Source organism: Mixophyes fleayi, chromosome 3, assembly GCF_038048845.1.
Source record: "Mixophyes fleayi isolate aMixFle1 chromosome 3, aMixFle1.hap1, whole genome shotgun sequence".
NCBI lineage: Eukaryota > Metazoa > Chordata > Amphibia > Anura > Limnodynastidae > Mixophyes > Mixophyes fleayi.
Genome location: NC_134404.1, coordinates 348,696,409 through 348,950,745, shown reverse-complemented (window position 1 = coordinate 348,950,745; position 254,337 = coordinate 348,696,409). Strand labels below are relative to the sequence as shown.

Below are 254,337 nucleotides of genomic sequence, written 5' to 3'. Positions count from 1 at the left end.
AGGCAGTGGTGTGTGTGTGTGTGTGTGTTTGTGTATAGAGGCAGTGGTGTGTGTGTGTAAAGAGGCAACGGTGTGTGTGTGTGTGTGTATATAGAGGCAGTGGTGTGTGTGTGTGTATAGAGGCAACGGTGTGTGTGTGTGTATAGAGGCAGTGGTGTGTGTGTGTGTATAGAGGCAGTGGTGTGTGTGTGTGTGTATAGAGGCAACGGTGTGTGTGTGTGTGTGTGTGTGTATATAGAGGCAGTGGTGTGTATATAGAGGCAGTGGTGTGTGTGTGTATAGAGGCAGTGGTGTGTGTGTGTGTGTATAGAGGCAGTGGTGTGTGTGTGTGTGTATAGAGGCAGTGGTGTGTGTGTGTGTGTGTGTATAGAGGCAGTGGTGTGTGTGTGTGTGTATAGAGGCAGTGGTGTGTGTGTGTGTGTGTGTGTGTGTGTGTGTGTATATAGAGGCAGTGGTGTGTGTGTGTGTGTGTGTGTGTGTGTGTGTATATAGAGGCAGTGGTGTGTGTGTGTGTGTGTGTGTGTGTGTGTGTGTGTGTGTAGAGGCAACGGTGTGTGTGTGTGTATAGAGGCAGTGGTGTGTGTGTGTATAGAGGCAGTGGTGTGTGTGTGTGTGTGTGTGTGTGTGTGTGTGTTTACAAATGATAAGACACAGGGCTGATTCATTAAGGAACTTAGGCAAGAAATGTCTTACTTAAGTCTCCTGGACAAAATCATGTTACAATACAAAGGGTGAAAATCAGTTTTCTATTTTGCACATAAGTTAAATACTGACTGTTTTTTCATGTAACACACAAATACTTGATAGCTTATTTGTACACTGAAATTTCAAGTTGATATTTGTGTGTTACATGAAAAAACAGTCAGTATTTAACTTATGTGCAAAATAGAAAACTGATTTTCACCCCTTGTATTGTAACATGATTTTGTCCAGGAGACTTAAGTAAGACATTTCTTGCCTAAGTTCCTTAATGAATCAGGCCCCTGGTTACTGAAAGCTTCCTGCACTTCTTGTCAATGCTTTCAAGAAAATACCTGTGGTGACACATGAAGAAATGTAAACTAAACCAAAAGTGTGGCAAACCCAAACCTGCAAAAACAGCGCGTCTGTGTCCCTTTGCGTAGCCTTTTCCATCTGACATCAACAGTGGCTTTTGAACAACATGACACAAGATGAAATGTAATTTACAATTGTAAATGATAGATGCATCATCATCATCATTTATCATCATCATCATCATCATCATGCAGATGAGGTCTGATCAGATGTCGGCAACCATAAGTGTTATATGCCAGAAAAGCTACCCCCTTGGAGAAAATGGAAGACTTTATCATTCAATCAACATTTCTGCAAGTAATAAATGCTGTGAAGCTGATAGCTGCTATGACAATGATTCAAGACTCTCTTGCGGACATTGGAACTCTCCATGACTTGCTAAATATTTTAAACATTTTGGAATCCTGAACAATAATGGAGGGTTACATTGCTACAGTGAGAAAGGAACGCAGCTACGGGAAGAGCTATCAGGCAGAATGGAATGAACTGATCTCAGAAGGAGTTGAAATAGAACATGTCTCAGCTGTTACCTTTCACTGAAGATGTGAAAATGATGGATCTCACGAGAAGCAGCAGGTGAACCACAGCAAATTATTCACCAAGTTTTCACTTACAAAACTGAGCGTCACTTGCAAAGGTCATCCTGGCAGAGTGATTTTATTCAATCAAAGAAGAAAAGGGAAAGTTTTCTTAGATGCAGTTATCTACCTTGTCTTCCAGAGACACTTTGAATCTCCAAGAAGATGTTGCCTTATTGAGTTTGTGAAGAAGCTCTGCCGGCACTTCACAAGGATGAAATCCGAGGAAAACACGGTAGGAAATTTCCAATTCTGCTAACACCAGCAATATAAAGTGCAGAAAAAACACCAAATTTTGCAGAGCTGAACACTAATGTACAAAACAAAATATTAAATCAGCTGCTGGTCACTATATAATCAAATATATTGTTTATTCAATAATACATATAAAAATAATATAATAATATAATCAATACATAAATAAATGAACTCAACCAAAGAGAATCATATAATAAAAATATATATAATATAAAGAATTAATATATAAAAAAACAATTTCAAATAAATAAAATCGATGGATAGATACAGAACACACTGTAAGATGATAGGATAACTCCGGGTATGAAGCAATTCCAACATTTCCGAATATGAGCTAGGAATTTTTTTTCCAGTACCATTGATTTTATATTTATATGTGGGCCCACAATATATATTTTATGCTCAGTGTACACAGACAGGTAGGAGTTTTAGGTAAGGTTCGTTATATTATATCGATCCTCCTATCTTGGATATATTTCAAAGGTGCTGCTCAGTAAATAAATGGATAAATATCAGTGTAATAAAACCATATATGTTGCACACAAATAAAAATGTGCATAGATCCAGATTTATCAATACTATGTCACTCTCGTTAGACGCAGTAAATAGAATCACACTGTTCATATTATAACAGACTTTCAACAGCACTCACCTGTCTGGTTAATATATTAGCCAAAATTGGCAGAAGTAATAAATGATTGGTCGCAAAAAGTCTGGATCAGGTATATAATTCCTTCCTGGCCGGCTGTTACATCCGATATACGGGTGACTGTGAATGGTATGTGCCCTCCGGCACTAACGGGCCCCTTCCTGCAAGGTCATAATCCAGAGCTGCGTATCCTGAGTCCTTGATCTTGTATGGGCACTCGGGAATATTGTCTCCCAGGTAAAGGGGTTTACATCTAACAAGGGCAATATAAACGGCAATGGAATTTGCAGAGAAATGTGAAGAATGTGGAGTGGCCATTGAAAATGTCTACAAGACCAGCTGCGTTGTCACATATCAGAGGCTCCGATTGCAGTATTACCGCCTCCCAGAGATATCCTCCAACTCGCCAAGATCAGCAAACTTTTTATGGCTCTCATGAAGAGAAGGATGTTGTTTTGTGTTTTGCAGATTCATCTGTAATGGAAAATTCTGCTTCTTTCATAGAGGCAGTGGTGTCTGTGAGTGTGTATAGAGGCAGTGGTGTCTGTGTGTGTGAGTGTGTATAGAGGCTAGTGGTGTCTGTGAGTGTGTATAGAGGCAGTGGTGTGTGTGTGTGAGTGTGTATAGAGGCAGTGGTGTCTGTGTGAGTGTGTATAGAGGCAGTGGTGTGTGTGTGAGTGTGTATAGAGGCAGTGGTGTCTGTGTGTGAGTGTGTGTATAGAGGCAGTGGTGTGTGTGTGTGTGTGTGTGTGTGTGTGTGTGAGTGTGTATAGAGGCAGTGGTGTGTGTGAGTATAGAGGCAGTGATGTCTGTGTGTGTGAGTGTGTATACGAGGCAGTGGTGTGTGTGAGTGTGTATAGAGGCAGTGGTGTGTGTGTGTGAGTGTGTATAGAGGCAGTGGTGTGTGTGTGAGTGTGTATAGAGGCAGTGGTGTGTGAGTGTGTATAGAGGCAGTGGTGTCTGTGTGTGTGAGTGTGTATAGAGGCAGTGGTGTGTGTCTGTGAGTGTGTATAGAGGCAGTGGTGTGTGTGTGAGTGTGTATAGAGGCAGTGGTGTCTGTGTGTAGTGTTGTGTGTCTCCTTCTTTGTAGGGACAGTGTTTCTGTCTCCAGCTTCTGTTTCCCATGATGCTGTGTGTTTCAGGCATTACCTGGCCAATCGGCTACTCACCCTGGACCATGCTGGCTGGAGAACTCGGTGGTAGATCACATGGCATTTGTTTCCCGAACCGGTTTCCTCAAGAGATGCTGAAAATCTGGAGGAGGCAAATATTCTGCAAATAGAAGAACATCTGTTCCGGCTCCAGGAGCTGGATGAAGATCTCTTATCAGAGGAGGATGAGATGATAGCAGAGGTAAGGACACTTGTGCAGTGCATGTATCGTTGTGGAGCAGTGCAAAAAAAAAATGATTAAAATGGAATAATAAAGTGAAGAAGGGGAATTGTAAGAATCATTATTTGCTGTATGGAGCATGCACCGCCATCTCCTCTAAACACCAGCTGAGCTCTTAGGGTCCATCTTAAGTATAAACTAGCTTCACTACAATGTATCTCGGAATCTCCTTATATGAACTGAGGTCCTAAAAAGGTCCTCTGATGTCTGTCCTCCACCCCCACAGATCACCTTTATACACTGACAGAGACATCTCTAATATCTGTTAGTCTGACTACTGAATCTGCCTAAAGAACTTTGATTCTGACTTCCTCAGAAATATGTTATAATCTTGCTCGTAGATGACCACACGTGAAAACAGATTTCTTGGTGCTATGTAGATGTTGGGCTTTGAGGTAATGAGGAATCCAAAATATGCAGAAGACTTGTCTCTTCCATGTCAGACTGACTTTGTGCTGTCAGCTTCAAGTTGCATATAAATGCTACCATATTAATGGCCATCACTCTCTCCTCAGCCCTCACATCCAATTCTTGTTGCAGTCCTGCTATTTTTACCTCCACAGTATTGCCAAAATAAACCACATTTCCACTCAAGAACTAAGTAAAACTCAAGTCCACAAGCTCATTTTTTCGCTGCAGCTACTTATCTTCCTTTCTAACACTCCTTATCTGCTACCCCTCTCTGTAAAGCCTTTCACTGGCTCCTCATTACCTCAAGGATTAAGTTTAAACTGCTCACCATCATGTACAAGGCCCTCGCTGACGCTTCCCCTCCAGATATCTCAGACCTCATCTGCGTAGCCTCTGACATTCAACTCTATTCCCCCCTTATTACCTCCTCCCTCTCTCCAAAACTTCTCAGGTGCTGCTCCCCATCTATGGAACTCCTTGTTCTACCAGACTCTCCTCCAACCCTCAAATGATCCCTCAAAACTCACCTCTTCATGCTTGCCTACCCTACTTCCTAAACCCTCATGTCCACTCCTCTGCTCATCTGTTCACCACATTCCATCTTGCTCCATTTGCATCTAGTGTCTCTCATTACCCCCTCCCTCTAGAATGTAATATTCTCAAGGTCCTCATGTCCTCATATGACCTTGTTGTCATGTTTCTGCTGAATCCTCTTCTATCTCATTTTATTAATGCTAGCTCATGACCACCCATGGTGGAGCTTTATTGTATAAATGCCACTGCTAATATCTGTATCTGTCATTTGATTTATTGTATTCACGTCTGTTATATCTGTAAGACGACTGTCTAGCGCTATGGAATCTGTGGCACCTTACAACCTTACAAATAAATGATGATGTACTCGCTGTTTTACACTATCTGACTGCAATTTAAAAATTCCCCTTCTGGTCAACATCAGATCCAGGTCTAAAGCAGACATTTGTTCTGGATGGATGGTCAATGCAGTCGGACGATGTCTGACCGTACATATGGTCATTGTCCAACTGTCTGGTCATTGTCTAGCCATGTGATCCGTACAATTATTGTCAGGAGGCTTCAGTCTTATTCCACGGAGGGAAGAATTGACAAGCTGTTTCTCTGTCTCCAGGTCATGGAGGGAGACCAATGTCAAAAGAAAATCGTACAGAGGTCGAAATCTGTGGTTCTGTCCTCCCAGTGTTGGCCGTTCTCTCCAGTCTGCTATATGGACAACCCTCACAAAATATTTCCTTCATTCTCTCACTGACTCTCTGCAGAGTTCACAGACGTCTACACAAAGAGTAAGTGAATAAGACAATGGCATTTCTTGCTGACTTTACAGTCGATGTTTGTGTCTGGTGGAGATGTCTGTCTAAAATGAGAATGTTCTGACTAATGTCATAAATGTTTTGGAATTCCCTCAGTTCTGTGTTTTAAGCAAAGAAAGATATAAAGGTCTATTATGGTACATCATGGCAATCCACTACATGGTCCACTACCTACACTCTAACCTATTGGAGAAGTTAATATAGAGCAGAAGTTTGTATAGCTTCATGAGCCAGGGTAGGGTGATGGTGACTTCCTATCTCATAAAGGAGATGTACGGTACGCAAAGTCCAAATCTTACACAATGAGAAACAAACTTTAGACTCGTATAGAATCTAGGGGGGAAATCATTACAGTGCGGATTTGCAAAACTCCATGAGTGTTCTTGCATGATGGCACTTGTAGAACTACAAGAACTAGCATGCACATAATCAACAAGTGTGCATTACGAGTATTGCTCCACTATACACTATTGTCCCCTTACTAGATGTGCCCAATACTCAAAAATAGAGCTGCTCGGGCTCGGTTTCTGAAACTGAGCCCACCAGATCTTAGCAGATCCAGTACTTTCACGTACCCTCGGACTGAAAACGAGGCAAAACGTCATTGTTGCGTCGTTGGCTCTCGCGAGGTTTCGATGCTATAAGTACCGCCTCCACAGAGATCTGACACCATTTCAGAGACAGACACAGAAGGGGTAGCAGGGTTCTTGGCAGTCTCCAGTCTTCAGTCACATTGTTCTTGTCACTCTCCAGTTTCCTGTGACATTGCTGTATGCATCAATATGGATTCACATCAGTCCACAGGAGACCAGGAGCACCAGCAGCTGCTGGCACCAGTCATGATTATACTAATCCCTCTACGTATGCTAAAGCCTGTGTTCAAATGCATAGTGGTTTTAAGTCAGGGAAACAAAAATGTAACAAAAAGCTTTTACATTTTTAAAGAAAATAAAGGTGAAAGTTTACTGTAGAAAAACATAAAATTGCCAACATGCCATTCTACCCAAAATATTAACAAGAATACCAGCATCAGCTAGATCCCAGTACCTGCAATTTACATTGTCATCATTGTAACCCTCATTAGTGTGTAATTCATCCTCACACAATACTAATTCATCCCCGCTGGAATCCACCATTACAGAAGTCTCTGTACTTTTATGTAATTGCCGTTAATGGCCTTCCTTGTGGAATTTGTAGTTAATTTTTACGACAGACCTGTCACAATTTTTGGGCAATTCTTTTAGACCAGACCAAGGTGGTATTGTTAGGAACAGCAGGTAACTGCTGTTTTCTTTTTGGCTGCTGCAGTGTTGTTCTCAGCTTGGGTGTGATCACCTGAACTCCTCTCACCTGCAGCTCATTCTGACACCTGCCCTGATTGGCTACTACTGTTTTTAATACCTTTCAGCTTCACTCTGCCTTTGCCGGTTATAGCGTTCACACGCTTTCTTCTCCATGCTTCTGTGTCTGTGAATAGTCTGCCAGTTTTCCTGGTTGATGCTATTGTGACCTCTGCCTGAACTCTGACCTTGCGTGTTTGCTCATGGACCTGACCTCTGCATGGATTCGGTCTCTGCCTTTTCATCTGAGAGATCACCTCCCAGCCGCAGGATAGTGGTGCCAGCTATCCGCTCCATTAGACTCACCTGTGTCAGCAGTGTTTTACAGTACAGTTTTACTACTCTATCTTGCTCCGGCATTATCCCTGACACAGTGCTACTCTCTAGCTCCATCTCTCACAGGCCACAGCTGGTACTACACTGTCCTCTACTCCACACTGCCAATCTGTTATACTGGTGGAGGTTGGTACTGCATTCTGTTGCTACTCAGTGTTCCTGCTCAATCTGGTCCAGGAGTATCTCTGCTCAGCATCCCACTATCAAGTCGTTTGTGGTGCCTACCTACGGGAGTTGAGTTATCGCTACTTGAGAATAAGTCCTGGGGACAACCGAGTACCGGCAAACATATCTGGTTCTATGGGAAAGGGGGTTGCTATAGGTGAAGCTCTCGTCAACAACAGGTTCTGATAACTTAACTCGTAGGGTGCTTCGTGACTTTGGTGTCTTTTATCTGTATTTTACCTTAATTGTATTTGCACTTTAATTAATTTATCTCCATTTTATTTTATCTTTATGGCACTTTAAACTGTGTTTGCCACTGCCTTTTGTTCCTGCTCCACTTTATTGTTCTCTGCAGTCCTTCCTTTGTTCTTGTCTTACTCTGCTTTGTCAGTCCATATCTAACTCGACCACTCTGGCCCACTTCTGGCCCCCGTTGCTGCCTTTACCTCTGTGCTAATTGCCCTTACCCTCTTCTTGCCCCTTCTCTCATTCCCAGTCCCTCCTGTCTCTCACCATGCCGCCCCGCTCCTTTCCTATACTCATCCTCTCCCCTAGTCCCATTCTCTCACCCAACTCTAACAGCCCCACCCCTCACCCTCCCCCTCGCTCCATCAACCCTGATAATCTTATCCGCATCTCCCCTCTTCCCTCCCCCCCTTTCTCTTGTGCCCTCTGGAACTCCAGGTCCATCTGCAACAAACTTTCCTCCATCCATGACCTCGTCATCTCCAACTCTCTTAATCTTCTTGCCATCACTGAAACCTGGCTTACTTCTTCTGATACCATTTCACCCGCCGCTCACTCCTACGGGGGCCTCTCCTTCACCCACTCCACCAGACCAGACGAGCGTCCAGGAGGCGGAGTGGGCCTCCTCCTATCCCCTAACTGCACTTTTCGTGTCATTCCTACTTTACCTTCCCTCTCCTTCTCCTCCTTTGAAGTACACTCCATCCGTCTCTTCTCCCCCATCCACCTCCGTGTCTCTGTCATCTACCGGCCCCCTGGCCCCACCTCCCTTTTCCTTGACAACTTCGCTGCATGGCTCCCCCACTACCTTTCCACCGACCTTCCCTCCATCATACTTGGTGACTTTAATATTCCTATTGACAAATGTTCTGACCCCGCCACCATCAAATTTCTCGCCCTCTCCTCCTCCCTAGGCCTCACTCAGTGGACCTCTTCCCCCACCCACTGTCTTGGTCACTCCCTCGACCTTGTCTTCTCTCATCTCTGTGATCTCTCTGACTTCTCCAACTCTCCCTTCCCACTCTCTGACCACCATCTCCTCTCCTTCACTCTGTCCTCCTCACCTGCTCCTGCCTCGCCCAAGGCGACCCTCACCAGGCGCAACCTTGACGCTATTGACCCTACCTCTTTCTCCTCCTCTCTTGAAACTCTCCTATCACCCCTTACCTCCCTGGTCTGTCCTGACCAAGCATCCTCTCTCTACAATCTCTCCCTCACTACTGCCCTGGACGCTGTCGCCCCGGCCTCTACCGTCAGCAGACGCCACATCCTTCCCCAGCCCTGGCACTCAAAACTCACCCGCTTCCTTCAAAAGTGCTCTCGCACTGCTGAACGCCTCTGGAGGAAAATGTCGTTCCCTGGCCGACTTCCTTCACTTTAAATTCATCCTCTCTTCTTTCTGTTCCGCCCTCTCCCTTGCCAAACAATCCTTCTTTAAGTCCCTCATTTCTTCTCAGTCCTCCAATCCCCGCCGCCTCTTTGCCACCTTCAGCTCGCTACTCTCCCCCCCACCCCCTTCTGTCCCGTCTTCCCTCTCCGCTTCTGACTTTGCCACCTTTTTCTCTTCCAAAATTGAGGCCATCAGACTGAATATCTCCTCCCCTTCTCCCGCCTCCCTCTTTGCTTTACCTCCCATTAACACCCAACTCTGGTGCTCCTTCTGCCCTACAACAGGTGAAGAAGTTCACTCTCTCATTCAGTCCTCTCCACCCTCTACCTGCCCTCTTGATCCCATCCCCTCTCATCTCCTTCGCTCTCTTTCTCCCACTGCCTGCTCCTACCTCGCACACCTTTTCAACCTATCACTCTCCTCTGGGGTAGTACCCCTCTCATTTAAACACGCTCTCATCTCTCCTATCCCCCAAGAAAACCAATCTCGACCCCACATCTCTTGCCAATTATCGCCCTATCTCTCTTCTTCCCTATGCCTCTAAATTACTTGAGCGGATTGTCTGTAGCCGCCTAACCAGGCACCTCTCGGACAATTCCCTCCTTGACCCTCTCCAATCTGGCTACCGCCCCCTCCACTCTACCGAAACGGCCCTAGCCAAGGTTACTAATGATCTCCTATCGGCCAAATCCAAGGGTCACTTTTCCCTACTCATCCTCCTTGACCTCTCCGCAGCCTTCGACACCGTGGACCACCCCCTCCTGCTGCAAACTCTTCTCTCTCTCGGCCTCTCTGGTTCTGTCCACGCCTGGTTCACCTCTTACCTCGCTAACCGCTCCTTCTCTGTATCCACGTCTGGTTCTTCCTCCTCCCCCTACCCTCTCGCAGTAGGAGTCCCGCAGGGCTCCGTTCTTGGCCCTCTACTCTTTTCCCTCTATACTTCCTCCCTTGGTGCTCTCATCTCCTCCTTTGGCCTTCAGTATCACCTTTATGCTGACGACATTCAACTCTACATCTCTTCACCTGATCTTTCCCCCACCCTCCTCGCTCAGGTATCTGACTGCCTCTCCGCCATCTCCTCCTGGATGTCGGAGCGCTTTCTCAAAATCAACATTTCCAGAACTGAACTCATTGTCTTTCCTCCTCCCAACCACCCATCCCACCATGACCTCTCCATTGTCGTTAACAACACTACCATCTCCTCTGTCACCCAACTCCGCTGCTTGGGTGTCACCCTTGACTCCTCTCTCTCTTTTGCCCCCCACATTCATTCCCTTGCCCAAGCCTGTCGCTTCCAACTATGCAACATCGCCAGCATCCGTCCCTTTCTTTCTCAGGAGGCCACCAAAACTATCATACACGCACTCATCATCTCCCGCCTGGATTACTGCAACCTCCTCCTCACCGGCCTCCCCCACTCTCGTCTCTCCCCCCTCCGCTCTATACTCAACGTGGCCGCAAGACTTATCTACCTCTCACGCCGCTCCTCCTCTGCCTCCCCTCTCTGCCTTGCCCTTCACTGGCTCCCCTTCCCCTACAGAATTCTTTTCAAACTCCTCACCACCACTTACAAGGCTCTCTCCCACTCTACTGCCCCTTATATCTCCAACCTCCTCTCCATTCACACTCCCGCCCGCTCCCTGCGCTCGGCCAATGACCGTCGCCTCTCCTCAACTCTGATCACCTCTTCCCATTCCAGAATCCAGGACTTTTCCCGTGCAGCCCCCCTTCACTGGAATGACCTCCCTCGCTACATCCGCCTCTCTCCCACTCTGTGCTCCTTCAAACGTGCACTCAAAACTCACCTCTTTCTCAAAGCCTACCAACCATCCACTTAACCCCTATCTCCTCCGCTCATTCTCCCCTCTCTCCCATTGCCTCAACTGGCTCCTCTTGTACCTGGTCTGTCAACCCTCCCTTACGATGTAAGCTCGAATGAGCAGGGCCCTCTTCCCTCCTGTCTCCTTATCCGTTCTTCTGCTCCGTGTCTATTGCATCTGCCTGCCTGGAGTTTCTGAAGTATTGGTACTTTTTGTTTATTGTTCTGTACTGTTATACCCTGTATAGTCTACTGTTTGTACTATGTGCGGCGCTGCGGAAACCTTGTGGCGCCTAACAAATAAATGATAATAATAATAATAATGCTAGTGCTTAAGGTACTTAACAGCAATTAAACCATTGTTTTCTGTATTTGGGCCTGATTCATCAAGGTACTCAAACGCATACGCATCTGTGTTTCATACTTTGAGTGACGCAAACCGTTATATTTGCATTGGAGTTTGAGATTGAGTTGACTTTGAGTGCCGTATCTGCTCTGTTTGCGCTGCGTATGTGGTGTTTTACGTAGCTCAAGTCCTGTTTAGCAGATGCGTATGCGTTTGCGTACCTTGATGAATCAGGCCCCTTGTGACTAGTCTGGGTTATGCAGAAGCAAAAATGGTCCTTTCCCCCATTTAAATGACAGATTCACAACACAACAAATCTCAAAAGTTTGTACTATGCTAGTTACACGATTTAAGTGTGTTTGGGTCCTGTACCCTTCAGAAATACCGGCAGTAAAAATATCTCTTGACTGGGCAAGAATTTGTCACCGTGTCTGGTGAAAGGGTCACACCATAAAACCAGGAAACACAAATAGTGTTTGTACAAAAAATCAATAACAATTGAGCGCAATGATGACAAAGAAAACTTCACCTTGTTATCAAATCAGTACACACATGAAAGAATCAGGAGAGAAACAAAATATCAGGTCATTTGACTCACCACGATAAAGGTTTATGTAATGAAAGAGGAAAGTTTTATGTAATGAACAAGGAGAAAAGAACACGTTTTATGTTAGGAAAGAGGAGGAAACGTTTTTTGTAATGAAAGAGGAGGAAACGTTTTATATAATGAAAGAGGAGGAAACGTTTTATGTAATAAACAAGGAGGAAACGTTTTATGTAAAACAGAGAAGGAAACAAAAAATACTGGATTTTAAAAAAAAACCAAAAAACAGGAGGAAACGTTTTATGTAAAACAGAGAACACGTTTTATGTAATACAGAGGAGGAAACGTTTTATGTAATGAACGAGGAGGAAACGTTTTATGTAATGAACGAGGAGGAAACGTTTTACGTAATGAACAAGGGTGTGAGGGAAGGAGGTGACTGCAGACTATAAAACATATACTTTTTCTAGCCCTCTGGTTCCCCCATATTTGTCAGTCATATTTAAGCTTGTGTTTATTCTATTTTGAAAGTAGTTAAAATAACTGCCAGGTTGTACCTTTAGCCTGCAAACTAGTCCAATTTTTCAGTCTAGGCAAAAAAGGATTATTGTCCACCAGTCCTGTATGAATGTACATCACACCAGGGGGTCTTTTATCTTTGTTTAGCAGTGGGTCTATGTGTATTAGCATAGGAAACGGGTCCACAGGCAGAGCTCTATGTTTAATTACAGAGTGTGTTTAAATGTAAGTGTGTCTGGAGTGTGATCTTTCCTGTTTACACAAAATCTGCTGTATAGCCACATAACAATGCATGTTCCTAATTAATTCATCTGCTATCTCCTGGTCTGTATGTTTACCTGTGAAAAGGTAAATACACAAAAAGGACCAATCAGGTTGGTCCTGGAATTGCTGATGAGGTCATTTCTGGGCTTAAAAGACACCTAGAGAGGACAGCAAATTGGCATTCACTACAAAGTGATAGCTGAGGTCAGGCTGGCGTTGAGATATATTAATCTCTGCCCCTGACAGGAAAGGGACAATCAGTCCCTGGAGTACTGCTGTTGTCTGGTCTACCTCTCCAGGTCTTGGGGAGCTGTGTGTCCGCCAAAAGTGGAGTGACAGTGGCTTAGGGCCACTACATTTGCTGGTAGTCTTAAAGAAGAGAGAGGAGAAGCTTGGGTTGCTAGACAGCAGTCCCTGAAAGTAACAAGGATACTGGTGAGGTGTTTTCATTATACCCTGTATGTTGTCTATGCCAGACTGTAGTGTTATGTGTTTCAAGTTAATATTTAAATTTGTTAAATGCTGTTTGTTGTTACCATTTTGTTAAATAAACTTATTTTTGTTATTTCGGATATTTGCCTGGGTGATTTTGAACCTTGGATAGGTACCGGGTAGGTAGATACCCGGTATCTTCACAAAGGGGGAAAAGTTTTATGTAGTGAACGAGGCGGAAACGTTTTATGTAATGAAAGAGGAGGAAATGTTTTACGTCATGAAAGAGGTGGTACAAAGTGGTTTCAGCTTCAGTTTAATGTAAATTTAGGCATTTTGTACAGTGTGACTTTAGGAATATTTCCACCACCCAGAAACCTAGTTTCTAGTTTGCAGAACTGTCTCCAGAGAGGCGGGCACCTTGATTTGCGCTAGGTGTACAATATCACCATTAGCTGCAAACATTTCCTTTTCTATCTGTACCTGTTCCATTCTCTCTTCTACTGGAGAAATTATGTTTCTGATGCTGTTATAAATTTACCCATTCTTGCCAACTCTCCCGAGATTTTTCGTGAGTCTCCCGAAATTTCTGGGAGAGTAGGGCATCCTCCCGAATTAGAGTCACAATAACGCGATTTTCAAATAATTGCGTCATTTTGGCGTGATTCGTTAAGGTCCACACTCTCCGCCCATAACCCCCCTCCTTGAACTCCCAGAAGGGCTCAAGATAACGTTGGCAAGTATGAATTTACCTCCTTTGCAGTCCCTGTAACTTAAAAATAATGTGGTTTATACAATACTTTCAGATCACAGCCATTAATGCACCTGACTTGTTCACTCCGTGCGGCCTCTCTATATAGTATTGTATATGTATATGTATGTGTGTATATATATATATATATATATATATATATATATATATATATATATATATATATAGTATTGTGTGTGTCAGTCTGGGCGGCCTCTCTCTCTCTCTATATATATAGTATTGTGTGTGTGTGTGTGTGTGTGTATATATATATATAGTATTGTGTGTGTGTGTGTGTGTGTGTATATATATATATAGTATTGTGTGTGTCAGTCTGGGCGGCCTCTCTCTCTCTCTATATATATAGTATTGTGTGTGTGTGTGTGTGTGTGTGTGTGTGTGTGTGTATATATATATATAGTATTGTGTGTGTCAGTCTGGGCGGCCTCTCTCTCTCTCTCTCTCTCTCTCTATATATATATAGTATTGTGTGTGTCAGTCTGGGCGGCCTCTCTCTCTCTCTCTCTCTCTCTCTATATATATATAGTATTGTGTGTGTCAGTCTGGGCGGCCTCTCTCTCTCTCTCTCTCTCTCTCTCTATATATATATATATAGTATTGTGTGTGTCAGTCTGGGCGGCCTCTCTCTCTCTCTCTCTCTCTCTCTCTATATATATATATATAGTATTGTGTGTGTCTTGTAGGTCAGTCTGTGCTGGGCTCTAGGTCACAGAGGCTGCAGTGGACGTGGTTGGGGACAGCAGAGATACAATATGGAGATCTGACCCTCCGTGTCTCCACCCTGCAGATGTTCATCTTACTGTTATTTAACCAGCAGAAGGTGAGAATCGGATCAGATTGAAATGTTTTATTTTTTGAGGTGGAACAAAATGTAGCAACATGATCCCTATCACACTGGTTTGTGGACATTGTTCATACTACTTGGTTACATTCAGTGAGTGGTCCTCAATCTCATTGAGAGTTTGGGAGATTATACCTCATACTTGCCAACTCTCCCGGATTGTCCGGGAGACTCCCGCATTTTGCGAGAGTCTCCCGGACGAGTGTGGCAATCTCCCTGATAGGAAGGGGGAAAAATTCAGTTTAAACGCCGCGATTCACCCGGAATCGCGGCGTTTAGCCCCGCCCCCGCTGTAAAATGACGCGATTTGCGTCATTCCGTCACGGGGGCGGGGCCAAAATGACGCGATTTCGCAGCCCCGCCCCCTGCACGCCCACGTCCCAGCCGGCATCTCCCGGAAAAAGAAAAATAAATGTTGGCAAGTATGTTATACCTGCACCCTGGACTTGATTGACTGCAGAGTCAGTTTTTAATCCTTCTCCCGCATGTGTCATGCAAATATAAATTCTAATTAATAATCCTTCAAATCCTTACATACATTGCACTATGGAAATATTATCAACAATATATTGCAGCCATTACAAGGTTCTTTTTTCATATAAACTGTAGATCACGTTGTGTGTGAGGCAATAACTCTGTTTACTGTGTACAGGAAGTCTCTGAGAAGGATATTGTACATTGCACAGGGGTGTCTGACAGTTTACTGAGGAACTCTCTGCTCCCTCTCACCGCAGACAGTGGGATCCTGACCGTTCATGAGACAACTAGTACGTATCACCATTATCTTCACCTTTACCTTCTACTGACTTCTGTTTGCAAAGTAGCATCTAATATTATTTTGTGTAAGCACTTAAAACCATACATGCAAAGTAATTTATTCAGGATTCACCATAACTGGAAGGGGATCTATTTCATGTTGCAATGTTTTGTTTTCTATAAACATGAATTGAATTCCATAGTAGCACTTCACCTCCTTCTCTATGCCTGGACTCTCAGAATGCACTGAAGGGACACATGGGGGAGGGCGTAAGTCCAACTCCGACCTGCAGAAATGTGTGTTGTTTTACTCATACTTACCAACGTGACAAGGTTGGTTTCCAGAAGAGGTGGGCGTGACGTAATGACGCAAACGCGTCATTTGACAGTGGGGGGGCGGGGCCAAACGCTGCGATTCACCGGGAATCGCGGCGTTTGGGAGCTAATTCTGCCCACTTCACTAGGAAGTGGGCACTTCCTAGTGAAGTGGGCAGATCCGGGATATTGCCACACTCTCCCGGGAGTCCGGGAGACTCTCACAAAATGCGGGAGTCTCCTGGATATTCCGGGAGAGTTGGCAAGTATGGTTTTACTGCGCATATTCAGCTAATTAGATGTAACTTGCAGACACCTTCTGCTGGAGAGGTAGATGAGTGTAATGTAAGTGTGGCCTCCTGGAAATGTGGCCTGGTTAATGCTAATGCAATATGCTCCCACCAATCACAGACAAGCCACCTTTACAGGCTATTCGCATACAGGCCCTTTTTCAATCATTCTCGCTGTGGCTCTGCTAGAACCAAGTTGAAATATTATCAAATCTAGGATGATAAGAAAAGTTTCCATATGGAGTAAGGTGATTATTGTAATGTTTAATTACTGTGTTTGTTCGCATTTGTAAAGCTCTACCAAATAAGTAAATAATGATGATTAATAATGTGGCAAACAGGGGATTTGGGTGAGTATTTATTTCAAATAACCATTACAATTGGTGTATATTTTTTTTTATTATTACATGTTCCAGCCGTCCCTGGTTGCCAGGACATGCTGCCATTATTGGGTACTGCCGGCATTGCTTGATTAATGTCAACATTTTGACTGTCAACAACCACAATGTCTACATTCTAATCATGCAGGCAGCATGGATGTGTTGGCAATTCATTTACCCTGTCGAAATTTTTGCAGAAAATATTACTTCCATCTGTCTTTTTTGTGGACGAACTGCTTGGCTTGTTAAAGTGTGTATGTCCTTTTTAAGATCCAACATAAGGGTGGGTGGGAGGCCACAAGGACAATTCCATCTTGTATTACTTTTCTATTGTGAGTAACCTTTAGGTTACTATTGCTAAACAACTGATCCTGCAACAGTGGACCCCCCCATCTCCACCTCTTCTCAGTACGCTAATAACTGGCTTGCTAGACTTTCTTTATCTAGATACTACAATAAAAAAAAATATTTTATTTTGCTACACATTTATCTAGATATTATAGTCACCTTACCAGATATAGAAAATGGGGTTTATATCTCGACTGGTTAGGTGTTACTGTACAAACTAATGTTATGAAGTTGTTAAAATCCACCGAGTGGTATCTAGTCCGGCAAATTGAGAAGCGTAGTAACAAACCTTTCCTCTTACATGTTGGATTCTTTATCATTTCATTCTGTCCTCCTCTCCATCCCTCTGCAGTGCACAACCTTATGAACACGGAGGAGAGACACAAAATATCTTAGATGTTTTATTATTGTTTTGTTTTCCTTTTCTTTTGTTATGCATTTTATTTTTCTTTACACAAGAAATTGTATTACTCTGTCTAACACTACAATGTCTTTTCTGTGATCTTCATTTTATTATATTTTTCAGCAATGTAACTGGAATGACTTCTTTGGATGACTCGGTATAGCAGCTTCTGAATGTTTTTATGTTTAGTACTTCTATTGTTGTTTTCTTTTGAAATTTCTTCAATAAAACGAGTTTGAAAATAAAGAGAACAGGAAAAACATAAAATACAAAATGTCATTTGATATGTAAAATTGTTTACAGAATTATCCTGGGTACAGAGGCCAATACTTAAAGGGTAATTAAATGTGTAGTTGTATCAGTGCTAAATAATGAAACAGAGATTTCCCCTCTACATGGTTGGACCAGCCAACTAATACAATATGTGGGCGAAGGTTTTAAACATTTCCCACATTTTTGATTGAATGGCTGGAGACGCCAACTGCTTGGGATTCAGTGAGATTCCCAATTTCATTTATTTAGCCTTGACCTGCACTAGTGTTTTAGGCAGGTTACCCGTTTTTCCTTATCAGGCTTGGGTGCATACAAAGCAGTTAGTTAGGATACGTTGCGTAAAAAACAGGATATTTCTTGGACTTTCTTTTAATAAAGATATCTTGAATGAGGGGATGGGACATGCATTTAATTAATTTCAAATGTATTTATGCACTGGTTATAAAAGAGCTGACCATGACTGGTTGTAGAAGTGCCAGCGCTGGTTATAGAAGTTGTGACCATGACTGGTTGTAGAGGTGGTGACCATGATTTATTATAGAAGTTGTGACCAGCGTTGGTTATAGATGTGTTGACCATGACTGGTTATAGACGTGGTGACCAGCACTGGTTATAGATGTGTTGACCATGACTGGTTATAGACGTGGTGACCAGCACTGGTTATAGATGTGTTGACCATGACTGGTTATAGACGTGGTGACCAGCACTGGTTATAGAAGTGGTGACCATGACTGGTTATAGACGTGTTGACCATGACTGGTTATAAAAGTGGTGACCATGACTGGTTATAAAAGTGGTGACCATGACTGGTTATAGAAGTGGTGACCATGACTGGTTATAGACGTGTTGACCATGACTGGTTATAGACGTGTTGACCATGATTTATTATAGAAGTGGTGACCAGCGTTGGTTATAGATGTGTTGACCATGACTGGTTATAGACGTGGTGACCAGCACTGGTTATAGATGTGTTGACCATGACTGGTTATAGAAGTTGTGACTATGATTTATTATAGAAGTGGTGACCATGACTGGTTATAGAAGTGGTGACCATGACTGGTTATAGACGTGTTGACCATGACTGCTTATAGACGTGTTGACCATGACTGGTTATAGAAGTGATGACCAGCGTTGGTTATAGACGTGTTGACCATGACTGGTTATAAAAGTGGTGACCATGACTGGTTATAGAAGTGATGACCATGACTGGTTATAAAAGTGATGACCATGACTGGTTATAAAAGTGGTGACCATGACTGGTTATAGAAGTGGTGACCATGACTGGTTATAGACGTGTTGACCATGACTGGTTATAGAAGTGATGACCAGCGTTGGTTATAGACGTGTTGACCATGACTGGTTATAGAAGTGATGACCATGACTGGTTATAGAAGTGATGACCAGCGTTGGTTATAGACGTGTTGACCATGACTGGTTATAGACGTGTTGACCATGACTGGTTATAGAAGTGATGACCATGACTGGTTATAGACGTGTTGACCATGACTGGTTATAGACGTGTTGACCATGACTGGTTATAGATGTGTTGACCATGACTGGTTATAGAAGTGATGACCATGACTGGTTATAGAAGTGGTGACCAGCACTGGTTATAGAAGTGGTGACCATGACTGGTTATAGAAGTGATGATCAGCGTTGGATATAGACGTGTTGACCATGACTGGTTATAAAAGTGGTGACCATGACTGGTTATAGAAGTGGTGACCATGACTGGTTATAGAAGTGGTGACCAGCACTGGTTATAGAAGTGGTGACCATGACTGGTTATAGACGTGTCTTTTTCTTTTTTTTTCTTTTTAAACAGCAATGGCCCAGTCTCAATCAGGAAACCACCAGTGCCTAAATATCAGTTCTCCTAATTGATGCAGGACCATACTATAGACTACACTATTTTGTACAATAACTGATTAATTTATAAAATAAAGAATAATAGGTAAATGCCCCTTGAAGGCCTACAGAATACTAGATTAGATTGTAAAGTTTTCACTTAATTTGTCTTCCTATGTGTAATCCGCTTATTCTGCCCACTGTAAAGCAGCCTGTGTGACTATGGAACAAGTATCAATAGGAGGAAGGGTAACAAAGTGACCACATATTACAAGCTGGAAGAACTTGATCCTCTGTACTCATATTAGAAATATATTAAAGATTGTTGTGCTGCAGCCATTCTACAATGCTGTATGTATTAAAACATGTGGGATGTGTCATGAATCCCAGTGCATTCACGAAGAGCAACGGTAGTGTAAGGCAAAGTGTCTTTATTCTTTATTTATATTAACAAAAATAACTCAAATCCACGGATAACAGGTTCCAAAAGAGACTGTATAGTAAATTGGCAGGAACAAGTATAATAAGTTTTACCCCAGTCCAGAAGGCAAAAAGTCCAGGAAAGCAGACAGAGTCCAGGGATAAAGCAGTGATCAGACAAACAAATCCAAATAGCCGGGCAGAGATCAAGCAAATAGGAGAGGTCCAGAAGTCTGTCCAAAAGGTCAGGGCAACAGACAAAACAGCATGGTCCAAGGTACAGGCAAACGATTCGGGGTCTCAGGCAAGCAGGCAAGGTCCAAGGTACAGGCAGGGGTCATACACAGAAATACAATCCAGCAGGTATATACCAAACAGAACAGGAGCAGGTTAGCAGCAGCCAGGAACAACGGATGAACTGCCCAGAGCACAGCTAGAGGCAGGTACTTAAAGCAGTGAAACAGGTGCAGTTCTGATTAGCATCAGACAAGGGGATTAACTCCTTCAGGCATGTTGCAGAGTTCAGGAGCAGGACAGCAGCACCTCTGATGGATTATAGGTACTGCTGCCAGATACAAAACAAAGGCACTCATAACAGGATGTTAATTGTTAATTCCATATATTGTTACATATGTTTATTGTTAAATACTGTGTTAGGGGAATACACAACATAAGTCCATGCCTTATTGTCATGCTGCCTCTGTTACAGGACGCCTTTGTCTAAATGAAACTGCCCTATCTGACAGACAAATGGAGGCACTTCTCAATCTGTCTCCCAAACAGACCTACATGAGCGACTCAGAGAGAAGCATTTGCGCACTGAAAGAGAAGAGAGACTTCCTATCACATATAATCAGCCAGGTCATGAAGGAAGAGAGGGAGATCCATGTAGATTTGCTGGTGTTCAGGGTATGTTATTTTACGGATCTGTCCACATTTGTCTTCTTGTGTGAGTGCAAGTTATAATAGTACCTTTAATGTAAAAGATGTGAGCCCTGTGCAGTCTGGTTTATGGCGTAAATACAATTTATCAGTAGAGAGCTCTACTTACAGTTGTGGTCGACCTTATTGACACCTCTGAATTTTAAGTACATCATGTACAGTATCTCTGGAAACAGCTTTGGTCTATAGACATCCATGTTTGTCACAGAACAGCCAAGGATAAAACAATAACAATCTTTAAAAGCAATAGAGGGAAACACTATAAAATTTGAAAGATTGCCATGACACAATTATTGGCACACTTTTGAGTAATTTAAATCAATTCAAAAAAAGAGCTAGATTAGACTCTTGAGTGATAAACTAAAAATTTGAGTCACCTGTGATGAATTGTCAGAGCTCACATGAATTAAACAACAAATGATTGCTTTAATATCTAACAAGGCCACTTTTTATTCCGTTACCTCGTCACAATGGCGAAGAGCTGAGAGTATCAGAAGTGCTATTATCAGCACATACAAGACCTCTTGTCTTGTGTTTGGTGCACTATGTTGTTTAATTTGCTATTCATGGAAATCGATGAGAGAAGTCTTTGGAAGTTTTACGCTGTGTTTTTTCCACAGTTAGTACCAACCTTCAAAGAGCTGAAGGCTGACCTGGTACATTCTGGAGTCATGATTTTACCCTGTACCATATACCACACACTAAACCAAGAAGGGCTTCATGGGCTAAGACCAAGGAGGACCCCACTGCTGAAAAAAAAAGGAACAACTGATTTTTGCAAAACGTACCTAGACAAAACACAATCCTTCAGGGCAAATGTTCTGTGGACAGACAAAACCAAAATAAAGCTCTTTAGCAGTGCAGACCAGTGATTTGTTTATAGGTGACAAAATAAAGCCTTTAAGGAGAAGAACACCTTACCTATGGGTAAACATGGTGGTGCATCCATAATGCTCTAGGTCTGCTCTGCTGCCTCTGGTGCTGGAGGCCTTGGCCGTATTGAAGGAATCATTAAATCAGAGGATCACCAAGGCATTTTGGAATGGAATGTGCTACCCAGTGTAAACAAACAAGGTTTGGATCAAAGAACATGTGTCCCCCAGCACAATAAAGACCCAAAAAACACACCCAGAAGCAAAATATAATGGTTGAAAAGGAAAATATGTTTCAAACTGGGCAGCAGTGAATGGAAATCTTCGAGAGCTGAAATCTGCCATTGGGAAAAGGAATCCTGCAATCATTCAAGAGCTTCAACAAATTCCAATGGAAGAGTGAGAGAAACTATCAGGAGCCAGATGCAATAAGATTATAGATGGCTACAAGAAACAGCAGCCTTTGTTACCAAAGGGTGTGCAACCAAATATTAACGAAGGGTGCCTTTAATACTGTCCAAGTCATATTTTATATGTCGTCTTTGACACTACTACATGTAATTTGAAAAGGAAAGCATTTTGGGTTTATAATTTTGGGCATCATATTAAAATATTCTGATGATACAAAGTTGGTGCATTTCCTCTTATTTCTGAAGATATTGTACAGGTTATACAAAAAATCCAAGAGTGCCAACAATGCTGGCCAGAACTGTACAGAATCTATACAGAAACCACATGTCAGGCCTCATGCATTGAAATTAAGGATTTATCTTAGTTTTAGTTCATGTGGATACTGTTTGTTCACCTGCCCAAACCTTTGGCCCAGCTGCTGTAAGTCATCTTGTAGAATTTCAGCTACCTGTCATAAATTTGATTGTAAGCTGTAACTACCATAGGCCTAACCTGTCTACTTGTCTGTTCCCACTTTGACCACCTATGTATCATACACTTTGCTATTTCTATATCTTGTCTTTTATGTCTCCTTGAATGTTGTGTATTTTGCTTGTTGGACCTCTGCATTTTAGTAGTATGCATTGTGGAGAACGTGTGTACAGTCTATTTACACTCATTTTGTGTGCAGTGGAAATTAATTCATGTTGAGTTGTTTCCAATAGGCCGATTTCTAAAATAATTAAAATCTACCCGTCTGCAACTTCTATATATTATCTCTCTGGCTATAGGGGTGTCCTCTTCTCTCTCATTGTGGGGTCTACTCTCTGTTGCTGTGCTTTTCTCACTCTTTTACTAATTGTGTCTTCACCTCTTTCTGTCTCTCTCTTGCTATGAGATGTCCTTTTCTTTCTCTGTTTCTCTCGCTATGAAATTGTCTCTTCTCCCGCTCTCTCTATTGGGTGTCCAGTTCTCTCTCTATTGGGTGTCCAGTTCTCTCTCTCTCTCTCTCTCACTGTTGGGTGTCCAGTTGTCTCTCTCTCTATTGGGTGTCCAGTTCTCTCTCTCGCTATTGGGTGTCCAGTTCTCTCTCTCTCTCTCTATTAGGTGTCCAGTTCTCTCTCACATTATTGGGTGTCCAGTTCTCTCTCTCTCTCTATTGGGTGTCCAGTTCTCTCTCTGTATTGCAGGTCTCCTCATCACATCTCACTTTATCTTGCTTCTAGTGTCCTCTTTATCTCATACACTATTTTTTTTTTCAAGGTTATGGAATCTTGCCAGAAACAAGAGGACACATTGTTCTTGCTATCCCCCAGCCATAAATATGTTGCCACTGATGTGCTCTCATGTATAATGCGTCAGCTTAGGGACGGCAAAATCCAGAAGAAACAAAGTGACCCGTTAATACTGTGCTACAAAGTGGAGAATCCACCGCGTCCTGCATTTTATCCCATTACTCCACACACAAACAATGTGATGAATATCCCTCCACAAGTGTCAGAATTCTGCAGAGTACAGAAAGTAACCAGCAACATTGCACCAGTACAAGAGAATAGACCAACGTTCAGCACATTCAAGAATACTGAAAAACCCTGAAGTGGACGATTGAGTTTTCTAGAAATAATGAATGTTCTCTGTCTGGATATTGTGTTTGCAGCTTCATTTTTTCTCAGGAATATCACTTCTTATACTGAAAGTGTTAATTGTGAGATTAGAGATCATACTGGTGGTCATGGTGTCATTACAGAACCTTTCACACATTCCTCGTTCTTCAAAGTTTCTGTGATCGCTAAATAGACAATTCACAAATAATTGTCTAGCTACATAATTACATCACATATTTTTATGTCTATATGGACAGCGAACAACTTGACGTCACTGATTCCAATGGGCATTTAGAAAACAGCACATATTGGAGTCAGAGGATTAAGTGACTCGATGAACGAAGGTCCTGGTTGAGGGTAAACTGTTTAAACTCTGTTTATGAGAAGAGCCAGAAACATTAACGAAACATGAATAAAATAAATGAAGCGACCAATTAGCACATTGAATGATTATTGACTATTTGATGTGTTTGTTTCTCCATGTTCCACAATGATTCTTCTTCTATCTGTATCCTTTATTTGTAAAGCACCAACATATGACAACAGCTGTAGGTTGAGGGGATCATAATACAAATAAATAACATATAACATGAACCAGAAGGTAAAGATGACCCAGCCCCATAAGCTTGCAATCTAAGAGGTGCGGGACCAACTGATGCGTAAGGTACCGGAATAACAATTGTAGCTGCTGGTGGGGAAAGTGTGGTTCTACTGAGTGGACAGAGTGGAAGGTGGAGACCAGGAACACGAATCAGTCCCTGTAGGAAGCCCAAGACTGTCAGTTGCTGGAACCATCATTTATAACGACTGAACCATCCCGCCGCACTCACATTGCATCTGTCAGCCACGAGTAGCCTTGTACCTGGCCTCATGCTCACAGCACCAGGACTTGTGCCCCAGTTGCACAGACGACGTGGCTGCAGCAGCTGCCACTGAGGTCACCAAAGGAAGAACAGCGATGATAGTTGAACTCTTTGTATCCAGCAGCTGAAGCTGCGGTGATATTCCAGTAGATCTTCTCATTTCTATATACTTGTCAGTATATTGCTACAGATACAGTGATGCTGCAGATCATTGTCAGATAAAAGTGCAATGCTAGTGACATCACTGTACAGCAGATGCCTACACAGGACACAAGGGATGAAGCTCAAGCTCTGTTCATCGCTGGCTGTGCTGTCGCAGGGGTGGTGAATGTACAGAGCAGTCTTTAGAGAAGAGCTCAGCTTCACTGGACTCAAACCTAAGCCTGGATAATGTTTTTATGAAGGGTTCTACATGTCCGTTAGAGAGTCAGAAGGCGGCTCGCTGTGACTCTCCTCTCGGCTAATGTTAGGCAGCTGGGACACTGCCTGATTGGCTGCTAACCTGCATATTGAGGTTGGTTGCCAAGTAGGTACCCCATGATTGGCTTACAGTACTAATGGCAGGGAGTGCTTAACTTCCCTGTCAGTCATAGTGCACATTTAGCCTAAAGAAAAGAAAAAAATACCCCTCGCAAAGGCGCACTCAAAATAGCATGTAAAAGCACTAAGGCAATCTAGTAAAGTATTAAAGCTGCTGCAAAAAGGGAGGCTGAATCCTCCCCTGAAAAATAGAACCAAAAATATGCAGCTCTAAAGAATATCAACCAATCTGTCCTAAAGACACAATCAAAAGATGAGCTTCAACAGACAAATGATGAATACAAAATGAATAGAAAAAATGTTAAATAAATTTCACATACATAAAAACATTAAAATAAATTAAATTAAACACTCCTAAGAACCCAATAGATATGATCCTCTCGGATCATCACCTTATTAGTTACTCGCTCAGTCCCAGTTCTTTAAGCTCCCCGCTGTCAAACTCTTCCAATCCTCCTCATACTGGCAGGAATATTAACTCTTTTGATTTTCAACAGTTTTCTACCTCTCTCCAACACCTTTTCTCCCCAATTTCTACATTCTCCTCCCCTGATCTGGCAATTCCTCTATTTCACCAAACCCTGGCAACTGCCCTTGATCAAGTGGCTCTAGCGACCAATTTATACTCCGCGTAGACTTTGTTGTCAACCATGGCACACTAAAGTAACACAAAATCTACAGAAACTTTCTCGTAAAGCTGAACGTCACTGGCGTAAATCTTGTACCTCTAATGATTTCATCACATCATGGTATCTTTCCATCACTATTCAAGCACGCAGTGATTACTCCTATTGTAAAAAAAAATAATTCTGACCCAAACTCTCTCTCAAATTCCCGCCCCATCAAACTTCTCAAGAGAATTGCCTACACTCTTCTCACACACTTCCTTACAGCAAACAACCTACTGGATTCTCTTCAGTCAGGCTTTCGCTTTCAACACTGCACAGAGACTGCGCTGACCAAGGTTGTCAATGATTTGATCTATCCTTTGGATTTCAGTATCATCTCTATGTGGATGATACACAAATCTATCCTCTCCTGATATCTCACCATCTGTGTTGTCTCGCGTTACTGACTGTCTTTCTGACATTTCATCTTGTATGTCCTCTCGCCAACTCAAACTTAATCTTTCAAAAACAGAATTAATATTTCCACCCAGCAATAGAAGCTTCCTGCCTGACATTTCTATTTCTGTTGACAATATAATCATAAATCCCACCCCGCAAGATCGCTGTCTGGGTGTAATCCTTGACTCGCAACTTTCCTTTGTTCCCCACATCAACTCTATATTTACATCATGTTGCAAACATCTAAAAAACATTTCCAGAATACGTACATATCTTACACAAAACACCGCAAAAACTTTAATTCATGCACTTATCATCTCCCGCATCGACTATTATAATTCCCTCCTTACTGGTCTTCCCAAAATCAGACTCGAGCCCCTACAATCTATTTTGCACGCAGCGGCTGGATTGATTTTCCTTGCAAATCATTTTACATCTGCTGAGTAACTCTGTCAGTCTCTACATTGGCTGCCTGTTTTTCAACGAATCCAATATAAAATTCTTCTACTAACATACAAGACCGTCAACAAAATTGCACCGACACACATCTCCTCACTTGTCTCAAAATATCTCCCAACTCGACACCTCCGTTCTGCACAAGATCTGTGTCTCTCTTCCACTCTCATCACATCCTCCCATTCCCGGTTACAGGACAGCACCCACTTTATGGAATTACCTCTCTCGCACCACAAGACTTTCCCCTGGTCTTCAAACCTTCAAGCGTTCTCTGAAAACCCCCCTCTTCAGACAAGTTTATAGTATCTACCACCCTCTTACCCTCCCTAGGTTACCCTATTACCACCTTACACCTATTACACAGCTTACACAAGACAACAACCCTCTGACCAACATAGTTGTGTGACTGATCACACAGCCCACTAAATACTTTGTAACCTTTGCATTCTAGCTGGACAAATATTCAATATGATGTAGCACTTACCCTTGTGTATCAAACCATTGTCCCATAGATTGTAAGCTTGCGAGCAGGACCCTCTTACCTCTCTATATGTATTACCCAGTATTGTTTTATTAGTTTGTTCCCTTATTGTAAAGCGCTACGGAATCTGCTAGCGCTATATAAATAAATGTTGCTGCTGCTGATGATATAGTTAGTGGCTGTGATAGTAAACTTCACTCGGTAGAAAGGAAAGCACACATACACTTACTGAATCAGCAATTCAAATCTCCATATGCTGTCAGCTAGGGCCACTGGGAACAACCGGCCGGTAGTCAGCACCTGTCAAGCCGGCATATTCACTCTGACCACGGAATCTGCTGTACAGATTCATGCACAGTTAGACAACACAGCAACTAACCCTCATCCTTCTCTTCTCTTTTCATCTCCAGGTATGTTCATCCATACTACTACTACTCTGATCACTAATCTGTGAAATTCATCCCTGCAATCTGTGTTTAAAGTATGTTATAGGAAATTGTTATCTGTTTAAACTTAGGTTGGCCCAGTCTTTTATTGCTGCCTAATTTATGATAGGTATCTGGCATCCTCTATCCTATTAGACAAATGTTTTCTTTTCCTTTGATTAGCTGACCAATTAGCACATCTGTAGTGTATTGCTAAATTAGACTGACTATATCTTAGCTTCAGTCTATGGGGAGACGTATGTGGGGGTAGACGTGTGTGATTTCTTCACGAAGTGGAGGAAAATGCACCGTTAGACAACACAGTTGGACAAACATTGGACTGGATTTCACTTCCAGCAATAAGCTACATCTGCCACAGCCTATTTCTGCATTACTTGTCTATTTATATGGAACACTACAAAGAGGTAATTCTTTAAAATCCCCTAACATTTTGCTTTTACTCCTTTTATCACAATGTTTAACAAATTGCTTTTCTTAGTCTCATTTCATGGCATTATCTTTAGGACTGTGTCATCTTTCACCCCTCCACCAACACAAACTTGTTCATATTGCACCTGCATTACTCCACCTACCTCTAGTTAACACCCATGAACTGTTGTCCTATTTATTATCTCTAACAAGTACAACCTCCACCTGTCACCAGAAAATAAAAAGTCACACATTTTACAATCCCCTTACCTATCTTTCTCTCACTCTGCTTCTATTAGCTGGTGATATATCACCTAATCCAGGTCCCCCACACTCCTCACACACACATACATCAGAGCACTACCGCTCTATAGCAAACCTCAAACACATCACCTGTCTCCCCTCTCTTCCAAAGTCCTTTAAATGTGCCCTTTGGAATGCACGCTCTGTTTGTAACAAACTTACCTCCATTCATGATCTCTTCCTCTCAAAAAATCTCAACCTTCTGGCAATAACAGAAACATGGCTCATGCAATCAGACACTGCCTCACCTGCAGCACTTTAACATGGTGGCCTCCATCTCACCCACACCTCCAGACCTGAAGGCAGACAAGGAGGTGGGGTTGGACTACTTCTCTCCCCACAGTGCACGTTTACAGTTCTACCAAATGTCCCATCACTCACGTTCACATCTTTTGAAGTACATGCTATTCGCATTTTTAATCCATTCTCTCTACGTGTTGCGGTGATCTATCGTCCCTCTGGAGCACACCAACAATTTATTGAGGATTTCTCTGCATTGCTCCCTCACTTCTTATCTTCAGACATCCCCACCATCATCATGGGTGATTTCAACATCCCCATTGATAACCCACCTTCCAAGGCTGCTTCCAAACTACTCTCTCTAACCTCCTCACTTGACCTCTCCCAGTGGATTGAATCATCTACTCATCAGGATGGCCACTGCCTTGATCTTGTTTTCTCTAGACTATGCTCAGTTTCTAATTTTATTAACACACCCTTCCCCCTCTCGGATCATCACCTTATCAGCTACACTCTCACCTCCACTGCTCTAACCTCTCTAGTGTCTAACTCTACCAAGCCTCCTCATACTCGCAGAAATCTGAATTCTATTAATCCTCAACAATTTTCCACCTCTCTCCAACACCTTTTCTCCCCTATCTCTACATTCTCATCCCCTGAGATGGCAGTACCTCATTTTCACCAAACCTTAGCAACGGCCCTTGATCAAGTGGCTCCAGCGACACTACATACTAAACGTCGACTTCGATGTCAACCGTGGCACACCAAAGCAACACGAAGTCTTTAAAAACTGTCCCGTAAAGCAGAACGTCATTGGCGTAAATCTCGAAGCTCTAATGACTTCTTCACATATACTTCTGTCTACCGCTCCTATCGAAATGCTCTGGACACTGCAAAACAAACATACTTCCAATCTCTTATCTATGCTCAGGCTTCTAACCCCAAACGCTTTTTCAATACATTTAATCATCTTCTCAATCCTCCCACCCCGAACCCTCCATCTACTATCAGTGCTCAGGATCTTGCTTCCTACTTCAAGGACAAGATTGATAAGATCAGACTAGAAATGGTATCCTCTTCCTCGACAAGCAATGAGCTCAATTCCTTCCCACTACCCTCTGACACCCTCTCTTCATTTGACCCCACAAATGAAGAGGAGATTTCTACTCTCTTCTTATCTTCCTACTCTACCTCCTGTCCTCTTGCTCCTATTCCCTCGCAAATTGGTAGATCCCTGTCTCCTGTGCTTATTTCACCTCTAACTCAAATCTGTAATCTCTCACTCTCTACTGGCATTTTTCCATCACTATACAAGCATGCAGTGATTACTCCTATTCTAAAAAAACAAAACTCCGACCCAAACTCTCTCTCAAATTACCGTCCCATCTCTCAGCTCTTTTGCCCCTCCAAGCTTCTAGAGAGACTTGCCTACACTCGCCTCACACACTTTCTTTCCGCAAACAACCTGTTGGATCCTCTTCAGTCTGGCTTTCGTTCTCAACACTCCACAGAGACTGCGCTGACCAAGGTTGTCAGTGATCTGATCACTGCTAAAACTGAACGCCATTACTCTCTCCTAATTCTCCTGGATCTCTCGGCTGCATTTGACACCGTTGACCACTCTCTTCTCATACAAACGCTGCAATCCCTAGGTCTTTAAGACACTGTTCTATCCTGGTTCTCATCCTACCTCTCTAATCGCTCTTTCACTGTTAATTTCTCTGGAGCCACCTCTGCTCCGCTTCCCCTATCAGTTGGAGTACCACAAGGATCAGTGCTAGGTCCTCTGCTGTTCTCTATTTATACCGCTTCTCTTGGAAATCTAATAAGTTCCTTTAGCTTTCAGTATCGTCTCTATATCCTCTCCTGATCTCTCGACATCTGTGTTGTCCCGTGTAACTGACTGTCTTTCTGCCATATCGTCTTGGATGTCCTCTCGCCAACTCAAACTTAATCTTTCTAAAACAGAGTTAATAATATTCCCACCCGCCAACAAGAGCATACCTGACATTTCTATCTCTGTTGATAACATGACCATAAATCCCACCCCACAAGCTCGCTGCCTAGGTGTAATCCTTGATTCACACCTATCCTTTGTTCCCCACATTGACTCTATATCTAAATCATGTTACATACACTTAAAGAACATTTCCAGAATCCGCACATATCTCACGCAAGACACTGCTAAAACCTTAATTCATGCACTTATCATCTCCCGCATTGACTATTGCAATTCCCTCCTTACTGATCTTCCCAAAAACAGACTCAAACCCCTACAATCTATTTTGCATGCTGCAGCAAGAATGATTTTCCTTGCAAATCGCTATTCCTCTGTTGAATCACTCTGTATGTCTCTACACTGGCTGCCTGTCTTCTACCGAATCCAATATAAAATACTTTTACTAGCCTACAAGGCCATCAACAAAGCTGTACCAACACACATCTCCTCTCTTGTCTCAAAATATCTCCCAACTCGGCAACTCAGTTCTGCAAAAGATCTGCGTCTCTCATCCACCCTCATTACATCATCCCATTCCCGGTTCCAAAGTGCTTAGCACACAGGCAGCACAAAACAGGCAGATGCTTGACAACTGAAGAAAGTCTATGTGAGGAGCCAATCATACAGAGTAGTAGATGAGTCAGCGACTCGCGGCTATTACCACAGAGGCATGATAGAACTTAGTCCTGAAAATAGATATTTACCACTGATGTGGAATGAAGACTTGTCCAGAAGCAGGTAGATACGAAATAGCATGGAGCCGTCTGCAGCTGGCAGGTATTACCACTGATGTGGAGTGGAGACTTGTCCAGGAACAGGCAAGATACATTGTAGCATGGAACGGTCTGCGGCTGGCAGGTAATTACCACTGATGTGGAGTGAAGACTTGTCCAGGAGCAGGCAAGATACAACGTAGCATGGAGCGATCTGCGGCTGGCAGGTATTACCACTGATGTGGAGTGAAGACTTGTCCAGGAGCAGGTAAGATACAATGTAGCATGGAACGGTCTGCGTCTGGCAGGTATTACCACTGATGTGGAGTGAAGACTTGTCCAGGTGCAGGCAAGATACAATGTAGCATGGAGCGATCTGCGGCTGGCAGGTAATTACCACTGATGTGGAGTGAAGACTTGTCCAGGAGCAGGTAAGATACAATGTAGCATGGAGCCGTATGCGGCTGGCAGGTATTACCACGGATGTGGAGTGAAGACTTGTCCAGGAGCAGGTAAGATACAATGTAGCATGGAGCGATCTACGGCTGGCAGGTAATTACCACTGATGTGGAGTGAAGACTTGTCCAGGAGCAGGTAAGATACAATGTAGCATGGAGCCGTCTGCGGCTGGCAGGTATTACCACGGATGTGGAGTGAAGACTTGTCCAGGTGCAGGTAGCGTCCACGACAAACCGGTACCATAGGCAGGAACAGGAGACTCCTTGGTATCTCAGCAGAATGAGGACCAAGAACAGACTAAGGTAATAGGGCAACAGGTGTCTTAAGTAGTGAGGAGTGATTAATCAACCAATGAGGATAGGAACAAGGTTTTAACAGTCTGTAGGTCTGCACATGCGCAATCCTCTGGTCAAGATGGCGGACGGTCGCGGCGCAAGACAGGCGCCGGCAAGAGAGAGAGACTCATGTCTAGAACTAGCGGAACTAATAGTCCGGTGAGTGACAAATACAAAGAAACATTCTATGGTCACCTATGTGAAAACAAGCATAGAATTCCATTGGGTTCGCCCTGACGCGTTTCTTTACTTGAAAGTAATTTCTTCAGAGAGAAGTCTGAATGATCTATAAGTTCCCTGGGTCTCCTTTACACAACGAACACATTAATTTATTATTCAGTTCAACTGTGGTAAGTTACTTGACGTCTCATGATAATACCAACAGAGTGAAAAGACATTCACATAGTAATCCTTACCAAGTCAGATCTATATGATATTCATAGTCAGACAGATATAAAAAATTGATCTTGATCTAATTTAGAAACCCAATAGATATGAAGAGCCAGAGGACTGCAAAACCAAAATAAAGCCTCCAAAAAATAAATAAGACTGAAAAAAATCCTTAAACCAGACTAATTAGAAATAATTAAATACATAAGAAAGGCTAGATGACAAATACTGAATGATAAAAATAATATAATGGATAGTATAAATTAAAATGATGAAACATTAAGCCAAAGGAAAAGAGACAAAAAGCATATATTATGTATATAACTTATATATTAACCTTACATTGCAAAGCTGCACCAACATGTACAGATGATGAAATTAGTAGCATGGAAACGGTGGTTGTCACTTTCCCGATAGTGACTACAGCGACATTTAAAATCTGAAGAGCGACACCCCGACATGACAGAAACAGCGAAATACCATTAGACAGTAAATTCCCGACCCGATCTGTTTCCGACTGTTGAAAATGGCGTAACTTGAAAATGTGACTGCTGTTAAAGCACCAATGCATGGCCCCGGCTTACTATAATCTTAGTAGTCGGTCCGGGTATTGCTACTTTTCAAATGACGTAATTTTCAACTGTCAGGAAGAGATCAGGTCGGGAAGTTACTGTCTAATGGTAAGTCGCTGTTTCTGTCATGTCAGGGTGTCGCTCTTCGGATTTTAAATGTTGCTGAAGTCACTGTCGGTGTGGTCACTATCGCTAAATGGGACCACACCCCATGTAAAAACATGTAACTATAGCAACTGATATAAGCCAATTAATAATTTCGAACAAATGATAAAATAGTATAATAAGTACATATGGTGAAGATATGGACAAAACCAAAATAATTTAACCCCTTAACAATATTTCTATACTATATAATTCAATCCTAATGTTTCATTAAACCACCAGATGGCATTGAGTTGGTACATCCAGTATACTTCTTGTTTACACAGTTTTTTATACGTATCAACCCCTCTCTCAGTGATTTTGACATGTTCCACTCCAACCACAGATAGACAAGTTGGTTCTCCGCTATGTATCTCAGCATAATGTCTGGAGACTCTATGGAGTTTAATTTTATTGAGGATATTTCTCATGTGTTCAGTGATCCTTCTTTTAAGGGGTCTGGTGGCCCTACCAATACAATGAATGGAACAACTACATTCTAAAAGATATATAACGAAATCTGTGTTACTATTAATAAACACTATTGATTTGAACCTCTTATTATTATTCATAGACAAAAATTCTTTAGTCCTATGTTTAAGATGTCTACATGTAATACAATTTAGCTGCCACATTTAAAGATACCACCAATAGATGTGGGTAACCAATTGAGCGCTAGTTCTTTGGGTATAAGATAAGTTTTTTTAGGAGCTAGAATATTTTTTAGATTGTTACCTTTCTTAAAAACAATCCTAGGTTGATCTGAAAGTAAAGTTTGTAAAACTGGATCCTGTTTGAGTATGGAATAATTTTTGTGAATAATCCTTCTAATCTGATGTAAAGCGTTATTAAATTTAGATATAAAGAATAGGTCTGTGGATTGTACACTTATGTGGTGAACATCACTTTTAATTCCAATGATCTCTCTATTGGCAATACCTACAAGTGAAGACCTCTCCTTGCCACTCACCTCATCGTAGGTGAGCTGAGGGGCATGAAGAGGTCACCATATTCAAAATGTCATCTGGAAAACCTCTATCCTTAAACTGGTTAATCATCTCTCTAGCTTGATCATCAAATTTATCCGGCATAGAGCAATTCTGTTTCAAGTGCATAAGTTGACCCTTAGTTATGTTCTACTTCCATGCCCCATAGTGGGCACTATCATAATGCAAAAAAATTGTTTGTATCGACCTCTTTCTTATATGTTATAGTTTCAATCCTAGTGTCTTTAAGGATTAGAGATAGATTCAGAAAATCTATGGAGACCCTACTAAATTTGTGTGTAAATTTTAAATGAAACGTATTATCATTAAGACAAGTGACAGAATCACCCACTGACTGTTCATTCCCTTTCCAAATAAAAAATAAATCCTCTATATAACGGCCATATAAGACCAAGTTTGCCCCGAACCCGCCACACCAGATGTGCTCCTGCTCGAACGCAGGTTGGCATAGCTCAGGGGAAACCTGGTCTCCATGGCCATTCCCATCACCTGTAAATAGTGAGTGTCTTCAAAAAGAAAATAATTGTGAGATAAAATAAAAGTGATGGAATCAAGAATACATTTTTGGTGTTGTGCTGAAAGGTCATTCTGAGCCAGAAGAACTTTTTGAATTACATCAACCCCTGTAGTGTGGGCTATATTCGTGTACAGAATTTGTACATCCAAAGTCAGGAAGCCATAATCTTCCTGCCATGTAACATCACTAATTAGCTGTAAAAGATGCATAGAATCATGTATATAGGATCTTAAGGAACATACCAAAGTCTGTAAATAAAAATCCATGTAAAAAGAGAAATTAGAAGTGAGGGAACCCAACCCCTAAATAATATAACGCCCAGTTGGTGCAATAAGTGACTTGTGTATTTTAGGGAGGTGATAATATATTTGAGTGATGGGAAAAGTTTACAGCCCATTTCCATACAATCATTTCTGACTTTGACCTGATATGAACCATGACCCAGTACCGCTATACACATATATTTGCAGAAGATCTGCTGGTTTATGAACCTATTTCACACATGGTCTACATACATAGTATGGTTAATACTGTGTGTCTTTTACTAGAACAGGCTTATTGTAAGGAAACATTTTTTTATTTCATTCCGCTGGTTTTATGGAAGGAGGGTGAGAACAGGACAAGGAGTTCTAACTTGTTGTTTCTTGACGTGGATGAAGACTTGTTTAATTAGGGATTAGAACATTTCTACATGAGCTTTTTTAAGAAACCTAAAAAAGTGTAAATACCCGTAAGTCCCTCATATTATTCCTGTCTCTAGGTAAACGGATCATTCATAAGTACCACTACGAGTCAGCAGATAATATTCAAACGTGCAGCATAAAATGTTCCTTGTTTTCCCCAATTTACAAATTAATTTCCAATTAACAACTATTTAAATTAATTTTATTTAAATGTAACGCTTTTCACATGTGTTCACTGCTTAATTGCTACTGGTGATAATGACGAGCTGTTCTCCCTCCAGAACGCCATAGAAGGAAGATGAACGATGGGATTCCACACTGACAGAACGACTCCAGGGTCTGGCAGGAAAGACTCAAGGGAAAAACACAGTGATCCATTTGCAGTAAGTGTTCCTCTAACAATGACATCACAGTGACATCACATCTTCACATGACCGAAGATGCCCACGGGGAACTGCTTGACATGAGTCGGCCACTGAGCCGCTAGCTGAAAGAATTTGACGTCGTTCCACTCCACGCCATCTATGGTGACTGCAGGGAAGAGAAAGTGTTTGTATCTATATAAATATCTTCTTTGTTTTTCAGTATAAAGCACATCCTATTGGCAACAAAGTAGAATAAAAATGTGTGTTTCTTCTAAGTAAAAGTAGCTAAAATGTGAGAAAAAAGATGTGTTTTTTTCAAAGATTCTGCTCATATTAATGTCACCAAGATGTCATCAGCTGCCTTTCCCGAGGCTTAAGACACCGAATATGTGCGATTTATCTTTATGAAGGAGAAGGAAGCATGTGACGATGAGCTGAAGTCTAATAAAGTCTCACCTGTGGGTGGGGCCAGAAATTTATTTATTCAATAATATACAAATGAAATGAGATGTGCATTCAGGCCAGCTAGAAAGCCCTGCTATACTTACTGTATTTGCCAATTGAAATTAATTTTAATTAATTACTAAAAAAGCAATATTCAGTCCTCCATGGATCATGAGAACAACACAAAGGAAGGTTTCTATTGTGACCTTTTACAGACAGATCTCAATATGTGAAATGTCCATGTGGAGAGGTCACTGAGCAGAACTAATGTCTGCATTTGTTCAATGAGAAGGAAGGGACTGTGCTGATCTGATGATGATGATGCAGACACAAGGATCTTGTCAACCTGGATCGAACCTTCTTAATTGTTTGTCTACGTAATTATCATTATTATCCTTAGAATGATCAGGTTTTCTTCAGTATGGATTTACTACTCAGTGCATTTCTCTCTCGCCTTTAAGTCTGTGACTTAATGTATAATCATATTTTCCAGTGAATAAATCCACCGTCCACATGAACCAGCCTTATTTGTAGTCTTTGTTTTACTGTGAGAGTTATCCTTGGCGTGGATTATAATTTCTCATATCTCGGACAGTGTGGAATATATCGGTCTCTAAATTGCGGCTGGGATTGAAGATAGAAGCTCCATGTGTGATTTCTGTAACTACATTACAGGAGTGTGAACCTATGGACATCATGTACATGACTATCCATGGATCTGTAATTATGTTTATTATATTTGATAGCTGTAAGATGATTTCCAGCACTATAGAATCTGTGGCGTCCTATAGATAAAGTACCACATAAGGATCCAAACTAGTATTCTATGGACAAGTCTTTGAGCAACCTTCTCCTCTAATCTACTTTATATAGTGATATAAATCTACTAGATTAGATACTACAGATTTAACATCACTTCACTGAAAGGGACTAAACTTCCCCCAGAAGATTATGAAACTTTATTTAGAAATGAAAGAACTAAATGTCTGCATTTTATCAGGAGAAGCTACAGGTGATAATCACTCAGAATTGCTAACAAGGCTTCAAGCTCTGGTGCTGGTTATTCATTTAGGGGCTTTATCAGTTTTATTTATTTATTTCAAAGGAAATCAATGGGAGATCCAGCGCTCACAGTAGAAAACATGTAGTTATAAATTGAAACCTTGGATACACAATGTAATGTCTTTCCATAAAGGTTCAAGGTGTGTTACAGTAATGGCAACTTGACATGCTGGGTGTCGCATTAATGCTTTGTACATCTACATTACGTTGGTTTCCTTTGTTCTTGTAGCTATAAACACTGTAATCTGCACATCCCCCTCTTAGATTACTTGTACATTTCCCTTATTGGTTTTTTGAATAAAATTTGCCTAAATGAAAAGAAGTGTGAGCCTGGTTACCAGAAGAGCTGCTGGTGGGGTGGATCATACGATAGACATACAAAGCTGCAGTCATCCATCAATTTGTCACAGTGATTGATGTACAATGGAAAACTGAGCGTTTTGTCTATTAGTTTAATACTGCTGTGAGTGAAACCTGAAAATGACCAAAAAGTTGATGAAATCATTATCACAAAATAATGGTCAGAAGATGTTCTCAGATGACCACTGTTGGCCTGTGTGTGCGCTCATCTTCCAACTGGACCAATCATGTCAGAAGGACGCACAGCTCAAACAGCCATATCTTATTAAATCTGACCACTTACGGCACAGCAGACATTGATCTGGGATCAGCTTTAGTGAGACAGAAGCCACATATAGAGTTGGGGCCCTAGACATTCAGTCTATTACTTTTAGGGACAAAGAAGTCATGTTGAAAGCTAAGGCCCATTGTCTTGACCCTCTAGGTACTCTATCCCGATGCCGACAGGCTCCTCTTACCTCTCAGCATGGTGTTTTGGTTCTTGGCAGTGCAGATCAGTCGGCTGATTCCTTCAATCACCTGGCTGCGAGACTCAGCGTCCTTCTCTTTGGGCTTCTTTGTGAGGAACATGACTAGGAATGAACAGTGGTCATTAGATTGCTATTTGTAGTGATGAGACTGCCAAGCACTGAGGAACAGCCCTACAGTGGAATGCACCAGATCTATTACTATTTAATAGAGGATTTAGCTTGCCTTCTGTTTTAGAAATACACCCTAATTTGTCTCATGCCTGCTGCGTGAAAATGGCCTGGACCCCCTCTAAATATTTAACTTACTGGTTTTATTTCATAAGTGTGCCTAGGGTTTAATATTGTCATCAATCTGGAGGTCTGTCCGGGTGCTCATGCTGCCCCCATTCAACGAGGGGCAGTACGGTGGCTCAGTGGTCAGCACTTCAGTCTCTCAGCGTTGGGGTCATGAGTTAAATTCCTTATCTGTGTGGAGTTTGAATGTTCTCCGTGTTCGTGTGGGTTTCCTCCCACACTACAAAAACATACTTGTAGGTTAATTGGCTGCTGGTCTGTGTGACTCTGTGTGTGTATATTAGAGAATTTAGATGTAAACTCCAATGAGGCAGGGACTAATGTGAGTTCTCTGTACAGCGGCCTCCATACCGAATGAAGAATTTGTTAAATGTTACAAACGTATTGGGGTAAAATCAAATCACTTTTCTCATATGCTTGAAGGATTCCTGAGGTTTGAGGATGCCAAGGGGATCCCTTGAGAACTTCAATATCTGATTAGTGGGATGTTCTAATGGGCCATAAGATGGATAGGACATTAATCAGCACTTACCTTTTTTGTTTTTCTCCTGAGTGACTATAGTCATAGCCATACACAGGGGCAAGTTGCTCTCTCCAGGGGGTGGCAGGCGGCTGACCTGCAGTGAGCGAAAGTTGCTCCTCATTGTGTTTTTAGTAGCAGTGTCTCTCCGATCCCCATCCTTCCTGCGCTCCGGCCACTGCCAGTAATCTACCTGCAGCCCCATCACTTCAACACCTGCGGACAAAGCCCTACAGCCAGAGAGTGGAGCTGTTTAGACACTGACTTCAGGGTGTGTGATTGATACACACATTTTAGTGTACACAAACGCAGCCGAACAAAGCATTTATCTTCATGTTTCCTATTTTATTATGTTACAAGTTCATGAACAATTTTCAATAAGAACATTTGGGGCTTTATATTAACACCCTGGAAATAATTCTGCATCGGACGTGTAGGTCATATTTCTACGCTTTCCGTATTTCTCTGTTTAGGTGCTTGTATCGGAGCCATATCCTGTGGCCCCTCTTGTGAATCCCCCTCTCCAGCTATTAGTCAGGTCTCTTCAGAGATAGATGAGGTTTGGGGCCACAGCTAGTTTACATTCACCCAAACCCTAAACTGCAGCTCTAACATTACCGAGTGACCCCTTATTAATGTTCTTCCCACTCTGTAGTTGGGGGATCCCTCACATTGTGCCCCACCATAAAGGAAGAGGACACTAACACTTATCTGTCAGTGCAGGAAGACTCAACCCTTCCAGTCCGATTCAATACAGCAGATTTTATTGTATAATAATGGATGGAGCGACCTCCAAGTTATTATATAGTAAATCATTATACTCGCCAGCCTCCTACATATTGCTACTAGTGATTCCTATCCATGAATCTATAACCTGTGTATGTCTGGATAAAGGAAGTATACAGTACATGTGATAATGTAGACGATTGAAAGCATTCGAGGTTCAGCTTGGAGGATACCACATGGTCATTAGAGTCAACACAACAATCTCTAGGTTCTGTGGAACTTACCCAGCATTGGACAAACCGCTGCTGACTGAGGGGGATGGCGGGGGCGTGCAGATGGGCTCCTTCGTCATAGACGTGGTCACTCCAGGGGATGAGGAGGAGCTCAGGAGGGATGGACTACAGACAGAAGCTTCATCAGAGTCCACTATGGAGAAAGAGAAATATACACAAAGATAAAACAGATCATCCTTTAGTGATTCACACCTAATATTGGGAGTACAGATCGAACGCATATTGTTTAAAGATCACTCTTCTCAAGATCTGTCATATTTCAAAATTCAAAGTCAAGTCAAAGCCTAAACCTTTATGGATGTTCAATTAAATAATATTTGAGACAAAAATAAAAAGTGAAAAATGAAGAAATGTACTGTTGTAAGTAAATATTGAAACATAACAAGGGGTCTAGTATATGTCATTCCAAGTGTATTTATGATATTTTATATTAATAAAGATTACTCATTCATTTAGTGGCATATATGATATAAATCTATACAATCTAATATATTCAGAATAAACCTGTAGACACTATGCTAGTATTGGAAATAATTTATACACAAGAGAGTGATCATCTAAGATACCCTCTATGGGACCCCTGGAGAGCAACAGGTTGACCAGGCCTACCCTGGATTACCCTGGATTATGAAATATAAGAGCGATCTTTCCTGACCTGTTTCCTCATAACAAGACTGTAAACAATATGCTTAAGATCTGCAGCCCTAATAGTCAGAGGGCCACAATAAACGATAATCTCTTTTTTACTTCTCTTTGTGTCTTATAGTTGAAATTATCCAGGACAGAACCCAAAAATAGTATGAATTAATGTCAAACTATATAACAATATATCTATAAATGATTATATATTACAAGTGCAGTGGGTCATTCATTTTGGAGTATACTAATTAACTCCATCTCCTGTATAAGGTCCTATTATTTATACCCCCAAATACTAATTTACTCCATCGCCAGTAAAATGCCCTATTATATATACCCCCCTATATACTAATTAACTCCATCTCCAGTATAATGTCCTATTATATATATCCCTCATATACTAATTGTGACTGGATCACTTATAAATAGCTTATTTTTGGCTGGATCATGTAGGAATAATTTATTGTAGAAATGTATTTCAATCAGAGGTGCAGGCAGCAATGTATAATTTGAAATGCACTTATCGTGTTATATGGTGATGTGTTTTGTATGCAAGAGTCATTGTTTGGGTTTGTAACAGTGCTAGAAGAAGTCTGTTTGCTGATAGCAGAAAATGTTAAGTAAGTCTTTATGTGAAGTGACAAACACCTGTTTAGCCTGTATACCCAGAAGGGGGCCGCTGCCTGGCTGTCTGGCGTTACTGCATCTCAGATAATGCAAGCATCAAGTTTTAGCACATAACAAAGAAGTGTAAATATTGTTAGCTTTGCATTGCATGCAAATCCATATTTGGGTTAACAAATTGCATTCTGATTCAAAAAATAGCCTGTGAGGCTGTGTCCAAATCTGTATAAAAAGCACTGTCTTTCTTCTTCTGATTCCATCTCACCTGAGCAATGATACCATCAATCAGTGCGACTGCAAATAAACATCACTTGCTTCAAAGACCTGCTTGAAAACATCTTCCATGCTGAAAATCCTGTGACCCACAGATTAGACCCAAAATCGAATCCATTCCCGGCTGTTTCTGAGGTTTGGACCCAGCATCCAGTACCACCACTCTGCCGCTACCCAGCAACTCTGGCCAGTGTGATAGGCCAGGGGAGATGCATCCACAGCAACCCTTATCTATAGCAAGAGGTCAGGAGTACCAGCCCAGGTACACCAGTAACGGGGTACACTCGCAGCATCAGTTACCCAGAAGAAACCCGGTACTGGATGCCGGTAAGGAGTCCAGTGGTGGCAGCATTTGTAAGCCCCTCTGACTGTGGTGAGAGGGCGCATTTGGGATATTGAAAGGGAACAATGGCAAAGTAAGCCCAGCCGGTTTCCAGCAGCAACAGACTTAGGCGATAGGCATAGGCGATCCATCCTGTCAAACTAATCAACTCCATCTCCAGTATAATTTCTTATTATATATACCCTCCCCCATATACAAATTAATTACCTCCATCTACAGTATAATATCTTATTATATATACCACCTATATACTAATTAACTTCATCTCCAGTACAATGTCTTATTATAACTCCTTTAAAGTAATTAATCCCTTTTCCAATGTAACATATTATATCCCATATATACTAAATACTAATAAAATATCAAATGATATACGCCCATATAGTAATTAACCCCATCACCAGCATAATGTAATATACCACTTACCACTAATATTACCATAATGTAATACCACTTCTATAGTATTTTATATGTTTTATGTATGCATTAACTGTGCTGCCTTGCAATCAACGATAATATTTCATTTAGTGATTAATATACTCCTCCAATATATTATTTTATGAATTCATAGCCCGTATGTACTAACTATCCTCATTTTCAGTATAATGTCATTATTATACCGCCCATATAGCAATTAGTCCCTCCTCTAATATAATATATATCACCTATATATTAATCTACGCCTCCTCCAGTATAATATATTTCCCATATAGTAATTAATCCCTCATCCAGCAAAATGTCATATTACATATTTACCCATATACCAACAAACCCCCTCTCTACACAATATCATATTATGCCTCCCCTAGAGTAATTAGTCCCACCACCAATGTAATAACATATTTCCTATATAGTAACTAACCCCATCTCCGATATACTAAGGAACCCACCCTATGGCATAATGTTCTATTAAATACCCCCATATACTAAATAACCCCATCTTCACTATAATGTCATTAAATTTCCCATCTAGCAATGAATCACTCCTTCGGTATAATGGCTTCTAAAACATTCCGTATATACTAATTGACCGATTATTCAGTAAAATGTAATATAATGTATGCTATATAGTAATTAACACCTCATACAATATAATGTCATATTAAATACAGTACAATGCCATATTATATTCTCTCATATATTGTCATATTAATCCCTCCTGCAGTAGAATGTCTTATTAAAAAATGCTCATACACTAATTAACCCCATCTTCAATACAATGTCATATTATATAGCCCCGTACAGTAATTAACCTCTGCTGCCATACAATGTAATTTTATATATTGCTAATCTCTAACCGCTGTTCCAATATAATATCTCTCTCCCAGTATTAATCCCTGCTCACCTGCCATTAGTAAACTCACCAGAGGCTGCTGCTGGCTGTTCTACAATTCCGACCTTCACAACCTGGAAAAGCAGAAAACACTTAACATGAATTGAAGCTACATTATATTATATATATATATATATATATATATATATATATATATATATATATATACACATACACATACATATACACACACACACACTATAATAACGCATACACTACAAAGCCCCATACTCAGAGGACACACATGAGCATTCACAATGTGGGGGGGGGAGGGGTGAAGACCAGTACAAGTCGTCAGACAGTCCAGAGGTCAGAACCTGAATATCCTCAGGGATACAGACACTACATGGGCAGCACAAGGGCAAGGATTGTAGAAGGGCCGACACTCGAATCATTGGTGGAGCACCGAGTTCCTGGACTCTGCATGTATATGGGACTATAGTAAGCACCTTTCCCCTCCAGATGAGCGTCTGGGTACACAGATGCCCCCAGAATTGACAGCACAAGAAAGTTCTGTACTAAACCCGGAAAAACGAAGCTGACAGGACAAAGAATCCATGCTATAATAGCAGTCAACGAAGAATCCAGACAGACAGAAGGCAAACTAGAAATATAGACAACGCTATACCGGAGGGGAACAGCAGGCTAAACAAGACAGTAGAAGAAGAGATCAACTAAGCCTGAGACTATGATGAGACTACAGATAGAAGGACAAGGAGGAGGACTCCCGTCTGATAGACGTCTTATAATGTCTTATAATGAGTTTATAAGCAGGTAAAGAGACAGAAAAGTAGTATTGATAACATGCAATAAACAAGAAGAGAAGCAGAATACAAGATCTGGCCAGATATCCTACGGATTAAAGAGCCAGTCTGGAATTCAAAGGTCCTACTTAATTCCCTTCTTACAAGAACAAAGCTATGGACATCTGGCTCATCGCACAATGCCAGGAAAATATATTTCTATGATGCAAGCATGCATTTTCTACTACTCCTTGCAGACTATCATGCTGTAATAACCAGCACATCAGAAATGTCCCTTGAAGAGTCAAGGACTAGAAAGTATCTGTGACCAGTCTGTTTAAAAATCTATATTGTCTTAAACAGACACAGCTCTAAGCCTGGTCTGGAAAAATGTCATAGAGAAGTTATAATTAAAGGTGAACTTGTGTCTATTAAAATTGTATTCACCCCACACCTAGATAAACAAATTGATCTAAACTTCTGCTTAGTTTATTTTCTGGGCCACAAAGCCTGAAGTATATTCAGCGTGAGCAGAGTTGACATTGACAAACCTAAATCGAGACTTGTCTAAACATTTGAGAGGCAATATACACCGACACCAAGGCATCAATTCATTGCGTTGAGAGTGGACAACCCTGGAACAGGTTATATGGGTGCAGTGTGCTTTATACATTTTAAATTATTTATATATAAATATTACTTTGCTAATTTATTACTAAATAATTAGCACAGAGAGTGTTTTGTTGTGAACAGACTGAAATGTTTGTTATACATATTTTCATATACTCCTTGGAATATAAGGTATTTAGGTGCCTGTGATATATGTTAACAGCCATGGAGAAAATAGCTGTATATATTCACATTTATTGTGTTCTGGTTCCATAAATCCAGAGAAAGCCTATACAAATCGGATGTAGTGTTTAAATAGCTAAGGAATATAGAAGGGGCTCCACACTCCTGACTATTGAACATGAATAAATCAAATTCATTTTAATAGACAGTAGCATATTACTATGCACTAAGATACATCTATAGAACTTGCAGGTGGAATATTTACCAGAAGGGTAATGGTTTGGGCATGATATGTTTGCTGATAGTGAGGATAATTCATAAACATAAATTCCTTAAATTCTCACAGTCACAGGCAATTTGGATCTAACCACGGTTACCAGTGAAACAGTAGTCTGTGATTGATGAAGAACCAGAAAGCTTGAGTCTGTTTTGATGAAACTATAGAAGTATAAAATTGTCCAAGAAGGACTCCAACAAACCATTAGTCTAACAGTCAACGTACAAAACATGCCAGTTATGGTCAGTGAAGACCATTCCATATCCAATGCAGAGACACACATAGGACATCTGGAAATACTGGATTGTGAAGCTAAAAGTATAAACAGAGAAATGCCACACAGAATTTACATCTCTATCGATTAAAATAAGGGAAAACTGAATCTGTTGAAATAAATAAATGTAATCCTTGATTGAACCTAGATGCTATGGTAAATGAAATGATAATACTAGCGCTAATTATTTGGTAGGCCATACACAATAGAGTGTACAGCTGTTCATCCTCTTGGGGTGCAGGGAGCAGGACAGCACGTGTTTCACCACACACAGAAGAGACGCATAGTTCCAGCAATAATGACAGCAGCAAACTACAGTTTGTACAGAGGGAAGGGCCACCTCCCCCCTTTACCTACTACATTACAGATAAGTACTTGTAATTTAAGGGATACAGAAATCATCTACTTGGGAGAAAGAAGGAAAATAAAGTGTTCTTTTTGCCCTCTGCTTAAACATAGAAGTCTCCTCAGCCTCAGGGAATGGCTAATACCTGGTGTACAGTAGGTATCAGCTCATCCACTCACTGATGGTCCAAAGGGACATTCCCCCCATAGCAGTCCTCCACATCCGACCCTACACTGACTGCGGCCTCCTCTAGGAACAATCAAAATCTGACTCATTCCCAGTTTGTGGCACCACCACACTCCTGCGCTTATACAGGGATGACGTAAAGGATTCTAGCAAACTCTCTAAAGAGTAGGAAACCTTAACCTGGTCCTGAACTGAAGTCACTAAACTTCTGGCCCAAGCTGGTTCTTTTCTAAGACCGCAGCTACTTCGTCTGGTGCTTCAGGCACTGGATCTTCCATATTCCTGCCCTCCAGGGCAGGGACAAGCTGAGTAAGCTCAGTAACAGAACTGGCTAGAGACCTAGTCCATGCAGGCTTTGCCATGTCAGAACCAGGACCCCCAGATCCTCAGACTGCCAGGCCGCACACCAAGCATCCACACCTGGCTGTCCAGAAGGCAATTTGGAGTTGCATCCAGCGCAGGAAAACTTTTCCATGGATATTACCCAAGCCTATCCCTGGAGGATCTCCCACTATCAGACATGATACACAAAGAGGTACACATTGATTTTACAATGTAGGACAGAAGCAGCACACAATCAGAAAACAATCTGACTAACTTATTATCTGACTAACCACTCAGAAAACTGACCCTCCTAATCTGGTACCTTACAGATAGAAGGAAGGTGCACCGGAGTGCTGGAACTCCTAGATGGCTCCTTTTCTGGTGTCTGCACATGAGGAGTCAGACACTACCACTTTACACTAGAAAGAGCATGGAGAGGAAAGACATCCCTCCCCAGGGACCATGCAAGGAGTGGGAAAAAGTACCTACCGTCAGAGTCCAGAACTGGATTGGCAGCCGTCCTAAAGGACAGCCCCTTCCGCCAATCCAGTGCCTAGTGGGGTTTACACTAGCACAGTAAGCCCCACCTGACCCAGTCCCTCAAGGAACATGAAGGCTGCCCCTATTAAGAAAGGCAGCCAGTCCCGGGGCCACTGCAACTTCCTTCAGTGTACTGTTTGTGTGTGCCATGGCTGAGATCATGGTTAAAAGGTGAGAAGAAAGAGTAGCTGGAACTGTTGCTGCAGTGTGAAGTGGTTATGTCAAATCAGGACAAAAGAATAGAGAAATAGTTTAAATTATGTTGCAGAGAGGAGCCATGTTGTTGAAAGTTATAGACCTGAGATTTCTGAGGATATGATAAGGATGGTTGAGATAGAGTGCAGAAAGGTTAAAATGGTGGAGCAGAGATTGCCCGTGATCTAGATAATGGACGGAAAGAGACTAAAAGAGTATTAAACTAATCAGAGAGAGCAATATGTGGAGAAAACAAGAACAAAGTAATGGCCTTAATGGATCTACTGGAAGAGTCAGAGCGAGGTGGTTAGGGAGAGAGAATTTTCAAAGCATACGGAGAATGTGGATCATCAATTAGGATGGTGAAATTGAGGATAAGAAATGAGCTAGAAATTGTTGGACTATAGTGGGACTTTACATCAATACACAAAGTGAAGGAGTTGAAAAAATTGGACAGGTGAAAGGAACCTTGAATGTGCAGTGTTTCGAAAGAAAAAGTCCAAACATACCTCCTAGTCTGCTTCCCAGACCTGGAGGTGTGGATGGGGTAGAGACAATCGTGAAAAAGAGCTGCAGGTGAAGCAGTGTCCGTGTGATCCGTGTTATTGCCAGAGGATTGAGGTTATTTGAGAAGAGGAGGTCATTAGTTAAATACGAAGCATGCATTCAGTAGAGCACATTTAATGAATCTTGAAAGTGATTATAGAAAAGTGCTAAAGCTAATGTCCAAAGTTGTATTTAAAAAACCCTGTTTTACACTGAAATGTATTATACCATCTGTAATTCTGGATATTACTAGTACTTCAAACTAGTGTATGTAACTGTCCTTATTAGGACACTTGAGCTAATAAACCATCACTGCTTCAAGAACCTGCTTTCATGACTACTTACCTGATGTAATTCCTGTGACCTACAGATTAGACCAAATCTTATCCGTTATCCGGCTGTTCTGAGGTTGGGAGCCAGAATCCAGCACTGACGCTCTGCTCCCTAACGGCAGCTCTGGCTAGTGTGATAGGCCAGGGGGAACCATTTACATCAACTCTGATCTGAAGGCAAGAGGTCAGGGGTACCAGCCCAGGTGTACCAGCAAGGGGGTACACTAGAAGCAAGAGTTACCCAGAAGGAGGTGGTTCTAGGTGCCGCTAAGGAGCCTAATGGTGGCAGCAGCAAAAGTCCCTCCTACTGCGGTTAGAGGGCACATTTGGCATAAAGAAAAGGGGATGGTGGCAAGGCAAGCCCAAACGGTCCCCAGCAGCACAACAGACAGGGTGGCACAGGAGGTCCATCCTGTCACAGATGGCTTCAATTTAACTGTTGTCATCTTTGTTCCTCCCTTGTTCAACACTTGTATAATTCTTAATTATTATTAGTGTTTCCATTTTATAAATCTGCACACATATTCTAATTACATCCTGGAACTTCTTATACTAGGAATGCCTCAAACTTAAAATGGTTCAGTTATCATTTGGACAGTGATTAATGACTCCATAAATCAGCTATGTTATGCATATGAGATGTCTCCTACATTTATAGGTGAAAGTGTTAATTATTACTGTGACAGGATGGTCGCCTATGCCACCCTGTCTTTTGCTGCTGGGAACCGGCTGGGCTTACTTTGCCACCGTTCCCTTTCGGTATCCCAAACGTGTCCTCTCACTGCAATAGGAGGGGCTTACGCGTGCTGTCACCATTGGACTCCTTTACTGGCATCCAGTACCGGGTTTCTTCTGGGTAACTGATGCTGCGAGTGTACCCCATTACTGGTGTAGCTGGGCTGGTATCCCTAACCTCGTCCTATAGATCAGGGTTGCAGTGGATGGATCACCCCTGGCCTATCACACTGGCCAGAGCTGCTGGGTAACAGCAGAGCGATGGTACTGGATCCTGGGTCCAAACCTCAGAAACAGATGGGAACGGATTAGATTTTGGGTCTAATCTGTGGGTCACAGGGATAGAGAAGTTTCCAAGCAGGTCTTTGAAGCAAGTGATGTTTATTTGCTCACCCCTGGTTGAAGTTATCGGGGAGCAGATCCTATGAAGCAAGATGAACAATTTTCAATAGAAGACGGTGCTTTTTATATAGATTTGAACACATCCACACAGGGAAAGCCAGCCCACTGAGGTCTGAGCTATTTTTAGAATCAGGATGCAATTTGTTTACCCAAACATGGATTTACATGCCATGCAAGGCTAACAATATTTACACTTATCTGTGATATCCTAAAACTTGCTGTGATTTCCTGTATCTTCTTTTAAGACAAAGGAAATCTAGGAGCAAGCCTTAATTAAACCTTCCTGTGCTTTCAGGTGCTGGACCCTCACACATCAAATGGCCTAATTAACATGAGATTAATATGGGTTCTTTCTTCAGACAGCTACAGAATACACATTCCCAAAGAAAGTCACAAACCCCCAAACAAGTCATTTCCCTACTCCAAGATACACAAAAGACTTCCTCAACAAAGACTTATTGTATCAGATATATAATGCATTTCCTCTAGCAAAGATAAAACAAATGAATTTCTTCCCCTGGTCTCAGAAATAAAAATATTTCCTTTACAAACATACACACTATATCAAAAATAAGTACATTTGCAATTATATAAATAAGCACCCTGCACTATTTCCTTTAAATACACTTGTACCATAAGTTATTTATAAGTGATCCAGTCACAATTACCAAAAGATTCCTTAAATTAACTAATATTGACTAGTTCCATAAACTATTATTTTTATTTTTTTAAAAGATATTTTATTAAATTTTTACACAACAGAGAATGAGGGAAACAGACAATGCAGGTGAAGCAAAACCATAACATAGTTTCCAGGTAATGTAAACAGCATATTGTTACTGATATGAGGAGACAAAAGAAAATTCAGGGAGAGTTGAGAGAAGGGAAGGGAAAGAGAAAAGAATAGGAGTAAGTGGGAAGGGGGAAATCACTAGCCAAAGCGGTGAGAAAAAAAAGTGAAATGAAGATGAGGATCCATGACAGGGCTACAAATCGGTGGTTAGGGCTCAAAGGTCTTAAAAAGCAAGAGGAGGAGAGGCTCCATGATATTCAGTCCAAGGACTCCAGACCTTATTAAATTGGACAGGGGTGTGGCGAAGAATGCTAGTAATATATTCCATATGATAGACTTGCCAGATACGGTTGATAACAGAGGGCAGGGAGGGTGGACTTTGTTTTTTTTTTTTAAAAAAGGGCAATTTGGCATCTAACGGCACTAAGAATATGTGTAATAAGTTTCTGAGTTGATTTCGATATCTTAGGAGTAGAGCGAGGGAGAAGAGAATACGAAAGAGATGGAGGAAGAGAAACCTGAGTGATACTGAAAATTAACCGGTGGATGGATTTCCAGAAAGGAAGTAGTTTTGGACAGTGCCACCATATATGAGACAGAGTACCCTCTCGACCACAATGACGCCAGCTCAGCGATGAGGAGCCTGGATATATTATATGAAGACGGTGTGGTACCAAATACCAATGGTAAAAAATCTTGCGACAATTTTCGCTCATCTTAACGCAGATAGAAGTCTTTGAGAGGTTCAGGCGAATCTTAGCCCATTCCTCAGGAGGAAGTGATTCCCCCATGTCCTCCTCCCATTTGAGTTTGTGGGGATTCTTAGGAGGGGATTTGTGTTTTACCATAAGGCGGTAGAATGTAGAGATCAAGCCCCTGGAAGGGGAGCGAAGATCACAGAAAGTGAATAAGGAGAGGATAGATGTATATCAGTGACTGTACGTCGGATAGAGTTGTATAAATGTGGAAGTTGGAAGTATTGAAAGAAGCAGGTCTAAGGGATGCGAAAGCGCTCTTGAATGTCTGCAAAACAGGGAAAGAATTGAAGCGGCATGAAGTCGGAGAGGAAGTTGATGCCACATCGCGTCCAATGGAAGAATTGAAGCGGGCGAACTCCAGGAGTAAAAGAAGGATTATTCCATAGAGGCGTCATACGCCATGAGTTGGGGACTAAGTTGTACAAGGAGACTATATGAGTCCAGCAGGCGAGTGTGAATGCTAGAGGAGGGGGGAGATGTGAGAGGGAGGACCAATGCTGTGGTTTCAGCCACAGAAGCGAGGAGGGCGAGGTAGTGTCAGTGAGAGCGGATTCAATATCGACCCAAACTTGCTGTTCCAGAGGAGTGTGAAGGAGTACACACTGGGTGAGATGAGTAGCACGATAATATTTAAGAAAGTGGGGAACTCCCAGACCTCCTTCTTGAATTGATTTATGGACAGTCTGCATTCGAATCCTGGGCTTCCTAGCAGACCAAACAAATTTGGTAGCCATTTGTTGCAGGAGTTTAAAGGAATTAGCGTGGACTTTGAGACCTTACCCGGTCTGAAACAGGTATAAAATCCGAGGGAGGATGTTCATTTTGAGGGAGTTTATTCTACCCGTCCAGGAAATAATAAGTTTGTCCCATTTTAAAAGGTCAGTCTTAATGGCTTAAAATAAAGAGGAAAAATTTGCAGCGTACATCTGGTCGCAGGACCGAGTTAGGTAAATCCCAAGATATTTCAGTTTGTGAGACCGCCATCTAAAATCAAAGCTAGATTTTAGGGTTGACAGAAGGGCAGTGGGGATATTAAGGTCGAGAATTTCTGATTTGGAAGCATTCATTTTGTAATTGGAAAGAGTGCCAAAGAGAGTGATGTCCTTGAGTAAGTTTGGGAGCGATATGAGGGAGTTTGTGACTGACAAAAGGATATCATCCGCGTATAAAAATAATTTATGTTCAGAAGAACCCACCCGGACACTGGAAATATCAAGATTAATATAAATTTTACGAGCCAGGGGTTCGATCATTAGAGCGAAAATAAGTGGGGATAATGGGCACCCCTGACGAGTACCATTCCGAATCGCAAAGGGAGAGGATTGGAAACCATTAGCCAGGAAGGATGCAGTCGGATTAAAGTAAAGAGAAGCAACGCCACAAAGGAAGGGGCCCATCAAGCCCATGACCTCAAGCGCCTGTTGCATATAGGGCCAACCCATGTTGCAGGAGTTGGAAACATAAGTCAAGTCAATAGTTCGTCGGGTGTTATCCGATGCCTGATGACCCGGTATAAAACCAACCTGGTCGCGGCGAATCAGTGAGGTGATGACAGTGTTCAGGCGATTAGCGAGGAGTTTCGCAAACAATTTAAGGTCTACGTTCAGCAGAGAAATGGGTCTATAGTTTCCGCAGAGTTGTGGGTCACGATCAGGCTTGGGTATAACAACAATGTCTGCCCGAGTTGTTGCCTGAACGAATTTAGAGCCGAGGAGCATAGAATTGAAGAGCTCAAGGATCATGGGCATAAGGGAGTTGGCAAAGGTTTTGTAATATACAGCTGTGAAGCCATCTGGGCCAGGGGCTGAAGCATTTTTGAGGTCTTTAATTGTTCGGGCAATATCGTTGGACGTAAATGGCTCATTAAGAAAATCAGATTGTGCTGGAGTAAGTGAGGGCAGGGCGATAGAGGATAAGAAGTCACTAATTTTAGATTGTAAAGATAAAGGATCTAAAATTTTAAGTGGGAGATTAGAGAGAGAAGAGTAAAAGTCTCTAAAGATGTCAGCTATATGTTTCAGATCATAGATAAGGTCCCCTGAGTGGTTCTTGATAGAGGCGATACGGTTACGGGTGCGTTTATCTCGTCGTTTCTGGGCTAGGAGTTTGTCTGCTTAATCGCCCCTCTCGTTGAACTTCTGGTGAAGCCATCGAAGTGTTTTGGCCACCTTTTTGGAAAGCAGTTGATGTAATTGCCCGCGAAGGGTAATCAGTTTGAGGTCAGTCTTACGTTTCGGGAAACGCTTATGTAACATCGTAAGAGATGCGATTTGTGATTCAAGTTCCGCGATGCGAGTGAGTTCAGCCTTACGACGAGAAGCGGACAGGCAGATAAGTGTGCCGCGTATGGAAGCTTTATGCGCTTCCCAAAGGATGGGAGGCTAAATATCTGGCGAGGAGTTTAGAGAGATAAATTCCTTAATGGAGTCGGAAATGGAGGTAACCTGATCAGGCTTTAGAAGTAGGGTGTCATATAGTCTGCATTTTGGGAGAGAGGAGCGTGGGCGAGGGAAGGTAATTTCGAGGAGAACCAAAGCATGGTCAGACCAGGAAACCGGAAGAATGTCTGAGTCAATAAGTTGTTGAGTGGTAAAGCGATAAATGAGAATGAGGTCAATGCGAGTATGAATGCTATGTGGAGCTGAAAAGTGGGTATATTGCCTACCGGACGGATGGCCGAGGCGCCAAGCATCATAGAAGTCGTAGGATTTGAGGAGGGATGCCAAGGTTTTAGATTCTCCGTGAACGGAGGCATGGGAGGAGGACATAGAGGAGTGATCCATCCCAGGGTCCAGGGTGGAATTGAAATCGCCACCTATAATTACTTGACCTTGGGCTATGGAGCAGAGATGTTCAAAAAACGCGAACAAGAAGGTACCCACACTAGGAGCGTACCACAAAACTAGAGTAAGCTTGGCGCAACCTAAAGATCCAACAACGATTAGATATCTGCCTAAAGGGTCAGCATAAAGAGATTCCAGTGAGAAAGGAATGTTGTGATGTATGAGGATGGCAGTACCTATTTGTTTACTATGGAAGATGCATAATAAGTATGTGGGTGTCTTGCATGTCAATTGAGGGTGAGGAGTCTTGAAATGTGTTTCCTGTAAGAAAACGAGATCTGCCCTAAGGCGTTTAAAATGCTGAAGGGCCATTGTGCGTTTGGTGGGAGAATTAGGGCCATTAGCATTGAGGGAGAGAATTTTAAGAGTCATGGCGGGTCTGGGTGCTTGGACAGAGTAAGAGGGCTAGTGATTAGAGACAGGAAGGAGATAGAAAAGAGAAGGTGGGAGACCAACTTCCCTGGAGGGAAGCCGGTCCAGGCTCGAAACAAGAGGTACAACATAGGTACCGGAAAAGGAGGGTGAGGCACGGACAGCCAAGAGTGAATGGAAAAAGCGACCATTAAGGGGTCGTGGGAGCGGGATAGCAGGTCAAACAATAAGCATTGCGAGTGAAAGTATGTGAAAAGGAAGCGTTTACATGCAAACCAAACACATGAAATATAACAAAGAGCTGAGCATAAACCACATAAAAGAAAACAGATTAAATACGCATTATGTTATATCATATCTATGTAGTATAGAGGAGTGGAGCAAAACCGTGTCTAGGGACACCCAGCAGTAAATAAGTGGAGTCTAAGTAAGAAACCTCTAAGTAGCAGCAAAACACCACCACCCAGTGTCCCCCGACACGGTAACCTCCGTCAAGAGGAGAAATAACAAAGAGCACGAACATCTTATATATATATATATATAATAAACAATGGACAAGTATAGCGCAACATCAAATATTTTCGCGAGTCTAAGGAAGATGAAGTAAAGAACCAAACCTAAAACGGGAAGAACAGAACTTCAACAATGTGTATAACATATGAAACAGCGTCATAGATTGTGAATAGTGAGTTTGATCAGGGGTCTCACCACAGGAGGGGAGAGGGAGTAAGAGAGGGCATGAGACCCAAAAGTAACCCGTGGACAAACGGGAATAGACGAAGGCTCTGGGTCACCTCTGTCACAGCGAGACCCTGAGCAAATGTAATTACTGTAACATAGAATAATCATAATAGAAATTAGAGCGAGAATAACAAATAAAGAACACTATAGAGAAAGTCCAAGCAGTAATATTTACGTAGTGGACCATTCAGCTTGTGGAGGACATTTGAGGGTCACTGGTGACAAGGTGGAGGATGAGCTCGGGAGATCTGGGAATTTCAGAGTTTGAAACAGGTCCCGACCTTGTTCCGGGGTCTTGAGTGAATATGCGTGGTTGACGTATGAAAAGGAGAGCTGAAAGGGGAACCCCCAACGATAATGGATGCCAGCTGAGCGTAGACGTTGAGTAATGTCAGCTAGGTCTCGTCGTTTCTTCAACATAATAGGAGAAAGGTCCTGGGAGAAGAGAGGGTTGGTTCCAGAGTAGGAAATGTCCCGATGATCTCGAGCAGCGAAAATAATCTTCTCCCTAGTGGAATAATAATGAAGGCGTACGATGACATCTCGGGTGATTGAGAAGGCTGAGGTTTGGGTCAGAGAGCTCGATGTGCACAGTCTGAGCGGAAATCAGCAGGGGGTAAGTCTGGAGCCAAGGTGGTGAAAAGGACGTGCAAGTATAGCTCTTCTGCCAAAATCGACTCTGGAACTTCGAGTCTAATGTTGTTCCGTCGGGAGCGATTTTCTTGATCTTTAAATTGGCCTTTAAGAGTGTCCAGGTTGGCACGAATTGTTGCTACATCTTTCAGGGTAATGCGTCAGAATATGACTCGCTCCCACGAGACATGTGGGGTTAGAACATGGATAGATCAGACTGGAGTATCAGGTGGAGATTAAATCAGATGTATATATTCTCTACGAGGGATACTGGACAGAGTCCAAACAGCGGGGTGCTGAGTTGAAACAAAGGATGCGAAGCCAAGGATACAAAATAAGGACAGCTATGTGTCCAGTGTTGGAATCCTGGCTCATGTGTGGATAAGTATCCTGACTCCCAGACCACTCAGTAGGGATGTGGCAGGGATGACTGTTGATGCTGCTGTTGGATGAACTCAGTCAGGGAATACCAATCCAATGAGTACAGCCCAAGACTCTTCCACTAGTAGCCCAAGTAAGGGTGAGAGGGTTGTGTAGGGGCACTGCTCGCCTGTGGCATCGGGACCAGCCGATGATGCCGCCGCAGAATCGGAAGAGAGGTGTCCGGCAGGAAGCTGAAAATTTAGCCTGAGGTCTCGGCCGGATGTAGGCCTCCGATATTACCGCAGGCGGACAGCAGACAACAAACGCCGTCCCGGATCGAGTGAGGCCAGATGAGTGCCCCAACGGGTGGGAGTGGAGGGACAGCCACAAGGGGCAGACGACAGCCAAGTCACGGAGGTGCACAGCTGATCTCCAGGAGCACTCAGAGAGTTGGGAGAGAGCCCAGGAGGTCCACCAGCAGTTTTGGAGACCAGCCACTCACTTGGGGCAGTGCAGCGGGTAAGGGAGTCCCTGAAATAGGAGTTATATGGGTCCCGAGGTGTGGAGAGTCTGTTTAATGCTGCCATCCGATATGGCGTCCTAGCCACTCCCCTCCACAAACTATTATTTTGGCAAGTGATTAGTGACATACGATTAATCTGAAATTTGTTCAAAACGAAAAATGAGTATACTAGCATTCTCTCTTGTCTGTTATTATTCCTTCTCTGTGTCAAAATTTCTTGTACAGCTGAACCTCAGTTTAATTGAACTGAAACCTTCACTTTTAACACATATCACCCTCTCTAATGGAAAGTTGGAAAGTGTCAGTCAGATCCACAAACATTACCTCTGTTTTATGTTTCCATAGATTATAATGACAGGACAGATTTTCTACACACAATAATAATCATCTTTAATCTACTAATGGAACATATTTTATTTTCTCTGGTCCCCACCGTAATCTTCGGCTTCCAGTCCTCACTTCTCAAATTTCCAAGCCCTGTGGGAAGCAACTTTCAAATCTTAAAGCCTTTACTTGTCATAAGACATGCGCTGACCCACAGTGTTGAACGGCACTCTCTTTAAGTCCAGATAAAAGTATAGCTCAAAGTTCTTACCTTAAATTAGCTCCGCATGTCATTGAGCCATGCTCATCATTAGTGATCAATTGCTATCCTTTCATCAAAACTTTCCCATAGCAACTCCTGAACAAAAAAACTAATATCAGATTGCCTCTTATTTAAGGATCAGATGAGTGGGTACTCAATACAAAGGACAGCTCGTGCACATTCTGAGCAAAGACTGCATTTCTGCTTAAGTGAGCAGTCACTTTATGTGCTATTCTAACTAATCCACAGCTTGGTTTCTGACCACCACTGTTCCTTGTGGCCTGACAGTTGTTGTGACAAGTCCTGACCTTGCTTATTTACCGATCATACCGTCTACACCTAACTCCGAAACTGTGACTGGGGACTTCCCATGACATGGCTTACATATTCTTGCCATGTGCATCAGGTTTGTCTATTGTCAGCTGCTGCCTAGTAGGGTAAGCTTGCAGGGACCCCTGGTGAAGCCCATGCTTGTGAAACTTGTCTTGAAAGTCTCCTTGATCTACAATATGCAGCTTGGCCAACTTCAGGTAATGTGGCTTCAAATATCGCATTTATGCTACAAAATTCTAATTGCGGTCCACAACAGACATCTTCTTTTGAGTCTAAATGCAGATATCACAGTGTGTATTGTCGAAGTAACTTTTAACAGAAATACATATAGGCTAATATATCACTAATATATAGAACTAATCTAAGATTAGGGTCTGTACTTTTAAGAAAATGGAAAAATACGGAATTGCATAACAAGAGACATGTTTTTCATTATTGCACAATTCATGAACAAAACAGATTATATAATTGTCATGTGATTGTATTTCAGCGGATATAGCCAAATAAATGACCGTCCAATAGAACATGTTATTTTAATGATAGAGTGCCAGCAGTGATGTAAGCTGAAAATTATCATGATAACTTTCATTATGTTGGATTTGAATTACAGGTATTTAAATATGAACTTTTACAACATTGAGTAGTTTTGGACTATTTAACAGCTCAAACAGGAGGATAAAGTTTAATCCTTGAGACTGAACTTGGAGTCCATTGTTTATTACCTAATCAACGACACTTCCGAACCAGAAACTATAATTACACGTTATATAAACAACGCCCATAATATGAAGAAGGTTTTTGATGACAAAAGTATTATAAAGACTTTTAAAATGATTTATCATGGACATGTTTGAATCCAAGCATATGGTTCTTTGGACTTGAAAAGTGGCTATCAAACCTAATGTATATTTACATGAAATTTATTGTGGTAATAATTGTGGCAATATTGTTTCTGTATACTTGTTTAAAGTATAGATTGTATTGTATACAAATATTTGCGAGAGTCAAACCAATCCAAGAACATCAGTGCTGACAGAAATATATACTCCTATTCAATTAATTATAGTCACATGAAAAAGTACCTTTTATGTGTATATAAAACGGAGGGAAACTGTCGAAGTAACTTTTAACAGAAATACATATAGGCTCATATATCCCTAATATATATAACTAATCTAAGATTAGGGTCTGTACTTTTAAGAAAATGGAAAAATACAGAATTGCATAACAAGAGACATGTTTTTCATTATTGCACAATTCATGAACAAAACAGATTATATAATTGTCATGTGATTGTATTTCACCGGATATGGCCAAATAAATGACCAATAGAACATGTTATTTTAATGATAGAGTGCCAGCAGTGATGTAAGCTGGGAAGGTGTGTTTTGAAGTAAGAAGGAGTTTCATATTCTATAAAACAATAAGTTAATCAAATATAGGGTGTCAATTGGCATTTGAGAACCTGGCCGTATGTCTGCTTCGTCCAGTATGGCTGTATCTATGTATAATACCTTTTTAATAAATTATAGAAATATTATATTTTGGAAACCTGCTCATCTCATTTATTATTTAAAGAGACGGAAAGAAAATAACATATACAAGCATGAAAGAAAGAAATCCAAAACTTGCATATACGCAGAACTGAAAACCACACATGCAATATACACTGAACCCCACTAAAATCAAGTCAACAAAACACTAATTTATTCTGGTCCACACTTTATGGGCCTGATTCATTATGGGACGTAAACAGCGATTTTGTGCGTATAATCCGCACAATCACTCTGCACAGGCCCAGAACCGGATCAAACGCCACAGAATGCAGCCACATTCATCTTAGAGCGCAAAAGTCTACAGCCTACAATATGAGGGAGGGAAGGGGTGTATATGCATCGTCAATGTACAGTAAGGGTGTGCCAAACATGAGCGCACGCAGGAACAGCGTCCAATCCTAGCTCTGGGCATCTCTCAGGTACTTGTGTTCAGCCGTATCTCATGCTCCAGGTACAGATTACTAATGATGATGGTATGCATCCTAGGTATGTGTCTGCAATCAGGAGCAACTGTACAAATGTATGTACAGAAGACATTCTAACCTCCTAATAAAAGGTATTTAATGGGCGGGAAAAACAAAAACAAAAAAACACTTTTAAAACACCTTTTATCATTGATGCTTATATCATTAACAGGTGAATTAACTGAATTTTGTTTTTTTCCTTTGTGTTCTTTTGGGCGTTTATATTCCGCACATCTATTGGCAAATGTTCTATTCAACTCAAAATCAAATTTCTCATTCACTCAATTGTACCAACTACATCTTGAACTGCTAGACTTCTTATCTTTTCTATGCTCGCCTGTGGCGGGTGTGCTATATAATGTACATCATGGAGCCAGGAGCCTTTTACTAGAACAAAATATTATAATTGTTAATGTTCATTTATTCTCACTATTATCTAACTGTTCAGTGTTGCATCACTAAGTAGTTATATATGCTGCTAGACATATTAAATCAGAGAAATGGTTTCAAACAACAACTTTATACAGTATGATGACAGTTCAGGTTAGTATTTTGTACAATAAGAACTCACCCCAATAAATGGAACAAACTTCTGGCAAGAATCTTCGTCAGCACTGAGAGAAAGGAGGGCAGAAAGAGGAAAAGAGGAAATTGAGAAGCAAAGCAGAGGTGAAAACAGAAATACATCAAGAGCAAGATAGAGCAACAAAAAATTGCATAAAAGAAAAACAGATTTGAAAATTAGGTAAGAAAGAGATACACAATCAAAAATTATACATAATAGAAAGAGATATAAGATAAAAACTGAGGAAGTGTTGAAAAAGGCTGAACAATCTTAAGTAGAACAAAGTTTGAAGAGGCACATGGGTAATACAAAGAGGATGAGGAAGCAGAACAGAGTTTCAGGGAGCATGTAAGAAAACAGGAGCTGGGTGTACATTTGAATAGATTGAAAGAGAAAGTAGAACAGAAGATTAAGGGACAAATAAGAAACAGGTTGAAGGACAGGTAGTAATATAGGAGACTCAGGGGTGCATGAGAAGTAGGCTGAAGGAGAGTTAGGAGGACAGGAGATTGAGGGTCGCATGAGAAGTAAGTCGAAGCAGAGTTAGCAGGACAGGAGACTGTGAGTAACATGAGAAGTAAGGTAAAGCAAAATTAGGAGGACAGGAGATTGTTGGTCACATTAGATGTAGGTCCAAAGATTGTTAGAAGGACAGGAGATTGAGAGTTACATGAGAAGTCGAAGAAGAGTTAGGAGAACAGGAAATTGAGGGTTGCATGAGAAGTAAGTCAAAGCAGAGTTAAGAGGAAAGGAGATTGAGGGTCACATGAGAAGTAAGTCAAAGCAGAGTTAGGCGGAAAGGAGACTGTGAGTAACATGAGAAGTAAAGCAAAGTTAGGAGGACAGGAGATTGTTTGTCACATTAGATGTAGGTTGAAGGATTGTTAGGAGGACAGGAGATTGAGAGTCACATGAGAGGTAAGTCGACGAAGAGTTAGGAGGAAAGGAGATTGAGGGTCACATGAGAAGTAGAAGCAGAATTAGGAGGACAGGAGATTGAGGGTCACATGAGAAGTAGAAGCAGAGTTAAGAGGACAGGAGATTGAGGGTCACATGAAAAGTAGAAGCAGAGTTAGGAGGAAAGGAAATTGAGGGTCACATGAGAAGTAGGTCGAAGGAGAGTTAGGAGACAGGAGATTGAGGGTCACACGAGAAGTAATTCAAAGCAGAGTTAGGAGGAAAGGAGATTGTTGGTCACACTAGATGTAGAATGAAGGATTGTTAGGAAGACAGGAGACTGAGAGTCACATGAGAAGTAATTCAAAGCAGAGTTAAGAGAACATGAGATTGAGGGTAACATGAGAAGTCGAAGCAGAGCTAGGAGGACAAGAGATTGTGGGGCACATGAGAAGTACGTCGAAGCAGAGTTAGGGGGAAAGGAGATTGAGGGTCACATGAGAAGTAGAAGCAGAGCTAGGAGGACAGGAGATTGTGGGGCACATGAGAAGTAAGTCAAAGCAGAGTTAGGAGGACAAGAGAGTGAGGGACACATTAGATGTATGCTGAAGGATATTTAGGAGGACAGGAGATTGAGGGGCACAAGAGAAACAGACTGAAGGACATAATTTAGAGAAAGAGTTGAGACAATATAGCTGGGAGGGTATTAGAGCTGAAATGGTTATTGTAAGATGTACAAGATACTGGAAATGAAAAGGAAGAAAAGTAAAGGGGATGAGGGGACAGGAGAACGTACACAGTCACAATATATTAAATCAGTTTCACAGTGTCATGACATGGTTTCTACAAACATAAATCACTGCCACAGATTAATTTAAGGATGTTTAATGCAATCAGTATTTCAGGACATAATCACTCAATGTACATCAGAGTAGTCTCAGCATTCCAGTTCAATGTATTTGCTTGTATTAATAGATTTTTACACATGAATAAGACTGATATGAAGGCTTGGGGATGAGATAAAAGGATAATATGACAAACACAAAAACAATGGCTTTCCATGTACAGAGTTTAATGTCCCTGAAGCTTGTAACACCTTGTACACGCTTCTTTAGATCACACCTCAAAATAGACCCCCTATTATGCAACTACTACCTGCACTTGGGGCTCAGGGCCGGATTAACCATAGGGCTAACTGGGCTACAGCCCAGGGGCCTATGAAAGTGCTCAGCAGCAGTATTGATCGGTCGGGGGTGGGGGCACCCCTGGCGCGATCAGTGCTGCTGAGCATTTTCACTGCGGTCCTTCCCCGGCGAGCTGTAGTCTCCTTACTGAGCAGATCTCGCGAGTCTCACTCTCACGAGATCTCCTAGGTAAAGAGCGTACAGCACGCTGGAGAAGGAGGTAAGTGCCAGGAGGGGAGGGGGGCGGGGGGCGGGCAGCTCGGATCACAGGGGGGGGGGCGAGCAGCTTGGATCATGGGGGGGTACTCACGGGGGAATGGAGACCCCCTTAGCCCAGGGGCCTCCATTCCCTTAATCCGGCACTGTTGGGGCTACAATGGATTACTAAATTTACACAGATATCCCCTTCATGGTACAATCCCAAAGCATTATCGCACTTCTCCCAAACTTTACTGATGTGCAGTCATGATATCCATTTCCCAATTGGTGTTTCTACCAATATCTCCAGATCAGCCATCTCCACTACCAGGCATTTCACCAAGGAATTAATTTGCACCATCAACCAACTGCTAATTTTTAATAATCAACCTCTCACAGATTTCCATGGGATTGAGTGGGATGAGGACACGGGAGAGAGAGAACACATCCAATAAATTTAGTACATGGACCCGACCGCACAAATTTATCCCAAGCACTTGCGGACAGAAGGACACTCTGTCCCAATATAGAAAGATCGGCATCAATTGATTAAGGCAATAACTGAAGTGAGTAATCCCAGTTATACTGAAGCACACCCAAAAACATATCAGACACATAATAAGTTCTGCCAAATAACTTTCAAATGGAAAAACGTACATCACAATACTAATGTATCAAGGTCTGTGTAACTCAAAATAACACATCTAATAATGTTTATTATTATTATTTCTGTCACTGTTTTGTATGGTGCTACAGTTCTCCCCAGTGCCATACAGTAGAGAAAACAGGAGATACATAAAAACAGGGACATACAAGGTAGACAAAATAAATGCAGACATGAGAACGAAGGGTAGGAAGAGTCATGAGAGCTTACATTCTAATTGGAATAGGCTGGAGGGGTGAGTGCAGCTCAGAGCAGAGTTTGGGACAGTTGTGAACGTGCCTTAATGTAAGCAGTATAGTTCAGTGTAGGCAAGACTATAATGAAAGATGGGTTTTCAGAGGGTGTGATGTGAAGGCTGTGGAGAGTCTGTTCAGGTGAGGTAGGAAATTCCATTAGTGAGAAGCGATTATCAGAGGCAAAGCGCAGGACAGTAGATGGATATGAGGAATGAAGTAAAAGGTGGAATCAGAGGAGACACCAAAGCTGTGAGCTTCTGGGACAGTGGAAATTGTACTAACACCTGTCACAAATCGGGATCTTAGCCGCCCTTACCTCATCCGCCGCTGTCATATCACGGCTACCTGGGTCCCTTCTGGTCGTCTGCAGCATTCCCGTTCCCCACACCTCTGTTTGTAAACAAACACATACTGTTTGTTCTGCTGCATGGGCGCGGCCATCTTGGATGCAGTCAGGTGGTCATTCCAGACCAACCAGATTCAGAAGCTGTGATCACATGAACTGATCAGCCAATAGTTGTTTGGGACATCCTATTTAAACCTGCTGCTGTGATCTGTTCATTGCCAGAACAACACACTTCTCTCCAGAGGATAGTGCTTGGCTCCAAGTTCCAGTGTTCCTGTCTGCATTACAAAGTGCAGTGTTCCTGTCTGCATTACAAAGTGCACTATTCCTGTCAGCATTTCCAGACTGCTCATTCCCCTGCTATATTTTACATTCAGCAAGAACATGAGCAGGAAGATCATCCAGCCTGCTAGTTTCTGTTTGAGTCCTGCTCCAGCTAGGCCCAAGGGTCCCGAATCGGATCAAGAAATTCAGACGACCGTGACAGTTTGTTCTGGCCAAATGGATCCGCTAGGGGAACATACCCCGAGGGTGGACTCTGTCCAAATACTAGCTGAATGCATTGAGAGACAAGAAACTAACCAGGGGTAAATTTTGAGATTGCTGCAGGATGTTTCTACGCGTATGGATACCATGCAGTTATTCCGCAGTCAACCATCCCATACTCCGCCTGAGCCAGTAATACCTGCTTCACTACCTACTTCATCCGGACTCCATCTTCCCCACCAGCTAAATACAATGGCGATCCGAAGAATTGCAGCGGGTTTCTCAACCAGTGTAGTATACACTTTGAATTACAACCCGGGAATTTCCCTACTGCATGTACCAAAACTGCTTATATTGTTTCGCTACTATCAGGGCAGGCTCTGGCATGGACATCACCGCTCTGGGAAAAATCTGACCCAATTTTATTTGATATTGATAGCTTCCTGTCTACCTTCCACAGAATATTCGACGAGCCTGGAAGAACAACGTCAGCCGCTTTAGATATTCTGCGGCTTCGGCAAGGGCAGCAGTCCGTGGGCCAATTTGCCGTTCAATATCAAACACTTTCCTCTGAGCTGTCTTGGAATAATGATGCTCTTGTTGCGGTCTTGTGGCAGGGCCTGTCTGACCACATTAAGGAAGTATTAGCGTCTCGGAACTTACCTACAATGCTAGACCAATTGATTACCATCTGCAATCGGGTTGATCTTCGGTTCAGAGCTCTCTCTCTGAACCGAAGATCAACCATCTGCAATCGGGTTGATCTTCGGTTCAGAAAGAGAGCTCTAGAAAAGAGGAAGCTGAAACACCCCAAGTTCCACCCTACTCGACAGGTCCGTGCACCGTCTCCTTTCCCTGAAGGACACGTGCAACTAGGCAAAGCACGTCTTTCACCCACCGAGCGAGAACGGCGAGTTAGAGAGAAACTTTGCTTATACTGTGCCAGTTCCGGACATCTGCTACATTATTGTCCTCGCAAGCCGGGTAAACACACCCTCCTAGCTGACGATGAGGAGGTGAGCCTAGGAGTGGCCCTTCGCTCCCTACAAGGCAAGGACTGTATTATCCCAGTCACCCTGAAACACGCTCAAGGCTCCCAATACATTTCAGCCCTGCTGGATTCTGGAGCAGCTGGGAATTTCATGTTTGCCAAATTAGCTGCTGAACTACCCATTTCACTAGTGAAAATTCCAGTGACCATCTTTCTCTCTGCGGTTGACGGTAGCCGTATTAAAGGGGGTACCATTACGCATCAGACTTCTCTAGTGACGCTCCAAATAGAAGTTCTGCATTCTGAGTCTCTTACCTTTTTGGTCATCCCAGAAGCCACTAGCCCTGTGGTTCTTGGGTTTCCATGGCTTCAAACGCATAACCCCCATATTGACTGGTCGACTCCACAAATCTTGGCGTGGGCTCCAACTTGTTTCGGGTCCTGTTTACAACGTGTTCTTCCACATTGCTCCACCTCTGATAAGGAAGTTTTGCCAGTTCCTTCTGCCTACCGAGAGTTCACAGACATTTTCAGTAAGCAAGCAGCTGAAACTCTACCACCTCATCGGGATTGGGACTGTCCCATTGATCTTGTTCTGGGTAAAACCCCACCACGTGGCAGAGTCTACCCTCTTTTTATCCCTGAGACAAAATCTATGTCTGAATATATAAAAGAGAACTTGGAAAGGGGCTTCATTCGCCCATCCTCTTCACCGGCAGGAGCCGGGTTCTTTTTTGTACAGAAAAAGGATGGTGGATTACGTCCCTGCATCGATTACCGAGGTCTCAATGACATTACCATCAAGAACCGGTATCCTCTGCCCCTCATCACAGAGTTATTTGACAGAGTCAAAGGTGCCCAAATATTTACGAAGTTGGATCTCCGCGGGGCCAACAATTTGATTCGCATCAGGCGTGGCGATGAATGGAAAACCGCCTTTAACACCAGGGATGGGCACTACGAATATCTTGTCATGCCATTCGGTCTGAGCAATGCCCCAGCAGTTTTTCAGACTTTCATAAACGAAATCTTTCGGGACTTACTGTACCAAACTATTGTGGTATATTTGGACGATATCCTCGATTTCTCCTCTGATATCCAGTCCCATTGCAGACATGTTAAAGAGGTCCTCAGCCGTCTCAGAAGGAATAAACTGTATTGTAAGCTGGAAAAATGCACCTTCGAAGTTGAATCCATTCCATTCTTGGGGTATATCATCTCGGGGACTGGTCTCCGTATGGACCCAGAGAAGGTGCAAGCTATTCTTAACTGGCCTCAACCATGTACATTAAAGGCAGTACAGCGATTTCTGGGATTCGCTATTATCGAAAATTTATTCATGGCATCAGCTGAGACTGATCGCCGGAACCTCCTCTCCCTGGGCTTTCTGTCTGCCCCTATTTAAACTTCACTCTGGCACCATTAGGGTGCAAAAGCTCTTATCCGTTTGAATGACTATATTATCTTACTTAAAAAACAGTTACATCCAAATTCAGATGTGCATACAGTGTATCTTATATTTCATTACCACAGTAACTTAATTTATGTTGCAGATAATTACACATATCTCAGTTGCCAGAAAATTGTTACATGAGGTTTATCTCTGTCTATTGAAGAGAAGAGTAAATAGGCTAAATGTTAAAATAGCACAAATATAATGTGTGTCTATCATTTTTATCATTAACGAGATTTTCATTCATTCATTCACAAAAATTGAATTATATTATATAGCTTATTTTTAAAAATATGTTACAAAAATAGATCTCAGCAGGGATTAGAACTCCCATCACTAGACATTGTCAGATTGTTAAGACAGAGAATATGTCTATTGAGCCACTCAATCTTTAGATTTTCATAGAAAAAGAGATTGTATATATCATGTATACAGGGCTCAATTCAAGATAAGATTCATTGTGAGATGAATTCTCACATAGGTTAGAGCTCACCACTCTGAATCACTATAGCGAAAACATGCATCATTTAAATCACCCAATATTTAAATTTTTAATGAGGAAAATATGATAGTATAATATGATAGATAGAAATAGCCAGGTGCTATGTATAAGTGTATTAGAATAGACAAATGAATGTTGATGTATTGTACAATACTAAATCGATCCTTGAACAATGTAAAAAATATATAATAGTAAAAAAATGACATAAAAATAACAACACATACATAGGAACATTATATATATATATATATATATATATATATATATATATATATATATATATATACTATATAAATGCCTAGTGGCGTGTGTGGGGAAAAAAACAACAAGCTGCAGCGCCACCTGCTGGGCAGAGTTATACACTGACCTATATATTTCTTGAAGGAGAAGTGACAGTTGGGAATGGTCGGTGGTTGCCGGGGGTGACAGTGGGGAGTTTTTAACACCTTAAGTAGCTTGATGAAGGATGTGGCGATGAAGATGAAGGATGAGGTGATAGAGAAAAATGATGAGGTGGTGACATGTGGACAAAACCACGTTAAAAAAGGGCGCTTACGTCGGGAAGTAACGCTCTTCCCCTGAGGAGGCCTGGGCTAGGCCCAAATGCATGACAAGAACCTTTTTAACACCTTAAGTAGCTTGATTTGACTAGAATGCATGAGTATCATGCACGGGTTAACTTGAATTGAGTGACTTGTATTTTGGGTATCACTGTGGCATGCATGTGATCAGTGGCTGGCAGGGACTGCTGGTCCTTGTAGTGCTATTTTGGAGACTTTTGAAGTACCTCGTGGTAGGTGAGCTCACAATTTATAAACACATAAACCGAAGCGGCATGAAGTGTAAATGTGTAACTCAGACATCTGCATCTTATGTACAAATAACACATCAGCTCTTTTACTTGTCTACTACCGGTATTTTCTGTGTAAATTTCCTTTCTGCTCCTGTCTGGCGTAAGGATACACAACAATATTATATAACGGCTGTATCCATACACAACAACACTATATAACGGGTGCATCCATACACAACAACACTATATAACGGGTGTATCCGTACACAACAACACTATATAACGGGTGCATCCATACACAACAACACTATATAACGGGTGTATCCATACACAATAACACTATATAACGGCTGTATCCATACACAACAACACTATATAAGAAGTGTATCCATACACAACAACACTAACAACACTATATAACGGGTGTATCCATACACAACACTATATAACGGGTGTATCCATGACACAAGAACACTATATAATGGGTGTATCCATGACACAACAACACTATATAACGGGTGTATCCATGACACAACAACACTATATAACGGGTGTATCCATGACACAATAACACTATATAACGGGTGTATCCGTGACACAACAACACTATATAACGGGTGTATCCATACACAACAACACTATATAACGGGTGTATCCAAACAAAACAACACTATATAACGGGTGTATCCATAACCAACAACACTATTTAACGGCTGTATCCATACACAACAACACTATATAACAGGTGTATCCATACACAACAACACTATATAACGGGTGTATCCACACACAACAAAACTATATAACGGGTGTATCCATACACAACACTATATAACGGGTGTATCCATGACACAAGAACACTATATAACGGGTGTATCCATGACACAACAACACTATATAACCGGTGTATCCATACACAACAACACTATATAACCGGTGTATCCATACACAACAACACTATATAACGGGTGCATCCATACACAACAACATTATATAACAGCTGTATCCATACACAAGAACACTATATAAGGGAAGTATCCATACACAACAACACTATATAAAGGGTGTATCCATACACAACACTATATAACGGGTGTATCCATACACAACAACACTATATAACGGTGTATCCATGACACAAGAACACTATATAACGGATGTATCCATACACAACAACACTATATAAGGGGTGTATCCATACACAACAACACTATATAACGGGTGTATCCATACACAACACTATATAACGGGTGTATCCATGACACAAGAACACTATATAACGGGTGTATCCATACACAACAACTCTATATAACGGGTGTATCCATACACAACACTATATAACGGGTGTATCCATGACACAACAACACTATATAACGGGTGTATCTATGACACAATAACACTATATAACGGGTGTATCCATGACACAACAACACTATATAACGGGTGTATCCATACACAACAACACTATATAACGGGTGTATCCATACATAACAACACTATATAACGGGTGTATCCATAACCAACAACACTATATAACGGCTGTATCCATACACAACAACACTATATAACGGGTGTATCCATACACAACAACACTATATAATGGGTGTATCCATACACAACACTATATAATGGGTGTATCCATACACAACACTATATAACGGGTGTATCCATACACAACAACACTATATAACGGGTGTATCCATGACACAACAACACTATAAAACGGGTGTATCAATGACACAACACTATATAACGGGTGTATCCATGACACAACAACACAATATAACGGGTGTATCCATGACACAACAACACAATATAACGGGTGTATCCATACATAACAACACTATATAACGGGTGTATCCATACACAACACTATATAAAGGGTGTATCCATACACAACACTATATAATGGGTGTATCCATGACACAACAACACTATATAACGGGTGTATCCATGACACAACAACACTATATAACGGGTGTATCCATACACAACAACACTATATAACGGGTGTATCCATGACACAACAACACTATATAACGGGTATATCCATGACACAACAACACTATATAACGGGTGTATCCATACACAACAACACTATATAACGGTGTATCCATACACAACAACACTATATAACGGGTGTATCCATGACACAGCAACAATATATAACGGGTGTATCCATACACAACACTATATAACGGGTGTATCCAGGACACAACAACACTATATAACGGGTGTATCCAGGACACAACAACACTATATAACGGGTGTATCCATGACACAACAACACTATATAACGGGTGTATCCATGACACAACAACACTATATAACGGGTGTATCCATACACAACACTATATAATGGGTGTATCCATACACAACACTATATAATGGGTGTATCCATACACAACAACACTATATAACGGTTGTATCCATGACACAACAACACTATATAACGGGTGTATCCATACACAACAACACTATATAATGGGTGTATCCATACACAACACTATATAACGGGTGTATCCATGACACAACAACACTATATAACGGGTGTATCCATGACACAACAACATTATATAACGGGTGTATCCATACACAACAACACTATATAACGGGTGTATCCATACACAACAACACTATATAATGGGTGTATCCATACACAACACTATATAAAGGGTGTATCCATACACAACACTATATAATGGGTGTATCCATGACACAACAACACTATATAACGGGTATATCCATACACAACAACACTATATAACGGTGTATCCATACACAACAACACTATATAACGGGTGTATCCATACACAACAATACTATATAACGGGTGTATCCATGACACAGCAACACTATATAACGGGTGTATCCATACACAACACTATATAACGGGTGTATCCATACACAACAACACTATATAACGGGTGTATCCAGGACACAACAACACTATATAACGGGTGTATCCATGACACAACAACACTATATAACGGGTGTATCCATGACACAACAACACTATATAACGGGTGTATCCATGACACAACAACACTATATAACGGGTGTATCCATACACAACAACACTATATAACGGGTGTATCCATACACGACACTATATAAGGGGTGTATCCATGACACAACAACACTATATAACGGGTGTATCCATACACAACACTATATAACGGGTGTATCCATAATACACATTTCTGGTGCACAAGCACAATATGGAAATGTGTATAAATCTTACACAAACAAATTAATGTACGTCCAACTGTAAGTAACCCCAAGATACTAAGAGATCACTAGAGAACTATATAACAACTATCTAATCTCATGTACAAACAACTTGGGAATCTCTTTTGACGGAAGCACCCCCACGCGTTTCACAGATTACCCATTTCGGAATCACACTTAACTATTATATTGGAGTTTATTTTTTAATGAAGGCCTTCATTGCTCAACACTGGAGAATCGTCTCCCTACATACATCCCCTCTCTAATATTATTGCTAGAAAAGCTCCATTATTCTCTAGCCTGTATTTGCATATGATATATTGTATATTGTGCTGTGTGACACATGATATATTGTATATTGTGCTGTGTGACACATGATATATTGTATATTGTGCTGTGTGACACATGATATATTGTATATTGTGCTGTGTGACACATGATATATTGTATATCGTGCTGTGTGACACATGATATATTGTATATTGTGCTGTGTGACACATGATATATTGTATATTGTGCTGTGTGACACATGATATATTGTATATTGTGCTGTGTGACACATGATATATTGTATATTGTGCTGTGTGACACATGATATATTGTATATCGTGCTGTGTGACACATGATATATTGTATATTGTGCTGTGTGACACATGATATATTGTATATCGTGCTGTGTGACACATGATATATTGTATATCGTGCTGTGTGACACGATATATTGTATATTGTGCTGTGTGACACATGATTTATTGTATATTGCGCTGTGTGACACATGATATATTGTATATTGTGCTGTGTGACACATGATATATTGTATATTGTGCTGTGTGACACATGATATATTGTATATTGTGCTGTGTGACACATGATATATTGTATATTGTGCTGTGTGACACATGATATATTGTATATCGTGCTGTGTGACACATGATATATTGTATATTGTGCTGTGTGACACATGATATATTGTATATTGTGCTGTGTGACACATGATATATTGTATATTGTGCTGTGTGACACATGATATATTGTATATTGTGCTGTGCGACACATGATATATTGTATATCGTGCTGTGTGACACATGATATATTGTGCTGTGTGACACATGATATATTGTATATTGTGCTGTGTGACACATGATATATTGTATATTGTGCTGTGTGACACATGATATATTGTATATTGTGCTGTGTGACACATGATATATTGTATATTGTGCTGTGCGACACATGATATATTGTATATCGTGCTGTGTGACACATGATATATTGTATATCGTGCTGTGTGACACATGATATATTGTATATTGTGCTGTGTGACACATGATATATTGTATATTGTGCTGTGTGACACATGATATATTGTATATTGTGCTGTGTGACACATGATATATTGTATATTGTGCTGTGTGACACATGATATATTGTATATTGTGCTGTGCGACACATGATATATTGTATATTGTGCTGTGCGACACATGATATATTGTATATTGTGCTGTGTGACACATGATATATTGTATATTGTGCTGTGCGACACATGATATATTGTATATTGTGCTGTGCGACACATGATATATTGTATATTGTGCTGTGCGACACATGATATATTGTATATTGTGCTGTGTGACACATGATATATTGTATATTGTGCTGTGCGACACATGATATATTGTACAGCTGTCTCTGGCCTCCACGCTGCATCGTCTGGTCTTCTCTCCATTGCGTCCTCTGGTCTGCCTCTCTGGTGCCCCGCTACTCCTCCTCCTCCGTCCGCTGCTGTCTCCGTCGGGCTGCTCTCTCCTGTGGCTCCAGTCGGGTCTCCACGCTGCTCCAGATGATGTCTCCAGCCTCCATCCCTCACCGCGTGTCTCCAGCCTCCATCCCTCACCGCGTGTCTCCAGCCTCCATTCCTCACCGCGTGTCTCCAGCCTCCATCCCTCACCGCGTGTGTCCTGCTCCTCCTGACGCCGTCTCCTGCTGCCCCATGGTAGCCGATCTCCTCGCTGCTTTGCACCCGCTGCTGAACTGAAGTCACCACCAGCTCTCCTGCTGCTGAACTGAAATCACCACGCTGCCTTCTCTCTGCTGGTTAGTCGGTTTACCTTCCTGCCTACCGTCCACCACTAGCCCTCTCTTGCCCTCCCAGCCTCCCTCGCCTCTGTGCCCTTCTCCCACTGGGTTTCCTCTACTCACTGCCCCACCACTAGACCTCTCTCGGTCTCCCTGTTTGCCTCTGTGCACAACCCCCCCCCCCTGGTCCTCACACGGACACGCTGCCACCATCTTGGGCCCAGACCTAGTCCTATCGGCTCATCTGTTCTCTGGACCCCTTGTACTTCTGGCCAACCTTACTCAGGACCCACCTAGTCCTTTTGGCCCACCTCTACTCTGGACCTTTATTCTGCACCCAGTCCTTTTGGCCCACCTGAACTCTGGACCCACCTAGTCCTATTGGCCTACCTGAACTCTGGACTTGCCTTTGTCCCTTTGGCCTACCTGAACTCCACCTAGCCTTTTTGGCCCTGGTCCACTTGAGCTCTTGGCTCTCCTGCTCCCTGGACCTCCCTCACCGAGCCTGGATCACCTGCACTCTGGACCCACATTCTCTCCGGATCTCTCGTCTTGCCTGAACTCTGGTCCCTTCCACTCACTGTCGCTGTGGCGATCACTACCCGTGATCTGCCTGAAATCGCCTGGTTCCTGAGGTCTCCTTCTTCAATGCATGGTACCTCTACACCTGGTCCCTCACCATATATTTCTCATTTCAACTTACCATTGATTGCCTTAACCCATGTTTTAGTTTAAGCTCATTCGACTGTATTTTATTTCATTGCATTTTATTGTATTTTATTCCAATTTCCCTTTTGCTGCCCTCCCTCTGCGTCTCTCCCTCACCCCTCCCCTGCCTTCTCTGGCCATTCCCTTATTCCTCTCTGTCCCCTGTCTCTCATCATGCCGCCTCGCTCATTTTCTATACACATCCTCTCCCCCAGACCTATCTCTCACGGTCCCATCCCCCACCCCCCCCTCGCTCCATCAACCCCGACAATCTCATCCACATCTCCCCTCGTCCCTCTCTCCCTTTTTCGTGTGCCCTCTGGAACTCCAGGTCCGTCCGTAACAAATTGTCCTCCATCCATGACCTCTTCATCTCCAACTCTCTCAATCTCCTCGCCATCACTGAAACCTGGCTCAATTCTTCTGATACTGCCTCTCCTGCCGCTCTCTCCTATGGGGGCCTCTCTTTCACCCACTCTACCAGACCAGACGAGCGTCCAGGAGGTGGAGTGGGCCTCCTCCTATCCCCTAACTGCACTTTTTGGGTTATTCCCGCCTTACCTTCCCTCTTCTTCTCCTCCTTTGAAGTCCACTCCATTCGGCTCTTCTCCCCCATCCACCTCCGTGTCTCCGTCATCTATCGTCCCCCTGGCCCTACCTCCCTTTTCCTTGACAACTTTTCCGCCTGGCTCCCCCACTATCTTTCCTCCGACCTGCCTTCCATTATACTTGGCGACTTTAATATCCCTATTGACAACTCTTCTGACCCGGCCACCATCAAACTTCTTGCCCTCTCCTCCTCCCTCGGCCTCACTCAGTGGCCCTCCTCCCCCACCCACTGTCTTGGTCACTCCCTCGACCTTGTCTTCTCGCACCTCTGCAATCTCTCTGACTTCTGCAACTCTCCCTTCCCTCTCTCTGACCACCATCTCCTCTCCTTCACTCTGTCTTCCTCCCCCGCTCCCTCCTCGCCTAAAGCCACCCTCACCAGGCGCAACCTTGACGCCATCGACCCCATCTCCTTCTCCTCCTCTCTAGACACTCTCCTATCACCCCTTCCCTCTCTGGCTTGCCCTGATCAAGCCTCCGCTCTCTACAACCACTCCCTCACTACTGCCCTGGACACTGTTGCCCCGGCCTCTTCTATTCGCCGGCGTCGCCTTATTCCCAACCCTGGCACTCCATACTTACCCGCTCCCTCCAAAAGTGCTCTCGCACAGCCGAACGCCTCTGGAGGAAATCTCGTTCCCTGGCGGACTTCCTTCACTTTAAATTTATCCTCTTCTCTTTCTGCTCTGCCCTGTCCCTTGCTAAACAATCCTTCAAGTCCCTTATCTCTTCTCAGTCCTCCAATCCCCGCCGCCTCTTCGCCACATTCAACTCCCTCCTCTCCCCCCCTCCCACTGTCCCGCCTTCCCTCTCTGCCTCTGACTTCGCTACCTTTTTCTCTTCCAAAATTTAAGCCATTAGACAGAACATCTCCTCCTCCTTTCCCTCTCCCACCACCCTCATTGCTTCACCTCCCCCTATTAACCAGCTGTGGTGCTCCTTCACCCCTACATCAGGTGAAGAAGTTCACTCCCTTATTCTTTCCTCTCCACCCTCTACCTGTCCTCTCGCTCCCATCCCCTCTCACCTCCTTCGCTCTCTCTCTCCTACTGCCTGCTCTTACCTCGCACACCTATTCAACCTATCACTCTCCTCTGGCGTAGTCCCATCCTCATTCAAGCATGCTCTTATCTCCCCTATCCTCAAGAAACCCAACCTTGACCCCACCTCTCTTGCGAACTACCGCCCTATCTCTCTTCTCCCCTATGCCTCCAAACTACTTGAGTGGATTGTCTGCAGCCGCCTCACCTGTCACCTCTCTGACACCTCCCTCCTTGACCCACTCCAATCTGGCTACCGCCCCCTCCACTCCACCGAAACTGCCCTTGCTAAAGTCACTAATGACCTCCTTTCAGCCAAATCCAAAGGTCACTTCTCCATACTCATCCTCCTCGACCTCTCTGCGGCCTTTGACACCGTGGACCACCCCCTCCTGCTGCAAACTCTTCTTTCTCTTGGCCTCTCTGGTTCTGTCCATGCCTGGTTCACCTCATACCTGGATAACCGCTCCATCTCTGTATCCACGTCTGGCTCTTCCTCCACCCCATCCCCTCTCCCTGTTGGAATCCCCCAGGGCTCTGTTCTCGGCCCTCTACTCTTCTCGCTCTATACTTCCTCCCTTGGTGCTCTCATCTCCTCGTTTGGTCTTCAGTATCACCTTTACGCTGATGACATTCAGCTCTACATCTCTTCTCCTGATCTTTCCTCCTCCCTCCTCTCTCGTGTGACTGACTGCCTCTCAGCTATCTCTTCCTGGATGTCCTCACGCTTTCTTAAAATTAACATCTCAAAAACTGAACTTATTGTCTTTCCTCCGCCCAGACTCCAATCCCACCACGATCTCTCTATCGTTGTCAATAACTCCACTATCTCCTCTGTCACCCAACTCCGCTGCCTGGGTGTCACTCTTGACTCCTCTCTCTCTTTTGCCCCCCACATTCAATCCCTCGCCCAAGCCTGTCGCTTCCAACTCCGTAACATTGCCCGCATCCGTCCCTTTCTCTCTCAGGATGCCACCAAAACCATCATCCATGCTCTCCTCATCTCCCGCCTCGACTACTGCAACCTTCTCCTTACTGGCCTCCCCCACTCCCACCTTGCCCCCCTCCGCTCTATACTCAATGCGGCTGCAAGACTCATCTTCCTCTCACGCCGCTCCTCCTCGGCCTCTCCACTCTGTCTCGCCTTACACTGGCTCCCCTTCCCCTACAGAATCCTTTTTAAACTCCTTACCACCACTTACAAGGCTCTCTCCCAGTCTACTGCCCCTAATATCTCTAACCTCCTCTCCATTCACACTCCTGTCCGCTCCCTGCGCTCAGCCAATGATCGTCGCCTCTCCTCCACACTGATCACCTCTTCCCACTCTCGAATCCAAGACTTCTCCCGTGCTGCCCCCCTTCACTGGAACGACCTCCCTCGCTCCATCCGTCTCTCTCCCAATCTGTGCTCCTTCAAACGGGCACTTAAAACTCATCTGTTCCTCAAGGCCTACCAACCATCCATTTAACCTCTCATCTCTTCTGCTCATCCTCCCTTGACCCCTCATCTTTCTCTCCTTTGATTCACTGGCTCCCTTTTGTGCCTGACTTTGTTTACCTTCCCTTAGGATGTAAGCTCGAATGAGCAGGGCCCTCTTCCCTCCAGTCTCCATACCTGTTCTTCTGCTCCGTCTCTACTGTATCTGCCCTCCCGGAGTTTCTGAAGTACTGGTACTGTGTGTTTATTGTTCTGTACTGTTCTACCCTGTATAGTCTACTGTATAGTCTACTGTTTGTACTATGTGCGGCGCTGCGGAAACCTTGTGGCGCCCTACAAATAAACGATAATAATAATAATTGTATATTGTGCTGTGTGACACATGATATATTGTATATTTTGCTGTGTGACACATGATATATTGTATATTGTGCTGTGTGACACATGATATATTGTATATTGTGCTGTGTGACACATGATATATTGTATATTGTGCTGTGTGACACATGATATATTGTATATTGTGCTGTGTGACACATGATATATTGTATAGTGTACTGTGTGACACATGATATATTGTATATTGTGCTGTGTGACACATGATATATTGTTTATTGTGCTGTGTGACACATGATATATTGTATATTGTGCTGTGTGACACATGATATATTGTATAGTGTACTGTGTGACACATGATATATTGTATATTGTGCTGTGTGACGCATGATATATTGTATATCGTGCTGAGTGACGCATGATATATACTATCATCATCATCACCATTTATTTATATAGCGCCACTGATTCCGCAGCACTGTACAGAGAACTCCCTCACATCAGTCCCTGCCCCATTGGGGCTTACAGTCTAAATTCCCTAACACACACACACACAGACAGACTAGGGTCAATTTGTTAGCAGCCAATTAACCTACCAGTATGTTTTTGGAGTGTGGGAAGAAACCGGAGCACCCGGAGGAAACCCACGCAAACACGGGGAGAACACACAAACTCTGCACAGATAAGGCCATGGTCGGGAATTGAACTAATATGAACCCCAGTGCTGCAGGGAAGAAGTGCTAACCACTGAGCCACTGTGATGCCTTATATACTATAAAGTGCACTGTGTTTGTTACCCCCACAACATCTCTTCCGCCCATTTTTTCCTGAACCCCATATAACTTAAATGCTAATGATAAAATATCAGGGAGAACTTGTTAATATTCATGAATCATTGTTAGGTTAGCTGATCCATTTGCCATGGTTATACAATAACTGTCTGATATTTGTAGTTCTACTTTGCAGACAACAAGGGTGAAAAATGCAATAGTTTGGTTTATGACTGTAATAAACCTCCTTGGCACTAAGTGTATGTAGACATGTACACGTACAGATTGCTGCAGCTAAGTGTATGTAGACATGTACACGTGCAGATTTCTGCAGCTAAGTGCATGTAGACATGTACACTTGCAGATTGCTGTAGCTAAGTGAATGTAGACATGTACATGTGCATATTGCTGCAGCTAAGTGAATGTAGGCATGTACACGTGCAGATTGCTGCAGCTAAGTGTATATAGACATGTACACGTGCATATTGCTGCAGCTAAGTGTATGTAGACATGTACACCTGCAGATTGCTGCAGCTAAGTGTATGTAGACATGTACACGTGCAGATTTCTGCAGCTAAGTGCATGTAGACATGTACACGTGCAGATTTCTGCAGCTAAGTGCATGTAGACATGTACACGTGCAGATTTCTGCAGCTAAGTGCATGTAGGCATGTACACGTACAGATTGCTGCAGCTAAGTGTATGTAGACATGTACACGTGCAGATTTCTGCAGCTAAGTGTATGTAGACATGTACACGTGCAGATTTCTGCAGCTAAGTGTATGTAGACATGTACACGTGCAGATTTCTGCAGCTAAGTGCATGTAGACATGTACACGTACAGATTGCTGCAGCTAAGTGTATGTAGACATGTACACGTACAGATTTCTGCAGCTAAGTGCATGTAGACATGTACACGTACAGATTGCTGCAGCTAAGTGTATGTAGACATGTACACGTGCAGATTTCTGCAGCTAAGTGCATGTAGACATGTACACGTACAGATTGCTGCAGCTAAGTGTATGTAGACATGTACACGTACAGATTGCTGCAGCTAAGTGTATGTAGACATGTACACGTGCAGATTGCTGCAGCTAAGTGTATGTAGACATGTACACGTGCAGATTGCTGCAGCTAAGTGTATGTAGACATGTACACGTGCAGATTTCTGCAGCTAAGTGCATGTAGACATGTACACGTACAGATTGCTGCAGCTAAGTGTATGTAGACATGTACACGTACAGATTGCTGCAGCTAAGTGTATGTAGACATGTACACGTGCAGATTTCTGCAGCTAAGTGCATGTAGACATGTACACGTACAGATTGCTGCAGCTAAGTGTATGTAGACATGTACACGTACAGATTGCTGCAGCTAAGTGTATGTAGACATGTACACGTACAGATTGCTGCAGCTAAGTGTATGTAGACATGTACACGTGCAGATTTCTGCAGCTAAGTGCATGTAGACATGCACACGTACAGATTGCTGCAGCTAAGTGCACGTAGACATGTACACGTACAGATTGCTACAGCTAAGTGTATGTAGACATGTACACGTGCAGATTGCTGTAGCTAAGTGTATGTAGACATGTACACGTGCAGATTGCTGTAGCTAAGTGTATGTAGACATGTACACGTGCAGATTGCTGCAGCTAAGTGTATGTAGACATGTACACGTACAGATTGCTGCAGCTAAGTGTATGTAGACATGTACACATGCAGATTGCTGCAGCTAAGTGTATGTAGACATGTACACGTGCAGATTGCTGCAGCTAAGTGTATGTAGACATGTACACGTGCAGATTTCTGCAGCTAAGTGCATGTAGACATGTACACGTACAGATTGCTGCAGCTAAGTGTATGTAGACATGTACACGTGCAGATTGCTGCAGCTAAGTGCATGTAGACATGTACACGTTCAGATTGCTGCAGCTAAGTGTGCTGCGATGATACAATCACTTTATAAATCTGAACATATAAAAGGCAATAACAAGGTAATGTAACGATTAACAAGGTACAGTAATGATCTAGTTCTGGCCAGAATGGTACTGAATGGTTAAAACAGAACAATAAATCCTATTATATGGATAAATAGCAATCTACTGGAGCAACGGTGTATATTGAAGACATGTAGTTTCTTGCCAGTAAGTCAGATATCCCCGCACTTAACTTTAACATTGAATCCGTCAAGTTCGTTCTTAACCATATCTACTTTTGGTTTGATGGACACTATGACCAACATTAGGGACATGGCAATGGGCAGTAAGTTCACGACAGGTTATCCGTTGGAAGGATACTAACATCTGGAAGAACAATTCCCATTCCGATAACATCTGTCTCTGGTGCAGGTACATAGACAACATACTATGTATCTGGAAAGGCGCAGACAAAGGATACTTTCATTTCATACCTAAAAAAAAACAATACCCTCAACTTACACTGAACAGCCAAGAAGAGTAGATCTAAGGTCGAATTATTGGACCTCAAAATCTATCTATAAAAAGGGGAAGTTAAAACAAAAACTTTCATTAAGCCGGTAGATTCCACACCTTTATACCTGCTTCCAGTGGTTATCGCCCAGCCTCGTTTAAGAACATCCTGAAAGGCCAGTTTATGCGCCTAAGAAGTAATTGTTCGGATTTAAATGTGTGCAAACAACAGGCCACAGCTTTAAAAGAGAGGTTCATTGACAGAGATTCTGTCAATCTAGCCTACGAAAACATTTTAGGAATAGAAAGATATTTAAACTTAGAAAGAAACCGTTAGAGTTAGACAATATCCATGATCACCCAATATAACAACAACGCCAAACAGTTTGAAAAAATCATAAGAAATCACTGGTCCATACTCCTCAAAGACGAAAAACTAGCAAAAATATTACCAGAAAAAACAATATTTACTTATAAAGAAGCACCAAGCCTAAGAAATAAACTGGTTTCTAGCTTTTTACCACAAGAACCAATGACCTCAACAAAAACATGGTTGGGGTAAAACACTAGCGACTTTTTACTACTTTTTAACTGTCTAGCATGTAGAACCACGAATGGTGGATCCACGAAACTGATTAAAACCTTTAAATCACAGGTGACCCAGAAAGAATATACCATCAAAGAGAAGATCACATGTGATACGATAGGGGTGGTATACCTGCTGGACTGTCCGTGTGGACTCAAGTACGTAGACCGTACGATATGTAGCCTACAGGTAAAGGTTTCAGAGCACATTAGAAATACCAAAAAAAACAACTAGAGACACACAGTGTTTCAGAACATTTTTCAATCTACCATAATCACTACCCTATGACCCTGCAGTTCATAGGCATCAAAAGGGTTTTTTTAGAGGCAGGGACCACGTTAAAAACATTTCCAGGGAAGAGGCACAGTGGATATACGACCTCCCCACCCTCCATCCTAAAGATCTCAAACTGGAGTTTGATTTGGGTACATTTTTACATTGATTGAATCATCATCATCACCATTTATATAGCGCCACTAATGCCGCAGCGCTGTACAGAGAACTCCCTCACATCAGTCCCTGCCCCATTGAAGCTTACAGTCTAAATTCCCTAACATACACACAGACAGACAGACACAGACTAGGGTCAATTTGTTAGCAGACAATTAATCTACCACTATGTTTTTGGAGTGTGGGAGTAAACCGGAGCACCCGGAGGAAACCCACGCAAACACGGGGAGAACATACAAACTCCACACAGATAAGGCCATGGTCGGGAATTGAACTCATGACCCCAGTGCTGTAAGGCAGAATATACCCTTTCCTGCAATCCGCCTACATGTGGGCCAATATTTACAAAACCATGATCTCATCAAATACTATCCATTAACAGAGTATACACTGTATACGCACATTCCTGGGTTATGAACCCCGATCCGTATTCCCCTCTGAAAGGATTACATCCTACCATTCTCTGTACTTTGCATATTTTTCAATTATTTTTTTTTTAAAAAACGACAAAAAGCTCTGTTGGTTTTGCATTTTCTTAATGCTGACAAATAACATCAATTGTCTCTTTTCTGCCGTTTACTATCCTTCTCCTATTTAACACACACACACAGTGTTTACACATATACATGACAGTCTCTCCACATAGAGCTTATCAAGCCACTTTGTGGGTCCTATGAATAAGACTCTGATCTAACACTTTTTGAAGGCATAAGGAATTTACTTACAGTGTTTTAGTATTTATCATTCCTTTCATTAAATATAGTGGATGTAGGTCCTATTTGGCACCATGCTAGAAGGCTTTAAACACCTGTTTAATTTAATGTTATGCCACACTTATGGTATGATACACTTGAAAGGAAAACTTATCCTGTATGACTTTTAAGAACTATGCCTATCGATGATAATTACTACAAATATAGCGTTATATAAACTCAAGATACAATAACTGTCACCATCATTATCAGACCTTTTGAGTTAAAGAGGTGAAGGGACAGATCATCTGCCTCATTGCACCGTATCCCTGAAGAAGCCGCATGTAGCAGGGGAAATGTGTCTGTGGCTGGATCACCTAAAAATAACTTATTGCAATAATATATTTCAATTATTAGCACAGTGCGCCAATTTATATAGTTGCAAATGTACTGTATTTTTGATACTGTGTATTGGAAATTTACTTGTTTTATTATATTGTGTTATATTTCTGTAAGAGGAAATGCATTAATTTCTGAGGTATTGATTTGTAACTTCTGAGACAGGATGTCATGATTAAATTCGTATAACTTTTCTAAAGAAAGTCCCTCATGTTAATTAGACCTTTTCATCTTAGTGGTCAACAGGTCTGTTTAGCCTGTATACACAGCAGGGGGGGCACTGCCTCTCTGTCTGTGTGGCTTGTATCCTGCATCTCAGATCTTGTCCGAATAATGGGATAACAGGTTAGTGTAAATTTTGTTAACTTTGCATTGCTTTTAAATCCATGTTTTGGGAAACATATTGCATCCTGATACTAAAAAAAACGAAGACGTGTTGGAGCCGTCCCAGATCAGGGGACTGGCTTACCCCCTGCTGACATATGTGTCAGAATGTGTATAAAAAGAGCACTGGTTTGTACTGAAATGTTTCATTCCATCTGTACCTTTCTGGATGTCGCTAGTACCTTCAACTACTGTATGTAACTGTCCTTTGTATGACTTCCTGAGCTAATAAACATCACTGCTTAAGAAACTTACTTTGACGCCTAATTCCTGTGACCTACAGATTAGACACAAATCTAATTCATTCCCGGCTGTCTAAGGTTGGGACCCAGCATCCAGTACCAACGCTTTGCCCACTACCTGCAGTTCTGACCAGTGTGATAGGCCAGCTGTACCATCCACATCAACTCTGATCTGAAGGCCAGAGGTCAGAGGTACCAGCCAAGGTGAACAAGCAAGGGGGTACACTGGCAGCGAGAGTTACCCAGAAGGACGCGGTTCTAAGTGCTGGTGAAGGAGCCTAGTGGTGGCAGCAGCTTAAGCCCCTCCTACTGCGGTTAGAGAGCGCAATTGGGATAAGGAAAAGGGGATGTTGGCCAGGCAAGCCCAGGCGGTCCCCAGCAATGCAACAGACAGGGTGGCATAGGCGGTCCATCCTGTCACAGTGTCAAATTTTCATAAGGCGTTTACATTATCTTTGCCTGCTATTTTTCACTACTATTCACACAGCACGAGAGGATCCTTTTTCTCTCCAGCGGACATTCTAACACCTTCAGTGCGTCTTGTCCACTGGCCGGAGACGAGCAGGCTTACAGCTGTTACACTACAAAAAGTGTTATAGACAGCGGCACTACTGCGCACACCCCGGCGGGATTCAGCATGCCGCACCCCGTACTTCTTTAAGGTAGGTAAAAGAGCGTCTGATAAGAGGAAGGAAAGCGCTGCCCCTGAAATACTATGTAGGATGAGGTTATTCACCTCTAGACTTTTTACCTTTTACATTATGGATTACCTATTGCTTTGGTTACTATGAAGACTTTCTTGTGAATAAGGGCAGTGCCTCTCTACAATATTGGAACACTACTGTTTGCAACCAGACTCTGTTTTCTTCATAAAGGATTTACTCTATTGTCCACCTACAAGTATTATTGGACCTATGCTGCATCTTCTACCTATAGAGGATTTTGTCATGCTCATATATAGGACAAACCTATTTATTGTGTAGAGGTCTCATTGAGACTTCATTATCTTTCGTTACAAGTTAACAGTCAACTTTGTTCCTGGGTGAATCATCCTTAGTAGGAACTGTTCTACAAGACTACTACTTACTGGCAATAAATAAATGTCCAATATATAATGTTACTCCAGTAGGTTGTTATTTATTCATATAATAGGATTTATAGTTCTGTTTTAACCATTCAGTACCGTTATGACCAGGACTAGATCGCTACTGTACCTTGTTCATCTTTTATGTGTACATTAATAATTGCCTCTAAGTTGAAGCGTTCAGCGAAACCTATGTTAGGTTTTAGAGAAGAGGTGGAAGTATAGAGCTCAGGACTATTCAGTTTAGGATTACCTTGATTTGAATACTACATTAGTGTTCTCTCTTATTCTAGTCATAGAACTTACTATATATCACTTAAACTCATAGAATATCTTGCAAAATCTTCTTTAGATTACAATCAGTGTGAGGTCATCTATGCAAACTGGTCTAGACATTTTCATATTATTCAAAACATCTTACTAATAATATACATCAATCTACCATAAACTGAAGTTAGAATTTATTACCTTAACGAGCCCATTTACTCGATCTTATTACAATGGTGGGCTCTAGCACTACCGCACATAAGAACTACAATCACCATATACTAACTCTCACTGAGATTTATTCTCAATCCTGATCTATAATAATTTATGTGTAATTTATATAATGTCTATTTAAATGATGTTTTGGAGATTATCTGTTGTCGCTACTGATGAGATTATAAACCTGCATACGATTCATTAGCAGTAGCAAGACATACAGGACTCCTTATATGTATTAAGTATAGTGAGGTATACTTCATATATCATTCATTTCTTAAAGGATCAGTGATATACTTACATTGCGGAATGCGCCTGTATAATGTTAAATTACAATTAATTCTTTTTTCAGCCGCACTATTGGGAATGATATTGAACTGCAGCAATATCCTAGTCACTTTGAAGGACCAATGATTTATTCCTGTTAACAGTGTGATATATGTTTGATAATAGATAACTACAACAATACCATTACGGACCTTCTTTTAGACTATTATATGATTCCTGCAAGAATGTATAATACGATTTTTCAATATTGTACACACTCTAACATCTATGTATTCCTCTGATTCTTCTAAGTTATTCAACAGACAATATACCTCCTACAAGAGGATCGATGTTAGCTAATATATATCCATCTGTATAATAATAACCAGCTATGAACCTACCATAGTTGTCTCTTGTGTTTCTATTAGCGTTAACATTGTAGCACTATCACTGCTGTATCTAATTGATACTTTAAAGCTACAATACTCCAACCACTTATATAAGAGCAGCAATATGTGAATGGGTTTATGCTTTTATCCCACTGAATCCTATTAAATGGCATTGAGCTTATAATCCTAGAAATTGTGGCGGTGATGGCGGTGATGGCGGTGATGACGGTGATGACGGTGATGGAGGTGATGGCGGTGATGGAGGTGATGGAGGTGATGGCGGTGATGGCGGTGATGGAGGTGATGGCGGTGATGGCGGTGATGACGGTGATGGAGGTGATGGCGGTGATGACGGTGGTGGCGGTGGTGGCGATGCGAGGTGATGGCGGTGATGGCGATGATGATGGCGGTGATGGCGTTGATGGCGGTGATGGCGGTGATGGCGGTGATGGAGGTGATGGCGGTGATGGAGGTGATGGTGGTGATGGCGGTGATGGCGGTGATGGCGGTGATGGCGGTGATGGAGGTGATGGCGGTGATGGAGGTGATGGAGGTGATGGCGGTGATGGCGGTGATGGCGGTGATGGAGGTGATGGCGGTGATGGAGGTGATGGCGGTGATGGCGGTGATGGCGGTGATGGCGGTGATGGAGGGGATGGAGGTGATGGCGGTGATGGCGGTGATGGAGGTGATGGCGGTGATGGAGGTGATGGCGGTGATGGCGGTGATGGAGGTGATGGCGGTGATGGAGGTGATGGCGGTGATGGAGGTGATGGCGGTGATGGAGGTGATGGAGGTGATGGCGGTGATGGAGGTGATGGCGGTGATGGAGGTGATGGCGGTGATGGCGGTGATGGAGGTGATGGCGGGGATGGAGGTGATGGCGGTGATGGCGGTGATGGAGGTGATGGCGGTGATGGAGGTGATGGCGGTGATGGAGGTGATGGCGGTGATGGAGGTGATGGCGGTGATGGCGGTGATGGAGGTGATGGCGGTGATGGAGGTGATGGCGGTGATGGAGGTGATGGCGGTGATGGCGGTGATGGCGGTGATGGCGGTGATGGCGGTGATGGAGGTGATGGCGGTGATGGAGGTGATGGTGGTGATGGCGGTGATGGCGGTGATGGCGGTGATGGCGGTGATGGAGGTGATGGCGGTGATGGAGGTGATGGAGGTGATGGCGGTGATGGCGGTGATGGCGGTGATGGAGGTGATGGCGGTGATGGAGGTGATGGCGGTGATGGCGGTGATGGCGGTGATGGCGGTGATGGAGGGGATGGAGGTGATGGCGGTGATGGCGGTGATGGAGGTGATGGCGGTGATGGAGGTGATGGCGGTGATGGCGGTGATGGAGGTGATGGCGGTGATGGAGGTGATGGCGGTGATGGAGGTGATGGCGGTGATGGAGGTGATGGAGGTGATGGCGGTGATGGAGGTGATGGAGGTGATGGCGGTGATGGAGGTGATGGAGGTGATGGCGGTGATGGAGGTGATGGAGGTGATGGCGGTGATGGAGGTGATGGAGGTGATGGCGGTGATGGAGGTGATGGCGGTGATGGAGGTGATGGAGGTGATGGCGGTGATGGAGGTGATGGCGGTGATGGCGGTGATGGCGGTGATGGAGGTGATGGCGGTGATGGCGGTGATGGAGGTGATGGCGGTGATGGAGGTGATGGCGGTGATGGCGGTGATGGAGGTGATGGCGGTGATGGAGGTGATGGCGGTGATGGCGGTGATGGAGGTGATGGAGGTGATGGCGGTGATGGAGGTGATGGCGGTGATGGAGGTGATGGCGGTGATGGAGGTGATGGCGGTGATGGCGGTGATGGAGGTGATGGCGGGGATGGAGGTGATGGCGGTGATGGCGGTGATGGAGGTGATGGCGGTGATGGAGGTGATGGCGGTGATGGAGGTGATGGCGGTGATGGAGGTGATGGCGGTGATGGCGGTGATGGAGGTGATGGCGGGGATGGCGGGGATGGCGGTGATGGCGGTGATGGAGGTGATGGCGGTGATGGCGGTGATGGAGGTGATGGAGGTGATGGCGGTGATGGAGGTGATGGCGGTGATGGAGGTGATGGCGGTGATGGCACACTCCTGAGCTGTGCACATCTTCGTACATTGTTTTATATGTCGCTTTTTAAGATTTTAACCAACACTAATAAAATACATTTTTTGTGTCTGTTTATTATTCCACATCCAGATTGAGGGCTGGGTTATAGGTTTGGGGGTAAAGCTTTTACTCCTTTTCCCCATGTTTGATAAAGATCATTTATATTACATAGATGCCTCTAATACTGAGCATCTGTTTTCTTTTTCTTCGTCTCTGGATATTATGTCTGATGCTATTGGTTCATTCAGATATATGTTACAATATCTTACAGCAAAAAGACTAACGCTGCCATGTTGCTTCTGGTATTGAGCATTTTCCCCAATATGGCAGCATGTGAAGGATCACAATGGCAAATAGCCAACCTGGCCACCCACATGCCACCAAACTGGATTGTGATCGGATCAGTACAAAAGATGTGGATTCCCTGTAAGTAAAACGTCTACATCACATTTCATTAACAATAACAAAAGTTTTTGGGACAAAGAGAATATCATTAATTGTATTGTCACTTTAGAGTCTCGTTGGCCATATTGATTGCATATGGGAAATCTAATAACAGACACAACCATCATCATTTACTTATATAGCGCCACCAATTCCGCAGCTCTGTACCCAGAATAATTGTCATTTACCCTGCGCCATTGGAGCTTAGTCTAACTTCCCTAACACACAACACAGACTAATTGTCACCATCCAATTAATATACCAGCAAGTTTTCGGAGTGCGGGAGGAAACAGGAGCACCTGGAGGCAATCCACACAAATATATATATATATATACAGACACACACATACACACAACACACAAACTCACATACATATGTATATAGACACTCACATACATACACATACATATATACATACACATGCAGATATATATATACACACATATAGATTTATACCCACACATACATACATATATAAATATACATACACATATACCTACATACACATATATATATATATATATGCATACACACACACACACACACATACACACACACACACTCACATACATACACACATACACACACACACACACATTTACATACATACATATATGCATACACATTAGAAAGCAATATGGGGGACTAATAAAGGGGAACAGTATATTTTTGGTCATATAAACAGAGTATCTTCCCCATTGAGCCCTGTCATACCACACGCTGCATTGTCTCTTACCTTCTCTGTCTATATGTCAGCATTGCCTCTGAAATAAACAGCTGATGTGAAACTGAAGCCCCTGTGATGTACTGAGCCACTCTCCCTGCCACATCCAGGCGGTCTGTGGGTGACAGATAAAGTATACACCATGAATTACTTCATATAACCCCTTCTATAACTCTTCCTCTTACTCCATCCAATCTAATTCCTCCCATTACTCCATATAAGTCCTACCTATAACTCCTCCCATAATTCCATATAAGCCCTACCTATAACTCCTCCCATCACTCCATATAAGCCCTACCTATGACTCCTCCCATCACTCCATATAAGCCCTACCTATAACTCCTCCCATCATTCCATATAAGCCCTACCTATAACTCCTCCCATCACTCCATATAAGCCCTACCTATAACTCCTCCCATCACTCCATATAATCACTACCTATAACTCCTCCTATCACTCCATATAAGCCCTAACTATAACTCCTCCCATCACTCCATATAAGCCCTACTTATAACTCCTCCCATCACTCTATATAAGCCCTACCTATAACTCCTCCCATCACTCCATATAAGCCCTACCTATAACTTCTCCCATCATTCCATATAAGCCCTACCTATAACTCCTCCCATCACTCCATATAAGCCCTACCTATAACTCCTCCCATCACTCCATATAATCACTACCTATAACTCCTCCCATCACTCCATATAAGCCCTAACTATAACTCCTCCCATCACTCCATATAAGCCCTACCTATAACTCCTCCCACCACTCTATATAAGTCCTACCTATAACTCCTCCCATCACTCCATATAATCACCATCTATAACTCCTCCCACCACTCTATATAAGCCCTACCTATAACTCTTCCCATCACTCCATATATCCCCTACCTATAACTCCTCCCATCACTCCATATAAGCCCTACCTATAACTACTCCCACCACTCTATATAAGTCCTACCTATAACTCCTCCCACCACTCTAGATAAGTCCTACCTATTACTCCTCCCACCACTCCATATAATCACTACCTATAACTCCTCCCATCACTCCATATATCCCCTACCTATAACTCCTCCCAAAACTCTATATAAGTCCTACCTATAACTCCTCCTATCACTCCATATAACCCCTCCCTATAAACCATCTAAGTATTCTCTATAACCCCCTCATTACAACTTTTCTTATCACTCCATAGAAAGTCCTTCCTATAACTCCTATTATTCCACATAATCCCTCCTTATAATTTCTATCTCTTCATATTGCCAGTTTCTAGAACTGCCTATAACTCATTACTCCTCCCGATACTCCATAGAACCCTCTATATAACCCAGTATCTTGGCTGTTTGTACCTAGAATAAGCCGATATGAGGAATTATGGGTCGAGTAGAGAAACTTACCGGAATTGGGAGGCTCTCCCTGACTGAACAAGTCTCTCCATGCTGCATCCATAAATAAGGAGTTATATTTACTATCCACCGATGCCAGGTACTTTGCCACAGGATGGGGACCTCATTGAGAGAAGGAAACCAAGATATAGAACAATAAGTAGAAAGAAACAGGGGACACTACAGATACTTGAGCTCCAAGTAAGTTACAGCCATGGCTTCAGGTACGTTACAGCAGGGCTCAAAAGTTTTGCGGTATCAGCCTTTCGCATGCTATAGTCCATGGTTCCTGACACCATCTCGAGTCGACAAGCCTATACATACCCGGCCATCTTAACAAACCAACCTAGTACCATAGGTCCTACACTCTGGGTGCTTAGCCGCACTACATAACTCTTCTAGTGTGGGGTTGCCACACTGGCTGGACCCAAAATCTTCCCAGTCGACCTCCCCAGCTCAGCTAAGGTGGGAAGTGTGTGACTACCAAAGCATTTGGAAGTATTGGTGGGGCAGAAATCTGCTCCATCTTGGAGCACCAAGGGACCAGTGGTATTGTTGTTACCATTCCTCGTGCCGGGGTGTAAATCCACATTCAGCTCTCCTCACTTGGCTGCCAGTGACTGGGGTGGCAATCTGTCCATGCCCCAAACTGTGTCCCACTAATACATTGGTGGGTAATAGTAACCATGACTGCCACATGCCCATTGCATGTATTGTGGCCCCCTATCCAGTGGAATATCTCTTTGGAATCCATCTGACACTGTAACTTGAGCCCTACTATTCCATAGAGTACAGCTGGTTAGGAACAAATCTGGTGGAACAATTGTGGTGAAGACACCTGAATCCCAAAGCTCTTGCACTTCCAAATTCCCCTTGAGCACTGGACCCCGATCTGTCACTGTCCTGGACATTGTGTGGTTACATGGACATTGTGGTGTCCAGGATAGTAAAAGACAGGCTTCCGGGTGAGTAATGTCCAGGGTCCAGAAAAGAAACAGCCCCAGGAGCATAACATTTTGAGGTGAGTAAAAGGCCATGGTGCAGGTGAGTAACAGCCTGGCCTCCAGGTGAGTAACAGCCTGGGGTCGAGATGAGAATCAGCCTGGTCACTCACCACTCATACGTCATACCTTTTACAGATTTATATTTTAAACAAGAGAAAGGCCTTAAAAAAGAAAATAATGAATCAGGCAGATACAGTAAGTTGTAAAGACCACACATGCAGGACTTTTGTCTGACAATTTTGCCGTTTTAAATCACTTTGTAAGAAAATCACTGCATATGAGTTCCCGAATAAGTGACTCTCTCACATTGGAATCAAATAGCTGGAACCACGTGGAAGGTTGAAAGTTAAAGGACAAAAATAAATACAACAAAGACGTTTAGAGCAAACATATTCACATGCAGAGAAACACGTAACAAGCTGTGAACACAGTGGATAGTCACACTCACCCAGAGGAAGAATGAGGAAGCGCAGATAGTTCAGCCAATCTGGAGTTTTCCCAGCCAGCTGTTCCACAAAACACCAGAGGATCACACTAACATAACTCTGGTCTCCAGCAATGAGGACTTTAACTGGAGGTGGCATCAGCGAGTTACAGTTACAGCTGGAGAGGAAACACAGCGACCACTCAGCAAAAATACAGCAACCTCTAAGTATTGACTCTTCAATCAATGAGTAATAATTCATCAACCACTAAGCAATCATTCAGCAGTATTTCAGTATGCAACTCAGCATTCAACTCAGCAATCGCTCAGCATCCAACTCAGCAATCGCTCAGCATCCAACTCAGCAATCGCTCAGCATCCAACTCAGCAATCGCTCAGCATCCAACTCAGCAATCATTCAGTAATCACTCAGCAATCATTCAGTAACCACTCAGCAATCATTTAGCCAGCACTCAGTATTGACTCATCAACCACTCAGCATCCAACTCAGCAATATTTATCAACCACTCAGCAATCATTCAGCAGCCACTCAGCAATCATTCAGCAGTATTTCAGCATCCAACTCAGCAATCGCTCAGCATCCAACTCAGCAATCGCTCAGCATCCAACTCAGCAATCGCTCAGCATCCAACTCAGCAATCGCTCAGCATCCAACTCAGCAATCGCTCAGCATCCAACTCAGCAATCGCTCAGCATCCAACTCAGCAATCATTCAGTAACCACTCAGCAATCATTTAGCCAGCACTCAGTATTGACTCATCAACCACTCAGCATCCAACTCAGCAATTATTTAGCAACCACTCAGCAAGCATTCAGTATTGACTTATCAACCACTGAGCAATCATTCAGCAATCATTCAGCAACCACTCAGCAATCAGTCAGCAGTCATTCAGCAACCACTGAGCAGTATTTCAGCAACCACTCAGCAATCAGTCAGCAGTCATTCAGCAACCACTCAGCAGTCATTCAGCAACCACTCAGCAATCATTCAGCAACCACTCAGCAATCATTCAGCAGTATTTCAGCAACCACTCAGCAATCTTCAGCAATCATTCAGCAACCACTCAGCAATCAGTCAGCATCCAACTCAGCAATCATTCAGTAACCACTTAGCAACCACTCAGTATCGACTCATCAATCACTCAGCAATGATTCAGTAAATAGACCAAAATGTGGAATGGGCGCAAATTAAGGGATAGGGAGAGGGATTACACTAGGATAATGGATAAACAATATATAAACAGTATATGATGTTCAACGTGCCTCCGGGAAATCCCGTGACGTCAGGGGGCATGTCGATTATTATGATTGGTTCCAACGCGTTTCGTCACTCACAGTGACTTCATCAGGGGATGTCGACACGCCTCCTGACGTCACAGGATTTCCCGGAGGCATGAGCCGCTTCACTACTAGCGCGGCTGGCTACATCTAGCGGTGCAACAAGTATTGGGCAAGCGGATGCCGGGCCACAGACAGGAGGGATTATTAAAGATACCTTTTGAGGACTTTATCATCAGATTTGATGTGAGTGTTTTTTATCTGGTTTTAATAAATGTTGCTTGACATACTACACCATTATTTGCCCTCTCTTCCCCCTCTTGTATTTTGTTTCATATATATGCACCCATCGCTCAATGTTTTGGTGAAGATGGAGGAGTAAAAGGTGCAACAGTGCGTGTACTGAAAATCCAAAGGAGGACATATTATCTTATGTACTAATTAAGAAACCAACAACAGGTTTGCTCTGACTCACATTAACTCATTTATTTAAACAATTGGACATTTCACTACTATTTCATATGTGGATACTCTAATAGAAGATCATTGAGAGATATGGAATCTGGTTTTAATTTAAGCAATCATGGTAACCAAGTAAAACTAGTTAATATATTGCTGTTACGTTTATTCCCAGCTTTGAATGTTTTACAAATCAGTTTTGCAATATCAATAAGTTGAACATCATATACTGTTTATATATAGTTTATCCATTATCCTAGTGTAATCCCTCTCCCCATCCCTTCATTTGCGCCCATTCCACATTTTGATCTATTTGCTTCTATTTGAGAATTGTCAGGATATTCTCGTAACGTGGAATCAGTGGCAGCAGTTCTATCCACCTCTCCCCATTATGTGAAACGGCCATTAGAGAGCGCTCACCTAGACATACTTGTATATGGTCTTAGTCCATTGCAGGTTTTGCTTTGTAAATAATTCAGTAAACACTCAACAAGTCAACAATAGCTCAGCAATAATTTAGCATTCTCGCGGCAATGTAGTGATCAGTAGGGGATTGGTGATCAGTAAATGGGCAGAAACCAAAATAAATGGACAGGATAAGTGGATTGGGAGATTAAACAGAAATATATTATGACTCAAATCATAGACAGCAACCAAGGGTAAGAGAAGAGTCAGAAAGACTGGAGACAATAAAAATAGAACACAGACACAATAAAGGATATCAGAGAAGACTGAAGGGGAATAACACAAGGATTAGAAAAGGCCTGACACCAAACTACTACTGGAGAAGAGAGTTCACATTAACTGCCATTGCACTCAGGTATTCAGATACACAGAGAACTTTGTTCGTGAAGAACTTCAGAAGTAGAAAGATAAGCCAGGTGTGACAGAAGCAGCACAGAGAGAGACAAGGGAGGCCGAGGGTGACAGGTGCAGCACAGAGAGAGACAAGGGATGCCGAGGGTGGCAGAAGCAGCACAGAGAGAGACAAGGGAGGCCGAGGGTGACAGGGGGAGCACAGAGAGAAACAAGGAAGGTCGAGGGTGACAGGTGCAGCACAGAGAGAGACAAGGGAGGCCGAGGGTGACAGGTGCAGCACAGAGAGAGACAAGGGAGGCCGAGGGTGACAGGTGCAGCACAGAGACAGGCAAGGGAGGTCGAGGGTGACAGGTGCAGCACAGAGAGAGACAAGGGAGGCAGAGGGTGACAGGTGCAGTACAGAGAGAGACAAGAGAGGCCGAGGGTGACAGGTGCAGCACAGAGAGAGACAAGGGAGGCCGAGGGTGACAGGTGCAGCACAGAGACAGGCAAGGGAGGCCGAGGGTGACAGGTGCAACACAGAGAGAGACAAGGGAGGCCGAGGGTGACAGGTGCAGCACAGAGAGAGACAAGGGAGGCCGAGGGTGACAGGGGGAGCACAGAGAGAGACAAGGGAGGCCGAGGGTGACAGGTGCAGTACAGAGAGAGACAAGGGAGGCCGAGGGTGACAAGTGCAGCACAGAGAGAGACAAGGGAGGCCGAGGGTGACAGGTGCAGCACAGAGAGAGACAAGGGAGGCAGAGGGTGACAGGGGAAGTACAGAGAGAGACAAGGGAAGCCGAGGGTGACAGGTGCAGCACCGAGAGAGACAAGGGAGGCTGAGGGTGACAGGTGCAGCACAGAGAGAGACAAGGGAAGCTGAGGGTGACAGGTGCAGCACAGAGAGAGACAAGGGAAGCCGAGGGTGATAGGAGAAGCACAGAGAGAGAGACAAAGGAGGCCGAGGGATGACAGGAGCAGCACAGAGAGAGACAAGGGAGGCCGCGGGTGATAGGAGAAGCACAGAGAGAGACAAGGGAGGCCGAGGGTGATAGGAGAAGCACAGAGAGAGACAAGGGAGGCCGAGGGTGACAGGGGAAGCACAGAGAGAGAGACAAAGGAGGCTGAGGGTGACAGGTGCAGCACAGAGAGAGATAAGGGAGGCCGAGGGTGATAGGAGAAGCACAGAGAGAGAGACAAAGGAGGCTGAGGGTGACAGGTGCAGCACAGAGAGAGACAAGGGAGGCTGAGGGTGACAGGGGGAGCACAGAGAGAGAGACAAAGGAGGCAGAGGGATGACAGGAGCAGCACAGAGAGAGACAAGGGAGGCTGAGGGTGACAGGGGCAGCACAGAGAGACTAGGGGGTTGTTGGGTTAACCCTAACCCAAAAATAAGAGAACAAAGGAGAAATAGGGTTAATGAACAGTCAAAGTAACAGAATACATAAGACAATCATTCAGGGAGACAGAGAGACTGTATAAATGGAGACTAAGGCTGGGTACACACTACAGTGTTTTCAGCCAATTATCGGGCCAATCACCCGATAAATGACCGCCAAGCCCGATATCGCATTAGTGTGTACACTTAGACGATGAACCACAGTCATTCCAAAGCACCGACAAGCGTTTGATTTGATTGTTCAGCAGAACTATAAATCTCATTCAGCTATGAAACGACATGCTTCCAATCCTGCAGTGTGTATGCACTCGCCATCAGGATATCCATAGAGTTTACAGAGTCATGTTCTTTTCAGCCGATGGTTATGACAAGTGAAGAGCACAGATCTGAGGGTAAATCTTTTAAAACATGTACAGTGTGTACAATTTTTTTTTAGAAAAATCGTTGTAGATAACACATTGTCGGAATATTCTATAGTGTGTACCCAGCCTAAGACTTACACAAGAACGAGACACACACGGTCACAGGCTTGAACTACAACGATCCAGCTACATTCAGTGTAATAACAGACCTTATACACTATGTGGACAAAAGTATTCGGACACTTGACCGTTACACCAACAGGGACTGTAGTGACATTGAATTCAATTACATATACTTTAATATGGAGTTGGTCTCCCTTTTACAGCAGTAACAGCTTCCACTCTACTTTGTGGCCATTCATTCTGTAGAGCATTTATGAGGTCATTGTTTATATAATTGCAAATGTACTTATTTTTGATATAGTGTGTATGTTGGCAAAGGAGATATCTATATTTCTGAGACCAGGGGAAGAAATTTGTTTGTTTTAAATTTGCTAGAGGAAATGCATTATATATCTGATACAATAAGCCTTTGTTGAGGAAGTCTTTTGTGTATCTTGGAGTAGGGAAATGACTTGTTTGGGGTTTTGTGACTTTCTTTGGGAATGTATATTCTGCAGCTGTCTGAAGAAAGGACCCATGTTAATCTCATGTTAATTAGACTTTTTGATGTGTGAGGGGTCCAGCACCTGAAGGCAGTGGAAGGTTTAACGAAGACTTGTTACTAGATTTCCTGCATCTAAAACAAGATGCAGGAAATCACAGCAAGTTTTAGGATATCACAGATAAGTGTAAATATTGTTAGCTTTGCATTGCATGTAAATCCATGTTTGGGTAAACAAATTGCATCATAATTATAAAAATAGCTCAGACCTCAGGGGGCTGGCTTACCTTTGTGAGGCTGTGTTCAAATCTGTATAAAGAGCACTGTCTTGTATTGAAATTGTTCTTCTTGCTTCATTTGACCTGCTCCTGGTACCGTCAACCAGGGTGAGCAAATAAACATCACTTGCTTCAAAGACCTGCTTGGAAACTTCTCTATCCCTGTGACCTACAGATTAGACCCAAAATCTAATCCGTTCCCGGCTGTGATAGGCCAGGGGGGATCCATCCACAGCAACCCTGATCCATAAGAAGGGTTCAGGAGTACAGTCGCAGCGTCGGTTACCCAGAAGAAACCCAGTACTGGATGCCCGTAAGGAGTCCAGTGGAGGCAGCATTTGTATGCCCCTCCTACTGCGGTTAGAGGGCGCAATTGGGATAGTGAATGGGAGCGGCGGCAAAGTAAGCCCAGCCGGTTCCCAGCAACAACTGACAGGGTGGTATATGTGGTCCATTCTGTCACAAGGGCTTTCCCCAAACTGTTGCCACAAAGTTGGAAGCATAGCATCGTCCAAAATGACTTGGTATGCTGAAGCATTAAAATTTCCCTTCACCGGAGATAAGGGGCCTAGCCCAAATCCTGAAAAACAGCCCCATACCATTATCCCTCCTCCACCAAACTTCACAGTTGGCATAATGCAGTCAGGCAGGTAACGTTCTCCCGGAATCCGCCAAACCCAGACTCGCCCATCTGACTGCAAACCAGAGAAGCGTGATTTGTCACTTCACAGAACACATTTAGACTGCTCCACAGTCAGTGTCAGTGTGCTTTACACCACTCCATCCGATGCTTGGCATCAGTCTTGGTGATGTGAGGCTTGCATGCAGCTGCTGGGTCATGGAAACCCATTTAATTAAGCTCCCGCCACACAGATTTTGTGCTTACATTAATGTCAGTGGAAGTCAGAACTCTTCAGAGTGCTGGCGACTTTTACGCACCATGCGGCTTAGCAGTCGTTGACCCCGCTCTGTAATTTTATGTGGTCTTTCACTTCACGAGTTGATGTTGTTCCTAAACACTTCCACTTTCTAATATCACTTACAGTTGACCGTGGAATATCCAACAGGGGTGAAATATCACAAACCGTCTTATTACAAAGGTGTCATCCTATCACACCACGCTTGAAGTCACTGAGCTCTTCAGAACAAACCATTTTGTATCACAAATATTTGCAAATGGAGACTGCATGGCTAGGTGCTTGATTTTATACACCTCTGGCAGCGGGTCTGATTGAAGCACCTCAATTTAATAATTAACAGATGGGGCCAAATATTTTTGTCCATACATTGTATATTCCTGGAGGATAGATGGATACATAAGATTATATGAGCAGGATATACATGATCTCTGGATACATGTAACTACAGAACACACAGCATGACAGGTACATAGACTATGTTTGGACACGGTCACTATATAAAACATGCTATGATTCGTACTCACTATCGCTGTATGCGTGTGATAATACCGCTGAATGCAGCCTGAACATCGGCTGAGGAACAAGTGGCGACAGTCAGGAGCTTCCCCGATAACTGTTCTCTGAGATACTGTAAAATTAGAAAGACAAAAATATTATTTGATGTTTCAATTTCTTTACATTTCATAATCCACTCTTTAAGAAAAATATAATGACACAGTGACAGGATGGACATCCAATGCTACCCTGTCCGTGTTGCTGGGAACTGACTGGGCTTGCCTTGCCACCATCTCCTTTCTTTATCCCAAACTGCACCCCTCTAAACACAGGAGGGGCTTGCTGCTGCCACCACAAGGCTCCTTTGCGGCACCTAGAACCGCTTCCTTCTGGGTAACTTTCACTGCTAGTGTACCCCCTCTCTGGGCACCTGGGCTGGTACCCCAGACCTCTTCCTTTAGATCAGGGTTCCTGTGGCTGGTTCCCCTGGCCTATCACACAAAGCTGCAGGGTAGCGGGCATATCGTTGGTACTAGATGCTGGGTCCAAACCTCAGAACAGCCAGATAACGAATTAGATTGGTCTAATCTGTAGGTCACAGGAATTGCTACAGGTAAGTAGGCATCAAAGCAGGATCTTGAAGCAGTGATGTTTTATTAGCTCAAGTAGCCCTAATAAGAACAGTCACTCACCTGAGTCTTACAGAGACAGGAAGTCTAAACAGCAAGTCTAATTAACCCCTCCTGCGTTTTCAGGTTAAAAAGACATCAAGGAGATGAAAAGGTCTAAATAACATGAGATTACCTGCCCACAGACAGTTTCAAAAACACATCCCTGCCACACATATGCCTAATTGGGATTTCCTCTAGAAAAGTTACAAAACCAAATCATGACATACTGTCACGAACACGCTCCCAGCGTTCGTGACTTTGGGGTGTTTGCTGTATGAGGTTACACACGATTCCAGCCCGCAGTCTCTCTCTACCTATCACACAGGTTACAGACCTACTGAATCGCCTCACAACAGCGCACTCACACCCCCACACACTTCAGGTTTGCCACCACCTATTAAATATGGGCAATAGGACCCCAATATACTGTCCCACACTGGCTTCTGGCTACACACAGGTTAACAAAGCCCACACCAGCAATTAAAGGGTTAACTCGTCACACCTACAGACTGTTACACAAATGTAAATGCAAGCACACACTAGGCTTGTTAGTCAAATCTATTAACAAGTCACACACCGGCATTCAAAGGGTTAACTTGGTCGAGCTATATTCTTCTTAACAGGCTAATGGATTCGTTAGAGTATAAAGGTCGCCACTTATTAATTCTATAGATTTAATATACAAAGGTACAGGGCATTCAGATATAAAAAAAACAATTAATAAACAATTGACATAACATACACAAGCAAAGCAGTTTAAAATAAAAGGAGTTACATTCAGAGTACAACTTACATGCGTTGTATAATCTGTGCCATGGGAACTTGGCTAGGAAGATGGACAGCTTATCAGTGTGGATCTATTTTCCCAAAAGACTGACAATTTGTCCCTTCCCAACACAGGTTTTTTAAGCAACATGAAATGGGACGGTCTGCACAGGGGCAGTGTTAATGCTAATGGGGGCAGGGATGTCCCCTGTGTGTCACTATAGTTTGCTCATAAATATTCCCAAGGTTTTTACCTTTGGGTAATTCTTCACAGATATATCCCAGAGACATAACTCTCCCTTCAATAAACCGGTCATAATCTTCCGCACATTTAAATACAAAACATGATAGAAGCCAGGAGTGACATGGGCAACACAGAGCGAGACAAGGGTTGCCTGGGGTGACAGGGGCAGCACTAAAAGACGAGGGAAGCCAGGGGTGACAGGGTCAGCACTGAGAGACGAGGGAAGCCGGGGGTGACAGAGACAGCACAGAGAGACGAGGGAAGCCGGGGGTGACAGGGGCAGCACAGAGCGAGACAACGGAAGCCGGGGGTGACAGGGGCAGCACAGAGCGAGACAACGGAAGCCGGGGGTGACAGGGGCAGCACAGAGCGAGACAACTGAAGCCAGGGGTGACAGGGGCACCACAGAGCGGGACAACGGAAGCCAGGGGTGACAGGGGCACCACAGAGCGGGACAACGGAAGCCAGGGGTGACAGGGGCAGCACAGAGAGACAAGTCTCAATTATACCCACTAGATAACAATTCAAATTCCAACATCATTAACTCTAATTCATCCATTGTATTTGGAAGACTATAAGAATTTATTATCGTACATTTGATGTTACTTTTGTGACTTTTTATTTTAAGCATCTTTGTATTCTAACCCTAAACCTCCACTACTCCCCAAATTCCCTTTACTTAGCTCGCTCCAACCTTCCTAGTATGTATATAATCTCCTCCTCTGCTATACCTTTATCTCCTCCAGCAGAATTGTCCCCTCACAAATGAGGTGTGACCCGTCCCTAATGTAGCCTGCAGTCAAGAGAGAATCAGCCCAGTTCTCCATGATATATCTTTCCCATACCATATTTTCAGCCTCCTACTGACCTCACTAAGCCTCCGTTGTGAGTCTGGTAGAGCTCTTTGCACAGGTAGTTTATCTGAAAATAGTATCTTGAGAACTTTGTCTTAAACTCACAAGTTTAAATTCTACGAAATCCTTTTTCAGGACTGTCCTTTACCCCTACATTTGAAATTCGTTCCAATGTGCACTAAATACCACCCACAGAGTACTAAATTAGAAGAGACAACAACATTTGTAAGAGAGAATTATTAGAGTAACTTTTGTTTCGAGGTCAGCGGACATTGTTTTTTTTTGTTTCAGGAAAACTGTGGGAGTTTTGGCTAGAAGAGAAAAAAGTTAAGAGTTTTGGATGAGTTTTCTTTTCTTTTTCTTTTTTTATTTCCTTTGAGTGAAATGCTGCAATGATTCCAGTTTGTGTATTTGCTCTTACTTTCTCACGCACTGGTCTACATCTCTCAACAGATCATTTACCATTGCCAAGACCATTCCTGCCCCATTCCATCAGTTCTTATCTACTTACACCACTCTAACCAAGATGCTTCCATGTACCATTCCTGCCCTATTCCATCAATTCTCACCTATCTACACCTCTCTAACCAAGTTGTTCCCATGTACCAATCATGCCCCATTCCATCAGTTCTCACCTGTCTACACCTCTCTAACCAAGTCGTTCCTACGTACCATTACTGCCCCATTCCATCAGTTCTCACCTGTCTACACCTCTCTAACCATGATGCTCCCATGTACCATTCCTGCCCTATTCCATCAGTTCTCACCTATCTACACCTCTCTAACCAAGTCGTTCCCATTTACCATTCCTGCCCCATTCCATCAGTTCTTATCTGTCCACACCTCTCTAACCAAGTTGTTCCCATGTAGCATTCCTGCCCCATTCCATCAGTTCTCACCTGTCTACACCTCTCTAACCAAGTTGTTCCCATGTAGCATTCCTGCCCCATCCCATCAGTTCTCACCTGTCTACACCTCTCTAACCAAGTTGTTCCCATGTACCATTCCTGCCCCATTCGATCAGTTCTCACCCGTCTACACCTCTCTAACCAAGTTGTTCCCATTTACCCTTCCTGCCCCATTCCATCAGTTCTCACCTGTGTACACCTCTCTAACCAAGTTGTTCTCATGTACCAATCATGCCCCATTCCATTAGTTCTTATCTGTCTACACCTCTCTAACCAAGTCGTTCCCATTTACCATTCCTGCCCCATTCCATCAGTTGTTATCTGTCCACACCTCTCTAACCAAGTTGTTCCCATGTAGCATTCCTGCCCCATTCCATCAGTTCTCACCTGTCTACACCTCTCTAACCAAGTCGTTCCCATTTACCATTCCTGCCCCATTCCATCAGTTCTTATCTGTCCACACCTTTCTAACCAAGTTGTTCCCATGTAGCATTCCTGCCCCATTCCATCAGTTCTCACCTGTCTACACCTCTCTAACCAAGTTGTTCCCATGTAGCATTCCTGCCCCATTCCATCAGTTCTCACCTGTCTACACCTCTCTAACCAAGTTGTTCCCATGTACCAATCATGCCCCATTCGATCAGTTCTCACCTGTCTACACCTCTCTAACCAAGTTGTTCCCATGTACCAATCATGCCCCATTCGATCAGTTCTCACCCGTCTACACCTCTCTAACCAAGTCGTTCCCATTTACCATTCCTGCTCCATTCCATCAGTTCTCACCCGTCTGCACCTCTCTAACCAAGATGTTTCCACGTACAATTTCTGCCACATTCCATCAGTTCTCACCTGTCCATGCCAGTCTGACGTGTTAACTAGGATCACACTCTCAGGAAGCTGCTGCTCTGGTCCCAGAATCTCATTTAGTTCATCAAATACGGACTTTCGGGGGACCTGAGGGGTAAGATGGGCGTCACTTAAGTATTCATATGACTTTCATTCACATACAAAAAGAACATTTGTATCAATTCCATGTAATTGAAAGACTTGTTTACCTTTGATGATGTAAGTTTTTCAAATTAAACATATTAATGAGAATGAAGCAAACAAAGACGGAGGATATAAAGATTCAATAAGGGACTGGTGCCCGTGTGGAACTTCCTCACTCCAATATTTTCGGTGTATGAGCATCATGGATGAGAATTTATTCAGCAAGAACATGTCAGGATATAAAACGGTGGACACAATACACTCTGGACCATATAGAAAGTCCAGGTCAGATGAATGGTTTGATCAGACCACACACAGTCGAGCCAAGTAGACATTCTACCATAACAGTCTATCGCTAGCCTGGGGACGAAACACATCTGACATCTCTCATCTTAGCAGCAGAGTGTCAAACCTGGAGATCTGCTCCAATTACAATTCTCCCTTTATATGCACATTCAATCTCCCGAGTTATACATGAGGATAGCTCATAGATGCCCGAGCTTCAAGCTAAAAACAGCCTGTGACTCAGCAACACATCACATATATTCCGTCTATACAGCCAAACACCACATCGGGAAGAATTGCAGTTGCTAAATCACATGCCCTTAGGCACAGTCATAATATATGCTGATTATTTTCCCACATGTAACCAGCTTTCTGTATTTAACAACAGCTGTTTGCTCAGAAGATTGCAATGTCCTCCATGTGCACTGAGAGTTCTGGATTATTTAATACTTCATACAAGAGGGCGAGATCCACTTATGGCACCTTGGTCCAGCCAGATAGCAAAAGGAAAAGTGCTTAGTGGGACTATATGGTTACACCAATGTTGGTTGGGCAGTGAAAGAAATGTAAGTTCTGCATGACGTTGTAAAGCAATGGTGATCTGTAGGCTGGGTACAGCCAGTATTAGGAAATAGACCTCACCTGACTGCAGAGCCTGGAGTCTGGGGAGAATTCACCTTCCAGGCTGCTTCCTCGGTCACTCGGCACTCGAGAGTTCTGTCGATCTTTCATAGAGACACTGCGAGGACCACGAGCCAATCTATTCTCCTGTCTTAAATATAAGAATGAGCCTAAGGAGTAATACCAAACCTACCAATACTGAATCCGACTATCCTATAATATTATCACTACCAATACTGTATCCGACTATCCTATAATGAAGACAATACTAATACTATAATCAACTGAACTATTATACTGACACTACCAATACTGTATCCGACTATCCTATAATATTATCACTACCAATACTGTATACAACTAACCTATAATACAAACAATACTAATACTATAATCAACTGACCTATCACAGTAACTACCAATACTGCAACCGACTATCCTATAATACTGATGCTGCTATTTGCATACAAACATCTAATTATAGAGGAAATCATAAAGGGGACAAGTCATTCTTCAGGGCACTGTACTCTACAAAGAAGAGGAGTAGGTTACTGGTGGAGTATATACAAATATGAACTATACGTCAGCCATATAGTTCTGCACTGTTCATCCATGTCACATGACATAAGCTCACGTTACACATATATGTATGTACTAACAGCGGACATCTGAGCTGTATTCTCACTTTCTGATCAGCTTTGCTGTGTCCTGGGAAATAAATGCTGGACTTCTGATAGACGATGTATATCTGCCATCCGATAGTTACCTCTGTATGTCTGGATACACTATAGTCAGTACATTACCTGGGAGACATGATGATTTGTGACTCAGCTCTAGAGATCATGCCCAGGCGTGGGACTCGCTCTGTGGCTTCCCAGGAACCAAGATCTGTAGCCAGGGCTACCACGGGGGCAGGGTCACTGCTCTCCTATATAATCAATGGGTACAACATGTTATATGAAAGTATTCAGCCCCCAATCCCTCATGCACACTCCCGTAAGAGAGTGAAACCACAACTTGTTTATAGCAGTGGATACTCACATGTTCACGTGACTTCAGAGATTATAAACTTGGCTGCTAACTATCAGTGCAGAGTGTAAAACTATCTTCTATGTGGGAATTACTTTTAGTTTTACTCCAGATTAACCAGTCTTGAAAGATTAAACTAGCGTCTCACTTCCCGCATCATAAACTGGTAACCTGGTGTCTGACTAACACTGTTCCCTGGTGCTGCTTCAATGCTAGAGATGAAATAACCCTAACTTACATCAGTGAGATGGGTCTCATTATCCTCAGCCCCAGCAACATGGAGAAGTTTCTGATCATCTTTGTCCAACTAGAACAAACAAAATAGATGTTATAACAACTATCACAGACCACTCGGGTCTTGTTTACCTTCAGGAGGTTTGGTGACTTTAAGAATATATGTGTAGCTCCACCCATTGCCAGAACCTCAACTTAACAAAAGCATGAGCGTAACACTTAATCAATGTATATTCTTGAAATAAAGTTTATTGCAGAATGGGAGAAATATCAGTTTCCCAGTAAGCTTAAGAAAAAGTGATTTACAGTTTGTAAAAAGCTTCTCTGTCCTACACTTACTGCGTTACCTAACCATTCACAGGAAAACACCAAACTCAAGGAAGTACTGCTGCATGCAACACCTCCTGTCAGAGCCTGTATCCATCAATTCATAAACATTTATTGTAAGATCCTGTCCAGAAATCAGATGGTTTAATATTTTGTACATTTTGAATTTCAGAATTGGCAGAATCAATTCAACAAGCTCTACTAGGGAGCAGAAAGCTAGTTCTTTACCCGCCTGGAAAAACATTTCTGGACATACTCTGGCCAGGACTCCTTCCACCTTGTTAAAAGTGCAAGAATCTGGTGGTCGCGGGTGGTGTTTTGAAGTTTTAGAAGGTGAAATCCTGGAGTGAGAATCAGGAATTTATTGCAAGAAGTGTATTGAATGCTCCTAGTTTTTGCAGGTCCAGATGAAGACTTTATAATCCACGTACAACTATAGTTTAACAAGGTTATAAAGGTTCTTCAAAGCATCTGTATAATTAAAGTCAAGATGTTATAATGTACTACTCCCATAACTCCTATCAAATACCTCACTATCCATCTGGCTTTTCTCTTGGTCATTGGGCCAGAAGAGAACGGGAATCAGTGAGCTATGTGGGAATTGTGGATAACAGTCCTTCTGAAATGAGTCCTTTCGTTTCTACCAAAGGTGTTTTCAGATGACAGGAGTTTATATTGCTTTTATTTTGTGCACATCCAAATATGAAAAGAAGAAGGATGAGTCTACATGTACGTTGCCTCAGTCCCATTCTGATGGATAGCTATCTAATCCTGTCCATCTAAAGCCAAACTGACTGCCATACGGATATAACAAGAAATGTTTACATAAGGACTGAAACAGACCTCAGCAATGACATTTAAGTCCACACTAGATGAGCGGTCTCTGCTTCCTGGGCATCCACAGAACAGATCTCCAAGGCAGCTACATGGGCCAGATTACATACATTCTACAAAGCTAACAGATGTCTGGAAATCAGGACTTTGGCCGTGGTCTTACTGTAATACCACTGTAGCTTCACCGGGTGGCGCTACAGAGGGCTAGAAAGGTAACATCTTTCTATGAACCCCTCATGGCCTCGCCTCTAACAGATTATAACATATAAAGTTATACAACACAGGAAGCATATACATGACACAGGGAAGATCTTGTTTATAAAATGATCTCCTTGATGTATGGCAAAATGAGTTAGCACTTTATAAATAAGGGATAATAACAGCTAAATAACCTGCTACCACTGGAAGAGCAGAAAAAAGACAAGTCCCACTGTTGGCTGGTGAAACAATGAAGCACCAGGGTATTTTATATAGAAAGGCCTAACTTGTGTACAAACCAATAATAGGTTCGTCTCTACTATTCACCAGTGACATTTAACGTGTTAGAACTGATCAGATTTACAGGTCTCCAGAATATCCATAATAGCTCAAATAGCTTAAAGAGAAGTAATATATCATTTAATGTCTCCACCATATCACTAGTTGTTTCTGCATAACACAACATCGTCATAGGAGCGTGTTCACCAACTTCCAGACTCGGAGAGATTCATAACTAACAGTGCAATATATATTAGTCCAGTGCTTTACTGCACACAGCCAGAATAAGTGTTACATTCCTGAGACTGGAATATCTACATCGTTCCACTAATATAATATAATATAATGTTTCTCATCTGTCCTAATACTGAGAACTGAAAACAATTTTTCAAACACATTTCTACCGACATTTGAATGCTCATCAATGAGGGATAAAAAATGAGCAAAGTTACTGTTGGGTTCTCCACCTTACCTTAACTATAGGGGTCGTTCTTCATGGACCCCCAGCATCATGAAGTGTTTGCACTATTGGCACAATAATCCCAGTACAATAATGATCGACAGGTGATGATGAAGACAGAAGGTTCGGCCGACATAGGGTTCTGCTTTCAAATTACTACAGTCATTTGTGAGGAAACCATTTCTTCAGGATCCCAACAGCGCACAGGGGGGGGCCATAGAAGGGACCCCTAAAGTTAAGGAAAGGGGAGCCAGCCGGATGCTCATTACTCTGTATTTTCAAACCAAAAGTTGGAAATGTCCTCTCAGAATTTTAGCAAAAATGTTTTACTTTGTGTCATTTTTTTTCTTCTTCTAGCACATATTGTGTATTAAATATTATTATTAATAATCATTAGGTACACAATTTATAATATTTTATTAACACTTACTGTGTGAACAGTTTTATCTGTCCCCTTCTGGCTATTAATGCTGCCAATCTCAGTCTGAGAACCAGAATTGGAAACACCCTCAAAGTATCTCCTAAATGAAAGGAGAAAACGTGATGTTACCATGACAACTGCGCACAGTGAGAAACCGAAACCCAACGCATTGTACCACATGATGAGGTAAGACGGGATGTTACCATGACAACTGCGCACAGTGAGAAACCGAAACCCAACGCATTGTACCACATGATGAGGTAAAACGTGATGTTACCACGACAACTGCGCACAGTGGGAAACCGAAACCCAACGCATTGTACCACATGATGAGGTAAGACGGGATGTTACCATGACAACTGCGCACAGCGAGAGACTGAAACCCAACGCATTGTACCACATGATGAGGTAAGACGTGATGTTACCATGACAACTGCGCACAGCGACAGACTGAAACCCAACGCATTGTACCACATGATGAGGTAAGACGTGATGTTACCATGACAACTGCGCACAGCGAGAGACCGAAACCCAACGCATTGTACCACATGATGAGGTAAGACGTGATGTTACCATGACAACTGCGCACAGCGAGAGACCGAAACCCAACGCATTGTACCACATGATGAGGTAAGACGTGATGTTACCATGACAACTGCGCACAGCGAGAGACCGAAACCCAACGCATTGTACCACATGATGAGGTAAGACGTGATGTTACCATGACAACTGCGCACAGCGAGAGACTGAAACCCAACGCATTGTACCACATGATGAGGTAAGACACTATGGTTTCATTACCATTCACTTACTGACTTGGACCTTTTTGATTTTTAATACATTGTTAGCTAGGGTACAGGAATCTTTTATGGGTACACTACTTTTACAGACTACTACAACTGGATCTCCTGTAAATTTATGTCACACCCCTAATTTCTCAAATGTAATTAAGTATGAAAATAAATGAACGGCTTCACTCGACTAGTACAAGCACAGAATTCACTGTCCCATTATCACAGATTTCCTTAGGTGACTGAAGTTTGGGGAAAGCACCTGACAAATGTGTTAATGTCACTTGAAACGCGTAGGGTCCTGATGCTGAGGGGTATCATAGGGTGATTTCTCCTTACCTCAGTGTGGGCTTTGGGGTACTTATGACACTGTCATCGTCCTCTATGTCAAATCCACTCTCGCTGTTATTACACTCATCCAAACTATCGTACAAGAGACCAAGCTCCTCGTCTTCCTCCTGTTCCCGACATGTGCGCTCTGCGTCTAAAGGCTGAGAGAGGAGAGAATGAGTCCCAGTACAGGCTACGTGCATAGAGACAATGTACATAGTGGTGCACGGATGTATCTTATATAAGGATGTAAGAATACTGGTACGGAACAGTACAATACAGTGACACAATGGGTCTGACTCATGTTCGGATGTAGGTCCATCTGTGCAGCATACCTTGTATGAAAAGGCTCTACACATGGCCAGACTATAGGATATAGTATCTAGTCTCTTATCATCCTCCTCTACCTCCTGTACCTATCATCTAGTCCTCTTACACCCTCACACATCAGTCTTCTCTCTAACATCTGTGATCTCTCTCTCTCTACTTGAATCTCTCCATCATTATTCCAGCACGCAGTGATTACTCCTATTCTTAAAAAGCAATTCTGGGACAAACTCTCTCCAATTACTGTCCCATCTGTCCTACCCCCTACCCCAAACTTCTTGCAAGATTTGCCTACACTCACCTTACACTACACATTGGGCCCACTTCATTAAGGCATTTGTTACCAACAGTTACATCTCTATTCTTTTATATATATAATAAACACTACCTGCCTAGGTGTTATGCTGGGTACACAGCCAATTATCTGCCCAAACAGACGATAAACGACTGATTGGGCTGATATCACAGTAGTGTGTACCTTGGAGCGATGAACGATCATCAGTAAAAGCACAGAGCATGATTTGATCTGATTGGTCGTCCTGTTTTAAAATTCCGTTCAGTTATGGAAAAATTGTTGGTGTTCTGCACTCTGTTCCTTAGTTCCTCACATCCAATCTGTATCTAAATCCTTTTACACACATCTAAGAAACATTTCCTGAGTATACAATTTATTGTGAATGCATCGGTTAGACTGATTTTCCTCGCACAACTTTCTGTTTTTTACCAAATCCAACATAAAATACATCTACTAACATACAAAGCCAAATGCAAAACTGCAGCAACATACATCTCCTCCCTTGTCCCCCATCCACACTCATCACTTGCTCCCACTACCGATTAGTAACCCCAATACAGAACGTTTGTCCCACTGTGGGGAATTCAATCCCTCGCACAATAAGACTTTCCCGGCCTCCAAACCTTCTAACGTTCTCTGAAATCTCACCTCTCCAAGCAGCTTATCAATTCCCGAACCTTAGGCTAATCTACATGGTTACCCCCACCTCTATCCTATTTCACCCAATTACCGCCAGCCCATCCCCCCCCCCCCCCCCCCGCCTCTGCACAGTTATTTTTTTTGCTAACATAAAACATACATGTGATCACTTTCTATACTCAAACAACCCTCTGTCCAGCAGCCCGACATACTGTGTGACTGGATCATGCAGCCACTAAGCACATCTGGCTGGACCCATATGTAGCACTAGACCTCCTATTGTCCTATAGATTGTAAGCTTGTGACCAAGCCCTCTTACCTGTTTGTCTATAACACCCAGTAATGTTTTATTGCTGTGTTCCCAATCGTAAAGAGCTACAGAATATGCTGGAGCTATACAAATAAATGCTAATAAATAGATAAAGAATAAACCACATGGAGAGACAATGTGAGGAGTGTATTATATATAAATATAAGAGTGGGTGGTATAAAGTAATTATTTCAGGAAGACTCACATCATCATTAACTTTGAACCTCTTCAATAATGACACAAATTTCTGCTTAAAATTTGGCTGTAAAGGAAAAATGAGATAATTACAGGTCTGCTAAATACAAATATACAGTAATGTACATACTACATACACAGCCACACGCTGCGCACACACACAGTAATGTACATACTACATACACGCCACACGCTGTGCACACACATTAATACATACTACATACACAGCCACACGCTGCGCACACACACAGTAATGTACATACTACATACACAGCCACACGCTGCATTCACATACAGTAATGTACATACTACATACACGGCCACACGCTGCGCACACACAGTAATGTACATACTACATACACGGCCACACGCTGCCTTCACATACAGTAATGTACATACTACATACACGGCCACACGCTGCCTTCACATACAGTAATGTACATACTACATACACGGCCACACGCTGCGCACACACAGTAATGTACATACTACATACACGGCCACACACACATACAGTAATGTACATACTACATACACAGCCACACGCTGCATTCACATACAGTAATGTACATACTACATACACGGCCACACGCTGCATTCACACACAGTAATGTACATACTACATACACGGCCACACGCTGCCTTCACATACAGTAATGTACATACTACATACACGGCCACACGCTGCGCACACACAGTAATGTACATACTACATACACGGCCACACGCTGCACACACACAGTAATGTACATACTACATACACGGCCACACACACATACAGTAATGTACATACTACATACACAGCCACACGCTGCATTCACATACAGTAATGTACATACTACATACACGGCCACACGCTGCATTCACACACAGTAATGTACATACTACATACACGGCCACACGCTGCATTCACATACAGTAATGTACATACTACATACACGGCCACACGCTGCATTCACATACAGTAATGTACATACTACATACACGGCCACACGCTGCATTCACACACAGTAATGTACATACTACATACACGGCCACACGCTGCGCACACACAGTAATGTACATACTACATACACGGCCACACACACATACAGTAATGTACATACTACATACACAGCCACACGCTGCATTCACATACAGTAATGTACATACTACATACACGGCCACACGCTGCATTCACACACAGTAATGTACATACTACATACACAGCCACACGCTGCATTCACACACAGTAATGTACATACCACATACACGGCCACACGCTGCGCACACACACAGTAATGTACATACTACATACACAGCCACACGCTGCATTCACACACAGTAATGTACATACTACATACACGGCCACACACACACACAGTAATGTACATACTACATACACGGCCACACGCTGCACACACACACAGTAATGTACATACTACATACACGGCCACACGCTGCACACACACAGTAATGTACATACTACATACACGGCCACACGCTGCACACACATACAGTAATGTACATACTACATACACAGCCACACGCTGCACACACACACAGTAATGTACATACTACATACACAGCCACACGCTGCGCACACACACAGTAATGTACATACTACATACACAGCCACACGCTGCGCACACACACAGTAATGTACATACTACATACACAGCCACACGCTGCGCACACACACAGTAATGTACATACTACATACACAGCCACACGCTGCGCACACACACAGTAATGTACATACTACATACACAGCCACACACTGCACACACACACAGTAATGTACATACTACATACACAGCCACACGCTGCATTCACACACAGTAATGTACATACCACATACACGGCCACACGCTGCGCACACACACAGTAATGTACATACTACATACACAGCCACACGCTGCATTCACACACAGTAATGTACATACTACATACACGGCCACACACACACACAGTAATGTACATACTACATACACGGCCACACGCTGCACACACACACAGTAATGTACATACTACATACACGGCCACACGCTGCACACACACAGTAATGTACATACTACATACACGGCCACACGCTGCACACACATACAGTAATGTACATACTACATACACAGCCACACGCTGCACACACACACAGTAATGTACATACTACATACACAGCCACACGCTGCGCACACACACAGTAATGTACATACTACATACACAGCCACACGCTGCGCACACACACAGTAATGTACATACTACATACACAGCCACACGCTGCGCACACACACAGTAATGTACATACTACATACACGGCCACACGCTGCGCACACACACAGTAATGTACATACTACATACACAGCCACACGCTGCGCACACACACAGTAATGTACATACTACATACACAGCCACACGCTGCGCACACACACAGTAATGTACATACTACATACACGGCCACACGCTGCACACACACAGTAATGTACATACTACATACACAGCCACACGCTGCGCACACACACAGTAATGTACATACTACATACACAGCCACACGCTGCGCACACATACAGTAATGTACATACTACATACACGGCCACACGCTGCCTTCACATACAGTAATGTACATACTACATACACGGCCACACGCTGCACACACCTTAATACATACTACATACACAGCCACACGCTGCACACACATACAGTAATGTACATACTACATACACGGCCACACGCTGCCTTCACATACAGTAATGTACATACTACATACACGGCCACACGCTGCACACACCTTAATACATACTACATACACAGCCACACGCTGCGCACACACACAGTAATGTACATACTACATACACAGCCACACGCTGCACACACACACAGTAATGTACATACTACATACACGGCCACACGCTGCACACACACACAGTAATGTACATACTACATACACAGTCACACGCTGCACACACACAGTAATGTACATATTACATACACAGTCACACGCTGCGCACACACACAGTAATGTACATACTACATACACAGCCACACGCTGTGCACACATACAGTAATGTACATACTACATACACAGCCACACGCTGCATACACATACAGTAATGTACATACTACATACACAGCCACACGCTGCGCACACACACAGTAATGTACATACTACATACACAGCCACACGCTGCACACACACACAGTAATGTACATACTACATACACAGCCACACGCTGTGCACACACACAGTAATGTACATACTACATACACAGCCACACGCTGCGCACACATACAGTAATGTACATACTACATACACGGCCACACGCTGCCTTCACATACAGTAATGTACATACTACATACACGGCCACACGCTGCACACACCTTAATACATACTACATACACAGCCACACGCTGCGCACACACACAGTAATGTACATACTACATACACGGCCACACGCTGCCTTCACATACAGTAATGTACATACTACATACACGGCCACACGCTGCACACACCTTAATACATACTACATACACAGCCACACGCTGCACACACACACAGTAATGTACATACTACATACACAGCCACACGCTGCACACACATACAGTAATGTACATACTACATACACGGCCACACGCTGCCTTCACATACAGTAATGTACATACTACATACACGGCCACACGCTGCACACACCTTAATACATACTACATACACAGCCACACGCTGCGCACACACACAGTAATGTACATACTACATACACAGCCACACGCTGCACACACACACAGTAATGTACATACTACATACACAGCCACACGCTGTGCACACATACAGTAATGTACATACTACATACACAGCCACACGCTGCACACACACACAGTAATGTACATACTACATACACAGCCACACGCTGCACACACATACAGTAATGTACATACTACATACACAGCCACACGCTGCACACACATACAGTAATGTACATACTACATACACAGCCACACGCTGCACACACATACAGTAATGTACATACTACATACACAGCCACACGCTGCACACACATACAGTAATGTACATACTACATACACAGCCACACGCTGCACACACATACAGTAATGTACATACTACATACACAGCCACACGCTGCGCACACACACAGTAATGTACATACTACATACACAGCCACACGCTGCGCACACACAGTAATGTACATACTACATACACAGCCACACGCTGCGCACACACATACAGTAATGTACATACTACATACACGGCCACACGCTGCACACACACACAGTAATGTACATACTACATACACGGCCACACGCTGCACACACACACAGTAATGTACATACTACATACACAGCCACACGCTGCGCACACACAGTAATGTACATACTACATACACAGCCACACGCTGCGCACACACATACAGTAATGTACATACTACATACACAGCCACACGCTGCGCACACACATACAGTAATGTACATACTACATACACGGCCACACGCTGCATACACCTTAATACATACTACATACACAGCCACACGCTGCGTACACACAGTAATGTACATACTACATACACAGCCACACGCTGCACACACATACAGTAATGTACATACTACATACACGGCCACACGCTGCACACACACACAGTAATGTACATACTACATACACAGCCACACGCTGCACACACACACAGTAATGTACATACTACATACACAGCCACACGCTGCACACACATACAGTAATGTACATACTACATACACAGCCACACGCTGCATACACATACAGTAATGAACATACTACATACACGGCCACACGCTGCACACACACATATAGTAATGTACATACTACATACACGGCCACACGCTGCACACACACACAGTAATGTACATACTACATACACGGCCACACGCTGCACACACACACAGTAATGTACATACTACATACACGGCCACACGCTGCGCACACACACACACAGTAATGTACATACTACACACAGCCACCCGCTGCACACACACATATAGTAATGTACATACTACATACACGGCCACACGCTGCACACACACACAGTAATGTACATACTACATACACGGCCACACGCTGCACACACATACAGTAATGTACATACTACATACACGGCCACACGCTGCATACACACACAGTAATGTACATACTACATACACGGCCACACGCTGCATACACACACAGTCATGTACATACTACATACACAGCCACACACACATACAGTAATGTACATACTACATACACGGCCACACGCTGCCTTCACATACAGTAATGTACATACTACATACACGGCCACACGCTGCGCACACATACAGTAATGTACATACTACATACACGGCCACACGCTGCCTTCACATACAGTAATGTACATACTACATACACGGCCACACGCTGCACACACCTTAATACATACTACATACACAGCCACACGCTGCACACACACACAGTAATGTACATACTACATACACAGCCACACGCTGCGCACACATACAGTAATGTACATACTACATACACGGCCACACGCTGCCTTCACATACAGTAATGTACATACTACATACACGGCCACACGCTGCCTTCACATACAGTAATGTACATACTACATACACAGCCACACGCTGCACACACACACAGTAATGTACATACTACATACACAGCCACACGCTGCACACACATACAGTAATGTACATACTACATACACGGCCACACGCTGCCTTCACATACAGTAATGTACATACTACATACACAGCCACACGCTGCGCACACACACAGTAATGTACATACTACATACACAGCCACACGCTGTGCACACATACAGTAATGTACATACTACATACACAGCCACACGCTGCACACACATACAGTAATGTACATACTACATACACAGCCACACGCTGCATACACATACAGTAATGAACATACTACATACACGGCCACACGCTGCACACACACATATAGTAATGTACATACTACATACACGGCCACACGCTGCACACACACACAGTAATGTACATACTACATACACGGCCACACGCTGCACACACACACAGTAATGTACATACTACATACACGGCCACACGCTGCGCACACACACACACAGTAATGTACATACTACACACAGCCACCCGCTGCACACACACATATAGTAATGTACATACTACATACACGGCCACACGCTGCACACACACACAGTAATGTACATACTACATACACGGCCACACGCTGCACACACATACAGTAATGTACATACTACATACACGGCCACACGCTGCATACACACACAGTAATGTACATACTACATACACGGCCACACGCTGCATACACACACAGTCATGTACATACTACATACACAGCCACACACACATACAGTAATGTACATACTACATACACGGCCACACGCTGCCTTCACATACAGTAATGTACATACTACATACACGGCCACACGCTGCGCACACATACAGTAATGTACATACTACATACACGGCCACACGCTGCCTTCACATACAGTAATGTACATACTACATACACGGCCACACGCTGCACACACCTTAATACATACTACATACACAGCCACACGCTGCACACACACACAGTAATGTACATACTACATACACAGCCACACGCTGCGCACACATACAGTAATGTACATACTACATACACGGCCACACGCTGCCTTCACATACAGTAATGTACATACTACATACACGGCCACACGCTGCCTTCACATACAGTAATGTACATACTACATACACAGCCACACGCTGCACACACACACAGTAATGTACATACTACATACACAGCCACACGCTGCACACACATACAGTAATGTACATACTACATACACGGCCACACGCTGCCTTCACATACAGTAATGTACATACTACATACACAGCCACACGCTGCGCACACACACAGTAATGTACATACTACATACACAGCCACACGCTGTGCACACATACAGTAATGTACATACTACATACACAGCCACACGCTGCACACACACAGTAATGTACATACTACATACACAGCCACACGCTGCACACACACACAGTAATGTACATACTACATACACAGCCACACGCTGTGCACACATACAGTAATGTACATACTACATACACAGCCACACGCTGCATACACATACAGTAATGTACATACTACATACACAGCCACACGCTGCACACATACAGTAATGTACATACTACATACACAGCCACACGCTGCACACACACACAGTAATGTACATACTACATACACAGCCACACGCTGTGCACACATACAGTAATGTACATACTACATACACAGCCACACGCTGCGCACACACACAGTAATGTACATACTACATACACAGCCACACGCTGCATACACATACAGTAATGTACATACTACATACACAGCCACACGCTGCACACACACACAGTAATGTACATACTACATACACAGCCACACGCTGTGCACACACACAGTAATGTACATACTACATACACAGCCACACGCTGCCTGCGCACACATACAGTAATGTACATACTACATACACGGCCACACGCTGCATACACATACAGTAATGTACATACTACATACACAGCCACACGCTGTGCACACACACAGTAATGTACATACTACATACACAGCCACACGCTGCGCACACATACAGTAATGTACATACTACATACACGGCCACACGCTGCGCACACATACAGTAATGTACATACTACATACACAGCCACACTCTGCATACACATACAGTAATGTACATACTACATACACAGCCACACGCTGCACACATACAGTAATGTACATACTACATACACAGCCACACGCTGCACACACACACAGTAATGTACATACTACATACACAGCCACACGCTGTGCACACACACAGTAATGTACATACTACATACACAGCCACACGCTGCGCACACATACAGTAATGTACATACTACATACACAGCCACACACTGTGCACACACACAGTAATGTACATACTACATACACAGCCACACGCTGCGCACACATACAGTAATGTACATACTACATACACAGCCACACGCTGCGCACACACAGTAATGTACATACTACATACACGGCCACACGCTGTGCACACACACAGTAATGTACATACTACATACACAGCCACACGCTGTGCACACACACAGTAATGTACATACTACATACACAGCCACACGCTGCGCACACACACAGTAATGTACATACTACATACACAGCCACACGCTGTGCACACATACAGTAATGTACATACTACATACACAGCCACACGCTGCACACACACACAGTAATGTACATACTACATACACAGCCACACGCTGTGCACACACACAGTAATGTACATACTACATACACAGCCACACGCTGCGCACACATACAGTAATGTACATACTACATACACGGCCACACGCTGCCTTCACATACAGTAATGTACATACTACATACACGGCCACACGCTGCACACACCTTAATACATACTACATACACAGCCACACGCTGCGCACACACACAGTAATGTACATACTACATACACGGCCACACGCTGCCTTCACATACAGTAATGTACATACTACATACACGGCCACACGCTGCACACACCTTAATACATACTACATACACAGCCACACGCTGCACACACACACAGTAATGTACATACTACATACACAGCCACACGCTGCACACACATACAGTAATGTACATACTACATACACGGCCACACGCTGCCTTCACATACAGTAATGTACATACTACATACACGGCCACACGCTGCACACACCTTAATACATACTACATACACAGCCACACGCTGCGCACACACACAGTAATGTACATACTACATACACAGCCACACGCTGCGCACACATACAGTAATGTACATACTACATACACAGCCACACGCTGCGCACACATACAGTAATGTACATACTACATACACAGCCACACGCTGCACACACATACAGTAATGTACATACTACATACACAGCCACACGCTGCACACACACAGTAATGTACATACTACATACACAGCCACACGCTGCACACACATACAGTAATGTACATACTACATACACAGCCACACGCTGCACACACATACAGTAATGTACATACTACATACACAGCCACACGCTGCACACACATACAGTAATGTACATACTACATACACAGCCACACGCTGCACACACATACAGTAATGTACATACTACATACACAGCCACACGCTGCACACACATACAGTAATGTACATACTACATACACAGCCACACGCTGCACACACATACAGTAATGTACATACTACATACACAGCCACACGCTGCGCACACACACAGTAATGTACATACTACATACACAGCCACACGCTGCGCACACACAGTAATGTACATACTACATACACAGCCACACGCTGCGCACACACATACAGTAATGTACATACTACATACACGGCCACACGCTGCACACACACACAGTAATGTACATACTACATACACAGCCACACGCTGCACACACACACAGTAATGTACATACTACATACACAGCCACACGCTGCGCACACACATACAGTAATGTACATACTACATACACAGCCACACGCTGCGCACACACATACAGTAATGTACATACTACATACACGGCCACACGCTGCATACACCTTAATACATACTACATACACAGCCACACGCTGCGCACACACAGTAATGTACATACTACATACACAGCCACACGCTGCACACACATACAGTAATGTACATACTACATACACAGCCACACGCTGCACACACATACAGTAATGTACATACTACATACACAGCCACACGCTGCACACACATACAGTAATGTACATACTACATACACAGCCACACGCTGCACACACACACAGTAATGTACATACTACATACACAGCCACACGCTGCACACACACACAGTAATGTACATACTACATACACGGCCACACGCTGCATACACATACAGTCATGTACATACTACATACACAGCCACACGCTGCACACACACACAGTAATGTACATACTACATACACAGCCACACGCTGCACACACATACAGTAATGTACATACTACATACACAGCCACACGCTGCACACACATACAGTAATGTACATACTACATACACGGCCACACGCTGCATACACATACAGTCATGTACATACTACATACACAGCCACACGCTGCACACACACACAGTAATGTACATACTACATACACAGCCACACGCTGCACACACATACAGTAATGTACATACTACATACACAGCCACACGCTGCATACACATACAGTAATGAACATACTACATACACGGCCACACGCTGCACACACATACACTAATGTACATACTACACACAGCCACCCGCTGCACACACACACTGCACACACACATATAGTAATGTACATACTACATACACGGCCACACGCTGCACACACACACAGTAATGTACATACTACATACACGGCCACACGCTGCACACACACACAGTAATGTACATACTACATACACGGCCACACGCTGCGCACACACACAGTAATGTACATACTACATACACGGCCACACGCTGCATACACACACAGTAATGTACATACTACATACACGGCCACACGCTGCATACACACACAGTCATGTACATACTACATACACAGCCACACACACATACAGTAATGTACATACTACATACACGGCCACACGCTGCACACACATACAGTAATGTACATACTACATACACGGCCACATGCTGCAGACACACATACAGTAATGTACACACTACATACACGGCCACACACTGCACGCACACTGCCCACACACATATAGTAATGTACATACTACATACACGGCCACACACTGCTCACACATATAGTAATGTACATACTACATACACAGCCACACGCTGCGCACACACACAGTAATGTACATACTACATACACGGCCACACGCTGCACACACACACACACAGTAAAGGGCCACACACTGCACGCACACTGCACACACACATATAGTAATGTACATACTACATACATGGCCACACGCTGCATACACATACAGTAATGAACATACTACATATGCTGACGACATTCAACTCTACACCTCTTCTCCTGATCTTTCTTCCACCCTCCTCTCTCGTATATCTGACTGCCTCTCCGCCATCTCCTCCTGGATGTCCGAGCGTTTTCACAAAATGAATATCTCGAAGACGGAAATCATTGTCTTTCCTCCGTCCAGACTCCCATCCCACCACGACCTCTCTATTGTCGTCAACAACACCACCATCTCCTCTGTCACCCAACTCCGCTGCCTGGGTGTCACCCTCGACTCCTCTCTCTCTTTTGCCCCCATATTCATGCCCTTGCCCAAGCCTGTCGTTTTCAACTATGCAACATCGCCCACATCCGTCCCTTTCTCTCTCAAAATGCCACTAAGACTATCATCCACGCACTCATCATCTCCCGCCTGAATTACTGCAACCTCCTCCTCACTGGCCTCCCCCACTCCCATCTCTCCCCCCTCCGCTCTATACTCAATGCGGCCGCAAGACTCATCTTCCTCTCACGCCGCTCCTCCTCTGCCTCCCCTCTCTGCCTCGCCTTACACTGGCTCCCCTTCCCCTACAGAATCCTTTTCAAACTCCTCACCACCACTTACAAGGCTCTCTCCAACTCTACTGCCCCTTATATCTCTAGCCTTCTCTCCATTCACACTCCTGCCCGCTCCCTGCGCTCGGCCAACGATTGACGCCTCTCCTCAACTCTTATCACCTCTTCCCACTCCAGAATCCAAGACTTTTCCCGTGCAGCCCCCCTTCTCTGGAACAACCTCCCTCGTTCCATCCGCCTCTCTCCAACTCTGTGCTCCTTCAAACGTGCACTGAAAACCCACCTCTTCCTCAAAGCCTACCAACCATCTACTTAACCCCGCCTCTCGCTCTCAACATGCTCTCCCCCTTACCTTTCTGGCTCCCCCTGTGCCTGTTCTGTTCTCCCTCCCTTAGGATGTAAGCTCACCTGAGCAGGGCCCTCTTCCCTCCTGTCTCCCTACCTGTTCTTCTGCTCCGTTTTTTGCATAAACCTGCCTGGGGTTCTGAAGTATTGGTATTTTGTTTATTGTTTTGTACTGCTTCACCCTGTATAGTCGACTGTTTTGTACTGTGTACGGCGCCGCGGAAACCTTGTGGCGCCTAACAAATAAAGGATAATAATAATAATACACGGCCCCACGCTGTGCACACACATTAATACATACTACATACACGGCCACATGCTGTGCACACACATTAATGCATACTACATACACAATTACACTACATCCATCACACCGGAACTACACTACATGCATCACACAACAACTACACTACATCCATCACACGACAACTACACTACATCCATCACACGACAACTACACTACATCCATCACACGACAACTACACTACATCCATCACACGACAACTACACTACATCCATCACACGACAACTACACTACATCCATCACACTACAACTACACTACATCCATCACACCGCCATTACACTACATTTGTCACACTGCAACTACACTACATCTGTCATACAACAACCAGATACATCTGCATGCGTGTCAGACAAGTACAGGGTCTCATTTTAAAACACATACATGTTATATAATTACCTGTCGGCTGAGTGATGTGCTGCGCATCAACTTCCTGCCGAGCTTCTTCGGCCTCCTAATCTCATCCTCTTCATCATCGACGTCCTGGTCAGAGTAAAGCAGCCCGGTTATACCACCACTAACACCGTACAAACCCCCGAACAGAACTCTCACCCAAACACATTACCAGTGACTCTGCATCTACCATGAATACATCTAATGATTGTTATTAAAGAATGATGAGTATGTATTACCTAGTCATGACCATAATCCTGGTGTACTTGATGAATCTATTATTTTATAAGATGCCCCATGTTATGAGAACATATTACAGGGAACATTGTACAGATATTGTTGTGATTTCATATGATGTTTCTTATAGTTTAATGAGCTTGTAGTGGGACAGGACGCCAGGTTCTCAGAACACACCCGGTCTTATTCTTTGGTCAATATATACAGAAAGATGATGGATGACAGATAAATAAATAACACTGAAGCTTATTGGATCTCATCTCACCAAACAATCATGTAAATTGGATGCTGGACCACATTAGGTTGATGTGACATCCTGACCTCTAAGTCTGATGATTATAGAGAGCACACACTGGGAGAGCATTTGTGTGACGTCCAGACGCATCTTCATCATCATCATTTATTTATAAAGCGCCACTAATTCCGCAGCGCTGTACAGAGAACTCACATCAGTCCCTGCCCCATTGGGGCTTACAGTCTAAATTCCCTAACATGCACACACACACACAGACAGACAAACACACACACACACACACACACACACACAGACTAGGGTCAATTTTGTGAGCAGCCAATTAACCTATCAGTATGTTTTTGGAGTGTGGGAGGAAACCGGAGCACCTGGAGGAAACCCACGCAAACACGGGGAGAACATACAAAACTCCTCACAGATAAGGCCATGATTGGGAATTGAACTCATGACCCCAGTGCTGTAAGGCATAAGTGCTAACCACTACGCCACCGTGCTGCCACGGTGCATCTTGATACACAATTGATACACTGATATGTGTACAAGTTGTGTGAATATTTACGGCTGCAGATTCTGTCTGCTTTCAGAGGGGGATGCTGGGTGTTCATGTGAGGGTGTGTAGACGTAAGTTAGGCACAGCCTATCAGCTGAGTCTTCTTTAGAGTTACATGGATATTGATATTGTTAGCTATGAAGAGAACATTTTGCACCTACATAAACAGAGTGCATGTTTTGGAGTTAATAATGATGATTGATTCCCATGCTAGATATAGGATGCCTGCAACGCAGAATACAGATATGGAACAATCAGGTGAAGAGTCTTCCAATAGCACATTATTTTCAGATCCCAACCTACCGTTCTGCTGCATCCACATCAAGTTGGTGGTAAACTGCAACTATTGTGAATACCTGGGATTATCTGTCTCTCACCTGCCCCTGCCCTTCATCGCTGCCTTCTGGCTCAGAGGAATAACTGTCCTCATCATCCTCCTCCTCCCAGTAGTGGTCAGTATCTGCAAAACAGCAACTTGTATAGTTAGTACTGGGGTGTGCTGGAATTAGGTGATTAACCTTCCATGGAGGTCTGAGAGGCAGAAAATGTCACTTGTTAAGTCTATTTTCATAGGGTTTTATTGTCCAGGCTTGTGGAAAGTATCCTGCGACTGTGTAACAAAGTGTATTAACAGGTATGAAAATAATGAGTTGAGATCCCAGTTACAACTGCCCATCATTCTCCTGGACCCAAGTGTTAGCAGTCGCGGCGGTGCCCGCGGCCACCGCGGCCACCGCGACTCTCTGGGGTCCCCTGCTGGCGTCCCTGCCATCGCTATGACGACCGGGACGTCACTTACGGTTTCCGCGTCCCGGTTGCCTGGGCAACAATCGGGATGCTCCAGGCTCCCTGTCGCGGCACCCGGCCAGCTGGACAATAGGCGGGCGCGCGCGCAGTGCTAATTAGGCGATAGCCAATCATGGCTATCTAGGTGTTTAGGAGGCAGTGTTTATGGGTGGATTATATATTATGCAGCTGAACACTGCATTACTATTGGCCACCAGCAACACTATCTATTAGGCCACTCTTCTGAATACTTGTAAGGGCTCTTCCCTGATTGGCTACTTGGACTATTTAAGGCAGTGAGGACTGAGCCTCACTGCCCGTTATAGCGTTCTGTTTACAGTTCTGCTGCTTGCTACTTTATCTCTGTGCTTGGTGTTTAACCTCAGATAGATATCCCGTGTATGACCCTTGCTTGTTCCTGGACTTTGAACCTGTGCTTCTGACCCTGACCAATTGCCTGAACCCGGATTTTGCTTCTCTGCTAGTGCCCCTGATCTTTCGCCTGTCCCTGGATTCCGAACCTGTGCCTGTGACCTCTGACCTTGGTTTGTTCTGTGGATATCCTGTCTGCTGCCGGCACCAACCCTGCCTGAACCCCTCGCTGCTGTCTGCCATAACACTCTATCCCTGGGTTCTCCTTAGCCGGTACACAACTCTCGACCCTCTGTTAGCCTGCGGCCAAGTCTGTCCCCACCACTAGGAGCTCCAGTGAACACCTGGCTTTCGGAGTAGACTCCGGGTTTTGTTGTACCAGCTGGAGGAGTTCCTAACACCAAGGCTATACGTCTCAATAATGAAGCACTTAGATCTTGGTCAAAAAAGGATGAATTAACCTGTCTACATATTTGAGCAGATGTTTGTCTTCCTAATAAGGAGAAACAAGCTATTCACTAACCCCCAGTATGTAGTATAATATTGTACTCTAATTTGTATTGTAAAATAAGCTCCTGGTAAATTATATATATATATATATATATATATATAGTGCTCTATATGTCATGACTGCCCTCTTTCCCCTCTCCTTTATGTTTGCTGTATAGAGCTCTTCGCAATGTGCATCAGACAGAATTCAAAGATAAGAGGCATCACCGCATCCAGACCATCTAGAGGCCAAGTGCTTGCTCTATATGGATGACGTCACTGTCTTCTGCGCTGACCAGCGTTCAGTGACAGGACTCGCCCAGACCTGCGAAAACTTCAACCGAGCTCAAAGGGCAAAGGTCAACTGCGGGAAGTCAGAGGCAATGTTCTTCAGGTAGTGGCACGTGTCATCCCTGCTGCATTCACCTTCACAATCAAGTCAGACTTCATCAAGATTCTTGGAGTTTGGTTTAGTGGAGAGGGGGCAGCCCAGAAGTGTTGGCAAGAGAGACTGGTGACAGTCACACAGAAAGTTGGTTTGTGGAGCCTCAGAGAACTCATCACTGAAGGCAAAGCCCTCGTGCTGCGCAACGAGATCCTTCCCGTTCTGCAGTACACGGCCCAAGCTTGCCCACCTCTTGCTACTGTCTGCAAGACCATCACGAGGACAGTATTCCACTTCATCTGGGTCCAAAATGGACAGAGTGAAGTGAGCGGTTATGTACCAAAGGTGGGAAAGGGATTCCTGATATCCCCACCATGCTGCAAGCCTTCTTTGTTTGTAACTCTATCCGCAGGACTTTGATTGAAAAGAATACTCGCTCTGCTGGAAAGTCAATGTCCTGCTTTTTCCTCCTTTGGAGGATCATTGGCTGGGACAAGTGGGACAGCTTCTTTACTTACAACTGGACTACACCTTGGTTTTACCTGGATGTTGGACCATTTGTGAGGGAGCACCATCTGGAGGGATTAAACCAGACTTGTGAAAGCCAAAAACTGTCCACAAGCTCATCAGAGCTAAAGACGTCATGGAGACTGTTCCAGGGATCCCTGCGCATACAACTAAACATGTGTGGGAGAGGCTGACTAATAGACACAAAGACATTGCATGGATGGCTATCCAGGGATGTCTGCCTCTCAGGATATTCACGCACTCCCGGAACCTGTGCACATATGCCCACTGCCCCTTCTACATAACCAGAAGGGAAACAGCACAGCATATTTTTGGGACTGCCCCACTGCACAGGCACTGTTGTTGCCTTGGGACACGAACTTAAGGACTGTGTGCCCAGGAATTGCCTTTCATACCATTCTGTATTTTATGGATTATTTCCTGGAATCCACACTATTGGGGCAGTCCAGGAGGCCTGGGGCCTTATGAACTGTTTTAAGGATGCTAAGTAGCTTGCCAGGAATCGCCCCCATCTTGAAAAGGGAGAAGATGACCATCCAGGACTGTCGCAGGGTAATCCACAGCCTGCTAAGAGATATATATATATATATATATATATATATATATATATATAGATAGATATAACACCATTGACAGTCCTGAAGAAGAGGAAGACGTTTGTTGTCTCCCCTCTTCTCCTTCTCCCCGTGTGTGTTTTTCAATAGAGCTTTGGACTTGTGTCTCCACCTCCCTTACCCCCTCCAACTTATTCCCCATCACTGTTTGACGTTTTGTTGAAATGTCTTGCTTTAACTTATGCATCCACCCCCTCATCCCCACATCCATTTCTTATTTGAAACTGTTGTGTTGCTTAAGTGATGCATGGTTAGTGCAGTACTTGATGTTTAGTGTAGAATGTCATATCTTGTACCTTATGTATTGTGCTAAAAAGTTTGAATGATTATGTTTCACGGTGTACTGTGCTCCCAGCTGCGCTGCCTCACAGTACACTTGAATGTAATGTATTGTATGTTTTATGTACCTTTATACAAAATAAAGATAATTTTCAATCAAAAATATACAGTGCTCTATATATGTATAATTCATAGACTGCTTTCTGTTTTATTAGTATAAAATTACATTATCATTTTCTATTTCCTCAGAGGGACGTTTTCCCAAAGTCACACTGTTCCCCTCTCTGACATGACGCATTTCTCCACCTCTAATATTGTGTCATAAAAGTCATATTATCCTCCATCTCCTCAGACGAAGGTGTCACAGTGTTACTCTGTTCCCCTCTCTGACATTACGCATTTCTCCACCTCTAATATTGTGTCATATAAGTTACATTATCCTCCATCTCCTCAGACGGAGGTGTCACAGTGTTCTTACCCAGGCCTTTGATCTTTGGCCGTGACGCTGCAGTCACCTCCTCGTGATCAATGGGCTGGCTGGAAAGGGAGAAGACGCTGATTTCAGCCACTCGTATGGCGGGATCTTTCCTATTACTGTGTAGGTCCAGGACCTTCATCCCTTCAGTAGGACGTTGCATCACCTATACAGCAAGTAGACATCTATTAATACTAAAGCAGGCAGGTTAACTGACATGAAAGCAGTGAGCGCCTCATGTATGCATACAGTATATAGAAGTATACAGGACAGGAAGTGACTATCAGTGCCTACTATTAGTCTGTTTATACTGATACTGGATTGGACCCTGCCTACTATTAGTCTGTTTATACTGATACTGGATTGGACCCTGCCTACTATTAGTCTGTTTATACTGATACTGGATTGGACCCTGCCTACTATTAGTCTGTTTATACTGATACTGGATTGGACCCTGCCTACTATTAGTCTGTTTATACTGATACTGGATTGGACCCTGCCTAGTATTAGTCTGTTTATGCTGAGACTGGAATGGACTCCTACTGTTTTTCTCCTTCTGTCTCTCTAGACTGTTCCTCCTTTTCGTGTTGTGTACTTTTGCACACAACAGGTCTAGAGAGAGACATTAACCGTGATACCTCCTGTTCCTGTTGATTATTGTTGTGTCCAATCCTTGTCTGTCTTGTGTTTTATAACTCTCACCCTCCACCCTCTTTACAGTATTGATCCAATATACTATTTTTTATCCACTGATGTCTCATGTATATTGATTGTCCTGGTGCTAGCAGGGATTTCTAAATTCAATCCTGGGGTCTTGACAATTCTGATATAAAATCTGTGACAGTCACAAAAGAAATGTGAGGCGACTATGTAGTATATCTAATGACTGATTGTCATACATGAATTCAACAGAAAATAGCAATGTATATTGTATGCAACCTTGTAATGCAATCTCAATGTGTGCTTTGCTAGATGACATGAGTTTGAACTTATGCAAGTACCATTAATCTTTTGAAACTAGCCAGGCCCGGGATAGATAAGGGTCTTGGGGGAGTTTCAACCCAAAGTTGTAAACCATCTAGCCAGCAAGAAGGAGCAGAGGTGAGAACTCAAGGTCTTGTGAACATTGTGATCTCCAGACATCCCTAGCTCACTTTGAAGCCCTGTGACATTTGGGAGATAAATCTGTCTTTATTGACAGCTAAACTCCAAAGGGGAAGGGTGAGGGTTATGAGGAAAAAAGGGTTTAAAATCTTCTGCTCTTAGACATCAAAGCGTTAATTTCTTTGAGGGAGCCTGTGCCATTTTCCTCAATGTGTATCCTCACACGCCAAATCCTGAACTTGTAAGTAAGGACTCTGGTTTTATTTCCTATTCTATTTTCTGAAACTCTTTTGTGCAAAACCTATTATATGTCTGTTTATTACCTTTTTGTAAATAAGCCTTGGAAACATTTTTCAGATTAAACATATTTTATCTAGCGTACTCTCCGTGATTCTTTGTGAACTTACAAAGCCCAGGGAGGGTCATACTACATGTGTATGTGATTTAAGTGTGAAACATTAATAAGTAGTTCTGGTGAACGTAAGGACACCATATCATCATCATCATCATCATCATCATCATCACCATTTATTTATATAGCGCCACTGATTCCGCAGCGCTGTACAGAGAACTCACTCACATCAGTCCCTGCCCCAGTGGAGCTTACAGTCTAAATTGCCTAACATACACACACACACACAGACAGACAATCTTTTGTGGTGGCAGAAAAGGTGTATTCATTGTTAACTAACTAAGGTAGCACCAGTCACGGCCAGCTGTTCAGATTGCTGTATCTGGAACAGGCTGGGCATTTGTGAAAAATAGGTTACCCAAAAAGTAAAAAGCCAAAACACCAATTATTAAGATGTTTGTGTGATTCCTCTGCCCTAATCATACACAGTACAACTGCATGGATAATGTATTTCCCTGATGGAGACAGAAACCTGCATGTTTTACATGAAAACCACACATTACCTCCGCCATGTTAATGATGCCAATAGCCAAGGACTTGTAGCCAAGGATGGTTCGGTTCTTGTATCGTTTCCGTCTCTGTAACATGATTTGCAGATTGTTTGCGTCTCTCTTTAAGAAATGAGGATACTGGAGAAAACAGAAGACAGAGCTGACACATGTTATTACTGTGTTACATGTAGAAGGGTTCCAGACGTACAGACATGACCTATCAAAGCAGAAAGATAAGGTGCTGCACATTATACTATATACTATAATGAATATGAATAAATGAGTGAAGTTTTCATTATAATGTTATAATGTTGTGTGTATATACATATATATATATACAAACACACACACATACACCAATTAGCCACGACAGTAAAACCACTCACAAGTGAAAGGAATAACATTGACTATATCATTACAATGGCACCTGTCAAAAGGTGGGATATCTTAGGCAGCAAGTGAACAGCCAGTTCTTGAAGTTGATACATTGGAAGCAGGAAAAATGGGCAAGTGTAAGGTTCTGAGTGACTTTAACAAGGGCCAAATTGTGATGGTTAGACAAACTGGGTCAGAGAATCTCCAAAACAGCAGTTCTTGTGGGGTGATTCCAGTATGCAGTGGGTAGTACCTACCAAAAGTGGTTCAAGGAAGGACAGTCGGTGAACTGGTGACAGTGTCTTGGGTGCCCAAGGCTCACTGATGTCTTTAAAGAGCGAAGGCTAGCATGTATGGTCCACAGAAGAGCTACTGTAACGCAGATTGCTGTGAAAGTGAATGTTGGCTATGATAGAAAGGTGTCAGAACACACAGTACATTGTAGCTTGCTGCGTATGGGGTTGCGTAACTGCAGACCAGTCAGAGTATCAATGCTGATCCCTGTCCACCATTGAAAGCGCCTACAATGGGCACATGAGCGCCAGAACTGGACTATGGAGCAATGGAAACAGGTGGCCTGATTTGATGAATCACGCTTTCTTTTACATCATGTGGACGGCCGGGTGCGTAGTTTTCCTGGGGAAGAGATGGCACCAAGATGCACTATGGGAAGAAGGAAACCCGGCGGAGGCTGTGTGATGCTCTGGGCAATGTTCTGCTGGGAAAACTTGGTTCCAGGTCTTCATGCAGATGTTACTATGACACGTACCACTGACCTAAACATTGTTGCAGAACGAGTATACACCTTCATGGCAGCGGTATTCCCTGATGGCAGTGGCCTCTTTCAGCAGGATAATGCGCCCTCCACACTTCAAAAATTGTTCAGGAATGGTCTGAGGAACATGACAAAGAGTTCAAGGCATTGCCTCCAAATTCCCCAGATCTCAATCTGATCGAGCATCTGTGGGATGTGCTGGAAAAACAAGTCTGAGCCATGGAGGCCCCACCTCACACCTTACAGGACTTAAAGGATCTGCTGCTATCGTCTTGGTGCCAGATACCACAGGACACCTTCAGAGGTCTTCTGGAGCCAATGCCTCAACGGGTCAGAGCTGTTTTGACGGAACTAGTAGAACCTACACAATATTAGGCAGGTGATTTTAGTGCTGTGGCTGATCGGTGTAAGTGTACATTATATATATATATATATATATATATATATATATATATATATATATATATATATATATATACACACACATATACATACATATATATATATATATGGACAAAGGTATTTGGCCACACCTGTTAATAATTGAATTGAGGTGTTTCAATCAGACTTGTTGCCAGAGGTGTATAAAATCAAGCACCTAGTCATGCAGTCTCCATTTGCAAACATTTGTGATACAAAATTGATTGCTCTGAAGGGTTAGATTTGTATATATATACATACATACACACACATACAGAGAGAGCGAGAGAGAGAGGGGGAAAGAGATAAATCTATTTAACAAAACTGGTTTGCTATTACCTTAACCAACCCGGTCCATCGTTTTTATAGCCCTGTTAATGTTTCCCAGCTCACCAGAGTGCAAATGCTGTGTCTCATTACATGAGGATAAGGGGACACTGTAGCCATGCCTATATAAGAGACTTTTTATTCTATGTTACCTATTGTAAAATATGTTTGTTGTTATTGCAGTGATGCTGTTATATACTGTTCTCAAATTGAAGCAAGGTGGGTTATGGGTAAGGATCGGGTGGGGTACAGTTCTAGGATACAGGTGAGGGGGCTATAGCTGCATTCATCCTCCCCCTCCTTTCTCTACAGGAAGTCCTGACCAGATGGAAGATAGTTCTGGCTGAAAAAGCTTGTTAGGGATTTATACTAGTAGTATCACTTAATCATTGTGGCCTTGCCCCTTAATTAGCCTCAGTATGTCCCCATTGTCTCAGGTTGTATTCTACCAGACTCCTTGGAGTCATCGCAGCAGGGGACCAAAGGATGTGTTGGGATGAGAAGGGACAGCCCTCTAACAGTCCCTTTTGACAAAAAGCCACTCTCAGAGGATCCCATTATCAAAGCTCACCCCTGACCCAGCCCCTGGAGCATTGAAAAACTACAGGATATAGCGGACAGAGTGACAAACAGAGGAATTTGTGTCTTTTATTGATTTGATCCAGGGAAGACCTCCAACATTGAGGTCTAGGCTTCTGCTGGACTGAGCATCCTGCTGGTGCATCTGCAGCTCAGAAGTTCTCAATGGGTTTGGATTCTGCAAATCAGGACATCCAGGTGACCATAATTGGGGTAAGTAAGGGACAGACAATGTAATCCTGCTTGACATTTATTTACGGTTTGTATATAGTATTCTAGTGAATGTTTTATTCACAATAAATGTACTGTTGTACTTTTCTAACTGCATTTGCCTGAGTGACTATAAGGACCCTAGAAGGTACTGGGTAGGCTTCCCTGGCATAGTAAGGCACCCCTGTGTATAATTGCGCCAGATTGCTGTAATAGTTTCTAACTGCATGTTTATTTTTTATGAATCTTGCAGAGCATAACAAGTAGGACCAAACAAAGTCAATATCCAACTTTAATATGAAACTTCTTTTAAACGCACCCTCTATCACAGGCCTGGCAAGCCTGTGGCTCTCCATATGTTGTGAAACTACAATTTCCTGCGTACCCTGCCAGCTATTGGCTGGTTCTCTGCTGCCAGAGCATGCTGGGGTTTGTAGGATAACAACACCTGGAGAGCCACAGATTGGCCAGGCTTGCTCTATCAAACGCAGATACATTTTCAGGAAGTTGGATGGGTTATAAATTAGGCATTTGTAACATGAAATGTCTCTTAGCTGTTCGATAGACCCCTGACAGATATTTCTCTTTGGGCCATAGTACTATATTGACTCTGATATTCACCTTGTCTGATGCTTTAATTATAATGTCGTCCCAGCTTTTGAGATCTTTTAATGCTATTTGTTCCTTTATATTCAAATTTCTCTATACCTGTGAGATTAAATGATACATACACTGAGGGAAGACTGAGAAGTCAGGGGGAAAAAATGATTTCCTTGAGGACTGGTCTGTATGTCACGCTAAATTTATCCTTTCTATTCAGAATAATCGATTGTTTTAACTGCTCTAAGAATTGAAGTGTCTGAGGCATGGCTTGGCCTGGCATGCAGTAAGTTGCATGGCGCATGCTCTCTTGCAAAAATACTGACTTTTGTGATTGTTCTCTCGCCCATGATTTACCTATCACTTTTCGCATACCCACCGGCCCCTATCACCTCTCACAAATCCTACTATTTTTACCTACTCTCTCCCCTCCTATTCCCACTTCCCACTCAGGCACTCTCGCACCCACCTTTCTACCAATCCCAATACACCCCCCTTTATTATCCCTTTACTGCCACAAAACTGGAACCACTAACACTTATTCCTACCCATCACCCCCCCATAGACACATAATACTCCTACCTACATACACCAAACATACTACACCACCCACTCACACCCAACATCCCTATCCACACCCAACTCATCCACTTATCTCCCCATTTCCAGTTCATCACTTTTACCATACCTTCCTGCCATAACATACACACCCCTTCTGCCCATATTCATCACTCTCGCCCACTCCCTATCCCCTACAATAAAGACTTTAGAGCTCCCCCCACCCATAGTATTCTAATACAATCCTCCACCACAAACCTCGCTCACCTACAACTCATGCTTCCAAGCTCAATGCCTGAAGACAACCTTGATTCCACGAACCACAACCCCAACTACAAGGACAACAGATGCGAAACCACAGCACGGCTGCCCCCTACAGCCTGTGCTACTAGGTTACGCAAAGATAAGTACCTGATAGATAATTTGCCTGTTATACTCCTAGTTGTGTACATCCCTCCAACTTTCCAAGGTACTCCAGAAGGCCTCCAAATTTATCACTCTTTCACCGCATGCTCTTGTAGTGTGCATGGGCAAATTTAATGCAAATTTAATGCAGTTAAGGACGTCAGCCTTGACAGGTGGAGGGAGACGTCCTAGGTAGTAAGTAGGGGTCCTTCCCCCTTTGCCAAATTAGTAGCAGACTTAGGCCCGATGAATATTTTGAGGGCTCGTTTCCCATTTCATCGAGTGTTCTCCTGTTACTCCTCCTCTCATCACACCTTCTCCCGCATAGACAGCTTTGATCTTCAATAGACTGGCCCCCCTGATTCGTGAAATTCGCTATCTTCCAAGGGGACTATCTGACCCCTGCCCGGTACTACTGGTCGCTGCTCTTCCCCCAATACTGGGATCTGATTTTGGAAATTAAACCAGTTTTGGCTCACACTTATGGGGGCGGATAGCGATCTAGGGACAGACTCAGAGGGGTTCTTTTCTGCAAATACCACCACAGTCAGGTCACCAGTCCTTAGGGATGACTTCAAGACCTTCCTTTGGGGTACCCTGGTCAACCAAGTGGAGGGCCGTAAGCGGTTCTCTAGGGAGGAGGAATCTGACCTAGAGCAGACCTGTCTGGATTTGGAGCAGACTTATCTAGCTACGTGATTACCTGCTGACCAGCTGCCTTGGTTGCATGCACAAAAGGCATGGGATGACTATTTACTAGATAAATCTAGGCGCCAGCTTCTCTTCTACAGACACGCTATATATGCACAGGGGGGACAAGAATTGTAGCTTCATGGCGTATTTAGCTAGGACAGAGCTGCAATGCAACACTGTCACTGCCATCTCTGACTAGTTGGGTACAACTTCCAAATGGAGCACATGGCTATTGTCTCATGGCATCCTGAGATTTGTGGCCTCAGGGTAGGGGACAGGGTTGATAAAGTCGAGCTTTATACCGACAATGTGCACTTGTTCCTGAAAGACTCGAACAAGTCTCTAGCCACACTGTTTGTGATTGTGGATGAGTTTGGTGGTTTTTCTGGCCTGGGTCAACTGGACCAAGTCCGGTATTTTTCCCATTGGTAGGGGATTTTCAGCGTCTTCACACACATCCCTTCCACTTCAATGGACGATGAAATTAAATACCTGGGTATATAAGTCACAAATTCAGCTACTGACTATATCCTGTTGAATATTGTCCTAGTGATCAGCTATTTTGGTCAAGATTTCCACCTGGACGAAGATGCACCTGTTCATGTCGGGCAGAGTCAATCTAATTAAAATGGTTTTTCAACCAAAATGCTGTTCTCCCAAATTAACAGGTACATGTCCTCTCTGGTCTGGGGGCAGAGATGGGCGAGAATTAAATTGACCTCTTCGTGTCACTCCCATGCCTCAGGGGGTCTAACCCTTCCAGATATTTAGGCCTACAACTTTGCCGGGCAGCTGGCGCATCTCCAGGGGGTGGCTTGGGGATTCCTCAACGGATGACTTGCTGTGCTTCCTTGCCAAGTGACGGGGCTTGAGAGGTCACCCATACAGGCCCTACTGGGCAACGGTGTGATGAGAACTGTCCCGCGACTGCTAGGACAGGCTTTGTTGATTTGGAATGGAATGCGGTGGGCGCTGGAGAGTGTGGGGATAGACTCTGACACTTTGCCTTGAGTTACCACCGCACTACCTGAGCTCTTTAAATTATGGCGGTGTGACAGGATGGACCTCTTATGCCACCCTGTCTGTTGTGTTGCTGGGGACCAGTTGGGCTTGCCTTGTCACTGTCCCCTTTTCTTTATCCCAAATGCACTCCTCTCACCACAGTAGGAGGGGCTTTTGCTGCCGCCACCACTAGGCTCCTTAGTGGCACCTACCGCATTCTTCTGGGTAACTCTCACTGTTAGTGTACCCCCTTGCTGTTACACCTGGGCTGGTACCCCTGACCTCTTGCCTTCAGATCAGGGTTGCTGTGGATGTTTACCCCCTGGCCTATCACACTGGCCAGAGCTGCAGGGTAGCAGGCAGAGCGTTGGTACTAGATGCTGGGACCCAACCTCAGAACAGCCGTATAATGGATTAGAGTGGTCTAATCTGTGGTTACAGGAATTACAGCAGGTAAGTAGACATCAAGGTGGGCAGCACAGTGGGCTAGTGGTTAGCACATCTGCCTCACAATGCTGGGGTCATGAGTTTGATTCCCGACCATGGCCTTATTTGTGTGGAGTTTGTATGTTCTCCCTGTGTTTGCGTGGGTTTCCTCCGGGTGCTCCGGTTTCCTCCCACACTCCAAAAACATACTGGTAGGTTAATTGGCTGCAATCAAAAATTGACCCTAGTCTCTCCCTGTCTGTCTGTGTGTGAGTGTGTGAGTGTGTGTCTATAGTAGGGAATTTAGACTGTAAGCTCCAATGAGGCAGGGACTGATGTGAATGAGTTCTCTGTACAGCACTGCAGAATTAGTGGCGCTATATAAATAAATGATGATGATGATGATGATAGGTTCCTTAAGCAGTGATGTTTATTAGCTCAGGAAGTCCTAAAATGACAGTTACATACACTGGTTTGAGGTACTAGTTATATCCAGAAAGGAACGGATGTAATAATACAATTCAGTGTAAAACAGGGCTCTATAAATACAATTTTGGGAAACTAGCTTGGCCAGAGGTAAACCAGCCTCCTGCCACTTTAACCAATCTGGACTGCACGTGAATTAGCCCAGAGGGGTTAACACCTTTTTACAATTAAGCTAGCGGCAGGGGGGGGGAGAGTATACTTCCCCCCTGTTCATGAGCTGCCAGGGAGAGGGGAGCTCAGCCCACTTTGCTCCCTGGTACCAGTCCAGTATGCGGCTTTACCTCCTGGGACCCCCAGGAGGCGCTGCACCTCCTGGATTTATTTGATTCCAGGAGACTGGTGTCTGGTGGTGAAAGCTGGCTACTGGGGGGGGCTGAAAGATCTAGGGCTGCCCCTGCAGCCCCCCTGTTGGACCACCAGGGACCTGGGAAGCACTTTTTATTTTTATACACATGTACACGTTGAACACACATTTAAATTACACATTTTTACACTTAAACATTATACATTACACATAGTTGCACTCCCAGCGCCTATTGCCAGGAGTTAACCCTTTCAGTGCTGCACGTCGGTTAACTACCGGCGCTGCAGGAACACCATACAGGAACAGTAATTCCGGCACAGAATGGTCAAACAGGCTTGGAACTGGTACACGGATGATCAGGCAGAGGAAAGACGAACAGGCTAGGATCTGGCCCACGGTTGATCAGGCAAAGAATGGACAGACTGGCTAGGATTTGGTACACGGTAATTAGGCAAAGGATAGTCTGACAAGCAGAGTTCGGTACACAGGAGATCCAACAGCCAATAGCAGACAAGCCGAGTTCAATACACAGAGATCCAGCAGCACATGGTCAGACAGGCAGTGATCGGTACACAGAGAGATCCAGCAGAATATAGCACCACAGTAGGAACAGCAAACCGGGAGTCAGAAGCTCAGCAAACAAGTTGCACTGACACTGAACAAGTGTCAGTACTGAGATTATATAGAGAGGAAAGTATGAAAAGTCAGCCCCGACAGGCGAGTCATGTGACCCGCTACCCAGAGGCACTGCCCGCGGCACGGAGGAGATAGCACTGGAAGGTGGAAAAAGTAAGTCTGTTATACTCTGGAGCTGTCCTGTGGTTGGAGACAAGGGTGGTGGAGGGCATATGAGACACGGGCTTTGAAATTTCTGTTGTACCCTAGGACCTGTATGCTTGCTCTGGGGGTGGATCTGTTGCTGGGGAGAAGTGCAACCCGCTATGTTATTAATCTCCTCCCGTTAGCCAGGGACTTTAATGGTTGGGTAGCCCCAGTTAATGAAGCTGTAGAGCATGAGCGATTTACTTATTAGTCCAGAAATGCTATGCCCAAATAGTTGAAGATTTGGTCACGATGGGCTAAGTCGAGATGTGCAACATTGAGAGCATGCATATTATTGCTGGTATGTCATTCTGTCCTGTGGAGATGTGTTTATCATACTATATTGTACTAAGTGTCATCTATTGGAATGCTGTGCGCATTGAAACTGTGTAATTTTCTTTTATGTTTCCTTTTTCTGTATTGTCTTTAACATTTAAATAAAAATATTTGATTAAAAAAAAAAAAATGAATTGAAGTGTCTGCAGATTCTCAGGAGAGAACAGAGTGGAGTACGGACTCTCTAGGAGTATCAGCATCAAGATTCTGTAGGAAATACTGTGGGAGAGGATGAGGGATGTTGATTATTTCTTCTTTCAGTGGAAATTTGATAAATAATAGCTTCCATGTAACAGGTTTCTCAATGAAATCTGTCAAATACTTGAACTGGCGAAAATAATAATATCTTGCTAAGTAAGTCTGTTCATGTTTGTTGTAGAGATTTGTTGGTGACTATAAGAGAGGATTCCTTGTCCATTATTGGTTGTGACTTCTGTGGTGTAACTTGGGCCCCTCCATCCAACCCAACATGTCTCGATTTCTTAATGTTATCACCCCCCCCCCCCTCTTCCAATTCCCTTTAGTTTGCTAAAGTTTCTTTGCCTTCTCTACTTGTATATAAACAATAGTAGTTAGATAGGGAAAGAGAAAACTAGTCATGGACAAAAGTTTTGAGAATGACACAAGTATTGGTTTTCACAAAGTTTGCTGCTTCAGTGTTTTTAGACATTTTGTCAGATGTTGCTATGGTATACGGAAGTAAAATTACAAGCATTTCATAAGTGTCAAAGGCTTTAATTGACAATTAAATTAAGTTTATGCAAAGAGTCAATATCTGCAGTGTTGACCCTTCTTTTTGAAGACCTCTGAAATTCGCCCTGGCAGCTGTCAATCAACTTCTGGGCCACATACTCACTGATGGGCGCCCATTCTTGCCTAATCAATGCTTGGAGTTTGCCAGAATTTGTGGGTTTGTGTTTGTCCACCCGCCTCTTGAGGATTGACCACAAGTTCTCAATGGGATTAAGGTCTGGGGAGTTTCCTGGCCATGGACCCAAAATTTCAATGCTTTGATCCCCGAGCTACTTAGTTATCACTTTTGCTTATGGCACGGTGCTCCATCATGCTGGAGAAGGCATTGTTCATCCCCAAACTGTTCTTGGCTGGTTGAGAGAAGTTGCTCTTGGAGGATGTTTTGGTACCTTTCAGATTGTTTGGGGCATCTGGAAAAACGCTTGTCCGGAGAAGGAAAGGTGAGCGGTATTCATCAGAGAAAATGACTTTACCCCAGTCCTCAGCAGTCCAATCCCTGTACCTTTTGCAGAATATCAGTCTGTCCCTGATATTTTTCCCTGAGAGAAGTGGCTTCTTTGCTGGCCCTCTTGACACCAGGCCATCCTCCAAAAATCTTTGCCTCACTGTGCAGATGTACTCACACCTGCCTGCTGCCATTCCTGAGCAAGCTCTGCACTGATGGTGCCACAATCCCGCAGCTGAATCAACTTTAAGAAACGGTCCTGGCGCTTGTTGGGCGCCCTGAAGGCTTCTTCACAACTATTGAACCTCTCTCCTTGAAGTTCTTGATGATCCGATAAATGGTTGATTTAGGTGCAATCTTACTAGCAGCAATATCCATGCCTGTGAAGCCCTTTTTGTGCAAAGCAATGATGACTGCATGTGTTTCCCTGCAGATAACCATGATTAACAGAAGAAGAACAATAATTTCAAGCACCACCCTGCATTTATAGCTTACAGTCTGTTTTTCTAACTCATTCAGCAGGACAGAGTGATCTCCAACCTTGTCCTCGTCAACACTCTCACCTGTGTTTAAGAGAGAATCACTGACCTGGTGTCAGCTGGTCCTTTTGTGGCAGGGCTGAAATACAGTGGAAATGTTGTTTTTGGGCTAAAGTTCATTGTCATGGCAAAGAGGGACTTTTAAATTAGATGCAATTCATCTGATCACTCTTCATGACATATGGGAGTGTATGCAAATTGCCATCTTAAAAACTGAGGCAACAGACTTTGTGAAAAATAATATTTGTGCCATTCTCAAAACTTTTGTGCATGACTGTAGGTCTTATTTAGTGATCGAAGATCTCCAGTGCGGATGCTATACATTACTTTTACATGTACAAGGAGATAGCTCAGACCACTACTGCATCACAGAATGTAAAGTGCTACAAACCAACGTTATAACAATAATAGTAAATGAGAACAGCAGCCATCCTTCCAGAACATTAATACACTAAATTAAGACAAGCATCAAGCTACCATTCCATGCTGCGTCAATCATACAGCGAAGACGGTATGTAGCCTCTGCCGATCACTAGAGATCCAGTGGATCCACTTCCGGTACACATGACATTAAGTGCCTCTGTAGGAAAGGCCTTCAGACAGAGCCCCATTATTATAATGACAGAAGCTAATTACCTGGAGAGAAAAGGTCAACTCCAGATCAGTCTCCATCAATCCACATGGAGGCAGGTGATATTCATTGGAACGGAGTACTCTCTTGGATCCCTGGAAGGAGAAGATTGGGTGTTAGATCCTGTACAAGGCAATATATTGTTCGATATCCGTACAGCGTATTATACTTATCACTACAGCCTTTAATACTAATTACACATCAGACAGTTACACATCAGTCAATTATCCTATATACCATTATGCTTTCCACTCACTCCTCTTTAGCTTCCTATCTATCTATCTATGTTGCCTTACATTCACTACCTTTCTGCTTCCTGTTTAACTACTATCACAGTTACTCCTATAAGTGGTCTGCTATCTTCTTTACCTTCCTCCTACTTCAGACATTATCTACATGTGCCTTCGATTTCCTACCCTCCCCATTACCTCTGTTATCCAATAGTACTATCTTCTTTCTACCAACACAATTTGGCCACCTCAGGTACTCTCTCCCATTTCTCCCTTATACCATTCCACCTTATTCCTTGTCCCATTTCCTCTTTGCCCCCCCCCCCCCCCCTTCCTACCTAAGACCTTCACTGTTGACCGGTTACAGTTCTCAGGAGTTTCCTATCAGTCAGTGTGAGCGCAGGCCTTCCTAAGGTGCGGAGTCTAACGAACCCCCCGGTCTTCACCAAGAACCACTGCAATGCAGGATGGATTTTGCTGTCGGAGGTCCGCAGGTCGCTGACCTTAGGTTAGACCACTAACGGGATAGGTAACAGATGGTAGGTAAGAGATCTGGCAGAATAAAGGAGAATAGACACTGTAGAGGTAATGTAGTACGGTACAGAGGAGCAGGATCAGTTAGCTGAAGAAACAGAGCACATACAAAAGAATCCAAGCAGTATACGGTGGAACTCCGGGTCAGATACACTTAAGATACACCACGCTCAGGGGAGTCGTCGTGGTTTGGGGGCCATGTTGGATGGACACGTTTTATAAGAGTTCCGTCCACCAAACCCATTTAAGTGGAAAAATCTATCTCTCACTGATCAACTTTGTCCTCAAATCCTCCCTCACCTGACAGAGGAAGCGGTGGGAACCGAATGTGGCGAAATTGAACTCCATCCGTGAGATCTGCTGGGAGTGACTGATAGGGGCCTACTCGGCACTATTCAACTTCAACGCTTTCTCCCTGACTGGCCCCCTGGATGCAGGGTATATCCTCTCAGGGACCCCCCTCACTCACGCGGTTATCATCGCTGTAGCAGGCTGCATGCCTTCCCCGAATCTAAGCGACCCCAGCAAGACCCGACGTCTACCCGGCCTCACCTACCTTGTTCAGGTCCTGTTTGGCGGTCCGATGCAGCGGTCCGATGCAGCGGTCCTGGCGTGCTAGCCCAATTCCAGTTCTCCGGCTGAGGCTTGGCCTGGTTCTTCAGCCCCAGCATGTGGTAACACAGTGACCGCCGACGTCTCACTTCCAGTTGTGAGCGGAGCTAATCGGCAGCACAACGACGCTGATTGTATGGGGATCCCTGATTCTCGGTGGAATTGTGCCTTTTCCAACAGACCGGCAAAAGCTTCTTCAACAGCTACTTGCATCCTTGCAATACATCGCCTGAGAGCCCAGAATATTCCTAAACTGCAAGTATACAGCATAGTTTGCGGGAGCACTTTGGGCTTTGAGTGGTAATCTATTTACCTCATTTCCATACTATCTTTGGAGGCCATTGTCTCATTATCCTGTTCGATCCCAGGAATTAGAGCCACAGGAACCCCCAAGGGTGAAGTCTGTTGCTGGACATTTAAGGAGCTTTTTTCTTCCACTTAACATTCTGCAACTTTTAATGTCCACTTAGTCCACCTGAGATCGCCCCCGTCTGTCTACTACATACTCAATATTGGTCAAGCGGACCACCAGAGATTTTACCTTCAACATGAAGAAATCTGTGGGCAGAGGTCGCCGGGGTACACAATTGGCGAAATTACGCAGCACTTTTCCTGTCAAGACAAAGCAATCACCTCTTCCCCTCCCAATATTCCTTAAGGGATTCATAACAACCTAGACCCTCCAAACACTACAATTCCCTTCACCAAGGCCGACTTCTCCGAGTTATGCAATTTAATTGTGGACAGCACTAATGCCTTCTCCGTAGACCTCCTGAAAGCTATAGGAGACCTCAAATCAGAAATGGTCATAATATCCAAAAGAACTTCGGTCCTAGAAAATAAGATGGAGTCTTCACTCAAATAACAAAATGAAGCATCTCAGGACTTGGACTTCCTATTAAAAGAAAACGATTTCCTAAGAGACAAATTGGAAGATCTGGAGAACAGGGAACGCGGTAACAACCTCCGACTACGTAACATCACCGAATCTGTCGAACCAAAAGACCTAGAAGAATATGTGTGCAAATTCTTCTCCACATTGGATTCCACACTATCTAACCATCCAATACAGATAAAGGTGTACAGGGCTTTGAGACCTCATCCGAAGGAAACTGATCCCCCTAGTGATGTGATCCTTCGTCTACTATCCTTTAAGACTAAAAGCCTCATTTCTAATGTGGTCAGGAACTCTCCTTATACTCTTTTTTATGGTTGCCGCATGCAAGTGTTCCAAGACTTCGCTCTCTCTCTCCCACTGCCTGCTCCTACCTGGCACACCTTTTTAACCTATCACTCTCCTCCGGTGTTGTACCCTCCTCATTTAAACACGCTCTTATCTCTCCTATCCTCCAAAAACCCAATCTTGACCCCACCTCTGTCCCCAACTATTGCCCCATCTCACTTCTCCCCTACGCCTCCAAACTTCTTGAATGGATAGTCTGCTGTCTCCTAACCAAATATCTCTCAGACAATTCCCTCCTTGACCCTCTCCAATCTGGATACCGCCCCCTCCACTCTACTGAAACTGCTCTGGCCACATTTACCAATGACCTCCTATCAGCCAAATCTAAGGGTCACTTCTCCTTACTCATCCTCCTTGACCTCTCCGCGGCCTTTGACACAGTGGACCACCCCCTCCTTCTGCAAACTCTTCTCTCTCTCGGCCTCTCCGGTTCCGTCCACGCCTGGTTCTGCTCCTACCTCGCTAACCGCACATTCTCTGTCTCCACGTATGGCTCTTCCTCCACCCCCTCCCTTCTCCCGGTAGGAGTCCCCCAGGGCTCTGTCCTCAGCCCCCTACTCTTTTCGCTCTACACTTCCTCCCTCGGTGCACTTATCTCCTCCTTTGGTCTTCAGTATTACCTTTGCGCTGATGACATTCAACTCTACATCTTTTCTCCTGATCTCTCTTCCTCCCTCCTCTCTCGTGTATCGGACTGCCTCTCTGCCATCTCCTCCTGGATGTCCTCCCGCTTTCTCAAAATTAACATCTCTAAAACTGAATTCATTGTCTTTCCTTCCCCCAGACTCCCCTCCCACCACAACCTCTCTATCGCTGTTAATAACACTACCATCTCCTCTGTTACCCAACTTCGTTGCCTGGGTGTCACCCTTGACTCCTCTCTCTTTTGCCCCCCATGTCCAATCCCTTGCCCAAGCCTGTCGCTTCCAACTGCGCGACATCCAACCCTTCCTCTCACAAGACGCCACCAAACCCATCATCCACTCTCTCATCACCTCCCGCCTCGACTACTGCAACCTTCTCCTCAATGGCCTCCCCCTCTCTCATCTCGCCCCCTCCGCTTTGTACTCAATGCAGCTGCTAGACTCATCTTTCTCTCACGCCGCTCCTCCTCTGCCTCCCCTCTCTGCCTCGCCTTACACTGGCTCCCCATCCCCTACAGAATCCTCTTCAAACTCCTTACCACCACTTACAAAGCTCTCTCCCAGTCTACTGCTCCCTATGGGCCTAAGTCATTAAGGAGAGCAAAGTATAAAAAAGGAGTAAATGTTCTCGGGGACAAACCATGTTACAATGCAAGGGGTGCAAATTAGTTTATTATTTTGCCCATAAGTTAAATACTGGCTGTTTTTTCATGTACCACACACTTGATAGCTTTATTTTTACAATCATATTTAAAGTTGATCTAGGACAATTTACCTCTCCCTCCAATGTAACATGGTTTTGTCCAGGTGCAGAGTTACTCCTTTTATATGCTCTGCTCTCCTTAATGACGCAGGCCCTATATCTCTAACCTCCTCACCATTTACACTCCTGCCCGATCCCTGCGCTCTGCTAATGACCGTCGCCTCTCTTCCACTCTAATTACCACTTCCCACTCCAGAATCCAAGACTTCTCCCAAGCTGCCCGCCTGCACTGGAATAACCTCCCTCGCTCCATCTGTCTCGCTCCCAATCTGTGCTCCTTCAAACGAGCACTTAAAACTCACCTGTTCCTCAAAGCCTACCAATCATCCACTTATTAACCCCTCATCTACTCTGCTCGCTCTTCCCTCTCTCCCCTAGCCCCTTTTTCTCTCCCCTGGCACCACCGCTCCCTCTCGTGTCTGATTTGTCCACCCTCCCTTAGGATGTAAGCTCGTATGAGCAGGGCCCCTCTTCCCTCCTGTCTCTATACCTGTTCTTCTGCTCCGTCCTTACGCCATATGTCTGTCCCAGAGTTTCTCAAGCATTGGTACTTTGTGTTTATTGTTCTGTACTATTTAACCCTGTATGGTCTACTGTTTGTACTATGTACGGCGCTGCGGAAACCTTGTGGCGCCCAACAAATAAATGATAATAATAATAAGACTTTGCCCCTTCAACAATTGCTAAACGACGCGACCTTAGAGAAGTGACACGTATCTCCAGAGAAAATGGCTACAAATACCGTTGGGGATTTCCTGTCCGCTTGATAATTGAAGTGGAAAACCGTCAAGAGTTGATTCGCACACCAAATGAGGGGAAAGATTTGATTCATCAGCTTAACCTTTCTCGCCCTGATCGGATTGTTGAAGGGGATTTACAGAGCTCAACAGTACAACAACCTCCGTGATCTGCATCCCTGACTCTCTTATTAGGGAGGATCTAATTGTTTATCTTTCCCATTGTTTACACAATGACATGCGTTTTTTACAAGACTTTTTCTCTTTATTTTTTGTTGATTCCTTTTACTGCACTATCATAGGTGCAGCCATTGCCGGTTGTTTGTATTACTGATATCTAACTACTTTGGGTTTTTTTTTACAGATGGGCGGGGGACTCTTTTTGCCCCCTTAGCCGTGCACCCACTTACATTGGGAATTATACATCTCTTTTCTTTTTAGAATCGTAAAATTTAAGTGCACTCCCACACTCTGTGCCTTGACATAATTCATTGTATAGGTGTACCTCGACTAATTTTTGGTTACTTTGTTTTTTAGGCACTTTTTATGTAGGCTACCCCTCTGCCTGTGAGGCTCGAGCCTATGACCTTACTCTTCCTTTCTTCATACCCTATCGCTTATCCTAATCTTAATCGTCTCCTCCCCTCACTTTCCTGTTCCCTCCTTCCCACCCCCCCTTACTTTCACTACACTACAGCTCAATAACTTATATTATTGCATTTGGTGTCCTTCCTCCTCCCTTCCTGTGGCTTCTCCTCCTCCGCGGGGTCCCATTTCCTCTCTTTGAATTTATCCTGATCCTTCGCGTACCAACTATTTCTCTCACAATTCTCTCTTACAATGTCAAAGGGTTGAATACACCACAAAAACGCTCCATGCTGTTTCATACAATACTTAAAGGTGATATAATTTTCTTGCAGGAGACCCATTTCAAGGCTGGCGGCCATCCCTCCCTGTCCTCGAGAAAATACTGCACGGTGTACTACTCCTCTCATCCCACAAAGAAAAACGGGGTGGCTATTCTACTACGTAACTCTGTCCCCTTCGTCATGTCGGAAGTCAAGGACGATCCCGAGGGCCGGTTTCTCATCTCAACGGGAAAGATTGGGTATCTTGAAATAACCCTCGCCAACATCTACGTGCCTAACACAGGTCAGACAACTTTTTCTCACATTTTTAACACTGTTATGTCCCCCTCCCTGGACAGATCAGCTTCTAGACACTCCTCTCCACTATCCTCACATACAAAAAACCTGCAAAAACAAGTGACTGAGGCCGGTCTCTCTGACATCTGGCGAGTGCTTTACCCCACATCCAGGAGCTACACGTTTTACTCATTTCCCCACCAATCCTACTCTCGGATAGACATGTTTATGGGATGTACAAATATTTTCCAACACATAAAGAAGGCTGACATAATTTATAACACTTGGTCTGATTACTCCATGCTATCACTCTCGGTCGACCTTTTTCTGAACCCCCGGGGCAGAATATCCTGGAAGTTAAACGAGACTCTACTCAAAATCCCCACTTTTAAAGAGTACATAGCTGAAGCTATAACTAAATACTTTGATATTAACTCAAATCCAGAGGTTCCACAATCTGGGAGGCCCACAAGGCAGTAATTCGGGGGGATATTATCCAATTTGCTTCCCGTAGGAAAAAGGAGCGTAATGAGACACTTAACACCCTATCTTCCCAACTTAAAAATTTATAAACATTACATAAGCAGTCTAATTCCCGTTTATTAATGCAAAGTATACAAAAGATTAGAGGGGAAATCCAATCGATTCACGCAGAAAGGACCGAACGCCAACTTCGGTGGCTTAATCAAACCTTCTTTGAGAAGGGAGACAAGGCCGATACACTTATGGCCAATAGACTAAGAGCTAAACGGGCCTTCCAAACAATCACTTCAATTAGAAACAAAAAAATGAACATGTCCTACTTCCCCAGGTTCATTAACGACACCTTTTATAGTTACTATGAGAACCTATATAACCTCCATAAATGTCAGAGTGCCTCGGAAGCCTCCTCTCAGGCCATTAAGTCATATTTAGATAAGTGCTCACTGCCCACACTGTCCCCTCATCAGGTTTCAACACTGAATCGAGATACTTCTTCGTCAGTATTAACATTCGCTTTGAAATCACAGAAAAATTCTAACGCCCCTGGTCCTGACGGCTTTATGATGTAATACTACAAAACATTTTCTAAAGAGCTTGTGACTCATTTGACCCATTTGTTGAACAACATATTACAGTAAGGTAAATTCCATGACGAATCCACTCGTTCCACTATAGTGGTTATCCCTAAACCAAATAAAGACCCAACATGTTGTTCTAGTTATCGCCCTATTTCATTAATTAATGCTGATGTAAAACTCTTCGCCAAAGTTTTGGCAAACCGTTTAAATACCTACATGTCAACCCTGGGTTTTCCTGACCAGGTAGGCTTTGTCCCCTCTAGGCAGGCTCTGGATAACAATAGACGTAGTATAGATATCATCGCCCATGTTAATCAGAATAAGATTCCATCAGTTGTGCTGGCTTTAGATGCCGAAAAAGCCTTCGACAGGCTCTCATGGCCTTTTATGTTCTGTAGCCTCAGTCACTACGGCCTGAACGGGGCGTTTTTATCGGCCATTCAGGCCTTATATCACCGTCCCTCTTCGTCAGTTCTGACGAATAGCTTGCTGTCCCCTGTTTCTTCCCTAGGTAATGGCACGAGACAGGGGTGCCCCCTGTCACCTTTGCTGTACGCCTTGTGTATTGAACCATTGGCTGCTGCTATCAGGCAAAATCCAGATATTGCTGGGATCCGAATTGGACCTAATCACTTTAAAATATCACTATTCGCTGATCATGTCTTGTTAACGCTTTCCAACCCCTTAATCTCGCTTCCAAACTTGCTTGAGGAGCTTAAAGAAGATGTTTCCTTGTCGGACTATAGAATAAATAATTGTAAAATGGAGGCTCTATCGCTTCAAGTCTCTAGTGCTGTTAAATGCATATTAGAATCTTCGTCTAGTTTTCAATGGCGCCCCAAAGCGTTGCATTATTTAGGGGTTCAGATCACAAAATATTGTAGGCTTGCAAGCAGGGTTCTCTTACCTCTCTGTCTGTATGTTTTACACAATATTGTCTTATTAATGTTTGTTCTCACAGAATCTCTGGCACTAGAATAGTTAAAATATTGCTTTAAGAAGTCAGATGCAGCAATTCAATGGAGACTGTGCTAGATCTCGTTTTTACACAATATAGACAGAAAAAAAGTAAGAATGCGCAAATTGACTTCTAATTAAGCATACAATTAAAATTTTATTGCGTTATGTCACTAAAACATAATACTCTCACATATGTATATATATAAAAATACAAATACAAAGCTCCTGATATGACCCTTCATCAATTGTTTGAAATACATAGACAATGTCCAATGAGTACTCTTTGGACATATATACATATGTGAGAGTATTATGTTTTAGCGACATATCGCAATAAAATTTTAATTGTATGCTTAATTAGAAGTCAATTTGCGCATTCTTCCTTTATTAATGTTTGTTCCCAATTGTAAAGCGCTACGGAATTTTTGGGCGCTATATAAATAAATGTTGATGATGTTGATGAAAGAGTATAAACAGCTGTTTCATGCTAACTATACCCCCTTCTTGATTCCATTAAAAGAGACCTTTTAAAATGGGATTTGCTTTTTATTTCCTGGTTTGGTAGGATCAGTGTCATAAAGATGAACGTTTTATCCCAAGTTTTATACCTGTTCCAGACACTCCCAATACCAGTCCCAGGTACGTTTTTAGCGAACCTACAACTAATTTGCGGTAGATTCATGTGGCAGGGGAAATAAATCGAGGCTCAAACGAGTTTGTTTAGCCAAGTCTACCCAATGGGGAGGATATGGGCTTCCGCTCTTTGATCGATACTAAACACAGTGATAAGCTTGTGCAACATGTCTGTGCTGCGACACATTTGCAAATGGCTAAAGAATGGAAATCCCCCCGCCCTCCAGGGCATAATTTTTCGGGTCTGGTACATGGCCTCAATGGATATTACCAGTATATTACCAGTTACCAATCCCACACTTCCACAAGGTGTGGGATCCCTGGTACTTTTCCCATCAGTCTCCAATGCCTGCTACACAGTAACCTGCATCATCTGTATATATCTTGTGTGTTCTTACATTTTCTTTTTCCCTGGTATTAATGTACTCAAAAGGTCCCGCAGGGTTGGATACAAGTCATCCTAAAGTACAATTATGAGCTCTGTGTGTTCCTGGGGGGTTGATGTGCCAGTCGCGTCCGCTCCTGGGGCCATATCGAGCCCCTTGTTGTATCCTTTCCCCTATATTTTTTCCTCCTCCCCCCGCCCTCTCCACCCTTCCCTATTCTCTTCTCTCCTTCTCCCCCCGCCCTCTCCACCCTTCCCTATTCTCTTCTCTCCTTCTCCCCCCGCCCTCTCCACCCTTCCCTATTCTCTTCTCTCCTTCTCCCCCCGCCCTCTCCACCCTTCCCTATTCTCTTCTCTCCTCCTCCCCCCGCCCTCTCCACCCTTCCCTATTCTCTTCTCTCCTCCTCCCCCCGCCCTCTCCACCCTTCCCTATTCTCTTCTCTCCTTCTCCCCCCGCCCTCTCCACCCTTCCCTATTCTCTTCTCTCCTCCTCCCCCCGCCCTCTCCACCCTTCCCTATTCTCTTCTCTCCTTCTCCCCCCGCCCTCTCCACCCTTCCCTATTCTCTTATTCTCTTCTCTCCTTCTCCCCCCGCCCTCTCCACCCTTCCCTATTCTCTTCTCTCCTTCTCCCCCCGCCCTCTCCACCCTTCCCTATTCTCTTCTCTCCTTCACAGGATTAAAAAAAAAAAAAAAACAACATGGAAACTCCCAACAACAGGGATCTTTAATGCATAGAATTGAATCACTTTAGATAATTCCTCATGATCTCTACAGGGCCACTGAGGTTGATCCTATTTTTGAAAATATTAAAAGGAATATATATTATTTGCTGTACTAAATTTATTTATTTTCTCTCTCTTTCTTTTTCTTTTCCTGTTGATTTGTTTCAATTAAAATGATTCAATAGTCCCTCCATGTACAGTTTGGAAAACATGTTGTTGATGAAAATAAAAAGAGTTTGAAAAAAAACAAAACTTCTTGAAGTCAAAAGGCCCTGCTCTTGCTCCTTGACCTCTCTGCCGCTTTTAACACAGCTGACCATCCACTCTTCCTTGGCACCCTTCACAGCAATGTTGTTTCCTGATTTACCTCCTACCTCTCTGATCGTTCTTTCAGTGTCTCCTCCTCTGGTACCTGCTCCCTCTATACGTTGGGTTTCCCCAAGGCTCTGTTCTTGGCCTATTCATTTTCTTTCTCTACACCTTCTCTCTCTTGATCAACTCATCCACTCATTTGACCTCCAATAGCACCTTTAAGGTAATGACACTCTAATCTACATTTTCTCCCCGATCTCTCTCACTAGCTCCTGTTCCATGTGTCCGACTGCCATCTCCACCTGGATTGCTGAACGCTACCTCAAGCTCAACCTATCCAAAAGTGAGTTTATCATCTTTCCAACACCTAGTGTCACACCACCTCCTCTGATCTCCCTTAAGCTTGATGGTATCACCTCTCCCCTGTTTCCACACACGCTGCCTTGGGGACATCATTGACTCTGCACTCAATTTCCCTCCCCACATGCAGTCCCTTACCCATTCCTGTCGCCTCCATCTTTGCAACATTACCAATATTCACCCTTTCCTCTCCCTGGATGCCATCAAGACCATCATCCATGGTCTTTCATCTCCCTCCTTGATTATTGCAAGCATCGCCTCTCTGGCTCGCTTAACAAATGTGAATACTCTATACCTACATAATTCTACCTACCCTACACTAATACTATCTATCAACAGACTTACCTAATCTACTCTAATACTCCATATCTACACAATACTAACTAATCTACACTAATACTCAGATTATGTAGTGTATTACCTAATCTACACTAATTCTTCATATCTGCATAATACTACCTATTTTACACGAATACTCCATATTTAAACAAATACTCCATGCTTACAAAATACTACCAAATCTACACAATACTTTATCATTTACACTAATACTCCATATCTACACAATACTATCTAATAAACATTAATACTTCATGTCTACAGTGCAAAAAACTACCTAATATACAGTCATGGCCAAAAGTTTTGAGACTGACACAAATATTATTTCTTTTTTTACAAAGTCTGCTGCCTCAGTTTTTATGATGGCAATTTGCATGTTCTCCAGAATGTCATGAAGAGTGATCAGATGAATTGCAATTACTTTCAAAGTCCCTCTTTTCCATGACAATGAACATTATCCCAAAAACATTTCCACTGCAATTCAGCCCTGTCACAAAAGGACCAACTGACATCAGGTCAATGATTCTCTCGTTAATACAGATCAGAGTGTTGACGAGGACAAGGCTGGAGATCACTCTGTCATACTGATTGAGTTAGAATAACAGACTGTAAGCTTTAAAAGGAGGATGGTGCTTGAAATTATTGTTCTGTTAACCATGGTTATCTGCAAGAAAACACGTGCAGTCATCATTGCTTTGCACAAAAAGGGCTTCACATGTTTGCTCAGGAATGGCAGCAAGGAGGTGTGAGTGCATCTGCATGCACAGTGAGGCGAAAACTTTTGGAGGATGGCCTGTTGTCAAGAAGGCCAGCAAATAAGCCATTTCTCTCCAGGTACAAACCTCAGGGACAGACTGATATTCTCCAAAAGGTACAGGGGATTGGACTGCTGAGGACTGGGGTAAAGTCATTTTATCTGATGAATCCCCTTTCAGATTGTTTGGGGCATCTGGAAAAATGCTTGTCCTGAGAAGGAAAGGTGTTCGCTACCGTCAGTCCTGTGTCATTACAACAGTAACGCATCCTGAGACCATTCATGTGTGATGTTGCTTCTCAGCCAAGGGAGTGGGCTCACTCACAATTTTGCCTAAGAACACAGCCATGAATAAAGAATGGAACCAAAACATCCTCCAAGAGCAACTTTCCCCAACCATCCAAGCACAGTTTAGTGATAAACAATGCCTTACCAGCATGATGGAGCACCTTGCCATAAGGCAAAAGTGATAACTAAGTTGCTCAGGGATCAAAACATTGAAATTTTGGGTCCATGGCCAGGAAACTCCCCAGACCTTAATCCCATTGAGAACATGTGGCCAATCCTCAAGAGGCGGGTGGACAAACAAAAACCCACAAATTCTGACAACTCCAAGAATTGTTTAGGCAAGAATAGGCGGGAAGTATGAAACCCTTCAGGCGCTGTTATAATCTCTTTACAGATTCATAGAAGAATTAGTAGAAAAATTATATTTATATTGTTTATGATGGTGCTCTCGGGGTCATTGATTCTTTACGGTAATTTTCTCATATATCATATAAATGAAAAATAGAAATCACAATAGTACAGTATTGTTTAAACATATATACATATATAGCAAAGTCCCACATATAGTTCTTTTTTGCTTGGAAGCCCAGACCTTCTTCTTAGCTTATCGCCCCCTAGTGTTGGGCTACTAACTAGAAATCTATGGGAAATAGGCACATCAATAGTGGTTTCTTTTTTCTTTTCTCCTTTTCTTTATTTTCTTCCTCCATACATCATGAGGAGCTCACCATCATACCATAAAAGGAGATACTAAATAAAGTGCATCTAGTGTGATACCGCTTGGATTAATATAAATATTTTTTATTCACACAAGTATGATACACTCACATTTAAAAAAATTGTAAAATAACAATAAAATCCAAAAGGAAAATATTCGTGCACTCCTACCGGATGAGTGAGAATATTCAGGCAGTTGATAATTTTTCCACAAAGAACCCGGGATATCCAGTTGTAGAAAAGCCAGAGAAGTCCCCGTTCAGCGGAAGAGATGCAGACTATATTCAGCAATAAAATACTAATCAGCTTGCATGCTCCAACATGTTTGGACAATCACTGTCTTTATCAAGGTGCATGTCAGTGGATTATCCCTGGTATGCTTTTATATCAGGCATATCCAATCACAGCACTCCTATATTTGCCCATTGTAATTTACATATACTTATCTACATATAAAATATATATATCACAAAATTAACATATTTTGAGCCAAACATATAAATCCCCACAGAATCTGATTCAATTCTATGTCGCTACGTGTGGTAGAGGTTTCTGGGAACGCAGATCTACTTCCGAATATTCCATTACAACTCTCCAGTGGAACGCATAATCAGCGCAATATTACTCCTGGTTTCTGGAGAGTGCGACGTCACATCCAGTTTTGCGATCCAGACCTCGATGTGAGTTCCGTGATATAAACTGCTATAATTGGCTCCTTCACCTTTGTACATAATGAATATTATAAAACTCAATCTGCATAAGAGTTAAAATGTATCGATAATCATCATCACCATTTATTTATATAGCGCCACTGATTCCGCAGCGCTGTACAGAGAACTCATTCACATCTGTCCCTGCCCCATTGGAGCTCACAGTCTAAATTCCCTAAAATAGACACATACAGACAGAGAGGGAGACAGACAGACAGGTAGAGACTAGGGTCAATTTTTGATAGTAGCCAATTAACCTACTAGTATGTTTTTTTTGGATAATATCGATAATATAGTAATACCTAAATTACAAATCTTATGGGTAAATTATACAGCACATAGGTGCATAATAAAGGGTACAGAGTTCCACCCACACAGGGATTACAATACATCAATGGACAATTAGTTACCAGTTCAATCAAATTCCAATAAGTTTCAAACTCTTTCCTTCTTTAACGCTTTCATTCCTGATTTTCAATTGTGGGAGCACTTCAAAAAAAACAATAAAAAAGAACAAATAAGAAAACCAAGCAGCATTGACAAAATACATATTTTTATCAAAGACACCAGTTTTTTATACTCATGTTAAAAACAGGCCCGAGGTCGAACAGTTATGTACATCTTTGAACTGTGTAGACATCGAATGGGATACTAATCCTTTTTTAATATTTCTTAGATGTTCACTAATATGTGTCTTAAGTAGTCTAGATGTTCTTTCCACATATATAAGACCGCATTTGCATCCCCATAAATACACCACATTCTTTGAATTACAGACAGTGCTTGTTTCCCCATAGAACGCTGGGAACGGCGTTCTGGGACCTTTTTTTTGGCTTGCGGCGGTTTCTCCGCCGGCTTTTAACAAAAAAATATTTAAAAAAATAAACAAATACTATTAGTAGGGCCCAGGGCACAGCATAAAAACTCAAAGGGGACCAAAAAATTAGTAGGGACACTGGCACAGGATGAAACCTGAAGGGGGACATAAAAATGATTAGTGTGTATGTGGGGCACACTTTGTATTTAATACATGTGTGGAACAGGTTCTATATATAAAGGGCTAAAGTGAAATCAATGGCTGTCAGGTTTTTATTGTGTAAAATTGTTTGTATCATATTGTTCTGGTATCTGCTTGGTCTATATATATATGCTATATGACCATCATATAATTCTTAGCCATATACCCTGATATATGATCAAAACATGACTGTGCCAGCTATAATAGTATATGCCCTAAGATTTATTTATTATTTTCTGATGTTTGGCTGGCTCACATCATCTAATAGTCAGCTGGTTTGTATCTAGTCTAAGGTCCCCAAGCCAAACCATCCGCTATCAAGCAGAGAGAGGTGCAAAGCAAGATCTTAATTTCCTTACTGAGCACTATGTAATGTGCCACATTATTTAGTGATACAAACTTGTAACAGCCACACTGTATGTATGCCACTGCTCAGCTTGTGGCGCTGCTAATCTTGTCATTGGTCGTGTGCTTACTGCGGGCGGCGAACGTTATGTTTCTTTACACTACTGACGTGTGTGGGGGTGTGTACAGTTAATGAGTACTTATAAAAGGTAAATCATTTTTTTATTAGTAAAAAACGTTGGTGATTTGAATTTTTTTTATTTATTTTTAGTGTACACGTGGGACCCCAAATTGAAAAAAATTACTAATTACTTCTCAAACACCGATCCTGATCATAAAAAGGCCCGAATATTACCAGACACAACCACAGAACATGCGCAAATAACGACACATGTTGATATTTGTGAATCTGATCTTGAGAAGCTAAACCAAAGCACAAATGACTGGACGGACTGCTGGACCTATGGTCAAAACAAAGATTTTTGCTTGAAAAATTAATGGCTCTGTTTTGCCAAAATGAAACTTGGCTGTACGCCTTGTAGAAAAGTTGGAACTCTTGGAGTTGAAACACAAATGGGAATGAAGCTTTCCACAGAATGGTCCAACAATGAGATAACCTATTGTGGCAAAGATAGGAAGCAACAGTTGAGTTCACTTAGAAATTATTTTTTTGATCACAGAGAATCTGCTGCACATAAAGCGGCATTAAAAATACTTGACAAAAGTGAAAAAATGACTATTGAGAATGTTTTTTTAACATCATTATCTCAGCAAAAAATAATAACGGCAAAATCTTTAGAACTGCATATAAAGTAGCAAAGGAAAATCAATCATTCCATAATTTTGCATATGAAATTGTTCTGCAACAACTGAACGGAGTTGAAATGGGTCGTATTCTACATTCTACAAATACGTGTATTAACATTGTTAATCATACAAGTGAAGAAATGAGGAAAACTGTGGCTAAAGAAATTGTTCAATCCAATAATAAAGTTTTATTGATAATTGATGAATTAACCACAATAAGCAAAAAAACCTACCCTCATAGTATATGTTCGATGCTGTATCAAACGTGTTGGAATGAATTCTCCGATAAATTTGCTTTTGGACTTGGTAGAACTTGAAAAAGTAACAGCAGAAGGAGTATTTGATTCCTTACTCAAATGTCGTCACTCTTACGGGATGACAGAAGATTATTTAAAAAAATATTTGGTTTCCCTGGTGTGCGACAGCGCTGCTGTGATGTTGGGGTGTAAAAGTGGAGTGAAAAAATTGCTGTCAGAACGTTTTCCTTCTATTATAGTTTGGCATTGTAGTAATCACAGACTAGAGTTATCAGTAGGTGACGCTACCAAGGAAACTTCAGGAATAAATAGATTCAATCATTTATTGATAAACTTTATGTCATATTCCATGCCTTGCCAAAGAAAAGTAGAGAGATGCATTTATGTGCAGAATTACTGGGGGCTGAGCTGCTGAAAATCGGAAGAATTTTAAGTACTCGATGGGTGTCATCTAGTTTGTGTATAGTTTTGGCTGTGTGGAATATTTTTGAATCCCCTGTATATCATTTTGAAGAAGCAAGGCATGATCCTACAAGAGATAAAAATGATAAATGCACTTATGATTGCTTGAAAAGAAAAATCACATCTACAGAATTTTTATTGGACCTAGGATTGATGTGTGACGCTCTCCAAGAATTATCAGAATTAAGTCTGGAGCTACAGGGCCGCAACATTGACCTATACAAGGCAAATAATAAAATAAAAATACTGGCACAAGTTTTTGAAGAAAGAATTTTGGGCTCTATTATAAATGCGCTGTTAATGCTGTACGTGATCTTCACTTTTGTGGAGTTTTACTTCACGAAAAAGATTCAAGAAAGGATCCTCCCATTGACCCAAATACATTTTATACAAAATTGAAAGACTCAATTGAAAAAAGATTGCTTGATAGCAAAGACGCTGAGTTGCCGTATTGGTCTCGAGTACTTGATCAAAAATATTGGCCTGAAGATGTTAATACTCAACTGACATTTGGAGAAGTAGAAATTAGAAACCTGTCAATCAGACTGCAACTAAATGAAAGAGAAATGATTGGTGGATTCCGTGAATACATTCTCGAAAAGACATATCCAGAAAAACTGTTGCATTTGATACGGACTCTGAATACCATTCCCATTTCTTCAAGTAAATGTGAACGGGGGTTTTCAGCAGATGAATCTAATTGCCACCCCAACAAGAGCTTCATTGAAGACTAAGACAATTTCAGCACTTTTATTCATCAAACCTGTCGGACCACCTCTGAAACTTTTCAATCCTCCAAAGTACGTTGATCTTTGGTTACTCAGAGGACGACATTCAGCCATAGATACTAACAGCAAGGAAAGGAGTCAAGAGGATTTGTCGGACGAAAATTGGACAAAACTTTGGAATTTACTATGAACATTTGCCTGAAATACAATACATTTAAGGTATGTTTAGACATGAATTTATCATTTTTTTTTTCATAAAATATTAACAAGATGTGAGTTCCACCACCTTTTTTTTTTTTTACAAAAAAAGCACCGATTACAGGTAAGGAAATGATTTATAGAATATTCTTGTTCTTTTATTACAAATTTCTTGATTTTACCATTTTTACTTTTCACTGTTCTACATCCCTGACATATTCTACACCTATAAAAGCCTTTACTCCTAATGTGACCATTTGTTTTATCTTCTTCATTGCTACCTCTCACTAATTTGTCTTTAATATTCAATGCTCTCTTATAGATAAAAGTCGTTTGAGTGAGAATGTCGTCTTTATGTAAAATGTGTCAGTGTTTATGTACCAGACTTTCTATACTTTTACGATAACTACTCTATCTGGTAATAAAAGACATTTCATAATTCTTTTGATTATTTTGTCATTTTTGTTCTGAATTTTTCTAAGTGTAACTCCTCATACCCCTTATCCTTAAATGCTTTTTTCATATTTTCCATTTGATTATCCAAAATATTTTGAATCAGTACAATTACGTCTAAGTCTCAAAACTGGCTATATGGAATGCCATTAAGTCATGTTTTGTGATGTTCCCTGTTCTTAATTATATATGAGTTGCTATCAGTGGATTTCTTATATCCCTTGGTTTGTACAACCCCATTATCCACATAAATTTGTAAATCAAGGAAGTTAACGGTAGTTTTACTTATATCAAATGACAGGAGGACATTCCAATCGTTGTTATTCAGATAGGAGCAGAATTATTTTTTTTAGAGAATCCTCATTACCACGCCAGATGAAAATGAAAATATTCTATGTATCTAAACCAGGACACCAGGCCCGCCCCAAGCTCCCCAGCCTGACCCATATGGGTGAATTCCCAGTGGGCCATAAATAGGTTGGCATAGCTTGGAACGAACCTGGTGCCCATGGCTGTGCCCACTTTCTGAAGGTAGTAATGCTACTGAAAGTAAAAATAGTTGTTGTAGAGGATTAATTGAATTCTTTCAACAATGAACTGTTTCAAATTTAAATCATAATCCGATGAATTCAGAAAGAAATCCACAGATTGAAGACCTCTTTGATGTGAGATGATAGTGTAAAGGGAAGTGACATCTGCCGTAATAAGCAAATAGTCCTCCTCCCATATCATACCGTCCAATTTATATAGAATATCACCCGTATCCTTAAGATATGATGGTGTGGTTTTCACTAGAGGCTGAAGGTGATAATGTATAAAAGCCGATAAATTGGAGGATATGCCGTTGACAAATGATATAATCGGATGTCCCGGGGGGGTTTATTAAGCTTATATGTATCTTTGGTAGAATATATAAGTAAGGGGTAGTTGGTGCTGGAATTTTCATTTATTCTAACACCTTTGCAAAATTTGTTCTAAAAGAACAAGAATATTCTATAAATAATTTCCTTACCTGTAATTCAAAGAATGTGGTGTATTTATGGGGATGCAAATGCGGTCTTATATATGTAGAAAGAACATCTAGACTACTTAAGACACATATTAGTGAACATCTAAGAAATATTAAAAAAGGATTAGTATCCCATTCGATGTCTTCACAGTTCAAAGATGTACATAACTGTTCGACCTCGGACCTAATATATTTTATGGCCATAGACTCAGTACAAAATATTTGGAAAATTAGGGATGTAGATAATAGACTTGCAAGAACAGAGATGACATGGATTTACAGATTAAACAGCGTCATCCTGATGGGATTAAATAAGGATTTTGAACTGAAATGTTTTTAACATGAGTATAAAAAACTGGTGTCTTTGATAAAAATATGTATTTTGTCAATGCTGCTTGGTTTTCTTATTTGTTCTTTTTTATTGTTCTTTTTGAAGTGCTCCCACAATTGAAAATCAGGAATGAAAGCGTTAAAGAAGGAAAGAGTTTGAAACTTATTGGAATTTGATTGAACTGGTAACTAATTGTCCACTGATGTATTGTAATCCCTGTGTGGGTGGAACTCTGTACCCTTTATTATGCACCTATGTGCTGTATAATTTACCCATAAGATTTGTAATTTAGGTATTACTATATTATCGATACATTTTAACTCTTATGCACATTGAGTTTTATAATATTCATTATGTACAAAGGTGAAGGAGCCAATTCTAGCAGTTTAAATCACGGAACTCGCATTGAGGTCTGGATCGCAAAACTGGATGTGACGTCGCACTCTCCAGAAACCGGGAGTAATATTGCGCTGATTATGCGTTCCACTGGAGAGTTGTAATGGAATATTTGGAAGTAGATCTGCGTTCCCAGAAACCTCTACCACACGTAGCGACATAGAATTGAATCAGATTCTGTGGGGATTTATATGTTTGGCTCAAAATATGTTAATTTTGTGATATATATATTTTATATGTAGATAAGTATATGTAAATTACAATGGGCAAATATAGGAGTGCTGTGATTGGATATGCCTGATATAAAAGCATACCAGGGATAATCCGCTGACATGCACCTTGATAAAGACAGTGATTGTCCAAACATGTTGGAGCATGCAAGCTGATTAGTATTTTATTGCTGAATATAGTCTGCATCTCTTCCGCTGAACGGGGACTTCTCTGGCTTTTCTACAACTGGATATCCCGGGTTCTTTGTGGAAAAATTATCAACTGCCTGAATATTCTCACTCATCCGGTAGGAGTGCACGAATATTTTCCTTTTGGATTTTATTGTTATTTTACAATTTTTTTAAATGTGAGTGTATCATACTTGTGTGAATAAAAAATATTTATATTAATCCAAGCGGTATCACACTAGATGCACTTTATTTAGTATCTCCTTTTATGGTATGATGGTGAGCTCCTCATGATGTATGGAGGAAGAAAATAAAGAAAAGGAGAAAAGAAAAAAGAAACCACTATTGATGTGCCTATTTCCCATAGATTTCTAGTTAGTAGCCCAACACTAGGGGGCGATAAGCTAAGAAGAAGGTCTGGGCTTCCAAGCAAAAAAGAACTATATGTGGGACTTTGCTATATATGTATATATGTTTAAACAATACTGTACTATTGTGATTTCTATTTTTCATTTATATGATATATGAGAAAAGTACTGTAAAGAATCAATGACCCCGAGAGCACCATCATAAACAATATAAATATAATTTTTCTACTAATTCTTCTATGAATCTGTAAAGAGATTATAACAGCGTCTGAAGGGTTTCATACTGTTATTAATTGTTGCCATTTATGTTTTGGGATTAGTGTATATGCCAATTGCAATCTATCAGGCAGCAGTTATAAGTGGAGCGCTGTTGGATTTTATTATATTCAAAGAATAATGTGCGGCCATCTGTCAGAATGTGGCCCAGAAGTTGATTGACAGCTGCCAGGGCAAATTGCAGAAGTTTCAAAAAGAAGGGTCAACACTGCAAATATTGACTCTTTGCATAAACTTGCAATTGTCAATAAAAGCCTTTGACACTTATGAAATGCTTGTAATACTACTTCCGTATACCATAGCAACATCTGGTAAAAAGGTCTAAGAACACTGAAGCAGCAAACTCTGTGAAAACCAATACTTGTGTCATTCTCAAAACTTTTGGTCATGACTGTACTATAATACCCCATGTCTACACAATACTACCTAATCTACACTAATACTCAATATATACACAGTACTACACAATCTATATTAATACTACAAGTCTATACAATACTAGTACACTTACCTGCAGCTTCACCGCAATAACCACAGAGGTCAGGTCTCTGTCCAATTCTCTCAGCACCAGAAGCCGCTTGAGGGTGAGACTGCAGAGTCTGAGGAGATAACACCTTAATGGACCATTGTAATAGACTGCAGTATACAGAGATAGAACAGCCATGACATGCTACTATAAGAAGACTTACTGCAGCAAGCAATGTAAATAATAGCAAACAGAGTAACAGGACATTACAACATGGACAGAAGTAACCGGACACTACAGAGAGGACATTATACTATGGAGGAAGGAAAGTAACAGGACACTACAGAGAGGACATTATACTATGGAGGAAGGAGAGTAACAGGACACTTCAGAGAGGACATTATACTATGGAGGAAGGAGAGTAACAGGACACTACAGAGAGGACATTATAATATGGAGGAAGGAGAGTAACAGGATACTACAGAGAGGACATTATACTATGGAGGAAGGAGAGTAACAGGATACTACAGAGAGGACATTATACTATGGAGGAAGGAGAGTAACAGGATACTACAGAGAGGACATTATACTATGGAGGAAGGAGAGTAACAGGACACTACAGAGAGGACATTATACTATGGAAGAAGGAGAGTAACAGGACACTACAGAGAGGACATTATACTATGGAGGAAGGAGAGTAACAGGATACTACAGAGAGGACATTATACTATGGAGGAAGGAGAGTAACAGGATACTACAGAGAGGACATTATACTATGGAGGAAGGAGAGTAACAGGATACTACAGAGAGGACATTATACTATGGAGGAAGGAGAGTAACAGGATACTACAGAGAGGACATTATACTATGGAGGAAGGAGAGTAACAGGATACTACAGAGAGGATATTATACGATGGAGGAAGGAGAGTAACAGGACACTACAGAGAGGACATTATACTATGGAGGAAGGAGAGTAACAGGACACTACACAGAGGATATTATACTATGGAGGAAGGAGAGTAACAGGATACTACAGAGAGGACATTATACTATGGAGGAAGGAGAGTAACAGGATACTACAGAGAGGACATTATACTATGGAGGAAGGAGAGTAACAGGATACTACAGAGAGGACATTATACTATGGAGGAAGGAGAGTAACAGGATACTACAGAGAGGACATTATACTATGGAGGAAGGAGAGTAACAGGACACTACAGAGAGGACATTATACTATGGAGGAAGGAGAGTAACAGGATACTACAGAGAGGACATTATACTATGGAGGAAGGAGAGTAACAGGACACTACACAGAGGATATTATACTATGGAGGAAGGAGAGTAACAGGATACTACAGAGAGGACATTATACTATGGAGGAAGGAGAGTAACAGGACACTACAGAGAGGACATTATACTATGGAGGAAGGAGAGTAACAGGACACTACAGAGAGGACATTATACTATGGAGGAAGGAGAGTAACAGGACATTATACTATGGAGGAAGGAGAGTAACAGGACATTATACTATGGAGGAAGGAGAGTAACAGGACACTACAGAGAGGACATTATACTATGGAGGAAGGAGAGTAACAGGACACTACAGAGAGGACATTATACTATGGAGGAAGGAGAGTAACAGGACATTATACTATGGAGGAAGGAGCGTAACAGGACACTACAGAGAGGACATTATACTATGGAGGAAGGAGAGTAACAGGACACTACAGAGAGGACATTATAATATGGAGGAAGGAGAGTAACAGGACACTACAGAGAGGACATTATAATATGGAGGAAGGAGAGTAACAGGATACTACAGAGAGGACATTATACAATGGAGGAAGGAGAGTAACAGGATACTACAGAGAGGATATTATACTATGGAGGAAGGAGAGTAACAGGACACTACAGAGAGGACATTATACTATGGAGGAAGGAGAGTAACAGGACATTATACTATGGAGGTAGGAGAGTAACAGGACACTACAGAGAGGACATTATACTATGGAGGAAGGAGAGTAACAGGACACTACAGAGAGGACATTATAATATGGAGGAAGGAGAGTAACAGGACACTACAGAGAGGACATTATAATATGGAGGAAGGAGAGTAACAGGATACTACAGAGAGGACATTATACAATGGAGGAAGGAGAGTAACAGGATACTACAGAGAGGATATTATACTATGGAGGAAGGAGAGTAACAGGACACTACAGAGAGGACATTATACTATGGAGGAAGGAGAGTAACAGGACACTACAGAGAGGATATTATACGATGGAGGAAGGAGAGTAACAGGACACTACAGAGAGGACATTATACGATGGAGGAAGGAGAGTAACAGGACACTACAGAGAGGACATTATACTATGGAGGAAGGAGAGAGTAACAGGATACTACAGAGAGGATATTATACGATGGAGGAAGGAGAGTAACAGGACACTACAGAGAGAACATTATACTATGGAGGAAGGAGAGTAACAGGACACTACAGAGAGGACATTATACTATGGAGGAAGGAGAGTAACAGGACATTATACTATGGAGGTAGGAGAGTAACAGGACACTACAGAGAGGACATTATACTATGGAGGAAGGAGAGTAACAGGATACTACAGAGAGGACATTATACTATGGAGGAAGGAGAGTAACAGGACACTACAGAGAGGACATTATACTATGGAGGAAGGAGAGTAACAGGACACTACAGAGAGGACATTATACTATGGAGGAAGGAGAGTAACAGGATACTACAGAGAGGACATTATAATATGGAGGAAGGAGAGTAACAGGATACTACAGAGAGGACATTATACTATGGAGGAAGGAGAGCGTAACAGGATACTACAGAGAGGACATTATACTATGGAGGAAGGAGAGTAACAGGATACTACAGAGAGGACATTATACTATGGAGGAAGGAGAGTAACAGGATACTACAGAGAGGATATTATACTATGGAGGAAGGAGAGTAACAGGATACTACAGAGAGGATATTATATGATGGAGGAAGGAGAGTAACAGGATACTACAGAGAGGATATTATACGATGGAGGTAGGAGAGTAACAGGATACTACAGAGAGGATATTATACGATGGAGGAAGGAGAGTAACAGGACACTACAGAGAGGACATTATAATATGGAGGAAGGAGAGTAACAGGATACTACAGAGAGGACATTATACTATGGAGGAAGGAGAGAGTAACAGGATACTACAGAGAGGACATTATACTATGGAGGAAGGAGAGTAACAGGATACTACAGAGAGGACATTATACTATGGAGGAAGGAGAGTAACAGGATACTACAGAGGATATTATACTATGGAGGAAGGAGAGTAACAGGATACTACAGAGAGGATATTATACGATGGAGGAAGGAGAGTAACAGGATACTACAGAGAGGATATTATACGATGGAGGTAGGAGAGTAACAGGACACTACAGAGAGGACATTATACTATGGAGGAAGGAGAGTAACAGGACATTATACTATGGAGGAAGGAGAGTAACAGGACACTACAGAGAGGACATTATACTATGGAGGAAGGAGAGTAACAGGACACTACAGAGAGGACATTATACTATGGAGGAAGGAGAGTAACAGGACACTACAGAGAGGACATTATACTATGGAGGAAGGAGAGTAACAGGACACTACAGAGAGGACATTATACTATGGAGGAAGGAGAGTAACAGGACACTACAGAGAGGACATTATACTATGGAGGAAGGAGAGTAACAGGACACTACAGAGAGGACATTATACTATGGAGGAAGGAGAGTAACAGGACACTACAGAGAGGACATTATACTATGGAGGAAGGAGAGTAACAGGACACTACAGAGAGGACATTATACTATGGAGGAAGGAGAGTAACAGGACACTACAGAGAGGACATTATACTATGGAGGAAGGAGAGTAACAGGACACTACAGAGAGGACATTATACTATGGAGGAAGGAGAGTAACAGGACACTACAGAGAGGATATTATACTATGGAGGAAGGAGAGTAACAAATGTTGGAAGGTATGTGGAGTAAGAGGACGTTGTAATATGGCATAAAGAAATGCTGTAGTAACTAAATAATACAAGCACATAATATTACAGAGTAAACAGAGAAACTGGACACTGTGTATTCAGGAGAGTGAGGACATGATTTATCTTGCAGTACACTGTGAATGTAACTTGCATTTAAAAAGCTGGACATAACTTGTATGCACGTACACCCATATTTAAGTACTAGCGGATCTCAAGAAACGTCTTATTTAAATATAGGTATAAGTAGGCTCTGGCTATATGTTACTTGCCGTGTGCAGACAGACAGAACAGACTGCAGGATACGCACAATGCATATGTGTAATATCAATTACTATCAGAACATATGCAAAAAACAAAGATCTTATAAAGTTTACAACTATTAGTCCTTTAATCATTAATAAAAATAAAGGTTTAAAAAAAAGTTTAGTTTTTTTGCATGAAATACATAAAATTAGGATGTACTGTACATAAATTGCATTTTTATAGTTTATTTTACTTTCAAACATATGTTCTGGTATGCATTGTCAGTCATCACTATTGGTCGGCACCTGCTCTGTAACGGGAGCAAATGATATGGCTAAAAAACATGTATCAGAGCTTGAATCAGACAAATGTGAGTGCGCTTAACCTTGGCAAGCCCTTACTTTACAATGCCCACGTGCATCCGCCGCTTCTCAACAGTGCTCCGCCCTTCAAGTAATAGCTGTCGGACGTGTCATTTGCGTTCGGACATGAATTGCATGTAACTGCGTTTCTTTGTGTAAGGTCTGTTTCTGAGCACAGAGCAATTTCACACAAGATACAGCACATACCGAAGATGAATCAGCCCCTGAATGTGCGAATGTTACCAGCGGAGAACTATTAATAACTATTAATATATAGCAATAAGAGAGGATTAATAAGGAATATAAAGAGTAATAGAATAGGACTGGAAGGGATCTATTATTATTAATAATAATTATAATAATAATAATAAAAGAGATAAGTGTAAAGCTCACAGCTCAGCCACAATCACATCAGACGCAAATATTCCGGCCAAATACTGAGCACCAAGTGCTAAAGATGTCTCTTATCTGCTGTGTTATTAGAGAAAACAATACAATGAGCTGATTTAATTCATTCATTATATTGTACGAAGCAGCTCTCGGAAAAATAAACGCTAAAGAAGTTATTTTACTATTGTGACAGAACAAAACACTTCAGTCTATGGTAATTCACCCAAAAGTCCCAGCGTGAATTGAATACCTGGGGGTGGGGGGAGTTACTGCCCCTACCCCAACATTCTACCACTAATCTCTGTTAATCTGACAAAGCCTCTAAATGTCAAACAGGCGGCTAATCCTTATTAACAGCACAAACCCAAGAGATTTCTTTGCATTTCATGTCCTCAGTGCAAGGACACTAATTGTAGATGTAAAAGCAGAGAGAATATATAGAATTAAATAAATGTGCTGCATGGGCTGGGACATCACGTTGCAGCCACTAGTCCATCAGACTTATCCCGGCACACTCCGTTATCGCATCAGCAGCCTTAAACAACGACACTAGGAAGAACCCAGCAGAGCTGACTACCCGTTATGTAATTATCCATAATGACAGCTACTGGGGAAGGTCCAGACATCTGGGGATTTAGGAGTCTTCACCTCTGTTTCCACAGGTCGACAGACAAGCAGAAAAATGTGTCTCAGAAATCATTCATCTGTACAATCTATAGAAAGGCAAAGACTCTGACCCCCAGGGGTAAGATATACCGGGGGCACCTTCTACAAACAATCCCCAATGACAAAACTCTGGAAAAACCACCCAGAGGTGAGAAATAATGGGGGTAAATTCCACCGCAATAACCCCCCAGGGGTGCGATATAATTGGAGATCCAGAACTGCATAGAGTACACAGATAAGTTACAACAAACAACATCAACAGAAAAGTATTCACACCTGTGACAGGATGGACCTCCTACACCACCCTGTCGATGCTTGCTGGGGACCGGCTTGGTTTCCCTTGCCACCATCCCATTTCTTTATCCCAAATTGTGCCCTCTAATCGCAGTAGGAGGGGCTTCCTGCTGCCACCACTAGGCTCCTTCCCCTAGGACCGCTTAATTCTGGGTAACTCGCACTGTTAGTGTACCCCTTGCTGGGCACTTGGGCTGGAACACCTGACCTCTTGTCTTCAGATCAGGGTTGCTGTGGATGGTTCCCCCTGGCCAACCACACTGGTCAGAGCTGCAGGTAGCGGGCAAAGCGTTTGTACTAGATGCTAGGTTCCAACCTCAGAACAGCCGGATAACAGATTAGATTGATCTAATCTGTAGATCACAGGAATTGCTGGAGGTAAGAAGACGTCAAAGCAGGATCTTGAAGCAATGATGTTTTATTAGCTCAAGTGTCCTAATAAGGACAGTTACACACTAGATTATGGTACTAGTGATCTCAGAAAGTACTGCTGGAATAATGATACATTATATGGTCAAACAGTGCTCTTTTTATACACATACCCCGGCAGGAGGTTATCCGGCCCCCTGCCCCTTTAACCAATCCAGGCTGCTTCATGCATCCTGCACATAAATCAGCCAAAAGGGGTTAACACCTTTTTACATAGCTGCTAGTGGCCCCACAACCCCTGAAATATTACATCAGATATCAGGATGTAAAATCCTCTAGACTTGGAGTTAACACAATTTTATACTTTTAACAAAATTTAAACCTATCTGTGATAGCCTAAAACTTCCTGGTTGTATTGTTCAGAGGTTTCCTCTTTAACAAGGCAGGATAACAGGTAACAACTCCCTGCTGAGTATTCAATTGCTGGTCAGTCACAGATGAAAAATATCTAATTAGCCTAATTGGGATTTCCTCTAGAAAAGTTACAAAACCAAATCATGACTGTCTTAGAAGTTACAAATCAAGTTTCCTTCAGCATTTGATTATTGTATCAGAAATAAGTAGATTTCTGATACGGAAATATAACACAGTGGGCCTGATTCATTAAGGAAAGTTAAGTAAAAAATTGATAGAGTAGTTTCCTGGACAAACCATGTTACAATGCAAGGGTTGAAAATGAGTTTTCTATTCTCCACATAAGTTAAATGCTGTCTGTATTTTCATGCTGCACACAAATACTTTCTAGCTTATTAATACACTGAAATTTAAAGTTGATATTTGTGTGCTACATGAAAAAAACAGAATCAGGCAGAGTTTCGAAAATCAGTACATTTGCAATTATATAAATTGGCACACTGTGGTTTTAATTTATATACTTTTATACAATAAGTTATTTATAAGTGATCCAGCCACACTACCTTATCCCTATAAGAGCATAATTATAGCCAGAATACAGACCCAGTCTACGGCAACTATACGAATTGGAGGCCTCAAGTTGGAGTCTGTCTCTCTCAGAAAGTGTAGGGACTTAGTATGGGGACTGTTAGAATGTATAAGAGGTTTTTCCTTGTCCTCACACACACTTTAGCAGGAATCCTGATGCTGAGCTACAGGAGCAGAATCCTGGGAGTCCAGGAGATGTCCCCCAATTCAGGATGTTCCCAGACATTCTGGGTGAATAGGAAACTACACAAACATGTTTCACTCAACACTATTCAAAGTAACTCTTCACCCTTATCCTTACAAACTGGTGTAAAGCTCTCTTTCCATGTTCTCTGGGGATGTTTTTTTGCACCCCCTCTCCAGATAGAGGTGTCAACACTGCACCGAGCAGCCTGGATGGCTGGGGGACCCCAAGCTTGCGTTCTCCCTGCTTTAAACCCAGCAAGACTTTCTGAGACTAACTGAGGATTTGGAAGTGTGGGGGTTGAGGTTCACAATGCTTGCTTTTTATTTATTTCTTGTTCATTACACAGTACACTGTTTATAAGTAGTGCTCCTGATCTGCAAAATTCAAGTCCTGTTGCAAATTGCGGATGGTCATGTGCTCGAAAAAGAACACCCCCGAAAATGAGCCATGTTCACCCATATCACAACAAGATCCACCCGGACATGCAGAACATATAGGTGTGAAAGGGTCAGTAAGCAGAAAACTTGACACATCCCATGTCTGACATGTCTTGTATCTGACACGAGTACTTTAAGAACACAAACACAGAAAGTTTTTAAATTAACTTAATACAACAAAATGTCACAATGCTAATGGAAGGAAGGAGAGTAACATGACACTAAAGAGAGGACATTATACTACAGATGAAGGAGAGTAACAGGATACTAAAGAGAGGACATTATACTACAGATGAAGAAGAGTAACAGGATACTAAAGAGAGGACATTATACTACAGATGAAGAAGAGTAACAGGACACTACATAGAGGACATTATACTATAGATGAAGAAGAGTAACAGGATACTAAAGAGAGGACATTATACTACAGATGAAGAAGAGTAACAGGACACTACAGAGAGGATATTATACTATGGAGGAAGGAGAGTAACAGGACACTACAGAGAGGACATTATACTATAGATGAAGAAGAGTAACAGGATACTAAAGAGAGGACATTATACTATAGATGAAGGAGAGTAACAGGACACTACATAGAGGACATTATACTATAGATGAAGGAGAGTAACAGAACATTATAGAGAGGACACTATACTATGGAGGAAGAAGAGGCACTGGCATTAATGTAAGCACAAAAACTGTGCGGTGGGAGCTTAATGGAATGGGTTTCCATGGCCGAGCAGCTGCATGCAGCCTCACATGACCAAGACCAATGCCAAGCGTCTGATGGAGGGGTGTAAAGCACACCGACACTGGACTGTGGAGCAGGGGAAACGTGTTCTGTGGAGTGATGAATCACGCTTCTCTGTCTGCAGTCAGATGGGCGAGTCTGGGTTTGGTGGATGCCGGGAAAACGTTACCTGCCTGACTGCACTATGCCAACTGTGAAGTTTGGTGGAGGAGGGATAATGGTATGGGGCTGTGTTTCAGGGTTTGGGCTAGGCCCCTTATCTCCAGTGATGTGACTGTGCATAAATGTGATGTCTGTGATACCACTTTCATACTGCCGCCCCGGCAATATCCCGGGTTGTTAACCCGGGATATTGCCGGGGCACAGGGCAGTATAGATAAGAAGATTCCCGGGTCGGGCGGGTTCATACTGCACCTGCCCGACCCGGGTTTTAGAAAAAAAAAAGTGTAAAAAAAGATTTTAATTAATAAAAAATACATAACAAATGTTTACTTAACTTATTTTCAGCCAGCGGTGTCTCCGGTGCGTTGCCGGCTGTCAGGGGGACCTCTGGGTACTAAAATGACGTAAATTCTAGTCCATTAGAAATGACGTAATTTTAGTACCCAGAGGTCCCCCTGACAGCCAGCAACGCACCGGAGACACCGCTGGCTGAAAATAAGTTAAGTAAACATTTGTTATGTATTTTTTATTAATTAAAATCTTTTATTTTTACTTCCCCATTTTTTTTTTTTTACAGTATGAATGGTGAGACCCGGGAATTACACGGGTTGTACCATTCATACTGCAGGCGAGCGGGGTCCAACCCGGGAATTACCCCTCGCAAAATCCCGGGTCTAAGTCCCGGGATTTTAGACCCGGGATTTTGTGGTTGGACTATTCATACTGCACCAAGACCTGGGTTTTTCAGCGTGCCTCTGCAGTATGAATGGGGTATGAGTGTAATGTGTGTGCATGTAATATGCCGGTGTGTAAGTTCAATGTGTTGGTATAAGTGTAATGCATAGTTGTATGTTTGTAAGTGTTATGAGTCGGTGTGTAAGTATGTAGGTGTAAGATTAAGGTGTACGTGTGTGTAAGTGTAATGTGTGGTGTTGGTGGCTTTATAAGAAGCGGCGGTCTTTAGGACCCTTCAGCATCACGCAACTACAACACACGTCCTTACTTTGTAGGATAGCAATGAGTAATGTGAGGAGAGCGAGAGGGGAGACAGGAGGGGAGGCCATAAATGTGACAGAGAGAAAAGAGGGGAAGCAGAAGGCAGAATTAACGATTATAAATAAATCTAATAGAGGTAGAAGGAAGACAGTGGCAACATTATGAGTTATATCCAGGTCTGTGAGGTATAATGGAAATTATGAAGAGCTAAGAATGATCCCCATCTCCTCTAAAATCCACGTGAAACTTTTATCCCTCACCATAAACCCTTCACCACACCTCTCCTTCTTATATCTCTAACGTCATCTCTTTATACACAGCCTTCTGCCCTCCCCACACTGAATCCAAACTGTGCCTCACCTATTGAGTGACAACCACAAGCCACTGCTTGCCTCCCTGTGGTACTTCTTTCCATTTCTAATCAGCCCTTTCTCCTCCTGACAACTCTCTCACTGGTCCTCCCTCTCCTGTTCCAAGTCTCATTCTGTTCCCAGTAGGTTGTGCGATCTCACAAGCAGACCTCATCCCCATTGTCTTCCTATCAGTCGCCCTTCTCTTCTACCCCATACAAACATTCATGATAATAATAACCAAAAATAATGCTGCTTAAGTGATAAATAAAACATAACCGGAGAGTACTAAGATTATACTGAACTGTCTGTAAATAAAAGAAAGACAAACAGGAATAAAGTTGAAGAATTACGAATCCTTCTTGTCGATGTTACATTTATATAGTTTCTGACCATAGCTCTGACTATAGGTTGATATTATAAATCAAGGGCATCGAATGTTTACTTTCGTACCTTGGAACACAACTGGGAGAGCATCTATCAACTTCCCATGTAGCGAATAGGTTCATGGGCACAGGGGGAGAGCCAGGTCCTTCAGATTTTACCAATGTCCCCGCAACAACCAGACTGGGGGCAGGGTCCATCCCGCGACTGATACCCAAGGATGTATTCCCTCCGTTCCCAGACAGACCTACTGTGCTGCTGAGGAGAACTCCTCCTCCTCTGTCTGCCATCATCTGCTCCAACGACACAAATATCCTGCAACGAGAAGAGAATGTAACACTGAGCAGGAGGGTAATGGATACTTAGCAGGGTGCAACATATATCAGTATGCATGTATACTGTATATAAGGGCCAGCGAACGGGGCTCTGTCATATACATTGTATATAGGGTACAGACAACTGGGTCCCTGACATACATACAGTATATAGAAGATAGAGGGGTCTCTGACACACACAAAATAAATAAATAAAAATTATATATATATATGTATATTATATATATATATATATATATATATATATATATATATATAGATAGATAGATAGATAGATAGATAGATATAGATATAGATATAGATATATAGAGAGAGAGAGAGAGAGAGAGACAAGGGAGTGATTTGATTTAACTTACATGTTTTGAAGTGGTTTAAAGCAGGGCCGGATTTACCATTAGCAAAACTAGGCAATTGCCTAGGGCCCAGTGGTACCCAGAGGGCCCTCCCAGGGCTAGTGGTGAGACCAACCTTTAAAAATGGGCCGCTACTTATGGGCCAGTGCTATATGCTTGCACCCCCGGGCTAAAGTCTTCCAGCCAGCCCCTGAATAGGGGTATATGTTATGCTAAAAAACTATAGTGCTATGGATTTTTTCAGGGAGGGGGCCCCAAACCAGTATCTTGCCTAGGGCCCCATGTGGTCTAAATCCGGCTCTGGTTTAAAGGAATCTTTTTCTACAGCTAACAGCAGACTGACAGGGGTGTCTGCAGTGAAAAGTGATTACACAGAACATCTGCAGAGAACTCCTTTTTAAAGGTAAGGTGGGAGTGTCACCTGCCAATCAAGCTAGGACTGTGGGAGGGGTGTAAAGTGTAAAAACCTGTATTTCATTGTTCAATGCAACTGATGCCAGATATTGGCCAGTGTTTAGACAGAAGGACTGTGTCTAGTCAGTGTTAGGTTGTCTGGTGTCATCCTGATGGAAAGTGCACCGTTTATTTGTGAAGTGAACAATAAAAGCAGTTTATTCACCAAAAAGTTGTTTGTGTATGCATCACCAAAAGTGTGGCTATGTCACAAGTAGTGTTAGAACTGGGATGCTTAGGGAAGCAAGTTTCCGCTACCCAAACTGCGTAGATTTTAACACGGAAGAAGTTTTGAGAGCCATTGTGAATATGGCTGCTGCACAGCAAGAGCAGCAAGCTCAGGTGCTACGAGTTGCAGAGGAATAGCAGGAAAACACCAGACTCTTACGGAAAGAATTAGCCCAGGTGGGGCGTAACAGAAATGTACCACCTGGTCTGGCTCTGCAGAAAATGTCACCAGCCAATGACATAGAAGCGTATCATGTGACCTTCGAGAGAGTTGCAAAAAGGACAAATTGGCCTCCTGAAGTTTAGGTTGGCATCATATCTACCCTGCAAAGCTCAGCGAGTTTATATGAAACTGGATGAAGACTAGGTCTCTGATTATCTATGCTTAAAATCTGAGCTATTAGCTCGCATTGGGGTTTCGGGTCCAGACCAAGCCCTGAGCTACCACAGGTGGCGCTATGACCAAGAAAAACCGGGCTGAGCACAATTGTCCGAAATTTCCATAATGTAAAAAAAATGGCTGCTGCCAGAGGTCTATTCTGATTATTGAAGTTTTAGATCACTGCATTTGAGTTTGGACTGCGGTCTGCAAAGGTAGGTGCTGCAGTCGGACCCACAGTCTTATGAAGAGCTTGCCTCAGCTGTAGAGGTTTTGTGCTTTACATCATCATCAACATTTATTTATATAGCGCCAGCTATATAAAGCACTTTACAATTGAGGACAAACAGTAATAAACAATACTGGGTAAAAAGGACAAAGAGGCTTACAATCTATAGCAAATGACCAAAGTAACTGCGTTCATGCCAAAACTGAGGGCACATTAAAAGCCAAATTTGACAATCCTTGCTACAGGGCCTCATGGTAAAGCCGTTATTGACAGAGGGCCGGTTATAAAGGTGTGTAATCCGAAGTGCTTCAAATGCGGTGAGCCAGGCTACCGAGTGTCCTAAACTATAAGAACCCAGGGTCTGTTCTATTGTGCATATTAGGCCTTCATATCCAAGCTGTTGTAACATGAGTCCCACATGAGGAAGTCCTTGCTTGTTCCAAGTGACTGTGCTTATCCTTCAAAATCTTGTCCTAGCTTTGGTTGACTCTGGGAGTGAGCTTACATTGGTTTCTAGCTCTGCCCTGCCCGAAACCATAACTACTTGGTTGCCCAAGGTGAAGGTCCTTTGCATAAATGAGATGACTGAGGAGTATAAGAGAACACTTCTGCCAGTCACACATAACAAACAAACAGTTATGGTGGTAGCTACTATAGCACCTAAGCTGCAATATCTGCTTATTCTGGGGTTAGGTTTCCCACTATTTAAAGAGGTCCTCTTTGAACAAGTCTGGACGAACATGTCGGCAACTGATTCAGCGGTTGAAAGTATGGTCTTAAAGGATCTGCCTAAGAAACCACAATGTCTGGACCTTGATCTTTAGGAACTGCCAACCCGAAATGCTATCTTGGGGGTCACAGCAGGACTTCCACAAAGCTGTCACCATTGGGGGAAGCTTGGACTATTTTTTGCCCCAAATGTATGAGAGGCTGGGGAAGATAGGGCCCACTGAACAACATGTAAAAGAGGCTCAGGAACAGCAATCGAGAAGTTATGATAAAACTGCTGTAGTTCGATCTTTCAAGCCTGGGAACAAGGTCCTAGTCCCAACCCAGAAAAGCAAACTTTTTCGCCAACTGGCAAGTTCTAGAGGCTGTCGGCTCTGTCAATTACTGAGTCCATCAATTTGGGAGGAGAAGGGAGGAACGAAACGAAACACATCAATCTTCTTAAACCTTTGCATGATTAGGACCACTCTCCTCAGTTAGTAGGACAATCATCGAAAAGACTGAGGTTCCCATAGAGACAGGTTTATCTGTTAGGCAAAAACAACAGCCTGAGGAAATGATAGACCGGAATAGGGTTGTCTTCTCACCCAATCCTGGGGGCACTACTAATTTATCACAAGGTTGTCATTCTGTCAGGAGTTGTCTCCTAGCAGAAGCCATACTGCAGTCCTGAAGCCAGACGGACTGTAGTATATAGTGACACATGCACACTTGTGGTAATGTATACAAGAGAAGTTGTCGAATATGAATCACCAGAAGTGTGTGTATATATATATATATATATATATATATATATATATATATATATATATATATATATATATATATATATATATATATATACACACATATATACACGCATATATATATACACGCACATATATATATATATGTATACAAAACAAAAAGACAATTGTCAGCGCTTATCCTTTACACCGCATATCTGTGTGTATCTAGCGCATTGAAAACATGAGGTGTTAGTTCATATTTTTATCAAAACATTTAAGCCTGCACCTCAGGGCACCTCATTATATGTAGGTTCTACACTGACTCATATGCTTTAAACATCATTAAAATGGAGTTAAAATCAAATGCATTCAACTCCAGGTATAGGAGTTTACATCTAGCAAGGGCTGGCTTGTGAGCCACCTCCAAATGCACCTTAAATAGGCTTGATGGACAGCTGCTATGACAATACGGCAATATTTTAAAACAAAACCATAGAATAAAAGCAGAGATCTGCTGGGGTAGATGGCAGTGTACAACAGCCGAGAATTCACACAAGTCCAAGGTTTTGGGCACCACTGGCCTCAGCCTGTTTCACTAAGCAGAAGAACAACAAACCTCAAAATAAACACCTTGCCTGTCCAGCACTAACTAAACACACAGGAAGACCCTCTCTCCTGTGAAGGACCTTGTGTCCCAAACACATACAAAACATAGAGGTAATTGCTCACCATTTGTAGTCTCTCTCAGGAAGCATCCAACTTCCTCCCCAGGTCTGAGAGTCTGCATGTCCAGTGTGGCTGCTTTTTAAACAACCACACACAGGTGTAGTTGCAAATCAGCCTACACTTAGGCTGGAGGCCTAGAATACCTGGAATGGGCTTGATGAATGAAGCCCGTCCTCTCTACATTTTCAACCCCAGGGACCCCAACCATATTTTCCTACAGTTGAGAAACACACTTTAGAAAGATTTTCCCACATATATAAACAATCCCCCTCCTGGGGTTTTAATGTACACAAGGCAGAAAGACTGAGACATATGCCCCTTCCATTTTAGCACTTGCCCAGTGCTTCTGTCACACACACACACACACATATATATATATATATATATATATATATATATATATATATATATATATATATATATATATATATATATATATAGGGATGGAAGTGGGCTGGTATATAGTGGTAGATCACACCATTCACTTACATTTTCCATACCGCCACTTCTAAATTTCCACTTAGAACACTAAGGGCTTTTGGCCTTTGCTAAGAGCTAGTAAATGGTTCCTGGGGTTCTGGATGAAGAGTGATGGTGGACTCCATCCATTAGGCTTGTGGGCCTCCAGCTTGACGATAGGCTGATTAACACTAGCACCTGTATAAGGTAGTGACTGCAGGATCTATATATGAGAAAGCCGGTTGTGAGAAAACTATATGTGCTGGAACGTCTACTTTTTTTTTTAGTTTGACAGCCAGGAACGACTTGTGTTTAATTAGTGCCGGACAGGCAAGGTGTTTATTTTGAAGTTTGCTGTTTTCTCTGCTTAGCAAAACTAGCTGAGGCCAGCTGTACACAAAACCTGGATACTGTCCCCCTAAACCAGGAGAGATACTCTGCAGAGACTTTGTGCATTGTGACACATGCTGGGAGTTGCAGTGCCACATATCCAAGTCCAACCGGTATTTAGTATTTGGTCTGCACAATTGTGGAAACTGTTACAGTTTAAAGGGACAGACCCTCTTTTTTGGAAAACAGTGCTGATACATGTCCTGAGTAAAAATGGCTACAAAGTTGCCCGTAAAACCAGAAAACATGGAAGACATAGTTAAGGCTTTCTTTACAGGCTACATCGGTTCACCAGGAATCCATCAGGGCTCAGCATGAAGCTACCAGGGTGCAGCAATTGGTCATCAATGAAAACCAGAGGCAACAATGGCAAACTCAAGAAGCCTTTAACTGAAGTGGTACAATAGATGGCTGCAGTGGCTAAAAATGTGTCCTCCAGGTCAGTAACTAGCTCCAGTTCCAAACTAGCTAGTCACTTTCATCAAAAAACGAAGTGGAGGTGTATCTGACCATCTTTGAGAAAACCGTTGAGTGTGAGAGGTCTAAAGAAAAGTAGGCTGGCCTGTTGGCACCTCTTCTTGCAGGAGAACCTCAAAAAGCCTCCTTCGATTTAAGCACTGCAGATGCTCAGGACTATGAACAAAAGCTAAAAAACTGAAATTCTGACTCGCCTGGGAGTTACACCGTCGGTTCGACAGCAATGAGTGCATCACTGGGTTTATTCCATGGACAAGCCTCCTCCCTCACAAATGCACAATCTTATTCATCTGACCAAGTAATGGTTACATCCCGAGACATTAACCGGTCCACAGATGGTTGAAACAGTTGTCATGGACCGTTATTTTAGGTCTCTGCCCATGATTTTGCGCAAGTTGTTGAGCCACAGGGACCCTCAGACAGCTGACAAGTTGGTGAAGATGGTGAAGAGGTATCTGGTGGTAGAGGAACTACTGGCTGTACCACACACCTCTTAGATCCGTGACAGCACACTTCAGTAACATCTTGCAAGACTGTTCCATGGGAAAAGGCTGTTGGGCGGTTAAGAGGATATAAAAATGAAGATTGTTGGCACTGGGCCTGGAGACTGGCAAGAGAGGCCGTGAAGGTCCAGACCACACAAAAGACTTGACAATAATGTGCTTAAATGTTTTAGGTGTGGTATGCCAGGATATGTTGTTGCTAATTAACCAGTTATTCAAGAACCCATGTAATGCGATGCTGCCTTTGAATATGGCAGAATGTCTTCCTCTACCAGGTTAGCCTGTACTGTTTTACCTCTGGCTGAGCCAGAAAAACAAATGTGTGTAATTTTTATGGAGGCCAACCAGATAGTGGCAGAAACAAGAAGTTTAATTACTCTTGTGAAAGTGGGGTTAGTAAACTCCTCAAAATTCCTGTTGGTGTAACTTGTATACATGGTGACACCCGGTATTATGTCACTACTGAGGTGAATATTGAGACCTCCTGTGGGTCGCCTGTTGTTAATGTCTGGTTGGTGCCTTTCTTGGTGCATGATGGTATAATGGGCAGAGATTTTCCCCATTCTTGTAAATTATGGGAATCCCGTATGGTCTCAGGGGTGAGTGGTCTAGGGTCATTTGACTGCCCTGATCGTCCGCTGGCAGTAGGTGGGTCTTGTGAACCTCCAGAGCAATTTCCCTTTGCTTGTATGACTGGGGAAATAGCAAATTATTAGGGTCAAAGTGAGGCACCTCTTGCAGGGTAAAGAGAAGCTGTAGACCGAGATGAAAGTATCCTAACTGAGGTGAGGAAGGAACTGTTTGCGTCAGAACAGTTAAAAGACCAACCCTAATAAAACCCAGAGAAAATATGAGTTATTAATGGGGAGCCCGTAGAACCTGGTCGACAGGCTTCCACACATGGCCATTTGTAATGAGCTTTTGTACCAAATGATAAAAAGGGGTGAGAATGTGGTAGAACAACTGGTTGTTCATCAGTCATATAGGAGAACAGTCCTAGGGGTAAATGTATTAATGTCCGGATTCTTCAACTCGGACGTGTTCATCGTCTTTGGCGATTAAATTTAAAGCGGCGCTGCATTGTAAAGGGAAACTTCCCTTTACAATGCAGCGCCGCTTTAAATTTAATCGCCGAAGACGCTGAACACACCGGAGTTGAAGAATCCGGACATTAATACATTTACCCCCTAGACTTATCTCACGGTCACATCACAGCAGGACACTTAGGGGCAGAAGAAAGGATTTTACAGTGGTTCTTTTGGCCAGGGGTGCATAAAGAGGTGTTGGAATATTGTTCTTCCAGTTCCGAGTGCCAGTATCATGTTCCCAGACCCCATTTCAGTAGCCCACTAGTGCTCATGTCTATTATAAAGGTCCCTTTTGACAGGGTAGCCATGGATCTTGTTGGGCTTTTGTTAAAGTCTTCTCAGTGGCATCAGTATATGTTAGTGATAATGGATTATGCTTCCCAGTATCCTGAGGCAATCCTTTTGCGCAATATCTTAACCAAGACACTAGCTAGAGCTGGTGCATGTCTTTAGCAAAGTGGGAATACATAAAGAAATACTGACTGACCAAGGTACCCCCATTGTGTCTAGAATCACAAAGGAAATGTGCAAATTGTTTAAGGTTGCTCACCTCAGAACATCCGATTACCATCCCGAGAACGATGGTCTGGTAGAAAGGTTCCAAAAAACATGCTAAAAAAGGTTTAAAGATGGGAAAACTGGGATTATTTGTTGCCATATTTATTACTGGTCATTAGAGAAATTTCTCAGTCCTCTACAGGGCTCTCACCATTTGGTTTGTTGTATGGGAGATAACCCAGAGGGTTGCTGGATGTTGCAAAAAAGACGTGGGAAGGGCAACCGACTCCTTAGTGTTATTGAAAACATGTCAGATGCAAGAACAGGATTGTTCCTGTGGTGCCCTTTGCTCATGGAACAGACCCAACAAACTCAACAGAAGGTGTGTAATTAGAATGCCCAGGTACGTACGTTTATCCTGGGGGGCAGAGTTCTTATTTTGGTACCCACAGTAGAAAGCAAGTTCTTGGCTAAATGGCAGGGTCCCTTTGACATGAGGGAGAAAGTTAATGAGGTTAACTATAAATGTACTAGATGGGGAAAAAAAAGCCCAAACAAATTTACCATTTACCAAAATAACATCTACATGAATGCTAGGACCCAGAACATCACACTGCCTTCGCCAGCTTGCATTCCCACAGGGCATCATGGAGCCATGTCTTTCCCAGTTGAACAATGCACACGCACCGGGCTGTCCACATGATGCAAAAGAGAATGTGATTGACCAGACCAGGCCACCTTCTTACATTGCTCCATTTCTGATAATCATTTGCCCAATGTAGGAGCTTTCGGTGGTGGACAGGTGTCACCATGAGCTCTCTGACCAGTCTGTGGCTGCACTGGCCATGGTTTGACAACTGTCTATCAGCATTCACAGCAATCATTGTTACAGTAGTTCTGTGGGATTGGACCATACATGCTAGCCTTCGCTCCCCGAGGACATCAATGAGCCATGGGCACCCAAGACACTGTCACCAGTTCATCGATTGTCCTACATTGGACCACTTTTGGTAGGTACTAGTCACTGCATACTGGGAACACCCCATAAGACATGCTGTTTTGGAGATGCTCTGACCCAGTTTGTCTAACCATCACAATTTGGCCCTTGTCAAATTCGCTCAGATCCTTACACTTGCCCATTTTTCCTGCTTCCAACACATCAACTCCATGAACTGACTGTTCACTTACTGTCTATCATATCCCACCTCTTGACAGGTGTCATTGTAATGAGATAATCAATGTTATTCACTTCTCTTGTCAGTGGTTTCATTGTTGTGGGTGATCGGTGTGGACACCCCTTCTAATTAGTGTATTTGGCCATTTGAACTACACCCATTGCTAACAGGTGTATAAAATCAAGCATACAACAATGCAATTTCAAAAGTCACTCATTAGCAGTAGAATGAGCTCACAGACAGGAACCACCGAGTGCTGATCACGTAAAAATAGTGTTGCAACACTCACAAAAAACTTCCAAACTGCCTCTGGAAACGACATTAGCACAATAACTGTTGTCAGGAGCTGCATGGATTGTGTCACCATGGCCAAGCAGCTGCACACAAGAGTAATGCCAAAAGGCTGGAGTGGTGTAAATAACACAAACAACGGATTCTGGAGCAATGGAAACGCATTCTCTAGAGAAGCAAATCCTACTTCACCATCTGGCAGATGAATATGGGTTTGGCAAATGTCAGGAGATTGCTTCCTACTCGAGTGCGTACTGCCAACTGTAAAGTTTGATGGAGAAGGAATAATGGTGTGGGGTTTGGCCTGGGCCCCTTAGTTCCAATGAAGGGAAATGTTAATGTCACAGCATATAATGATATTCTAGAGAATTGTGTGCTTCCAACTTTGTGGCAATAGTTTGGAGAAGACCCTTTCTAGCTTCAGCATGACAATGCCCCTACGCACAAAGCGAGGTCCATCAAAAAATGGTTTCCTGAGTTGTTGTGGAATAACTTGACTGCACAGAGCGCTGACCTCAAGACTAACAAACACATGTGAGATGAACTGGAACACCAATTGAGAGCCAGGCTTTAACACTCAACATCAGCGCCTGATACCACTATTACCCAACATCAGTGCCCAACCTCAAAAATGCTCTTGTGGCTGAATGGATGCGAATTCCCACAACAAAGGGGAGGGGAGGGGAGGGGGGCAGCTTCATATGAATACCCTTGGTTTTGGAATGTGATGTTCAAAAAGTACATAAGGATGTGATGTTTGGGTGCCCACATACGTTTGGCCATGTAGTGTAGTGGGATATATACTATATATAGGGGGCAAGGACCATGGTTTCTAAAGTATATACACTGTATAGAGCACAGTCGTCAGGGTCTCTGATATAAATACTGCATATAGGAGACAGGTATTGGGGTTTCTGACATATAATTTGTATATAGATGACTCTGAAATAAAAACTATATATAAGGGACATTGACCAGAGTTTCATACTGTATATAAGTGACAGGGTCTCTGACATATATAAAATGTTTATAGGGGAAATGTGTGTGTGTGTGTGTCTCTGACATACACTGTATATAGGAACGGGTATTGTGGTCTCTCACATCTATACTGCATATCAGTGAAATGCTTGCATGCTTCTGACATATATACTGTATATAGGGGATGAGGATCAGCGTCTCTACATAGGGGAAGGGGTTCTCTGACACATAACATGCAAATAGGGGACGGGGGTCTCTCACACATACCCTGCACATAGGGGACGGGGGTCTCACACATACCCTGCACACAGGGGACGGGGGTCTCACACATACCCTGCACACAGGGGACGGGGGTCTCTCACATACCCTGCACACAGGGGACGGGGGTCTCTCACACATAACATGCAAATAGGGGATGGGGGTCTCTCACACATACCCTCAGCATAGGGGACGGGGGTCTGACACATACCCTGCACAAAGGGGACGGGGGTCTGACACACATATCCTGCACACAGGGGACGGGGGTCTCTCACACATAACATGCAAATAGGGGACGGGGGTCTGACACATACCCTGCACATAGGGGACGGGGGTCTCACACATACCCTGCACATAGGGGACGGGGGTCTCACACACATACCCTGCACATAGGGGACGGGGGTCTCACACATACCCTGCACACAGGGGACAGGGGTCTCTCACACATACTCTGCACATAGAGGACGGGGGTCTCTCACACATACCCTGCACATAGGGGACGGGGGTCTCACACATACCCTGCACATAGGGGACGGGGGTCTCACACATACCCTGCACATAGGGGACGGAGGTCTCACACATACCCTGCACATAGGGGACGGGGGTCTCACACATACCCTGCACATAGGGGACGGGGGTCTCACACATACCCTGCACACAGGGGACGGGGGTCTCTCACACATAACATGCAAATAGGGGATGGGGGTCTCTCACACATACCCTCAGCATAGGGGACGGGGGTCTGACACATACCCTGCACAAAGGGGACGGGGGTCTGACACACATATCCTGCACACAGGGGACGGGGGTCTCTCACACATAACATGCAAATAGGGGACGGGGGTCTGACACATACCCTGCACATAGGGGACGGGGGTCTCACACATACCCTGCACATAGGGGACGGGGGTCTCACACACATACCCTGCACATAGGGGACGGGGGTCTCACACATACCCTGCACACAGGGGACAGGGGTCTCTCACACATACTCTGCACATAGAGGACGGGGGTCTCTCACACATACCCTGCACATAGGGGACGGGGGTCTCACACATACCCTGCACATAGGGGACGGGGGTCTCACACATACCCTGCACATAGGGGACGGAGGTCTCACACATACCCTGCACATAGGGGACGGGGGTCTCACACATACCCTGCACATAGGGGACGGGGGTCTCACACATACCCTGCACATAGGGGACGGGGGTCTCACACATACCCTGCACATATGGGACGGGGGTCTCACACATACCCTGCACATAAGGGACGGGGGTCTCACACATACCCTGCCCACAGGGGACAGGGGTCTCTCACACATAACATGCAAATAGGGGATGGGGGTATCTCACACATACCCTCAGCATAGGGGACGGGGGTCTCACACATACCCTGCACATAGGGGATGGGGGTCTCTCACACATACCCTGCACATAGGGGACGGGGGTCTCTCACACATACCCTGCACAAAGGGGACGGGGGTCTCTCACACATACCCTGCACATAGGGGACGGGGGTCTCTCACACATACCCTGCACACAGGGGACAGGGGTCTCTCACACATACCCTGCACATAGGGGACGGGGGTCTCACACATACCCTGCACATAGGGGACGGGGGTCTCTCACACATACACTGCACACAGGGGACAGGGGTCTCTCACACATACCCTGCACATAGAGGACGGGGGTCTCACACATACCCTGCACACAGGGGACAGGGGTCTCTCACACATACCCTGCACATAGGGGACGGGGGTCTGACACATACCCTGCACATAAGGGACGGGGGTCTCTCACACATACCCTGCACATAGGGGACGGGGGTCTCACACATAACATGCAAATAGGGGACGGGGGTCTCACACATACCCTGCACAAAGGGGACGGGGGTCTCACACATACCCTGCACATAGGGGACGGGGGTCTCACACATACCCTGCACATAGGGGACGGGGGTCTCACACACATACCCTGCACATAGAGGACGGGGGTCTCTCACACATACCCTGCACATAGGGGACGGGGGTCTCACACATACCCTGCACATAGGGGACGGGGGTCTCACACATACCCTGCACACAGGGGACGGGGGTCTCTCACACATACCCTGCACACAGGGGACGGGGGTCTCACACATACCCTGCACACAGGGGACGGGGGTCTCACACATACCCTGCACATAGGGGACGGGGGTCTCACACATACACTGCACACAGGGGACAGGGGTCTCTCACACATACCCTGCATATAGGGGACGGGGGTCTCACACATACCCTGCACATAGGGGACGGGGGTCTCACACACATACCCTGCACATAGGGGACGGGGGTCTCACACACATACCCTGCACATAGGGGACGGGGGTCTCACACATACCCTGCACATAGAGGACGGGGGTCTCACACATACCCTGCACATAGGGGACGGGGGTCTCTCACACATACCCTGCACATAGGGGATGGGGGTCTCACACATACCCTGCACATAGGGGACGGGGGTCTCACACATACCCTGCACATAGAGGACGGGGGTCTCTCACACATACCCTGCACATAGGGGACGGGGGTCTCACACACATACCCTGCACATAGGGGACGGGGGTCTCACACATACCCTGCACACAGGGGACGGGGGTCTCTCACACATACCCTGCACATAGGGGACGGGGGTCTCACACATACCCTGCACATAGGGGACGGGGGTCTCTCACACATACCCTGCACATAGAGGACGGGGGTCTCTCACACATACCCTGCACATAGAGGACGGGGGTCTCTCACACATACCCTGCACATAGAGGACGGGGGTCTCTCACACATACCCTGCACATAGGGGACGGGGGTCTCACACATACCCTGCACATAGAGGACGGGGGTCTCTCACATACCCTGCACATAGAGGACGGGGGTCTCTCACACATACCCTGCACATAGGGGACGGGGGTCTCACACATACCCTGCACATAGGGGACGGGGGTCTCACACATACCCTGCACATAGGGGACGGGGGTCTCACACATACCCTGCACATAGAGGACGGGGGTCTCTCACACATACCCTGCACATAGGGGACGGGGGTCTCACACATACCCTGCACATAGAGGACGGGGGTCTCTCACACATACCCTGTGTCAGGCGCCGTCCGCACGGCCGCCTGACTGTATGATCGCGCGTCTGGTTGCTAGGCAACCAGACGCGTCATTTCCGGATCCTCGGCCGCCTGACCTCTGCAGACAGCGCGACCCGTTGCTAGGCAACGGGACGCTATAGTGATTCCCGGCGCTGAGGATGACAGCGCTGCAGCGCTGATTCTATTGGAGCACTCCAGTATTTAAACCTTCTCTGGCCCTCCTACCAGTGCCAGAGTATCAGGTCTTCCTGCCTCCAGCGTTTCTGTGTACCAGTTGCTATATTGTTCCTGACCTTCCTCGTGCTGCCTGTGACCCTTTTGACCCGGACCGTTTGACCACCCCTATCTGGATTCTGCCTTGTACTGCGCTCCCTGTAGATTACCGACCCGGCTTGCCTGACCATTCTTCTGGATTTCCCCTTGGTACCTCCTCTACTTGAACGTTGCCGAACCGGCCTGTCTGACACTCCCTTGTATCTCGCTGTGGACTCTAGGAAGGACCGCGACCTGCGTGTCCCTGCAGCGGAGTCCATACTTCCTTGCGGGGGTTCCTGGTGAATACCAGGGGCACGTTAGACTCCGCGCCTTCCTCTGAGTTGCGCCAACAACAGCAGGTACCTTCTACCAGTCAAACACCCACTACAGTCGTGACAGTATACTCTGGCCATGACAACGGAGGGGTCTGGTGAACCGTCTGCTCGTGACCTACTCCTGCATTTGGCCCAACGTGTGGAGCAACAAGAAGCAGCCCAAGCGCATCTTCTACAATGTGTCCAAGGGATTGCTACCCGCTTCGATACATTTCAGAATGCTGCACCCGCTACACCAGCCATAACCTCTGCGGCATCCACAGCATCCAGTGTGGTTACGGTCTCTACAGCGGCCTCCGGTGTACGCATCCCGACACCCGAAAAGTTTGACGGTGATCCCAAGAAGTGCAGGGGCTTTCTGAACCAATGTGCCATCCAATTTGAGTGCAACCCAGGGGCCTTTTCTTCAGAACGCACCAAAGTAGCTTTTCTCATCTCCCTCCTCAGTGGTCAAGCCCTTGCCTGGGCCTCACCTTTATGGGAACAAGGGGGTCCACTTCTTCATAACTCCAACTCTTTCATTGAAGCTTTCAGGAAAGTCTTCGATGATCCCGGAAGAGTTGCTTCGGCAGCTACCAGCTTGTTAAACCTCCGCCAAGGTGACCTGTCCGTAGGGCAATACGCAGTTCAATTCCGAACCCTGGCTTCCGAGTTAAAATGGAATAATGAAGCACTGGTGGCAACCTTTTGGCAAGGTCTGGTGGATCGGATTAAGGATGAGTTAATTTCCAGAGAACTCCCGGCTGAGTTAGATTCTCTCATCTCCATGTGCATAAAGGTGGATTTGCGTTACCAAGAGCGCACGCAGGAACGCTCTCCTGGCAAACGGTTCATACCACGGCTAGCACCCCAGTTCCAAAATCCCATCCTGCCAGTGGACGAACCAATGCAAGTAGGACGCTCTAAATTATCCCTTGAAGAGAGGGAGAGACGCTTCAAACAACGCCTGTGTCTGTATTGTGGAGATCCGGGACACCTGCTAAGAGTTTGTCCCAAGAAACCGGGAAACTCTTCCTCCTAAATGGTGGCGGGGAGGCCGTTTTAGGAGAATCCACAGTTGCTCCCTATTCTAAAGAAAATTCTCCAGAATTTCAGATGGCTGTCATCCTGAGCACCCCCAAGGGTACCTTTTCCACCACGGCCTTTGTGGACTCCGGCTCCTCCGGGAACTTCATTTCGGCGGATCTAGCTTCGCAGCTCCAGATACCTCTGAACCCGTTGCCCCAACCGTTATCTCTGACGGCAGTCGACGGAAGTCGTGTCACTCACGGCTCCATCTCATCCGTGACTTCTCCTGTTCGGTTGAGGGTAGGAGTACTTCACAGCGAAATTATCCAACTTTTGGTGTTGCCGAGGTCCATTAATCCCCTCATCTTGGGGTTACCATGGCTGAGAAGACATTCTCCTCAGATGGATTGGGACCACGCTCAAGTTATGTCGTGGGGTGAAGGATGTCGCTTTGAATGTTTGTCTAGAGTCTTGCCTCCTAAATGTCAAGTAATGGCTCATTCCGAGCTAACCCACCTTCCTGAGGCTTATATGGAATTCCAGGATGTATTCAGTAAAGTGGAAGCGGAGATCTTGCCTCCCCATCGTCCCTGGGATTGCGCTATTGTTTTATCTCCTGACCAACCCATCCCCAAAGGGCGGACCTACCCTTTATCTCGTCCAGAGACGTCAGCCATGTCTCAATATATTTCAGAAAACCTGAAACGGGGATTTATCCGCAAATCTACTTCCCCAGCGGGTGCAGGGTTTTTTTTTGTTAAGAAGAAGGATGGGTCTCTTCGGCCTTGTATTGATTATCGTCCTCTCAACCGCATCACTGTCAAAAATCGATATCCACTACCTCTCATCTCCGACCTCTTTGACAAACTCAGTGGATCTCAAATCTTTTCCAAACTAGATCTCCGTGGGGCCTATAATTTGATTCGCATCAAAGAAGGAGACGAATGGAAAACGGCCTTTAACACCAGAGATGGACATTTCGAGTACCTGGTGATGCCCTTCGGCCTCTGCAACGCCCCAGCCATCTTCCAAACCTTCGTTAACGATATCTTTCATGACCTGTTATACACTTCTGTGGTAGTATATCTAGACGATATATTAATATTTTCTAAAGATCTGAAGACTCATCGGGAACAAGTAAAGGAGGTCTTACGCAGACTTCGGGAACATCACCTCTATTGCAAGCTGGAGAAATGTGTGTTTGAGATTAGTCAGGTATCTTTTCTTGGTTTCATCGTGTCGGGTCAAGGTCTTTGTATGGATCCCTCCAAGGTGTCAGCTATTCTGGACTGGCCTCAGCCACAAGGCCTTAAAGCTATTCAAAGGTTCATCGGCTTTGCAAACTATTATCGCCAATTTATTCAGGGATTCTCCACCATTATAGCCCCCATTACAGCGTTAACCAGGAAGACTGCCAACCCTAGGGTCTGGTCTTCGGAGGCCATGTCTGCCTTCATAACGTTAAAGAAAGCATTCTCTTCAGCCCCAGTTCTGTCCCAGCCAGATCAAGAACGACCTTTTTTCCTAGAGGTAGATGCATCCTCAGTAGGCATTGGGGCGGTGCTTTTTCAAGAGTCTCCGGCTGGCTCACACAACCCGTGTGGGTTTTTCTCCAGACGATTTCTTCCAAGCGAATGTAATTATGGAATAGGGGACAAGGAATTACTGGCCATCAAGGCGGCTCTGGAGGAGTGGCGACATCTGTTGGAGGGGGCTATATTTCCTGTTACTGTGTTTACCGACCATCGGAATCTAGTGTTCATTCAAGAGGCTCGTTGCCTTAATCCTCGGCAAGCCCGCTGGGCATCCTTCTTTGCTCGATTTGACATGAAGCTCACATTCTGCCCGGGAGCCAAGAATGGACGTGCTGATGCATTATCTCGCTCATTTGACGATTCCGATCGTTTAAGACCATTGGTTCCGCAGCATATTATTGATCCTTCTAATATCGTAGCCCTTACTAGGACCAAAACGTCCTCTCCTCCTCCAGGCCGGTCATTTGTGGAACCCCATCTCCGATTCAAGACCTTGCAGTGGGCTCATTCATCCCGCATTGCCGGCCATGCTGGAATAAAGAAGACTACATCGCTGCTTTGCCGACGCTTCTGGTGGCCTAATGTACGTGCCGATGTTGAGAGATTTATTGCTTCCTGCACTACCTGTGCTCAACACAAAACTTGTAGAAGAGTCCCGGCAGGCCTTCTTCGTCCACTTCCTATCCCCGATGCTCCTTGGGAAAGTGTGGCCATGGATTTTATCACAGACCTACCCCTCAGTGCAGGGTTTACCACTATCTGGGTGGTTATTGATCGATTTTCGAAGATGGCACATTTTATTCCTCTAACTGGACTGCCCACGGCCAGTCGTCTGGCAGATATCTTTATCAAGGAGATATTCAGACTACATGGGTGCCCGAAGGAGATCATTTCGGACCGCGGAGTCCAATTTACATCCCAGTTTTGGAGAACCTTTTGTAAGAGAGTAAACATAGAATTGAAATTCTCTTCGGGATACCATCCGCAAACCAACGGACAGACGGAGCGAATCAATCAGGATCTCGAGACATTCCTCCGCTGTTTTACCTCCGACAACCAGAATAAATGGTCTCAATTCCTTCCTTGGGCGGAGTTCTCCCATAATCAACACATTCATGAGTCTACCGGATTCTCTCCGTTCTTTATTGTATACGGAAGTCACCCTGTGTTTCCGGATCCTTTTCCAGTGTCCTCTTCACCGGTCCCAGCTGTAGATACTCTTTATCGGGAATTTTCTCTCATTTGGGCTAAGACTAAAACGGCTTTACTCAAGGCTACTCAGCATCACAAGATCTTTGCAGATCGTCATCGGAGGGCCACTCCTCTCTTAAAGGTGGGAGACCAGGTATGGCTATCCACCCGGGACCTAAGACTAAAGGTCCCTTCTATGAAGATGGCTCCTCGATTTATTGGCCCGTACACCATCATGCAAGTCATTAATCCTGTATGCTTCAAATTGAAACTTCCTCCTTCTCTGAGATGTCATAATACTTTTCATGTCTCATTACTACGACCACTGGTACTCAATAAATTCTATCGACCTCCCGGTCGTCCCCCACCAATACAAACCTCTTCTGGAACTGAATTCGAAGTCAGTCGGATCTTGGCTTCTCGCATTCTTCGTGGCAAACAGCAATTTCTGGTCCATTGGAAAGGATTTGGCTCAGAGGAGAGATCATGGGTGGACAAACAGGACCTTCACGCTCCTAGAATTCTCAAGAAGTTCCTTCAAACAGGAGGAGGAAGAGGAGGGTATACTGTCAGGCGCCGTCCGCACGGCCGCCTGACTGTATGATCGCGCGTCTGGTTGCTAGGCAACCAGACGCGTCATTTCCGGATCCTCGGCCGCCTGACCTCTGCAGACAGCGCGACCCGTTGCTAGGCAACGGGACGCTATAGTGATTCCCGGCGCTGAGGATGACAGCGCTGCAGCGCTGATTCTATTGGAGCACTCCAGTATTTAAACCTTCTCTGGCCCTCCTACCAGTGCCAGAGTATCAGGTCTTCCTGCCTCCAGCGTTTCTGTGTACCAGTTGCTATATTGTTCCTGACCTTCCTCGTGCTGCCTGTGACCCTTTTGACCCGGACCGTTTGACCACCCCTATCTGGATTCTGCCTTGTACTGCGCTCCCTGTAGATTACCGACCCGGCTTGCCTGACCATTCTTCTGGATTTCCCCTTGGTACCTCCTCTACTTGAACGTTGCCGAACCGGCCTGTCTGACACTCCCTTGTATCTCGCTGTGGACTCTAGGAAGGACCGCGACCTGCGTGTCCCTGCAGCGGAGTCCATACTTCCTTGCGGGGGTTCCTGGTGAATACCAGGGGCACGTTAGACTCCGCGCCTTCCTCTGAGTTGCGCCAACAACAGCAGGTACCTTCTACCAGTCAAACACCCACTACAGTCGTGACACCCTGCACATAGGGGACGGGGGTCTCACACATACCCTGCACATAGAGGACGGGGGTCTCTCACATACCCTGCACATAGAGGACGGGGGTCTCTCACACACACCCTGCACATAGGGGACGGGGGTCTCACACATACCCTGCACATAGAGGACGGGGGTCTCACACACATACCCTGCACATAGGGGACGGGGGTCTGACACATACCCTGCACATAGAGGACGGGGGTCTCTCACACATACCCTGCACATAGGGGACGGGGGTCACACACATACCCTGCACATAGGGGACGGGGGTCTCACACATACCCTGCACATAGGGGACGGGGGTCTCACACATACCCTGCACATAGGGGACGGGGGTCTCACACATACCCTGCACATAGGGGACGGGGGTCTCACACATACCCTGCACATAGGGGACGGGGGTCTCACACATACCCTGCACATAGAGGACGGGGGTCTCTCACACATACCCTGCACATAGAGGACGGGGGTCTCACACATACCCTGCACATAGGGGACGGGGGTCTCACACATACCCTGCACATAGGGGACGGGGGTCTCACACATACCCTGCACATAGGGGACGGGGGTCTCTCACACATACCCTGCACATAGGGGACGGGGGTCTCACACATAACCTGCACATAGGGGACGGGGGTCTCTCACACATACCCTGCACATAGGGGACGGGGGTCTCACACATACCCTGCACATAGAGGACGGGGGTCTCTCACATACCCTGCACATAGAGGACGGGGGTCTCTCACACATACCCTGCACATAGAGGACGGGGGTCTCTCACACATACCCTGCACATAGGGGACGGGGGTCTCACACATACCCTGCACATAGGGGACGGGGGTCTCACACATACCCTGCACATAGAGGACGGGGGTCTCTCACACATACCCTGCACATAGGGGACGGGGGTCTCACACATACCCTGCACATAGAGGACGGGGGTCTCTCACACATACCCTGCACATAGGGGACGGGGGTCTCACACATACCCTGCACATAGAGGACGGGGGTCTCTCACATACCCTGCACATAGAGGACGGGGGTCTCTCACACATACCCTGCACATAGGGGACGGGGGTCTCACACATACCCTGCACATAGGGGACGGGGGTCTCACACATACCCTGCACATAGGGGACGGGGGTCTCACACATACCCTGCACATAGGGGACGGGGGTCTCACACATACCCTGCACATAGAGGACGGGGGTCTCTCACACATACCCTGCACATAGGGGACGGGGTTCTCACACATACCCTGCACATAGAGGACGGGGGTCTCTCACACATACCCTGCACATAGGGGACGGGGGTCTCACACATACCCTGCACATAGAGGACGGGGGTCTCTCACATACCCTGCACATAGAGGACGGGGGTCTCTCACACATACCCTGCACATAGGGGACGGGGGTCTCACACATACCCTGCACATAGAGGACGGGGGTCTCTCACACATACCCTGCACATAGGGGACGGGGGTCTGACACATACCCTGCACATAGAGGACGGGGGTCTCTCACACATACCCTGCACATAGGGGACGGGGGTCACACACATACCCTGCACATAGGGGACGGGGGTCTCACACATACCCTGCACATAGGGGACGGGGGTCTCACACATACCCTGCACATAGGGGACGGGGGTCTCACACATACCCTGCACATAGGGGACGGGGGTCTCACACATACCCTGCACATAGAGGACGGGGGTCTCTCACACATACCCTGCACATAGGGGACGGGGGTCTCACACATACCCTGCACATAGAGGACGGGGGTCTCACGCATACCCTGCACATAGGGGACGGGGGTCTCACACACATACCCTGCACATAGAGGACGGGGGTCTCACACATACCCTGCACATAGGGGACGGGGGTCACACACATACCCTGCACATAGGGGACGGGGGTCTCACACACATACCCTGCACATAGGGGACGGGGGACTCACACACATACCCTGCACATAGGGGACGGGGGACTCACACACATACCCTGCACATAGAGGACGGGGGTCTCACACATACCCTGCACATAGAGGACGGGGGTCTCACACATACCCTGCACATAGAGGACGGGGGTCTCACACATACCCTGCACATAGGGGACGGGGGTCACACACATACCCTGCACATAGGGGACGGGGGTCTCACACATACCCTGCACATAGGGGACGGGGGTCTCACACATACCCTGCACATAGGGGACGGGGGTCTCACACATACCCTGCACATAGGGGACGGGGGTCTCACACACATACCCTGCACATAGGGGACGGGGGTCACACACATACCCTGCACATAGGGGACGGGGGTCTCTCACACATACCCTGCACATAGGGGACGGGGGTCTCACACATACCCTGCACATAGGGGACGGGGGTCTCTCACACATACCCTGCACATAGGGGACGGGGGTCTCACACATACCCTGCACATAGGGGACGGGGGTCTCACACATACCCTGCACATAGGGGACGGGGGTCTCACACATACCCTGCACATAGGGGACGGGGGTCTCACACACATACCCTGCACATAGGGGACGGGGGTCTCACACATACCCTGCACATAGAGGACGGGGGTCTCACACATACCCTGCACATAGGGGACGGGGGTCTCACACACATACCCTGCACATAGGGGACGGGGGTCACACACATACCCTGCACATAGGGGACGGGGGTCTCTCACACATACCCTGCACATAGGGGACGGGGGTCTCACACATACCCTGCACATAGGGGACGGGGGTCTCACACATACCCTGCACATAGGGGACGGGGGTCTCACACATACCCTGCACATAGGGGACGGGGGTCTCACACACATACCCTGCACATAGGGGACGGGGGTCTCACACATACCCTGCACATAGAGGACGGGGGTCTCACACATACCCTGCACATAGAGGACGGGGGTCTCACACATACCCTGCACATAGAGGACGGGGGTCTCACACATACCCTGCACATAGGGGACGGGGGTCTCACACACATACCCTGCACATAGGGGACGGGGGTCTCACACATACCCTGCACATAGAGGACGGGGGTCTCTCACACATACCCTGCACATAGAGGATGGGGGTCTCACACATACCCTGCACATAGGGGACGGGGGTCTCACACATACCCTGCACATAGGGGACGGGGGTCTCACACATACCCTGCACATAGGGGACGGGGGTCTCACACATACCCTGCACATAGAGGACGGGGGTCTCACACATACCCTGCACATAGGGGACGGGGGGGGTCTGAGGGTTTCGGGATTTCTCACCGATCGAGGCTGGAATTCAGCAGCTCAAAGCGAGGTGACATCAGAGTCATGTGACAGAGACATGTGTGAGGGGGCGGAGCCTCTGCCTGCTGTGTATTCTGAAACCATGGCAACGCGCCCTATATCCTCTCTATATATATAATATCTCCCTCATATGTCCCCTATATATATAATATCTCCCATATATAACAACTATTAAAAATGAAGCCCTTAAGCTGAATGCAGATAAACACAGCTGCTTGTCAGGAAGCAGGCACGGGCATTACAGGGTTAACTGTGAGAGGATGGATGTTCCCGGATGTAAGGGGAGGAGCTGTGTGATACACACCAGACCTCTCCCTCCCCGCGCAGACATCAGGCTGATAACATCACTGTCTCCTGTCAGCCATAAGTTACCTCCCTGAGACCCAGTGTCCTCAGCTGCTGTATCTGTAATACCTGCTGGATCTTCTGCACGGTCCTAAACGTCTTGTTTTCTGATCCTTTCCTCAGCTCTGGCTTTATCTTTTATCACTTCCAGTCACCCTGCATCTCCCCCTCTACCCATGTTCTTTCCTTTCTCCCCTTTATCAGCTTTATAAGTGTTACCTCCGTGTTCCCCTTTTATACTGCTTCTCCCTCCGCTGCCAAATCCTGCCTGAAATTCTACCCCCCCTCCAGATACATGGTTCCTTCCAAGCCCCCTCAGTGCTCCCCCTCCCCCTCCAGATACATGGTTCCTTCCAAGCCCCCTCAGTGCTCCCCCTCCCCCTCCCCCTCCAGATACATGGTTCCTTCCAAGCCCCCTCAGTGCTCCCCCTCCAGATACATGGTTCCTTCCAAGCCCCCTCAGTGCTCCCCCTCCAGATACATGGTTCCTTCCAAGCCCCCTCAGTGCTCCCCCTCCAGATACATGGTTCCTTCCAAGCCCCCCTCAGTGCTCCCCCTCCCCCTCCAGATACATGGTTCCTTCCAAGCCCCCCTCAGTGCTCCCTCCCCTCCAGATACATGGTTCCTTCCAAGCCCCCCTCAGTGCTCCCTCCCCCTCCAGATACATGGTTCCTTCCAAGCCCCCCTCAGTGCTCCCTCCCCCTCCAGATACATGGTTCCTTCCAAGCCCCCCTCAATGCTCCCTCCCCCTCCAGATACATGGTTCCTTCCATGTCCCCCTCAGTGCTCCCCCCCCCCCCTCCAGATACTTGGTTCCTTCCAAGCCCCCCTCAGTGCTCCCTCCCCCTCCAGATACATGGTTCGTTCCATGTCCCCTTCAGTGCTCCCCCCCCCCCCCACCCCTCCTTCAGCTGCTGCCCCTGTCAGAGGGTTATGGGGGAGAAACCATAGGAGTTCTAATGAGCCGGGTCCCAGGCATATAAGGGGCCCAGACAATGTGCCCCCCCTGTGAATAGGGGTTTATAATGAATCCCCCCCCCCCCCCCCATTCATCATGTCTGCAGCACAATCTGCATTCCCCGTTCCCTCGCTCCTCTGAGCCAGCATCAGTAGTACCGGCAGCTCCCCAGTCTCCTGCCTGTGTCACTAGTCATATCTGATGCTATAACAGTGTAGTAGTATAATGGGCAGGTTGTACAAGAGGAATTAAAATGGTCAATTTTATTCATTTTTGGTGCCCCACTAAACTGCATTTAAAGTCTTTAGTTCCTCATTTAACATGGTCCACTTTAATCTAATGCTTACATTTACCCCCGCTCCAAGAACCTTGAAGTTTACATTCAGTCAATTGAAATAAATAAACCAATAACTTAAAAAAAAAAAAATTAATTTGAGAAAACAGTAAAAATAAATAAAAGCAAATTCCTCATCCCCTCAACCTAAGTAGTCTCTAACAACATAATAACCACTCACGGCGGCCCGTGGTACAGCTGTATACACCCCAAGGCCCAATTTTGCCTCTGTGCCCTTCCCTCTCAGCCAGTCACCACAGCTCCCTACCACCTTTGCCCTAGTCGGTTCTAACTAGAGATGGTCACTGACCCCCGTGTTTTGGTTTTGTCTTTGGTTTTGGATCTGGATTACCTTCGTGTTTTGGTTTTGCAAAACCGCCATTGCTTGTTTTGGTTTTGTTTTGCTATTTTGTTGGAAAATCAATGTTTTTGGGCATAAAGTAACCAAATTTAGTGCTCCACCTGTTTCTTGGATAAGTAAGGTACTTCTAAAGCTAATAAATTAGGAGGAAAACAGTTTAATCCCTGGTAGGCCATCCTTAATTCTGCACACGAACCTGATTGTCTTCCTCTCCATCTTAGCCTATTGGCAATGCAGCCATCGTCTTTGGGTGTATATTACACCCTACACTTCTAGTTAAATATCTAAAGAAATGGACAAAGGCAGTTTGGTTTCTGTCTGCATCAGCCCACCCCCCATCCACTTGTAGTAAAATAGAAAAAAAAGCAGCCTGCATAGACTGTAGAACTAGAAATTCAAATATACAAAGAAATGGACAAAGGCAGTTTGGTTTCTGTCTGCATCAGCCCCCCCCCCCCATCCACTCATAATAAAATAGAAAAAAGCAGCCTGCATAGACTGTAGAACTAGAATATACAAAGAAATAGACAAAGGCAGTTTGGTATCTGTCTGCATCAGATCCCCTCTCCACTAGGAGTAAAATAGAAAACTATTCAGCCGTTATATAATCTAGAATATAAATATAAATTGAGAAAGGCAATTTGGTATCTGTCTGCATCATAATCATCAACATCCTCATTAGCGCCCTCGTCGCCTACACAAATCTCCCCCTCATCCTCTTCTAATTCCAAAGTGGCATCCTCAATTTGTGTATCACCGGCTACACTCGGGCTGTTCAGGCACACATCAGCAGAACTGCTGAAAGGGCCCCTCTTTATGGGTACACTAACAGAATGCTCACGATTAGACATACCACTGTTGGATGGACTCTCCACAGGGATTGGTGTCATTTCTGATTCAGAGCAAACATTATTAATGCCTTACTGTTATCTTGCAGCCCGACTTTGACGCGTAACAGTAGTTGTGCACCACTTGTACGCTCGGTAACATTTTTGGATCTGCCACTAATAGAGAAAGGCGAAGGCCTCATTCTCTCTTTGCCACTGTGTGAGTAGAATGGCATGTTGGCAATTTTTTGTTTATCGGCAGTTAACTTTTCCTCAGTTACACTTCTTTTTCGCTTCAACAGGTAATTTTTTTTTGGGTGTGTGTTTTTTGGGCTGATTTCAAAAGACGGTGTAGTTTGACATCACCTTTCCTAGATGACGTACTGGGAACACTACCATCAGGACTGGTGACAGAACCTGGTTGCTCATTTTGCTCATATGTGGACTGCTTTGAATCCATTCTGAGCCCAAAGCACTTGTAGTGCTACAAATTGTTTTTGACACTGCTGCAAAATAGGACTTTTTGCACAGCCAGATAAATTTCTGCAAAAGAATGGGGGACACCCCAAAAACAAATGGGAGTGCTAAATATATATTTTTTACAGTGCTGCAAAATAGTACTTTTTTCGCAGCCAGATAAATTTCTGCAAAAGAATGGGGGACACCCCAAAAGCAAATTGAAGCGCTAAATTTATTGTTTTTGCAGTGCTGCTAAATAGTACTTTTTTCACGGCCAGATAAATTTCTGCAAAAGAATGGGGGACACCCCAAAAGCACTTGGAGTGCCAGAAACTGAACAAAAACCCTTCTCTCTTCTCCTCTTACTGCTGTAACAACTGGTATTAAGCTTTCAATGGTATTGAATACAATCAATCACTGTCCCTGCGCTGATATAGCCAGTGTGACCTAACCCTGCTTTCTCCCTCTGTCAAATGGCGATGGATAGCTGTGGAGGTATTTGTGCTTTTCAAATCTCGCGAGATCCGAGCTCAGAAAAACTAATACGTCACAATGACGCTTTGCCTCGATTTCGAAAGCCTGCTCGGCTCGGTACTCGCATACCCTAAATTCGGTAGGATTCAGATCTCGGGGAACCGATCCCGCCCATCTCTAGTTCTAAGATGTTTACCTCTTCAGTAACATAGTTGCTATGGGCCGGAGAAGTTTTTCAAAGGCACAGAGGAGCCTCCCAGGTGTCCGAGTGGAACGATGGGCTGATAACCAACGCCAGGCAGCAAGACGTACAGGATCGACGGGACGCATGGCTTACAGCGTCTCTTCCGTGAGTATGATGCAGCTTCTACATGTTCCTACACTACACATTTTATGTCATATTTAAATGCTATTACCCGCTCTTCATACATAGGGGAGTTTATAATACACTCAAATTTTGACTGTATAATAGCACACCTAAATTAGGTGCCCATTGGCACATAGGTAGGGCGGAGTAAGGTATAGCTAACAACCCTAAGGGAGATACCAGGATGGCAGATTATGAGTCCTATCATGATATTGGGCAGCACGGTGGCGTAGTAGTTAGCACTTCTGCCTTACAGCACTGGGGTCATGAGTTCAATTCCCGACCATGGCTTTATCTGTGTGGAGTTTGTATGTTCTCCCCGTGTTTGTGTGGGTTTCCTCCAGGTGCTCCGGTTTCCTTCCACACTCCAAAAACATACTAGTAGGTGAATTGGCTGCTAACAAAATTGACCCTAGTCTGTGTGTGTGTGTGTGTGTGTGTGTGTGTGTGTGTCTGTGTGTGTGTGTGTGTGTGTGTGTGTGTTAGGGAATTTAGACTGTAAGCCCCAATGGGGCAGGGACTGATGTGAGTTCTCTGTACAGCGCTGCAGAATCAGTGGCGCTATATAAATAAATGATGATGATGATTGCCCAGTTTTAAGGTGTAACAACAACCGAACCTATGGCAGGCTGGCACAGACTTTTTTACCCCCATAACTGAGAAGCAAGTTTTATCTAGGAGAAGAGTTTATAATGTCCACATGACTATTATTTGTATTTAGCCCAAGGGGAATTTTTGGCACTCCCTTCCTTGGTATGAATGGGATATTGCCCTTGATACGGCTGAAGATGACCTTATACATTTGTCCTATCATCAGCACGGAAAAAAAAATAAAATAAAAAACTTTGTTGTCCATGATGATCTTGTTGACAATTAATGCCTTTTTCTTGCAGTATAGGCCATAGCTCGCATACATCAGTGTAACTACATTTAGACAATGTTATACGTAAATTTAAACGTCATCATATTTAACAGATTTAAAATTTTAAGCTTGAGGACAGCGAGAGGCTCACATACAGTCAGGTGTGTGGATGAGATAATATATTAGTAGTAGTTGTTGTATCCTTCAGGCTGTAGCACAGCGAGAGGCTCACATACAGTCAGGTGTGACTGCCGGTTTCGTGGGATGGTGTGATACAAGTTTAGTTGTCCCGCACTTTCGGCTTTTTGTTTTCCCTGACTCAGCATATAATGTGAGTCGGCGCCGGTTAGACCCTAAGGTTTCTCCTTTATGTGTCCAGGTGGATTGTGCACTATTTTGGGATCCTAAGTTACTTAATTTGTTTACTCTGCTTTGGGTTACAAAGCGGACATAGTTCGTGGAATATAGCGTTGATACCTCTTTACCTGGTTATTACTTTAGATCCAGACATTAGGTCCAATGAGCCATCTGTGTTGCTTTTGCAGTGCCTCTATTGTTGTATCTATACCCTGGGGCTTACGCAATTTTAAGTTGGAGTTGGTATACGCACGTTTAGAAGATGACGGGTTCATATGACCTACCTGACACCCATTTTGTCGCCGCTGTCTTGCAATGTCAGTATACTGGATCATTGTAGTTGCTATACAGAGTCACTGAGATATATCATTAACTCCATGTTTAGGGGAGAATTCTATATAGCCCCTTTTTCGGACTCCGCTGTACCTGCCCCCCTCCCCCCTGTGGCCCACTCGAACTTCTTTTTTCGTCCAGTTACGAACTTGTGTAGCACAATCTAGAGACTCCTGGTTTACAATATTTAGCAATTTTGAGTGTTCATGTCAGCGCTAGTCAGTACATATTCTGGATATTATATCAGCCATGAGTATCCATCGCCATTTGTAGTTTGAGGGCATAGGTGCAGTACCATCAAGACAAAGACAAAGTGTCACATTGTGATCATGCCCACGTTCAGCCCCTTCCTCACCACACTTTGCACTTGTTAATAATTTATATAGGACATAGTGTAATACCACTAGCATGAAGTGCTTGCATTAGTTTTAATACCATCTATCAGGCTCTTTCATGTTATATAGACATTATACCCCACTTTTTACTCACAAGCCCTTTAATACTTAGGACATATTATACCAATATTCTAGGCGCTGGAATTGAGATCATTGGAGGCTTATCCTGTATTTACCGTCATGGTGGTTGCACCCCATGGATAGTTATTATGTTGAAATAAACTTGAAGGAAATTTTACAGTCTGGAATCACCTGCAGCTCCCGTCGTCCTGTTGACACTAGATCAGAGACGCTTGAAGCATGACTATCGTTCTGAGGGCATTAGTATCCATCACTGCACATGTCAACCCAACCATATGTCCAGTTACCTTGGCATGGAGTATATAGCCTGTAGCTTTAGGGGTGCGCCATTTTGAATATTCTTCCCTGACTAGGCTACAGCTGGGAGCAACTGTTTCACCAGCCATCGATATTATAGCATTAACTCAAAGAAACTCGGCAGCCTTTCAAATAGGATTGGGGCAGCTACCGCTGCGGCTTGAAAAAGAGGGCTGTCAAAATGTGTTCTGGGGCTATACCCCTCCTTGCCTCAAATTTTATGTGGCGTAATTCATGTAGTATTTGGCCATTATCAGCTTGGTCCCATATCACTGTCACACCTTAATTTATTTTGGATCGGCCACAGATTACGACGGGTTTTCCGTTATGGTAGCTAGATGCCTCCTGGTCATATGTCAGGACTGCTTTAACAGCGAGATGTTGGGGTCACAATACTGACTTGACACATGATGGTTGCGCTTATACAGTTGGTTTGTCCACTTCTCAGTTCCAGATGGATCAGCTGGGCAGAGGTCATCGGATCAGATGAACCCTGGTGCGGGGACATGATCAGTTTCTACAAGTATCCCCGGTGCAGGGATGTCATCAGTATGTTCAACTATCCCCAGTGCGGGGATGTCATCAGTATGTTCAACTATCCCCAGTGCGGGGATGTCATCAGTATGTTCAACTATCCCCGGTGCGGGGATGTCATCAGTATGTTCAACTATCCCCAGTGCGGGGATGTCATCAGTATGTTCAACTATCCCCAGTGCGGGGATGTCATCAGTATGTTCAACTATCCCCAGTGCGGGGATGTCATCAGTATGTTCAAGTATCCCCGGTGCGGGGATGTCATCAGTATGTTCAACTATCCCCAGTGCGGGGATGTCATCAGTATGTTCAACTATCCCCAGTGCGGGGATGTCATCAGTATGTTCAACTATCCCCAGTGCGGGGATGTCATCAGTATGTTCAAGTATCCCCGGTGCGGGGATGTCATCAGTATGTTCAAGTATCCCCGGTGCGGGGATGTCATCAGTATGTTCAAGTATCCCCGGTGCGGGGATGTCATCAGTATGTTCAACTATCCCCAGTGCGGGGATGTCATCAGTATGTTCAACTATCCCCAGTGCGGGGATGTCATCAGTATGTTCAAGTATCCCCGGTGCGGGGATGTCATCAGTATGTTCAAGTATTCCCGGTGCGGGGATGTCATCAGTATGTTCAACTATCCCCAGTGCGGGGATGTCATCAGTATGTTCAAGTATCCCCGGTGCGGGGATGTCATCAGTATGTTCAAGTATTCCCGGTGCGGGGATGTCATCAGTATGTTCAACTATCCCCAGTGCGGGGATGTCATCAGTATGTTCAACTATCCCCAGTGCGGGGATGTCATCAGTATGTTCAACTATCCCCGGTGCGGGGATGTCATCAGTATGTTCAAGTATTCCCGGTGCGGGGATGTCATCAGTATGTTCAACTATCCCCAGTGCGGGGATGTCATCAGTATGTTCAAGTATCCCCGGTGCGGGGATGTCATCAGTATGTTCAAGTATCCCCGGTGCGGGGATGTCATCAGTATGTTCAAGTATCCCCGGTGCGGGGATGTCATCAGTATGTTCAAGTATCCCCGGTGCGGGGATGTCATCAGTATGTTCAACTATCCCCGGTGCGGGGATGTCATCAGTATGTTCAAGTATCCCCGGTGCGGGGATGTCATCAGTATGTTCAAGTATCCCCGGTGCGGGGATGTCATCAGTATGTTCAACTATCCCCAGTGCGGGGATGTCATCAGTATGTTCAACTATCCCCGGTGCGGGGATGTCATCAGTATGTTCAACTATCCCCAGTGCGGGGATGTCATCAGTATGTTCAAGTATCCCCAGTGCGGGGATGTCATCAGTATGTTCAAGTATTCCCGGTGCGGGGATGTCATCAGTATGTTCAACTATCCCCGGTGCGGGGATGTCATCAGTATGTTCAAGTATTCCCGGTACGGGGATGTCATCAGTATGTTCAACTATCCCCAGTGCGGGGATGTCATCAGTATGTTCAAGTATCCCCAGTGCGGGGATGTCATCAGTATGTTCAAGTATTCCCGGTGCGGGGATGTCATCAGTATGTTCAAGTATCCCCGGTGCGGGGATGTCATCAGTATGTTCAACTATCCCCAGTGCGGGGATGTCATCAGTATGTTCAACTATCCCCAGTGCGGGGATGTCATCAGTATGTTCAAGTATCCCCGGTGCGGGGATGTCATCAGTATGTTCAAGTATCCCCAGTGCGGGGATGTCATCAGTATGTTCAAGTATCCCCAGTGCGGGGATGTCATCAGTATGTTCAAGTATTCCCAGTGCGGGGATGTCATCAGTATGTTCAACTATCCCCAGTGCGGGGATGTCATCAGTATGTTCAAGTATCCCCGGTGCGGGGATGTCATCAGTATGTTCAACTATCCCCAGTGCGGGGATGTCATCAGTATGTTCAAGTATTCCCAGTGCGGGGATGTCATCAGTATGTTCAACTATCCCCAGTGCGGGGATGTCATCAGTATGTTCAAGTATCCCCGGTGCGGGGATGTCATCAGTATGTTCAACTATCCCCAGTGCGGGGATGTCATCAGTATGTTCAAGTATTCCCAGTGCGGGGATGTCATCAGTATGTTCAAGTATCCCCGGTGCGGGGATGTCATCAGTATGTTCAACTATCCCCAGTGCGGGGATGTCATCAGTATGTTCAACTATCCCCAGTGCGGGGATGTCATCAGTATGTTCAACTATCCCCAGTGCGGGGATGTCATCAGTATGTTCAACTATCCCCAGTGCGGGGATGTCATCAGTATGTTCAAGTATCCCCGGTGCGGGGATGTCATCAGTATGTTCAAGTATCCCCGGTGCGGGGATGTCATCAGTATGTTCAACTATCCCCAGTGCGGGGATGTCATCAGTATGTTCAACTATCCCCAGTGCGGGGATGTCATCAGTATGTTCAAGTATCCCCGGTGCGGGGATGTCATCAGTATGTTCAACTATCCCCGGTGCGGGGATGTCATCAGTATGTTCAAGTATCCCCGGTGCGGGGATGTCATCAGTATGTTCAACTATCCCCAGTGCGGGGATGTCATCAGTATGTTCAACTATCCCCAGTGCGGGGATGTCATCAGTATGTTCAAGTATCCCCGGTGCGGGGATGTCATCAGTATGTTCAACTATCCCCGGTGCGGGGATGTCATCAGTATGTTCAACTATCCCCAGTGCGGGGATGTCATCAGTATGTTCAAGTATCCCCGGTGCGGGGATGTCATCAGTATGTTCAACTATCCCCGGTGCGGGGATGTCATCAGTATGTTCAAGTATTCCCAGTGCGGGGATGTCATCAGTATGTTCAACTATCCCCAGTGCGGGGATGTCATCAGTATGTTCAACTATCCCCAGTGCGGGGATGTCATCAGTATGTTCAACTATCCCCAGTGCGGGGATGTCATCAGTATGTTCAACTATCCCCGGTGCGGGGATGTCATCAGTATGTTCAAGTATTCCCAGTGCGGGGATGTCATCAGTATGTTCAACTATCCCCAGTGCGGGGATGTCATCAGTATGTTCAAGTATTCCCGGTGCGGGGATGTCATCAGTATGTTCAAGTATTCCCGGTGCGGGGATGTCATCAGTATGTTCAACTATCCCCAGTGCGGGGATGTCATCAGTATGTTCAAGTATCCCCGGTGCGGGAATGTCATCAGTGGGGGTCCGACCCCGTGGATCTGAACCGTGGTTGATCCATATGATAAAATCCTTAGATCCAAAACAGATCAATCGGCTCGTGGTCATCTCTGCACAAGAGGATAGTGATATCTGTCCTGTGGCATTGTGCAATGAATTTCTGTCACTCACCGGACCGTGAGTGCCTCTTCCCGGACATTTAGGAACCGTGGCCGTCCACCATCCTGAGGGTCTGCGCATGCGCAGCCCTTTTCTATACTTCAGTGTATACCCCTTTAACTTAATTGGCAGATCAGGCAACCTCCCTATATTAAGCACCTGTGGTCACTACCACGTTGCCTGATCTTGGAGTCTCATTCCTCATGAGTCTCTGAAGGTGTTCCTGTATTACTTGTGTATTCAGTGCTGCTGATTCCTGTGGTTTCCAAACCACTTCTACTACTGTGGTTCCATACCACTTCTACCATCAACTGTATCATCATGACTGTTTGCTGATTCCTATCCGCTGCCTCCGTGCACTACAGTCTTCTACACCACTTCAACGTTATTTTATATCAATGTGACTGTTTGCTCATTGCTATCCGCTGCCTCCGTGCACTCCAGCTTTTACCTCACTCACCTGCTTCTCATCAAGTCTGTTTGCTGATTTCTATCCGCTGCCTCTGTGCACTACAGTCTCCTGCTTGCAACTCGCCTGTGTTCAACATCGTGACTGCCAGCTGACTACTATCCGCTGCCTCTGTGCACTACAGTCTTCTGCTTGCAACTCGCCTGTGTTCAACATCGTGACTGCCAGCTGATTACTATCCGCTGCCTCCGTGCACTACACTCTCATCTCATCTTTGCTGTGACTTCCTCGAGACTGCCGCTTTTCATTACCATCTGCTACACTTCGTGATCTACAGCTCCTGCCCTGCGCTGCTCTCCTGTTTCCCATCGCTGTTGGTTCCTGTGGTTGCTACTGGTTACCTCCGTGTGCCGCTGAGTCCTGCCGCTGTGGTCAGCGCTATCGTCCATCTCCTGCTGATCCACTCTCCACGCCTTCACGTGTTCCACTGGCCTCTACCCTCCTGTCAGCATTGGATTTGTATCTCTTCTACTACCCTCTGCTGGATCATCTCCATTCTCCTGGGTTTCCTATGAGTCCAGTTCCACGTGTTGCTGACTCCTGTGGATTCGTGTCCCTGTCGGTCTACTCACCTGTGCGCTGCACCTGCTAGACCGCTGCTTCTCCTATCCAGGGACTTCCTATCCAGTCGGTCTCCAGCCGCTCAGGTACCGCTGCAATCCCATCTGACTGCTACTGCTGAACCACGGTATGCATACTTCTCATTGACTGTGCTGTGTATTGCATATCTTGCTGGACTGTGTTTGGTTCTCTCTGGAGTCTGCTATCCGCTGAGTCTATTGCCATCATTGACTGTGTTATCATTGTGCTGGACTACTTCAAGAGACTTTCTAGATTGCAGACCTGATCAGTCATTTACATATATATATACCTATATTGTGCATATTACTGTGGATCGTGTATAAGGTGCCTGTGTATATCCTGTGTTGCAGTCTTCCCCCGTGCACCTCCTCACATATATATGCAGTGGTACAACTTGCTGATGTCAGACCACTGATCCCTGTTTCCGGTATCACCTGTTCCATTATCCTCTCACATAGCAGTGGTACAACTTGCTACCGCAGACCACTGACTACCTGGATACCTCCACTTGGATTCCATTCCTTCACTCAGACAGCGGTACAACTTGCTACCCGCAGACCGCTGACTCTCATCACCTCCTTGTTTCTGTTGGACATTCCACCTCACTATAGCAGTGGTACAACTTGCTATCGCAGACCACTGACTACCTTCACGTGTCCTTGTCCATACAGTTCCTTGTGTATCATTACCTCATTATTACCAGTGTTGCTAGTCATAGACTTTCCTGAGCATCTCATCGGCCATCATTTCATGTTCCGTGATCACCCAGCTACCAGAGTACCCTATTACCATCTACATTGCTCTGGTAAGCCTACCATCTGGTGATCCCTGGGTAAAGACTCCTAGTGCCCGTGACAGTAAGATCAGGCCATGACAGACCCAGATGTGGAACCTACCGCCAAAGAGATGCTGCAACATCTGGTTAGCCGTGTGGAGCAACAGGATGCCCGCCAACAGCTGTTACTTCAGTGTTATCAGTCATTAACCTCCCAAGGTACATCTGGACAGACTGTGACAGCTACTACTGAAGCTCCTGTGCTTTCCTCCGTTTCCCCATTGCCATCCCAGGTGTCTATAGCTTCCACGCTTCACCTGCCTACTCCGTCAAAGTACGATGGAGACCCCAAAACTTGTAGGGGTTTCCTTAACCAATGTTCAGTCCATTTTGAGCTCCAACCTCAAAATTTTTCTACCCATCGTTCCAGAGTGGCCTATCTTATCTCTTTGTTTTCAGGACAAGCCCTGGCTTGGGCCTCCCCTCTGTGGGAGAGGAACGATCCAATATTACAAGATAGTGCCAAATTCATTTCTACATTCCGAAGTGTGTTCGATGAACCAGGTCGTGTGACCTCCGCTGCTTCCAGCATCCTCCGTCTGCGACAAGGATCTCATACTGTAGGAGAGTACGTCATTCAATTTAGGATCTTAGCCTCTGAACTTCAGTGGAACACTGAAGCCCTAGTTGCCGCCTTCTGGCAGGGGCTTTCCGATAAAATTAAAGATGCACTGACTACCCAAGAGCTTCCTTCGTCACTTGAAGATTTGATCTCTCTATGCCATCGTGTTGATATGAGATTTTGTGAAAGAGAGGCTGAGAAAACGACTTCTGCTAAAGCACCTTTTCGCTCTAACCCTCAATTTCGTCCAGTGTCACCCGCTGTGATTCCCATGGAGATTGGACGTTCCAAGTTATCTTCTGAGGAGAGGAAACGAAGAGTCAAGAATAGACTCTGTATCTATTGTGCTGATTCCACTCATGTCCTCAGCTCCTGCCCTAAGAGATCGGGAAATGCCAGGCCCTAACTAGTTCTGGAGAGGTGAAGTTAGGGTCCCTGGAGTCCTCTCCATCGTCTATGAAATCTAAAGTCTGCGCTTTTGATGTGACTATTTCCTTTGCTACCAAGACCTTTGAGTCACAGGCATTGATTGATTCCGGAGCAGCAGGAAATTTTATTTCCAAATCGTTAGTTAATCAATGGTCTCTACCAATGATTACCTTAAAAACTCCCATTACTGTGACGGCTATCGATGGATCACGTCTCATCAACGGTCTCATCACCCAGAGTACGTCTCCAGTAACCCTTCAGATTGGTGCTCTGCATCATGAAGAGATATCGTTTTTAATTCTTCCTGTTACGACAAGTCCGATTGTCCTAGGCCTTCCATGGCTTCAGTGTCATTCTCCCCAGATTGACTGGCGCACCCCTCAAGTCACGTCTTGGGGGCCTGAATGTCACCATCATTGCCTTTCCCAAGTCATTCCTCTCAAGGTACAGCAAGCTTCCATTTCAGCTATTTCACCGGGACTCCCTCCTCAATATGCTTCATTTACCGATGTTTTTGATAAAGCTCAGTCTGAACGTCTTCCTCCTCATCGTTCTTGGGATTGTCCGATTGATCTTCTTCCTGGCAAGACTCCTCCCAGAGGCCGGGTCTATCCACTCTCGTTACCTGAAACTCAAGCTACATCTGAATATATACGGGAGAACCTCCAGCGTGGGTTCATTCGACCTTCCACCTCGCCCGCTGGAGCTGGGTTCTTCTTTGTCAAAAAGAAGGATGGATCATTACGCCCTTGTATAGATTTTCGTGGACTCAATGCCATTACTATCAAGAACCGGTATCCCATTCCGTTGATCACTGAGTTATTTGACCGCATTAAGGGAGCCCGTATTTTTACTAAGTTGGATCTTCGTGGTGCTTACAATTTAATCAGAATCCGTTCCGGTGACGAATGGAAGACGGCGTTTAACACCAGAGACGGGCATTACGAATATCTGGTAATGCCTTTCGGGCTATGTAATGCCCCCGCTGTTTTTCAGGGCTTCATCAATGAGATTTTTCGGGACTTATTATATGTATGTGTCGTCGTCTACCTGGACGACATATTGATTTTTTCACAGGACCTGCCTTCTCACCACCAACATGTGGCAGAAGTCCTCTCCAGGCTACGGAAAAATTCATTGTTCTGTAAATTAGAAAAATGTTCATTCGAATTACCCCAGATTCCATTCTTGGGGTATATTGTTTCCGGAGTTGGTCTGAAGATGGATCCTGACAAAGTAAATGCTGTACTACATTGGCCCCAGCCAACTACTCTTCGTGCCATCCAGCGTTTTTTAGGTTTTGCCAATTACTATAGACGCTTCATTCAAGACTTTTCTTCCATTGCATCTCCTATTGTGGCCCTGACTCGTAAAGGGGCTAATCCTAAGCAATGGTCTACTGAGGCTATTCAAGCCTTTCAAACATTAAAAGAGTCCTTCTCTTCGGCTCCAATCCTTCGTCAGCCTGATGTGACACTCCCTTTTTTCCTAGAAGTAGATGCCTCTAATGTGGGCTTAGGAGCTATTCTCTCCCAACGCTCGGAACAGCAAAAATTCCACCCTTGTGCCTTCTATTCTCGGGGTCTCCTACCCGCAGAGAAGAATTATACCATCGGAGACAAGGAATTACTGGCTATCAAAGCCGCATTAGAGGAATGGAGATACTTGTTGGAGGGAGCTCGCCATCCGGTGACGATCTTCACGGATCATAAGAACTTGTCATATCTCCAGTCTGCCCAATGCTTGAACCCTCGTCAAGCAAGATGGTCTCTTTTCTTTTCCCGTTTTGAATTAATAATTACCTTCAAACCAGCTGCCAAGAACAAAAAAGCTGATGCCTTATCTAGAGCCTTTGCTACGTCCTCTGATATAGAAGAGGTTTCCAACCATACCATTCTAGACCCCAAATGTATCTCACTGGCTGCTTCATCCACCAAAACGCTACCATTTGGGAAGACCCTCGTGCCTCCTACTCTAAGGAGGAAAATCCTTTCGTGGTTCCATGCCTCTCGTTTTTCTGGACACGCCGGTGAACACAAGACTTTTGAGATCCTCTCTCGAAGTTACTGGTGGCCTTCAATGAGGAGAGACGTCAAAGAGTTCATTGCTTCCTGTGAATTATGTTCGCAATTCAAATCCTCCCGCAGAACCCCAGCAGGGTTGCTGCGACCACTACCCATTCCGTCCAAACCATGGACCCATATTAGTATGGATTTCGTTACTGACTTACCACCTAGTAAGAACCATAACACTATTTGGGTGGTAGTGGACAGATTTTCGAAGATGGCTCATTTCATCCCTCTGTCTGGTTTGCCTTCCTCGTCTATCCTGGCTGAACATTTCATTAAAGAGATCTTCCGTATCCATGGATGTCCATCTGAGATTGTGTCTGATAGAGGAGTACAATTCGTGTCCAGATTCTGGCGAGCCCTTTGTAAAACCTTGGGCATACGATTAGCACTCTCATCTTCTTACCATCCACAATCCAATGGACAAACCGAACGTGTCAATCAAGATCTTGAGACTTTTATAAGGATATTTTCATCAGCCAATCAAGACAACTGGGTAGAGTTACTCCCTTGGGCTGAGTTCGCCCATAACAACATGTACCATGAGTCATCATCCAAAACTCCATTCTTTGTGGTCTACGGTCACCATCCGTCTTTTCCGGAATTTCCTGCCCTCCCGCCCACCCAAGTTCCTGCGGTGGAGACTGTTTGTCAGACCTTTAAAAATATCTGGTCTCAGGTTAGAACCTGTTTGAAGAAGACATCTGTCAAATATAAATCTTTCGCTGATAAGAAGAGGCGGGCTATTCCACCACTAAAAATTGGAGATCGTGTCTGGTTATCCACAAAAAATATTCGTTTGAAGGTTCCATCCATGAAATTCGCCCCTCGTTTTATTGGTCCATATAGGATCATTCAAGTTATCAATCCAGTATGTGTGAAACTCCTTCTTCCTAAGAGTCTTCGGATTTCTAATGCCTTCCATGTATCTTTGCTCAAACCTCTTATTATCAACCGTTTTTCAACTCCTCCCTCAGCTCCGCAGCCAGTTCAAGTCCATCAGGAGGAGGATTTTGAGATTACCGAGGTACTAGATGCAAAAATTTCGCGAGGAGTCCTCCACTTCCTCGTTCATTGGAAGGGCTTTGGTCCTGAGGAGCGCTCTTGGATCAAAGCTGAAGATCTTAATGCTCCTGCCCTTTTGAAGAAGTTTTACTCCAAAAATCCGGACAAGCCCGGTTCCAGGCGTTCTGTGCCCACCTTTAAAAGGGGGGGTACTGTCACTCACCGGACCGTGAGTGCCTCTTCCCGGACATTTAGGAACCGTGGCCGTCCACCATCCTGAGGGTCTGCGCATGCGCAGCCCTTTTCTATACTTCAGTGTATACCCCTTTAACTTAATTGGCAGATCAGGCAACCTCCCTATATTAAGCACCTGTGGTCACTACCACGTTGCCTGATCTTGGAGTCTCATTCCTCATGAGTCTCTGAAGGTGTTCCTGTATTACTTGTGTATTCAGTGCTGCTGATTCCTGTGGTTTCCAAACCACTTCTACTACTGTGGTTCCATACCACTTCTACCATCAACTGTATCATCATGACTGTTTGCTGATTCCTATCCGCTGCCTCCGTGCACTACAGTCTTCTACACCACTTCAACGTTATTTTATATCAATGTGACTGTTTGCTCATTGCTATCCGCTGCCTCCGTGCACTCCAGCTTTTACCTCACTCACCTGCTTCTCATCAAGTCTGTTTGCTGATTTCTATCCGCTGCCTCTGTGCACTACAGTCTCCTGCTTGCAACTCGCCTGTGTTCAACATCGTGACTGCCAGCTGACTACTATCCGCTGCCTCTGTGCACTACAGTCTTCTGCTTGCAACTCGCCTGTGTTCAACATCGTGACTGCCAGCTGATTACTATCCGCTGCCTCCGTGCACTACACTCTCATCTCATCTTTGCTGTGACTTCCTCGAGACTGCCGCTTTTCATTACCATCTGCTACACTTCGTGATCTACAGCTCCTGCCCTGCGCTGCTCTCCTGTTTCCCATCGCTGTTGGTTCCTGTGGTTGCTACTGGTTACCTCCGTGTGCCGCTGAGTCCTGCCGCTGTGGTCAGCGCTATCGTCCATCTCCTGCTGATCCACTCTCCACGCCTTCACGTGTTCCACTGGCCTCTACCCTCCTGTCAGCATTGGATTTGTATCTCTTCTACTACCCTCTGCTGGATCATCTCCATTCTCCTGGGTTTCCTATGAGTCCAGTTCCACGTGTTGCTGACTCCTGTGGATTCGTGTCCCTGTCGGTCTACTCACCTGTGCGCTGCACCTGCTAGACCGCTGCTTCTCCTATCCAGGGACTTCCTATCCAGTCGGTCTCCAGCCGCTCAGGTACCGCTGCAATCCCATCTGACTGCTACTGCTGAACCACGGTATGCATACTTCTCATTGACTGTGCTGTGTATTGCATATCTTGCTGGACTGTGTTTGGTTCTCTCTGGAGTCTGCTATCCGCTGAGTCTATTGCCATCATTGACTGTGTTATCATTGTGCTGGACTACTTCAAGAGACTTTCTAGATTGCAGACCTGATCAGTCATTTACATATATATATACCTATATTGTGCATATTACTGTGGATCGTGTATAAGGTGCCTGTGTATATCCTGTGTTGCAGTCTTCCCCCGTGCACCTCCTCACATATATATGCAGTGGTACAACTTGCTGATGTCAGACCACTGATCCCTGTTTCCGGTATCACCTGTTCCATTATCCTCTCACATAGCAGTGGTACAACTTGCTACCGCAGACCACTGACTACCTGGATACCTCCACTTGGATTCCATTCCTTCACTCAGACAGCGGTACAACTTGCTACCCGCAGACCGCTGACTCTCATCACCTCCTTGTTTCTGTTGGACATTCCACCTCACTATAGCAGTGGTACAACTTGCTATCGCAGACCACTGACTACCTTCACGTGTCCTTGTCCATACAGTTCCTTGTGTATCATTACCTCATTATTACCAGTGTTGCTAGTCATAGACTTTCCTGAGCATCTCATCGGCCATCATTTCATGTTCCGTGATCACCCAGCTACCAGAGTACCCTATTACCATCTACATTGCTCTGGTAAGCCTACCATCTGGTGATCCCTGGGTAAAGACTCCTAGTGCCCGTGACAATTTCAAGGAGTTAGACCATGTGATGCTGAGCCCTGGTTAATTCATGCTGACAGGTCCCCACTGTCGAAATTTCAGTTCACGGCTATATTTAAGCGTGCGTTAGTGCACGATGGTTTAGACCCGTCACTCTTTGGCACTCACTCCTTCAGGATTGGAGCGGCTACAGCTGCTGCTGAGGGTGGATCTTCCGTTAGCGCCATTAAAGCTTTAGGTCGCTGGAAATCAGATGCATACAAAACATATATCAGGCCAAAGATGTAATTGGTACGCAGTAGGTCACTCCCCCTCCCGTGTTAACCTTGGGCTCCTCCGCTCGCCGTTGTTTTATACGGTGACATGAAGGAATTTTCTCCATTTGTTCCTCCGATAAAGGCCTGATTAGTGGTGTGCCTCCGGGGTTATGGCAGGATAAACATAGATTGTTGGTCATTCTTTTGTGTTCTGGGCGGCCAGATATAATTTTTCCAACAATAGAGAAGCCTTTGCAAGGCCAGTGGATGTTCGGTGGATCGGTAAAGAGGTTTGAGATGGCAAGATTTGATGCCACTTCTGTCTACGGAAATTGGTAAAGCTGGCCCACCAGATGTGTTAGTTATACACTTGGGGGGTAATGATGTAGGCATAGGTAATTCATTGAACCTAATTATTGCCATTAGAGAGGATCTGAGGAGCATTAAGAGGCAATGGCCTTCAGTAACGGTTTGCTGGTCCAATATAATTCCCCAAATTAACTGACGGGCAGAGATAGCTTTTCGCAAAATAAAGAACATGGTATCTGAGTTAAATAGAGCAACAAAGAAAACAATTCTAGAACTTGGAGGTATAGTGGTAGATCACCCTTTGATAAGATCAGAGTTCTGTCATCTGTATAGGAATGATGGGGTTCACCTTTCCGAAGGAGGTAATTGGATTTTTGTAGAGCAGGTTTTTGGAGAGTAGGTAGGTTAGTGAGGTCTATGGGTGGCAGGCTGGGTGTCCGTTAAAGGACTCCAGCGTGGCAGGAGAGTTTTTACAATCGGCGACTAATTCATACGATGCTACCGCTAATTGGCCGCACGTCACTGCTACTTTCGAAGCACCCTGGCTCTTGGTACCTCTGTGCGAGGACCCCTTGACCTGCACTGTGCGCGTACGTCTTGGGGAGCCCAGAGGGGAGTGGTCACGATGACGCCAGATTTAGCACCGGCCGATCGTAAAGGACTGTGGTGCCTGGGACCAGTGGTTAGTGCCTGTGGGCCATACACTGTTCGTTTTCGCTATTAGTTTTTAGCTGATTGTATAGCTCTCGCCGCCACCCTTTTATAGGTTAATATTAATAATAATAAATAAAATAATAAATAAAAAGTTTACTTTATGTGCCACTACAAAGTTGTCGGTGTCTTTATTTGTAGTTAAGAATGTAAAGTGTTAAGATTAATGTTGTAAAGGTATAGTGTAATGCTGAGGGAATCAGCAGTATGCAGTTTATATGTATAATATCTCCCTCATATATCCCCTATATGTATAATATCTCCCTCATATGCCCCCTATATGTATAATATCTCCCTCATATATCCCCTATATGTATAATATCTCCCTCATATGCCCCCTATATGAATAATATCTCCCTCATATATCCCCTATATGTATAATATCTCCCTCATATATCCCCTATATGTATAATATATCCCTCATATAACCCCAATATGTATAATATCTCCCTCATATATCCCCTATATGTATAATATATCCCTCATATAACCCCAATATGTATAATATCTCCCTCATATGCCCCCTATATGTATAATATATCCCTCATATATAGCCTATATGTATAATATATCCCCCATATATAGCCTATATGTATAATATATCCCCCATATATAGCCTATATGTATAATATATCCCCCATATATAGCCTATATGTATAATATATCCCCCATATATAGCCTATGGGCCTGAGCCATTAAGAAGAGCAAAGCATAGAGAAGGAGTAACTGCACTTGGGCCAAAACATGTTGCATTAGAGGAGGGAGGGGGTGGTAAATTTAAAATGCGGGACAGGTTTATAGTTGGGGTAGGGTGTGTCTTAGCTTAACTTTAAATTTCAGTGTAAAAATAAAACTATCAAGTATTTGGTGCTACATGAAAGAACAGCCAGTATTTAAATGATGAGCAAATATAAACTAATTTGCACCCCTTGCATTGTAACATGGTTTGTCCCAGGGAACATTTACTCCTTTTTTTGCTTTTCTTTTCTTAATGACTCAGGCCCTATATGTAAAATGTATCCCTCATATATCCTCTATATGTATAATATCTCCCTCATATATAGCCTATATGTATAATATCTCCCTCATATGTCCCCTATATGTAAAATGTATCCCTCATATATAGCCTATATGTATAATATCTCCCTCATATGTCCCCTATATGTATAATATCTCCCTTATATGTCCCCTATATGTATAATATCTCCCTCATATGTCCCCTATATGTATAATATCTCCCTCATATGTCCCCTATATGTATAATATCTCCCTCATATATAGCCTATATGTATAATATATCCCCCATATATCCCCTATATGTATAATATATCCCCCATATATCCCCTATATGTATAATATCTCCCTCATATGTCCCCTATATGTATAATATCTCCCTCATATGTCCCCTATATGTATAATATCTCCCTCATATGTCCCCTATATGTATAATATCTCCCTCATATGTCCCCTATATGTATAATATATCCCCCATATATCCCCTATATGTATAATATATTCCCCATATATCTCCTATATGTATAATATCTCCCCCATATATCCCCTATATGTATAATATCTCCCTCATATATAGCCTATATGTATAATATATCCCCCATATATCCTCTATATGTATAATATCTCCCTCATATATCCCCTATATGTATAATATATCCCCCATATATCCCCTATATGTATAATATCTCCCCCATATATCCCCTATATGTATAATATCTCCCTCATATATCCCCTATATGTATAATATATCCCCCATATATCCCCTATATGTATAATATCTCCCTCATATATCCCCTATATGTATAATATCTCCCTCATATATCCCCTATATGTATAATATATCCCCCATATATCCCCTATATGTATAATATCTCCCCCATATATCCCCTATATGTATAATATCTCCCTCATATATCCCCTATATGTATAATATATCCCCCATATATCCCCTATATGTATAATATATCCCCCATATATCCCCTATATGTATAATATCTCCCTCATATGTCCCCTATATGTATAATGTATCCCCCATATATAGCCTATATGTATAATATCTCCCTCATATATCCCCTATATGTATAATATATCCCCCATATATCCCCTATATGTATAATATATCCCCCATATATCCCCTATATGTATAATATCTCCCTCATATGTCCCCTATATGTATAATATATCCCCTATATGTATAATATATCCCCCATATATCCCCTATATGTATAATATCTCCCTCATATGTCCCCTGATTGCAATAACTTTCATGCTAAAGTGAAACAAATTGCATACCTAAGGGGAAGTATCCACAGCGACACAGACGCATCCCAGAAGCGGTGACGTTGCAAAACTCATATGCTGCTGTTGCAGGGCTGGAATGTACACATAATATAGGTAACACAGAACATGAGGATATGAGGACTTCTGCTAACTATAGGAACAGGGAAATTAAATCTCCATAAAGGAATACACTTCTCTTGGGTGTTTACCTGGAGCCACAGCTCCAAGGCATAAAGAGCAGCAGGAAACGATGGGGAGCTGGATGTCATTGTCCACATAGGGATAAATTACCTAGCTAATGCTTAAGTCATGGCCGTATAAAAGATAAATTTAAAGTTAGGGACTGTAAAGCAGGTGGCAAGCACTCACTGCCAGCACAGAGGTGAGGACAGAACTCAGCATCAGAAACTTCAATGTGTGGCTAAGGAAGTGGTGTAATGAGGAGAGATTTGGATTAATAGACCATAGTCATGTCATCTGGGACTCTCTTACACCAGCTCAAACTGAAGCTGGACCGCTCTTTTGGAAACTAGCTTTCCAAACATACACACTTTCCCTGGGGTTTTAAAACACAGATGACAGAATCCCAGGCATATGTATCTTCCATTTACCTCTTTTCCATTGCTTCTGTCACACTACATTATATATGTAATATCTCCTTCCTTATATATACTGTTTATGTATCCCTAATATATATCCTATATATAATAATAGTCTCTCTTCTCATTATTTATTCTGTATACTGTGTCCATTATTATTATTATCCGTCCATCTGTTTCTATAGCACTCATTTATACCCTATATATGTAATAGTCTCCCTCCTCATTATATATACTGTATAGTATTATTATCTACCCATCTTTTATATATCAGTGGTGTATGTAGTTATGAATAAACATGCAACCACTTGGATATATTAGGAGCAGTAGCCATTGAACCCTTGACTTCTGAGCTCAGGCGCATGTTACAGAAGACAACAGTAACAGACGTGATAGATATATATATATATATATATATATATATATATATACACTTTCAACGTCTATCTCCGCAGAACTGTAAAATAGTCCACATATACTACACTCCTCCTCCCTTAGACAAGAAACACAATAAGATGGACACGCAGTTAAATAATTACACACAACTGTCTTCAGTATGAATACTATAAGACTATTCATTTAATTTCAGGACAGCAGTTGTGAGACCTTGAGGCTCAGGGTATACAGTTAAAGATCCACATTCTTGTTGGGTAGCTGGCATAGCTACTAAAGTCTTTGGAGTTACATCTTGTTGAATAGAGATTCCTGTGGAAGCAACTTGGCGTTGTTCAACTAACATTACATTTGACTCCTGTATTGATTCGTCATTTGAGCTTTGTACTTGTGACCTCTCTCCCTTGAGCATTAAGAATTGAATCTACATGATGACATCATAATCCTTCACCAAAACTACAGCGTTCATTACAGAACCAGGCCTTGAAATTACTTTCCCCGGTTGCCATTTGTCCTCTCAATAATCTCTAATTGCTAAAACTTCTTGACCAACACTGAAATTTCTAGTTGGTTTTGATACATATTTTTAATTGCTTGTTTTGGACTTCTTTACATACATCTGGGGGTAAATGTATCAAGTTGAGAGTTTTCCGACGGGTTTGAAAAACCAATCAGATTCTAGCTATCATTTATATTTATCATTCTACAAAATGACAACTAGAATCTGATTGGTTGCTATAGGCAACATCTCTACTTTTCAAACCCGCCAGAAAACTCTCAGCTTGATACATTTACCCCCTGGTTTCAGTAAGTCCCAATGAGTCGCAGGATCTTTCTGAGGAACAGCATTGCTGGAGTTTGCCCTGTAGTACCATGTTCAGCAACAGATAAACAAATAAGAAATTGTCGACATTTTGTTGCAGAGTAATTTGCTCAAGCCTCATGACATTGATAGCTTTATCGAATGTTTGAACAAGTCTTTCAGCTAATCATTTTATGTCTGGAACTGGTACTGAGCTCAAGTGTTTTATACCATTACTTTTCAGGAATCTCTGAAAGTCTTCTGAAATGAACTGACATTATCATTAAAGACTTGTTTGGGTAACTAATTTCTAGAGAATATAATGCACAACACAGCAATACCGGTAGTTGTCTCAGACGAAGTAGACGTCATCTTGTGGACACTTAGAACGTGTATCCTCACAATCAGAAACGTGATCTATCATTGGACCTGCAGAATCAATAAGAGCTCTTAGCTGTGGAGAGGAGGGCTACTCCCAAGGGTGTGATTGAGCTGGTGGAGGTGCGTTTTGAATTTTTTCCTCCACGGTCTTTCGTTATTGATTTGATGTGACCACCAATTCCAGGCCACCAAACATTGCTTCTAGCTAAGATCTTCATTTTCACTGTACCAAGATGCCCTTTTTGCAATTCTTTAATATTCTTATACGACACTTGGTAAGTACTACTACTCTGGACCCTCATATTAATTCTCCTTGACATACAGACAGTTGATCTCTTCTTTCTGAGAACCAGCTGTCTCTTTCCCTTGTTTCTTTCTTAAGGCTGATATTAATGATTTAGAATTCTGGACTACAGTCACATGGCACATGATGTAATGAGCAGAGAGGCTTTGGAACGTCCCTCTGAGCTCTGTCTGCACTGTGACATTGTCCTTCACCCCCTCTGCCAACACATGACATGTTGTAAGCTGTGACCTGTGTCTATATAACTCACCATCTCTGATAACCCTTTTAGTTTGACAACCAGCAAGATTTTGAAAAGGAGATAATAATTTGTAGGATAGCTAACAAAAATGACAATCAGATGCATAATAAATCTATGTGGTATATCTGCTTTAATTACATGAAGCAAGTCTCCTGTATATTAGAGAATGTATATTCTGTACATAGATGATCTGGAAGATATAGTGATGTACAATTCTCAGGTATTAGTGTCCCAGGTAAATGTGTGAGTGATATCTCAAGCAAGACACTGCAAAAACCTTAATTCATGCACTTATCATCTCCCGCATTGACTATTGCAATTCCCTCCTTACTGGTCTTCCCCAAAACAGACTCAAACCCCTACAATATATTTTGCACGCTGCAGCAAGACTGATTTTCCTTGCAAATCGCTATTCCTCTGTTGAATCACTCTGTATGTCTCTACACTGGCTGCCTTTTTTCTACCGAATCCAATATAAAATATTTCTACTAACCTACAAGGCCATCAACAAAGCTGCACCAACATACATCTCCTCTCTTGTCTCAAAATATCTCCCAACTCGCCAACTCCGTTCTGCATAAGATCTGCGTCTCTCATCCACCCTCATTATATCCTCCCATTCCTGGTTACAGGACTTTTTCCGGGCTGCACTCACTCTATGGAATTCTTTCCCTCGCACAATAAGACTTTTCTCTGGTCTACAAACTTTCAAGTGTTCTCTGAAAACCCATCTCTTCAGACAAGCTTATAATATTCCTCAACCACCCTCTTAACCTCACTACATTACCCTATTACCACCCGTTACACAATTTTACACAAGACAACTATCCCCTGACCAACATTGTTGTGTGACAGGATCATTTAGCTTATGAGTCACTTTTACCTTTGCAGCCTGGCTGGGCCGAAATGCAAAATGAAGACTTAACCTCATGTGTCAAACTCCCATTGTCCCATAGATTGTAAGCTTGCGAGCAGCCTTCTCCCCTCTTTGTCTGTTTTACCCAGTTTGTTTATTAGTTTACTATGTTTGTCCACAATTGTAAAGCGCTACGGAATATTTTGGCGCTATATAAATAAATGATGATGATCTCCCCTTAGATGGGCCTGGGGTGCTGCTCTCTTCTTTTGGCACAGCAACAAGCTATAATATAGCCCCAGGAGTACAGCCAATGAATTCTCTGATGTGAAGAATTGAATTGAGCATGATTAGATAAGGATATCTTTATGCAGAAAGGAAAATAGCCTCCTGTAGAATCTATTTTACTTTTAATGTAACTTGTAGATGAAGATGCAAATTAACAAACATGTTATTGTGTAAAGTGGCAGACACATTGTATCTTTTATGTAAGCTGTAGGGGCAGGCCCGGCGCTCCCATTAGGCAACCTTAGGCAGTTGCCTAGGGCGCCGGGACCTGCAGGGCGCCGCTGACTAGATTTTGTAATCTAGTCAGTGGTGTTTGGGACATAGTACAGCGGCGGAATGGCGCCTGCTGTTTCCGGTTTTTTTTTCCGCGCAGCACTCACACATGACCACTGACATCAGTCAGTGATCATGTGATATCAGTCTTCTTCGGCGGCGTCTTCAAGGTCCAGAGAAATGCTGTCCCCACCCCCCGTGTTCTCACACTGTCTGTCACTGACAGACAGTGTGAATAAAGTTATTTCCCAGAGTCCCCTCCCCTCCCAGCATGCACCGCTCCCCTCCACCCCCCTCCTCTGTGTTTTTGGAAGCCGAGGAGCGTTTTTGGCAGCCAGTGGAGAGAACAGAAGAAGTGTGAAGAGCCCCCTGCATCTGCTGACAAGAGAAAAAAAGTAAGTAAATAGGTTATTATTATTTTTTTCTAATTTATTTATTTTTATTTGATTGTCAAAGTGTTCCTGCGGCGCAGGGGGCGCCGATTTTGAGAAAGTGCCTAGGGCGCCATGGACCCTAGCACCGTCCCTGTGTAGGGGGTAAATGTATCAACGTGAGAGTTTTTCGGCGAGTTTGAAAAGTGGAGATGTTGTTAGCAACCAATCAGATTCTAGCTGTTGTACAGCTTGTAGAATGTACTAAATAAATGATAGCTAGAATCTGATTGGTTTTTCAAACACGCCGAAAACCTCTCAGCTTGATATATTTACAGCTAGAACTCTTTATTTCCTGAGACATTATATTACTTTGTGTGGATGTTACTTCATTATTGGTCACTGTAATATGTCGGATTGTTATGGATGACTGGTCTGAGAGCACTTCATCATCTCTGCTTCATCTCATGTGCCAAATCTCCTCCTGTGAGACATTTCCTTTGGGATTATTATTATTGTAGATTTGTGAGGCGCCACAGTGCTCCGCAGCGCTGTACAGTAGGGAACACAGTACATGCATAAAACAGGGACATACAAGGCAGACAAAATAAATACAGACATGAAATCAAAGGGTATGAAGGACCCTGCTCATTAGAGAGCTTACATTCTAAGTGGGAGAGGGCACAGCTAAAACAAGAGGAGTGAGTGTGGCTCAGAGTGGAGATAGGGATAGTTGTGAGGATGCATTAGTGTGAATAGTGTTATCGAGGATAAGGTCGCCTCTAAAAAAAGAGATGGGTTTTCAAAGAGCTTTTAAAGATTTGAAGGCTGTGGGAAAGTCTGATTGAGCGTGGTAGGGAATTCCGTAAGTGGGGAGAAGTCTTGTAGGCGGGAGTGAGAGGTGGTTACCAGAGACGGGACAAGGCGCAGGTCAGAGGTAGATCTAAGAGGACGGGCGGGAGAGTATATTGATATGAGATTTGAGATGTATGAAGGGGTGGTGTTGTTGTTGAGGGCTTTGTAGGTAAAGGTGAGTAATTTGAATTTGATTCTGGAGGACACAGGGAGCCAGTGTAGGGATTTGCAAAGTGGTGCAGCAGATGTGGAGCAGTGACAGAGGAAGATCAGTCTTGCAGCAGTATTTAGGATGGATTGAAGTGTGGATATATGGGTGTCAGGAATGCCAGATAGCAGGAGGTTGCAACAGTCAAGACGGGAGATAATTAGAAAATGGATAACAGTTTTGGTAGCATCTTGAGTAAGAAAGGGCATATTCTGGCAATGTTTTTAAGGTGGAGCTGACAGGACTGGGAGAGAGTCTGGATGTGAGGAATAAAGCAGAGGGTGGAGTCAAGTGTGACACCAAGGCAGCGGGCTTGAGAGACTGAGGAAGTTGGGGTGTTATTGACAGTGAGGGAGATCTGAGGGCTGGTGGTGACTCTGGCCGGAGGGAAGATAATAAGCTCAGTTTTGGACATGTTGAGCTTTAGGTAGCATTGGGACAGTCATGTGGATAGAGCAGAAAGACAGTTGGTTACACCAGATAGTACAGGAGAGAGGTCAGGGGAAGAGATATAGATTTGGGTGTCATCAGCGTAGAGGTGGTATTGGAGGCTGAATGAGTGAATTAGTGCCCCAAGAGTAGAGGTGTACAATGAAAAAAGTAAAGGCCAAGAACAGAACCCAACAGATAGTGGGAGTAGAGGGGAGGATGTGCCAGAGGTAGAAACACTAAAGGAGCCGTTCAATAGGTAGGAAGTGAACCAGGAAGGAACTGTGTCACAAAGGCCAATGGAGTGAAGGGTGTGTAGGAGAAGAGGGTGATCAAAAGCAGCAGAGAGGTCCAGGAGAATGAGTATGGAGAAATTACCCTCAGATTACCCGTAACATTGGATGAGGGGGCTATAAATGTCAGTGTATCCCTGCCAGTATACTACAAAACATTTGCTGAGGATAGCACTAATGTATCAATAAATATGATGCTCATCAGGGATATGAAGGACAGCTTCTTATCTAATGGCGCTTTAGGGTGATTGTGGCTGGATCACTTATAAATAACTTATTGTATAAATGTATTTACATTAATAGCACAGTGCGTCAATTTATATCATTGCAAATGTACCGATTTTTGTTTTGGTATGCATTTTGTATGGAAATGTATTGATTTCTGAGACAGTATGTCATGATGTGGTTTTGTAACTTTACTAGAGGAAATCCCAATTAGGCTAATTAGACCTTTTTCATCTGTGAGTGACCAACAGGTATTTTTAGCCTGAAAGCACAGCAAGGGGCCATTACCTGTTATCATGTCTTGTTACAGAGACAGGAAACCTCTGAACAATGTAGATAGGAAGTTTTACAGAATAACAGATTAATGTACATTAAAAATGCGTCAGCTGCAAGGTTAGATGATATATTACATCCTAATGTGATATATCAGACTTTGCGGTGCCAACTGGGACATGAAATTCAGAAAAAAAAAGCACAGTTTAACCTTTTAATGTATCATTCTGTAAGGTTAGCACACGAAGGAGTGAGTGTGATCCTGCTGTTTTAACTGAGATAACTAGACCCCCCTGGAGGCACGGAGTCTAACAGGGTGGAAGGTCTTCACCAGGGAATCCCACAAGGGAATTTCGGCTTAGCAGCTCCCACCCTGCAGGTCGTGGCCCTCCAGGGAAGTTCCCAGTATAACAGTTGGGAGAACAGAACCAAACAGCATACAAAAGGATATGATTTAAGTATCAATTTAATAAAAACTGTCTCCACTAGATGTGGAACATAAGTACAAGTTCAAATGAGGAACAGGATACACTGAATGACTCAATGAAGAACCACGGCCATAGTAGTAGCGTGGCACCAATCACAAAGTTCCACAAATATGAGCAGGATATATAATAACTGTAGACATTGCAATACCTCCTAGGCAATGAGATATAAATACAAAGTTCACTGAAGTGCTGAGATTACTACAAATGGAAGAGCACAGCTTGATACTATAGGAGAACAGACACAATCAATAATTCAACAGTAGCAGCATCAGCAACGACTAATATTCCAAACGGTCAGTAGAATGTAAGTTTAGCTGTATCCATATATGTACCAACGAAGAAAGGACCCAGGCATCAGTGAGATATGGAACGGGTCAGCAAAGGTAAGTGATCCAAGCAGAGTAACTAGCAGGTGTTGATAGCAGAAATCAGTGGAATCAGGAATACTGCAAGATGAATCATAGCTTACCACAAGAGTGTAGAGCAATTCAGCAGTAAGCAGCGATACATATAGGAGAGGAGAGGCAGCAAACGTAGACCGCAGCACCAGTACAGATGACATAGAGCAGGTGAACAAAGCAACAATGACCCACGACTTTACCACAAAGATGTGGAAGGAGTAACACCAGTCAGCGGTGTATGCAGAGTAGCTTAGTGGTCGTTGATCACAGCAACTACCACAGGTGAGCGGAACGAATAAGCAGACTAGCAATAACAGGAACAGGCAGCTGAACCAGGCCAGGTGTAGACTTGAAGAACCAACAAATGACAGGTAAAAGGAGGAGCCTTATAAAGGAGGACTGGCCAATAGTAGAATGACTAACCACAGCTGGGGATAATCAGAGATGTCAAGCGTGGCTGACAGCCTGTACCTAGAAGGTTAATATGAAAATCAGTACTTTGAGGCTCGGGTAGAGATACCTGGGGAGCGGAGTCTGGCACATTCCATCTGTAACCTATGGAAAGATCAGTTGTACCATAAACTGGCATGTAACTGTCCTTATTAGGACTGCTTGAGCTAACATCACTGCTTCAAGTTCCTGCTTTGACACCTACTTACCTGCTGTTATTCCTGAAACTTACAGATTAGACCAATATAATCCATTATCCGGCTGTTCTGAGGTTAGGACCCAGCATCCAGTACCAACGCTACCCTGCAGCTCTGGCCAGTGTGATAGTTCAGAAGGAACCATTCACAGCAACCCTGATCTAAAGGAAGAGGTCAGGGGTACCAGCCCAAGTTCCCAGTGAGGGGGTACACTAGCAGTGAGAGATACCCAGAAGGAAGCAGTACTAGGTACTGGCGAAGGAGCCTAGTGGTAGCAGTAGAAACTTCTCCTACTCATGCATTTGTAGGGGCACAATTTGGGATAAAGAAAGGGGATGGTGGCAAGGCAAGCCCAGCCGGAGCCCAGCAACATGGACAGGGTGGCACAGGAGGTCCATCTTGTCACAGCGATGTACGTTGTACGAGAGGTCAGTAACAATACACAGTAGCTTCCCATGAGAGTAATTAGTCATTCCAATCCAATCAGGTCCCTCTGTGTATATAATGGAGACTGGACAGCAATATCGCTGTCAAATGCTACTCATGGAGTATCTGCTTATTCTGCATGGGATTCTGGGCAGGACGCATGCCATTGGTTGTCAGATGACGTGACCATTAATTACAAGGTGGTAACAGGTGACCATAAACAGTCGCTCCCTCCCCTCACCTACCCCTTCCCTCCACCTGTCTTCTCCATTTGCTTCCCTGTCCCTCTTGAATGTTCGCTCTCACAAGCTGTGTCCTCCTGACCCCTCCGTATGCTCTTTGTAAGGTTTCCCTTGTTCTAGTTGTTTTCTAAAATAGGTGATTTCTCTATTGTGTCAACTCGTATTGACTTTTAACGATGCTATTATTGCTCTTGTCCATTTATATTTTGTTGATTGTACAACGCTTATTCTGTGCTGCTTTATGAATAATTATAATAGTCTGGTATGATATCTCTAGCGTTATCACACCATATAAACCAATAAAATTACAGATGACTAGACCTGAATAGAGAGGCATGGATAACGATCAGCGATAGTAGTATGACAGCAGTATATTAAGAAATATAATATGTGTCACCAAGCTGCATGGGCTGAAATTTCAATGAACATGTAAAAACAGGATGTAGCCCCATATGCCCCGATATCAAGGTGATCATGTTGCTTTGGGTGTACAAGTGGGACCCTATTGTTTAACACTGAGGCTAACCAGCCATCCCAGATCCCAACATACCAGGGGTCCTGCTGCCTACATGAGGTAAGGTTGGCACCAATCCCTCCAATGACTAGGTGCCTGCCAGGGCTAGCTATCTAGCACCCTCCACGCAACACCATCATGGAAATGTGAACGAACATAAAAGAGGGTTTCACACAGCAACGGGAAACTATGGCCTAGTGGTTATGGCTCTTATTTGGTTGGTCATAATCTGCAGTGAGGATATCTGGATGTGGCTTCAAAACTCCACTTACTTGGTCTCTTTGTATGCCTGCCAAAAGCAGGGTCACCTTGGACTTGGTCACTGCCTTACCGTAAGAAGTGAAATAAAGTGAAGGGAGCACTATACTACTTGTGAATTAATTCATTCAAGAAAGAAGAAAATTGGTTCTTATATGGAGGCACTCACAACTCCACACTAAAAGTACAATTAAAGCTAAAATCATATATTTATTAGTAAACTTCAGTCTATTCTTCCAACTTATTGGTCTTCATCAATCAAGTCAAAGGTTTGATTTCCTTATTGATCTTTCTCTCTCACAAAAATGTAACAAATGGTAATAAAACGTATAACAAAACAAAAAAGGAAGCTTATTGTATGAAAGAACTGTATAGAGCATGAACGGCTAAAAACACAATATATAATCTAAGGTATAATATATGAAAATCTTAATCGGTAAAAAAATAAATAAATAAAAAATTATCGAATATGTATTATTTCTATAAGTGGAACATTGAAAATGAAACAAAACAAAAAACCAATAAGGGAACTGAACCATTGAATTGAATGATGAATAAAGTCTTTTGTTACACAAAGAGCTATATTTACTATGTGGCCAATTCCCGGCTCTTTGAAGTCATTTTTTTCAAACGCCAATTTTATTAAAGACAAAACCCGATGGTCTTTGTATTTAATAATAGTGACATTTAAAAAAAAAAAAAAGCAATAGGAAGCAGCCATTCTACAGAACCACCGTATAGTAAATATACCCCCAAGAGTCACATATCGGTGTAATCCTTCCTCCGCTCCCTCCGACACTTATTGCTTTTTTTTTTTTTTTTTTTAATTCTTACATTTTAATATTTGGCTTGGGAGAAGACTCATCTGAAGGAATATTTAAAAGATAATAAAGATATGATTTTAGCTTTAATTGCACCATTAGTCTGGAGTGGTGAGAACCACTTTTCTCCTTTCTTGAATGAAGATTCACATCATTCTGGGAGAAGTCCCCTATGAACCAGATTAAAGATAAAAACCCCACTACAGACAAACCTTAAAGCATCTTACAATGTAAAAAACGTGTTTTCGAACAAAAAAGGTAAATCCACTGGTATCACTGTAATTATATAGTGCTGTGTAGATAAGAACTTTGACGCTTACTAGTGACTCTTTACAATGATACAGTAATTCTGGTTTATACAGTGGGAACGGTTCTATAACCTGTTTTTATTCCCCACAATAATACCCGATCCCCCTACTCTGTCCCCATTCATAACGTTACTCCATTTATTTCTTATTTATCAATCCTTCCACCTTCCTATAGTGCTGAACACACTAGAAACAGATCAAATTGTATTACAGGCACATTCAAAGCTTCAAGGACTATGGAAGATAAAGAACCAGCTTCCTCGCTGCGCCTTCTGCAGGATAATAGTCCTGAACACTGGCTCCTCTTCAGTGGGAGAGAGAAACGCTTAAATGGGTATTATCTTTATTTATATGTAAAGTACATTCATAATAAGACTAATCAAAATATGAAGTCTGAAAGGTGATTTGTGGATAAGACGAGATTCGCTGATAATGGACGACGTAACTGCAGAGAACTGTTCTCCACAATTCACAACTTCAAAGTCCAAAACAGAAAGACGCAAAAATTAGATAATTTCCAACTATTTGTAAAGATCCATAAATATTATGGAAAAAGGTAATAATTAACTTTACTATTAATAATTGAACAAACATCAGACACCAGAGGAAAAGGGATTCTAATTAGACACAATGTCACTGGATTCTGTAACTTTACTAAATACTGAAATATCTCCTGAATCATATGGTACAATGGTCTGGAAACAGCAGATGTGAAATCCGGCAGTATCCATGGCTTTATATGAAGACAGGACTGAGATAACAGTTGTGGGAGCAGTTCTTTATGTTACTAGAATGAAGATGACGGACCTGGGCCCAGAGTTGCTCCAGATCTGTTGGGTCCTCAGATGTCTGACCTCCCTCTGCTGCTACATGTAGAAAGGCAGCCTCAGCAAGACACAACTGGACAGACACCGGGGCCCACCAGCTCCGAAGGAACGCTGGACAGCAGACAAGATATAGTCAGCATTTTTTAACGTCATGAACTCCACCCACAACTGAATTGTCACCTGTAGATTGTTGGGTCCATTTTATTTATTTGGGAGTCTCCTCCGGTCTTTAATAGAGTTCCGTTTTCTCTTCTTACTCAAGAAATGCTCCAATTTTCCTTTTCTCTTCAACTCTTTGTATTTGTCTGCAAGCTCCATTTTCCGTACGTCCCCTGGAGAGGAGAGAAACATCAATAAATGTCAAGGGCAGATGGGAGTATGGGATGGTCACTGCACATTAGAGGTCTTGCTTTACCCAGCTATGGCTACTGCACCTCTTTTTAGAAGTTAAAAGGACAATAATTGCCCCTAAACGAGAAGGTCTATGTGCGCTGCTGGATGTGAGTTTATGAATGATTAGTTTTTAAAGACACCTTACTCCTGAATTTAACCCCAAGATCAGGTAACTTGTGTAGTCTTATTTTGTATATACAAGAGATTCTTTAAAGAATCATTATTGGCTGATGGAGATAAGTGTTGAGAACTATCTCGTGCTCATTTAAATATTGTAGAGGTTTCTACTATATACTGTAATGTGTAGATGTTCTCAGATTTACTTTAGAGGTTTTTTCTGTTTTGTAGTAATAACAATTGTGTAATGGAACAAACCCACTCACTCGGGTCCTTAAGCTCCCCCCTAGCCGTCACACTCAAAACTCACCTTTTTTCAGATAAAAAGGTTTCTTCCCTTGTTGTGCTAATTCCCTCTGCTGTCTCTTGAAGTCCTGCGCTCTCTCTCTCTGCGCACATTTCTTCTGTGTGGCCTGATCCTGCTGATCCTGAATGTAAAACACAGAGATATTGAATGATCAGCTCTCGGCGTCCTCAGGCCCATCCCCAAGACGCTCCACTCACCATTCTGCCTAAAAGTTGCTCAAGCTTCTCTTTTAGTTCCGGATCACGAGTTTTCTGGAGCTTCTTCTCTACAACCTGTTACGACAATCAGGGAATAGTAAAGGCTAAAACTAGACAAGGAACAAAACCACTGTAGCCCCACATTCATCGGCACAGGTCAAAGGGCATTCAAGGTAAAGAACGAACAATGGAACAAAGACAGAAACCAATCACTGATGTGTCTAGAAAGCTGTTACCTCGTTTCACCCCTAGGTGGCAGCAAAACCAACCCAAAAAACAAACTCATCCTTCCTATAACTCCTGTGCGCCTTAGTTTACAAGGTGCCCATCAAGGAGACAAGAAGGATGGATTGGTCTGTGTACAGCCTCGGAGAAAGGGGTTTAACTGCAGGTACAAATCTCTATTCTCCACCTGCAGTAGAGGGAATGGCGCTGCCAAAACAACCCTTAATGAGGAGAGGAATGTATAAGACAGGTGTATCAGCACCCCTGCCACAAAACAGGCTCCGAACTACTGTCCTGATCCAATCCCTTCCTATGGCCCTCAGAGGACAAACAGGGCATCCTACCAGCAGACACAGATAGACCTGCAGACAATGAAACCCATGATCTGATGCGCTGCTGGAGCAGAGATGGTGACACGAGGACAGACAGACCACCAGAGACCACTTAGATTAGTATGACGGGACCATATGAAGGATCACCTTGTTCTCATGGAAGAATGAGTGGTCAGCTCAGAGAGGTTTATAGCCAAAACAATACCTAGGCGAAAACCAGATCTAACCCCACAGAGAACAGACGGGTGGCCATACGTCAACATCTACCAGAGCGAGGACAGAAACTGCATCTGGACAAAACTCAGCGCAAAGCTCCTCTGCAAGAAAACATGCAACAAGTCTAACACACTGTACCCCCCTTACAGCAGGTGGAGAAACCAGGGCTCATTACAGGGAATTCAGTCATGCAACACCAGATAAGTTCATACAATCAATTCTATACATCTAGATTTTATGAAGAGCTAGAATTGAGGCAGTGTAAGGTAACGGTCACCCCATAGCTTTACCAGATTTATGAAGTCTGCTATTGGCCTGCAAACTGTCACGACTGATGCTTCAAGTTGTAGGAGGAATCGCACCTAATATCAGCACTACACAGCAGGCAACAATGTAGCAAAGCTCTGAAAGTAACAGTCTCACTTATCTGTGCCCCCTGCCTTAGACAGGCGCACGCAATGGTCGCAGGTCCGGGGAGGCTTTCCTATTTAGCAAAGCCCCCCCTCCCCAAAAGAAAAACTATAGCTCCTTAACTAGGTGGGATTGTGATTCCCTCAACAAACTGATAACAGAGTCAAATAACGTCTAAGAAAGATATGAGCCACCAGGGATCCGAGAATATTGGACTGTGATGGACTGGGATGGGGGCTTTATCTTCTCAGTAACTGTCTGGGACCCTCCTCTCCATCTTTTCTATTGGGGCTAGGAGGGGGCAACGATAAGGGAGATAGGAGTGGGTCAGTCACCTGTCTCTCTTTTTTCTTGATATCATTCAGGAAGCTGTACGTCTTCTCAAACACCTCCGCTTTATATTTTCCCGACAGGTCATCGAAGCGAGGGTCCCTTCGCATCTATGAAAACGTTTATAGAGCAATGAATGCAATCTTATCGACAGGGGATCTTCCAGCTATCTTCCTGCATGTTAATAATATAAAAATACAGTCATCGGAAGAGACATCTATTCATGTGTAAATTGAATGTAAGGTTTCACTCAGCATCAGTAACTTCATGAGTCAGAGCGCCCCCCTTAGGCCACTTCCTTTACTGCAAGTAGTGCACATTACAGTAGCGTAGGAGCAGCAGTGTGACAGACACAATAAATTCCTGACATATAATATAGAGGACAATACATAAATCACTTGCAGTGCTCTTCCACTACAAAACAGGAGCAATACATATGGTAAATCTATTATATTACTGAAGGTTAGTAAAGAACAACATAATAACAGATCAACTAAAAGCGGCAGCAGATTTCATGGTGACGCCGCCAATTTATGAGGGAAACACCCAGTAACCACCATTATCCTAGTCGCCTTCCTCTGCTCGTTCTCCGCCTACCCACCCCCTATTTCACTGCTCCCGTCTCGCTCCTCTCCCTCCATTACAGTCGCTACAGGTTCACTGGTAATAAACGGAGAGGGATGCATGTCCTATATAACCACAACAGCCCCTCTCACCATGGTCTTGGCAGGGACCACCTTCCTCAGGAACGGGATTGGTTTTTTAGAGGACATCTCCAGGGGTCTGAAACCGATAACATATTAAACATCACCTTTTATTCTTTTGTGAGATTCTTACCAATGAATGCAACAAATTAAATTCTGCCCCTAAGAGATCCGGGATTAGATCTGTAGGGAGCACTGTACTGGTTAGGGCTATAAGTGACCACTTTTATTCTATCAATATTACAGTTCTTAGTCACATAAATGTATTAAACATCTTAGATTGTCAGCTCCTATGACAGGATTCTAATTCCCTTGGTAAATAAGGTGCTGATCAGGAATAGAAATTACCGCTTAATAACCATTTTCTTGTAAGAAGCTGGTGACTTGAGAGTCAGAGGACCTTCACCTCTCCATCATTCCCCTCCTATGAGGGCTGAAACAGCAGCACTGCAGTTAAAGTCTCTCCCACAAGGTGCCCGCTGGATAAGTCCCTGAATGGAGATGACAGCAGCAACGAGGTGTAGATGACGTAGAAATCAGGTCCGAGTGGAGATGGATAGAGGAGAATAAACAGAAGCCAACAACGCTCCTCATTCTCTTGCAATTCTTCCTCTTACCGCACTCAACCCACCGCCACTCCTGTATCATCGTGTAGGTCACATCATCCTTTCCTAAAACCTCATTCTCTGATCACTGCTGATACAGGGGGATGTTTTTTGCATCACACACTTTGTCTACTCCCTGAAAATCTTTTCCAGCAGGTGCGTAACCTGACCATATGGACTAAATTAATTCACCTAATATACAGACTAAGATTTGAGTGCCACATCTTTCCCACACCTTACTCTTCTGTCCCTTTTTGCTGTTTAATTGCAAGCTCTTGTATCCAGAAGTCCTACATTGGCTGCATGCCTTTGTTATAATGCCCTGAATGTATGTACAGGCCTGCGGGAGGTATTGGCTATACAGACACGGTTATAGATATCTCAGTAGCATTAAACGGCGTGACCATTACTAACACAGCCTCTCTACACTTACTGTTTGTTGGTGGGCCGCACTCTCTCAACCGCGTGTTTCTCCCCCCGAAATACTCGTACAGTTTTGGACAAACGTTTTTTCCCGACCTTGTTCTGTATGTGGATCAGCTCCTCAAACGACAGGGTGGATAATGCTGGTGGGAAAGGGTATCAGACAAATGTAATCTTCCAAGACACTCACACAGACATACATAAAACATCACACACCTGTCAGTGAGATTTACTAAGAAAAGGAGACTTTACTGGCTCTTCAGTCAGTGATTAAATAGCCATTAATTCTAAGTGTTATCTGTATATAAGAATTACTAATAACACACAAGGGTCATGGATATTTCCCTACACACAGCAGACTTCCTGCCAGTAATCCCATTGGAGGAGACTGCAGTCAGCCTCTACTAGCTGATAACAGAACAGTAACACTTAGCTATCACAATTGCTAAGAGATATATATATATATATATATATATATATATATATATATATATATATATATATATATATATATATCTTAATAGTTTCTATAAAAGAAAACGTGTATTATACAGACAAGTGGTCCTTTAATACATTTTTCTGATGAATGTTTGGGACCCATTGTAATTTCTTGTCCATATTAAGACTTAACATGTTAGGTCACTGTATTATTTAATACATATTATACAAAAAAAATAAAGACACTTTGGTGATCTAATCTAAGCTTCTGAGAAGTTGATATAAAGAGTATTAATAGCAATGTCATGTACACAGGGAGATTCATGCAGGAGATCAGTGATAGAGCACACTGAGGACATGGGAGCCCAGGGCCACTACTGATGAAGCACAGAGGACACAGAGAGGAGGAGGAAGCCGACACCGGGACATGTCAGATAGAGTCTCCCAAAATTTCCAGCTAGAGATTCTGGTACCTTTCTCCGTATTTCCAGCAGCTTGCTCTTGGTCTGTGTCAGTCCCACTCTCTGTATCAGAGCTCTCCAGGGAAGACGAAGGCTGATCTTCCAGACATTCAGTGCTGGAGTCTTCTGAGCCATCAGTGTCTTCAGGTATCGCAGCTGTAGGATTATTAATAATATTTATAGGGCCCAACATGGTGTCCGTAGCGCCGTAAAAGGACAAACAATATAGCACAGTACAAGGTGAAACAGCACAATACAACCAACAGTAAGCACTATAACTCTGGGAGCACAAAGCACTGGTAGAAAGAAAGGGTGAGGGATAATCAGTACAATCTGGTAAACTGAGCCCAAAAGGGTGGGTGCGGATGACAGGTTAAGAGCCACTGAGAGCAACAGAGAGGAGTGAGAAGAGTCGGAGGGCAGAAGGTGGGCTGAGTAGCTGGAGAGCAAAGTTAAAAGGGGTGGAAACAGGAGGAGAAAATACCCTGCTCAAAGGAGCGTACAATCTACGGGAGGGGTAGACAGACCGAGACAAGGGTGAAACGGAGACAGAGTCGAGGAGGGGAGAAGAAGGGATGAGAGGGAGAGGTAGCCGACAGGTGGGTAGTTAGGCAGGTGACTGGAAGGCTTTTAAGAAAAAGTGGGTTATTATTGTCCGTTTGAAACTGGACAGATTAGGGGATGTTCTGATGGAGCTTGTTCCAATGAAGGGGGGCGACGCGTGAGAAGTGTTGGATACGTGCGTGAGAAGAGGATCAGGTCTTCTCAGAATTTGTGATTTCTCCTTACTCTTCAAAGGCTTCTTTACATGGTCTGATGGTCTCCTCAATGCCAGATCTACCTCTGCGTTGCCTATTCCTCTTCCAACCGATCCTCGAAGTCTGTTACGTAATGTTCCCGAGGTCGACATGTTTGTGTGGATGAGCAGTGACCAACTACCTACCTGTAAAAACACAACATGTGGTTTCTGAGACAGACAGACACTGTATTATACCAATGCCACCACATGCTAGATATATATATACATAATGTGTGATGGAGACTGATACACACACACAGGGACACACACACCGTATTATACCAATGCCACCACATGCTAGATATATATATATATATAATGTGTGATGGAGACTGATACACACACACCGTATTATACCAGTGCCACCACATGCTAGATATATATATACATAATGTGTGATGGAGACTGATACACACACAGGGACACACACACCGTATTATACCAATGCCACCACATGCTAGATATATATATATATATAATGTGTGATGGAGACTGATACACACACAGGGACACACACACACACCGTATTATACCAGTGCCACCACATGCTAGATATATATATACATAATGTGTGATGGAGACTGATACACACACAGGGACACACACACTGTATTATACCAGTGCCACTACATGCTAGATATATATATACATAATGTGTGATGGAGACTGATACACACACAGGGACACACACACACACACCGTATTATACCAGTGCCACCACATGCTGGATATATATATACATAATGTGTGATGGAGACTGATACACACACAGGGACACACACACCGTATTATACCAGTGCCACCACATGCTGGATATATATATATACATAATGTGTGATGGAGACTGATACACACACACCGTATTATACCAGTGCCACCACATGCTGGCCACTGCTCCTGCTATATACATAATGTGTGACACACACACACAGGGACAACACACACACACACAACACACACAGGGACAACACACACACAGGGACAACACACACACACACACACACAGGGACAACACAGACAACACACACACACACAGGGACAACACACACACACAGACAACACACACAACACACACACACAGGGACAACACACACAGGGACAACACACACACACAGGGACAACACACACACACAGGGACAACACACACACACACACACAGGGACAACACACACACACACACACACACACACAGGGACAACACACACACACACAGGGACAACACACACACACACAGGGACAACACACACACACACACAGGGACAACACACACACACAGGGACAACACACACACACACACAGGGACAACACACACACACAGGGACAACACACACACACACACACACAGGGACAACACACACACACACAGGGACAACACACACACACACAGGGACAACACACACACACAGGGACAACACACACACACAGGGACAACACACACACAGGGACACACACTTCTCTGTGACCCGGATGAAGCGCTCACCTGGTACCACGCGCTGCCGTACTGAACGCTACAGATGAAGTTTGCTTCCGCTGAGGCACCGTAGGAGGCAGAGGGAAGTCTGTACTTTGATTGGTGTATGGCTGTAACTAAACACCAATCAGCGGTGGGCACCATCTGATACCCTGATTGGTGACTGCCAATCACCATCCACCAATCAAACGCTAGGTTCTGTCCACAAAGCGGCCACCGGGTGCAGGCAGGATAGGCCCGCCCACTATAGTGACGTCACTACATCGGCCTCACGTACCCAGGTAGCTTGTTATCTAGTCACGTGTTCCACTGCGTCTGTATATCATCATGTGACATAGCTCCTAGGCTGGACTCTGTATATACTGTACACTATCCCCATATACTGTGCACTATCCCCATATACTGTGCACTATCCCCATATACTGTATAATATCCCCATATACTGCATAATATCCCTCATATACTGTATAATATCCCCATATACTGCATAATATCCCCATATACTGTACACTATCCCCATATACTGTATAATATCCCCATATACTGCATAATATCCCTCATATACTGTATAATATCCCCATATACTGCATAATATCCCCATATACTGTACACTATCCCCATATACTGTATAATATCCCCATATACTGCATAATATCCCTCAAATACTGCATAATATCCCTCATATACTGTATAATATCCCCATATACTGTATAATATCCCTCATATACTGTATAATATCCCTCATATACTGCATAATGTCCCCATATACTGTATAATATCCCCATATACTGTATAATATCCCTCATATACTGTATAATATCCCCATATACTGCACAATATCCCTCATATACTGTACACTATCCCCATATACTGTATAATATCCCTCATATACTGTATAATATCCCCATATACTGTACACTATCCCCATCTACTGTATAATATCCCTCATATACTGCATTATATGCCTCATATACTGCATAATATCCCCATATACTGTATAATATCCCTCATATACTGTACAATATCCCCATATACTGTATAATGTCCCCATATACTGCATAATATCCCCATATACTGTACACTATCCCCATCTACTGTATAATATCCCTCATATACTGTATAATATCCCTCATATACTGTATAATATCCCTCATATACTGCATAATATCCCCATATACTGTATAATATCCCTCATATACTGTATAATATCCCCATATACTGTATAATATCCCTCATATACTGTATAATATCCCCATATACTGCACAATATCCCTCATATACTGTACACTATCCCCATATACTGTATAATATCCCTCATATACTGTATAATATCCCCATATACTGCATAATATCCCTCATATACTGCATAATATCCCCATATACTGTATAATATCCCTCATATACTGTATAATATCCCAATATACTGCACAATATCCCTCATATACTGTACACTATCCCCATATACTGTATAATATCCCTCATATACTGTATAATATCCCTCATATACTGTATAATATCCCCATATACTGCATAATATCCCTCATATACTGCATAATATCCCCATATACTGTACACTATCCCCATATACTGTATAATATCCCTCATATACTGTATAATATCCCCATATACTGTATAATATCCCCATATACTGTATAATATCCCTCATATACTGCATAATATCCCTCATATACTGCATAATATACCCATATACTGTATAATATCCCTCATATACTGCATAATATCCCTCATATACTGTATAATATCCCCATATACTGTATAATATCCCTCATATACTGCATAATATCCCTCATATACTGTATAATATCCCCATATACTGTATAATATCCCTCATATACTGCATAATGTCCCCATATACTGTATAATATCCCTCATATACTGCATAATATCCCTCATATACTGTATAATATCCCCATATACTGTATAATATCCCTCATATACTGTATAATATCCCCATATACTGTATAATATCCCTCATATACTGTATAATATCCCCATATACTGCACAATATCCCTCATATACTGTACACTATCCCCATATACTGTATAATATCCCTCATATACTGTATAATATCCCCATATACTGTACACTATCCCCATCTACTGTATAATATCCCTCATATACTGCATTATATGCCTCATATACTGCATAATATCCCCATATACTGTATAATATCCCTCATATACTGTACAATATCCCCATATACTGTATAATGTCCCCATATACTGCATAATATCCCCATATACTGTACACTATCCCCATCTACTGTATAATATCCCTCATATACTGTATAATATCCCTCATATACTGTATAATATCCCTCATATACTGCATAATATCCCCATATACTGTATAATATCCCTCATATACTGTATAATATCCCCATATACTGTATAATATCCCTCATATACTGTATAATATCCCCATATACTGCACAATATCCCTCATATACTGTACACTATCCCCATATACTGTATAATATCCCTCATATACTGTATAATATCCCCATATACTGCATAATATCCCTCATATACTGTATAATATCCCTCATATACTGTATAATATCCCCATATACTGCACAATATCCCTTATATACTGTACACTATCCCCATATACTGTATAATATCCCTCATATACTGTATAATATCCCTCATATACTGTATAATATCCCCATATACTGCATAATATCCCTCATATACTGCATAATATCCCCATATACTGTATAATATCCCTCATATACTGTATAATATCCCCATATACTGCACAATATCCCTCATATACTGTACACTATCCCCATATACTGTATAATATCCCTCATATACTGTATAATATCCCCATATACTGCATAATATCCCTCATATACTGCATAATATCCCCATATACTATACACTATCCCCATATACTGTATAATATCCCTCATATACTGTATAATATCCCCATATACTGTATAATATCCCCATATACTGTATAATATCCCTCATATACTGCATAATATCCCTCATATACTGCATAATATACCCATATACTGTATAATATCCCTCATATACTGCATAATATCCCTCATATACTGTATAATATCCCCATATACTGTATAATATCCCTCATATACTGTATAATGTCCCCATATACTGTATAATATCCCTCATATACTGTATAATATCCCTCATATACTGTATAATATCCCTCATATACTGCATAATGTCCCCATATACTGTATAATATCCCTCATATACTGCATAATATCCCTCATATACTGTATAATATCCCCATATACTGTATAATATCCCTCATATACTGCACAATATCCTCATATATTATTATTATTATTATCATTTATTTGTTAGGCGCCACAAGATTTCCGCAGCGCCGTACAAAGTACAAACAGTAGACTATACAGGGTGAAACAGTACAGAACAAGAAACAAAAATACCAATACTTCAGAAACTCCAGGCAGACTGCTGCAATAAGCATGGAGCAGAAGAACAGGTATGGAGACAGGAGGGGAGGGGGCCCTGCTCATGCGAGCTTACATCCTAAGGGAGGGTTGACAGACCAGGCACAAGAGGAGCCGGTTGAGGCAATGGGAGAGAAGGGAGAATGAGTGGAGGAGATGGGGGTTAAGTGGATGGTTGGTAGGCTTTGAGGAAGAGGTGAGTTTTGAGTGCACGTTTGAAGGAGCACAGAGTGGGAGAGAGGCGGATGGAGCGAGGGAGGTCATTCCAGTGAAGGGGGGCTGCACGGGAAAAGTCCTGGATTCTGGAATGGGAAGAGGTGATCAGAGTGGAGGAGAGGCGGCGGTCATTGGCCGAGCGCAGGGAGCGGGTGGGAGTGTGAATGGAGAGGAGGTTGGAGATATAAGGGGCAGTAATATCCCCATATACTGTATAATATCCCCATATACTGCATAATGTCCCCATATACTGCATAATGTCCCTCATATACTATATAATATCCCCATATACTGTATAATATCCCTCATATACTACATAATATCTCCATATACTGTATAATATCCCCATATACTGTATAATATCCCTCATATACTGCATAATATCCCTCATATACTGCATAATATGCCTCATATACTGCACAATATCCTCATATGCTGCACAATATCCTCATATACTGTATAATATCCCTCATATACTGCATAATATGCCTCATACTGTATAATATCCCTCATATACTGTATAATATCCCTCATATACTGTATAATATCCCCATATACTGTATAATATCCCTCATATACTGTATAATATCCCCATATACTGCACAATATCCCTCATATACTGCATAATATCCCCATATACTGTATAATATCCCTCATATACTGCATAATGTCCCTCATATACTGTATAATATCCCCATATACTGTATAATATCCCTCATATACTGCATAATATCCCTCATATACTGTATAATATCTCTCATATACTGTATAATATGCCTCATATACTGCACAATATCCTCATATACTGTATAATATCCCCATATACTGTATAATATCCCTCATATACTGTATAATATCCCCATATACTGCACAATATCCCCATATACTGTATAATATCCCTCATATACTGCATAATATGCCTCATATACTGTATAATATCCCCATATACTACACAATATCCCTCATATACTACACAATAGCCCTCATATACTACACAATATCCCTCATATACTGCATAATATCTCCATATACTGTATAATATCCCCATATACTGTATAATATCCCTCATATACTGCATAATATCCCTCATATACTGCATAATATGCCTCATATACTGCACAATATCCTCATATACTGCACAATATCCTCATATACTGTATAATATCCCCATATACTGTATAATATCCCTCATATACTGTATAATATCCCCATATACTGTATAATATCCCTCATATACTGTATAATATCCCCATATACTGCACAATATCCCTCATATACTGCATAATGTCCCCATATACTGTATAATATCCCTCATATACTGCATAATATCCCTCATATACTGTATAATATCCCCATATACTGTATAATATCCCTCATATACTGCATAATATCCCTCATATACTGTATAATATCCCTCATATACTGTATAATATGCCTCATACTGCACAATATCCTCATATACTGTATAATATCCCCATATACTGTATAATATCCCTCATATACTGTATAATATCCCCATATACTGCACAATATCCCCATATACTGCACAATATCCCCATATACTGTATAATATCCCCATATACTGTATAATATGCCTCATACTGTATAATATGCCTCATACTGTACAATATCCCTCATATACTGTATAATGTACAATATCCCTCATATACTGTATAATATCCCCATATACTGCACAATATCCCCATATACTGTATAATATCCCTCATATACTGCATAATATGCCTCATATACTGTATAATATCCCCATATACTGTATAATATCCCCATATACTACACAATATCCCTCATATACTACACAATAGCCCTCATATACTACACAATATCCCTCATATACTGCATAATATCCCCATATACTGTATAATATCCCCATATACTGTATAATATCCCTCATATACTGCACAATATCCCCATATACTACACAATATGCCTCATATACTGCACAATATCCCCATATACTGTATAATATCCCCATATACTGTATAATATCCCCATATACTGTATAATATCCCCATATACTACACAATATCCCTCATATACTGTATAATATCCCCATATACTGCATAATATCCCCATATACTGCATAATATCCCCATATACTGCATAATATCCCCATATACTGCACAATATCCCTCATATACTGCACAATATCCCTCATATAGTGCATAATATCCCCATATACTGCATAATATGCCTCATATACTGTATAATATCCCCATATACTGTATAATATCCCCATATACTACACAATATCCCTCATATACTACACAATATCTCTCATATACTGCATAATATCCTTCATATACTGCATAATATCCCCATATACTGTATAATATCCCCATATACTGCATAATATCCCCCATATACTGCATAATATCCCTCATATACTGCACAATATCCCCATATACTGTATAATATCCTTCATATACTGCACAATATCCCCATATACTACACAATATGCCTCATATACTACACAATATCCCTCATATACTACATAATATCCCCATATACAGCATAATATCCCCATATACTGCATACTATCCCCATATACTGTATAATATCCCTCATATACTACACAATATCCCTCATATACTGCATGATATCCCTCATATACTGTATTATATCACCATATACTACACAATATCCCTCATATACTGCATAATATCCCCATATACTGCATAATATCCCCATATACTGTATAATATCCCTCATATACTACACAATATCCCTCATATACTGTATAATATGCCTCATATACTGCACAATATGCCTCATATACTGCACAATATCCCTCATATACTGCACAATAAACCTCATATAATGTATAATATCCCTCATATACTGTATAATATCCCTCATATACTGCACAATATCCCGCATATACTGCACAATATTCCTTATATACTGCATACTATCCCTCATATCCTGCACAATATCCCTCATATACTACACAATATGCCTCATATAATGCATAATATCCCCATATACTGTACAATATCCCTCATATACTGCATAATATGGCTTATATACTGTATAATATCCCCATATACTGTATAATATCCCTCATATACTACACAATATCCCTCATATACTGTATAATATGCCTCATATACTGCATAATATCCATCATATACTGCACAATATGCCTCATATACTGCAAAATATGCCTCATATACTGCATAATATCCCTCATATACTGTATAATATCCCCATATACTACACAATATGCCTCATATACTGTATAATATCCCTCATATACTGTATATCCCCATATACTGCACAATATGGCTCATATACTACACAATATCTCCATATACTATATGATATCCCTGATATACTGCACAATGTCCCTCATATACTGTATAATATCCCCATACACTGCATAATATCCCCATATACTACACAATATGCCTCATATACTGCATAATATCCCCATATACTACACAATGTGCCTCATATACTACTTAATATTCCCATATACTGTATAATATCCCTCATATACTGCACAATGTTCCTCATATACTGCACAATATCCCTCATATACTGTATAATATCCCTCATATTCTGCATAATATTCCTAATTGTGAGGATACCACCCCTAGCTGGGATGGCAGTTACCCTCTGTGGGATTCAACTGACTCGGGTAGACCAGAATATATCCAAAATAAGACTTTATTACGACAGCACAACACCACAAGACGTTCACAAGATACAGGGTAAATAGTAGCATGTATCCTCCAGCAGCCTCTTGCAGTCAGCACTCCAAAGTAATAATTTCTGTCTCTTTCAGGGTCTTATCCTCCCGCAATATCACCACTACCGATTACCAAACAGTTATGGTGTCCCCTAGCCTGGGTTACTGGCTCACACCGTCCCTGTCCTGGTAGGGTTTCCTCCAGCGGCACCACAATGCCTGGCCCAGAGTCCTTTTCACTGATGTCTTGTACACCAGGATCCTGCAAACTAGAATAGCTCCCCTGGCATTCTCCTCTCCCTATATTATTTTCTGTGTACCCAGGAAGTAGGGTCAAATGTCTCAAACCTCCCCTTTACAGAAGGGGTCTCCCAGTCAACACTTTAGCTGCTAGACATACTGTCCCTGTTACCTTCATTATACAATAGAATGGCTTGACTCAATTAGCTGTTTGGCTGGATACACTACACATGGGGTTACAAAAGTACATCCAGGAATGACACTGCACGCTTACATGACACAATAAGACTTTTGACACATTATATCAGCAGTGTTACACAATATAAGTCTGTGATACCTTTTGATACAATTACATTTATATTGATACATATTGATATATTTCCTCATGCTATTTCAACCAATAAATTACTGTGGAGGCACATTGCATATCGTTTAGAAGTTCCAACCTCATTACCTCTCAGATTACCTGTTGACCTAGCTAATTAACATGGGCTGAAAACTAGTTAACTCAGACATTGTTCTGATTACAAACCAAATCTCAGCTGCATCTTATACAATAGACCTTTCAGAGGAATGGTAATTACATTAGCTAACACAAGCAAATTGACTGCTGCCGTTCTGTTATTATCACACAGTATGGCAATATTCTGTATATTTATACTATATACAATATCACAGGTAATAGCAAGGGCAAAATGTACCTAATAACATGAATAATAATATACATAATACACCGATGCTCTGGTGTATATACTTAGACTGGGCCAAGGATTAAAAAGTACATTAAACTGTGAGAAACGGGTGATGAATACAAAGTTCTCAGTCCAGTAGCACCCCGTTTCATCACACTAATATACTACACAATATGCCTCATATACTACACAATATCCCTCATATACTGTATAATATCCCTCATATACTGCACAATATGCCTCATATACTGCATAATATCCCTCATATACTGTATAATATCACTCATATACTGCACAATATCCCTCATATACTGTACAATATCCCCATATACTGCACAATATGCCTCATATACTGCATAATATCCTTCATATACTGTATAATATCCCTCATATACTGTACAATATCCCCATATACTGCACAATATCCCTCATATACTGCACAATATGCCTCATATACTGTATAATATCCCCATATACTGCATAATATCCCTCATATACTGTATAATATCCCTCATATACTGCACAATATCCCTCATATACTGTATAATATCCCCATATACTGCATAATATCCCTCATATACTGTATAATATCCCTCATATACTGCACAATATCCCTCATATACTGTACAATATCCCCATATACTGCACAATATCCCCATATACTGCATAATATCCCTCATATCTCACATACTATACAGTATAATATCCACAAGGCTGAAGTAGCTTCTTATTCACGCTCCAGCTTCTTATTCAGAAAAGCTTATTTTTAATATATTAAATCAATTTGAATCACTGATTTCACATCAGATTAACACTAAAGGTTGTATATACCCTTTAGTGTTACCCTATGATACCCTATACACAGTTGTTAGATTTCACACATGGAGTGCAGTGTTTAGTGTCCATTAGGTGCAAAACCCTTCCCTGTAGTGAGGTGGTGGATAGTATTCTGCTCGAGGTTTGGAAAATAAGGAAATAGAGAGGGCCCGGATGGATGCTGTGAGCTGGGGTAGACTCTGGCGGAGGTTGAGACATCCCTAGGTGGTAGCTAACATCTGCCAGTCTGTCGATTCTTCGCTATCTTTCCTGTTCTTCCACTATTAGATTTTGAGGAAATCCCTTTTTTTTAGTAAGGTTTACATACATTTAAAGTTTGTTTTAATTTCCTGACAGTAAAGGGTGTGTTGGGGATATTTTAGATTGGTGACTGGGTTGTTGTGATGCAGAGTATTGTGTTAGGGGTGTCATGTTTCTTTGATGTATATATTTATTAGCATTTATGAAGTGATGCAGTAGTTTTTGTGGAGGGATCGTAGGAGAATTGGGTGTTATGATAATGTTAAGTTTCATTCCTATTGGTCCATTTTACTCCTTGATGTTGTATATAGTCTATTTTATTTTGAACAAAGCGATATGGGATTTATTTTTGTTGCAATTTTTAATTGAAAAAAAAAAAATCAACCTTTGCAAACCTACAGCTACTTATTCAAAAGAATGAAAATGCTCACTTTGCCACCTGATTTCATGCCCAAAACAGTGTTGGGCCAGGCAAAAGACTAGTGGTTTGCATATAACTGACCACCCTTTGTTGTTTTCCGCTATCAAACGTGTGGCCCAACGCCATTTAACCCTTGCAAAACTACAGCTACTTATTCCAAATGTTAAAATATGGTGACTATGCCCTCTGATTTCATGCCCAAAACCTTGTTGGGGCAGTGTAAACACTATTATAACTTATGTAAGCGATACCCTTTAGTGTCACTCTGACATGAAATCAGTGATCCAATTTGATTTAATCCTTTAAAAATAAGCTTTTCTGAATAAGCTGGAGCGTGAATAAGAAGTGAATAATAGGTTGGTCGAATAAGAAGCTAACATCAGCCTCGTATAATATCCCTCATATCTCATGTACTGTACAATATCCCTCATATCTCATATACTGTACAATATCCCTGTGACTGGATCACTTATAAGTAACGTATGGTATAAATTTATTGAAAGGAAATAGCGCAGGGCACTTATTTATATAATTGCAAATGCACTTATTTTTTGTTATTGTGTATATTTTGGTAAGGGAAATCTTTATTTTTGAGACAAGGGAAGAAACTCATTTGTTTTAACCTTGCTAGAGGAAATACATTATTTCTGATGTATATATCTGATACAATAAGCCTTTGTTTAGAAAGTCTTTTGTATATCTTGGTGTAAGGTAATGCCTTGTTTGGGGTTTGCAACTTTTCTTGGATAATTCTTTTCTTTGGAGGAAATGTGTATTCTGCAACTGTTGGAAGAAAGCACCCATGCTAATCTCATGTTGATTAGACCTTTTGATGTGAGTGTCCAATACCCCTTAAGGAAAAGGAAGGGGTAATTAGACTTGCTGTCAGATGTCCACGGTGAGATGCAGGAAATCACAGCAAGGTTTTAGGATATCACAGATAAGCATAAATATTGTTATTCACATTAATATACTGTATAATATCCCTCGTAACCTCTGTCTAGACTGTATATCCCTCAGTCTCATTTATACACTGTCTAATATCCCTCATAGTCTCTTATTCACTTACTGTATAATATCCCTCATAGTGCACCAGAGTGCATCCTGGTGCCATCTCTTTGCCCAGTAAACAACCTACATGTTCCTGGCCATCCACATGATGTAAAAGAAAACGTGATTCATCAGACCAGGCCACCTTCTTCCATTGCTCCAGTTCTGGCGCTCACGTGCACATTGTAGGAATTTCGGCATATTAGACAGGACAGGGGTCAGCATGGGCACCCTCACCGGTCTGCATCTACACAGCAAACTGTGCACTGTGTGTTCTGACACCTTTTTATCATAGCCAACTTTTTCAGCAATTCGTGCTACAGTAGCCCTTCTGTGGGATTGGACCAGATGGGCGCCTTCACTCTCCACTTGCATAAATGAGCCTTGTTGCAGGTTTACTGGTTGTCCTTCCTTGGACCAGTTTTGGAAGGTAACCACTACATACCAGGAACACCCCCACAAGACCTGCCCCGTTTTGGAGATACTCTTATCCAGTCGTCTAAACATCACAATTTGGCCCTTGTCAAAGTTGCGATGAATCTTAAGTTTGCCAGTTTCTCCTACTTCCAACATATCAACTTCAAGAACTTACAATTCACTTACTGCCTAATATATCCCACCCCTTGCCAGGTGTCATTGTAAAGAGATAATCAATGTTATTCACTTCACTTGTCAGTGATTTTAATGTTGTGACTGAACGATGTATGTTTTACAATGAACCAACGCATTGGCTTCACAGTAAGGCTCATTAACGTCATGTAAACCTCCCTATACCCTGTGCACATTATACCTGATGACGGGACATGTAGTATGTTTATTTATGAATAAGGTATGTCGCCACCGGTGTGTCCACTGTACGTTTGTAACAGTCATGTCCACACGACGGGCTGTTGATCCCCGTTATTTGAACAGAGGCGCCAACAACTGTCACCCAAGTCATGGTGGATTTTCTACTCCGGAGCACAATTCGTTTATTAATAAAGGGGAATTTGTTCAAGTCTGTTATTGCGGACCCTGGGGAGCAGGTTGTAGATTTATATAAGGATGACGCAGGTCTCCAGAGCAAGCAGCAGTACGCGCAGGTAGAAAGGTGGCGTTGGGCATAATGGGGTAATGTCAGGTCTTCTTAGCAGTTGGGTGCTGTGATGTAGAATACATGAAATGTTGTGTGTGTAAGAGATCCACAAATTCTTACCCACAAATTACACATTCCAAAGGAATTTTTTTATTGAAATTATATATCTGTAGCTCCCATGTGACAAAGAGAAGAACATTTATAAAACATGTCTCAGGAGACGCAGGACGGGGGTACATGATAAGTGCAGGCAGTGGGGGAGCGTGTTAGTTCTGTTACATATAGACATTGGAAGGGGTTGGAATAGCGACGTCTGTGAGTGCACAGTAACACTGGGTGTGCACAGTGTTGGCCCTACTATCCGTGGGATGACAGCAGGGGACGGCTTATGTTGCTGTTAGTTGTCATTGCAGAGAGCTCCCACCTGCAAGAAAAAGGAAGATGTGAGTAAGTCACAGGCAAGGGAGGAAAGACCAGTCACTGTACCCCAACAACAAGACATGAATACACCCATAAACACCAGCTTCTCACCTAATGTCATGGGGCAGACACGACTGGTCCAGATTATAATGTAATACCGCCAGTTTGCACAGAGTCTTTAAACTAGGACCTGGAAAAGACAAAGACAGTCATAAACATGATTCCAACATCCATCATAATACCCAGGGCCCGGCCCGCGGTCCCCTCACACAATACCCAGGGCCCGGGTCACGGTTCCCTCGCACAATACCCAGAGCCAGTCATACCCATCTACAGACATCCAGAATGCAGTCCTCTAACTTAATAAACGGACCCCCAGCTTGGGGTTGGGTACTATATAATGACACTACTTACCACGGCACAACGAAACCGATGACCTCATCGTCAACAGAGTGGAAAAACTGACAGCTTGTAAGGAAGACTTTACTAAAATGCAGCAGCTGAAGAGGAGCCGCCTGTACAAGGTTGTTTAATAAGCCCTGTACATTGTACAGGCAGCGCTTCCTTAAATTACCACCTTAAGAGGTCGGATGACAGTGTCTCTTCAATCTGAGGTCATCGGATGCTGCAATTTAGTAAAGTCTTCCTTTCAAGCTGTCAGTTTCTCCGCTCCGTTGACGATATGGTCTTCGGTTTCATCGTGCCCAGGTAAGTAGTGTCAGAATTTAAACAGTTGTAATAGCGAGTACCACCATCAATGTCATAAAGGTCAGCAGACAGCCATCTCTAATATCAGATTCTCAGCATGCAGTCCTTTTTTCTCATTAGGGTTTTTATGTAGACCCCTAATGCATAGTGGGTGTCTACATAAAAGTTTTTATGCTTTAGTAAAATTGATTTCATACAAATAGAACACATTTCTTTGTGACAAACTGTGCAATCAAGCAATTGTCACACAATTGGGGCAGCTTGTTGGCTCAGTGGTTAGCACTTCTGCCTTACAGCACTGGGGTCATGAGTTCAATTCCCAACCATGGCCTTATCTGTGAGGAGTTTGTATGTTCTCCCCGGGTTTGCGTGGGTTTCCTCGAGGTACTCCGGCTTACTCCCACACTCCAAAAACATACTGGTAGGTTAATTGGCTGCTAACAAATTAACAAGCGTGTGTGTGCGCGCATGCGTATGTGAATTTAGACTGAAAGCCCCAATGGGGCAGGGATTGATGTGAGTTCTCTGTACAGCGCTGCGGAATTAGTGGCGCTATATAAATAAATGGTAATAATAATAATAATAATGTATAAATCACAATAATTGTGCTTGACCATGCCAGGCTCCCTATGTTGAAAAAAAAACAGTTGACAAGATTAACACTACAGATGAAGTGTGGCACATGGCGCAAGCAGTCGCGTAATAATGTGTAACTACAATTTTATTAAATTGAGCACAGAACAGACATAGAACTGGAGGTAACAAAGTCTATAACATGGATGTAGCAGTGCAACACTATGATGCGCATAAATTAATGATGCTCCATTAGAACTTTGACACTTTAAATATTCAATATATCTTTGCTCCTCTCTTCTATATCCCCAACCCGCAGGAATCTCCATTATATTCGTGTGGGATCACTCACAGAATTGCAGTGCACTGCAGGTTTTGGCCAAAGCGGTCATCTGTAGCCACAAAATCATTACATCTGAAAATTTTTGTAAAAGTATGTACCAAGGACTATGTAGCTGCTCACCTGAAACCCTGTGCCACAGCTCTCACGAAGAAGAGATAACAGGTCCTCATTGCCGAGGAAGCCCCCAAAACGGACCTACCATCATCTTTAAAATGTTCATGTACCATAACCTTCCTATCCAGTCTGGTGCCACCAACAGCACCCAGACCCCTTCTTGTTTTACCTTTCTGAGAAAGCGTGAATAGGGTTAGGGTCCCACTATGTTGACAAGGAATTCCTGGTTCTTGAGCTAAATTGCTCCACCTTGTGGTTCAGTCGAGATGCCCTCCTGTTGCCATCTGGATGACCCAACTCGTTGGAAGATGTTCTGAATGAGGGACCACTCTAGTTCTGAGAGGGGGGAGGCGGATATGCAGGACGTGCCCACTGAGGTAATTCGCCTCCCAGTTTTACACCTCTGGTATAAATAGAGCAGATATTATGGGAACATTTTGATCTACCCAGAGCATTATCCTGCTGATCACCTACATGCCTCCCTGATGATTGGTGTTGGTCTCAATCCTGCCTCTGGGGATCACTGACAATGAAGCTCGACTGACCCCCTTCCTTGAAGGCTGACATCCAGTCAAAATTGTCAATTTCATATGGCAAAAGTACTACCCCCACTGAGGTAGTATCCCTCAGCCATCACAGGACTGTCCACTGCATTTCTGGAGACAGACTGATGTGTTTTCTGCCCAAGTGAAGATGCAACTTGTCCCATTTCAATATGAGCTCAATTTAGAACAGTACAACCAGCATGGCTTCGAATGTCTATACCATCTTCTCAAGGACTCTTATACAGAACAAAAACCAAAAAGCCAACATGAGTACACCTTGCAAGTCTGTGTAAGAGAGTCTCTCTTGTCCCCTGGAAGAAACACCCTCTGCTGTCAAACGTGAAACAGAAGACCAAGAAAAACTAACCTCTGGGTAGGAACCTGTATAATAATCTAACTGTGGGTCTCTAGTAACTGTGCAGTCTCTTGTAAAATGTGCCTGAAGCAAAGTCGGAGACTCTGGCTTCAGAGATCATCCAGGTAGGGGATCATCATCACATTCCAGAAATTTCAAAAGCCAGGCATGATAGCCATAATCTTTGTGTAGACACATGGATCTGAAGCAAGGCCAAAAGGCAGAGACCGAAACTGGAAAAGGTGGTACTAAACTGCAATTCTGATGAGGCATTGGTGACCTTTTCAAATTAGAATATGCAAGTTAGTATCCTTGACATCCATGGAGATCAAGAACTCGTTCCATTCCATGACGTTGATGACAGATGTCCAACCTTTGAGTGTCCTCAAAATGGGCAGAAAAAAACCCCCGTTTGATTCTTGAACCAGATACAGATTTGAATAGAAACCTGTCCGTCTCTGTTCTACTGGTACCGGGATTATCACACCCACATTAAGTAACATATGAATGGCTTCTCACACCCGACACCTCACCTGATCCACAGGAAGGCCGCAAGTGTAATTACATCGGAGAGGTGCCCTGAGGAGATTGATGACATATCCCCAATACAAATGCTCCTCCTTTAGGAATCTGAAGTAGAATTGAACCACTGATCCCAGTAGAGTAGCAAACGGAATCCCACTGATATCACTACTGGGTGGGCAGATTGTCCGTCTGTTTCTATGCAGACCAAAACTGGGCTCCCAGGGGAGCAGAGAACTGCCCTCTCAACACCTGACTTTTCTTTTCTGGAAGTGCAAAATGGTGAGAACCTAGAACTCTGTGGTTTTTGTAATTCTACCCCCAGGAAGGTATTCTTCCTGTTCATCATCTGTTTAATGATCTTATCCAGCACAGGGCCAAATAAGACATCACCCGAAAATGGTAGAGTCCAGGGTCTCTTTAGCGTCTTTGTCCGATTCCCAAGCCTTGAGAAATCACTGAAGCTGAAATTCTGGCTCCAATAAGCCACATCTCCCAGACAGTTAGACACCTCCAAGATATGTTCAGCCAACTGGCTAACTCAGACCTAGGCGTCCCTCACTGTAAACTTTCCAATAACTGCTCTAATCATTTTTCATTTTTGACACAATCTTAGGCTGAAATAGGTCTCAGAGAAGCACTGACCGCAACATAAATAGATTTAAGAATGGTCTCAAATTCTCTATCCATACCATCCTTAAAAGCTGTGGTATTATTGATCAGAATAATGGTCTTTGACAATTTCGCTAAAGGTGTGGAGAAGGAGGAAAGGAAGGTGGCTGCTTCTTCTTCCTCATAAACAGTTTGTTGTTAGGCTCTGCTGACTCCTAGCTGAACTAGAGGTTTACTCCGTATCAGACCTACCCCAGGAGCGGACCAAGCTAGTACTCTGAAGTTTATGAGACTTGGACGGTGTGGAATTCACCAGATTCCTCTCTTAGAGCTGAGAAAACCTTTACTAGACATGTACAGACTTGACCAAACCTTTCATCTAATGGTGTAAGTAAGGAACCTGATGACTTAACATGCCCAGATTCATGGATTCAGTCGCTGGAATACCAAAGCTCTGCTATAGATTGCGCCAGGGAATTTGCCATGGCTGGTTCCGCCAGATAGGTGACTAATTCAGTAGGCATGACAGACAGCGGACATTTTATAAATGTATAAACAGTTATTGAAGATGCACCTCTGGTCCTCGACCTGGAATTACTCCCGTTATCCAAATTGTCAGAAAAAGAGCAGGGTACACAAAATGGAAAATAGTACTAGGTACCAACAAACATAGAACCCAGCAGTAAATGTGCATTAAAATCAAGCACACTACCTCCTATGTGATCCCACCTTAGCTAGACAGGATTTCTCTGCAGCTGGGGACACAGGAGAAGAGGGGCTGCTAGCATGGTGTCTTCTTACTGGCCTCTGGGTCTGCACCTACACCTGGCACCAGGGCCCTTCTTGGAGAACCATCCATGATGCCGAGATCTGCCTAGTGTGGGGGTTTTGTGGCATAAGTACTAACCAGTTTGTGGCGTCTTTTATATTGACAAGAAGATATATCTCAGGCTACAGGAGCCTAGTAGCAGTGTTACAACTTTCAATGGTGTTCCCAAATTAATTAGCCACTTTAAGACAATGCATCAGGGTAATGGTGGCATTGATTTGACTTTCTTTGAATTACGGTGTTACATTTGCCAGTGATTGTTATGTAAAGATGGATTAGTGTAATGTATTGTGTTCTGTCTTCCTTCTTATGTTTGGTTTCAGTTACACGTCAGCGTAAGAGAAGTGCTAAGGTCAGATCGCAGTCTGTCCGACGCAGCGTCCCCACTCAGCGAGGTCCGGGCGCAGTCTGTCCGACGCAGCGTCCCCACTCAGCGAGGTCCGGGCGCAGTCTGTCCGACGCAGCGTCCCCACTCAGCGAGGTCCGGGCGCAGTCTGTCCGACGCAGCGTCCCCACTCAGCGAGGTCCGGGCGCAGTCTGTGCGACGCAGCATCCCCACTCAGCAAGGTCCGGGCGCAGTCTGTGCGACGCAGCGTCCCCACTCAGCAAGGTCCGGGCGCAGTCTGTCCGACGCAGCGTCCCCACTCAGCGAGGTCCGGGCGCAGTCTGTCCGACGCAGCGTCCCCACTCAGCAAGGTCCGGGCGCAGTCTGTCCGACGCAGCGTCCCCACTCAGCAAGGTCCGGGCGCAGTCTGTCCGACGCAGCGTCCCCACTCAGCAAGGTCCGGGCGCAGTCTGTCCGACGCAGCGTCCCCACTCAGCGAGGTCCGGGCGCAGTCTGTCCGACGCAGCGTCCCCACTCAGCGAGGTCCGGGCGCAGTCTGTCCGACGCAGCGTCCCCACTCAGCAAGGTCCGGGCGCAGTCTGTCCGACGCAGCGTCCCCACTCAGCAAGGTCCGGGCGCAGTCTGTCCGACGCAGCGTCCCCACTCAGCAAGGTCCGGGCGCAGTCTGTCCGACGCAGCGTCCCCACTCAGCAAGGTCCGGGCGCAGACTGTCCGACGCAGCGTCCCCACTCAGCAAGGTCCGGGCGCAGTCTGTCCGACGCAGCGTCCCCACTCAGCGAGGTCCGGGCGCAGTCTGTGCGACGCAGCGTCCCCACTCAGCAAGGTCCGGGCGCAGTCTGTCCGACGCGGCGTCCCCACTCAGCGAGGTCCGGGCGCAGTCTGTCCGACGCGGCGTCCCCACTCAGCGAGGTCCGGGCGCAGACTGTCCGACGCAGCGTCCCCACTCAGCGAGGTCCGGGCGCAGACTGTCCGACGCAGCGTCCCCACTCAGCGAGGTCCGGGCGCAGACTGTCCGACGCAGCGTCCCCACTCAGCGAGGTCCGGGCGCAGACTGTCCGACGCAGCGTCCCCACTCAGCGAGGTCCGGGCGCAGACTGTCCGACGCAGCGTCCCCACTCAGCGAGGTCCGGGCGCAGACTGTCCGACGCAGCGTCCCCACTCAGCGAGGTCCGGGCGCAGTCTGTCCGACGCAGCGTCCCCACTCAGCAAGGTCCGGGCGCAGTCTGTCCGACGCAGCGTCCCCACTCAGCAAGGTCCGGGCGCAGTCTGTCCGACGCAGCGTCCCCACTCAGCGAGGTCCGGGCGCAGTCTGTCCGACGCAGCGTCCCCACTCAGCGAGGTCCGGGCGCAGTCTGTCCGACGCAGCGTCCCCACTCAGCGAGGTCCGGGCGCAGTCTGTCCGACGCAGCGTCCCCACTCAGCGAGGTCCGGGCGCAGTCTGTCCGACGCAGCGTCCCCACTCAGCGAGGTCCGGGCGCAGTCTGTCCGACGCAGCGTCCCCACTCAGCGAGGTCCGGGCGCAGTCTGTCCGACGCAGCGTCCCCACTCAGCGAGTTCCGGGCGCAGTCTGTCCGACGCAGCGTCCCCACTCAGCGAGGTCCGGGCGCAGTCTGTCCGACGCAGCGTCCCCACTCAGCGAGGTCCGGGCGCAGTCTGTCCGACGCAGCGTCCCCACTCAGCGAGGTCCGGGCGCAGTCTGTCCGACGCAGCGTCCCCACTCAGCAAGGTCCGGGCGCAGTCTGTCCGACGCAGCGTCCCCACTCAGCAAGGTCCGGGCGCAGTCTGTCCGACGCAGCGTCCCCACTCAGCAAGGTCCGGGCGCAGTCTGTCCGACGCAGCGTCCCCACTCAGCAAGGTCCGGGCGCAGTCTGTCCGACGCAGCGTCCCCACTCAGAGGTCATCAACGTCATTTTCTGCTTTTATCTGTATATTATTGGATGGAGTTAGGTTGAGAAAACATAAATTTATCAAACTGTTTAATCCTCTGACATCACTCGCTGGTATTAACGTTCGCCTGATTGGGTGTGACGCATATACAAGCGGAGCGTAATGTACTCGCCTCCCAGCTATCTGACAGAGCTTCATCTTCTGTCCTCCAGGACAATCAGCCGGGAACAGTAGCTGGACATTAAAATGTACATAATAAACACACAGACTTTTGTGGACACATTTGAGCTGGAGAGATGGACGACTGCTGCAAAATAACACACCTCCAGTATTTCTACCTATCCATTAATACACAGTACTAATACTTACTGAAATCAAGAATATACAAGTCTGAATGATCCATTAGGTAGAATTCATCTTGGAGATCCTGGTCCTGAGAAGGGCTGGGAAAGAAGAGAGAAAGCTATAGGAAGGTCCGTCAATGAAACATCTTGTCCTCACTTTCCTCTTATCACTATAATCCTTAACCTGCGACCCGCTTATCACTATAGACCATGTCCCAAGTGTTTGCCGCTGAGAGGACCCTCCAACCTTCCCAACCACCTGATTGCTTAAAGGGGGATCTCTAATTGGGTGCTAGGATCTAATAGTGGCTGGTAAGTTAGCTGTTGCCTAGAACGCATCTTACATACAGTCCACGTCTGAGATCCCTGCTGCTTAACGTTGGGACAAAGTGTGTAACGTTTCTGTTTAACACTCAAAACAAAACAGAAATGTGCTCTGGACGCGAAGGCAACAAAATTACATCCCTCAGTATGAAGCTCTCCCCGGGTCCCTCCTCCCCCTCAGTATAAAGCTCTACCCGGGTCCCTCCTCCCCTCAGTATAAATCTTGGACTATTAGTTAGACAGTTTTTCCCATTCTTATCACCTGGTGCCCCCAAAAAGAAGGATTTTGTCACCCACGATGCAGCAACAC

The 254,337-nt window shown here is 43.6% G+C and overlaps 3 protein-coding genes and 1 long non-coding RNA gene across 6 annotated transcripts in view; 2 read left to right on the top strand and 2 right to left on the bottom strand.

Moving 5' to 3' along the window:
* Nucleotides 1–14,567: 14,567 nt before the first annotated feature.
* LOC142145064 (cullin-9-like) lies at nucleotides 14,568–23,982 on the top strand. Its single transcript, XM_075204544.1, has 4 exons — nucleotides 14,568–14,683; nucleotides 15,357–15,471; nucleotides 20,447–20,646; nucleotides 23,205–23,982. The coding sequence occupies exons 1-4, from the start codon at nucleotides 14,651–14,653 to the stop codon at nucleotides 23,535–23,537; spliced, it is 681 nt and encodes a 226-aa protein (XP_075060645.1). The 5' UTR covers nucleotides 14,568–14,650; the 3' UTR covers nucleotides 23,538–23,982.
* Nucleotides 23,983–35,353: 11,371 nt separating this feature from the next.
* On the bottom strand, nucleotides 35,354–193,694 carry LOC142145061 (phosphofurin acidic cluster sorting protein 2-like). Of its 3 annotated transcripts, none has more exons than XM_075204540.1 (25): nucleotides 193,525–193,694; nucleotides 170,890–171,135; nucleotides 160,223–160,310; nucleotides 139,521–139,610; nucleotides 128,842–128,967; nucleotides 126,826–126,988; nucleotides 123,272–123,354; nucleotides 121,861–121,944; nucleotides 109,233–109,289; nucleotides 107,466–107,617; nucleotides 106,345–106,435; nucleotides 103,821–103,889; nucleotides 103,357–103,481; nucleotides 102,575–102,704; nucleotides 101,507–101,611; nucleotides 97,245–97,348; nucleotides 90,626–90,780; nucleotides 89,186–89,296; nucleotides 87,796–87,898; nucleotides 59,143–59,185; nucleotides 42,946–42,988; nucleotides 39,694–39,835; nucleotides 38,696–38,913; nucleotides 37,858–37,971; nucleotides 35,354–35,699 (listed from the first exon to the last, which is right to left on the bottom strand). In XM_075204540.1, the coding sequence occupies exons 2-25, from the start codon at nucleotides 171,111–171,113 to the stop codon at nucleotides 35,587–35,589; spliced, it is 2,733 nt and encodes a 910-aa protein (XP_075060641.1). In that variant the 5' UTR covers nucleotides 171,114–171,135; nucleotides 193,525–193,694; the 3' UTR covers nucleotides 35,354–35,586. The 3 variants fall into 3 exon arrangements, with proteins under 3 accessions (XP_075060641.1, XP_075060640.1, XP_075060642.1); XM_075204539.1 differs by lacking the exon at nucleotides 193,525–193,694 and adding an exon at nucleotides 193,087–193,488; XM_075204541.1 differs by lacking the exons at nucleotides 160,223–160,310; nucleotides 193,525–193,694 and having other exon boundaries at nucleotides 170,890–171,036.
* A 4,934-nt stretch (nucleotides 193,695–198,628) lies between these two features.
* LOC142143072 (uncharacterized) lies at nucleotides 198,629–200,086 on the top strand. Its single transcript, XR_012689493.1, has 2 exons — nucleotides 198,629–199,242; nucleotides 199,412–200,086. It is a non-coding gene; the product is annotated as an uncharacterized LOC142143072 (long non-coding RNA).
* Nucleotides 200,087–226,219: 26,133 nt separating this feature from the next.
* Nucleotides 226,220–254,337, bottom strand: part of KLHDC3 (kelch domain containing 3) — a gene marked incomplete at its 5' end in the record, with an annotated part of 37,454 nt that continues 9,336 nt past the window's right edge. Inside the window, 13 exons of the mRNA XM_075200985.1 lie at nucleotides 226,220–227,052; nucleotides 227,541–227,658; nucleotides 227,735–227,809; nucleotides 229,254–229,358; nucleotides 229,965–230,031; nucleotides 230,991–231,123; nucleotides 231,892–232,035; nucleotides 232,669–232,822; nucleotides 234,159–234,393; nucleotides 246,464–246,529; nucleotides 246,637–246,715; nucleotides 253,729–253,802; nucleotides 254,290–254,337. The exon at nucleotides 254,290–254,337 is cut by the window's right edge and continues 61 nt beyond it. Of these exons, the coding sequence (XP_075057086.1) occupies nucleotides 226,922–227,052; nucleotides 227,541–227,658; nucleotides 227,735–227,809; nucleotides 229,254–229,358; nucleotides 229,965–230,031; nucleotides 230,991–231,123; nucleotides 231,892–232,035; nucleotides 232,669–232,822; nucleotides 234,159–234,393; nucleotides 246,464–246,529; nucleotides 246,637–246,715; nucleotides 253,729–253,802; nucleotides 254,290–254,337 (1,429 nt within the window). The remainder of the gene's footprint in view (nucleotides 227,053–227,540; nucleotides 227,659–227,734; nucleotides 227,810–229,253; nucleotides 229,359–229,964; nucleotides 230,032–230,990; nucleotides 231,124–231,891; nucleotides 232,036–232,668; nucleotides 232,823–234,158; nucleotides 234,394–246,463; nucleotides 246,530–246,636; nucleotides 246,716–253,728; nucleotides 253,803–254,289) is intronic.

Bases quoted from the DNA above. Each gene is read 5' to 3' on its own strand.
- LOC142145064 (XM_075204544.1), top strand. From the start codon at position 14,651: ATGTTCATCTTACTGTTATTTAACCAGCAGAAG. The intron at 14,684-15,356 runs GTGAGAATCGGA...TACTGTGTACAG, and splicing joins TGTTATTTAACCAGCAGAAG to GAAGTCTCTGAGAAGGATAT. The intron at 20,647-23,204 runs GTATGTTATTTT...TTTTTTTTCAAG, and splicing joins TAGATTTGCTGGTGTTCAGG to GTTATGGAATCTTGCCAGAA.
- LOC142145061 (XM_075204539.1), bottom strand. From the start codon at position 193,136: ATGACTCTGATGTCACCTCGCTTTGAGCTGCTGAATTCCAGCCTCGAT. The intron at 128,968-139,520 runs GTAATTAGCTTC...TGTTTTCTCCAG, and splicing joins AGTTGACCTTTTCTCTCCAG to TATCCTCATTTCTTAAAGAG. The intron at 123,355-126,825 runs GTAAGAACACTG...GCTGTTTTGCAG, and splicing joins GCCAAAGATCAAAGGCCTGG to ATACTGACCACTACTGGGAG.